The sequence below is a fragment of the Phyllopteryx taeniolatus genome, chromosome 11 (genome assembly GCF_024500385.1).
Source record: "Phyllopteryx taeniolatus isolate TA_2022b chromosome 11, UOR_Ptae_1.2, whole genome shotgun sequence".
NCBI classification, from domain to species: Eukaryota; Metazoa; Chordata; class Actinopteri; order Syngnathiformes; family Syngnathidae; genus Phyllopteryx; species Phyllopteryx taeniolatus.
The window spans coordinates 27,017,450-27,305,807 of NC_084512.1; the positions used below are offsets into that span (position 1 = coordinate 27,017,450).

General features: G+C 43.0%; 7 protein-coding genes and 2 long non-coding RNA genes across 12 annotated transcripts; 3 read left to right on the forward strand and 6 right to left on the reverse strand.

The window, feature by feature from the left end:
• Positions 1-3,216: 3,216 nt before the first annotated feature.
• Positions 3,217-35,441, reverse strand: cdh5 (cadherin 5). Its single transcript, XM_061790033.1, has 15 exons — positions 35,066-35,441; positions 26,801-27,045; positions 26,194-26,473; positions 25,403-25,525; positions 24,837-25,004; positions 23,968-24,146; positions 20,387-20,500; positions 19,783-19,925; positions 19,510-19,643; positions 17,962-18,071; positions 17,620-17,722; positions 14,019-14,149; positions 13,822-13,936; positions 10,580-10,712; positions 3,217-8,092 (listed from the first exon to the last, which is right to left on the reverse strand). Exons 2-15 carry the CDS (start codon positions 27,035-27,037, stop codon positions 7,693-7,695), a joined length of 2,370 nt encoding a protein of 789 aa, XP_061646017.1. The 5' UTR covers positions 27,038-27,045; positions 35,066-35,441; the 3' UTR covers positions 3,217-7,692.
• Positions 35,442-64,498: 29,057 nt separating this feature from the next.
• Positions 64,499-68,715, reverse strand: mtx2 (metaxin 2). The gene is made up of 10 exons (XM_061790037.1): positions 68,530-68,715; positions 67,508-67,555; positions 67,334-67,380; positions 67,179-67,251; positions 67,007-67,083; positions 66,752-66,844; positions 66,511-66,549; positions 66,317-66,442; positions 66,177-66,253; positions 64,499-65,022 (listed from the first exon to the last, which is right to left on the reverse strand). The coding sequence occupies exons 1-10, from the start codon at positions 68,567-68,569 to the stop codon at positions 64,863-64,865; spliced, it is 780 nt and encodes a 259-aa protein (XP_061646021.1). The 5' UTR covers positions 68,570-68,715; the 3' UTR covers positions 64,499-64,862.
• A 2,177-nt stretch (positions 68,716-70,892) lies between these two features.
• On the reverse strand, positions 70,893-74,612 carry LOC133485777 (homeobox protein Hox-D4b-like). Its single transcript, XM_061790038.1, has 2 exons — positions 73,169-74,612; positions 70,893-71,978 (listed from the first exon to the last, which is right to left on the reverse strand). The coding sequence occupies exons 1-2, from the start codon at positions 73,671-73,673 to the stop codon at positions 71,704-71,706; spliced, it is 780 nt and encodes a 259-aa protein (XP_061646022.1). The 5' UTR covers positions 73,674-74,612; the 3' UTR covers positions 70,893-71,703.
• A 14,740-nt stretch (positions 74,613-89,352) lies between these two features.
• On the reverse strand, positions 89,353-97,778 carry LOC133485773 (homeobox protein Hox-D9b-like). The gene is made up of 2 exons (XM_061790035.1): positions 96,929-97,778; positions 89,353-93,038 (listed from the first exon to the last, which is right to left on the reverse strand). The coding sequence occupies exons 1-2, from the start codon at positions 97,668-97,670 to the stop codon at positions 92,794-92,796; spliced, it is 987 nt and encodes a 328-aa protein (XP_061646019.1). The 5' UTR covers positions 97,671-97,778; the 3' UTR covers positions 89,353-92,793.
• A 14,694-nt stretch (positions 97,779-112,472) lies between these two features.
• lnpk (lunapark, ER junction formation factor) lies at positions 112,473-122,141 on the forward strand. The gene is given in 16 exon segments (XM_061790036.1): positions 112,473-112,528; positions 112,880-112,921; positions 113,529-113,579; positions 113,671-113,807; positions 113,885-113,943; positions 114,019-114,059; positions 114,248-114,331; positions 114,428-114,479; positions 115,581-115,691; positions 115,886-115,978; positions 116,056-116,161; positions 116,296-116,366; positions 116,580-116,750; positions 118,515-118,552; positions 118,554-118,596; positions 119,879-122,141. Coding segments are annotated over 16 exon segments (1,302 nt in total). The 5' UTR covers positions 112,473-112,501; the 3' UTR covers positions 120,055-122,141.
• Positions 122,142-122,201: 60 nt separating this feature from the next.
• On the reverse strand, positions 122,202-132,574 carry LOC133485772 (acetylcholine receptor subunit alpha-like). The gene is made up of 10 exons (XM_061790034.1): positions 132,392-132,574; positions 126,608-126,750; positions 126,158-126,202; positions 125,833-125,942; positions 125,553-125,748; positions 125,128-125,365; positions 124,354-124,577; positions 123,603-123,717; positions 123,349-123,473; positions 122,202-123,236 (listed from the first exon to the last, which is right to left on the reverse strand). The coding sequence occupies exons 1-10, from the start codon at positions 132,444-132,446 to the stop codon at positions 123,108-123,110; spliced, it is 1,380 nt and encodes a 459-aa protein (XP_061646018.1). The 5' UTR covers positions 132,447-132,574; the 3' UTR covers positions 122,202-123,107.
• Positions 132,575-132,710: 136 nt separating this feature from the next.
• On the forward strand, positions 132,711-178,190 carry LOC133485778 (uncharacterized). The gene is made up of 4 exons (XR_009790800.1): positions 132,711-133,401; positions 138,191-138,301; positions 176,204-176,272; positions 177,326-178,190. It is a non-coding gene; the product is annotated as an uncharacterized LOC133485778 (long non-coding RNA).
• Positions 165,513-233,060, reverse strand: cdh11 (cadherin 11, type 2, OB-cadherin (osteoblast)). Of its 4 annotated transcripts, none has more exons than XM_061790030.1 (16): positions 232,735-233,059; positions 200,774-200,820; positions 187,091-187,291; positions 185,703-185,842; positions 183,828-184,122; positions 182,269-182,388; positions 180,363-180,530; positions 178,193-178,380; positions 172,176-172,289; positions 171,916-172,055; positions 171,717-171,853; positions 170,285-170,406; positions 169,665-169,782; positions 168,584-168,835; positions 168,211-168,362; positions 165,513-167,676 (listed from the first exon to the last, which is right to left on the reverse strand). In XM_061790030.1, the coding sequence occupies exons 3-16, from the start codon at positions 187,218-187,220 to the stop codon at positions 167,314-167,316; spliced, it is 2,439 nt and encodes an 812-aa protein (XP_061646014.1). In that variant the 5' UTR covers positions 187,221-187,291; positions 200,774-200,820; positions 232,735-233,059; the 3' UTR covers positions 165,513-167,313. The 4 variants fall into 4 exon arrangements, with proteins under 4 accessions (XP_061646014.1, XP_061646013.1, XP_061646015.1 ...); XM_061790029.1 differs by having other exon boundaries at positions 187,091-187,397; XM_061790031.1 differs by lacking the exon at positions 168,211-168,362 and having other exon boundaries at positions 187,091-187,397.
• On the forward strand, positions 184,080-185,748 carry LOC133485779 (uncharacterized). The gene is made up of 3 exons (XR_009790801.1): positions 184,080-184,158; positions 184,956-185,145; positions 185,610-185,748. It is a non-coding gene; the product is annotated as an uncharacterized LOC133485779 (long non-coding RNA).
• Positions 233,061-288,358: the final 55,298 nt, after the last annotated feature.

Consider the following 288,358-nt stretch of genomic DNA (forward strand, 5'->3'; position numbering starts at 1 on the left):
AAAACATTTAGATTGTTGCACAGAATTTAAAAAAAAACAAAATTTAGAGATACATGCTTGTCATTAGACATTTACAACATTTACTGCTCTGAAATACCGAATGCCGATATCCATTACATAATACAGTATCCCAGGCAACGTAGAGTCGGCGCATGTAAACACGACTAAATTATGCTGTATTTTCCTTTGGGGCACGGATTGGCCTTTAAAGTGTTTTTATATAGGGCTGGGATCCCCCGACAGCGTGGCTAATATGAACGCCGTGCTTGAGGTGACCGATGATAGCTGCTCCCCTTGGCAGCTTTGCTCTGCAGCTGTCTCCGCATCTCAGGGTAGCAGCTAAGATCCGCCCCCGGGGTCAGACGCTCGCAGGGAATGTCACCCCGTTTTCCCCGCCTCGGTGTCAGATCTAACGACTTAAAGCATGTTCTACCTTACACAAATTAGAATCAGGTCTGCAGTTACTCCAGGACGTGAAGAGGCCAGATATACACTATCAACCGCTTTGAATGTCAGTTGTGCCAATGCCACCCTCTTGTGGTCACTGTACGACTTACGCCGATTTCTTTAGGTACAGTGAACCACCCAAACCCTGTAGCGAATTGTGAAAATCTGCGAATAACTGACGCCTCCTCCCAAAAGATGCCACACGATGGTGAAGGAGAGAGGATCGTAAAGCACCGAGGCCATGCATCTAGAATGTACACAATCATGAACCCATGTTACATAAACAACAGGATTCAGTAGTTAAATATTTCAAAACAAACTAACCACCTTCACATGAGGATCATCAATGGTGTTAGCTAGCATGCTAGCACAAACTGACGTAACAGCATAGATGGGCAAACAAATACGTGCGCTGGCATTTTACACAAACGATACTAAGGCATTTAACTCACTTTTTGGCAGTTGCACACAATAATTAAGTGACAACAAGGTTAATTCGCAAGTAGTGAATCACAAATATGCGGGGGTAACACAGTACTTCCCCTTTTACCAGCGTATTTTCTTGCACGTAGTATCTGTACTTGTATTTCAGAGCGTTGCTGTTTTTGCCACGTCGGCTTGCGCTTCACCTGTTCGGTTTGCTGCTAATTTGTGTCATAGCAAATCATCAAATTATAGTTTCATCATCATATTTGATGAATCAACATGACAAAATGTTTGTTTACCATCCATCTGTATGCATTATTATTTCAGTCCCCATGATGGCGCTCTCCAGTGGTCAAACTAGGCTACAACTGTTTTTCCCACAATATTTAACGTAACGATAGCTGGGATAGGCTCCAGAAGCGGTAAAGAAAATGGATGGATGCATATTTAACGTAACACGTGAAACATTTTCCACACGGGACTTATGATTCAAAATAATATATGCTCTTCAGCATTCACACAATTAGACGAGAGAAAAATACAGATTGTTTTTGCAACCATAACGATGTTATGTGGAAAATATATTACAAGGGGAATCATTTGACTAGATGCAGATTATTAGGCCCCTGATCCAGCAGCAGCTGGCTATCATTGAAAAGTACAGCAGCCCCCCCGTGTGGCCGTGAAGGTGCATAACACCGAAACCATGTGATAACTGATGCCTGATAAATTGATATAGATCACTGAATATCAAAATGATTCATTATAACCGACTAAATGTAAATGTATAGGTGGTAAACATTTACAATCATTTGGATTAAAAGTTACATACGATGCATCTGCTGTCTCCACGGAACAAAATAAACTTGTATCTCAAAGCACGACAATGGCATATACACACAGGCGTATGTTTTGGGCATTATTTCCCGCTGAAAGCGTGTTTGTTTGACGCGAACAAAAGGGGGCAAACAAAGAGGATGAGTGGACGACAAAGAGGGATATCCTCCTTTTCACCGCATTTTGTCCCATTAGCCGCCGCACGCTAACATCCTGCTAGCCAAACAGCTGGCGGCGGCAGCCATTGTTGACTGCCCCGTCTTTGTGTTTGTGGAAAATTGGACATTTGATCGCATTCCTCGGAAGGTCTAACGGGCAAAACCGCACGGTGTTAACTTATATTCGACGTCGGCTTTGTTTGGCTCTTCTTGTGATGGTTGGCTGCAGCGTTACGCCCGCACGGCAACGGGGCGGCGGGCGCCGGTCCAAGTGGCAGCGCGGACGTGTAATCCCGCGCTTAAACACGGGGATGACATTTTGTATACCTGGTTAGCCGCAGACAAAGCACATCTGTGGGACGGGGGTCACGAAGGACACTTAATGCTTCAATTCATCGGGCTGCTCCTTCTGGTATCCCAGCCTTGGCCACTGGGGGGCAGTTTAAATCCAAGTCAACTTTTTGTCAGTTTTTATGAGACTGATCGCAAACTACGGCACGTCTGCCCCATTAATCCAAGCAACAGAAAAGTCCCGCAATGATCACGTTAACTATGTCTGAATTTCCACCACGTCTATTTTTGTATCAACCCGTTTGAACGTGCCTTCATCTCCAAAGGCAGCAAATTAGGAACCGTGATGCTTTTTTTTTGGGGGGGGGGGGGGGGGGGGAAGCTCCACGGGCGCCAAATCATCTCTGTCATCATTTATTCAAGACGAGGAGCACGCTGGGAACACGTGACAGATGTCTGCAAGAAGAAGAAGAAAGAGGATGGAGGACAGAGGCGCGCTGGTAAACATGGCGCTGTGGCTGCTCACCTCAATGAAAGGCGTCATTCATCCTCCGACACGATTACGCTGCGAATAATCCCGTGAAAGGCCGCGAATCAACGGCAGTCGGGGATAGCACGCGGGACGTTGACATGACCCCGGCGTGTAATCCGCTCACAACGCCTGCCGCGTGATAGCATTGGGATGCCGCAGATTGGATGCTCCAACGGCAACATCAAAATCAATAACATGCTTACGTTTGATGACGTTTGACACCTTGAAAGTTTGAGCGAGACTGGATGGAAAGGACATTTATCTCTGTAGTCTGGCCCACTGAGTAGTTACATGATCAAGAGTCTTGTAATATTTGCGGGCACACACAAAGACAGAACCGCACACATAGACAACGACAGACACATGGACATAACACGATTAATTACCCACTAATAGAGAATGTATAACCCTTCAATTTTGACACTACTGGATTACAATATTCCCATTTTAAAATGCATTTTACATCTCTAAAAATAAAAAGTTAAATGAAAATAGAGGCAGTATATACAAGCATCAATCACCAGATGAAAGTTTCCAAAGTTTATTTTTATTGTACACATACAAAAATGTCAGGTAATAAAAAGCAGTTTATACACACAGTAAAAACAATAATAATAAAAAAAAATGAAAATCCAGTATTATTTTCTTGACATAATGAAGGCACGCGTCTTCTCTATTTACACAGCAAATAATATACAGTATATATAGTTTTAAATGTTTGTGAAGATCATCATCGCCTTACACTTATCACTGAAATTTAGTGTGATTTTGTACAAAAATTGCACAGAAATCACTGTAGTATGAAACCAACAAATATATATAAAAAAAAAAAATAATGATATCATTTTGTTGTTTTAAATAATTAGCTTGAATAAATAAATCAAATAATTGTATTGTAATTGATGTTTTTTCATTGAAAGAATGATTTCATTAATCGAGTACAAAATTTGTCAGTAGCACTTTTTTTGTACAAATTCCTACTAAATCTCACAGTTTATCGAGAAAACGTTTGCACTCATACGTTGTCACCCTGCTTCTCTCAAATAGAAAAATCCGACGATTGACACTTTTTACAGCCTTAGAAAAGTGATTGTGTGGAAATCATAATTGACTAAATGCTTAGAAATAACAAATAAAAAGATCGCAAGGAGAGGCACATTTTTTTGTATGTTTTTCACGTCAAAGTTTGTCAGTAACACAATTAACTAAAAATAAGTCATATTTTTTATAGTGCGAGCGCACACACACACACACACACAACTTGATGTTCGCATCCCAACCTGAGACAATGACGTAATTAATCGAAACGTATTCAACATTTTCAGCTAAATCTCAATGACAAATTTCATTGTTTGAACTTAAAACAAGAATATACCTTCAAATAAAAGCTCGTCAATAATTTTAGCGCTGCACAGGCTTGTCGTTTCCACTGTTGCCGTGACAACCCGCAGAGATGACTTCAATGGTCAATAACACTCGAGGAGCGAAGATGTGTAAACATGTCTGAAAATGTGAGGGGAAAAAAACAAAACATTTCATTTTACGTTGTTTTTTCTCTCTCTCTCAGTTCGACTTTTTTTTTTTTTTTTTTTTTCTTCGCACATTATGTTCCGTGCCAGCGAGAGAAAATGGCTGGCCAATTTGTCCATCTACGCTCGCCTCTTCTGTGCTTAAATTGGCTGAAAAACAAATAATTTTCTCACCCCGAGAGAAAGCAAGACAAAATTCCGCGTGGTAGATTTTTCAGCAAACTCAACATTTGGCCATTTTCTTCCGAAAATACCCTAATGGGAGAGATTGACAAAAGGCAAAATGAATGCCCTACTGTCACATTAGTGGCGGCCCTTTATTATGACTCAAACAAAGACCTCTTTGGGTCTTATGGTCTTGACTTGGCACATTGACAACGTTTCATTCGCTTTTGTCGTATGTGTTGCTGCTGCGTAAGGTAGCAGTTGTTTGATGGTTTATAATTGCCCATCTGTTGGAGTTCGGATTAAGCTAGCCGACTTTTCTTGAGATGAAATGATATGTTTTGGTGGAACATTTAGGTGTTTGAATGTACAATGTTAAGTTCTCTTGTTGCATGTGTTGCTGCTCCATGTGTAAAAAGTAGCAGTTCTTTGAAGGTTTATAATTTCCATCACAACTTTGCTCATTTTCATTAGCCGACGTTGGCGTTCGTTAAGCTAGCGGACGTCGGTTAAGATTACATTGTATGGTTTGGTGGAACATATACAATGTTGAATTCTCTTTTGTTGTATGCGTTGCTGCTCTGTGTGTTAAGTAGCAGCTGTTTAGAATTGTTGACAATTGCCGTAACATCAATGCTCATTTCTGTTCGCCCGTCACTGGCGTTTCACATGATGTGTCAGCGTTAAGCTCGCGGACCTTCGTTAGAGGAAATTATATGGTTTGATTGATTGAACATTTTGGTGTTTGAATATACGTTTAATGCTCTTAAGCAGGCAACTCGTTGTTTACAACATGCCCTAAAATGCAACGCTTGAATTCCTCATAGAGCTTGTTTACCTGCCTCACAAGGTGCTACTGTTTTGATTAGCAACAGAGAAATGAGGGATTGCAGGAGTTGTGAAATTCTGCAAAATTGTTGTTTTGTGTCCAATACTAACAAGGTTAACAAAAGTATCAATATAAAAGTAGAAAGCAAGGTTGAGTGTTTCTCATGATGTGGCCTCATTGAAAACTTTTCAAGTGGCCTCATTGTTTTCGTGATGTTCCTTCTTCACCTTCAACCCCTCAGCCTTCCTCTCCAAGACTGTTTATCAGGCCCACTGAAACAGGAAGTCGGAACAATGTGTCGGACCGCCAGGGAGATAACCACCCCCTCCTCGCCCGCCTCTCTCAAACCCTCCCCCAGATGGGCAGGAAGTTCAGCTTAGCGCTGTTTAGCTTAGCACTGATTAGAAGGAGGCTGGAGGGAAGCCCGAGTTCACACGTGAACGCCGACGAGAAAACGCCAAAGTGACTTCCAGCTATTGTGACGGCGGCCTTCAAGAAAGAACAGCAATAAACAAAACGGCATTCTTCACAGTTGAGCGGAGACCTCCGCCAAGACAACCCCCTTCAGTACATGTTGGAATTTTCTGTTTATCAAATATCAACAAACGTTTGTTTAGATCGATGAAATGACTTTCTTTTGGTTTCTGACTGGTCTAAAATGACTTTAGAGTTTGGCCCAACGTCTTTTTACTACGCAGTTCGGCTTCTACCGCTTGGATCTCTCACTTCATGGGTGAACTAACCTTAATCTACAACCTCAAACTTTCTCGAGTCACACTTTTTGGGATCAGTCCACTGTTTTTTTTTTTGTTCCCACGGCAGTCAGCCATTGTCTGCTTTTTGTTTTTTCTTATATATTTTTTATGGATGAGCTTCCACCAGCTGCCAGTAGCCAGAGGGATGAGAGGTTAAAGTAGTTGAAGCACCTCGGAGCTCCTGTGTGCTTCCTGAGTTGTGCGTGGCAAGGAGGCCTCTGAGAGTTGAGCTTTCCTCGCCAAACAATGAGCGCGATGATGGCTTGTGTCAAAGAAAAAAAAAAAAAAAAGCACAGGAACACCGAGTAGCTAATTGCGCTGGGCCATTTGCCATCACTCGATTTTGACCTTTTTTTTTTTTTTTTTTTTTTCTCTGCTCGCAGTGGATAATCTGGCAAAATGGACCAAATGACTCAGGAAAACTAGCCAAATTTTACTAAAAGCAAAAATAAATCCTTACCTAATGTAACAGTGTAGAGCTCATGCTTATTTGAGGTAAAAAAAAAAAAAAAAAATCCTCATCAAACATCCTTTGCTTGTTCGCTTTTTGAAATTTAAAAAGCCCAAAAGTAAAACACTGGGCTAAATTCTTAAATCAGCAATATACACGGTTATTACAGTGAGCCCCTGCATATTCGCGATTCGGCATTCGCATGGGGTGGGGGGGGGGGGGGGAACTGATCCTTTTTCATCCGCTGAAAAACTCAAATCCGCCATAAAAGGGTTGCTTTGGCGCCATCTGATAGCATCTTGATGGCAAGAAACTATGTTCAAGTCAGTTGAGGAGCTTCGTTTTGGGCATAAGTCGTCCTTTGCTACCATTATGTGGCCTTTATAGGCAATCACAAACCCTGACCATGTTTCACTGTATGTGCAGTATGTGGATCAAGTTTAGTGGGTATCCAATAGGATCCAGTCTGAAAGCTACCTCGGATAGCTTCAATCAAAACTGGCTGTGATTAACTTGACATGAAGCTTTTGTATTGTATGTCTTTAAATGGTGCAGGTGTACCTACTGAGGTAGGCATTTTGCATGTGTGTGGGGGGGGAAAAAAACCAAAACGCCATATAAACAAACAACACTCAGACGTCAACTCGGATTGTCTCTCACTGCGTCCTTAAATCGCAACTTTGTGCTCGTTTGGCCACTCCCCCTCATGGGGCATCCTTCGATCCGATTGGATGAGAAGAGACACTGCGTGCAGAAACAATAATAGTGACGCCATCCAAGTCAGCTGTTGTTGCCGTTCCTGTTCAGGTGTGTTGTGTTGTGGATGTTTTTATGGCTGTAGTTGTAGACTATAGACCTTTTCGGAATGTTTGTAAACAATAGGCGCCAGGGAACTGCCGGGTGGCAGAAAAAGTGATTGATTACCGCTGATTTGAAAACTTGTGTTTGGGGTTGTGCTGCCAATATATCCCAAAAGGTTTAGTTGTTTTTCAATTCCGTTAAAAAAAATAAAAACAAATAATAAACCCTACTAAGTAAATAATCTAAATGAAGAATCAAGGGGAGGCTGTTGGTGAGGATAAATGGAGTGGATGTTGTAAATAGTTGTACTGAGAAGAACGCAAGAATTGCCAAGAGAAAAAGCTAAAATTTACTACCGTTTTCTCAATCACTCTGCCGAGGTCAAATGACATGAAAGGGTTGGTTTACTAATGGTGTCACGTGAGTTGTTGCCACCCGGAAGTACGCGTGACGTCATGGCGAAAAGGTCAACTAGCGGTAGTAGTACGACTCGTCCACGCCGTACAGCTCGGCCAGGGTCCTGAACCTGGGGCCCCAGTCGCTCAGGAAGTCGTAGTCCGAGTCCGACCCGCCGCTGGAGGAGCTTCCCAGCGAGCTGAGGCTCCCCGCTATGGACTCGGGGCCCTCGTAGCCGTAGATGTGCAGCGTGTCGTACGGGAAGCCTTCGCGGTCGTGGTCCGCGTCGTGTTTCTTCACCTCGATCATGGCCGCCATGTCGCCCTTGCAGGCGGAAGCGGGCTGCACTTGGTGCTGGTGAGGGAGCGGCTGGGACTTCTGGACCATGGCGTAGAGAGACGGGTGGGGGAGGCAGTCCGGGTGGCGCAGGAGGGAGCCCTCGTGGAAGGCCGACGTCAGGATGGAGACGTCGTAGCTGGAGGAGAGAGCAGGAGTGCACGTTATTATTATTTAAGAAGTGTCAAGTGCCATGCTAACAACGTTTTAATTGGGCGCGTTGCTTTGCAATTGTGTGTCACAGTAATACTCAACGTGAATAACATCCTAAAAAGTGGGGAAGGCGGCAGAAGAGAGGAGATCTGGTCACCTGAGTATAACAACCGTCGCAATAGTTAGCATCAGAAGATGTGTTCCCAGTAGGGCTGTCACTATCGAATCTTTTTAGAATAAATTCTATTGATTATTGGTCGAAATCATCAAAATCATCGCCCCCCCCACTATTTATATATATATATATATTTTACTGCTAACATGCATTTTATTCTCATTCATAATGTCTGGACTTTGATCCTTAAATTGCATCTGTTGGTACTGAGTGTATGGTATAAATTTGGTGTACAGAATTTGAGACAGAAATGCTAAATGCTCAACGGTTAGCAATCACGATTAGCATTAGCGCACTAGCAATTACCATTTTTGGTCAAAAAACGCTAAGTACCATTCAGCTCACTCATAAATCATGTTATATGTACATTACCCATCCAACAGTGTCTTCAAAATCACTTCCAGACACTCCTCTGTCGTTTTTGGCAACGTTTATCAGTGGCGCAACACATCTGCAATAAATGTCCCGTGTGAAGCATGGGTTCCAACGGCGCAGAACTATTATTATTTTTATTTTTTTTTGTTTCTTGGTCCCGCTGGAACTCTGAGGCAGAAATTTTGCGTCAACCTATTTTTGAGGTTGACTTGGTTGAGTTATTCACTTTTTCTCCCCCAGCCCTAGTGCACAATAATGATCATAATGAATCACTCTTTGATGGCTCTAAAAAAATGGAAATCCTGGAAGCATCTGGTAACCCAGGTAAAAAAAAGAAAGACAAAGCGAGTGGGGAGAAGGCAGAAAGTCAAAGCACAGTGGAATCCATTCATTCATTCATTCATTCAACTTCCCTACCCCCAATCCAATCCAATTTAGTTATAAAGCACATTTTAAAACAACAGAGTTGACCAAAGCGCTGTACATGAAAATAGAAAAAAATAATAGAAAATAGAAAAGAATAATAAAAAATAATAGAAATAGAAAAGAAAGCACCAGTAGCATAAAAGAAATGTAGCACATAAAAGCGCTGTTTACAAAAACGCAATAAAATAATTAATACCGACTGAGGCAATCAGATGCTTTTCATTGGTCTTAAAAATGTGTCCAGGAAAAATAGAACATCTGCTCACTTAATCGTAACATAATTGGCCAATAACGATAGTGACGGTGATGCTATTTGAGCATTAAACATGAGCAATGCATTAAGCGGGGGCTTTTTAATAGGCTTCACATTAGATTAGATTCAGATTACATAAAACTTTAATGATTCCTTTCAGACAAACTGGGTCACTAAATGATAGGATGAGGCAGAGGGGACAAATATTGCAAACGGAGGAGGATTAATACGCCGCGTGGCTTTTCTTCAAGTACAAAGTGGCTCGCGTGAGCGCCATCAAATATCGACATAACGTGACAATACACAAATGCCCATTTTAATATTTGACAGCAATAAAAATACCCAAAATGTAATTGTTTCGCCCTGAAAATTGATGGCTTTTCCTATAGTGACTCAAAATACACAAAAATGAAAATGTTGAAAAATGTCATTCTTTTGTACAGGTATTACAAAGTATATTTACACTGAGGCAAAATGGATTTTAGATTTAGCGGTGTTAAATAAAAACAAACAAAAAAAGAAATGGTGGGAATTTTGAAAAAAAAATTTTTATTAAAAGTGTTCACGAGGGAGCTTGAAACAGTACGGGGAACTGGGACGGCGTTCACTGTGGCATTTGAAACCCTACCGAAAACGGTCTGTGTGTATTATGTAAAATACAAGCCCTGTCTCAATAAAGGTTGGCAAATACTGCTGTACCTCAACTCACTTTAATTTGTCTCCTGGGTGCTAAGATGTGACCAAATGGCGCTTTAACACAAACACATTTTTTTTCTGGGAATAATGGCGGATAGGCTCCCCCAAAAATCTGCAACGAGGCGAATTTGCGAATGCTGAATGCCGCGGATATGCGTTGGTTCACCGTGTTAGAAATGATCGAACGACTGGAAAAGTCCAGAATCAAAAAGGGCCGTAGTGCGTACAACATCCTTCATGAACCAGGAAGTAGTGTGCTAAAGAAACAAATGGCCATAAAAACACAAACACAACACTTAATAATTTTCCCACTATAGTTCGGCCTTGGCAGAGGTCAGCGCTTAACTGTGGCGACATGCTATCATGCTCGTGATATGTGACCGTCTCTTCCGATTCAACTGGAGTGTTGATTCTTTTACCTGGGTGACCAAATATCCTCTTTTTCCCAGATATATCCATTTTTTGGAACAGTCAAAAATGATTTGCGCTGATGAATTCTATTTTGTGAGAGGTCGTAGGACAGATGGGAAATGTTTGCGTCCACGTACCCGTTGGTGTCCATCTCGCCCCCGCCCTCTTCATCGTAGGTGACGAGCTGCTCGTGGATTTCGCCGCTGTTCTTCATGCCGGCCAGCGGGTCTTTGTGGTAGCGCTTCTTCATCACAAATAGGATGACGATCACTGCAAGACACAAGACATGCTTCTTGAGTTTTTTTGGGGGGGGAAGAACCCCACCCCCACCCCGCTTCATTCTTGGAACACACACAAAAGTTGTCCCTGCAATTTTTAGATGTTTGACAGACAGACACGATTAGCGAGTGCGTGAAAACTTGGGCTGGCAAGATTAAAGCGGTCAGCCAAGGCTTTTCTGTAAAGATGTGGGGAAATTAGGGCAGGAATGAGAATGGGGCCAAGATGGAAGCTCGCGAGAAGGAAGAGGAAGGAAGGCGGTGCGCTAACGAGGGAGAGAGTGAGCCTGGAATACAGACGGGAAAATGAGAAGCCGAATGGTTTTAGGTGTCTGCGAAGTTTGCCTCCAGCGCGAGAAGCTCTAAAAACATGCAGCGACAACTCGGCAAGGACGGGAAGGAGGAGGGGAAGAATATCAACGAGGAAGCGGCGGGAAGGAAGCGAGAATGGAAGAGAAACGAAGGAAAGTGAAGGACAAAGCGAGAGAAGGAGGCAAGGCGTGAAGGACAAAACCCAAGAGAAGAAAGATAAGGTGAGGGAAGTGAAGGGATAGAAGCGAGATTAAGCAGAGAATGCGGTAGTAAGTGAAGGTCAAAAAGTGAGGGACAAAAAGTAAGAAGACAGAAGAGGAAAGGTCAGAGGAAATGAACAAAGAGCAACCGGAGGGAGGAAGTGAAGGACAAAAGTGAAGTGGGGCACCAAGTGAAGGATAGACAGCTAAATGAAGGCAGGGAAGGAGGAAGTGGAGGACAGAAAACGATGAGGAAGGAAAGAGGCAAGAAGTGAAGGAAGGTGAGGCAGAAAGTGAAATGAAGGCAGGGAAGAAGGGGAGGAGGACGAGGATTAAAGGAAGGAACAAAAAAAGGGAAAGTGATAAAGAAAGAAGGAGGCAAGAAGTGAAGACAGGTGAGGTGGGAAGGGAAAGACAGAAAGTGAAAGGAAGTCAGGGAAGGAAGGAGGAAGTGAATATCAATGAGGAAGAGGATTTGAAGGAAGGAGCAAGAGAAGAGAAAGGGAAACAAGTGAAGGGCAGAAAGCGACCAAGAGGGAAAAGGTTGCTAGTGAAGGACGGGATGTGAGCGGACGTAGGAAGTGAAGGACAGAAAGCGAGAGATGAAAGACGAGGAGGAAAAGAAGAAAAGAAAGAGAAGGAGGAGGTAGTAAGTGAAGGAGGGGAAGATGGAGGGAGGAAAAAGTGAGGGAAGGCAGAAAAGGGAGGAAAAGAGGCAGGAAGTGGAGGGATACCACTCATTTGTACTACACGCGTGGTCACTCAGCAAAATGGTAAAGTCAAAGGTACTACTTGTAAAAGAAGGGAAAGTGAACGACAAACCGTGAGAGAAAAAAGGGAAGAAGGGGGAAATGAAGGACGCTTGTGTCATTAGATTAAGAAGGCCACAAGCTCTGGGGTCCTGATATGAACTTCTCTCTCGCTCTCTCTATCGCTCTCTGGACGTTCGACATTAGCTGTGCCTCGTAGCGCCGGCAGGGCGAGTGCGCTTCATTCCCGCGTGCTTGGGAAAGCAACAGATTAATCTTTTACAACACATGCTTCGCACTTTATTAAGCCTGACAGATAGCCGATTCAGAAGAAGAAAGAAGAAGAAGAAGAAGAAAGACAAGCGCGAGCCAGGGAGAAAATGTCCTTTTTTTTCCGGGGGGGGGGGGGGGGGGGGGGTCAAACGCGACTTGTGGCGAGTGGGGAGCGAGCGCTACGCTGCTAAATTGCTTCGGGGGCGCGACAGATAATGACAAGAGCGTTAAATAGTTAATCTGGCTTGTGGTGAGAGGGTTTGGTAAAGAGAAGACGACCCAGTGGGACTCAAGAAGAAGAAGAAGAGGAAGAAGTAGAGCATATTAATAGTTCATCCACTTAATGTTTGCCGCTGTTTGATAAGCAGACGGCACCTAAAGTGCTGATAAACTCCTCGTTAATGCCCCCATTCTTCGCACACTATTCCCACAATTTTCTCTTTCATTCCGTCCCGCCCCTCTTCTTTAGCCATCGCCATCACCACCCCCCCTGTCGTTCCGCCTTAAAAGTCCCCAAGATCTCAATCAATCGAAATCTCAACCGGGGTGGACTTTCTTCTTTTACATTACGATCCTATTTTTGCGAAGGACTAGAAAGGACAGATATCTGTTCAGTTCAGTCTCCCGAAAAAAATAAATACTCGGGCAAAGTCCCGCTACCTGACAAATCTACTCAAGTACAGCTACAAATACTTACCGTCTTTACAAGTGTGTTGATTGAGTCAAAGTACAAGGCAGAACGGTAGGAGGGCGGGGGCGGGTATCAAAGAGAATAGCAGCGCGGTGGAAACCGGGGGCGTTGTTTTCTGCATCTGTCCCTGCATTATTCATTAAACCAACAACACCGGGAGGCGGGAAAGTTCTACCGCATGAAACCTTGTCGATGGCAGAGCAAGGATGAAAACACGACATGAAATTGAATGGAGTTGAAGTCAACACTAATTCCTAAACCAAGACAAGCGCTTGAAACAACTGATACTCACTTATTGTGTTGAAATTCCCTTGTAGATCCTTTCGCTGCTTATTTTCTGCCTTTCCCTACATCTGGCTTTGTAATATGATCAGAGGTGGGATGTTGGCTCCGTGAAAGGAGATAAGGGAACGTCAGGACAGGGGTGGGAAGTTTCGCACAAGATTCTCAATTCTCCCAAGCAATTTTCACCGTAGGATAAATATTTAACTATTTTCTGCTTTTTCCCAGATTACCATTCTGTCGGGACCACTCGTGATCAGCAAGCTCCTTTTAATGGTGCACGAAAGAGTCCCATCCCAAATACAGTTTAGTTGTATTTAACTTTTAAGTTCAATACATTTGGATTTAACTCATTCACTGCCAGCCTTCCCAGTTAACATGTTTATTTGACTTCTAAAGCCGTCAATGGCAGTGAATGTGTTATTCTTTAAAAACTGTTTTAAAACATTGATTGAGATTCACATTTTTTTTAACATTTATGTGTAATACATTTTAATTTAACGATTATTTAAGTGCAGTCTTATTTTACTATATCTCAACGCACTTGGAGCCCGAATTTTTTTTTTTAGGTGCTCCTTTCTACTTAGAACTGACCCAGTATTGTAAGTATGCAGAGCAGAATAGCGATGAGAACGTGGACGCTCACTCCCATCTTCTGAGCCACGGCCTTGCAGTGTGTCGGGATGCGTCTGGCGTCGCAACGGCACGCCTACAAAAGGCGGGATAAAGTAAATCTAGGGAACCACACGGTCAAGTTGTCTAGTGATTCACATAGACACACAAATACAGACCTTGATGGCCAGTTTAGTGACACTGGTCTGGACGGGTCGTCCGCCGTCACTGATGCTGACGTCCACGCTGTAATCTCTGGGATCATCCAGGTTGAACGGTCCCTGTTCCACCAGCACGTCTGCGGTGTTGTCTGAACACAAATAGACTTTGTTACTTCCCACCACTGTCAATGGGCAACCTTTCAGAATCAAAAAACAAACAACCAAACCAAGCGTCAAACGTAAAACCGCCGTCCAACAATGAAGCCATTAGTCACTCAAAGCTTCCTGCTCAGAAGTCTGTCGGTGTTTTTTTTCTTCTCCACAATGTACAAAATGGTTTGAGGAATTCCAGAGCCAACAATAGCAGGAAAACAGGAGCCTCGCGGTCTCAAAGAAACACGGAGCTACGCTTCACAACAAACTTGTTGACATTCAAACATTTGAAGCGATCATTGGCTTGATCTGTAGTTCGTAATTTGATATATATTAATATGAGGATATTATTGGCAAATATGTTTTGTAGCTGACTGTAATGTGGTAGCAGTCAAGTTGAAGTCGATTAATCGATGACATTGCAGTTTTTTCAGTACAGTACAGCTGTCCCCCACCTTTTTTGCGCCACAGCCCGGTTTCACGTCATAACATATTTTCATGGACCGGCATTGAAACAAATAAAAACAAATCATTAAATCAATAAATTATATGGGTCTAACATGTTGGTGGCTTAGATGGAGTTTCATTTTGCGGCACAGCCCTCGTTCCTCACCGCCAGTCTTGAGGTACCGCTTGTATCAATCTTTTAAGACTAGCCGCAATCGGAATAGCCAAAGCTCGCAAGGCTACCCGCTAATCTCATCCACAACCATTTTATTTTTGTACTCTAGGACCCGTGCAGAAGAGTGTGTCACCTAGTTGGCCGGACATTTCTATGCTCCACGGAGCGTTATCGTCCGGTGACGGCTGCAGATGGATAAAAGTCCTCTGGAAATTGGTCGATTGGAAGACGAGATCCCAAAAACGTGATTCGTGATTAGTCGACTTGAAGTGTTAAATGTTGATGAGGGAGTAGTTAAAGTCAACTAATTGATTCAACCCCTCGAACATACTGTGTGTGCATGGAAAATGAACGTATGTAAGCAAGTGTTATTAAGGGTATTTGTACCATGCTTGAGCACAGTCTGGTTCCTTTGACTAGTGTTAGAACTCTGACTCCAAAGAATCCACAGTCACCAAAGTTGCAGTTATGCAGTGTTTTGCATCTCACAGTAGCTGTCCCACTAGTGCCACTCGCAACACACCACAACACATCCTGCTAGACAGCCTCTGTTTTATGTCGTCACTGTCCAATGAAAAGCATGTAGAGTCTCCAAGGGTGCGTCAATAAAAGATCTAACCATCTTCTGTCCTACACCTTCCCGTTCCGCTCGTCTTTGTTTGACGGGAAAGTCTCCGCCGTCTCCCTGGATTGTTCCGCATCCTCTCGCAGTCTTTTCTTCTCTCGCCGTGTTGAATTTCATTATCCCGTCTCGTCGCACTTTTGTGTTTGCGTGGCCGCCTAATGCGGCGAGATCCGTGTCGACACCGGCGGCTGTCACTTCCCCGCCGTCAGGGAAAGTGACGAGAGAGAGCGAGAGAGGGGCGGTTGGGGCGGTGGTGTTATTGGGGGCGAGGTGGCGACTCGGCCGCGGTGGTGGAAGCGGGCTTGTACGGCATGAATATTTGACGGGAACGTCACTTTGCAGCTCTTGTGTGTAAAGCAAGTGCTAAGTAGTGCGAGGCGACGACATAACGCATGTTGTGAAATGCACTCATCGCTCATGTTTTCCACCTCCCTTGTGTCTTTTTACCACTGTCCATCCATCCTCTGCAACAGCTTTTAAGATATCTGAGAGGAACTTTACTTTCTTCCTGACATAGTCCTATTTTCTTCTCCCTCATTTTATATTAATTCCCCAAATTCCAAAATGTCCACTGTAAAATTCCCCAAAGATGAGCAATTTTGCATGTTGACCTCCTGCTTCTACATTTCTTCACCGATTCAAACTATTCCAACTTCCAAGTATTCATTCAGAACATCTTGGGGCCTATTTTCCACATTCCAATAATGCCACACCTTTCATCGTGAAGTTCTCAATTTTTGCACACTCAAATATTCCAATTAAGAGGAATATTACATAATTCCCTCCTCTGTCCACATGTCTTGACCGATTCTAACAATTCCAACTTCAAAATATTCAGCTCATGTGGAAAATCTTGGGGACTAGTTTTCACATAACAATAATTCCCATGTTCCCAACATTCTGCACTTTTCACAATAAAATTCCCAACTTTTCATTGTAAAATTCCAAATTTCTACATTTAACTTATTCTTCCACATTTCTGGACTGATTCAAAGCATTCCAACTTCAAAATATTCAGCTCATCCAGAACATCTTGAGGACTATTTTCCATGATCCAATAATACCCACATTCCCCAAATTCCATACTTTTTACAGTAAAATTCCCATATTTTCCCCAAATTCTCAAATTTAGAGATATTTGACACGATTACCTCCTTCTTCCACATTTCTTGATCGATTCAAACCATTTTATCTTCAAACTCCTCAGTTCATTCAGGACATCTCAGAGACAATTAATTCCACGGCATGTCAGTTCACTTCAGCATTCCCACACAATTTCTACAGAAATTGCATTCTCTAGTTACAGTTTGATGTCCAAAAGGAACTTCACTTTCTGACTGACCTTCTCTACTGCTTCCTCATTTTCTAGCATGTGCCTTCTCCTACAGTGTTCCCTAACCTCTATTGAGCCAAAACACATATTTTCCATTGGAAAAATCTCAAACTGAACTTTTTGTCATTCAGCTTCTTGCGTGCGAATCTCATTATTCTTAATATATTTTTCAAGCTGGGCATGTTTAGGGCTGTTGAGCCTTGGCGGAGGTCTGTCGAGCGCCATTGTCATTATTATTCGTCATTCTCGACCCAGTGATCCATCTCTCCTAATCCTCATCTTCCTCCCCCCTGGCTTCCTTTCATCTTTTTCCTCCAAATCATCCTCATCTGTCTTCCAACCGTCATCGCTGTAGCATGTCGGCCCTCCCGCGAGCACCAGCGCACAGGAAATGGATGAGGCCACTCCCCCCCAGCCCCACTCCCCTTCCTGTTTATCTTTCTGCCGTGTTATTTTAGGTTTGACTCGGATTTAACGCTTCACCTGAATTTCTCGTGCGACGACTTAGATCTTTCATCTGCGCGCACACCTTTAATATTTCACGAGAACACTTTGCTTTCGTCTTTCATGTCTTTATGGGTTTTCTTCATATGATCAAAAGACGTTTTGTGTCCGAAGATAGAGATCTGATGCAACCGGGAATCAAGTGTTACATTTCCACTAATAGCTGGACGCTCGGGTCTGACCACAACGGTGGGAGGATCACCGTTGACGTTCAGGCTTGGATTCTTACTTTTCCAGATGAGTTTTGGAGACAATATCACCAATATTTGCTGCTTCCAGCTCCAGACAGCACTTCGCACCACAGACCAGCAGAACCAAATTGTGAGCCATCTGAACTGCTTCCTTTTGAGCATTTAGAAGAAGACAAACGACAATGACTTACTGCCAAAGTCTCTGATGGAGAAGTTGGAGCTCGGAGAGGCCAGAATGAAAGAAAATGAGGCCGGCTGGTCGTCTTGATCGGTGGCCCTCAATGTTCCGATGACCTGAACGAACAAACATCGAGAATTGTCAGAAAATATCCTTTCTGTGTATAATCCCCATCTACTACGTGACATGTTACTCTTGCCCAATAATACAAACTGGGGATGTGGCTATGTTCAAGATGAATCAATTACATTCAAACTGATGTTAAGTGAGAGTCTGACATCATTGAAAGTGCCTCTGATTAACCCCAAATAAAGGTGGAAAAAAATGATTGAAATTGAGCATAAACACAACTTACTGTCTTTGCGGCATCATTCTCACAAACAAAGATCTCGTCCACATCCAGTTCGGGCTTGTTGTCGTTGACGTCCCCCACGACGATGTTGACTTTGACAAACGACTCCAAACCTGCAATCAGGCAGCGACCAATCACCGAGCGTCACATTGAGCTGCCTGCTGGCGTTGCTTGCGACTGCGCTGCCAGCTGAAAAGAAATCCCCTGCGGTTGCTGTGAAATAATCCAATCACGATCGCACAAAGATGTCAGAATGTGTCACACGGCCTTCGCTCACTCGTATTGACTTTTCTTGACTCGTTTTCAAGATGTCTCCTTTTACTGACTTAAAAATCAGCCCCTGGCGCCTGTTTCTTTTAGCACAATGAAATTTGGTAAGCATGTCTAGCTTAACCAAAACCTCTCAATCTATACTGTAAAATACACGGGAAGGTGGCCATTTTGGTTGTTAGCAGCAATTTTAGGGTTATTTTGGACATTTTCAGGGGTCCTTCAAAGAGGAACTTTTTGTCCTTTTGCCACCTAGTTTGAATCGTCTACACAAGATAGGTGATGCTAAATTGCAAAGAATGTTGATTTGACATCACTTAGTGTGGGCGGAGCATGTCAGCAAAGTTTAATGACTTGCCGTAAAATACGAAACTATACTAATAACTCACGAGTCTTTTGAAAACTCCGCCCCCTGACAACATAAAATGTAGTACGCCTGTCCATCGTGAGTAGAGCTACAGGAAATCTGCCATTTTGGTTTGGAGTTGCCATTGTAGGGTTATGTTGGCCCTCTCCGGCAGTTCTTCAAAGAGGAACTCGTCCTCGAAATTTTTGCCCAGTTGCTACCAAAATGTGAACCGTGGAAATTGTGTCAAATTGCAAAGATTTGAAGTCCTCCATCTGCCGCCCCTCCCAACTTTTGCGGGGGTGCGAGGGCCCGTTCATCACTGGAGCTTTAATTTGAATTTTATTCAAACCAGAGCCTTCTGCAGATGTTGTTGTCGTTGGCTGAGCTGATTAAGGCCAGTGGACAAAAGGGGTTTCTATTTGCGAGCTATTTGTTTGTCACATTAAAGCAGCCTCGTCCTTCGTTGCCTCTTTTAATGTCGGCCATTTAATGTAGCGACTATCTTTAGTGCCGCGCTGCGTGCGGTTCACTACATCGGAGACCTTGTCGAGCGGGGCTCAGGGGACCATTGTGCTCCCTAAACATGACAAACCACTAAAATAGATCTTTGGATGCTGTTGGCTGCCCGTCTAAAAATACAGACTTTGCTTTGGGAGGCTGCAGACGAACAAAGAGACGTCGTAATGTGATTTTCTGCTCGCACTGAGGCTCGGCCAGGTGCGTTGGCAAGGTGTCTAGTGCGTATTTTTTCTTAGTAATAGACTACATGCCGTGTTCCAACACATGCGAGAGAAACTGTGAGTTTGGCCTCTGCAACTCTCTCCCTGAGTGCACGTTATCCGACACATGGCTTCCATTTGCCTGTGAGGATCTTTTGTTTTGAATTCGTAAAAGTGTGTATGTGTTCGAAAGAGGGTGTGTGTATGACGCACCGCTTGGCTCCTCTTGGGCTTTAACTTGGAACATGTGCATGGACTCCAGCTCGCGGTCCAGAGTCCTCAGGGTGGACATCTGCCCCGTGATCGGATTGATAGCGATCGGACAATCCTTGTCCAAGATAGAGTACCTGGGGGTAGACACAGAGTAGCAACTCATTTCCCTGACCGCATCCGTTCCTCCCTATCACCATATTTTCCACCATATTGTCAATAGTGTCATAAAACCACCACTTCATATTTAATGCTTGCGTCGCAACAGATTCTTACCGGATGCTCTTGCCGGCTTTGTCCGGATCTCTGGCGCTGACGGTGCCGACGTTGTTGACCAGTCGCTCTTCGGGCACGTTGAAGGTGTACGTTGGCAGCGAAAATACTGGCGGCTCGTCCACATCCAACACCTTTACGTTCACCTGCACGATGGGGACGCAAGCACGCACCTTTTCAGCGATGGCGTCGTCATATGAGCGAATCTTTGCGTTATTATTAGTGATGTGGAAAGCCCTCATCAAGTCATTCAATTTGATATATGACTTGATATGGTTCGGTGCGATTCGATTTTTGCCCGGGTTACTGGTGAACTTTGACCTCAGACGAAGTCAAAGGCCACCAAAGAAATGAATCATCCCAGCGGTTATCTACAGACTACTTGTCCACATCAGATGCAAATTGCAATGGAACTTGTTTGACAGTGCTGGGACCGAGACTGAGACCAGTAGACTTTGGCACATCCAAAGCTCTCAAACCAAAACGGCTGTATGGTGAATATCAAATGTTTGGGTGCCGATTGGTACACGTGAGAGAGAAAAAAAACCCCAAAAAAACACGTATTAGGGGCAAACAAACAAATTATCCATGTAGTTATTTTATTTACCTGTGCTGAGGTGACGGCGGTAGCCACGTTGTCGGCGGGAAAGCGCAAGTTTCGCAAGTTTTCCCGCACCTGCAGGCTGAACGAGTAACTGTTTCTTGTCTCGTAGTCCAGAGCCTGAATATCACCCAAGGGACGAACAAAACATACAACATAAAGGTATATAGAGGTCAAATAAAGAATTCAAGTCGTATCATTTTAAAGGTATCATAGACAATAAAGATTTGAAATAGTATAATTTTATTGTTACTATTGCGAAATTCAAGAAGTAAGCTTTTTTTTTTTTTTTTTTGTAATTTTGCAAGATTAAAAAGTGAAAAACATTGTAATTTACAAGATTAAAGTAATTTCCCCCCCAAAAAAATTCTTTATTCCAAAATTAAAGTGATGTTTGTATATATAGTTGTAATCATTAACTCGGTCGGTATGGTTTCAGAGATTAAAAATTCATAAGTAAAGATGAAAATTGTAGTAACCAACAAGATTGAAGCAGTAGTTTTCATTTTGGGAAAAAAGTGGTAATATTACAGGGTTTATGAAATATTTGTTTTAAAAAGGAAAGTCATAATATTCCAAGATTAAAATCGTGCTATTTTAGGGGGAAAAAAGTGGTAATATTATAGGATTTAAAGGAAGTCCTTTTTTTAGAAACTTCCATCCATTTTCCTCCGCTTATCCGAGTTTGGGTCGCGGGGGCAGCAGCCTCAGGAGGGAAGCCCAGACCTCCCTCTCCCCAGCCACTTCATCCAGCTCTTCCGCTCGGATCCCGAGGCGTTCCCAGGCCAGCTGAAAGACGTAGTCTCTTCGCCGTGTCCTGGGTCATCCCCGGGGTCTCCTCCCGGTGGGATGTTGCCCGGAACTCCTCACCGGGGAGGCGTCCGGGAGGCATCCGAATCAGATGTCCGAGCCACCTCATCTGGTTCCTCTCAATGTGGAGGAGCAGCGGCTCTACTCCCTCCCGGATGACCGAGCTTCTCACACTATCTCGAAGGGAGAGCCCAAACATCCAACTCATTCTGACCGCTTGTATCCGGGATCTTGTTCTTTCGGTCATGAATCGCAGCTCGTGACCATTAGTGAGGGTAGGAACGTAGATCGACCGCTAAATCGAGAGCTTCGCCTTTCGGCTTAGCTCCTTCTTCACCACAACGGACCGATACAAAGTCTGCATCACTGCAGACGCTGCACCGATCCGCCTGTCGATGTCCCGTTCCATTCTTCCCTCACTCGTGAACAAGACCCCAAGATATCTGAACTCCTCCACTTGGGGCAGGATCTCATCCCCGACCCGGAGAGGACACGCCACCCTTTTCCGACTGAGGACCATGGTCTCAGATTTGGAGGTGCTGATTCTCATCCCAGCCGCTTCACACTCAGCGGCGAACTGCTCCAGTGAGAGTTGGAGGTCACGGCTTGATGAAGCCAACAGAACCACATCATCTGCAAAAGGCAGAGATGCAATACCGAGGCCACCAAACCGGACCCCCTCTACACCTCGGCTGCGTGTAGAAATTCTGTCCATAAAAGTTATTAACCGAATCGGTGACAAAGGGTAGCCTTGGCAGAGTCCAACCCTCACCGGAAACGAGTCCGACTTACTGCCGGCAATAACTCTGACTGCCAAACTCTGACTCCGGTGCTTTTCAAACACCTCGGTGACCTCAACCCCAGAGATAGGAGACCCCGACCTGTGTGTGGAGGCGACTATATCTAGTCGGAACTTCTCGACCTCGCACACCAGCTCGTGCTCCTTCCCTGCCAGAGAATGACGTTCCACATCCCTAGACCCAGCTTCTGTAGCCGGGGATCGGATCGCCAAGGTCCCTGCCTTCGGCCACCGCCCAGCTCACAATGCACCCGACCCCTATGGCTCCTCCCACAGGTGGTGAGCCCACGGGAAGGGCGGCCAACGGGCGCTCGCGTTCGAGTCCCACCTCCAGGCATAAAGCCCCAGACAACTTAGCTCCTAGGATCATTGCGACACACAAACCTCTCCACCACGATAAGGTGACGGCTTTTTTTTTTTTTAAACAATATTGGAAGAATATAGTACAGTATTTTTTGGGGGGGGGAGGGGGAGTGGCAATGTTACTAGATTTAGGTAGAAAAGTATTCATAATATATGATTAAAGTATTTTTTCAAGGAAAAGTAGCCGTAGTATTACAACATTGATGTAGTATTGGGGGGTGAATCTTGTAATATTACAAGATTAAGTAAGTAATAATAAAAAAATTAAAAAAGTGGTAACACTGCTTGATGAAAGTATTTTTTTTTTAGATATCTTTGAAATATTCGACAACAGTAGCATTTTCTCAATATAAAAAAATATGTAATATTACAAAATGAAAGTATTTTTTGAGAATTCAAAAAAAAATTACTAGATTGGAGAAGCATTTTTTTTTTTTGTGAAACGTGGTAGTGTTACGACGTGCGGTCTGGATTCAGAGCGCTATTTTTTTTTCAAGAAAAAAAAAAAGTGGTTGTAAATCATATTTGGCAATCCCTGCTGTCCGTGGAATGTCCCAATACTTTCGCCCATACAGTCGACTTCTTGCGTTGCGCCGCCACTTTGATGTCAACAAACATCCCGCACTAAGCGGCACATTCCTCCCATTCCCGTCTTCTGTTCCTGCGGGTATTAAAGGCGGCTTACCGTTCGTTCTCTTTGCGTGTTTTTATCTGCGAACAGGTAGACGCGAGCGTGCCGCTAACTGGATTATTCCCGCTGACGAGGACTTCCAAAGGCGACTTGTAAACACCTCTAACGAGCGTGCGCCCCATCGCAGACTAGACGGGCCGCAGAGCCGGAGGACCGGGCTTCCCGTTCCACGCCGTTGGAATGCATTTCGTGCTTCTGTGATGTCTCTTAAATACTTTATCTGAAAGCTCGCAAGCGTTGAAATATCTCCACTCAGCAGACGGGCAATGCCGCACATTGTTATTTATCAAAGTGTAAACGCGTGCGAGGGCATTTAAAAGTGCTCGGATGCTTATGTTCTTTTTTGCTCTCGGATGTTTTTTCATGCGCCGATGCCGCGTTCTATTTATGTGCCTGGAGTCAGCCGAGGATAAAAGGACGCTTAAATGTCACACCAAACCACTAACCGCCGCAGCTGGAGCGTAGTCGAGCCTCGCCGTTCATGGGGGGTTCGGGACCAAAATCGAAAATGACTCGTGATTCTCAAAGCGGGCTCCCTCTAGTGGCATGTGAATGAATCACTCCCTAAGTGCAGCTCAGTTGTATTTAACTTTGAAGTGCCATCATTTAATTGAATCAGAATCAGAATCATCTTTACCTGGTACCTGGTGTAAAACAAAATTGAATACTACAGCATATACAGCGTATATTGCGGTTCATCGTTCGCGGCCGGCCCAAAACACGACAGATATCTATCTGTACTTGCCCTGTGAGCTAATGGTGGCCGAACGTTGTTAAGTTCGCTAAATCGAAAATATCATAAAACTGATCATAGGTAAGCAGTAATTGATATTTTGGGGAAATCCACAGTTGAGTTGCGTTCACAAATAGTGATTCACTCACTGGCAAGGATTGACCGATTGACTTTTCCAAAAGGTGTCTTACCTGTCTGAGCATGAGGATGCCGTCCTTGCTGGGGCCGAGCTCCACGTAGAAGATTTTGTTGTCGACGGGCAGAGAGAAGACGGGCTCTTTGTTTTGGATCTGATCTCGATCTTCCAGCTTCAAAGTGCCGATCCTCGCGTTCAGCTTGTGGTCCTCCCGAACCTGCAGCTCGTACGTCCCTATGGGACAAACACAACGCCATCAAGTGTAGTTAAACATAGCAATGCGTCGCCGGGATGCTTAAAAGTGTGTTTTGTGCCAAACCGTCGTGTTTACTTTACATAAAAGCGCTAAAATTTGCAATTATTTTGTTCCCGGAAGGCCTGTTAGCTCTTTTTTTAAATCCTGTATCCAAAACTTTACTCTAAAATGTGCAACGATGTATTAGGCCATGCTGGAAAGGAGCAAAAATAAAAAAAACATGGCACAGGGGTAAATTCACAATCTTGCAAGGAAAAAGTTGTATTTTTCTTTTAGAAAAATGTAAGTAGTGTTTTCTCAAGGTAATAGATGTATTAAAAAATGAAGAATACCTGTTTTTAAGAAATGAATTTATAATATTACAAGATTAATAATACTTTTTGTTTTAAAAATTTTGGGGGGAGAAAAGAGGTATAATACTATAAGGATAAAGTAGTATTTCTTGAGAAAAAAAGTACAAGATTTAAACACAGGTAATTTTTTTTTTATGTAGGAAAATTACAAAATTTACAGTAAGTAGGATTTTTCTTAAAAAAAAAAAAAGAGTAGTGGAGTAATTTTACGATTAATTTTAAGAGAAAAAAAATAATATTACAAGATGTAGGACTATTATGGGAGTTCAATTGACTTTTTGTCCAAGAAATGTGCCGTGCGGCGTGCTTCCTTACGGCTGGTGAAGGAGGCGATGTTGTCGTTGGTGTCGGTGACGCTGACGGTGACGGAAGTCGTGGCCGTGCTGCCGGACGCCATTCCTCTCATGTCCTGAGCCCGGACCACCACCACGTACTGACTCTTAGTCTCGCGATCCAGAGTGCTCACCTTGCAGCTAATCATACCTGGACACACACATCTGTTTGTAACACATGCTACGCTGAAGTACTGAAAAAGTAGAAAACTTATCAGGTCCTAACTGTAATTCTGAGAAAAGATTTGACTTAAGATCAAATGAAATAGGAAGCTATTCGTACAAAATATAAATCCAAGTATTCACAGATCACAGGTCCAGCTACGGTAATCACAACAGTCAAGCTAACATAGCCAACTGCTTTGTCATCGACAAAGGTTTTTGTTTAAATCTTATTTCTATATTTTTTTTATCACTCTTGTTTTAGGGGTAGTTTAGTAGTGGTGCCATCGTTGCAGTTGCCACCCGGAATTCGTGTGACGTCATGGTGAAAAGGTCTAATCTGAATCCGATTGGACTTCGAAAAGATGCGACAGAGAGAATGAAAACCTGTGATGCTGTCGATTTCAAAGGCAGACAGGTCGCCGTCGGGCGTCAGAGAGTAGCGTAGCTCGCCGTTAGCGGTGGTGGGGTCGTCGGCGTCCGTCGCCCTCACTTCGATCACTTTGGTTCCTGTGGAGACAAGTTAATAACCTGCTCAACATATTCTCGTACGACTGAAACTTAAAATATATATATATGTGTTATTCCTGTTAAACAAGACAAAATGGACATTATTCTTTTTATAATGGGCCATTATTTTCGTCATATTAGAATTTTTTTTTCTCCCAAAAATATATTATTAAGACGTGCAGAATGGGGCTTGGCACTGTCTTGCTGAAATAAACAGGGACATTCCTTTAACAAATGTTGCTTGGATGGCAGCATATTTTGTTCCAAAAGCTGTAAGTACCTTTCTGCATGAATGGTGCCTTCACAGATGTGCAGGTTACCCATGCCATGGGCACCGGGCACTAACACACCCCCATACTAATCACAGATGCTCTTTTTTTTAACTTTGCGCTGATAACAATCCAGATGGTCTTTTTCCTCTTTGGCCCGGAGGACACCACGCCCATGATTTCCAAAAACAATTTGAAATGTGGATTCGTCAGACCACGGCAAACCTTTTCACCTATTCTATCATGATAAAAATGTAAACAATATATTTTAAAAATCTTTTTTCTTTTTTCAAATTGCTTTCTGAAGTATCTGTCAGTATGATGCACTGTTAAACTGATGTAGTACTACTACTAGTAGTAGAGTAGTTATAAATTATTAAGTTGCATAACTATACGTACCTATGGTAGACCTCTCCATGATGGATCCGTTGTAAGTTTTCGGGAAGACGGGGCGGTTGTCGTTGATGTCGGTCACCTGGACCACGAAGTCTCCCGAGTCCTCGATGAGTTTGTTGTTGCCGTCGTACATCCTGGCGGTCAGGTGGTACGCGCTCTTCTCCTCGCGGTCCAGAGACTTGCTGACAAACAGGTCGCCCTTGAGGTCCACGCTGAAGATCCCGTCGGCGCCTTCGCCCTCGATTTTAAACCGCTTCACCTCAACTCTCTGACTGGACTTGAGCTGGAAAAAGATGGGGAAACAGTGTGTATAATCCCTACGAAAAACTTCCACCAAACTCAAAAAAAAAAAAAACAAAAAAACAAAGATATTTTTTCAATTCTGTAGCCAATCGGTGCCAAACTTGTAGGAATTCCCCCTTTATTTATGTGAAACCCATCGACCGAGTTCAGTTATATTTGGCCATATTGTCACACCTGTACCGGCACGAGGCACCAAAATTGAATTGCTTTTTCTTTGGATTCTTCCTTATTGTTGTCATTGAATTCTGCTAACAAACCAGCAGGCGATGCTGCTAATTTGAGTGGTCAATTGTCATTTGTGGTTTACCTGGCCGATCTTGTAGGGAATGGGAGCCGGTTTCTCCTCTTCCACGTAAAGCGAATTCCAAATCCACTCTCGCTTCTTCCGCGACAGGACGGGGTGGCTCTCCTTGCGCACAATTTCCTCGGCAACTCCTCGCCGCCTCCCCGATCCCACTGCAGAGTCCTGAGAAACGCCGGGCGAGACGGACCAAGCCAAGACGGCCAGAATAAGCCCCTCGGTCCATAGCCGGAGCAAAGCCATGATCTGGACTGAAGAAGTGAGGAAAAGGAAGAAGAAGAGTGTGACATTAAAACCACTTATCAGCTGTGCCCACACTACCCGAGAGTCCTGGTCGGCCTATCGTGGACGACCAGGACTCTTAAAGCTCCTCAGAAATGGGACCCCAGTGGAACATTTAGGACCCCCGCGCTGAAAGCATTTCACTCCGCGGGCCGCGGGGGAATTTATTTAAACATGCCAGCCCGCTTTTAACCGAGCACTCAGGACGTAGTCGCCTTTATCGGACACTTAGCAAGCGACGGTTTGACATTTTCCAACATTTCTTGTTCTCGCTTGGGAAGATAACTGGAAGAAGCGCTAAAAGCACGTGATGAAGCATGTCGGGGAAAAGTTCAACGTGCTTGACGTCATCTGGCAGCAACCTCGGCGATAAAAAAAAAAAAAAAAAGTCAACATTCCTGATGACTGACTTCATGGTGTGAACGCCCTGATACTAAAACACCCTCAATCCCAAAAATACCTTAAGAACGCAGTTCAAACCAGAGTGTGAGGATCTGAGAGAAATTGATGGGTGACAATGAGGGGAGAGTGTGAGGGGGGGCACACTGAGGGTGACAATCCAGGGGGGAGACTACGGTTGAGAGTGGGGAGGGGTTCCCTGAAGGTGACAGTGAGAGTTGCAACTCAATCTGTCACCCCGCATTCAGTCTTGGCTTCAGTCTCACTCTCTCACCGCATCTCACCCTCATGCAACCCATCCATTTGTCGCCATCCTCCCTCCCTTCTCTCCCCCCTTTAATCTCACCCCCGGTCGGTTTCCTCCTGGGGATGACCTCAGGTAAGCCATCGATCATCGAGCCTCAGTCTCAGACTCTCCCCCACTGGGTCCCTTCATTTCTCCCGCTTAGCCTCACTTAACCCGTCAGCCCCCTTGTTCTCACCCATCCGTCTCCCCTTTTCTCCCCCACTATCTCCCCTCTATTCCCATGAATTTACTTCCCCCGTCACCCCATTGTCTCGATTCCCCTTCCATGTCACCTCCGTCCTCCCACAATGTCTCCCCCAATGCCTCCCCAACGATCCGTCTCCGTCTCCCACTCTGACTCCCCTCTTGTCTCACCCACCGTCTTCTCTTCTCTCCCCCTCAATCTCCCTTGCGATCCCCCCACTCGCTCGCCACTGTCTCCCTTTGTGTGCCAACATTAGCAACGTATCCAAGAGTTGTCCATGTGTACTGTACGTCTATCAGCGAGCGTCCCGCCGGATAGATTATGGCGTCTTATTGTCTGTCAGCCATTAGCGGCGTTCAGGGAGAAAGCGGGATTAGGATGCGGGGATTACCGGGCCGCCCTCCCTCTAATGGCCTAATCTCGCATTGCGGAGACCCGCCGTGACCTCTCGTCCGTAAATCAGCTCAAACAAAGACGCCAACCGCCACTTTTCATTTGTCCTCCTTTTTGTCTGCCAGCCTTTTGTGTTCTTTCACTGCTAAATTAATTAAAATGGAAATGTGATGGGTTTTTTTTGTTTTTTTTTCTTGCAGTATTTGCTGAGTGAAATTGGAGACGGCTAAATTGTTTTCCTCCATAATGTATTCATCTCATTTACTGCAGCGTGCCGACTGTTATTCATGGGACTTTTCAAAATATTGGAAAATAACACGGCGCTGCGTTCAAGGTCTCTCTTTTTGTTGTCGATAAAGTGGCTGTAATTACAACAGTTTCTTTCACTGCAGATAGTCCACGGATGAAGACATCAAATTGTCTGTTTTGTAATATTATGGTATCAGAGAGAGACTTTATGGTCACGAGGGCAGAGTTCATATAATATAACATAGTTCATATAACACGTTCATTTCAGAAGTGCAAAGAAATATTTTTCTCACACTGAAATTGGAATTTTTTTTTTTTTTTTTTGCTAGCTGTAAACTGTCCTCATCAAAATGATATATAAAAACAACGTTCCCTTTGTCTTCACTTTTAGAATTGAACCACAGTGACGCTGTCAAAAAAGGTCATTAGTTTGGTTGAAATGAAATAATTCACATTTTCAATGTCAGTATAATGTTGCATTGGATAGTAGCTAGTATATTTTTGAATATATTATGTGACGTATGACTTTGAAATAAATCCACATGATCTTCATACTTGACTGTGATTCGGTGCGGCATATGAGGCCAGTTACAGTATGTTATCCATTAAAAGGTGTTTTTTTTTTTTTTTTTTTTTTTTCCCTCCAAGGGTTTTAGCCATTCCCTTTAATCAGCGACAGGAAGTGTAAACACAAAGCCTTTTGGGAAAACGTGCCTAATGAACGGCGGTCATTAGCGCAGGAGAACACTCCCTTCCTGCTTTTCCAGCTGTGGAAAAAAGACGTGCGCTTGCTCCGTCCTTCTTCCGCCTTCATTCTCCCGCTTTTCGCCCTGCACGTCATCTGTCTTGTCGTGCACTCGTCATCTTCCCGTCACTCGTCGTCTTCCTCTCTCTTGTTCACATGGAAGCTTATTATTTACTTTTGTTCGGTTGGGTTATACTGTGGTTGACTCCATCTGGCAGGATTTGGAAAGAAGCTTTCTTTCAGCGGAATTTAGTAGAATTCCGCCCCCCGCCCCCCCAAAAAAAAATAAAAAATAAAAAATTATAGTAATTAGAAAAATTTACATATTTTAGGTTATTTGAATATGTTTGTAATGCAATTTACTGTGATGTCAGAAACCAGTGACTGAAATAAAGATTAGATATGATAAGTTTTAATAACTTTTTCTTCCCAGAATGTAGTAGAATCTCGTACAAAATAATCATTGGAATCAGTAGAAATATATTAGGTTATTTGAATACGTTTGTGATGGAATTTAGTGTAAGATTAGATCAGATTAGTTTCAACTTAGTTTTTTTCCCACCAGAATTTAGTAGAATTTCAAACACAAGTAAGTTATTGGAATAAGTCGTGCATATAAATGGACGTATTTTAAATGAAGTTTCGAATGGAACGTCAGAAAGCAAAGCAAATTTATTTCTATAGCGCATTTCATAACTCAATGGGCTTGACATGATTAAAAGCATTTCAAAACAAAGAGAAAAAAAAACAGCTTATAAACATTTAAAACAATGAGGGGAAAAAATTCAAGTGGGGCTGACGTCACTTCTGTTGGCAACTTATTCCATTTGTGTGCAGCCTAAGAGCCAAATGCTGCTTCACCATGGTTGCTTTGGACTCTGTGCTCCGCTATTTGACCCGGGTCTGTCCATCTCAGAGCCCCACTGGGTTGATATTCCATAAGCATTTCATGCAAGTATTCAGGACCTAAACCGTTTCGTGATTTAAAGACCAGTAGCAGAACTTTAAAATCCATTCGAAAGCTGCCTGGAAGCCAGTGTTGACACCCCCCCCCAAAAATTCTAATTCTGAAAGAAGCTCCTCAACTCACTTCAACATAGTTCCTTGGCACCAAGATGCCACAAAATTGTGGCAAAGCACAACTTTTTTTTCTCAATGCAGCTACTCAACTCACTTCGACATGGTTCCTTACACCAAGATGGGAGCAAAGCAGCATTTATGTCTAAATGAAGCTGTTCAACTAACTTCCACATAGTTACTTGGCACCGAGCGAATATGCAGCTCGTCACTGTATTTGAGTAATAGTGCAGTTTTAATGCACTGCCGTCGTTAACTTTTTGACGCAGTTCTTACTAAGTTGTTGCTCAAACTATAAATAAGAAAATCATTCGTAGGATGTACTGTGTGTATCCATGGTAACAATGAAAGATTTTGCACCTGTGCTGTCACGCCAGCTTTTTTTTTTTTTTTTTTTTTTTTTTTAAACACTTTCTGTGCGGTGATTATAGTCTCATTAATTTCAAGTACAAAAAAAAAAAAAAAAACACCCTCCTCACCTTATTTACCACAGAGGCGCAAAAAGAATAAATAAGTTCCAGGAATATCGGTAATTACATCTGAGCGTTGTCCGCGGGCTGCCGCCGCGTGCGCTCGTGCGCGCGAGCAGGCAACCACGACGACAACACGCTTTCAGTTCTTGCTGCCAGAGTGAGTGGCAGACGACGCTGACCTACTTTTCGCTAATCCAGCAAACAAAACCAGACAGAACTTTGTCACTTGACATGCTCTTCGACGCAGTAGAAAATGATTTCATTCACAGATGATGTTTATTGACTTAACTACCGATGAGGGAGGTATCTTTATTCGGGTGTGGCTGTGGGTGATCAGGTGTGCCGCAGGAAATGATCCAATTTCACTTAAATGGCTCGAAAACGATTGACGTACGGTAATCCCAATTTCCCGACCGCCGCCGCAATAGGTGAAATCTGCCAAGTAGTAACCACATATTTTTTCATTAGGCTGCCGATGCCAGCTAAAAAATGACATTAAGTCTTCCTTGCCAGTAGTTGGTGCAACTCTACAGCAGTTTGGGACTTGGCAAAAATACTTATATAACCTTGAAAGTTTAATATAGACTTTATATTCCATAACTGTGGTGTAACTTTGCTGAAAAGAAAATCCAATCCAATGTGAATATTTTTGTTGTTCTTGTTTATAGTTGTAAAAGCTGCACAAGTCCACTTTTAACCACGTACAATCGCCACTGTGTGTGTGTGTGTGTGTGTGTGTGTGCGTGTTGAGATTAAAACAGGTTTAATCACATAGCAGCTTCTAACAATTTGTCTGCCTGCGAATCACACCCGGATGCGCGCACACACACACACACACACACACAAATCCACACATTTAGAGTGCTCTCATGTCACGTCGGACGAGTGCACGGAGGTTGTCGGCGGCGATGTCGGCGTCGTTCGGTGTGACACTAATAGCCGCCCGTCATACGAGCGTAATTGACCGTCAGCTTTTAATGGAGGCCAATTACGGCGCATGAATGGAATTGCACATTTTTGGTGGCGAGAATGATGTCCATCTTTCGACATACTTTCCGCCATTGAATGGATGCCATTCAACTTATACAAGTTTGGAGCAGTTTAGCGTAAATGCTCCTTGATCCCTGTCAAATTCCACACCTATTATACTTGTCATGTTGCTCAGTTAACTGAACACATTCATCCGGTGTGCGGTTCTATAGTGTGGGGTCACCGTCTACAGGGAACCCATTGCCATCATTTGATTTTCTTTTTAAGTAAGATTTAAGAATTCCATGTACAATCCCCAATTTCAATGAAATTGGGACATTGTGTAAAATGAAAATAAACACAGAATACAATGATTTGTAAATCCTTTTGAACCTACGGTATATTCAATTGAATACACTACAAAGATGAGATATTTTATGTTCAAACTGATCAACTTTGTTGTTGTTGTTTTTTGCAAATATTCACTCATTTTGAGTTTGATCCCAGCAACACGTTCTGAAAAAGCTGGCACAGAAATGTTTACCACTGTATTACATCACCTTTCCTTTTAACAACACAATAAGCATTTGGGAACTGAGGACATGAATTGTTGAAGCTTTGTCGGTGAAATTGTTTCCTAGTCTTGCTTGGTGTACAACTTCAATTGCTCAACAGTCTGGGGTCTTCGTAATTTGCGCTTCATAATGCACCACACGTTTTCAATGGGAGACAGCTCTGAACTGCTGGAAGACCAGTCTAGTACTCGTACTCTTTTACTACGAGGCCACACTGTTGTAACACGTGCAGAAAGTGGCTTGGTATTGTCTTGTTGAAATAAGCAGAGATGTTCCTTAAAAACACGTTACTTGGATGGCAGCATATGCTGCTCCAAAACTGTTATGTACCATTCAGCATTAATGGTGCATTCACAGATGTGAAAGTTACCCATGCAATGGGCACAACCCCCCCTCTCCCCTCATACTATCACAGATGCTGGCTTTTGAACTTTGCACTGGTAACAATCCGTATGGTCCTTTTCCCCTTTGGGCCAGAGGACACCACATCCATCTTTTCCAAAAACTACTTGAAAGGTGGACTCGTCAGACTACCTCACACATTTCCACATTGCGTCAGCCCATCTCAGATGAACTCGAGACCAGAGAAACTGGCGGGGTTTCTGAGCGTTGTTGATATATTATTTGGCTTTCGCTTTGCACGGTAGCGATTTAACTCGCATTTGTAGATGTAGCGACGAACGGTGTTAACTGACAACGGTTTTCTGAAGTGTTCCTGAGCCCACGTGGCAATATCCTTTACACTACGATGCCGTTTTTTTAATGCAATGCCACCTGAGGGGTCGGAGGTCGAGGGCATTCAGTGTTGCTTTTCGGCCTTGCCGCTTACGTGCACTTTTCTCCAGATTCTCTGAATCTCTTGATGATATTATGGACCGTAGATGATGAAATCCCTAAATTCCTTACGATTGTCCATTGAGAAACATTGTTCTTAAACTGCTAGACTATTTGCTCACGCACTTGTTCACAAAGTAATGAACCTTGCCCCAGCCTTACTTGCGAACAACTGAGCCTTTCAGGGATGCTCCTTTTATACCCAATCATGACACTCACCCGTTTCCAGTCTTGTTCACCTGTGGAATGTTCCAAACAAGTGGTTTTTTATTTTTTATTTTTTAGCATTCCACAACTTTCCCGGTGTTGTGTTGCCCCTGTCGCAGCTTTTTTGGAACAATCGTCAAATTTAAAATGAGAGCGTATTTGTAAATTTAAATTGAATTTGTAATTTTAATTTAATTTAATTTGTAATTAAAAATGTTAGTATACAAGTATAATACCATTTTTTTATTATAAATATTTTACATTATTTTTGCTATGAATGTATTGAATTCATAAATGACTTAGTTATTTTCTCATTTAGTCATTTATGATTATTATTATTCTTATTATTGTTATAGTTGTTGTCTTGTTGTTGTTGTTGTATAAAATGTCAATCTAAATCAAAGTAGATCTTTCCTGAAGCAATCAGCGAGTGACTTGGGCCCAGCCGCCGTCGTCGCATCTGGACAGCTTGTCAAGCACTCTGACATCCATCTGAATGAATGAATGAATGCCTCTAATCATGCCCGCGCGTGTGTGTAACGGTGGGACGACCAAGTCTCCCAGATGGCACCCAAAGGATTTTCCCAGATTTTTTTTTCCCCCCTCTTTGCCTCTCCAGGAATTAGACCAGTGGCTTTAGTTGCACGGGTGGCTTCCGACGCAGCGAAACAACAAATCAAATCACCTCCGTCTCCCTCCGGGACGCAGAGGAAAAAGCAAAACAAATAAAATGTGCAAATATTGCAATCGGAAGATTGAATTAAAACTTCCTGTTTTTGGAGATGGCGACAAACGGCCTAAAACCAAGCGGCTGCTTTGACAATCAGGTGAGAAAATGAATGGTTCCCAAAAGCAACAAGACCAAACATAAAACTGTCTAACGTGGGTGAAAAAATTCCTGCAGTGTGATTCCAGTGAACCCCACACATATTTGTGGTACGGCATTCTCAAATACACCTATACGCACATTTTTTCAGGGAGCCTATACTCTGTTCATCTCTGAAAATCTCATCTGTTTACTGTTTTATGCTACAGGCCAAAGCCATGTCTAAGACGAACATGTTGATCTGGCGCCATCAGGTGGCATCTGTGGCCCCAGGGAGCGGCAGTGGTACCTCAACTCAAGAGAGTTTTACGAGATCCAATTTTTGTCTTGAGTTGCGAGCAAAAATTGAACTTACGAGTCCGAGATGGTAGCTTGCAAGCTTCACAACAAACGGCAGATATTAATTCGATTTCTTTCTCTTTTTTTGTTTTTTTTTCTTTTTGGTTTTTTTTCCGGTTTATTTATCGCAAGCAATATATTGTCATCATATCATATGGCAAAAGTTGAGATTTTTGACTTTTATGTGATTGCGGGAAATCCAATTTTCTGATTATTGTCATGAGATTGTGCAGGTGGTACCTAATGAAGTGTCTTCTGAATGCAGTTATCACTTTATGCCTGTCTCGCGATATTACCTTTGGTGACTATCATAATATCATCAAATATCAAAGGCAGAATTTTCACATCGACTACGGACAGACTATGCAGGTGTACCTAATGAAGTGTCCCGTGAGCGGAATCAAACACTTACCTCTCAGTGCCGAAGCGTCCGAAACCACCAAATCCTTGCCGAAACCCTCGCGAATCCTTTGTGAATCTTTGCTGATTCCGTAGCGTTTCTCTCTGCAAATGTCCGTCGAATTTATTTTGTTCCTTCCCAAACTCTGAATCCTCCAAGTGAATTGATGATGCGCCTCTCAACACACTTCCAGAGAACAACTCGAGGAGAAATTTGGGAGCACCAACAGGTTCTCCTCCTCCTTGTCCTCCCCTCAAATTTTTTTCTAAAAAAAAAAAACTAAAAGAAAGAAAGGTCACTGCCCACTTCCTCTTCCTGTTATTGTGTCCAGTCCTGTGCTACTGTTCCTCTTCCTGTCCTGGAGGGAAAGACCACCACGGCCACCACCAAGCAGCCGACGCAGGAACAGGGAGCTTTTTTTTGGGGGGGGGGTGGGGAGGGTGGGGAGGGTGCACTTGGTAGAGACGATGGAGCGACTGTGTGAGAAAGAGAGAGAGAGGAAGGGATGCGAGGAAGGAGGGAGGGTGACGGAGAGTAAGGTGAGGGAGGGGAGAGGGGGAGTGGATTTATTATTCATGTGTTTGCGATAAGGATTAAGTTAAACAGGTTATTGGGGATCATCCTCACAGATTTCACCACATGAGGCGGCCATACGCGCGTGTGTGTGTGAGACAGATCTTGTCTACGCCGCTAAATGAGATGAGAAGAGCGACGCCCTACCACGCACACACACACACACACACACACACACAAACACACACACACTATTATAATAATATCACACGCTCACACAGAAGTCAGTGTTTTGGGCCGTGTGTGTGTGTTAGGTGTGCTCTTGTGTGTTTTGTTTGTTATTGATTGTGTGTCAATGCGTGTGTGTGTGTGTGTGTCCCTGTGTGTGTGGAGGAAAATGTCCGAGTACGTGTGTGTGCTTGACTGCGCGGGTGTTTGTGTGCGTGTTCTTAAGTGTGTGCATCTATGCGTGTGTGTGTGTGTGTGTGTGTGTGTGCATTTTCTAGTAAAATAGCTCTCTCTCTGTCTGTCTCACTCCGCCTTGTTCCCCCCCCAGACAAATTTTTTTCCGCTTAAATTGTCACCTTGTGTGCCGTCGGGTAAAAAAAAGGAAAAGAGGGGAAAACAAACATTGACTTTGAAACCACCCAGAGTGGATAAGTACACGTCTAATTGTCGTTGTTTTCCTTAAACCTTTTCGTCATACGCAACACATGTTTTCTTCCCGAGAGTGGTCTTCAAAGAAATAGTCCAAGTGAGTGACATATCATTTGACCCATCTCGGGCCAATTGACTTTGAGCTTTGGCTAAACCACACCCCCAAAATGCAGAGTGGCCAGTCACAGTGCAGCGCAGGACGGCGGTACAATTACAAACAGAAAACTGTCGATAGACGACCCTCCGCCCACATATGATACTGGGAGTGATTTGATTTATCACAGATGTTATTTTCATATAAAAAGAAAGAGAAGTGGTCCTAAAATTGAACCCTGTGGGAGCCCCTTTTCCAAGGTGATTAGATCAGAGACAACATCAAAACCCCTAACAGTCTGTGTGTGACCTATGAAGTAGCTTCTGAACCATATTTTGGCTTAGAACCACCCGTAAAAGGGTATCAATCAAAATGTGATAATAAACAATGTCAAACGCTTCAGATAAATCGATATATAAAGCAACACAGAACGACTTATTGTCAATAGAAGCTTTAATGTTGACTTTCAAGCAAGCATCTTGGTTTGCGCTGCGTGCTTTGCTTGTGTCACTCTGAATATGGCGGAAAGAAACTTTAAAGCCGTACTGCCTTCTGTTAACCTTAAAATAACGGTTCACGGTTTTTTTAGCTCAAAATCCTCTTTCATGCTTAGCTAACGTAGCCAATCACTTTCTTTGAAATGGTTGTAAAATAGTGAGCTCACAGTTTTGCTCCTCAACATGTCGTCTGTGAACTGTATGCTACATTAGCATAGCATTTTGATTTGTTTTGAATTCCTCGTGTCACTTCAAAGACCTGCAGCAAACCCTTCAGCCCGATTTTGTCTTTTAATTGACTTTTTATTTTTTTTTTTTAAAAAGTGTCATGATGTGTTGGTCCTGGGAGCTTGACGGATTTAGAGACTGTTGACCAATCAGCACCCGCGGGTGGGTGGGATTAAGACACTGATTAAGTCAACTGCTTGTCATCCCACAAAGTCACCATGATGAGGTTTTTGAGAAGCTCGACGAAAATCATTGACACTGTGGGAGGTGCAACGAGCAGCCAATTAACTCCGGAGCGAAACCCCGAGGCATCAACTTTCACACAAACACGCGCGCGCGCACACACGCGCGTCCAGAGTGAGATAGTTGTACTGCTTGCAGCAAAGTAGGAGCTGTGGTTGGGACTTAAAAAAAAAACAACAGACTTTTCATCAGCCCCTATCACACGTCGATCGACCACTCGTTTGGCTACGATTACAAATGTCCGATCGCAAAAGTGTAACACAAAAGTACAAGTCACAATTCAGGCTCAAGTGTTAGCCTTCAAGTTTTAAGCAAGTCCCAAAGTTGCTGTGGCAAAAATCAAGCGAGTCAAGTTGAGTTATACACAAAATTTCTAGATTGTCCTACTTAACGCAATAGGAAAATCGGAAAACTAAAAGCAGCATCAAGTGAATACTGACTTTCTTACAAAATGTATGCGCTTGTTTGTTTTCTGCTGGTAAAATATCATTGAATGTGTAAGTCACTTGGCTGAGTTGTGGCGAAAAATAATATGAACAAAATCTGCATTTTCTCCAGCAGGTTAGACTCCCGTAACGGCCTGCTCACTGGGCTCTCTGAACGAGTTGTAAGACAGCTGCAGTACATCCAGAATGCTGCTGCTTGAGTCCTAACTAGAACCAGAAACTACGACCGGACTCTGGTCGAGTGCTCAGGTCTCTGCGCTAACTTCCTGTCGCTCAGAGAATCGACTTCAAAACAGCTCTGCTTGTGTGTCGCCTCATGGTGTAGCGCCAAAGTACATCTCTGAGATGTTTACGCCACGTGAACGGTTTCGGGCTCTGACAACCTCGTGAAGTGGTCTCCTGCCAGTGCCCAGAGTCAAGACTAAACACTGTGAGGCTGCGTTTCGGTTTTATGCTGCTAAAATCTGGAACAGTCTTCCAGAAGATTTGAGACATGCGTCCACTCTGCCAATGTTCAAATGCAGGCTAAAAACTAGTTTCTTGCCCCACCCGACATGATTGGTTGGTGCACATGCCGTCCTGGCACTCTTAAAAGTGGTAGGCGATGGTCCTTACATTTCACTTCCTCTGACACACTTAAAAGCAGTAAGCTATGGCAAGTTCTTCTTCCACTGGATATGGATAATACAAAATATGAAATCAGTTAATGGTTGATCGTTCAAATTCAGATCTCTGCCGGCATGGTTCACTTTTCGTCATCTCTTTGTTTACTCTCCATCCTCTGGGAATTTTTCCGTCATGCATTTGTGTGCGTTTAAGTGTCATTTCAGACGGAGAAACTGGGGAAAAGTGACAATTTGACAGGACAAACAGTTGACGTGTGTCACTTTGAGCATCAAAACCTCAGGAATCGGACATTAATAGCAGATAGGTTTAAATAATAGAGTTTACATTGACGCATTGGAACAATTCCTGGAGGAAAACAAAGGAACGACGAGCCGAGCGTCGCGTGTCAGCCGTCTCCGCGAAGAATGACGTTTGTCCCCGCGTCGATCAAACGCGACACGGCAAACATGACGGAAAATCTCTTGTTTACCCGCTGCTTTGCCTCCTCTGCGTTCAGTCTACAGCTTGCCTTGCTCTTGGCCTACTTTCCTTAAAAATAAAAATAAATAAATAAATAAAACACTCCAAATGTTCGTCCTGGCTGCCTGACATGTAAGGAAGCGGTTGATGTTCTCCCGGATGGCGGCGGGACGGCAGGAGGACCACCGGGAGGCCGACATCAAGGACTGCCAGCCAGACGCAACAGGAGCGAGGCGAATGAGGAGAATGTCGATCTCGACTGACTTATTTTTTATTTTTATTTTTTTTTCCCTGCCTGAAGGAGCCACTTTCATAGGCAAACCTGACAGAGCTTTACTCCTTCTAATCAAAACACAATGTTGTACCTCAAGCACGGAAAAACACGACCAACAGTCCCTCAGTGGTTTCTGCACTGAGAAACATCTGTATTCCCTGATTCGCCCGACAGCTGTGAAATTCAAACTCAAAAGGGATGGGCTATGGCCAACACGATTGGTCAGTACATGTCCTCTCCTCTTTAAGTAAGTCAGTAAGTAAAGTTTATTCATAGAACAAATTTAAACGCAGCTCACGCTGAACCAAAGGGCGATACGTAATGCATTAGCGAAAAGGAAAAAGGTGAAATAGATACAGTTCCAAAACAGAGGTTTAATCTAAAATAGCATCAAGATACAAACGCTTATTACAGACATATCAGGTCAATACATTTAAGGGAGCATGTCAAGGCAAGAAAAGCACTGGATTCAGAATTGATCCCTGGGGTATACCATTAGACACATGGGCATGGGATGAAGAGTACTGGCCTACGCATACAGAAAAGGATTTTGGGTGGAGGTAGGAGTGAATCCAAGCTGTACCCTTGATGCCAACCCACTGTTCATCGAGCCCCTAAGCAACACTAGTCTTGATTGGTTGGTACACTTCTCCTCCTGTGCCACAATGGGTGGGCTATGGCCCAGCTTGATTGGTCGGTGTACACGCGTGTGGCCAAAGTGACATATAATGAATGTGATGTCTCCTCTTGCCAGTTATTCATGACTACCACCAATTTCCACAACAGAATGCTGCATTGTGTCATGAATAAACGCCACAGCTAATCAGAGCGACCCCAGCAGCGGCATATTGAATACTCAGGTTGGTCTCAGTGTGATGCGGTAAGGAGAAATAAGCCCACGACTGAGGGCTGAGATGATTCTGAGGTGATTCTTGCCGCCGCTTGGCCGTCGCTTGCATCATCACGTGCTGGCTGCCCTGTAGACGCATAGCAGGGAATACCGAAAAGAAGAAGAGGGGGAGGACAGCGTAAAAGTTGCCCTTTAGCGTCCACGCGGCTAACACGTTTTAGCAAGTGTTACATCGCTATCGTGTCCGCGCATTGGTCCAGGCTCTGCGTGCGTGTGCGTGTGCGTGTGCGCGTGCGTGCAAAAAGATGAGCTTTATTTATTTTTATTTTTTTATTATTAAAAAAATTATGTTATTCTACTATATTCTAAAAAATAAAACTATTAATGTAAGACTTCATTTTTTTCATTTTTTTTTTTATCTCAAAAGCTTCTCGATCATGTCAGAGAATACATGTAAACGCAGTGGCAAGTTGCTTTTAATTGTGTTGGCAACCTGATACGGAATGTGCGTGTGGCTGGGTGTGTGTGAGATTGTGTGCGTGTTGTGTAAATAGCCAAAAATCCCTGAGGACCAATGATGAGGAGATGATATCTTGTGAAGTGTGCCCTTTAAAAATAGCAGGCTCGCTGTCCACATTGTTTGCCTTGAGATGAATGCGTGCGTCTCTGTGTGTGTACATCCTCGTCTACTGTACTTGTCAGACTTAAGTGTGGCACAAAGTAACAACTATTAGGATGTGTCAGCCCACATGACTGAGTGCGACATAACGCGTGTGCATTCTTTTGCGCGTGTGTGCGTGTGTACGCACAACTCCGTAGCCTGTTAATGTGAAATAGTGCCGTAGGGGTGATGGAGTTGTTGAGGATGGGGGATGAATGGGTTTAGGGTTAGGGGCCGGGTTGGGAGTGTAGGCATGGGTGACGTACAGGAAGGTGTGAAGGAACGCGTGTTCATATTTGGTTCGTCTGCTATTGAGGCGGAGTCGGGGCCAATGATAGTAGTATCATGCTAGCATAGTCTTCTCGTCTTGGCTGTATTTGAGTCGGGCGTTGCAATGTTGGTCAAGTAGCACGTCGTGCTGTGTTAGATGAAAATATCCGCATCGACTGGGGGACAAAAAAATGAATTTTCAATCACGGCTTTCACATATGGACAACACTTTGACAAGGATACCAATTGTTCTCTTTTTCAAAATTAGCCATCACCCCCCCCCCCCCCTCCTGTTATATTAGTACTTTTTATCTTTATTTTAAATAATACCCAATTCCCAAAATATTGTGATTACAAAAAAACATTACTTCTTTTCTCAGAAAAAAAATATGCTTTTTTTTTAAATCTGAAAATCTGACTTTTTGTTTAAAAATATACGACTACAAACATTTTTTGAGCATGATTTTTGTGTTGATGCAGTTGTCCTCAGAAGAGCAAAAACTGCTGGAAATCCTTTCAAGAATTCATTTATCAGTTGTAGGCTGGTTTCTAATTCAGTTTTATCTATTTTGAAAAGCTGCGCTTCCTCGTGTATTTTCAAGGCTGCGCTCAGCTGTGATGCTCCACATTTGAAAGAGTGTTTATCTCTAAACGGAGGCCAATAAGCGCAGCGTTACCGATGCTGTTTGAAGTTGCTGCTGGGAGACGGTGAGCAATGGGGAGATGAGGCGGAGGGTTTGTTCAAGATGTTCATGAAAGAGAATTATTCTCGTGATGTAAGGACTTTTTTTTCTTAAAAATATAAATCTAGGTTGTTTGTTTTTAACACAAAAAATAAAACGTCTTTTTATCTTGGGGGGGAAAAAAAATCGGACTATTCTAATAACATTGTGATTTTGTTCTTGAAAATTAACAACTTTCTATATTTTAAATATTGTGACTTTATTTACAGAATATTTTGTCTTGTAAAAAAAAAAAAAGAATATATATTCTTGAAAAATATTATTTTTTCAGAATATAAATATGTAAATATGCCTTTTATTCCTGTAATTTTAAAGAGAAAATACAAAATTCCCGGAAAAGAAATATGCCTTTTTCTACAAAAAGAAAATCTAAAAAATATACAACTTTATCTCAATTAAAAAAAAATAAAAAATTCAATGACTAGGACAATTTCTTTCTTGAAAAAAAAACATTGCTTTCTCTGAAAAAAAAAAAAAAAAAACTTCTCAGAATGACACGACTTAGCTCCAAGAAATATTCTTGTATTGAGGCTGTTGCACTCAGGAGAGCAAAAACTGGGAGAAAGAATTTCAAGGATTCATTCATGTCACATTTTGTTCTGTTTCTAATTCATTTAATCTCTTTAAAAAGTTGCACTTCCTTGTGTTTTTTGTTTTTTTGTTTATCTCTAAACGCTACGTTACCGATGCTGTCAGAAGTTGCTGCTGTGACAGAGTAAAGATGAAGTAGCGAAGGAGAGGAGGAGGAAGGATTGTTCACAAAAGGAGTTTTTAACACCCACACAATGTTTAAAAAGACAACAAATCCGCCGCTAACGAGCTACAAATGTCCGTATCGTCTCCCCCCTGTCGACCTGGCGTTGCTCTCGTCTTTCATCACCCGTTCGGCTCACCTGGCGGAATCTGAAGGTAATCGTCTTCAGAGTTCACACTGAAATTTGAGGACAAAATCACAAAGATGAAAATATCTATAAAAAAATAAAAAAAATGTCATTCTTTTGTAGAAGTGCTCAAACCGCTGAGGCTGTGTGAAGCAGTCGCGAGAACTGTCTGTGTACCCACCACATTTGCACGGGTTTCCACAGAAACACACACCTGTTGGTGTATATATATATATATATATATATATACACTATATACATACATACACACCACAAATAAGGAACAGAAGGTCAAAGAGCTTTACAATTTGTTATAATTTGATACAATTGTTCTAAGGATATTCTTGGCACAGGTCAAAATGGACTGTGTGTGCATGGGGGGAAAAAAACAAAAAACACAGTATGTAACACAGTCAAAAAAGGGTTGAACAAAATGTGTTTGTCTGCGGTGGCCGCTAAATAATGCAGCGCCTCTCCTCCCTAACAACATACTTGACGAGCAACGCGGGCTTTGAAAATATTTGCGCTTTAAACACTCGCGTCGCTCCTCGTTCTCATCAGCAAGCGGCTGACGTGGAAGGCACACAAACAGTCACACACGCGCGCACACTAGGTCAGGCGAACACTTGTTTATCATTTATTAGTCTGTCATCTCCACTCATGTCGCTTTCGTGACATTTACAGGGGGGATTGGCTGCTTTCACGTGGCTAATGACGCTAATAGAAGGCCTTTGAATCTAATTTTCTATGTACGCCCTATGGACAAAAGTATTAGGACACATTCCACCTACAGGAAGGGAAGAAAACGACAAAACATTGAACAGTTTTGTTCAATTTTACATAAAATGAATGGACTTAGAATGTTTCCCTGAGGAACTCGACTTCAAATGTGTCATGCTACTGATTGAGAGGTGTAATGTATACAGTATATGACACTATACACTTACATACCCTATTTATATTTGGATGTAAGGCATGGGACACACTCCACCTGCAGGAAGTGAAGAAAACCAATTTTTCAGAAGATGAATGGACCTCAAACGTTTCCCTGTGGAACGCCAGTCTAAAATGAGTCTTGCTACTGGTTACTTGTTGGATCCCTGTTTTGAGTGTGTATATGACACTATACAATTTATATATGTGTGTGTGTACACATACACACAGAAAATGAATGGACCCTTACACATTTCCCTGAGGAACTCCACTCACGTCTCTTTCAGGGCATTTGGACTGGGATTGGCTGCTTTCACGTGACTAAAAAAGCTAATAAAAGGCCTTGAAAGCAGATTTTCTGTGTACGCTGTATGGACAAAGGTGTGAGGACACATTCCACCTAGAAAAATGTCAAGTCTTTGTTCAAATTGTCCAGAAAATCAAACATTTCCCTCCACTCAAAAATTAGTCTGACAACTGATTGTTACTTTGGATGGATTGGAAAATGGAAAATCAATGACATGAGCTTTGTGTAATTTTACATGAAGGAATGCCAAGTGGAACCGAAGACTGTGGTCATTTGTTCTCGGTCATTTCAACAAGTCCAGATATTTTGGGACCATGTTCAATCACAAATGGTATCGAAAAAGAAGTATTTAATCCACATTTTAGACAGATTAGTGGCATCAAAAATAGACTTTTTGTCTATTTTCCTCCATTGATGCAGCTGTAATGACTGAAAAATGCCTGGAGGTTTTCAACCCCCACACCCACCCGCCTGTGCCAAAGTATCACTTTTTACATCTTTTCCTAACAGTTTGTATGTTTGAACAAGAGCAAAGATCACACACGGCAATCAGCGGCTCTCCCGGGAAAACAAACTATTGTTTTAAGACTTGATTTGGTGAATGCAAAAGCTCCCGGTGTGTATTTTAGTGTGTGTGTGTGTGTGTGTGTAGAGTACAAGTGGGTCGTTTTTTGGCAGCCGCGCTGATTGGAGGCAGCTTTTCCACTCCTTCATGCAACCTACTTGTGCTGATTGGCATTGTTTACGTTTGGGAATCCACTGATTCTATCAACAAGTTTCAATCAGATGATTTAAAAAAACGCATGTTGTTTTGGGTCCAAAAATTCCGGGTTAGTGGGGGCAGCGATAGGTCTTTTTTCTCATTTGGACATACTTTTTAAAGTATCATTTAGTGCTTGTTCTCAGTCTCTAGCTGTCCGGAAATGGGAGACTATCGCATGACATCACATTGAGGAAACAATTACTCTCTCTCTCTCCGAATGAGAAGCAAAGCGTTCTTGCTTCAAGCTGTTTATTTGAAGTTTACCATGAAATGGACAAACAAAATTCAACATTGTATATTTAAACACCCAAATGTTCAACCAAAGGATTTCATTTCGTCTGACAAACGTCCGCTAGCTTAATGCTAACATATAATGCAAAACATGTAGATGGGCTAACGACAACTAGCGTAATTAGAAAGCTTCAAACATCTGCTGCTTTAACACACATGGAACAGCAACGCATCGTTAGCCAATTAGCATCATTGCCCAAGTCGTTTAGTTTTTAAATTGTCGTCACGATAGAAATAATAAAATACCGATGCGCTTGCTAAAAATTCTGCTTTTTCTTTGTGCGTATGTTTAGATTCTTCATCATCCAGGTCATTGTAATCCGCAAAGGTTGAATCGAGGTAACTGGACTCTTCTTCCTTGGTTCAACTTATTGTTTGTTGTTCTTGTTTTCTGAAGGCGTTAAAAAGTGATTAATGAGGCTAACGACGTAACAGAGTATCCAACAAAAAATAAATAATCTTTTTCCATCTTGTTTGCGACGCGTCACTGGTCAGTGCAGACTTCATGTTCCTCTCGCTCGTCCATGAACAACTTCAACAATTTCGATTTTTTATTTTTTTATTTTTATGTTTTGTGTTTTATGTTCGATCTTTACTATGCACAGAACTTCGTGACAGTCGCGGTTCTTTTTTTCAGAGTACTTTGGAAATAAAGTTGAGTCGAGTTGGGTATATTTTAACACCAAAAATGCACGATTAAACCATATTTCATCTAAGCCAAGTCTGCTAGCTTAATGCTAACATATAATGTGAACCACCATTGATGGGCTAATGGAAATTAGCATAGATGTTACACTAATTATAAACCACACAAAGGGAGCAGGCAAACACATGCTAAATATGGACTTTCTTGTATACTATATTTATAGTGGGGGTTCACCATAATTCATTTTTTTGGAATTGATTGTGCTAAGAAAATGCATTTTGTTGTTTATCTTTGACATAACAGGCCAAAATGGTTCAAATGAGGCAGCAAAACAAGCAGATCACGATGACGCAAAAGAAGAATTCAAATGCCAACGGCGTGGAAGCATTCCCCTCTGATTGGTCGGCACGCTCGGCAAACAAGGTGAGAAAAGACGAGCTCCCCGTTTAGAAAGAAAGAACCAAATGGCGCCTTTATCTTCTCAAATGACAGAATTGAAATGAAGGCGCGCAGCAAACAGAGCGAGAGCCCGAGGCGGACGCAGCCAATAAAAATGCGTCGCCGCGCACTTTTGTTTTCTCTCGAGGCGTCTCGACGGCAGCTCGGCAAGCGTTCTTTCAACTCGTTCGTACGCACGAGACGCGGCGGCGGTCCTCGTCACGTCAGCACGCGGGACTCTGCGGCTGCTTCTCCGTTCAAAAAGTCTCTTATTGAACCTCAGCCATACTCCTATAAATACTTCCAAAACTCTTGAACATACAGTCATGCTCAGTAGTACTGTGCACTATGTATGTTTTTATTCCTTGTAATGTTTGAATGAATTGTTCTTTGTTTGTGCTTTTTCATGTTTTCCGCATAGGAAGCATTCTTTTCACAGAATTGAACCCGGAACCTTGTAGCTATCAGGACACAGCGCAATCCACTTACACCCGACGCTCAAGAATCTAAAATGCCTCCAGTCCTGCCAACTGACATGCACGAATACATGCGTGTATTAACGTTGAAAACAACCCCCCCTCCCTCAAAAAAGGTCAGCTCGCTGGAGGTTTTCTTTGAGGCTCGGCCGGACAGCTGCGCCACACGGAGCGGCAAGGTTCCACACTTTTTATGTTTATCAGAGGGGGGGGCCGGGGTCTGCCCCCCCCCCACCCAATCACGCAAGCTCTCCTCACCGCTTGCCAAACTAGCCCCCCGCTCCATCTCCTCTTGTTTTTTAATAGCCTGGAGGTGATCCAAGCGGCCTCCTCGAAGGCTTTGGAGGCTGCGAGGACGCCAGCCACGGCGGCCGTACGCACGCACGCACGCACGCCGCGGCGAGAGCGGAATTACACACACGTACACGATCAGCAGAAAACACACGCACGCATAATTTTCGCTTTCATGTCCTCTCTCGCTCCCCTCACCTCATCTTGTGTTGTTTTTCTGCCATTTTGCCTTATCGCTTTCCCTGCCATCCCTCCCGCTTTCGCACCTTCCCTCCCCCCCTTTTACTCCGCCTTCCTTCCTTTCTTCCTTCCGCGTCAAATTGCGGCGAAATTTCATCATGAAAGCCCGATCTCTGCTCGTCTCGCTGCTAAATATGCAGACGTGTGCAAACGCTCGCTGTTTAGCGCTCGCTAGCATGCGGCAGCACGCTAGCAAAACAAGGGAGGATTTAGAGACGGGATGAGAAACATCGGAGCGTTATTTCCCTTCACAATGGCAAAAAGTCACGACATGATACCTTGGGATGGTCATTATTTTTATTTTTTTATTTTTTTTAATGAGATTTGGAGATTTTTATTGTTACCTTTTAATTTTGATTAGTTTGCGTTTACACTTTTTTTTTCATTGATTTATTTTTTCCTTTTGAGATTAATTATATTTTGTTTTGTTTTTTCTAACATTTTCTAAAATAAGATCTGGAGTATATATTTTACAGATTGTAATTGGGGAAGAAATGAAATTTTATTTTATACTGTATATTTTTTATATATTTTTAATGGGATTTTGAATTTTATTTGGTGAAAATGCCCCCCCCCAAAAAAAAAGAAATTGTGGTTGTATCGATTTTGTTTTTTAATTGAAAAATACCAATAATGTTCAATTGATTTGTATGTATTTTAAAATGTCTTACAAAGGGTTAGTTTGCATATTGTGTCAAAAATATTTATAATATTAAACATTTTTTAAAGTCAAGAAGTAGTTAGGATAATAATCGCTATGCAAGCCATTGATCATTATTATAGTCATCATTATATTATAATTAGACATATTTTATTATACATTTCATATATTTTACAGGCTATTGAATATTTTTTTATTCTTTTTTTTCAACTGATTTGCTTTTGTATTCTCTCGCAATTTGTTGTAATTAGGGAAAAATGGCAAAGGAATGTAAAAATGAAATCCTGGGTTTTAAATAAAACAGTAAAATTTAAATGCAATGGAGCATAATTCATTAAATGGAATAACATATTTTTCAAAACACAGTTTTTATGGACTCCAGTAATTATCTTTGAAAGTGTTTGAAAGAGCGTCCTCAGTAGATGATTGAAATAAATCAGGCAACCATGAAGTCCTGCGATCTGACAGAATCACACAGTAGGGAAGTAATGACAAAGAATAATACAAATAAAGCCTTGGAGTCACACAAAGACATTCAAAAGTCACTTGTCATCTTCACTGGCAACCACGTGTCACATCTTAAAGGACTTTTTTTTTTTTTTAACCAAGTGAGCTCATCTCATTGTTGTGCACGAAAGGAAGCTGACGCAGAGCGGCTCAAACGTCTTCGCGAGTCACACAATGACGAGGAAGTGAAGGAAACCAGACGCCAATCATTTCCTTATAAGGATGCGCTCCCATCGGGAATGCGCTGGAGCAAATTGCGAAGCAGTTGGAGGTGGCAAAAGTACTCACGCTTTCAAAGTTTAGATCATTTTGGAAAGGAAAAAAAAAGTATAAGTACCGATTCCACTTCTTAACTGTGACATACTGTTGATTTTCCGTTTCCTTGCACACAGCGTAGCATTTTATATCGTATTTACAGGGTAATGTAGTGTTTGTACTTGGTCACTTCCAACCACTGGTTATAGCCGACGCACCTTTTGTGGATTTTTCCTTTTACGAGACACTAACAAAGGTCGTATCAGTCAATGTGCTCCCAAAGATAATGTGCAGTTCAAACAAACAACGTGGGAGCCTTTGCGTGGTCTTATCTGGCCAATCCCAAATCAGGTCCCACCAGAGCTTCCTCCCGTCTCCATGGCAACAAGGCCCGACTTCCTGCAAGTGTCCTCCAGCGTTTTGTTTGGGCGCTAGCTTAAAAGCTCAAATGTGTGAAAGGAGTGCCAGCTGGCTTTGTTTGGAAGGACCAAAATAATAATTTAAAAAAATAAAACATAAAAAATGACTGGATTTTAACTCACTCTTCAAATAAGGGTTTTGAATTGGCGTTAAGTTTTCAAGGCACGTTAGGGGGTTTGAAACTACAGTTAGGGTTTCAAATTGTGGTTCCACACCTGGATTAGTTCCGAGATTTTGAAGCCCGGGTTTGCGTTTCAAGTTTTCCAATGTGGCTTTCGAGCCAAGACGCGACTTTCGAAAGAGGCTTTTGCAGCCAGTCGTGTTGACCCGTTGCGCTCGTGTGGTGCGCGTTCAGCTTCGGACGTTTTGACACGACGGGACCGCTTCTCACCTGTGAGCCGTCCTAATGAGTCGCCTGCTGTGTCGGCTCTCATGAATCACCCGATGGCCTGCGGTGAAAAAAACGAAAACAAAAAAAACAAAAAAACACCGGAGCGACATTGTGACATGTGCGTGTTGAAAGAAATGGCCTGTCAGTAAAACGTTTTGCAGCTGTGCCACTGACCTCAGTCGCACTCAATTTCCCGCCATTCAAACAGTAGCAACACACACACACACACACACGGACACACACATGCACACTTGAACAGGCCTCCTCATAACCTCGGATTTCCTCGAGGGGAAGGAAATTTTACAAGCCCAATTCCAATGATGTTGGGGCGTTGTGTTACACATAAATAAAAACAGAATACAATGATTTGCAAATCATGTTCAACCTATATTTAATTGACTACAAAGACGTTTAATGTTTAATGTTCAAACTGATAAACTTGATTGTTTTTAGTAAATCACTTGGAATTTTATGGCTGCAACACATTCCAAAAAAGCTGGGACAGGCTGCAAAAAAAGACTGAGAAAGTTGAGGACTGCTCATCAAACACCTGTTTGGAACATCCCACAGGTGAACAGGCTCATTGGGAACAGGTGGGTGCCATGATTGGCTAGAAAAGGAGCTTCCCTGAATTGCTCAGTCATTCACAAGCAAAGATGGGGCGAGGTTCACCTCGCTGTGAACAAGTGCGTGAGAAAATAGTCCAACAGTTAAAGGACAATGTTCCTCAACATACAATTGCAAGGAATTTAGGGATTTCATCATCTCCGGTCCATAATATCATCAAAAGGTTCAGAGAATCTGGAGAAATCACTGCATGTAAGCGACGAGTCCGAAAAGCAACATTGAATGCCCGTGACCTTCGATCCCTCAGGCGGCACCGCATCAAAAACCGACATCGATGTGTAAAGGATATCACCGCATGGGCTCAGGAACACTCCAGGAAACCAATGTCAGTAAATACAGTTTGGCGCTACATCCGTAAGTGCAACTTGAAACTCTACTATGCAAAGCAAGAGCCATTTATCAACAACACCCAGAAACGCCGCCGGCTTCTCTGGGCCCGAGCTCATCTAAGATGGACCGACGCAAAGTGGAAAAGTGTTCTGTGGTCCGACGAGTCAAATTGTTTCAAATTGTTTTGGGAAATCGTGGACGTTGTGTCCTCCGGGCCAAAGAGGAAAAGAACCATCTAGACTGTTACGGACACAAAGTTCAAAAGCCAGCATCTGTGATGGTATGGGGCTGTGTTAGTGCCAATGGCATGGGTAACGTACACATCTGCGAAGGCACCATTAATGCTGAAAGGTACATACAGGTTTTGGAGAAACATATGCTGCCATCCAAGCGACGTCTTTTTCATGGACGCCCCTGCTTATTTCAGCAAGACAATGCCAAACCACATTCTGCACGCGTTACAACAGCGTGGCTTCATAGTAAAAGAGTGCGGGTACTAGACTGGCCTGCCTGCAGTCCAGACCTGTCTCCCATTGAAAATGCGTGGCGCATTATCCATCCATCCATTTTCTGAGCCGCTTCTTCTCACTCGGGTCACGGGCGTGCTGGAGCCTATCCCAGCTCTCATCGGGCAGGAGGCGGGGTACAGCCTGAACCGGTTGCCAGCCAATCGCAGGGCACATAGAAACAAACAACCATTTGCACTCACATTCACACCTACATGGCAATTTAGAGTCTCCAATTAATGCATGTTTTTGGGATGTGGGAGGAAACCGGAGTGCCCGGAGAAAACCCACGCAGGCACGGGGAGAACATGCAAACTCCGCACAGGCGGGGCCGGGGATTGAACCCCGGTCCTCAGAACTGTGAGGCAGACGCTCTAACCAGTCGCCCACCGTGCCGCATTATGAAGCATAAAATACGACAACGGAGACCCCGGACTGTGGAACGGCTGAAGCTGTACATCAAGCGAGAATGGGAAAGAAGTCCACCTACAAAGCTTCAACAATTAGTGTTCTGTTTTCATTTATGTTTAACACAACGTCCCAACTTCATTGGAATTGGGGTTGCAGTTCGGATGTTTCAAGACTGGGTTAATGTTTCAAACAAGGGTTAGGAAATCAAATGACATTTTCAAGCCTGGGATAAGGTTTGGAATTACAGTCTCGGGCATTGGGTAGGGTTTCAATTTAGGGTTTAAAGCCTGCATTCGCGTTTCAAATGAGGGTTTCAAGTCTGGGTGCACGTTTTAATCAGAGGTGTTTCAAGGTAGGGTTTGTTTAATTTGTTTCAAATTAACGTTGTTTGGGTTTCAAGTTCCGGTTTCAAAATTAGAGTTTCAAACGAGTCTTATAGTTTACAATCAGGGTTCGTCTTACAGTTTCAAGACAGGATTAGGGTTTTATATTAGGATTTCAAGACTGGGTTAGGGTTTCAAATTAGGGTTCTGAGTGAGGGTTTCAAACAGGGTTAGGGTTCCAAATTAAGGTTTCAAGACAATTGTGTTGATGAAGTGTTTTTGGTAATCGATGACTCGTGTGTATCTTTTGCAGCAAAAACTGGAAATAACAGCATGTAGCTTCTGTGAGCCCATGTGGGTCAAGAGGCTCTTCTGTTTTTAGAACAATATCTTCTTTTTTAAGTGCTTTCAAGCCTCTTTTTGACATTTGAACAAGTCCCAATCCTCTTTCTCTCCCTCCGCATCCACACAAATCCTCTACGGGCATGTGCGTCCTCATGTTAATGCTCCGGAAAAGCTTTGCGTGAGTGCAGCCTCGACGATACGCGAGGGCACCCAGTGAACAATGACAGTGTACATTGGTACCGCGCCAACTGAAACGCCATCCCAGCTGAGATTCTTGCTCCACACTGGAAAAAAAAATAAATAAATGTTTGAATAACCAAAAAATAGCACTTTGTTATAAAATATTAATATGTGACTTTGTAGTTTAATTTAATACAGTACAGTGTATAAGATTGAATCCTGAAAAGTCTTCTAGGAATAAAGACAGTATTGAAAAAAGAAAGTGCCTAGCAATGAGCCTTGAGGCACACCTTTGGACCTGTGGGGAGGGAGGGGTTGACCATACACCACAGACATTTTCAAACTAGAGTTTCAAAGTTGGGTTTCAAATAAGAATTAGGGTCTCAAGCCTGTGTTGGCGTTTCACACAAAGTTTAGGGTTTCAAATCAGTGTTTCGAGATTGGTAAGTGTTTCAATTTAGAGTTTCAAGACGTTGTAGAGGGTTTCAAACTCGGGTTATGATTTGAAAGTAGGTCTCAATCCAGGGCTAGGGTTATAAACCTTGGTAAGAGTTTGAAACAAAGATTAGGGTCTCAAGCCTGGGTTAAGGTTTCAAAGTAGGGTTTCAAGTCTATGTAAGGATTTTGAATTAGTATAGGAAGACGGGGTTACAATTTCAAGTGGAGGTCAGGATTTCAAATTACGGTTTCAAGCCTGATTTAAGGTTTCCAACTGAATAGGGTTTCAAGTCTGGGTTAAGATTTTGAATTAGGGTTGCAAGACTGAGTTAAAATTCTTCCCCCTGACAATCAATATGTGTGTCGAAATCAAATGAAATCAAAACCTCCGGCGACCTGAGGGTGCCACCGTCTATGCAGATGTTAAGAAGTTCCAACAAATGTTGTATTTGTCCCAAGAAGAAGGTGTGGTATCTGGACTTTAGGGCACGTAATGCTGCATTCAGGGCCAGGAGGAATTGAGAACATTCGAGCACAAATGCAAAAGCAGCATCAAACTTTTGCTGTCAAGTGTGTCAGCTCACTTGTGGTTCAAAGGTTGCCTGGCATCCCAAACTTTCATCCCCCAATAATAGAAATAAATGGGATAAATATGAATAGGAGCTCAAAGACAATGTTAGGAATATGGATTGCGGCATGTGAATTTTGTGTGTGCGTGTGTGTGTTGTGTGGCTCTAAGCTTGTTATTAGAAGCTGGGGTCAGATCCTCTGAGATGGGAAATCCCTCTCGCTCTCTCCCACCGATTGTCTCTGGCCGTCCCGACGGTGGATTTTTGGAGCGCCCTCTCACGACCCTGAAAGCTTCACAACAACACACACAAAGACACACACCATAAAGTTGATTGTTAAGCAGCAGCGCTAACATCCGGAAGGATTACAGCAAAGTGCGACCGGATCACTCCAACCTGTGGTTCGGTTGTTGGAGCATCTATTCGTGCTAAAAAAATGTGACAATAAGAAAAAAATAATTCAGTTTGAGTAATACAACATCGGGGTCGAGCGACCACACGTTTTTTTGTTGTTGTCCCCGCGACCCCTCCCACACCATCGAAGAACGTGAGCACCTCCGTTCACTACCTAGCTATGCCTCAACCCCAAAATGCGTCTTCCCTGAGGATAGTCTCCCGCCGTGGTCGCATTAGAGCGCCTCGTTGTCAGCTGCGAGTGTGAGTCAAATTTACAAGACATATTTAGTTTCACTTTACAGGAAAGAAGTCAACCTCTTACTAAGAAAAAGTAAAAAGGACAAATGAAAACAATTTTTAAGAAAAAAAACAGTTCATCTTGAGATGAAGACGTCGAGAGGAAAAAAGTTGTGATCCTCGCTGTGTCTCACGCACACGCGCACACACGCCCGCGCGCGCGCACACACTTTTTGAATTTCCAGCATCCGGGGGCAGCGATGCACGATTAAGACGAGAATCTTCAGTCCCACTCAATATGGATTTATGGCCTATAAATAACACTCATTAATCTTCCTTAGCAATAATGACATTAGCATCATTAAGAGGATCTCGTGGTTAGCGTCTTTTGGCTGCCCACGATGGTGTGCGCGCGTGCATGTGTGTGTGAGAAACGTTGGCAATAGTCGATTTGAATACTGTTTGTCTGTCTTTTGGAACACTAATCCACAAAGCCATAGAACATAAAACAGAACCATCCAATGCAATGTATTTTGAAAGCACCTTTTAAAAGTGCAATCGATATTTAATAGGTAAGATACAGCACCATTTTAAAATATGTAAATATCTCTAAATTATCAAATCATATCTATAAAACATCACTTGGTGACAGTTGAGGGGTGAGTAGTTTTACTCTATTTTTAGTTTTATTATGCCACCGTTAACTACATTTTGTCAAATTTGTGTGAAGGTTCAAATGTTAACGAAGCTCACATGAATACAAACGTGTCATTCAATATAAATGTCGTTCAGAATTATTTTTTCTTTAGTCGTTTTAATTGGATTTTTTTTATTTATTACAATTATTGTATTGACTCAAACTAAAATAGAATGATTTCATTTATTGTAATACATTTTTAAAAAATATATATATAATGAATTTCAATCTATTAAAATCATTGACCTTACGCACACAAACGCACACTCGTTGTTGTTCCAGCTGTGTTCCAAACACTCGCGTGGAAGGAAAAACACAATGGATGGAAGCGTCTTCTTCCTTGTGTGTCGACCTCATTAATGTGTAATTATCGCGTGCGCCGGACATTCCTTGTGATGTTGTCGACGTGCGAAACAAATGAAAAATTCAAATGCAAGATAGTCTTCTGCAAACACATCAAAGAAAAGTGTGCTCGTTAGTCTTCTGGCCACGTTCCATTTACGTACCTTTATTAAGGCGAGACGCGAGTCGTGCTCAAGCACAACAACAAAAAAAGCGCAACCAAGCAGCAGGTCAAATGTCAGTAGGTCTCGTTATAGTCGCCCTCGGGTTTTAATTAATACAGCATTTGCATTATCAATTTACAGTATGCAAAATGTAATAAGGGGGGGGGGGGGGGGGGGGGGGGGGTGGGGGGGGGGGGTGGGGGGGGGGGGGGTGGGTGGGGTGGGGGGTGGGGGGGTGGGGGGGGGGGAGGGGGGGGGGGGGGGGGGGGGGGGTGGGGGGGGGGGGGGGGGGGGGGGGGGGGGGGGGGGTGGGGGGGGGGGGGGGGGGGGGGGGGGGGGGGGGGGGGGGGGGGGGGGGTGGGGGGGGTGGTGTTGTGTAGATGTGCAGTGAAGTAGATAGGGGTAGATTGAGGTGGTGAAAGTTGGATAGGTAAGATTTAAGGGAGGGAGGTAGGTGGTTTTGGATGGTTTGTGTGGGTGTAGAGTTGTTAGGTGGAAGTTGGGGGATAGTGTATGTGGGTGAGTTGTGTGGGTGTTTTGTTTGTGTGTGGTGGGTGGGTTGGATGGTGTGGATTATTGGTTGTGGGGGGGGGAAGGAGTTGGTTTAGGTGGTGTATTAATTGGTTTTTTGTGGGTGTTGGATTTTGAGTTATTTTGGTTGGGTAATTTGTTTTTAAATTATAATTAGTAAAATATTTCAATTGTTGACGTACAATACAAAATAAAAGAAACCCGTCAAGAAAATGCGTACTATTGGGCAATCCAGAGGTTAATAAAAATTCCTCTGATTCCAGGAACTCCAAAAGATAATAAATCCTGCACCCAATCGCTTTATAATACCGCGCCCACCACTTTGCGTAAGTCCCCAGAAGCAAGGGAAGGAAATGTAGGACGTCAGGAACGCTCCTCAATGCGACCAGAGGCCAACTAATAAGATAACCGCGAATGGTCGGGTATAGAAACCCCATAACAGAATACAACCAGGTAAAACATAAGAACCAGAAATACGACTTAGTGTGTGGGATGGGGCTAACGCCACCTACGAGCTCGCAATCCAGAGTATACGTAGCTCCCGCACTCCCTACTCTCGGGCTTGAGAACCCTCCACGCGGTTCCCAAAGGCCCAGTCCCCGGAACCTCAATAAATGAAACACAGCAGACATCAGGCCAATAAACTAGTCTCACCCGAATATGCACCAAACAGAATAATCCACCCCTGAGTTTACCAGAACTGCAGAAATTAGGAGCCCTTCGCAATGTCGCTCCAATATATACCCGGCACGCTACGTATACGTTGAAGATCTATATCCTGCATTAATTAGTGTACTTGAAAAACAATCTAATTACGTGATCACGTGTTAAAAGAGGATAAAGATTATACTAATACATTGTTTGCAGGATAACAAAATAGAACATGAGAATTACTGATTCTTTTCTTATTAAAATAAATTATTTCACATACACATTTGAAGTCTTCTTCTTTTTTGTTTTTTAACCTCCTCTACAAAGTTACCAAATCTGCTCATCTGCCCATTTGAAAAATCAAAGTGACCATTGCGCACTAAAGTTTGCCCTCGCCTGCGCTAATCAGTAAAGCAGCACTGTGTTTAGTCTATAAACACACACACACACACACACACACACACACATTCTTGAGGTTTCACATGATCATTAAATTTCACGGCCCATGTTATGTGTGTGATTGCGGTCTCTGAGGCCACACACACACACGTAGCGAGTGAGGTCATACGCCAGGGAGTGACAGGTCCAGGAAATGAAACACACCTCAGATTACAGCGAAACAAGGATGGCTAACATGTTCAGCGGGCACTTTTCCCCGTTTTCACATCGCCAACTGGCTTCGCGGCCATCAGCGCTGATTGAAACCGTTCCCGCGCCTCTCAAAACACAAGAGGCCAGTGTGAAAACAAACTGGACTTTGTCAACGCAGCTGGAATTCTCAGTCTCTTTTCCTTTTGCCGGACTTGTGTGAAACAGAAGTGGCAAAAAAAAAAAAAAGTAGTCACACGGCGTTACGGATATAATATGGAAAACAATATGAAGTGCAGTGGATCTCCGCAAATTTTGGAGGGCAACCTACGGTATATCACCAGTTATTCACGAAAACCTTCTGTAACGTAGGGGGGGGGGGAAAGATCTTTTTTTTTATGGCAAATAATCATGACATTTTGACATGACTGGAGTAATACATATTCATTTACATTTTTGAATACCAACATTTTTGTCACGAAACAATTCCTGTAAATCGCATTCCTCGCACGGGGCAGCAGCGCTCTTCTTTCAGGCGTTACGTCAAGCAACATCTTCTTATATGAGCCCCTCTTCATTTCTACACTTCACTTTAAAATGACAAACATGGAGTTAGACCACTGTAGTTCTCAAAGGCTCATTTTGCAGTATCGAAGATGGTTAGGGGAAATGTATCGGAGTAAAAGTATAACTTTTATTAAGGAAATTCAGTGAGGGAAATGTAAAGGTTGCCATTGCCAGCAATATAAATAATGGAGTAAAGTACAAACATTTGAAAATGAGTACAGTAAAAAAGTATTTGTAGTCCAATACATTACAAGACGGAGTGCATCAGTATCGCCTAGAAGATCTTAGGAAATGTTCAGCTTCGGGAGAAAGGGTTGAAGAGGCCACGCTAGCGTGACGCCTGTCATCGGGAAGCTACGCTTACATTCGGAAACCATTAAGAGATCAATTACTGTGCGCTGCTCGGGGTTAGAGGCTAGCGATGGGTTGTGTTTTCTTTTTTAATTCAGATTATTTACGTTTGGATTATTACAGCAACCCGTTTGAGCAGCAATGTAGTTACATTCTTGGCTTTAAGGAGCAAAAAGTCTCAGGTTCAAGACCAACGATGGGTCAAATGGTTCTCTTGTTAATTATATTAGTTTGTATTTTTTACAGTAACCCGTCTTGGCAGGAAAGTAGTCAAGGGTTTGGATTTAAGAATTAAAAAAAGTCTCAGGTTCTCAGGCCATTGATGGCTCAAGTGGCATGATCATGTCTTAATATTTCCAGAAACCCGTTTGGGCAGCATAGTTGGCTTGGCTTTAAGGACTCAAACGTTCAGCTTCCAGACCACTAATGGGTCAAGTGATTCTCTCTTTAGTCATATTATGTATGTTTTTATTTTTACAGCGACCTTCTTAGGGACTAAAGTTTAAGGACTAGAATATATCAGGTTCAAGGTCAAGGATGTGTTGAATGTATTTTTTATTCATTCTTACTGTATGTTTCTTGTGGGTCGAAGACGAAGAAGAGGTGGAAAGCGGGTTCTTCGGCAGAAAGAGAAGAGGAAAGGACAGAGCCTAGTACTGAATGTGAGGACTTTGAATGTTGGGACTATGACAGGAAAATATCGGGAGTTGGTTGACATGATGATTAGGAGAAAGGTTGATATATTGTGTGTCCAGGAGACCAGGTGGAAAGGCAGTAAGGCTAGAAGTTTAGGGGCAGGGTTGAAATTATTTTACCATGGTGTAGATGTGAAGAGAAATGGAGTCGGGGTTATTTCAAAAGAAGAACTGGCTAAGAATGTCTTGGAGGTGAAAAGAGTATCAGATAGAGTGATGAGGCTGAAACTTGAAATTGAGGGTATGTGTAATGTGATTAGTGGCTATGCACCACAGGTAGGATGTGACCTAGAGGTGAAAGAGAAATTCTGGACGGAGCTAGACGAAGTAGTTCTGAGCATCCCAGACAGAGAGAGTCGTGATTGGTGCAGATTGTAATGGACATGTTGGTGAAAGAAATAGGGTTGATGAAGAAGTGATGGGTAAGTACGGCATCCAGGAAAGGACCTTGGAGGGACAGATGGTGGTAGACTTTGCAACAAGGATGCTAATGGCTGGAGTGAACACTTTTTTCCAGAAGAGGCACGAATATAGGGTGACCTACAAGAGCAGAGGTAGAAGCAAGCAGGTGGATTACATCTTGTGCAGACGATGTAATCTGAAGGAGGTTACCGACTGTAAGGTTGTGGTAGGGGAGAGTGTGGCTAGACAGCATAGGATGGTGTGTGTGTGTCAGATGACTCTGGTGGTGGGGAGGAAGATTAGGAAGACAAAGGCAGAGCAGATAACGGTGTGGTGGAAGCTGAGACAGGACGAGTGTTGTGCAGCTTTTGGGGAAGAGGTGAGACAGGCTCTCGGTGGACGGTAGGAGCTCCCAGAAGACTGGACCACTGCAGCCAAGGTGATCAGAGAGGCAGGCAGGAGAGTGCTTGGTGTATCTTCTGGCAGGAAAGGAGAGAAGGAGACTCGGTGGTGGAACCTCACAGTACAGGAAATCATACAAGGAAAAAGGTTAGCTAAGAAGAAGTGGGACACCGAGAGGACCGAGGAGAGGCGAAAGGAATACATTGAGATGCGACACAGGGCAAAGGTAGAGGTGGCAAAGGCCAAACAAGAGGCATATGATGACATGTATGGCAGGTTGGACACTAAAGAAGGAGAAAATGATCTTTACAGGTTGGCCAGACAGAGGGATAGAGATGGGAAGGATGTGCAGCAGGTTAGGGTGATTAAGGATAGAGATGGAAATATGTTGACTGGTGCCAGTAGTGTGCTAGCTAGATGGAAAGAATGCTTCGAGGAGTTGATGAACGAGAATAATGAGAGAGAAGGGAGAGTAGAAGAGGCAAGTGTGGTAGACCAGGAAGTGGCAATGATTAGTAAGGGGGAAGTTAGAAAGGCATTAAAGAGGATGAAAAATGGAAAGGCAGTTGGTCCTGATGACATTCCTGTGGAGGTATGGAAGCATCTAGGAGAGCTGGCTGTGGAGTTTTGGACCAGCTGGTTCAATAGAATTCTAGTGCGTGAGAAGATTCCTGAGGAATGGAGGAAAAGTGTGCTGGTGCCCATTTTTAAGAACAAGGGTGATGTGCAGAGCTGTGGGAACTATAGAGGAATAAAGTTGATGAACCACACAATGAAGTTATGGGAAAGAGTAGTGGAGGCTAGACTCAGGACAGAAGTGAGTATTTGCGAGCAACAAGATGGTTTCATGCCTAGAAAGAGTACCACAGATGCATTATTTGCCTTGAGGATGTTGATGGAAAAGTACAGAGAAGGTCAGAAGGAGCTACATTGTGTTTTTGTAGATCTAGAGAAAGCCTATGACAGAGTACCCAGAGAGGAACTGTGCTACTGCATGCGGAAGTCTGGAGTGGCAGAGAAGTATGTTAGAATAATACAGGACATGTACAAGGGCAGCAGAACAGCGGTGAGGTGTGCTGTCGGTGTGACAGAAGAATTTAAGGTGGACGTGGGGCTGCATCAGGGATCAGCCCTGAGCCCCTTCCTCTTTGCAGTGGTGATGGATAGGCTGACAGATGAGGTTAGACTGGAATCCCCGTGGACCATGATGTTTGCAGATGACATTGTGATCAGGGAGCAGGTGGAGGAACAGTTAGAAAGATGGAGGCATGCACTGGAAAGCAGAGGAATGAAGATTAGCTGAAGTAAGACAGAATATACGTGCATGAATGAGAGGGGTGGTGGGGGAAGAGTGAGGCTACAGGGAGAAGAGATGGCAAGGGTGGAGGACTTGAAGTACTTGGGGTCAACCGTCCAGAGCAATGGTGAGTGTGGTCAGGAAGCGAAGAAACGGGTCCAAGCAGGTTGGAACGGGTGGAGGAAGGTGTCAGGTGTGTTATGCGACAGAAGAGTCTCTGCTAGGATGAAGGGCAAAGTTTAGAAAACAGTGGTGAGGCCAGCCATGATGGACGGATTAGAGACAGTGGCACTGAAGAGACAACAGGAAGCAGAGCTGGACGTGGCGGAAATGAAGATGTTGAGGTTCGCTCTCGGAGTGACCGGGTTGGATAAAATTAGTAATGAGCTCATCAGATGGACAGCCGAGGTTCGGTGTTTTGGAGACAAAGTTAGAGAGAGCAGACTTGAATGGTTTGGACACGTCCAGAGGAGAGATAGTGAGTATATTGGTAGGAGGATGATGAAGATGGAGCTTCCAGCCAAGAGAGCGAGAGGAAGACCAAAGAGAAGGTTGATGGATGTCGTGAGGGAAGACATGAGGGCACTTGGTGTTGGAGAGGAGGATGGAGGAGATAGGCTTACATGGAAAAGGATGAGCAAAGTAGCAAAGTTTTTAATTCAGTGAGTGGAAATGCTCGGGTGAAAAACAGCGATGGGATAAGTGGTTCTCTCCTCATTCATATTATTTGCTTCTTATATAATATGAATGAGATACTTCCATTTTTACTGCAACCCGTTTCGGCAGCAAACCCATTGGGCCTGAATTACACTTTACACCATCAATAGACGATATCTCTAAGCGTGAAAAACCACTTCATTGACGTATTTTAGCAATCCTGAAGACTGAAGACCTCCACCAGCGCCAAACAATCCTAATAAACAGATCTGTCGGATTTGTTTTGGGTGATGCTGTTCCACACGAGTCCTGTAGATGGTGCTACTATGCATTTAGAAGCTTTTTGTTCATATATATATATATATATATATATTTTTTTTTTTTTTTTTTTTTTTTTTTTTTTATATATATATATATAAGTTAGTAAGAACATCATTATGCGCTTGCGGGAAAATGGACATTTAAACTCGTTAGCCTCTTTGCCAGTGTGTTGCAGTTTCCTGCTCAAAGCCAATGCTACGTTGCTATTAGCCACCGCTAAGTGCGTCATTCTGCTGCGCTGGAGGACATGGAGCTACTCGAGGGCCGTCTCGGAGGCTTTTTGAATGGATGTCACCTAGCAGCCTCACACACACGCACGCACACAAGGCCAGCAGATGGATACAAAATGAGTTGCTCAGAACAAATTGGGAGAATAACCTTGAAAGGTTTAAGCCTGACGCACACTTTTCCCATTGAGGCGCCTAAAACGTGACGTGTACTGCGGTAAAGACTTTTTCGTTTATCTCCGTCAACTGTGAAGAAGGATGTGATTGACTAGACGGGTGTGTGCGCGCACGTGTGTGTGTGTGTGTGTGAGACGGGAGAAAAGGATTATCCACACACAGCTAATCTCTTTATTCCACTCAAATCTACAGCACATCTCCCCATGACACTGAAAAAAATAGTTCCTGGTGCTCTGAGCGTGAGCACGTATTTAAAAAAAAAACCCACGCAGTCACGCACGTACACGCTTGTGTTCACAGTCGCCTTCGTGTTGCACGTAGACCAGGGGTGTCAAACTCATTTTGGTCACGGGCCACATCGTAGTTATGACTTCCCTCGGAGGGCCGCTACAACCGTGAAACCATATAAATGAAAGATTACCTCATATGCTGTAATTATATGCAGTATACACAACACATTGAGGAATAGCCAGTTTTGAAATCAGAAGCCTATAAAAACGTGTTTTTCCACTATTACATTTCTTTTCAAAGGGGGATTGGTAACGAACAAAATGCTTGCAAATACCTCAATGATATTACACCAGAACACAATGAGCAATTTTGGTTTGCTCCCGCGGGCCACATAAAAGGATGTGGCGGGCCAGATCTGGCCCCCGGGCCACCAGTTTGACCGCTGTGACGTAGACGAACGAAAATGCAGACGTTGCATCAAAGTCGAAGCGTGAGACGGACGTGTTTCTCTGATGTTCTGTCACCTTTTGTGTTATTATTCAACGCGCTAACGTGTCACTGTTAGACTGCTGAACACCGGACGCGTGCGTGAAGTCGCGACGACAGACCCGACAAGATGGCTGACGAAACGGACTGCTCGGGAAAATTGAAAAAAAAAAAATAATCACGTTTCACTTTCAGTTGTTACTATTTTTAGCACCTTTGCTGATTCCGTCGTTGCAGCGAGCCGTTGGTGCAGCGAACCAAACGGGTCTGATTCGTTTGCCTTGAGACAAACAAACTTGACAACGGAGCCTTCGGTTAGCCGAAGTGCCCCACGACTGCCGTGCATCATTTATCCATCTCACTACTTGGGCGCAATGAATTCCCACCCCCCGACTAGCTTGCTGCCTAAACGGGCCGCTTTCGAAATCCAAACCTCTTTGCTCTCGTCGTTTACGTCTGGTGACGGAGTGTGTCAATGAAGACGCTAATTAGCCTGCGGCCACTCCGCCGCCCGTGTAGTCGTCGTCCTCGCCGGTGTCCTCCCGGAGACCTTCCGTCGACCCGCCGAGTGTTGCGGCTTTCGTCGTCGCGCACAATTCTGACATTTTTCCAAGTATTCGGAGCTCGGCTGCGTTGGGCTGGGTTCTTGAAACATTTGCGTCTCCCTGAAGGCTGAAGCCAGCAAGGCGAAGAAGACGTGTTTACATGTGTTGCACGTCAACTCGGATCAAGCGTGGCAGGAAGGTGAAAATAGACGCTTTAATATTACACCTCCGCGCCTCACACTTAATTCCTGTGTGTGTGTGTGTGTGTGTGTGCATGTATTCCTGTGTGTGTGTGTGCGTGTGTGTGTGTGTGAGTGAGTGTGTTTGCCTTGTATTGCATCATGAAGCTGCACGCATCAGGAAAGTGATAATCAGCAGCTGCTCACGTGTCAGTAGTGTTGCAATGATAACCGGGCTTATAAGTGCATTTTCAAATTTATGTTGTGAACCTTTAGAAGCCAATGCAAAATTACTTTTTTTTTTTATGTTTTCAGTTTATTTATATAATTTATTATTTAGTTTGTCGTTCTTTAATCAGCGGTGGGAAGTAAGGAAGTACAAATATTTCCTTATATTTCAGAGAATGTTTTGATGTTGTCGGCTCAGAGTGTCGTTTACTTTTGTACTTAAGTACATTTCAGACACTACTACTGCTACTTTTTTCTTTTACTTGAGTGAAGGAGTTGTATCAGTACTTCTTTTAACTTTCGACTTTTAACAGTCGCACCGCTTGTCTTTGATCAATTGACGTCTTGCTGATTTTTTTTTTTTCAAACTGCAGCAGAAACCTCTTCTGTGCTCGTGCTGCCCTCATGTGGAACACCATTGTCATTACAACTGCATAAAACAATGCGGTACATACTGAAATACACAAGGCCATTATTTGTCAGCGTGTACACTGACACGATGCGACCCAAATGACAAGCACTATATTTAAAATGGACGAATGAACCAACAAAAGTGTGTAGCGAAACACTAAAAGAAGTTTAAAGCTAGCCAATAGCACGCGTTTCATCTTCAAAGCAACAAAAAGTCAACAAAATCGTCAATGACAAGTTCATTTATTTTCTGTCTCTGTGTTTATTATTTCTTCCTGCCTGTGAATCTGCTGCCTCACCTATGACCTCTGAACCCGGCGGGGGCCATCGCTTAAGCTGCTTCGGCTCCGGGAAGTTCAAAGGTCACGAGGTGACCTGAGAGGAAGCCGGCGAGACACACACACAGACGAAAAGGACGGACAGAGGGCACACAGAGGTAATACTTCGGCTCTCTTGTCAGTCAAAACTGAGCATTATTCATGTGTGGGTGTGCCCAATGTTGGGCACAACGGTGGTTAGCTGGTTGCCATGCAGTTAAACATGTATTCATTGTGCTAGTGAGGGGAGAGGAGTAGCGGGATAAGCTCCGGACTGGTTGATTGGCCAACGGCACGGCATATGGAGACCACTCACGTTCACATTCATGAGACTAAACTATTAATTTATTCAAATATAGCAATATTAAAATAAGGTAGCATTTAAATATGAAAATGTTTTAAAAATCAAATGTGGCCCTTGAGCAAAAACCCCTGGTGTAATTTAAGCGTGTCGTAATTTTTTATCTTCTGTATTTTTTTTACCCAAAGAATGTCAAAGACCTTTTTAAGGAGACCAATTATTGTGGGGAGGGAAAAAAAAAAATGCATATTTTTTCTTTAATGCAATTCCTTTTTATTTTTTAACGCACCTAGCATTCACACAGACGCGCCAATAATAATCATCATTATATTCATGCAATTTTTTTGTTGTTGTTGTCCAAAGGAAGCAGCAGACAGACCCTTGTCAATTTGGAATAATCGTAAAACACTAATTGCTAATAATAATAATAAATAAATCATTTGTCTGCGAACTCCTTCGTGAACCTGTAGTTGTTTGCTGTGTATATCCGGGAAGAAGCAGCAAAAAAGAGGTGCGTACGGTCAGTTTATCAGCTTCTCGTCTTATGTACAAACAGATGAGATGGTGGCTCAGTCTTGCTGGTCTGGTCTGGTCTGGTCTGGGAGGGCCAGATCCCTTTCAGGCGGTCCTGTCGTCAAAGTAGGTCTGCTCGATGCGCCTGCAGAAGGACAGCAGGTTCCCGTAGCTGCGCACGCGCTCGGCCAGCTCGGTGCTGGTCAGCCGGGTGGTCAGGATGGTGAACAGGTGACCGAACACCAGGGCGTCCAGCTCGGTCGGCCTGAAGAAATACACGATTTCTTGTTCAAACTAAACTACACGGTGGCTGACATACATGTGTATTACAGCCGCAATTACAAAATATGTATACAATTTTGGCTCGCTAATTCACGCTCAGATGATCTCAAACGTGAACGAAAAGTGCAAAAATTAAATTGAGTTTCCAGTAATCCCTGGCAAATTTGCGCCTCACTAATCACAAATACAATAACTAGTCACATTTGTTTTGTGCTCTGTCTAAAACGAGTGTTTTGGGACCATCATTTGTGGTATATTTATAGTTTAAACTGTTAAATATAGTCAATTCTAAACAGTTTCTGGGGGTGCCAATTACCTGCGGTTTTTCGCTGTTTTCATTTCATTATTTTTTACTTTCGTATAGTCACCGCCTGGTGTTGATGCTTGTGGAGTTAGGTGCAATTTATGCGTGCGGTTTGTGTCGAAGTAAGCAGTCATACTGGATATGCATCACTTGAAGCGTACATGAAAATATACAGTAAAAATAAATAAAATAGATCTAGACTATAATAAGCAATTGTGAACTTGGACCTGCAATGCAAATCCAGGCCAAGGGGGATCTGGGTAATTAAAGCTTTCTGCCACAGGGTGGTGCTAAAGACACTAGTTCATATTCTTAGTGTTCTTCCTTGTAAAACGGACAAATACTAACTATATTACAAATACAGATAGTACAGAGTGCTTACTATTCACGTGGAAGCACTATTAACACTGTAAAAAAAGAATTAAACTAAGACTAAAATTTTTAAAAAAACAGCTGGTATAGGGCAGGAATGGGCACAGTACACATGTATGATAATTTATTTATCAAGAGTCCCATACTACTTGATTCATTTAGCTGCTAAAATTGGTGAATTAACATTATTTACTGTTGATTGAGTGTATCAATTGTTGTATTTATTTTTATGCATTTGTCTAATTAAATAAATGGTGAGTTTATTTATTGTAAACAAACTATAGTCATAAAATAAACCATTTTACACATACGTTTAACTTTTTTTTTTTTTTTTTTTAATTAAATAATAGCTGAGCTTAGGTTCCACAGAAAAAAAAAAACTCAAATTTGCGAATAGCGAACCACCACTCGGCGGGAGTTCACGCTTCTGAGAATGGCGTCTGACAGCCTCCGCTACGTACTGTTTATTGAAGAAGAAGGGCTGCGTTCCGAGGCGCTGAGAGAGAGCCTGGCAGCACTGACTCACATCCTCGTACACCTGAAAAGCAAAACGTGTTACGCGGACCGCCCCAATAATAATCCAACTACGGCGATTGCTGACCTGCTCCAGGTTTTTCCCCCCCCAGCCGATGGCGTTCATCTTCCGGCGCACCTCCCACTGCTTCTGGTAGGCCAGGATGGTGCTGAGGGGCCACGAGTAGGGGCTGCTGTACCTGGGACGAGTGATCTGAAGCCCACAGAGACGCGTCACGGAGGCGCGGATTTGACGACGCTCGACGAGAAGCGCCGACTCACCTCAGCGGCTGTGCCGTCGTCACACCACTGGATGTACAGCTGGAGAAGACGTGCATAAGCCAAAACGCTTATTGGTGGTTTATTCAATCATTTTGAGGGCTTCAAAATTTCAAACATACACAAGTGCGCGCAAGGTCAGAAGGGTCAGAAGGTCTGCCACACTCAAGTAAGGCAGACCACCTCTACCTTACTTGAGTGTGCCAGATTGTGTTTGCACGTGTGTGTGAGTGTGTGCGTGTACCTCAGCAGTCAGCAGCATGTTGTTGACCAGCTCCATGTACGCTTTCATTTCGGCCCTCTGAATGTCGTCCAAGCCCTCGCTCAGAGAGTGGCCCTGAAGTGACGACAAATAGGATCCTCAAATGTATTACATTTGAAAACAACAGCGACGTTGTTGTTGTTTTTTAAGACAACAGTCTTGACTGTGGAAGAAACGATTTCTACTATGTCTATTATTTCCTATAGGGAAGAAAATCCTCGTGTGGCTGTCGCCCACCTTGGCTTTGGTGAACTGCACTATTGGGCCCAGTTCTGACACCACCTGGTTGCCCACGTGGATGAAGGGAATCTTGCCTGAAGAGGGAATAATGAAAGCGCTTTTGACTCCATTTTCCATTCAAAGAAATAAGATTGATATGAAAATGAAATGCATTTGCCGGTGAACTCACCAGAGGGCGACATGTACTCGGCATTGGCTTTGCACACCACCTGCACGGGTAGACCGCACATCCGCAAGTACGCCTGCACAGGAGGCAAAGCGGGCACAGAGGACACATCATTAGGCACGAAATCCGATACACAGCTCTAAAAAGTAGGATTTTACCTGGACGGCGAGGGACGAGGCGCACTCCGACAGCAGAATCTGATCCTCTACACAAGTCAAAAAATATGTCATCGTTAATATTTTCTTCATGTATTCATCTCTGAAGGGGAAATCCGAGTTGCATACACAGCAAGATCTCAGTGAATATGATAATTTATGAAAAAGAACACTCACCTTTCAGCGGCTGGTACAAGGCTGCACTCTCGGGCCACGGCTCAACGGCTGCGCAAGTCATAAACACAACAGATTAAGATATTAAAGGTGAAATAAATAATACAAACATTGTCAGAGTAATGTCTCTCTCACAATGTAAAGCAAACGTCATCTTTATAGAAGCATAACATAATCTAGCTCTTGTATTGGATCTTATTTGCAGGTGTACCTAATGTAGGGGTCAATGCCTAACCAGGACTGCTAGTTACAATATTAAGAAAATAATTTAAATTGGAATACTTTTCCTGGGTAACATTCTCAGCCTGTTATTACAATACAAGAGCATACTGACTGTTTAAAATTTAAACATTAAATTGTGAGGAGGTCAGTGTCCACTCAGAACGGAAGTTACAAGTCTCCCCGCAAAATGGCGGGCTCAGGTGTGTTTCCGGGTCACAAGGAGCGCGAGACTAAGCAGAGGAATGCCAACAGAGATTTAAAAACGGGTAAATACGACACAAACGTACGTAAAACAATTACATGATAATATTATAATTATATAATAATAATGATTATTATTATAAACGTTGAGAAACGTGTGCCAAATTCCAACGATAACAAACAGGTGCTGTTGAGGAATCTTCTACCGGAAGCCAAGTACATTTCTCCACGACGTCACTTCGCGGGCTTTAAATTCACTAAAAAGCACTAACGTCAAATTCTGCAACAACCCTCCACTTGTTTGGTCACGTAAATTGCGTTAAGTCGAAACATGCTGCTTGTTTGGCCACGTAAAATGCGCTTTTTGAGTCCAAACCTTGCTAGTGGCGTAAATGTTTCGTTACCATTATAGGACTCTGCAAGTGTCTATCTACGCTCATACATTGGAGCTGAAAACTCATTGCTACTGCTAGAGTTATTAAGAAACATTATGTTCAATTAACTTTTAATTTGCTGTGCCGACGCTGAAGAAAATGTCGTTAGCGAGCTAGCTGGCTAGCGAAAGTCGCTGTGCAGTGACGCTAAAAGATGCAACACTTTACCGGCCATTTGTGACACGAAGGCGTCCGCCGCAAGAGACATGTTTGCTCTTAGTTCCACCCTTTTAATACCCTGTATATGATAAAAGTAGGAAATTGTTGCAAAGCTAATGTCAGCTGTGTTTCATGAGTTTGAGGGCAAAGCTTTGCCGTCACCGAGTGGTCCGCCACTACTTCCGGGTCCGACGGGGAACATTTTATGCGACTATTGCTTCCGCTAGTAGACTGGAAATGTCACTCATAATTTTCCCTTTCCTCTTCCTTCCATTAAAGACAGACACCTAGACTCGAGTATAAATTAATACGCGAAAGGGGTAATAGGAAACTATATATATTCGCAAATAAACCAAGGCAAAATTCAGAAGAGAGTGCCACCATCTTTAGTGTGTGTGTGTGTGTGTGTGTGGGTGTGGGTGTGGGTGTGGGTGTGTGAGGGAGGGGGGGTATCCAGCGAAAGGGTAAAAACAAAGGTGACATGATGCAAATTTACATCATATTGCTTGCTATGGTGGAATTGGCTTGTTTTAGGGGCAAATCTGTTTGGTGCAGTGAGCCAGCCTTCTTCCAGTCTCATACTGCTGCGCCAATGGCAAACCCAGCTTTTGTTACATTGATAACCAATGGGCGAGATAGTTTGGCCGCCTCGCTCAGTGGCAAAAACAAGCGAGTGCCCAAGATGATGGAAGCATTTTTTTTTTTTTTGTAGCATCGCCAAACATAACCGTCTCCCCGTCCCCGCTAACTGGCCTGATTCTCACGCTTAATTAAAGCGAGCGCCCATTGCACTATCGCTGGCGGATGCAGCATTCCATCACCAACCCACGGAAATACATTTGTCCATTCGTGGTGTGGTCTGGTGCACACGACATCTCCCACCGCAAATACATCCCGTCGGTAACCTAGCAAACATTATGCTCGGAAACTAATGCTAACAATGTTAGCTAACGCCGATCTACGGCAACACTGCAGCTACGCTTACCTTTTCGCTTCGACATGCGGCGTCAAAGCGGTTCTTTCGCTCTGGAACTTCCACCAGCCGAAAGCAGATGATGTCATTGACTGAGATTATGTTAATTAGCCCCACTGTTATGTCACAGTGGGGTGCAAGCGCAGAACCTCACAGACACGTTTTCAGAAATAGGCAGGTGAGTAACAATTTACTTGGTTTAATTCATAATAATGATCATTTCTATTAGTACTAAGGCTTACTAATCTCCCGCTGTGGCTTTGTGATGTTTTAATTACACTTTTGTTTATGTATGCTTTGCTTGATGAGTGTGACGTGTTGACTGCCTTTATTTATTTATTTTTTATTATTTTTTTATGGTGCAGTTCGCGCATGGAGCACACGGGGGCGTCCTTGTTCCAACAGAGCCAGATGGAAGCAAAACGCTTTGTAACGTTTCAAGATGGACAAAAAAGAAGACGAAAGGCACTCTTCGTGTCATTTGCTCATGTCACGCTTGTAAATGCTAGTCAAGCGTTATGGGTCTGCGTGATGTCGACTTATACTGACGTTAACCCGGTTGAATTGATCGTGAGCCCAATGTTTGCGTGAAGTCCCATTTTGGATCGATCTGTGGCAAATGCTCTCAGTCAGTCTGCAGTGGCCCCCCGTGCCCCCCCCCCCCCCCCCTTTTTGATCAATCTCTGGTCAGACTTTTCCTGCCCATTTGTCTCCAACGGAAGCCTCCAATTAAAGCAGCTCATTTCCCACCGAGCACCAAAGCCGAAGCGCCCCGGAGACTATATTTGGGACTTCCTCCATTCACGGACACATTTGAATCTGAACTTTTAATTTGACTGATCGACGACTATTAACGTGTTTATGTTTTCTGTATTCCTTTGTTTCCCTTCCTTGGTCCATATTTCTTGAAAATACTGCTGTTTTTGCAGTATTTGTCGATTGTTTATTTATCTAGGTCTCGTCATTTTGTTCAAATGTTTGCAAAGTTTTCACCCCAAACGCAGACTTGAATTTTGCACCTTAGTTTAATTTCCCTTTCCTAAAATACGGCTTTATTTATAGATAATACTTTTATTTCATTTAAAACTTGTATTTACATTTTTATTTATCTCCCCTAGTCCACATTTGGTGAAAATAATACTTTCCAACGTTTTCAGACCAAGTACACACTTCATACAGAACTTATTTGGTATATATTTTTTCATTTCCCTTCTTTAGTCCATATTTTGTTGACATATTGCTTAATTTGCAAAATTTTCAGACCAAATACGGATGTGTACTTGATTTAAAACTGGTTTTCTGTGTATTTATGTCTTTTGTTTTCCTTCAAATTGAGTCTTTTACTTAATTTTAAAACCTCGCGTGCATGTGTGCAAGACAGATTAAAACACTAAAATGGTGTAGTGTAAAGCTTTTATTTACCTATCCAAGCTTTTTTTTTTTTTTTTTAATATCAAAATGTTTCTTTTTTTTTTTGCCCCCCACACATATATAAAAGTCGTACACGGATTTTTTTTTTTTTTTCTTTCCCCTGTACTTTCTCACATACAAAAACGACACACATTTGCAGCTAACGAGAATAAAATATGCTTTGGAATGTACACGTAATAAAAAATAAAAAAAAATCATAAGTACTAACGGAGGCAAAATATAGCATATTACACTGGAATAATAATAATAAAAAAAACAACAACAACACGATATTATTCTTTCTATGTTGGTGCTGGATGGACTTTAAAACCCTGTAAGGAAACCCTGAGACAAATATGCAAACACCTTTTGGGGCTCAGCTGCGTGTGTGCGTGTGTGTGTGTGTGTGTGTGTGTGTGTGTATGGCACATAAAATCAACAGCGTGCCCATTTGTCGCCTACGTGTGTCATCTTTGCGTTTGTCCTTCAAAATAAAATACAAAATAAAAAGAAACACATTTTGGTCACGTGCATCCAAGTAATACTCTGCCTCGCTCTTATACAACCCTGTGTTATGCTTTGTTGTCGTTGTTTTTGCTTTTGTTTGTTTTTTTACCCTGTAGAAATAATAATAATAATAATAATAATAATAATAATTCCAAAAGAACCCTGTTCTGTCCAAAACAAAGCATCAGTTCTTCCAGGAGATGCAGAAGTTGAGGGGAAGATGCTCGGCTACATGTTTAAGGCTAAACGCACGCCGGAGGAATGTGGGCCCGGGTCGTCACTGGCTCCGAATGTCACACCGGGATGTCCGCCTTGTCGGCGCTTTTCTTGGCCTTGCCGCGTCCCTTGGTGTTGGGCAGCTTGTTGTCCTTCTTCCAGCGCATGCGCCGGTTCTGGAACCACACCTTGACCTGGCGCTCGGACAGGCCGAGCGCGTGCGCCACCTCCAGGCGGCGGCGGCGCGTCAGGTAGCGGCTGAAGTGGAACTCCTTCTCCAGTTCCAGGACCTGCTGGCGCGTGTAGGCCGTGCGCAGTCGCTTTGGCTCCGGGCCCGGGTGGTTCGGGTTCACTGCGCGGGACACGGAAAGCCTCACGTCATTGCTTTGCAGTCGCGATCGCAAACGATAAGCGTCACAAGCTTTATTGATCCCGCCGGAAGCAACATTTCGAAATCGTATCAGAACAACGGCAAACGAAAATAAAGTTACGCGCTTATTTGGGCATGCGTTTACTTTACAGTTTTAAAAAATGAACTCCGGTAATTGTCGGTGATGTCACTTAAGTGGGTTTGTGGCTAAATTGCTTAGTTAACACACATCTAAAATCAATCAAATGGCTATCACGTCGTCTTTGTTTCGCGTACGGTGCACTTTTAGTCGATAAATATTTTATATACAGTGTACATATATGGACACGTGTGTGCGTTATCACAATATCATCTCTTACTACACACTTTTGTCATTATGTAAAGATACAAGCATTTTTAGGGTGCGCATTTGTTACATAAAAAAATGAATTCATGCGACTATTTTTACTTATGCAATGTATAAAAACCCCAAACTCCCTTTACTGAATAAAATACCGCACACAATAATATTGCATGATTTTATATTTTAATCTTATTTTATATAGCCTCGTGCTGCGATTTTATTTTTCCCAGGAGCATATTAAAAGCAATCAAATGTATTGACTAATTGATTTCCATATTCCCATTATATTCACTATATCAATAGTCATTATTATTTTTTTCAGTGCAGTTCCATTCCTGTCGTGTGCGCGCGTGTGTGTGTGTGTGTGTGTGTGTGTGTGTGTGCGCGCCTCCATTGGCGGTTGAGCTGCAAACTGGTTAAGAAACCATTTTGGACTATTAACGCGCATCTCTTTGTTCGCTGGAAGGGTGCACGCGCGCGCGCGCGCCGCGCACACAAGCGCACAAGCTGCGGCAGAGCCATAAAAGTTTATAGCGGCTGTAATTCTGCCCGACTCTCACTGCGGCCATAAATAACTCAGCGCAAGAAATGCTGCTCCCAAATGGACAAAACATTACAACAAGTGTGTGTGTGTGTGTGTGTGTGTGTGTGTGTTAGGGGGTGTTAGATGAGCTGCTGGGGTCGGGGGGTGGGGGGGGGGGGGGGGGTGCGGGGGGGGGTGGGGGGGGATGGGGCAAGAGGAGAGAAACGGACGGAACAATAAAGCAAAATGACGTCCGGGGTGTTGAAAAGCGTGAGCGCGAGATTCGAACGGCGTGGTCTTGCTCACCGTGGGCGATGTGCACCTTCTTCATCCACGGGTACACCACCACGGGCGGCTTGTCCTTGGCCTGGTGGGCCCCCCCGACGCCTCGCCTCTGCACCTGAGCGGGCTTCCCGGCGCACGTCGTCCACATCTCCGGGAAGCCGCCCTCTTTCCCGCAGGCGTGCATGTCGCGCTCGGCGTAGCCGGGGAAGGGCGCGCCTCGCTGGGGCAGCCGCTCGGCATCGTCCCGCTGCCGCCGCTGCTGCTGCTGCTGCTGCTGCTGCTGCGCCTGCAACGAGTGTTCGTAGGCGGTCGGCTGCGGCGCGTAGCCGGGCTCGGCCGGAGGGGCCTCGGCGGCGGCGGCGGCGGGGGGCTGCTGCCGGTGCAGGTAGCGGCCGCCGCCGTAGGCGCCGCAGTCCGGGGGGCTGTCGTAGTACCCCCCCTGGTCCGCGAAATGACTGTAATCTTCTTCGCAAGTCGGGAAGTGCGGCTCGGCGCCGTATTTGCAGCTCGCCGCGTACGACTCCATGATTGATTTATAGCGAGGCTGCTAGGAGAATACTAATTTTTCTTTTTCCCCTCTCTCTCTCTCTCTCTCTCTCTCTCCCTCTCTCTCTCTATCTCTATCTATCCCTTTACCCCTTCGCCCCGTGTCCCCCTTTCCCCCCTCTGGCATCAAGCCACCCCGCGGCTGTCAAATAGACGGACGGCCGTGAGGAGCACGTGACCCGCCAGCTCAGCCAATGCGGAGGCATCTTTTTTTTTGCAGGTCTTACTTTTACTTTTTTTTTTAATAAATAAAAAAAATAAAAAAAAATCAAATAACAAAATTGGTACCTCATTGGCCTAATGAAGATTTGCTGGCGGGGCTAAATTGGAAAATTGGATGTTTGTGGATTGGAACTGCTGCGTCATTATTTATCTTATCTGTATAAGCCAGCCATCTATCTTACCCCCCCCCCCCCCCCCAAACCCCCTTCCTATTGAGCACGCACGGTAGATTTATGACTTATAGCTGACGGACCTCTACCCCCACAGATGGGGCCCCCGAGCTGAAAAATTAATCGGGCCCATATTGAAGGGACGCGGGGGCCATATTTGTCCTCGCGGGCGCGCAACAACAGGGAGAAAGGCACAAAAAGACCCCCAGACACTGACTAGTGGTTGGCTTTGTTGCGGGCCGGGGTCAGCTCGAGGTGTCCCGTTCACCATCGCGCCACCATCGTCCCCATCCTCATCCTCATCATCATCGTCGTCGGGGTCTATCTAAAAGCCACTTTGGAAAAATGATGCAGCTGCTGTGGGGGGGGGGGGGGGGAATCACGCAAAGGCGTTTAAAAAATGATGTTTTTGACAAAATACAAAAGTGGCTAAATTGAGCCCTCACACGAAGAAAAATAAATGATACTCCATTGTAACCCCCCCCCCCAAAATAAGCATATCAGCCGCTAAAAATAAATAAATGATACTCCATTGTAACCCCCCCCCCCCAAAATAAGCATATCAGCCGCTAAAAATAAATAAATGATACTCCATTGTAACCCCCCCCCCCCCAACAAAAAATAAGCATATCAGCCGCTTTTTTTTTTTTTTGTCTTTTTCTCTCAACGGACACATTTCATTTGAGACGATGACATGAATTTAAAGGCCGGGAATCATTGGATCCAAAAAAAAATGATTCATTCTAAATTGTCTTGTCTTATTGACAAAATGCATTTTGTTACCAGGCCTTGCAAAGCATGGCAAGCCGAGATGCAAAAAAAAAAAAAAAAAAAACAAACAAAAAAAAGACATTTAGGAGTTTTTTTGGGGGGGGGAGTTTCAATTTGGAACGGGAAAGACGGCAAACGCGCTGTTGGCGAATGTGTCGTTTACTTCATTTGGGTTTGTGTGGAAAATGGGGAATTCTGGGGAAAGGGGGGGAAATTTGCGGAATGTGAATTCTTGATGTCTTCAATGAGTTCACTGGTTTGAATTGGAAGGGGTAGAATGGCGCAAATCGTGAGAATAATATTAATAAAACACATTTTATTGGGAATAACACACTTGTATGAATGTGGCAACACTCGCGGCAGAGACTCGCTAAAACTTCCATGAACAACCCAGGCTAAACTTTGTTTCTCCCCGACATAAAAAGATGTTAGTCCCTTAGTTGAGGTGTATAACTTCACTATACTTCCTTGATGCCAATTACAGCGAACCCCCACTATTAGCGGCCATGAGGTACTGAGCCCCGCCGCGAATAGTGAAAATCTGCAAGTAATCGACATCGACAGACCCCCCCCCCCCCCCCCCAAAAGGTTTGTACTTGCTTATATTTGCCACAAGGAGGCCGTAAAACGCTACTTATGTCGAAATGAAACTTTTCAAATGACACCACAACGTACTTCCTTGACACCGATATGCCAGCAGAAGGTCCTTGTGCTCAGGCCAAAGCGCGACCTTGCCAAGTTCACAGTACAGTGGAACCTCGATTTAACGGACGGACAAATTGCGTCCAGTTGGAACTCATCATCGTCCCTCCCATGTTCCCAAGTTTGGAAGAACCTTACAACTTTTGAAACATTTTAAAGCTTTTATTTTGTATTTAATTTTAATTCTGAACTGTACTGGTGTTTTTAGACCATAAAAAAAGTGCTTCCAATTTAACAGACTGCCTGATTTAACGGACGACCCCTCCCCCCTATTAGTCTGTTAAATCAAGGTTCCGCTGAATTTAACCTCGGCTTGCACTCGCGGTTTCTCGTGGTGCTGCGACATTTGGTGCACAAATCAGAAAGCAGCCTTAACCCTTTAGCAACCAAGACTACAAAAAATTCTTTTGGGCAGTTCTAGCAAAAAGAGAGACGTTTAAAAGATGAAGCTACCAAATAATTACAATTTCACTTCATGTTCAAAAACAAAAGAACACAGTCATGGTCAAAAAAAAAAAAACAGGAAGAAAATTGGAGTTCTACAAAAAACATAACATGTTAAAAAAAACCTGCATGGCATCTGTTTTCTACAAATAATGTTGATTTCCTTCCATAAACCAAACAGTTGCGCCGGAATGTCTTTCTTAACGCGCTCTACCGACCGCCCGCTGAAAGTCTCGAAAGCGACTTGACGTCGGCGGAGCTTCTTTGCCGAGCAGAACGTCAAGCAACCCGGATAGAAAAGACAAAGCGGCGCTCGTGAAGCTCTTGGGCTTTTTCGCCCCGCGTGTGAGGGCCGGTTAGTCGCCGCCCATAGACGCCCCTAGAACCCAATCTGTGACCGAGCAGAGTCCACACACATTCGGTTCTACAGGGTATTTATAGGCGAAGCGTGCACGCTCTCGATGCCGTCCCAACGCCATCCTTTGCTCCGGGGGAACACATTTTATGACAAAGAAACAAATCTCTTTGAAGGTCACGACACGGCCGCTCGGAGCCCGTTTTTGTAAATGTTATTGTTTGGAGTTCCTAAACGCTGCTGTCGCTAAACCCAGCCGCCAAAATAACCGCTTTGGTCTGTTTTCAGTTAATAATGTAACAACATGCCCGCGCCATCACTTGCCCGCAAAGCTCACGATACGATACGTGACGCTGCGTTTCAACAATGCTAATGCTAATATCGCGACATCGCCACTATTGGAATTGCAAAACCATTTACAAGACAGCGTCACAAAATTCGTGACGTCAATTATTGCACGACAAAGAATTGACTCTCTCCATGCAACCAATGAAAACAGTTATGAACAGGATTATGAAACAAGAAAACGCGCTGTTATTGCATCATGATTGATACAGCACATTCATCCTGCGGATTATTTATTGGATTATTATTTTCTTGCTACATACGACACCGCTGACTGTTCTCATTCTTTCTGTAAATCGATTTATTCCTGCATTTTGGCCATTTACGTCTCCATGCGTCGTCAAGTGTATTGACGATATGCTCAGTCTGAATTCCTCTTTATGTGCCCCAAGATATTTTGGATTCTTGTACTTTTTTTGCGTTGCCACATTGCGCGACTAATAAAGGCGTATTTTGTTCCATTCCGAGTTGGCGTTGGATGGGGGGAGAGGGGGGTTGGGGGGGGGGGGGCGGTGGGTGGTGGGCAAAAGTCGATTTTGAAAGTGAAATGCCACACGCAACAAAAGCAAATTGACGAAGGCGTCCTCGTGGGTGTGTTTGAAAAATGATGTTTTAGCCGGCACAAACGCATTCATTCAGGCGGGACTATTAATCCAGGCCTTCAGTGCCTGCAGAAAAGGGGCTGAACATTTTCATTTTTTTTTTTCTTGACACAATTCTTCAGCTCCTTCTTTGCTGAAACGATTACTCCACACACCTTTTGACTCACTAGCTGTGAACTTTGCAGCAGGGGCAGCCCCCCCCCCCACCAAATCCCACTTTTTTTTTTTTTTTTTTTTTTTTTTATATAAATGGAGGACACCACCACCACCACCAACAACAACAGCGACGGGAGCTGAAAAGCGAGCATTCTTGTGCACGCAGGGAGAATGTAGCCTAGCTGCCGAGCGGGTCGCCGCAGGGTCAGTCAGAAGCGTTGACCGCGGCTTCACCGGACCCACCATTAGTCCGATGCGAGCTGGACAGGACCGGGTGGGTGAGGGGGTGGGGCGACCACGCAGAGTTCATGAGTCGCTCGGCCATTGTTGCCGGCTCGTGCATTGTCGTGCAATTGTGCAAGCTAGTGTAACACACAACGTGCACCTCTTCCTTTTTTGAAATGTTATTATTATTCTTTTTTTTTATACATCATTTTCGCTCGTCACTACAATTTCAGCCGAGCTCGCATTTGAATTGCCACACATGCGCCATTACGCGGCAGTCTGACGCCAGCCGAGCCGGCAGTTGCGCGTGTGCGTGTGCAGTCGCTTGCCCCCCCCCCCCCCCCCCCCACCCAAAAAAAGCCATTCAGATGGCGGCTTTTCTTTCTCTCGAGGGGTCGTTTCGCTTTTTCATCTTAGACAGGCTGACCGCCGGCTCACCCCTGGTCCCCTCCGCCCCGGGCCCGCGGCCGGGTCAAAGCCGGGCTGAGAGCGCGCGGCTCTCCAAGCCGGTTTAGACATTAACCCGCGCGAGGCCTCCCGCAGCGCCACCGCTGCCAATTGGCATTTGCAGCTCCTCTGCTGCCAAAAGTGACACATTTTCTACCTTCTGTCACGTCAAATAGCGATTTTTTTTTTTTTTTTTTTACATGTGCAGCACTCTCCTAAGAAACACATTCAATGACAGAAATATTCCACTCAAGATGAATGCCTCGCAAAATTGCATCAATTCTGCAATAAAACAGCCAAAGTCACTTGATGTGCTTTCATGTGCGAGTTGTCGAAGTCAGCTAAAGAACTTGATTCGAACTACTACACTTGCTGCTCTTTAGCACTGCGAGCCAACACGAGCACGTGTGTGTGTGTGTGTGTGTGTGTGGGGGGGGGAACGACAACAACAACAACAACAAAAAACCAAGTATGCTGATGACTTGTCAACATGTCACGCTTCCACGAAAACATCCACCCGGACGAGCACCACGGGACATTTGGGGCATTCGGGGACATTTGCAAATCATGCACTTTTTAAATCCGTTGATTTTCTTTCTATTGCAATTCGAGGATTTCGATCGCCTCGTCCAAATATTCTAATTTTTGTTACATTGTGTAAAATATACCACGTGCAGTAGCAACATTTCTTTTAAGCCTTTGTTTTTTTTTTTTTGCAATATGATGATTTCATCGCAATATACCTTACCACATTATGAAAACTAAAAACCTTTTGGAGGGAAAAATAGCACCATCAGTAGCAATTTTTTTGTTTTTACTTTAAAATGTATAAATGACGAATTTATTTTCTTTTCACCTATTTTAAATTTAAATCACCTCAGGATTTAAAAATCACACATCTTAAATAAGTGCGTTGGCTCTACGGAGACTACATATAAAGTTATACTCTATTAGACTAATGAAATTGAAATAAAATCAAATGAAATAAAATCCTCAACTTTTTTTCTGCGTTTTTTGTGAGCATTCATTTAATTTCATAAATGTCCATTAATGAATGGCTAGAATACACAAAATGATGAACATTTTTAACTATGAAATTCCAAATACAAATTTGGCACTGAGAGCATTTATTTGCAGACAATGAAAAATGATTTTAAAAGAATTCCAAATCTGAATATTATGATTTGCAGAATTGCATTGTAATCATATATATATATATATATATATATTTTTTTTTTAAAGACTATATTTTTAATACACACAAAAATACAATATTTCTCACTCTTTTAAATCACTCAACTCAATTTGAAAAAGTGAAGTAAGCAAAAATAAACGGAGCTTTCTTACCGGCCGAGTCAATGTCACGTGAAACCCCCCCCCCCCCCTCCTCACCTCCCCCCCCCCCCCCCCCCCCTCTTGCCCCAGGCTCGTCCTCCGTGAGCTCGTCCACGCGTGTCCCCGTTTGGAGCCCGAGTGACTTCATTGCACGACGACATATTTGCGGCACAGGTGGATGATGGGGCCCCTCTCTCTCATCCCAGCGGGGTCAACGCAGAGTCCCCGGACCATCGATTGCAGCCCCCACGCCCCTCCCCTTGCATATCTCATAACGTGAATATGAAAACTCTTTGGTAGGTGAACCCCGTCCTGCCTTCGCGTGGATTTTGTGGTCGCTGTGGTCGCCTGCCGGCTGCCGTCTGAGTTTTATTTTGGGGCCTGACACGCCGACGGCAATAAAACACACTTTATTGCTATCACGTGGCCCCCCCCCCCCACACACACACACACACACACACACACGTACACACTTTTCACATCCCCCAACGCGGGCCCATAAATTGTCCTGGGTGGAAGAAAGAAAAAAAAAAAACCTCTTTTGTATCACTTTTTGCTTCTAAAATACGAATAACATTGGTCTTCTTCCATGTCAAATGCAATGCAAGCTTTCCAACATAGGACATCGATTTAATTGATTTTATTTTCGTTTCCCACGTACCTGCGTTTGTATTCTTTTCTTTTTTGGATGTCGCAACTGCGCTCGACGTGCGCGTTAAAAGTTGGCCGTCCAGACGTCTACTGCGCTCCTCTGTCCAAACAACCCTAAACGACTTTTTTTTTTTTTTTTTTTTTGGTGCATTTTTCCGGATGCCCCTGGAATGCTGCAACATTTGTTTCCTGCTTTGATTTTCGTATATGGAGAGCAATAAAACCATAAAGTGGGCCCTGTGAAAACACTCGAACGCCACACGGTCTCTTTGTGTGTGTGTGTCGCCAAACGCTGCAAAAATAACCCCGAAAACCCGCCTCCGTCTTCAAACCACCTAAGGCTCTTTTCAAATATATTACAAAAGCGTCATGATCGTAAACGTGGGTATTTAAATGCGGTAGTTTGTCATGTATTTAACCACACTTGGTGATTTATGACCGCTGTAATGCGAACGCTACATTTTCCCATGGCTTTGAATGCACCGCGGTGGCGGTGTGTTCAAGTTCGCTCGCTTTCAAGAGACAGACCGTGAGTGAGGGTGACTCCCTTTTTCTTCCAATGAAATAACTATAAATGCTTCATTTATAGTTATTGAACTTCCTTGAATGATTGCACAGCTAACATTCGAAATCTACATCGCGTTATCCAAACGACAAATTGACTGATTTAGGACATCTGCCACGTTAATATGGTGCTTCATTTTCCCATGACATTAAACGCACCCGGCTGACCTGCGTTCACTGTGACTCGGAAATGACGCTACTCGTCGCAACGGGACTTAATCTAGCGAAATAATCAAAGCAACCGTCATGGAGCCTACGTTTTTATTGTTCATCTTGTAAAACCCAACAAGGTTAAAAGTATAAATATGTTGTTGTCTGAATGTGTATTATTGTAACATTTCGTGTTGTCATTGCATCTTCGTGTATCGTAACATCATATAACTTGCTCCAAACATGATGGCATAAGGTTGCGTAACGTTGAAAAAAAAAAAAAAAGTAGAAAATGCTGAATACATTAAATATGTCTGCAGTGCCCAGTGCGCACAATTTGATTCTTTGTGTTGTAGCGCCCCCTAGTGGAGAAGAGTAACAACAGTAGACTGCGCTTTGGGGGGGGGGAGGAAAAATGGGCGTCACCTGAGCATCTGCAGTGTTGCAGATAGGATTCACCTTTTTGTTGTGTGCATTGTTTCATATTGTACAATTGGTCTCAAAAGTAGGATGTCCTTCCTTCAACTTTATAGGAACGAACATATTTTGAATCAAATCATCGATGGTCCCAAAGATTTGGCAGTGAGCTCTCTTGACAAACATCATAAAACTTACTTTTTGGCTGATAATTTATGTTTATGTTTTATGGTGGTTCATAACTGCACTGCGTCACACCCTATACAATACAAATATAGTAACAATAACATATTAGAAACAGCAAACGACAAGCACAATGATATTATATAATTGTCACATTAATACCTCTCTATATAGTATCGATCATGATGAAATTTGTAAAGAGAGTATTTTTTTTTGTTACCACTCATCAAATTCGAATGCCTAATTTGGCCGCGCATTTAACGCATTCACTGCCATTGACGGCTTTAGAAGTCAAATATCCAAGTTAACTGGGAAGGCTGGCAGTGAATTGGGAATATATTAGTCCCTAATTATAAATCTGATTGAACTGACAATGTTCAACAAAAAGGTCTTGGCAGTGCCATAATGCCCATTTTCATTTCTTTTTATCCATCAATACGTCTCTAGCCATCAAAATTAAACATTGTTTTTATACAGGCCGATTTTATTATTATTTTTTTTGGGGATACATCTCTTGTATGTTTGTATGTGTAGCCTATTTAACACTCATTATGTTCAGCTCTGTATAATTTGTGGTAGTGACCTTTCGAGGTGTATTAAAAATATTTCTAAGTGACTCTCCTGAGCCCCCCAAAAAAAAAAAAAAATCATATTGTTTCTCATTTAAAAGTTACTTTTCTGGCCTTTTACATTTGCACATGTGCTTGTAAGACGTTGGAGCTTACGTGACAAATTTGCAGCTGTTCTTCTTCTTCTTCGCCTTCTTCTCGGGTAACGTCATCGTTTTTGTCATCCTACACACACGCACGCACACACAAAGAGCAAAGCCACAATCAGCACCACAGCACAACTGTCCATCTGTCTGTGTCCTGGTGTAAATTTTCAAGGTTTGTGTGGCGTCACTATCACCCTTTTGTTCCTTTTGTTGCACTCACACACACTCCCTGACCCGCACAAACACACACACGGACACACAACAGTTTCCCTGTGCCGCATTGCAGTAGGTTGTAAATACTGCCAGTGCCAGCTGAGCGCCAGTGCGCATCAGCAGTGAAATACTGTCTTTGTTTCTCCTCTATTAACCCGCCCCCCCCCTGCAAACCCCGCCCCCTCCTCAGCGAAATGTGCAATTGTCAAAAGGGAAAAAAGAAAAACATGAAATACTGCCATCTTTGTGTGTGAAAGGGCCCTCGTAAAAAAAAACAACAAAACAACAAGACACCCATGAAGGGAAAGAAGGGGGTCGTTACTTATTTCCATCCGGCTAGAAGTGAGACCAAACGACTGCAATGTAATATTTCGACAATTTAAGTTCGCATTATGATATTTTCCCCAACGTTATACTATCGTTAAGCTTCACGACACATTTAAACTTCTCAATTATGACAAAGAACAAGCATACAGTCTATATTATTATTATTAGTAGTAGTAGTAGGAACCCTGATGCGGTGGTGACGTCAGATGACGTCATCTCAATCCCACTACCACTTTTCACCCATTTGCAAATGTCTGAAAATGTCCCCCCCCCCCCAAAAAAAAAGTCTCCACGGAAACTTCATTGCGACTTCCCCTCCTTGTCCCTCCTGCTCGTGACGTCACCATTTATCATCATTAATAACTGTGCATTTATGGTCGTCAGATATGCACACGGTGTCACTTTATACACGTAATGCACAGTCAAGCTGCTTTTTAAAAAACGTCACGTCACATTTCTCAATTGATGCATGAAAGCAATCAAGAGAATATTACGTCATATTTATCATGCGAATATTGTAAAAGTAGCCTACCGGTTCGTGTGATCATCCCGCGGGTTTTGCACGTCAGCGTCCTAAAAACAACAACAAACAAAAAAGTCGATCAGTTCGCAGCAAAAGTTGCGGCGGGAGCGTGCGACGTCATTTTGCGTCAAGCTCCAGCGAGTCGAACGAAATGTGCAGAAATGCACGGAAGAAGAAGAAGAAGAAGAAGAAGAAGAAGAAGAAGAAGAAGAAGAAGAAGAAGAAGAAGAAGAAGAAGAAGAAAGCAAGTTTGGCTGTGACGCGAGGAGAGGAGTCGTTACCGTGCGTGCGCGCGTGGGTCGAGGCGCGCGACGGCGGGAAGGAAAGGAAGCAAGAGGGAGGCGTGAGGGGTCACGTGAGCGGAAGCGGCCAATGGCGGCGGGCGTGCGCTCGTAAAAAACAACGGCAGCAAGAAGGCGTGAGGGTTTTTTTTTTCTTTTTTTTTTTGATTTGTGGCAGCTGCATTCGCGAGGAGCGGCCATCTTGGAAACTCGAGGAGGGGCAAGATGATAATTTCGCAATGTGTTGTGATTATTTTTCATTTTCCCGGATTTTAGTGTTGATCAGCACGATTTTCTCTCACTTTAGCGCTTCAGTAAAGCAACATTTTAGTTGACGCTTTAAATACATTGCCCCCCCCCCCACCCCCCCGCCCCCACACCCTCCTTTCAATTCGGTAGAACAACCTTTAAAATACAAAATATACCAATATAAGTATGTTTTTGTTATTGCACGGACATTTGTAGATGTTAACGTTTTGTTTTTTGTTTTTTGTTTTTATTTCGATTTCAAAGTTTGATGAAGTGGTTTGCAGGGGGAGACAAAGTCGTTAGACTTGAGTTCATTCGAATATCATTTGCAGATGATTCAAATGTCTTCAACTAACAAGCAATGTTTGATTATTTTCGAGGAACAGATGGGAACATGTCAGTTCACCGCATTTTAATCACTTACAACCCATGTGCATGATCAAATTATTATAATTATTTTTTTTTTGGCAGTGGTAGCTGTCAATATGATTTAAAAGGTTCTTATTTATTATTATTATTTTTTTTTTTATCACATTTGCTCTCAGTTCAGTTTGCCACAAAGAAAGCTGTTTTGTTGCAAAATGCACATGTGTGTGTTTTTGTTACTGGACATTTATTTATAGTCACTGATCAGCATGGGTTTAATCTCATTTAAATCGGCCAATGAGAACATTTTAAAAATTATTATTATCAGGAAATATGCATGTTTTTGTTAGTGTAAATTTCTAACAGTCAATCTGATGTTTTTATTTCATTTCTAATCCAATTTTTAGATTGTTCTTCGTTTCCCCTGATTATATTTTATCCAACAATGCTAAAAAAAAATGCATTTTTTTCTCTCCAAGAAAAACGTGATGATGAAAAATACAAAGCATATGATTTTTCTTTTTTTTACTGTAATCTAAATAATAATAAAAAAAATAATAATCCAGTTCTTATTTTGCATTTCCGAGGCCAAAATCAGACAATAATGCCATCAAATTGAACTAAATGTCTTTTTAGCAGCAATTATGAACGTGAAATCTCATTTTCCATTCGCCATGTATTTATTATTACCAAAATGTTACAATGACGCATTCAAAAAAAATAAAAATCCGCTTTAATAGTGAGGATCTTATTTTATTTTATTTTATTTTTTTGCATTTACCTGGCGCCTATCTTTCTATTTTCCGATTAGTATTCAGCGTTAGTGTCTCGTGTGTGTGTGCGTGTGTGTGTGTGTGTGTGTGTGTGTGTGTGTGTGTCATGCAGAGGCCCAATGCCGCAGTGCGGTGGTCCCATTTGAATAAATAACAATAAAATAACAACAATAATAATAATAATAATGCAGAATAAACGCACGTGTTGTGGCTCCAAATGATCATCATCATCCTCATCCTCATCATCATCATTGTTTGTGTTGTTGACTACTTGGAATTGTTCAAAATCCATATCCAGTCTACGGTCTAATAATGACTCCAAAATTGAATGTGAGTAGAATTGAAAGTCGATAAAAACATTTCCGTTTGTGTTGTGCCTTTTTTTTTTTTTGTTTATTATTATTATTTTTTGTTTTTTATATATACTTACACTGCACCTTAATTCGCTGTATAGTGACGGTTCTTCAGCACGTTGCTATGGTTACTGCTCTGCGTTTTTTATGACATTATATACACCCATCGGGTGTGTGCGTGTGTGTGTTTCCCCCCCCCCCCCCCCCAACTGCCTAAAACACAATCGAGCTTCAGTGAGTTAAACAAAATCCAATTTCCAAAACAGACAAAGTCACTTATGCGAAATGTTATGATGTCATTTGTCAATGTGGTTATGAACATTTATTCCATTGCGATTTAACGTGCATTGCAATTCTCCATGACAATTCTAGAATCTTCGGGCGAATATTTAAACACAGCCAGAAACGAAACACTTTGATGATGTTATTTTTCAAATCACTCACGGATATGAAAACATTTCGAAGAGGATTCGTCTCCCCGAACATAATCTGAATCCAATTCGTTTCTGGTCGCTGCACCATTTCTGTCAAAGCAAATCAATTCAATTTCCACGTCAAATCTTCTTTTTGGATTGCGAGTGCTTTTTTTTTTTTTGTTTCCCCCCTCTTGCTGTTTATTTATTTTTTGTTTGTTTGGTGTTGCCAGCCGGCAGGAAGTTGCGCCTCGTAAACACGGAAGTGCGACATCATCGATAACTTGAAAACTTTTCACACAGCAGCCCCCCCCCCCCCCCCCCCCCAACGCACATTTGCCAATCAACGCAACATCGGGCGGATTAAGTCGTAAAGAGCCTTATTTTCACCAACAAGTATTTTAATAATCGCCTATTTTCTCGATTTATTTTTTTATTTTTTTGCCAATTCATTGATTTTGAAAAGAAAAAAAAAAAAAAAAAAAAACACGAATTGACTGTGCTTTATTTGGATTTATTTACTTCTGATTCTAAAATAGCTGTGGATTAATTCCATCATCGATTAATCATCGATTATTTTCCATGGGTCAATTTCGACACGGCCAATAGCCTGACGTCAAATGATGAACTGCATCTATTTTCAAAATGTATCCATCGTTTGTCTGACATGAATAAATGGATTTTTCCTGCTTGCTCGGTGTTTCAGAGGAACTCACCCCGTTTTCGGGGTACACGCAAAGATCTATCAGTCAAATAAAATTTTAAAAGTTACTCAGGCTTCAAAAGTGTAAGGCTGGGGAGTTTTATCTGTATTTATTTCTTTTAAATGACGTATTTTATAGCTCATTTTCCACTTCCTTTGGGCCTCAAGCAACCTTGGCCCATTCCTGAAAGGCAACAGTACCACCTAGCGTCAAGAACATGTAACTACAAAACACATGTAACTACAAAATTACGTCTTGTTTTTTTCGTTGTCATAATGTTGGAATTTAATTTAGATCTGCTTTGGAATTAAAATGTTAAAAAGTAGCCCATCCCCCCCCCCCCCTTCATTTTAATTCGAAATAACTAATATTTACGTACTTGCTGATTTTTGATTATTATTATTATTATTATTATTTTTGTTTCCTTTTTACGCAATAACCCGATTAGTGTGTGAATGACAGCACAAAGTAGAACCAAGGGCAAGTTTTCATTATACGAGCAATAACGTTCAACGTTACATACTTTCTATTTAATTTCTGCAGCACTTTAACTGCTCCCGCCACGACTTGCTATTAACGCACACTTGGATCTTGTGTGTGTGTGTGTGTGTGTGTGTGTGTTCTGATTTTCTTTTTACGAGACCCTCTAAAAATGTGATTCATGCTTCTGTTTCCCCTAAAACGTACTTTCCTCCCCTTTCTTCGCATATTCAAGTTTTTATTCTCCATATTTGTCTCTTCAGTTACGGTTTCATATTTTACACGTTTAAGCACGAGAGGTGCAGGCAAAACAAATATTAATTCACTTTTTATTCATTTTCAGTCATAAAAAGAGCACAATCAATTTTCGCTGGCTTGCACGGCGATTTCATGTTGCTGATGTGCATGAATGCAGTTTTTAGATTTGTATTTACTCAACATTTCAAAGCATTTCGAATCATTTATCTGCTATAAAATTAAAAAACAACAACTCAAATGTGTAATAAAGGATAATTAAAACTTTATAAAATAAATAACAAAAATAACCTGAATGGAATTAGGAAATTAAAAAGATGGGAAAAGATACACTCGTAACAAAAATGTAGAAAATAAAAATCCGATGTGATTGAAAGGTTTTTATAGGGGAATAGAAAAATATGTTCAAAAAGAAAAAATTGAGACACACACGCGTTGTTAAAAAAAAATAAAATGTAGGAAATGATATCCCAAAATGTGCAATTAAATGGTCACGTATATGAAACAAAACATTAAGATACAATCACAACAACAACAAAAAACGGATGTAAGAATGAAAAGGAAAAAAAAAACCTAAATGTGCAATTGAAGGACAAATTCGGGAATATAAAAAAAAAAAACGTGCAACTCTAACACGTCGGACGTCAAAACAAAAACAAAAAATCGTCAAATAAAAAAATCAAGGAATCAAGGTCAGGACAATTCCACGCGCCAAGAATAATAAACGACGAGCAGCAATTCACACTGTAGAGGGAAATGGGGTGGATTGACGTGGCGGTGAGTTTCTATGGGGGTGGGGGGGGGGGGGGGGGGGGGGGTCTTAAATTCCTATTTTCCTCCCCCAAATCTCGCTTGGGTTCATGGACGAGTTTGCGGCCGCACTTTTTTTTGGTTTTTTGCGCAGGAGCGACCGAACACGAGATGCTTGCTTCCTCCCCCCCCCCCCCCCCCCCCTCCCCCCCCCCCCTCCCCCTTTGAGCTTGTTGTTGTTGGCTTCCCTGCGGGCTGCTTTTGTGGCGGAGGTTCCAGGCCGTCGCCCCCACCAACCCTCCTCCCACAACCTCGGACAATGACTTTAACATTTCGAGGTGCAGTCGAGGCAGGAAAAGGATGTCCAATAAAACCATATAGTCACCGAGACTGTCTGGCCTTAATTGCTTTATGACGACTACTTCTCTCTCTGACGCTCTTCTTCTTTCAGAAGAAGCCACGTTTTTTTTTCTATGCGTGTGTGCGTGTGCGTGCGCGCGCGTGTGAGTGTGTGTGTGTGTGTGTGTGTGTGTGTGTGCTGGTGGGGGAAAGTCACGTTTATTCTCCAAATGCATGCTGTTGCTTTATGACCCTGCAGGAGGATGCACTTTATATGGCGCCCATAAACGGGAGGCCCACGGAGGCTGCACATATTCCCCCCCCCCCCCCCAAAAAAAAAAAAAAACAAACAAAAAAAAAACAAGCTAGGGGACAAAATTAAGCGACCAAAATAAAAAAAAAAAAAAAAAAAAAAAAAAAAGAAACGAGACCTTTGTCAGGTAATTTCACCATTTTTCACATTCTGTAAATACATCCTAGAAGTGATATTTGTATTTGGAATTTGGGGATCTATAATACAGCAAAAGCGTTAATTTTACTCAAAAAGCAAAACTGTCAATTTTGTTACAGAGCATACTGTAAAGTCACACTCTGTCATTGACCTATCAGTGAAAATAAGACAAAAGTATATATTTTTATGTGCTTTCTTCTACTAACAATAGATAATAAAAAAAACTACATTTGCAATTAAAGTGTCAAATAAATGCAAACAAGCAAAAAAACCAAAAAAAAACCATGCCAGATATACTTGCAGCAAAAAAATGTAAGTCAAAATAAAATCCAAAAATGCTTTTTAAGAATACATCGCTCATTATTGTAATTGTTGTAATTTTTAACATTATTATTCTTGTTTTAAATGAAACAATTTGTAATTTTAATATTGTAATTTTTACATTTTGTTTTATCATTTTATTTTTCATTATTTATATATATATATATTGAATTATACGTTATTTTTTTAAATCATTTTTTGTTTTTGTTTAACGGTATTTGTCATATTTAAAACTTTTGGGTCATTTTAAAAAAAAACGCTACTTGTCATTTTTAACACCGTCTTTTTAAATATGTCGTACAAGTGTAAAAAAATGCCAACCACTTTTATCGTAAAAATGTAAAACAAGCAAAATTATCAAAACGATGATGAAAGAAATTACTAATGCATGCACCAATGAGGTTGTAATGCACCTTTTATTTCATTTAAAAAAATAAAAATAAAAGAAAAAACAGGGGGAAAAAGAACAGACATCATGACATTTGGGCTCCAGTTGTGTCACATGGAAGATACACAAACACACACACACACACACACACTGTCGGGGTTGTGTTGCGTTGTGCATCCAAAAATAGAAGAGGAAAAAAAACCAAAAACCCAAATCAGCAGGTGTGTTGTTGTTAGCTGACACCTAGCAACCACAGTGTGTGCGCACGCGCTTGTGTGAATTGCAACAAATAGACGATGACAACTACAACACGTATGCCCGTTAGATTACACATGGAAAAAAAGGAAAAAGAAAAAGGAAAACGTTGGCTCAGTTGAAACTTTGCAACCACAAATCCTCGCTTCAAAACAAACAGTTTGCTTCTCAATAACGTTTTGGTTTGCGTGTGGTTTGGCTTAAAGCAATGACGGCGGTCGGTGGAGTAAAAACATCCTTTCTGTGGATTTTAGAACAATAAATAAGAGTAACAATATCAACACAACAACTAAGGAATAACATTTGCGTAGGTTAGCACAGCTCGTGGTTAGCGCATCCTGCCTGGCAGCTCAAAGGTTCTGAGTTCAATTCTTGCGCTTGCAAGGGTTTTGTCTGGGGAGTCGAGCTTCCTCCCACGTTCCCAAAACATCCACGTTTGCTTCATCAGAAAATTGTTGATCGGTCCGGACGGTTGTTTGCCGCTGGCCAATCGAGCGACCGGCCCGCGACGTATCCTGCCTCTCCGCCGTGCAACTCCTCTCACAAGCACAATGAATACACGACAAGCTAGTTTTAGCCTGCGAACGACGAAGGAAGAACGTCTCATATCATTTTAATTTGCACTTTTCGAGTCTACTCGCTAATGGTGCAATGTGCGGGTGCTAACGCCGACCCTCTGCCACGTGCTAATGCTAACCAACTGCCGGGATGTGGTTTCCATCACGGTCGCCCGTTTGTGTCGACGTCGTCGAGAATCGCGCCCTTTTTTGGAGCTCGTCTACGAAATCGTGCCTTCTGAGCTCGTTTACACAAACGACACGGCAGCGGTTAGCTCGTAGCGTTAGCGGCCGTGACGAAGACAAAGAGCCGCGTCGGTATGTCTTTCCCGTTTCATTCGGCTGCATTTTTATCCATGTCGGGGGTCACATGCTAACTGTGGCATAAATTGGACTCATTATGTCCGCATGTCACTTGACCTTTGGGAAATGGCGGCGAGGACAATTTCACATATATATTGTGGAAATGCGTCACACCAAAAGTGATGCTACTGTCTGTCCTACCGACTATTTGTCACATTTAACAGAGACGATGAAATCAACGATGACTGCTGAAGCGCAATTTAGTAACAAATATGAAGAATTAGTGAATGCGCCTTTTTTGTCTCTAAAACAAACAATAACCACCCATGCACATGTCACCTAATTTAACTTCAGATGCTCCATATTTACACAGTCCATCGTTGAAATGAGAATTTCATTTCATTTCAATTTTAGCCCATTTTTTTTGGTGCGAGCTCAGCATGTTGCTCTTTCTGTGATGTTTTCTACATTGAAATAAATCATACATGTTGAGTCGTGACATCACTGGTGGGGCACGCGGAGCCTCTATGAGGGCAATTTAGTCGGAAATTGGACACAAAAAAAACAAAAAAAAAGTGTGTGACTGCGCCTGTGTAAATGGCGATGGACTGGACTGTTTCCTGACAATATACATTACATTTTGTCAAAAGTTTTCTACTAAATACAACACTATACAGTAATACAAAATTGTGTTGACGGGGCGACACGTGATGAGAGCTTAGTAGGAAATTGCACAAAAAAAAGCTTAGCCCAAGAAGCAATGATCTCCAATATGGGGCGCTATCATTTCCTAACATTTTCGTTAAAAGTTTTCTACTAATTACCATACTTCCCACAGACAAAAAGGGGGATGGGGGGGGGGGGGGGGGCCGCATGTCATGACAAAAATTTAGTAGGAAATGTTACAAAATGTATTTTTCCGAAACACGCAAAAATGGCCTGTCGTGATGCATTCCATAGATATGGCCGACGTGCTGTGCAGAAAATGCTCTAATAATATTTTACTGTAATTTGGTTGCATATTTCTTGACATAACACTCTTCAAATAGATTTTCTACTAATTACAATACATCACATCATGTACAAAATTAAATTTCAGTGTGTCATAAATCAGACAATAAAAAGTTAACCACTAAATTATGTTCATAGATATAAGGACTACTTTTTTCAAATAAGAATTTTTGGGCATATTTCCTACCATTTACCATTACAAAGTTTAGTTGGAAATTGTACAAAAAGTTGAATAATATTCATAAATGGATGTGACCTTTTTTTTTGTTTTTGTTTTGCAAAGTACGATGCATCACAAAATGTTGTTGGAAAAGTGTTCTCACAAGAATTTAGTGGCAATCGGTACAAAACGTAAGTGCTGCTATTATGAACAAACGGACATGAAAACGGCGACGTCTGCCACCGTGCAGTTCACAAAAATGCCCGCGGGGATATTTTACGGCAATTTTGAAGAGGTTAGCGTACGTTACTTTCACAACATCCGTTCATACACATTTTCAAGTTAACCCTCCAAAGAAATGACACTTTGCTACTAATTTAGTGCATGGTTTTTTTTTTTTTTTTTTTGTACAAAATTCTGCTAAATTTTCGACAAGACAATAGTTACAAAAAAAAAAAAAGCCTACTAAATTCTCGCGTGGCAATTGGGGAACGGAGGCAAACAAAATCTAGTTTGCATTTCTGTGGACTCAAGTCGGAATGTTTTCATTGGATTCCACAAATATGGCCGAAATGCTGTTCAGAGAATGTAAAAAACTTAACATAACTTTTTTTTCAGATGGGTTTCACACACAAAAGCGCAAAATTTGGCCACATTTTCGGAGCACTTGTGGCATGCTCTTTGCAAAGATCTATTCGGAAACGATATAAAAAGTGTACGTTAGCAAATGGACGTGAGCCCTAACGTTGCGTAAAAATGGCCGACATGCCGCACAGAAATATTTGACCACAACTTCATTCCCATTTCATTGTCGAGTTAGCCCTCCCAAAAAAATTGCAACAAATTTAGTGCGTTTTTTTTTTTTTTTTTTGGTACAAAATCCTACTAAATTCTCACAACGACATGCCAACAAAGAGGATAAAAGCAAAAAAATATATAGTTTGCATTCACATGGACTTAAGCGTGTCACAGTGTGGATGTCTCCATCTTAGTTCGTAATGTTTTGTTGTTGTTGTTGTTGTTTTAAACTTCAAAGTCCTGTGACGTCGTCCATTCAGCTTGCATGTGGAGGTTTGAGGAGAAGCTTCCAAAAAAATCATTTTTTAATTTTGATTTTTTTTTTTTTTTTTTTTTTTTACATTTGGATTTTCCACCCCTGCGTTATCCCTTATCCCTATTCATTGATGCTCCTCCTCTCCCGGATCATCAGCTTCTTCATCTTCATACGTCGGTTCTGGAACCAGATTTTCACCTGGCGCTCGGTCAGGTTCAAGAGTCTGGCCACCTCCAGGCGCCGGTCCCGGGTCAGGTACATGTTATACAGGAACTCCTTCTCCAGCTCCAGGGTCTGGTGCTTGGTGTAGGGGCAGCGCTTCTTGCGGGTGGACTTGGCGTGGATCCAGCTGGCCGACGGGTTCTCTGCGGTGGGGGAGGAAAAAAAACAAAAAAAGAACAATTCACAATATGACCTTCTCCCCCAGACAAAACAGAAATGACGAGTCACAAAACTGCCACAAAACATTCCACCAAAATGGCCGACACGCTGCACGGGAATATTTAACCGCAATATTTTACCATGATTTCAAAGTATGTTGTTTTCATAACATCACTTAATGCACATTTGTTTCAAGTCAAAAATGTTGTTACCAATGTAGTCTTTTATTTGATTTAAAAAAATTTTGGTACAAAATCAGTTTAGCGTCTTTTCACCTAAAAAGTCATATTATACAATATTTTTCCATTTTGGGCATAATTGTTTAAGAGGACAGTTACAAAACTTGTTACACAGATACTTTAGGTATATTATTTCCTAACACTTTTCTCATACGTTTTCTACGAATTAGGCCAATTTGGATATTTTCCGAGCACTTTAGGTGTATTGTAACAAGCATACAGTTTGGAATCGTACAAAAAGTGTGTGTTCGCGCGTAATGAAAATGGCAAAGTCTGCCACGATACATCCCACAAAAATGGACGACATGCTATGTGGGGAAATGTGTAATTATGCCACAAAAATGTGTAATTTCCGCTATTTTGAGCAATTTTGGCTTCTTGCCGTACTTTATGCGCAAACTTCTGCCAGAAAAGTGCAACGTGTTCACGCGAGACTGTCGTTGGAAATCACACGCAAAAATGTGTTCGTAAATAGATATGAGCTAACCTAGCGTCTCCACTCAACAAAAATGGTGAGGTCTACCACGATCAAGTCCACAAAAATGGCCGACATGCTACGCGCTGATATATTACCGAAACATTTGACTGCAATTTGAAAGTGGTTAGGCTATGTTATTTTCAAAACATCCCTTAATGTACATTGTCGAGCGAGCCCTCCCCCCCCCCCAAAAAAAACGAGTTTGCGTTTTATGTTTCTTGGACAAAATCCAAGACAATGATAACAAGAACATGGCGACAAGAAGGGACAGCCTTTTCCGGCGCGGCGACGAGGCAGAAAATAGTTTGCATTCACGTGGACTTAAGTGCTACGTTCTTTTACCATAATTTCAGTGGTTAGACTGGCATGTGCATTTTTTTTTTTTTTTTTTTTTTTTTTGTGGGGGACAAAATCCTGCTAAATTGTCAAGAGAACACGTCGATGAGAGGACAGCATCCTCTCATCTGAAACGTAGCTTGCATTCGAGCGTGTCAGTGTCGACGCTTACCGCACACTTTAGCGAACCTCCGCCTTAGTTCGGACAGTTTCTACTCAAAGCCCTACTGTACGATGTCTATTTATTTGTATTTTTTGGGACACATTTTGTCACATTTTCGGAGCTCTTTGGGCTTATTGTTGCAAGAATCGAGTTGGATATCGTAACAAAAAAGTGTACGTTCGTAAAAGCACATGAGTGCCGTCATTTCGAAGTACTTTGGCCATATCACTTTTGCGAGCTCTTTCCAAAAAGGGTTTTGCCCAAATTTTGACACAACGTGAAATTTCGTCACATTTTCGGACACTTTGGGCATGTTGTTGCAAGAATCTAGTTTCTAATCGTACAAAAAAAAAAAAAAAGTATATGTTAACAAAGGAGCCATAGGGAAAGTATTTTACCACAATTTCAAAGTAATTACCGCGTATTGTCATGAACACAAATTTGAAAGTTACCTGAGCAAAAAAAATCCATTTGCTACCTATTTACGGGACAAAATCTTTCATCGATGCTCCGGAAAATGACTTTCTCCCCAAAACAATCCCCAGGAAGACGTTTTATGACACGTTGGCTGTTGGGCTCACCGGAGCTCAAGCCATGATTATGTCTCTATCGATTTCTTTTTATATTCCCGTTCGGCCTCCCTGCTTGCCCCCCGTGCAAAAACATCTTGTCAGGTTTTGTAGGAAGTGCAGTTATAAATCCTGACGAGTCAAAAAAATGGAAAAAAAAAATTATTGGCTCGGGTGAAAAAATACGGCTGGTGTTGGACCTCCGGGAGCTCAGAGCAACAAATATACACGAGGCTCATCTTTCACACCAAGCACCTCGCAGCTATTTTTATAATTTTTTTTTTGTATTTAGCAACACGATGGCGTGCAGGAAAATTCCTCTGACTTTTCGGGCTTTTTGCACATCTTTGTGTCGTGATTATGGAATCGTCTGTAAGAGCTAAACAGCAAAAACACCTAAAGCGCTTTAATTCGGATTGTTATTGTTGTCAGTTTTATACACAACTTGACAATTTATTTGTATTCAGCATTGGGATGGCCTGGAGAATTCCCAATGACCTCATCACTCTTTTAGTATAGGTACTGGAATATTTTAAAATAGCCATATGGCACAACAATTGTTTTTAAATGTAATTTTAATGTGATTTTTTAAAAAAAATTTAATTTAGCACATTGAATGACCTGGAAAATTCTCTTTCACCATCTTGAGTTTTCAATCTGTTGGCACGCACACTTACTGTATTGTCTTGACTGAAATGTCCTATTAGAGCTAAATATCAATTTGCTTTCATTCAAATAGTTTTTATATCATGTATTTTTTTATATTTCACATGGAATGACCTGGACAATTCTCACTGGCTCACTTGACTATTCACTCTTTTTTTTTTTTTTTTTTTCCAAAGCACCACAGTTGTATTTTAAAAATGTGGATTGTAAATGTAAATGGTACTTCTAAACTGCTTTAATTGATTTATTTATTTTTTTTACTTGTATTTTTTTTCTTATTACTATTGAGCACTATGATCATCTAGAAAATGGTCACCGATTTGCAAGAATTGTCACTCTTCATTTTATGCACTGCAATACTGTATCATCGCTAAACAAAAATTGTTTTTAATTCATATTTTTTAAATGTTATATATATATTTTAAGACGTAGCACTGGGATGACCTACGACATTTTATGCATTGCAATAACAGCTTTTTTTTTTTTGGATTTATTTATTTTTTTTAGCTAAATAATGTTTGAACCGGAATGAAAAATGTTCGTGAGGAGCTCGACTTGTCACTCTTTGTCGCACACACAATTGCAGCTTTAATTTAAATTGCTTTCATCGATATATTTAATAGTTAAGCATTTGTATGACCCAATTCTCACGGACTTGACTTTTCACCCACTGCACTGTAATACGAAATCACATCTAATTTGCTTGAATTAATTGCTTGTTTTATTTTATTGTATTTTTTTTTTTTTTTTTACATAGCACTGGGATGACCTTGAATTTTTTCACCGACCAGCTTCACTTCGTTTCATTTATTCTATTTAGATATTAAAAAGTGACTGATAGTCCTTCCGCGCTTTAATCACACCTCCTATTACATATTTTGCACGTATTAGATCGTTTTATAGTCCAAAAATATTGAAACGTATGACGGGACACTTCATTAGGTACACACAAATTCTGGCTTTTAAAGGTCGTCATGCGGAGTTTTGCCGCGTTGATTTAATAACGTTTGGAAGCCATTTTTCGTATTTTTCTCCGTCGTGTGCTTCAAGAAAATACGCGGACAATTAGGAAGAGCTGTCAGCGCAGTTTTGACTGAGTACAAAGTGAGTTGAGTGAGTTGAGTGTTTTCGTGTGCAGGTGTCCCTAATGAGGTGGACGTGTTGTTCGCCACACCTGTGCGGCGTGCGTGCGTGGCGCGAAACGTGCGAAATAGCAGCAAAAAACAACAACAACAACAAAAAAACTTCTGATTATTTGAATGGTCAATAAAGTTTTATACAATGTCGTTGAGGCCCGCGGGACATTTATAGGCTCATAAAAGTCCCTGACACACACTTCCTTACATATGGCTGCATTCCTGCACATGCACACGCAGACGCACACGGTTTGGAGAACCATATGGTTCTGGACGTGCATGTGTACCTGGGTCCGGCGGCACCGGTCGGGCTTTCCTGGCGTCGTCCTCGTCCTGGTCGTCGTCTTCCTTTTTGGGCTCCGGCTTGCTGCGCAGCTCCTCGGCCGTCCCCAGCCGCTCGAGCACCACCGCGCCCGGGCCGGCGAAGCCGGAGTCCCCGCCGGGGCTGCCGCGCGACCGAGGAGGCGAGCCGTCGGGCTTCACCGTCTCGAACCTCGGGTTGGGGTTCGACGGGCAGCCCTGCGGCTGGGGCTGGGGCGGGGGCGGGGGCGGGCCCTCCCAGCAGCGGACGAAGCGGCCCTCCGAGGCCGGGGCGAGGTGCTCGGCGTAGTAGGGGGGCTGCTGCGGCTGCGGCTGCGGCTGCGGCTGCGGCGGCTGCTGCTGGTGGTGGTGGTGCTGCTGCTGCTGCTGGTGGTGGTGGTGGTGGTGGTGGCCGAGGAGGTGGTGCGGGGGGAAAAGCCCCGAGAGGGACGCGCCCGGGGCGGCCTGCAGCGGCGGGGACGACGACGACGACGCCGATGGGGGGTTCGTCCAGGGGGAGAAGCCGTTCAAGCCGCTTTGCTTGTTGGGAAAGTGTGGGGCAAATTCCGGAATGTGGGGGCCGGGGGTCCCCTCCTCCTCCTCCGCGCCACCGCGCGACGGCTTCGCGCAGCCCGCCGTCGACGCCTGCAAGCCTGCGGGGAGGAAATGCGCACCGTACGGCTCCTCAGTCTGCAGCCCCATCATGGAATAATAATTTGTTAGCGACATGTTTATTTTATTATTTCAATAAAAAAGACACTTAAAGGCGACTGTAAAACCTTAGATGGGTCAGTATAGTGGCTTCCATCCTCCCCTAAAATGGTAGTAATTTTTTTCCTGCCCTTACCTTCTCCTCAGCCGCCTATTGGTTATGGCGCCGATCACATGGCCGCACTGTATTTACCCGCCAGAGCGAATAAATCAAATCATTCTTTTTGTGCTCGCAAATGTGATAGGAGGCCGGACGGCTGCGCGCACACGCGCACGCACACACGCACCAAAACTACTTTTACAGACTGAATGAAATAGCAGAGACGTTTATAAGAGCGCTAACGAGGCTGTGTTTGTGTTTGTGTGTGTGTGTGTGTGTGTGTGTGTGTGTGTGTGCTACATCTGCTTCCACTGTGTTTGTATGAACAGAAATATGAATGAGCGAGCACCACCCTCGCTTGAAAGTGACCAACTTGACAGTTTGACATTTGTTGTGATCTGCAAATGCAACTTCGCTGTTTGATGCACTTTAAAATGTAGATTTACAACCAAAGTATCCGTTATGATCATATTATTTTTCTTCTTGTTGTGTAGTAGATGCATCCCATAATATTTGAAAATGATTTATTCATTTTGAAATTTTTAATTTTCTTCCCCCCCCCTCTTTGGCCGTTTCCTTCGTAACACTAAATATTTTTCTTTGATAGTTTGGTATTTTTATTTTTTGTCATCCTCCACGTTCATTTTCAATGCAGACACTTGCGTGTATGGAATGTTTTATGTCCAGAAATGAATTATACATATGAGCATACAAACTAATATGTATATGCAAGATTGGATCTCGTTTTAATTCAAAATAAATATGAATGTTCCATGAGTTGCCCATTGTTGTGTATGTGGTGATGCAAAAGTATCATCATGTAATATGACTTTTATAGCTTACAGCTTCTAGACTCTGTAGCATTGTTACATTTAATTTGTCGTTTAGAGTGATCATTGCAATAGGAGAACTTAAAAATATGTTTTTTTTAAAAACACAGTACCGGTATATATTAGAATTTGATCATTGAGATTTCTGCCCTTTCATGCCACACACACATTGTAACAGCGCCACCTATTGGCTGGCTGAATGAAAACTCCTATGAAATCTCATTCAATAAACACATTGATGTCTCGGCACTTGAACTGAACACGGATTGATTTCAACACGAACGATCCCACCCCCCTGGAATTTAGCACTTCTTGCTGCTAAATTCCACCAATCAGGCCCACTGCACGGAGTTTTCCATCTGGAGCCCTGGAAAAAAAAATAAAAATCAAAAAAAAAACGCTGAGCAGCTTGCATGCAGCCAGCACTTGAGAGCGGCCGTATTTCACCTCCTAAAATGTCCTCGCTGCTTTATCGGCCTAGAATAAACCCCCGCCGGCGGGTCTGGGATGAAAGCGAGAGCGGCATGAATCAGCTCCTAAAATGTCATTAAACTCGTAGCTAGTTGCTGCGCACTGCACGGCGGCGGATGTTTCGGAGGCTTGTGCCTGCCTCCAGGGGGCGCCGTCTCCAGGGGTGGGGGGTCGCCTTCGACACCGCAGAGGAAGTGTTGGAGTTGCGTGCGGAAACTCCTTCCTATCGATTATGCAGTGATTCTCAAAGTGCGGTTCAAGTACAAATAGTGGTACCTGGGCTCCCTCTAGTGGTATGTGAAAGAATCACTCAATTAAGTACGAATACAATGTGCAAATGAAATTCAATCAATCGTATTAGAATGAAGCTTGTATCTATGCTTACAGCCTGTTTAAAACTTTTTTTTTTTTTAAATCCAGTATAGTACATTTTTTACTTTTCAAGTAGTCCTACTGCTTTCATATACAGTTTAGTCGCGTTTAAGTTTACAATTGACTTGCAATTAATAGAATTCGATCTAAGAACTGTTTGTTTTGAAACTTTTATTGTCGGTACAGTTTTTGTTTAACTTTTGTGTGCAATACATTTGAATTGATGCATTGCGCCGACACAGTAAAAGAAACCCATGAAATACGATACAAAACACCCGCAGTTGCACATAATGCCTTGTTTGTATTAAGTAGGTAAAATACCCTCAGCTTAAAATAATGTATTGTTATTCTATTTTATTAAAGTGTAGAATATTTATCACGGAAGGGCCACCAGCTGATGTTGATCCGGTAAATTGTACTTGTGCAACAGCTATGACGTAAAAAAAAATATTTTTCTTTTGACTGATTAGTAAACGTTTGAGTGCACTACATCAAAATCCCTTTATAGCGATATAGTGACTATGTTCATTTGAAAAAGGTCCGTATATTAATTTGAAAAAAAAATCAAATGTGAGCATAGATATTTTCCCAACTCTAATTTTTGATAACATATTCGAATTTCAGACAGACTTCGTCAGTGACGGACAACGAGCACATTTCCTTCTTAGACTAATACGTGTTCTGTGGCCTAATTGTCACTCATTTTGAAAGTCTGAAAGTTTTTTTGTTGTTGTTGTTGACAATATAAAGTTAAAATAGTGAGGTCAGAGACATTTGAGTAGGCTTGTTTTTTTTTTTTTTTTTTAAACTCGATCGCTTTAATGTTCTATTGCAGAATGAATGCAGCCGTATCTACACACCGATTTTTTTTTCAACTCATTTTTGTATCGCTCACCTTTGGAAAAACGTTGGGTTGATGACGTAACAGAGATGTTTGATTTTAAAGGCTTTTTGTACGGCGGCGGACTTTGACAGGCACGGCTGGCTGCCGCCGTGTTTCTACCAGTTTAATCAAAGACACGAATAAATTAGCGATCTTAAAAAATGTATTGAAATCCCAACAAATTCATTGTATTATTATTATTATTCTAATAATGCTGGCAGTTCATTTCAAACGATTGCATTCACCTTATCGTGTTTCTCCCTCCCGGTAATGCTTTCATTCTGCTGCCATCTTTGACATATTTGCATAAAAGCGCGCATGGCTTTATATCGCTCATATCACCGCGTTGCACATTTGACACATAAAATAGCTCATACATGGCAGCCACCTGATTTGCATAATTGCATTTCCAGCGAGCTGTTAATTGCGTCGCCGGTCTGCGCCGACCGGAGTCGTCAAAATGACACCGAGGAATCAATCAGGCTCTATTATCGCGTCTTTTCATCACATATGCTGCTTGCTAGCGCCAGCGGAAACGGGACGCTCATCTCACACGGGAACTCACGAGAAAGACCCTTTGCGCATTTATTCCATATCGCCGATATCCACCTTGTACTAGTACACTCTTTGTCTTGACTAGTATGGCCATCCAGCACACAAACCTTCGCTACTGTATGACATTTCTGCACACTAGTCGGACAACTACACGTTACTAGTGAGGCAAAACTGTGCACTAGATGACATCTGCTTGCGACTAGTACTACGAGTGAAGCACTGGATGTTAACTGGAAGAATTGTATAATGTTAGTAGTGGCACCCAGTTGTCAACAAGTGCATACTAGTACATGGACCTTAAAATATGGCTTTATGGAAAGCCATTTGAGTATTTTTTTTCGATATCCATCTACTAGTAGAATAGCGCATGAGTAGAATGATTAGGGACTCGAGGGGGGCAGTCTTACTAGTAATGTTTTTTTCCCCACTACTAGTGCCTCCGGAAGTCATTTGAGCATTTTTTCAAAGTCCTTTAGATCCAGCTTAAGGTTCATGTACTAGTATGCGCTTTGTCCTCACTAGTCAGAAAATTCACTGAATTCAGCGCACGGCTCGAGCGACTTGGCATACTGGTAAGGACAACTGCATGCTACTAGTGAGGCAAAACTGGACGAGTACTGCTATCTTCATCTTGTAGTATTTCACCAGTCGTACTAGCGGTGCGCGGGTGTCGGCATGTGCTCGCTTTCGCCTCGCTGGTGACGTGTCATTGTAAGACACGTGTGCAGAAATGTAAGGTTCACGTCAGGTGGCAAACTACACGTGATGTTTTTGTTGTTGTTGTTGTTGTTGTTGTTTGACTTGAAAGGTTGATCCAATGACAATGAGGCCGGAATGCACAACAAAGCGGAAGTGCATCAACGTTTGGCTGAACAGGCCGCCGCCGCCGCCGCTGCACTTTATTGCCGCTCATTTCAGACACAATCTCCTCTTTCATCTGCCTGTCCGTGTCTGTCTGTGTCTGTCTGTGTGTCTGTGTGTGTGTTCATGACACACACGTACACACACACACACACACAGGCAGACAGGCTGTGGAGTGAATGTGAAGAGAGTGTATTGCCCCCAATAAAAGTGGCCAAGCTGGAGGAAATTGCGGGGCTGGGAGGCGTTGATGTGTGCGGTTCAAGTTTCAGACTTGGACTCGTCTGAGACACACACGCACACACACACGCACACACACACACACACACACACACACACACACACACACACGAGTTCTTGTCCCGTACTACCCTTCACACATGGATGGTACACACATGTAAGTGTGGTAACCTGGCAACAAAGTAGATTTAATAGCGCTTGTAGTTGTATTAAGGGCAACCTGCAGCTATGTTCACTTGCGATGTTCGGTCAAACCTCGATTTCACGATTTAGCGTGAAAAGCGCCGTTGAAACAGCATCTTGGCCAATATGTATTTTAACGACATAACATCTACTTCTTGTTTAAAAAGAGCATTATACATCATTGATATCATTCATGTTTCCATTTGATCCCAGAGTTGCATCAAAATGTATTTATATTGTGCAGCTTTATTTGGAATGTCATAAAATTAAGGAACCTTTTATGACAAGTCAACATGATTGGAGAAAAAAATGCCATGAAGTGCTTCCTAGTGACAAAATAGGAAAAACTTTTCTTTTTTTTTTGGGGTTGTAAAATCTTTATTAACTGCACGTGTCGTTCGAGTAACACTTTAGTACAACCGGCGCAGTTGCGACATGCTGATAGCTAGCTAGCTATGACCACACCCCGAAAATGCGCCTTCCCTTCGACTAGTCAGCTAGCGGGGCCCGTTTTAGAGCGCCTTGTTGTTGGCTGTGAGTGTGCGCATGGCACAGAGAGAAGGCAGAAGAATGAGGGGAGAAAAAGAAAGTCCAACGTGAGAGCCAGCGTGGGGACCAGGCCTTCGCACTGGCGTCGCTGCTTTAGAGAGCCTCGTTGTTGCAGCGTGGAAAAGCCCCGGAATGACCCAGCGCGATATATTCCAGCCACTGGAGACTTTAAGCGTAAATAATTGGAAGTGTTCAGTCTCATCGAATGGCAATGACCAATGGGGTCCCTCAAGGGTCAGTTCTTGGACCCCTTCCGTTCAGCCCGTTCCGTTGGGTCAAATTCTTCAGAACCTAAATGTTGACGATCATAGCTATGCAGATGACAGACAGTTCTAGATAGCGCTGTCTCCAGATGACGACAGTTGAATTGAGGTGTTGTGTCACTGTCTAAAAAAAAATGAATAATAATAACTGGATGAGCCCAAACTTTCTTCAATTAAAGCACAATTGATTTTGATTAATTGATTTTGGCAGGAAAGAAAAGAGGATTGTTGTTAGTAAATACCTGGAGTATAGACCAAGCCCCAAGTGTCAGTCTCTTTCAGTCCAGGTTAAAAACATGCTTTTTATAACATCTCCACTTTAAAACGCTCTTCCCTGCCATGTACGTTCTTTCTAAAATGTTTTTAAACGTTTTTTTTTAAGCTGCTTTTTTTGTATTTGTGTTTATTTTTAAAATGCTTCTCATCACGTAAATTCTGCGATTCTTTACACTTTGAGAATCGCTGTTTGAACTTTTTACACATCCATACGAGGCTGAAGTCCATTCCTGTCGGGCTTCTCTCTGTCCAACTTCTTCTCCTTCATCCCTCTATTCTGGAACCGGATCGTCGCCGGTCTGCAGCAGCAGCAGCAGCAGCAGCGACGACGACGAAATTTTGCAGGTGTCATAAAAGAATATTCATATTCATTCAGCATAGCCAAAAAAATTTGAAAAAAACAAAACAAAAAACAAAAACAAACTGAATGGATTTCGTAACACACCTAAAACTCATGTTCTGTTCCTTTCTCAGGAACACTAATCATTTTTTTTTCCGGGTCAAATTGACCCAGGCCATGTTTCATTGTCTTTGAAACAAAAACAACAAAAAAAAGAAAAACAAATCCAGTTATAATATAATCACATCATTAAAAATGTTCTTACTCGACTACTTTGATTCTTTCTTATCTCGGTTTTGAACATCAAGCGTCAGTTTCAGCCGAGACATAACAAAAGTCGTCGTCGTAAATCCATTCCCAATCAATAAATCAATCAATAACATTGCCAAATAGTTGAAGCCACCGTTGCTACGAAACATGCAAATAAATGGGAAATCTCCCCCCCCCCCCCCCCCACCCCCTGTTGTTAAATAAAATGTAACGTTGACCCTTCTGATACAATTATCATAGAATATTTGAAGATCACGTATGCTCTTAGAGTCTTTCATTATTGCAAGTAAAATACTGACTTGTATTTTAAATAACATTTGGATTGTTTTCGTTCAAAACAAAATCACTTTCGGTGTAGAATTTATTTTTCAAATATGTTACCGACATATTTAAACCGTTCTCGCGACCTAAAAATATAAAGTGTACTTTTGCGCTTGAACGGTTTCAGTGGATGTGTCATTTGTATTATTGAGATATAATAGTAAAGACTGCTTTAGTCACGCGTTTGAAAAAGAGGAATACTCACGTTTGGTCTGGAATTGTTTTAGCAGGCTATAATAATTGACAATATTTCAACCGATCCTATAATTGATTCGATATTATTTTCGCACATGCATCGAGCTTGTAAATGAAAACACGTTTGCTGTTCAATTGTTTTGAGTATTCTTTTTATGATTGAAATGCTAATGTCAACCTAAAAGTTGACTGAAGTTCTATTTAGACCTTGTTTGTTTATTCTTATTTTTTATTGACGAAAGTTTGTGTTGTGGCGGCGAGGCGGCTCCACCTGGTCCTGCCTCCCGGCCTCCGGTGACAGGAGAAGCGTGTTGCCGGGAGCGGCGAAAATGCGGCCGTGTCGCGGGAGGACGCCCCGCCCCCGCCCCCGCCCCCGCTAGGCTCCGGGAAGCAGAGCCAGTTTTATTTTGCAGTTGGAATGGTTGTTGTCGTCACGTCAAAGTTTAGGACGTAAAAGTCAAGATGACGCTTGGGGGAGGAAAAAAAAAAAGAAAAATCTCCACACTTTGACCTTGAGCCTGCCCACATGTTTTGCTCTGCGGGGTACAATTAAACGAAGGCACCGAATGTTTTTGCTGTTACAACCGTGACCGGCCTGCGTGGACTGTCTCCATGCATTTGACTTCAGTTGGATTATGATTATTATTATGATTATTATTATTTTCCTCCGTGCTGCAAAAAAAAAAAACAACCCAAAAAACATTCGTCGGGATCCCGCTGCCCCAATGAGAGCCACAGTGCAGCGTCGGAGTGAAACTGGATCAATTCTATCATCTCCGTGTAAACGAGACATTCGCCGATGCTTTTTTTTTTGGGTCGGTTCAAGTCACACCTTTGTGGTGATCTAGTCGATAATTACATGGAGGGTGGAATTGAAACGAGGCTGCTGAGCCCCCTTTGGGTCCGAAGGGGGGCTGTGGGAATGAACCGCACTTGATCTTAAATCTTTGACGGACAGCATCGCTGATGTCCAAAGCAGATTGAGTTTTGAATGTCAACCAATGAGTCTAGCAGTTGCTCGGGCTCCAAAATGGTTGGCAACGGCCTCGCTGGAGTCCAGTAAATCTGAGAGGAGACGGCTCGGTTCTGCTTCTGCTCAGGTTTTTTTAAAAAAACATTTTTTTATGGTCCAACGGGAAGATTTCCTTATCGCGACTGCAGCCAAACGTCTGCTAGCGGTCGACTCTGTGGAGATTTACAAGCAATTACATGGGAGAAGATTCTGCCTTTGCAAAGGAAAATGCTCATTTTTGAGTCTCGATTAACAATGTTTGTCATTGGCACACTGAGATGTTCCCGCAGATGGAGTTGTACATATTTTCATTTGAATCAATTTATAAAACGCCAAAGAAAGAAAAGTTCCACCCGGAAGCACATTTGCACCACGTGAAGCCATGTTTCACACGGACATTGATTGCAGATGGACACGGTGTTGCGCCAATGATAAACTTTATCGAGCGTCGGCAAGTGATTTTAAAAACACTTTTAAGACAGATGTGTAATGTACATGTAACACGATAAGCAGGAGTGAGCTGAATGCTACTAGTTAGCGGTTTGGACCTCAAATGGTCATCGCCGGCAAGCGCTAATGCTAATCGCGATTGCTAACCATTTAGCATTTTGCTGTCTGACATTCTGTACACCAGATTTATGCCGTACACTCAGCACCAAAATATGCAGATTAAGGATTGAAGTCCATCCCTCGTAAATGGGAATAAAATGCATTTTAGTCGTAAAAAAAGATTAAAATAAAAATAAATGCAATAGTGTGCGTGTGCGTGTGTTGATTATTATTTGACCAATAATCAAAAGGTTCAATAGTGACAGCCTTGGTAATGAGCCTCCTGATGTGTGGCGACGTCTTGTTTTGACATTGGCCACTGTTATACAAGTGTAAAAGGAAGTTAACACATAACTTCCTCCGTAGCGTGTGGCTAACAGCAGCTAGCGGCGTCCACGCGATCTCTTGTTAAACTGCCACCGTCGTTCTTTTAATAAAGCAGCCGAGGCGCAGATGGAGCAATAAATCCCGCTTTTAATTGACCTGCTCACTTGACAGCGGTAAAAGGTACGTCTTTGTCTTTTCCCAAAGATTTATGGCGCGTGTTAGTTGCACGAGTCGGAAGGGGATTTTCCACGTCGCGCCGTGTGCTAACTGGAAAATGAGTCGCCCCGATGGAGAAACTCGCCGGCTGACACTTAATCTTAACCTCTTTTTTCTTTTTCTTTTTTTTTTTTTGTTAACAGCTTTTTGTGGCGTCCATGATGGGTAATGCGCACAATTCTTACGTTCCGGCTGCGGATTAGGGAAAAGTGACGCCCGACTTCCTGAGAATTTTCCGCCGTCCTATTCAGAGGTGGCGGCACTAGTCCAAAATTGTTCTCAAGCAAAAGCAGCCTACTGTTACTTTAAAATAATATGACTCCAATAAAAGTAATCAATAAATAAAAAATAATAATGACTTAACCTGCAAGTAAGAGTAAGTACACAATGAAAAAAAAAACTCAATTACTGTAAGTACACAATGAAAAAAAAAAAAAAACTCAATTACTGAGTCACTGGTGAGTATAACTTCTGATTTTATATTTTTTGAATCAGTGCATGAATGTCAAATAAGCAAGTTCCGATATTGTCCAACAAGATGACTTGTAACTAAAACAATAAAAAAAATGACATCTTTATGAAATCACACCAATGAAGCAAGCAAGTTCAGCCACGAAAAAAGTTTTCTCAAGCTCAATGTGGAGTTCTTGTAGGCTGAAATGCGGACATTTTTAGGCCGTTGTTTTCAGATGAGCGCAAAATAAAAGCGGCGAGCAGAATGAAGCGCAACGTCGCGGTGTCAGAGTAGGTTTTCTTGGAAACGAAAATACTCAAAAGTAAAAATCGGTTGTTAACTTCCTTTTACACTTGTGAGATGCGAGCAGCGTGTCTGCGAACGTACAAAGTTGAGATAGTCTTATCTTTTTTTTTTTCGTTTTGTTTTGGCCACTTTTACTTACGGGTATTGTTTACGGTTGGGGCCATTTGGTAGTAAAAAGTGCAACTTAAAAAAAAAAAAAAAAAAAAAAAAGATGGCTACCAGCCTTCTGAATTGGATTATGTTCATTTCTCCCACTGTGCGAAACATATCTGAACTCTAATCAGACATAAATAAATATGTATTGGCAGTGTATTTCTATTTGTGCTTTTCAGCAGGTGTCAAAATATATACTTTCAAAGACCATAATTAACAATATGACAAAAATATAGCACGAGCAGGCCAACAAAGTCATAATTTTGTGGCATTTCATCCGTCTATAACTTGCTTCCGGAAAGCGTGACCCTGCTATGTCAATCAAATGACGTCATATGTGTGTGGGGCGAGAGCGTGAGGGGTTAATGTCACAAGTGTGTAACATCATGCGAGCCCAGGGTCAACTAGTTTTAACAACTTCACCTGTTTTTGATGTCATTACACATGCGACAGCACTAAAACGGCCCATTACCTGCGAATGCAACACCGTTGTTAAACTTTTACAACCCGCTGGCACACACTTATGAGAACTGTTTGCTTTGGGTTGTGCATACACTGTGTGTGTGTGTGTGTGTGTGTGTGTGTGTTTGTGTGTGTGTCCGCGTGTGTTTCTAACTACAAAAAAAAAAAAAAAAAAAAAGACGAGACGAGAGCTTCTGTTTTTAGGCTAAGTCCAAAAAAAAATTCAGCAAATAAAATGGGAAGTGGCCGTTGCAGTGCTTGTTGTACAGCCCCAATGTTAAAAAAATATAAATAAAAAATGTCAATAAAAAGTGAGCATTTTTCTTTTAGATTAGTCGATGGTGTACCTAATGACGTGCCCCGTGCCTCCATGGTTGAAAAAGTGCGCACACAACAACATCAAACAATTCCTTCATCATTTTTTATTTTGTAATTTTTTTTTATTTTAATGCATAAAATGTGAGAATCCTTAACGGTTTGCGTGCATTTTTTTAAATTTTTTTTTTATTTTTGGCGAGCTTCCCTGCAGTGCGATTGGGCCCAAAATCGATGCGAAAGCTTATCTGGGCTCGACTGTTCGAACGCTCATCCGCCCTCGTGACCTGCAAAGCAAATATGAAAAACTAAAAGAAAAAAAAAGAAAAACCAAACAACATAAACAAACAAAAAAAGTCTTTTTGGTCGCAACTTATCAATGAGACCCAACACGAAACGAAAAATATCAGAACCATTTCAGAAAGATTAGCAGCCATCCTGCACGTAAAATGCAACACTTCATTAGCACATGATCAAATTATGAATACATGTTCCTGTAGCTTTTTAATTTTTATAATAATAATAATAATAATAGTCGTGATATTTTTTTCTAAGCACCTTTTGTGGCCCCTTACGGACATTGTACGTCAACAAAGTTTTAAACAAAAGAAACAAAACAATGAGAAATACAGTTATTAGGCGATCTTCAACATGCAGGTGGATTTTGAGTTTTGATTTGAAAGTAGGGAAAGACGATATGTAATGTAAAGGTGAAATCATGTAAATATTATGATTTCATTGTTGATTTCCGCTTGTGTGGTGAAAAAAAAATCATTAAATAAAAAGGGCTCTTTAAATTACATTTATCATCATCAGCATCATTTGAATGATTGAATAATAATTAGTTGATGACTACATAAGAAGAACAAGAGACGGCGCTGAAAGAAAGAAAACAAAAATGAAACCACATCAGTTTCGCAAACTTTGCAAACTTTGCAATTAATACGTTTGAGTGAAATGAAGAATTTCTTTCCTGGCAAAAATAACTGAAATTCCAATGACGAATATTGTCGTCCTTTAAAGCCTTTTTTTTTTTTTTTTCCGGTGGAAAATTGCAAATAGTCGAAAGGTCCTGCATTGTTATCATTATTATTATTTGTATTTTTAAACGGAGCTTTTGGTCATCAACATATCCATAAAACATGTACAAGATATTATCTCTAATATATACACACTTCACGTGCAAATTAGACGCATCTTTTTTCGTCATATGCACGTTATTTCCCCCCCCATTATTTTTTTTATATTTTATGAAAAAAAAAACATAATTCCACTCAGCTTTGATGACGGCCCGCCATCAACAATGCGTGTGTGTGTGTGTGTGTGTGTGTGTGTGTGTGGACATCTGTCCTCTTGGACATTAGCGTCTTTTGTGGTCGTCTTTTTAATTGGACACTCTCGGACCGCCAAGTCCAATAAATGACGACGCCCGCCACCCCCCATTGCCCCCCCCCCCCCCTACACCCGCCCCCCTAAAGTGACTTTGAACCAAAGTGTCACAAAGTGTGCACGCACGCAAGCAAATGGCGCGTCCTCAATGAGCACGCGCACGCGCACATTTTGTTTCAGTCAACGCGCCCCAATTTGAATTCAATTCCGACGCCCAAATTGTGCACGTGACCGTTGAAACAATTCCAATCTTGAACGTTGCCAATCACTGCCGGCGTTCATGTCAATAGAGATTTTTAATAAGCTCTCTATTTCCCCCCCCCCCCCCCCTAATAAATCGTTCTTAATTGTTGTTATCCTCTTAATATCAACCGTGTGCATAAAGCCAAGTCAACGTGGCTGTAATCAATATGAATATGCATAAAGGCAAGTAAACTTGGCTGCAATGAAGATGAACATTCAGTAGTAAAAGTGCCATTTTTTCATTTCAGCTGTCAGAAGCTTTTGTGTGTGCGTGTGTGTGTGCGTGTGTTTGGTTTATTCGACTAAATCTCACTGAATTTAAAAGCCAAATGAATTACATTGATGAATTCATCGACTCCCTTTTTAAATGGAAATAAATGATTCATAGGAGATGACAAAAACCTCTACTAGAGGGCTTAACAGTATACGAAGCGTGACAGTTTTACATTTTTTTTTTAAAATTATGAAATATAAACCATCCAATTATAGAATTCCACATATTTAAAAAATGAAAATAAAAGATTCTAGAAAATACATAAAACATGTCAACATGTTTGTGCTTTATTTATTGTTATTTTGTCTTTGATTAAATTACAAAATATGAAACTAATTATACATTAGAGTGTAAGGTTGCATTCGTAAAAAATACCGCAGGGCTTATAATGAAAACTGGAACCACCTTTTTTGTGATAATGCAATGATTTTGCATATCATATTCCGTCATATTTCTCGCCGCCTGCATTTTTTTTTTTGTGCCATCACGCAGTGCGGCGCATGTAGATGAGGTGCAACGTGTCCGCGCGCGTTACCGCCTGTGACAAAATGTCTTCCGTTAAATCTGTGACTACAACGAGCACGATAAAGATGAATTTAATGTCTTTGCTGAAATAATGAGGATCCGCGCGCACATTTGAGCATATTCTGCGGAAATATTTGCATGGTAACTGCGCGGCCTTGGCGGAACTCTGCTGCTTTATTACAGCTCAGTCAAGCGCCGGAAAAAAAAAAAAATTAAAGTTCGGGTTATGTTCGGTGAATTCAAAGCAACACAGACGCGTGTGGGTGTTTTTTTTTTTTTTTATGACGTCGATAATTCTTCACCACGCAGAGGAAGCTCGCACGGCGCCAGTCAAACATGAAGGCCGCGCGCATGCACGCGTTCATTCGTGATCATATTCCACGTGACCGCATGCAATTAGTGTCTTTTGGTGGTGATTTGCTGGTAAACCGGTGTGACTTTTAACACACGCACACACACACACAAAAAAAAAACAACAACCGGGAGGACTTGCAATTATGGTTTTATGGAAGAAGGTGGTTCTGCTATGAATTTTAATAACCAGAGACAATGAAACGTGTGTTACGCCTCCATTAGTGAGTGAAATACGCGAGCAGTCCGTTAAATGATGAGGCATCTCCAGATGAGCGCTTTTGCTTTTGCCACGTCCCGTGAACTTGTCAAATAGCGCCCGGTAGCGGTGAAAATGTTCATTACATCAGGTACGTTCGACTTTTTTTCTCCACCCGTATGAATTATTTTGTCATCTTGAACACACATGCGTTAAATTTGAAAAAAAAAAAATCTAAATACGTGATTAATTCAAACTAGGGGTGGTTTCAATGCAAATGTAAGCGTTAATGCATAAATAATCACGTTACGTTTGTTTTGTTTACTAAGTAAGCCTCGAATGTTTGCGTGTGAAAAGCGTGTTTGAGGAAAAAACTACAACACATAGGATTCTGGGTAGTGATTCACACTCCAACTCTCTGGGTTTGTCATTACTCCGCGCTGCCAAACTCACCTCTAATCGTATTTTGAAAATTAAAAATCAATAGATATGAAAAATAATCTCGACAAAAACGACGACGTGTGGGTGCTGAAAATCGTGTTCAGGAAGAAAAACTACAATGCGAGGAATTATTTGTCGCAGCTCATCACCCGCCCGCGGCCACTTCCTTTTTCGTCATCACTCCGCGCCGCAAGCCGTTCTTGTTCTGTCACGTCAAACCGAAGCGTAAAAAGTCTTCTGTTTGCTTTTCAACGCTACTTTTGACGAAATGACCAGATAATTGAACCCCGGAAACAACCCAGAATGTGAGTACACTGATTACAGACCAAATACATTTGAAATCCCGCCCTTGTTGCGCGTGTACGACAACTGCTAAGCGGCTAAATGAGCAAAACAGAGTTTGGATCGGAAGTGCGGGCGACTGTCCAGTAGTTAGCCTCGTTCGCGACCATGTGACCAATGCTTATAAATGAACTCGGGCATGTTTTCGTCCTAGTTTCTGTGGACCTAACATCACGGTGGCGTGTAGCCAATTAGCGGGCTTAGTGCTAAGTGGGCACTTGCAGGCTGTTGGCATACAATGAGTGCTGAGTGGGGAAGAAAACGTCTTCATCTTATGACGTTGATCACTGATGAAGATGCATGTGGTTTGATGGCATTAGCACAGAACAGGGTGTTGCATATGTGCCTAGTTTTGCACTATTATTCCCAGGTTGAGTCTCTTTAAGCCCCCAACTACAGCGGCCATTACGCTCAGCTTTTCTTTCAGTGACGTCAGGAGCAAATGGTGCTGGTTAAATACATAAGCAGAGTGCATCGTTTGGTTTTAGGAGGATTACATGCTGAATTTACTCCGAGCTAGCTGCTAAAAAACACTGCTTCTTGTGTTCCACAGTGAGGCAGAAGAATCGACAAGAAGGCGCCATGGGGGCCGTGCTGTCACGATGGAAGGTGAGGAAGCGCTTTTCCCCACCCGCCATGTCAGAAGTTCTTCCGGGTGGCAAACGGCGACGCTTTCTCCGGCACGGCACCACCAGTAAACAAACCCTTCCATGTCATGTGACCGTCGCAGAGCAATTGCGAAAACGGGGGAAACTATTTCTGTGCCGCGTTGTCATGCGGCGACGATATTTCAAGGGACAATTCTCTGGCGCGCAACTCGTGCTCTCTGTTCGAGTCGAAGGGAGGGAGGGAGCCAGTCCAAGCAGCCGATCACGTTCACACTTTGTTTTGAATTGCGAACGTGTCCATGAAAACTGCTTTTTGACGAATGAGCGTTATTTTCTTTGTTATTTCATGCAGACGAAACCAACCACAGTGGAGCAGCTGGAGAACCTGGACAAGGTGATGGCTTATTATTGATCCTCATTTCGTATACCACCATACTGACAACAATAATATACGTGTTATTTGTTTCATTATATATACACACACAGATTTATTTTGTCGTACTTGTTTAGTAGTATAACATTTTTTTCATTTTATTTATTTTTATTACTTTATGTGCAGCGCACCCAAGTGATCACCAAAAACGAAGCAGGGGTTTTATTCCTAAAAAGTGTATATAATATTGCAAAGCACAGTAATGTTATGCACTGTTTGAACATTAACACGGTGCTTAAATGTAGGCGAAGAAAAATCTGTACTGAAACAAAAACGATGCAATTACAAATGTATTGCACGTAAACAGTTACATTTAAATTGTACCCAAATAAACGTTTGGAAAGATTCTAAAAGATTAAATGAAAATGTAATGTCAAGAGAAAAAAAAAGTTAAACACAACTGAACCGTCCATAAATGGGACTGGATTAAAAAAAAAACAAAAAACGTCAAGCCACTGTATGCACATGCAATTGAGTCATTCTGTAGCATACCACTAGAGGGAGCCTGCATAGCACACTTTGAGGATTCTTAGAATGACCATTAACATTCCATCTGTTCCCTTTGCAGGAGATTAAGGAGCTGGAGGAGTTTCGAGCCAAAAACCAGCGACTCCAAAAGGTGCACTTGACTCGCAGTCGAAACTGTTGGAGGCGCTCGTTGTTTCTTTGACCTCATTGCTGCGTGTGTGTGTGTGTGTGTGTGTGCGCAGTTGTGGGTGGGCCGGCTGCTCCTCTACTCGTCCGTCTTCTACCTGCTGACCTGTCTGGTGGTCTATTGCCTCTACCTGCCCGACCAATGGCTTCACAGATTGGCCATGGCCCTGCCTTTCTTCGTCTACCCGGTGCTGTGAGTAGACGCAAAGTGGAACGTCTTGAGATGTCGTTTTCTTTGTCGTCCGTAACGAGCGTCCGTCTCTCCTCCAGGGTGTGGTTCATCCGGAAGTTGCTCATTTTTCTCTTCTGCAAACGTACCGAGAGGAACAGTAAGTTAACAATTAAGAAAGTGAATTTTCCATAGCAGGTCCCTTTTCAGACATATTTTTTCTCTTGTTTTTCAGGTGACATCCTGGAAGAATTAAAGGTTACCCAAAAAAAGATAGTAAGCTTGCATCATCTGTTCCAATTAGGAATTCAGAATATATACATATATTTTTTGACTTCTCATCTGCGTTAATCGGGATGGCTTGTTGAAGCATCTTCAGGTCTCGCGTGAAGCTTTCCTTCCAAAACGTTTTGCTCAAATGTGTCCCAGTTTGGAATCGAAGATGCCCCGCTTTGTTTTTGCAGCTCGAAGAAGTGATGGAAACGGAGACGTACAAAAATGCCAAACTCATACTGGAACGCTTCGACCCGGAAGCAAAGAAGAAAGCCGTGGGTGTTCTTTTATTTTATTATTATTATTATTTTTTTTTAAATTTAATTTTTGTATTTTGTAAACTTTACTGTCCACTGATTTGTACAATGCAGGAGATGGAGTCAACGCCAGTACGACCTCAGATGACTCCCAGGCCTGGACAAGGTACCTTCCACACATTTTCTTTGACACAAATATGAAGCATCTTATTTGACATATTAGGGTCTAGAATGGGGTATAATAGCAATAACCTAACCTTATAAAATTGGGTATAATAGTAAGTGTGTCCTGGGGAAAATCCCAAAACAGATTGGTAGATGAACAATTCTCCAAAATCAAAGCCAACTGCTTTTGCGTCAAGCTATTTATTGCCACTCGCAGTTAAACGTACGAAACATAAATTAAAGAGAATTACATTGTGTGTATTTGAAACAACGACATAACTTTGCCTTGGGAAAACCTGCTATCTTAGCGCCGATACATTGATGAATGTAACGGTTAATGAAACTAGCATTGTTGCAGTGTTTTAACCCTGTTAGCAATGGATATTTGAACACTAAGAGTGCAGCAATACATAAACATAGACAATATAATGATACAGTGAAACGCCACTATTCATGGGGGATAAGGACCGGACTGCAAATATATTAAAAAATCTGCGGATAATTTACGCCCTTTATAATTGCTTTGGTATTTATTATTATTATTATTATTTTTAACCTCCCAAAATCTTGAATAAGCAGGGATAAACCACCAATAAGCGTTTTTTTTTGGAGTTGGTCCCCCCATAAAAAGAAATAAAACATTTGAACCAAACATTGCTGCAGCTATGATCAGCTTCTTTTACATCTGTATGTATTATACTGCCACCTGGTGGCTATATCGCACAGACCAGAGGGAGCTGCACAATGAATTAATCGTCATTCTCCATTCCGCTTCATTATTACTGTATGTTTTTATTTCGTAAAATAATGTAAGGCTGTTTTTCTGATTAAAAAAAATCTTTCACATTTTTTGGGTTTGCATTCATTTTAATGGGGTCAAATTATTTGTGATGAGTTTTTTTGCGTTACAAGTGTGGCCACAGAATAAATTCAACTTGTAAGTCAAGGCACCGCATGCAAATGTTGGTCATCCATAGATGATAAAATACTGGAGATGCATTTTCAATTTATAATCCATGTCTTTGGTTTATTTTTCTCCGAAAAGATTTGAATATCGGAAGTTGTAATTTCACGAAAGTACATCATGGCATATTATTCTCAGACATTCGCCAGCGCGGCGTGGCCGTGAGCCCCCCGTGCACCCCCGCCGCCGTGGCGATGACCCCCCCGCCCGGAGGCCGACCCGCGCCGGGCCCCGGGGCCGCACCTGTGGGTGAGTGAACAGCAAGCACCTATACGGTTTGCTTCGACAGCATTCTGTTCATTGCTGCATTCCCTCACTCCCGACTAGTCTCCAAAATGACTTTGATTCCATTTTGGAATAAGGCTGTCACATAACAAAATGTGGAAAAAGTCAGGCGCACCGTGATGCGCTCGCGTCTTCATGCGGTGCCGCTCTCCCTCCAGAACGTGTCCTTCTTTCAGCTCCAGGCGGACCGCCCGAGCGAGGCGCCCTGTCTGCCGCAGGCAGGATCCCCTGCTCCCCTATACCTGGTGTAGGTAAGCTGGAATGACTTCCGAAGCCAAGCACGGAGAGCTACTGTACAGTGCGTGATGAAGTCCTCGCTGATGTCCAGGCCTGCATCCTCCCGGTCCTCCACTGGCGAGACCCGTTCTGCCCAGAGAGAGGGGGGCTTTGGACCGAGTGGTTGAGTACCTGGTGGGAGACGGGCCGCAGAACCGGTAATAAGGAAGGAACGAATGAATGGAGTTCCTCCACAGGGAGCTCCGCTGACGACCTTCATGTTGTCCACATGGTGGTGCTGTTCAGTCGGTGTCGGCTCACCCGAATCAACTCTTCTTCTGCATTCCGTCAGATACGCCTTAATCTGTCAGCAGTGCTTCTCCCACAATGGCATGGCCCTGAAAGAAGAGTTTCGATACCTTGGTAAGAACCTGTAACGTTACAAAACAACAACAACAACAAAATCCAATTGGGAAAAAATGGAAATAGAAATATTGTATCACTTTTGACACCACATTGTGTCCACATTAGGGAAAGGCAAAAAAAAATCAAGCTTGAGCATGGTTTCACCTGATGCTGACTGATTGTGATTGAAGCAACTTCCCCATTTGCTGTTTTGTTCGTCCGTCTCGCCAGCCTTCCGCTGCGCTTATTGCTACTTTCTGAATCCGGCCCGGAAGACGCGTCCGCAGGCTCCCGTGCTGCCGGAGTTCAGCTACGAGAGGAGGCTGCGTGCCGAGTCGCCGTCCCCGGGACCGACGCCGCGCTCTGGCACCGACACGGAGGAGAGCGCGCCCCCCTCTGCAGGTCAATACGCTTGCACACACACACACACACACACACACGGGAACGAAACAAAACGTCAGGGACTCCAATTCGAATATATTTCCTCTGGGAGGTTCGGTCCAGTTGAAGGCATGGAAGCGTGAGTCACAAATAGCTTGACATCGTCACTGCCAATCAATTCAACAAAGATGTTTAAGATGTAAACTAGTAGAGATTAACGGTGTGAACATTTTATATCACGATTGTGGTGCTCAAAATAATTAGTTCTCTGTATTATCGCAATATTAGTAAAGAAATGCACCGAAAACAAGCTCTGTTTTTAAAATCAGCTACCTTGTGCATTGTGAGGAAGGAGTATTGTGGCCACCCGATGAGATTGGAGTTGTATATATAATATATATATATATATATATTTGAGAAAAAAGTTGTATTGTCAGTAAAAAAAAAAAACTACCAATGTGCTTGCTAAAAAAAAATAAAAAATTGCTTTTTCTCTTTGTAGCGTCTCATTCATCCAGGTCATCATCATTTTGCAAAGTTTGAATCAAGGCAACTAGACTCGTTTTTTTTTAAAAATTAATTTTGTCTTTTTTCCCCAAAATGTTAAAAAATGACAAAAGCAATTATACTATTAGGTTCACAATGTTTTCAATAGACTTTACACCGAGTTTATCCGCTGATCGGTATCGGCCGATATTTAGCATTTTATGCAATGACCTCATTGATCGGCTCCGCAAAAGACATTGACTCAGTATATTTGAATCCAAAAGCTAGTTTATTTTTAGCCTCGTCGCGCGTCTTTTGACGTAGTACTGAAAATATCTGACGGCCAATGAAGCTATTTAAAAAAAAAAAAAAAAAAAAAAAACCTGTGTGTAAAAACGGCGAGGAAGAGACAACACGTAAGACGACAAGACAAATTTGGTCTTTCACGATTGCACTGTCAGACGGCTGCAATCAAATCTTGTATTCCGATACCACCGCAATCCCGTTTTTTTGCGATCATTGGGCTTTAGCTTGTCAACTCAAATGCGACCGGATACACTCGTTACCGTGGCGACGACAACAAGAGTGGAGCGAGCCGACTTTGTATTCTAAGGGCAAAATGGTCACCGTTCTGTCGAATCACGCTCTGAAGTGTCGGTGTGGGCGAAGTCATTTTAATTAAAAATAAAGTCATTTAATTTAATTAATTCTGTCACTTTGCCTCACTGGCATAAATAGAAGAACATTATTGGTTGTAAATATATTTTTTGAGCAAGTTAGTACACAAGTGTATACAGTAAATGAGCAGGTCATTTCAAGAGACACATTCCTCCATCTTGTGATCGGATCGGTGATCTGTTATTGTTTTTTGAAACTCACTGGTGATCGATCCTGATCGTGTAAAGCCTAGTTTTCAATATTGTCGTAATATTTGGAAAATACAATTTGGCACATCAACTGACGTTACAACTTGTATGTACATTTGTTTCCTCCAATATACATCTTTAGTTTGGCCACATTGCGACTTCCGTCTCGAAAATATAACTTTTTCTTCTAAAAACCATGCAACTTTTTTTTCAAATAGATGATCGTGACATTATTCTGGCCGCATGACCTCAATCTCGAATATATGATATCTTTTTTTCAAATATGACTGTTGCCTGATAATTTGTGTTCCTTTTGTTTCCTCCCTGCAATTTCTCACTTGCGTTTGCTTTTTACCGCGCGTGCTTCAATAACAAGCGCGTATGAGATAGCGTCGCCGAACGCCGGGTTTTAACGCTGTGATCTTGCCTCTAGCCAAGGCGCCGGCACCGTGGAGTTTGGTCCACAGTTTCCCCTGTCCAGCAGAACCCTCAGAATCAAGCTCGGCAGAGTCCAGGTTTCCCCCCCCCCCCCCCCCCACCCCCACCCCTCTCTCTAGTCCCTCTTCTTCCTTCCTCCTTTCACTTCAACTGATTTGATCTGTGATGGTACAACCAGATGGTGGCGCCGAGAACACAGCTCACGGAGTGCGCCAAATACTGTATGTCGAGTCTTAAAAGACGTTGGAATTCCATAATTGGCTCATTCCATACGACTTTTGTCTTGTATTTCGTGCACAAAGTGTGTGCGCTCTTTCGTGCGCATTCAGCAGATCATTCTCAGGAGGAGCTTGACTGATCCATTAATGGCTTTTTGTATTGACGCTGACACAACAGGCCACTTCATTAGGTATACCTGCCCTCTACCATCTCATAAGATCCAATACGTGTGAAAAATAATTCTGAAGTTACTTAAGAGTTTCAGAATATTAGTAACATGAGTACTCCACTGCAAGCTACATCCACAATAATGTATAACATACCGTTGAATTATGACCAACTCTGAGCATTATCTTTGTAAAAGGCATTTTGGATACAGCGCTTGTATTGGATCTCATGAGATGACTATTTTCATTTGCATATTAAAAGAAGAGCTCACCAGTGATTGGACACGATAAGTCAAAATAAGTACATGGACGAATATGCGATGCCTCCTCCTGGAATTTGACTCGTCTGAAAGGGGATCCACTATAATTACACACAGTCAGTGTTTAACAATTCTCTTTTTGGTGAAATACTGTATTTCCTCTAATAGGGGCCATGCCTATCATGAACGAATGCCGTAAACTATTTGGCGACAAAAATGCATCAAGTAGAAGAGGACTTTGCGATGATGTAAATGCCATGGTTTGCCCACCTCTGCAATAGACTCTGCAAGTGTGGTCGTGTCACAACGTTGTGTGCCTCTACATTTCTACACTGCAGTATATATCTTTTCATTTGATTTGGTTAAAAACTCCATTTTGACTGAATGGAAAATGGAAGAAAGCTGTTTTGGGGGGGGGGGGGGGGGAAATGCCTTACTCCCCTACCAAGTCGTAGCAGTTGAATATTTAAAACACCCCCGGGCCACGATTTATAGAATTACGGTATTCCTAATGTGTGTCATTTTCTATCGATCTGCCTTTAATCCAATAATTGACTTCTCAAGCAGTCTTAACAGCAAATCATTTTCAGTTTGAACCCTGTCAACGATTACTACTTTTTCCAACTCTGGCATGCGTCGTCATCCTCGTCGTCATCCACCATGACCTGGCACTAACTGCGCGCTGACCAACTTCTCGGTGGCGTTCCCCTCAGACGAGCGAGAGCGGGGCGAAGACGGCCACGCTGAAGCCCAGGAGGCCGAGAGCCACGGCGAGGCGGAACGGGAGGAGCGAGAAGAGGTGGTCGAGGAAGAGGAAGACGGAGAGAAAGACGAGGAAGACAAAGAGAAAGACCAAGGCGTCAGCGCTCATGCGCGTCAGCCTTCGTAGCTGCGCGGGAAAAAAGGTGTTTGCACTCGCCGCTACAGACCGTAGAAGCTAAATGCTAATCGGCACACGGAGGATTATTTGTGTCCGTGTTTATTATTAACATTATGATGAAGTATTTCATGAGTGAGCTGTTTTAGCAAGTTACGACTCCTTCGTTTAAACCAGGAGTGGGCCAAGTAGGGCTCCATTTAGCATTTATCATGAGCAAGAGTGCTGTAAAATTTCATTATTCATAATATTCGATGCCTTTTGCCCCAAATTAGTCACATTTCTGATGAAATAATTGCCAAATTTATTCATTGTAATAATCCAATTAAACAAATAATAGAAAAGGAACAATTTTACTTGTATTTTATTACATTGTTGGTTAATTTATAAAAATATAATATAAATTATATATATGTAATTTAATGGGGAAAAAATTGAGAATGAATTAATTTATTATTTAAATCAAGTAATTTACATATTTTACATCTCCATTTTACAATTGAGCTGGCCCATCTGTCCGTTGTGGCCCTTGAGCGCCAAAAGTTTGCCCAACCCTGGTTTCAACCGTAGCCTCGGTTAGCATGTTAGCATTTGACAGCCAACTCGTGATAGTTTTACCTGCAGAACAAAATGGAGGGGCAATCACTTAAATAGACCACTAGGCAAATGTCTGTCTTATTGTTAATGTGGCTTGCAAACACAAACACAACGATACCAAACCACACAGACAACAAATGGTAGAATCTTTACTAAATTGCTTTGATTTGTACTGGTCATGTATTCATGGACCCATGTTGCTGGGCAGAAGTGTTGATACTTAAAAAAACAAAAACAAAGAAAAGAAAAAAAAGAAGTAGAGAAGCACCACACAAGAAATTTGCTGTCGTAACCGAAGTTTAATTGCTACCTAGCTAACATCGATTTTCATTCTTCTTACCTCTTTTGAGCCATTTTGTCACTATTGTCACTACACATTTCTTATGCTGTACAAACTCACGAGATTGTTGCCTTGACAACTTTGGGGGCAGACGCTTCCAGTGCCCCACACAGCGAAGAGAAAGGATGGGGAGAGAAAGTAAATTGCAGTCGCCTAGTTTAGTTTCATATGTGGTTCTTCATAAGACTTTACAATTTCAATTTTTACCTGCAAACATGGGTCATTATTCTTTTTCCTGGTAACGTGACATGTTTTTGAGGTCACTTGTTGCCAGGCAGAATTCGCTTAGTCTAATAGCATCATCGCTTAAATAATCTTTCAATGTTTTCAGAAAACAAGAAAAAAAAAAGAACAAATTCAACGAACGGAGAAAACTTCCTAAAATATTATTAGCAGCATATCGTTGACCCGTTGGCAAACAAAAATTGGATGACCTTTGCTTATCGTCATTTTTACTTCATATTTTGTCACTTTGTTATCGAAATGTTTGTGGCTATTTTTGGAGCTTGTCAGCTAGGTCGCTTCACGAGCGCTGTTGCCGATTTGACTTTTTAGCGAGCAGGACTTCGTCAGAGGTGACTTCAAACGCTGGCTTCATCTGACACGCTTGCCCTTCCTCAAAGTGGTTGCCAAATGTCTTCTTGACTGCACTTGCACTGATTTTCTTCGTGTTTATTTGGCCTTCAAACGTTTGCGGCACTTTGTTTGACGACGTCAGAAGATGAGGTCCGATTAGTTTGAAGCTGGCTTTTTTTAACGACAGCGGCGAAAAAATATCGACGACGTCATGGGTGACTAGTTGACGTCAACTCAACTTCCATCACACGCGTGTCGACTTTAAAAAAAATATCAAGTTTTGCAACCCCCGACGCTGCCATAGATGGATGAACAGATACATTATTTGAAGTAAATAAAGAATCATTTTCGGCCCAATTAAGTGAAATTCAATTGTAACGCGCCGCAGCACAGTGCTTGGGAATCACTGCTTTAAATCTACTGGAGTGATTGATGCAATTTCACTTCAACGACTTAATGCTTCAACTTTGAAATATGTGTTAGTATTGAATATTTCAATGACCTCAAACTTGTCTCTTGTGTTGGCCACCGCACTGCTGGTTTTCATGACACCGTGGCCGCTAAAATAAAAGTTTTTCAGCTATAACTGGAGCGCTTAATGTTGTCATTTCAAATACTGTTGAAACAAACAAACAAACAGAAAAGATACAGTAATTTCAAGTTTATTGCCAACTTCTGCACATACACGCAACTGGAATTATATTTAAAAAAAAAAAAAAAAAAAAAAAGAAGAAGAAGAATATGTGAGCTCAATATGAACTTCACTGGCAAACTGGACCCAATCAATCACGTTCAGCAACAACGCAACCACAATTTCCTTTTGCTATTTGCACTTTATGTATTCCTTTGTTTCTTAGTACAGAATGTTAAGTTAGCCTTCTCACATTAGCGTCTATCAATCGTTTGACAGAAATAAAAATAAAAAAAATGAATTCGACATATTGTCACGAAGAGACACTTTTTTTTTTTTTTCTCCAATTACCAACATAATAACAAACAACAAATCAATACTTTTTATGATTTGAGATACTTGGGTACAATTTTATTTAGCGTTCTTGTGCAATACATTTTAATTGGTAAATCATTCCCCCCCCCCCCCCCCCCGCCCCTATAGTTAAGCGTAGTTTTACTTTTCAAACTGCATCGCGTTATAGTGGTTTAGAATATATTCAATATATAATTGCTAGATACAAAAAGTCAGTTTTTTTTCAAGGGGCTAATTTGCATATCCTAAGTGCCCAATGGAAAATGTCCCGTATTGTCGCTTATCCAAAAGGCAAAGAAGAGTCATTTTATTGTGTTTTGGGGGAAAACATTTTCAGTGGACATCCGCGTTTGGTATCCTGTTAATAAAAGCTGCAAAAAGAAGTGGAACACAGATGAGCTTTTCCGCTCGTGTTGTGCTTGGAAAGAATTCATCCCAAACAGTAGACGACGAGACAAATTGAGCCGCTACAGCGCGCCAAAGAAAATCTCCAGTCCAACTCCAAATCCCCACTCCGAATGTCCGCGTTCATGCGAGACACGGAGGGAGAGGAAAAAGAGCGCTCGGTCACAGCGTGTTGAGCTCGATGAGCCGGCCGGCGAATACGGCGAGCGTGCCGACGATGCACACGGCCATGAAGACGCACAGCAGGATGTGATCCAGGACCATGGCCACAAACTTCCACTCCTCAGCCGCCTGCAACCGTCGGACATTTTGTCACACGCCGTGCCGATTACAAGGAGTCCATGCGTGAGTCGTGTCGTTATGATAGTGTAGCTTGACAACGGCGGCGCTCTCCCTTTCTTACATTGTTGGACTCCTCGTCCGACTTCATGGTCTCGGCGATGTACTTGACGCCTTCGATGGCACTGCGGACGTCCGGGTTCTTGATGATGGGTGACTGGTAGGGGACGCCGGCGGGCGTGGGGTTACCTGACCGACACAAGCTCCACGTGAAATCACTTTTGCTTGCGTAAACCTTTTCCCTTCATTTTCAGGGAGGAAAAAAACAAAAATTCCCACGGTTTTGCGCAGCAACATTAGGTCACTTTGTGTTCTGACCTGAGATGTCGGAGATGTCCATGTCGGTGGGAAACGACCTCTTCTGACGGATCTCCTGGCTGGGACGCTTCATGGTGGAGAAGAACATCATGTTGGGGATTTTTTCGATGAATACCTGACACGAGGAAAAGCGGCAGAGAACCAATGAGCACTTTTCTAGATTCAGCCCAAAACTTGAAATCCGACTTTCAACCCTAAGCCTGGCTTCATAACCCTAATTTGAAATGCTTCGCCAATTTTAAACTCCAATTTGGACCCCTAAAACCATAACCTCAAACCCTAATTTGAAACCCTAACACTATTTGGAGACCCTAACCCTGGCTTGAAAGCCTAATTTGAAACTTTAAACCCTAGTTTGACACCCAAACCCTGGCTTCAAACCCTATTTTGAACTGCCAACCGTGGTTTCGGAACTCAAATTTGAAATCCTAACTCAGGCTTGAAATTCCAACTTTGTGCCCTTGTTGTAGTTGGAAAGCTGAAAGCTTAAGAGCCACATTTGAAGCCCGAGCTCGAATTTGAAGCCCTGCTTCGAGGCCCTCATCCCGGCTTTAGTCCCGTCTTTGAAACCCTGACCCGAGTTGAAAACCTTAACACCGACTTGAAACCCAAATTTCCGATCTTATATCTCCATTCTGATGAGTCCCGATGAGTTGTCCCCGCGAACAAAGAAAGGCCTCTGGAATCAAAGGCGACCACTCTTGAGGAAATTCGGTCACATCCCACGACATCCCCCCCCCCCCCCCGCTACCTTGCGTATCCAGGCGGGCATGGTGTGCGTGCTGGGCGAGCGGTGGTGCGTGTTGATGACGATGACGGTGATGATGATGGAGGCGATGACGAACACCATGGTGAACAGCATGTACTTCCCGATGAGCGGCACGGCGCTGGACGTGGACGGGATGAGCTCCACGATGACCAGCAGGAAGACGGTGAGCGACAGCAGCACAGAGATGGACAGGGTCATCTTCTCGCCTGGAGAAAGACGGCCGCCCATGTTCCACATTGGGTGAGCGTTTTCATAACATTTTCAAATAATAGAGAACAATTTTAGCTTGGATGAACTTTAAAACTTTGCAAATATTTTCAAGCTTTTTTTTTTTTTAAAAGTTTAATTACAATAATTTCGTACTGTACTGGGTGTCTTTAGCACATTTTGTACTGTAGTTACTGGTTGTTTTTAGGCCACAAATACAAGTGCTTCAATTTAACGGACAATCTGACTTAACGGACCCCCCCCCCCTCCCCCAATTAGTCAGTTAAATTGAGGTTCCACTGTATTTCAATTCATATCTGCTGAAAACGAAGTCACTAAATTGACAAAAAAATGGCGTGACTCAAGGCCTCGTTCCTTGCATCGGAAAGGAAAGTAAAAACGGCTACCGGAAATGGGCAACATTGTGAAGCAACCAGATGGCAGAGATTGTTTACATGCCGTGCCAGGTGCTGCTGTTTTGGTTAGCAGCAGTTAAAATGTACATTCACATCACGTTCCCTCTCAGAGCGTTGTCGTGCGTTCACGTACCAGAGTCCGTGGGCAGGTAGAAGACGAGGCCGGTGAGGAAGGAGAAGAGCATGCAGGGGATGATGACGTTGACGATGAAGTACAGCGGCAGTCGCAGCATGAGGAAGTGGTAGGTGATGTCCAGGTAGGGCGTGTCGGGGCAGCATGTGTAGTAGACCCAGTGCTTCCAGCTGCGGTAGTCCTTCAGAACCCACTCGCCGGACTCCATGAAGTTGCTTAGATCAGGACGATCGCTGTCCTACAAGTACGCAGCGAGTTGTAGAGATTTTGCTCATTTTCAACAAAAAATACGCTCGTTTATTTTTCATGCAAGTAACTTCCGCCGGTTGACGTTTGGTGTCACGCTAAACGTAAAACAAAGGGAATCGCGTTGACAATTCCCGGGATTGCGCATGCCTATACTCGATCGCCGGTAGAAAACTGACCGGATTGATGACGACCAGCAGGCCGTCATACGTCCACGTGCCGAGCTTCATGCTGCAGTTCTGCAGGTCGAAGGGGAAATGGAGGACGACGATCTCGCAGTAGCTCTTGAAGATGGCGGGCGGGTTCCACGTGATCTGGCCGGTGTGCTCCAGCAGCACTTTGGTTTCGTGGATGATGGCGAAATCGCCGTCGGCGCTGGGAAAGATGGCGGAAAGGACAATTTGTGAATAGTGAAGCGAGACTAGGCAGTAGTTGAGTGTACATAAAAAGCGGGTTTACTTATTGTAAAGCACCAAGTCGGGCTTCCAAATGTCCATGGAAGGGATTCTGATCTTCCTCACCCCCCCGTACTCGTCAGGGTTCCATCTCAGGTTTACGTCTGTCCATTGCTGCGCGTAAAAGTGAAACGATGTTGGTCATAAATCAACACAAAAATCTGTACGGGTAGCAAACAGGACAAGGCAGGATGAATCATTCATCTAAATTTCCTGGTCAAATACATTTGTGAGTAAAAAGTCACGAAAGTGATCGAAAATGATGACCGTCGTCGGACAAAACCTTCAAAAGATGTGAAATGATAAGATACCGTAAAGTGCTTGCTTACTTGTCTGAGACGAACGTTGCTGGTCACAATCTGGTTGACTTCGTCCTGAAGGTCGTAGAAAGAAAGAATCCGATGATTATGTCTTAATGCAGTTTAAACATCAATCGTTGATGTTGTTTCAATTAGGTTACGACGAAGATCACTGAAAATGCGTCATGTGCCACCGCAGGAAAAAGTCTTAGTTTGAAATGATTCTTTCAAAGAAGTTTCTTTAACGAAGAATTCAATGGAGTTGCGGCATTATGGTTGCCTGTAAAACCATTTGGTCTTTTGTCTTTTGTGACGTTTTCGCGTACATGGACGGCACGAAAGCGCCACGTTTAAAAGCACTGCGAATGCTGGAGGCGTTAAGTCCACAGCGACCCCGTTTTGCAGAAAGTCGCCAAAGTCCGAGCAAAAGCGACGGCTTGAAAAGTTCCATTTTGTAAAGTTTGGGAGCGTCTCGCTTACCACGCTGATGAGCTGGATGAGCTGCAGTCCCACGGTGACCACCACCGCCTCGCTGAAGTGGTTGACTGGCCGCACCACCTTGTTGTAGCCGCTGAACAGATGTTTGACCAGACGCGTCTCGTCCTGCGAGCACCACGCCCGACCTGCCACGCACGGCCTTGAAATTAAATCGCTGATTTTTTTTTTTTTTTTTTTTTTCTCCACAAAAAAAAAGGATTTATTTTTCCCGTCTTCAAAAAAAGCAAATGACTGACATTATTCAAAACTTTATTATTATTATTTTTTTTACCTTAATGGGATTTGCTTTATTTCCCCTGATACCAAACGCACTTTGACATTGGAAACATTTCACTAGCTTACATCAACTTCCACAGAAATACAAGGAACCCTCACATATTCATCTATTCGTGCAAGATTTTTTTCATGCTAAGGCGCAAAAGAAAATGCTGGCATCTTGGTGTCAAAGTATGTTGAAGTGAGTTGAGGAGTTTCAATTCGACATTAGTTCTTTGCTGCCATCTTGTGTTATAGATAGGCGGTTGCAAACGTTATTAGGGGCCTTCAGAATAAGCAGTACTGGCCTGTGTAACGTCAACTATATTAGCAATGGGACTTTGTTTCACTTTGTCGGAACAAAATTCATACTTTTACAAATCAGCATATCTGGTGTGATGTTTTTCATGCATTTTGCAAAAGTGTTTTTAGATAAATATTCATTGTGACCTGCTCCAGATGATGTCCCTGGCACACAGTTACGTGCCGTTATTGAGCATGTTGGTATCGTGTTGATGGTTTGCGATGTAATTGTGCCGGCATTAAGAGCTGGATAAAGTCGGGTAACTACTCGCTGAAGGCCGTGGTACCAAATGTCCAGCCCGCTGGTGGGTTTCGTTCAATCATATGAATGAATGGATAAATCGATTAGTCTCCCAGCCCTAGTGTGTCATTTCACGGAGTGATCAGTAAGTGGCGCCATTCCATAGAGGGAAGTTCAAGACAACCTTGTGGACACGAATGCTGCCTTGAACTGCCATCACAGATGTTATTTCGGGCTGACGTTGTAGCACCCGACCTGACTCATGTTTGAGTCCCGTCAAATACCGGAACCCGTGGGCTAAGAAATGAACAAGCGGCCCCTCTCCCGCTCGGCTTCCCACCCGCAAGCCGAGACCCCCGCGGCTCGCAATACAGGAAGAGTGGGGGATTATCAGCTGACAGACGCGCAGAAACAGGCGCACACAGACGGATTCAGTCGGGATCAACAAGCGGCCGGCATTCCTTGCCAAGAGAACTTAATCTGAGCGCTAAGAGGCTACGTGGGGAGGGCACAGGCCTTAGCCAATCCACTTAACTTGGGAGTTAACCTCTTTGTGTGCAGTTAAACTTGCTGAAGCAGCATTTGGCTCATCAACAGAGGATATTCTTGTTCGGTTGCAAAGGGGTGAAAAATTGCCAGCAAAGTTGCAACTACACGGTTGTTTGTTTGTTTATGATCACAAATTGGTTACAACATTTTGTTCACAAAATGGAGATTACGAATACGTCTTCGCAAAATGGTTACAAAAATGTTTGGGGGAAATTGATGTGGCGAAAAACGTGATCTCGCACACAACAACAATGTTAAGTTGCAGATTCGTGTGTGTGTGTGTGTGTATTTCTGGAATCTTCTGCTGGTGTGTATCCTCTTTCATGAAGTCTGCAACACACACACTCACACAAGCTGTTTACTGCGTCGCGTCTACTCTTGAATGTTTAACACAAAGATGGAGCTAATTGTTATTGTGCGCGTCACGCCACCCACTTTGATGTGGCCGCCCACCGAAATAGAAAAAGGGGCGGCACCCTCCGTGCATTTGCAGCTGTCAATCAACAGCAGAACCTGGCCCCGCTCGCGTTTCCGGACTGCGCCCGAGTAAAACGACACATGGAGGTTTTTCCTGACACTTAACTCCAATCCCTGGTATTTGAGACGACGTCAAATTGTTCCCCCCATCTTGCACGAGCTCCATTTGTTTGTTTGTTCGTTAGCAGCATTACGCTTAAACCAGATTCCAAAATGGATTCAATTTGTTTTGTCGCTCAAAATTCCAAAGGTGAAGTCCTGTGAATACATCAGGAAAGTATTCACAACGCTTTACTTTGTTGTCATTTTGCTGGGTATCGGCCTTATTCCGAAACAGGTTATTGTTATGTTTTCGAAAAATGTATGTTTTCTTTTTGAGTCTCAATACAATCCTCCACCGCTGCTCCAGAATGCAAATGGTACGGTCCTCTCCGCCTTACTATTTTCTGTCTAATACGTTGGTAACTGAGTGGGGGAAGAATTTTCGAAAAAGTCAATCAGGCTGACACAATGATCGGGTTGCCTCATCAGGACCTTTTGTTGTGAAGCGATGCCTTCACTGTCTTGAAAAAGCCTGCTCACTCGGATAATTCCATTGTGTCTTTGTAAGCGTCGGCGAGATTGCCTAAACGTTATTTCGGTGAATCTTTGTGTTCATCTTTTGTCCTGAAGATCTTTTCCGTCGATTCTACTGCATACGCTCAGTATGTCAACACCGTCACGCTGCTTAGAATACAACACAGCGGTGCGACTTTATTGAAGCATAAAACAACCTTTATAGTCCCCAACAGACAGGCCTCGTAGAATATGTGTGCAATTGTGAAAAGATGAATAGATTATTAATTGCTTTTAGATTGTTAAGAACGTGTTTATGATGAAATATTGGACCGTAAGAGTTATTGATTACATAGGAGAGCCTGCAGGGTGATGTGACCCGAGAACAATCAAGCCGGCGTAATCTCGTTTTTTGATGGACGCGCTGGTAACGGCCGGCTAGTAAATATTGTTTGGAGCGTGCGACGCAGCTGACGATAAAACAAAAGGCCAGCCGGTGATTTAGCAACTTTTATGGCGTCTTTATCCGCTCGTTGGTGGTGGGAAACACCCGGCGTCCATTTGTTACGCGGATGGCTCCACTCGCTGAATCGGAAAATGTGGACGTTATTAATTACGCTGGCATTGGAAAAAGGGCTCGCCTTGAACGCTGGGTGCGCTTGATTTATATCTGAGGAGCGCATCACACAGAAGTGTAATTTGAGATTTGAACACCATCTTGCCAAAATGCGCCTCTAAAAATGTTCAAGCATCATATATGACAAGAACACAGATTGTCAAATATCATCATAATTGTTGCAGCTTGTGTTTTGGTGTTTTCTGCTTTGGGAAACAATTATTGCAAAATAAGCATTCTCTGATTTTATTTTTTTTCAACTGGAACCCTATCCCACCCTAACCCCAACACCCCCAAATTCAAACCTCCAACCCTAATCCGTGACCCCAACTGATCCCCTCCTCCTCTTAGTAACCTAATACTAACCTCCCCGTTTCGCCTCGCCTAACCCCTAACCACCTCACCCCTCACTCTAACCCTAAAAAACAAAACTTTACTAACATAAAACTATCCTTCACCTTCATCCCTTCCTAAACCTAACTGCCCTTACCCCTGATCCTTGACCCTAACTGACCCCCTGCCTTCCTCACTCTTAATTGTTAGCACAAAATTCCCTTTTCATCGTAGTTCATGTTTCTCTTCCTGTTTTCTCAAACGCCAAGCCACACAACCCCGACTCTATCTCACTTGCATGACAATTCTTGTTAAAACCGAGTGTCCTTTTGTTTTCACATTTTACTGTTAATTCAGCCACTGCCCTTGACCTGCCTTTTATATTCGTCAACTGGAAGCCAACCGTTTACTGCCATTGACGTATATATACACGTCAAGTATGTTTATCGACAGGTAGGCATGGGAGAAGTCTCTCCCAGCTTGTCTGTGAAATTCAGTTTTGTAAAACCACTGTAATGACTAACAGATCCCCGCAGAGGGCGGCGTTGCGTCGCTTTGGATTGGAGACCAGCGCAGCTTTTGAATAGAAGATAGAGTAGGCAGTCAGTCGATTAGGATGGTGAGAAACGGCTATACTCGCACTCAGAGTATGTATATGTATGGTATAAACAAGAGTACCTGTTGCGGTAGGTAGTAGAAAGTGTGTGTCACAAATGTAAATACATCAATGACGTTCAGCTCCAGCTATGCGGTGAGTCAGCGTAGCGTTTCTTAATTGTATATCTGTAAAGAAATGATTATATTGCCATCCAAAGACCTTCATCAGTTTTTGTTTTATAATTTGAGGTGTCACAAAAGCAAAAAAATATTAACTTCAAAGTCACTTTTCTGCTTGACGTGCTTCAAAAAGTTTCTTTTCTCTGCTTTTTTGCTCAGAAAGCGCTTCTATTGTCACAGAACCAATTCCGTGGGTTGCGAAAGATCAGTCAAAATGCTCTAAAACCACTGGCAATATGGAGAACTGCTTTGCCAAACGGCTGGGAGCGGATTAACAGCAGTTTACCTCGTTTTACACTTTTATCCCCGTTAACAACATTTGAATGTGACGAATTGCCTGTCTGTTTTCCGTTCTTTCCTATGGGAACTTTTAGAGTATTTCATCTTGAAACCCGGCAGGGGAGAGAGTCCTTGCGTCCTCGTCAAAATTGACGAAACGGCCGACTCTCCGCGGCTTGTAAATCAGCGTGCAGCAGAAGGCGCCTGCTGCCCCGACGAAATGCCTCAAATTCGAACACGGTCGGGAATGCTGACAATGCGGAGCTGCCGCTTTTAGAGAATCTCAAGGACGATGAGGGCTGTGGGAGGGGGCGGGGGGTTGGGGGTGGGGCACTCACTTATGTGGAAAACAAAAGCTTGAACCCCACCCTGCTGCAAACCATGCTAGTAAATCCAAATGAAGTATCCCGACCATTTCTCCTTCTTAGTCGTTGTAGCATCCTTAGTTGTTTCGTTGTTACAACTTCCAACTTTTTGGAGAAATGAACTGTCGTTTGGCCGATTTTCTTTGCGTTGTCTTGAGAGGAAAAATGTGAAATGAAAGCGCTTGCATGGCGGCAGTGAAATCGACTCGCTTCACAGCGAGCTGCAGTCTGGCGTATAATGCACATTTCTTCAGAAAAAGAGGCTTCATGCGGTTTCCTTTCCAACGAAACATAAAGCCAAGAGAATGAAACATTGTGTATTTAAAGCAACCACGTAGCTTGACCGTTAAGTCCGCTAGCTTGATGCTAACATGTAGTGGAAAAGCAAGACTGTGATAACAAATAGCATCCGTGTGCTATAAGGCTTCAAGCAACACAAACGGCAAAGCAACACATGTAGATGGACAATATAACAATTCAGGCGTATGTTCTATCCCCTGCGAAAAGCAACTCATATTTTTTCTGTTTCTGAGTCACAGTCGTTGTGAACCCCATCTTCGTTTGTGTCTGCATGACTGTATCATACTGCCCCTAGTGACCAAGTCGCACACTGTAGAAAGAGCCACAATCGCAAACTGTTTAATTCTTAACATTCTATTTATTTAGGGAGTTACTATGTTTTTGTAAAGTACAGGAAGGACAGTATTATCGAGTGCCATTTTCCTTATTAAAAAAACACAACTTTTTTAGTTTTTTTGTGGGTGGGAGGGGCATTCATGACTCAGTCCACACTCTGCATTATGAACTAATTCAATAATAAAAAGGCAAAAATCATATATCAAAAATATCATGAATATCTGATATGTATATTTCAGGCTTATGTAGTTTGAAAAGACTGAAATCTTGAATATAAAATAGCTTGACCGCTGTTTTTGAGGTTCCTTTCAAGGGCCTGCAATGGAACCACGTCGCGCTTTGGGATCTGACTGACATTTCGCTTTAGCTTATGGACTCACCAGCCAATGCGCAGAGGATCCAAAACGGCGCCGTGTGGAACCTCGTCAGCTTCATATCTCCTCCGCGAGTCTGTCACACAAAAAAAAAAGACAAGAGGGGAGGTGGCAGGCTCGCCTCTCTTTGGACGACTCGGCCGGTTTTGCGGGCGAGCGAGTCATGTGAAGCCGGGAAGGCAGCTCTGGTTTCTAAGGGCACCGGTCCATTCTGTCCCCTCCCCTCCAAGCTCCGCCCCCGCCCCCCCGCAACCCACCGGGACAGCATCCGCACGTCCCTGCACACTTGGAGACAGCTGCCAGCGTGTGCGTGTGTGTGTTCTCAGTTTCAAATTGGGGCTTCAAGCCATGTTTATGGTTTGAAAGTTGGTTTTTAAGACAGATTTTGCCTTTCCAGACAGGGTTACGGTTTCCAGATAATGTTTTTTTTTTTTTAACCACGGTTAGTGTTTCAAAGTCGGGTTTCAAACACATTGATAAGGTTTCGAATCGATCCAGAGTTAGGATTTCAAGAAATACTGTCGGTTTTAAGTTTCGAACTCGGGTTTTAAGACTGGGTTAGGATTTCCACCAAGATTTAGCCACTTTAGGGAGTCAAGTCAAGATAAGCCTTTCAAATGAGGGTTTCAAAAACACGGTTAGGGGTTCAAACCAGGGTTTTCAAAATGGGCTTAGACTTCCAAACAAGGGTTAGCGTATCAAGGTACGGTTTCGAGCAATGTCAACGCCAAGCCCACAGTTAAGAGTCCCAAAGTAGGGTTTCAAAACAGAGTTAGGATTACCAATTAGGGTTTTAAAAGAGGATTAGGCTTCCAAATCAAGAGTTCCAAACAGAGGGTACAAATCAACAGTGTGGTCGTTGTTGGTGCATGTCAATAATTTTCCAGTGACCTCATCTCAACCCGCTCAGCGCAGACAGCACATCGCAAACGCACACGGACGGACGGACGGACGGACGACACGGACGTGGAGGCAGACAGAAGGCCAGCTGAGGGCCCTCGCCGCGAGAATGGAAGGTATGCACGCACGCACGCACGCTCGGTGGGAGGAAAGTGAACTCTGAACAACTGAACACTTCCACTCACCGTCGGCGCATTGCTGCTCGATGTGCAAGCCGCGTTTAAAAATAACGTTCAGCTCATTTCACTCCATACGCAAGACAGACAGATCGTTTCCAACTTCGGCTCTTCAAATAGAGCACTGATATTATACTCTTTATTTCAAATTGTACCGTTTAACTCTTTTGTGGCCACTTTTGGCCAATTGAAACCCATGAAAATGATGTTTTGTTTTGTTTTTTTAAAATGTCCACGTTATTTACTGGATTGGGTAAAATGGGTTTCATTCGAGACTCAACAAATGTTTGTTCTCTACCAGATTAGATCACGAGGTCATCGAGTTTTGGACAAAGTTTTAGAGACCCTCTGCTGACCATGGAGAACAATTCCATTTCAATTTAAGATTTGGGAGCTCTCTCTGGTGGCTGTAAAAATAAATAAATAAATAAATAAAAGAATGTTTTTTTTTTGTTTTTTTTCAAATGTACTGAGATTATATATAATAATATTTTTTTAAGGTTATGCTCATGACAATAACTGATGTAATGATAGACTGTCACCAGCCACCGACGAGCTGAAAGTGTTGTAAAAACGAACAAGGCCGAAAGTTAAAATCAATTTGAAATCTATTCCAAAAAGAAAAACTGAAAATGGAGGTGGTGCATGTTTGTATAGGGTAAGTAATAGGTCTAATCATTTGTCATAAATTTTTATTCATTTCATTTTTTTTTTTTTTTTTTTAATTCATGAATGCATAATTCCTGTGGATAAGAACAGGATAACCTAAATTTTACTATAGTGGAAATGCGTAAAATTAACGATACTCATGATTTTGGTATATACTAATAACCCTAAAAATTAGTTGGTTTGTAGTTTCTAAAAAAAAAAAAAAAAAAAAAAATTATTATTTTGAATGTACGTATGTGCGCTTGCTGTAGACTCCTTCTGCCAGTCCAGCTGCAGCCGCTAGGTGTCAGTGCAGCACCGTGAAAGCACATCCCACGCCCCCCCCCCCCCCCCCCCCCCCCCCACCCACTCGCCTGTTGACGTAGTGTAGATTCCATTTGCTACCGAGTCTTCAGTGGGGACTTTTCTGACTTAATCCACCACTTTATACCACCACTATCACATTGCAAAACTATCAATACTTTACAAAAACGCAATATTACAGCACGCAGCTGTGCCACGGAAATTGTCCGAAGCAAACCGCAATCAATCAATATCTAATATAATAATATGACAAAACAAAAACAAAAGCAAAACAAAACAAAACAATGCATCTCATTCACCAGAGATGCTGTTTATTAAATGTATTTCTGTGTGCAGAGCACTACAGACAACGTCGACTGAACAGGTTTTGCTCTGACCAACCATTTAGAGAATGGAAAAGTGATGGCTGAATTTGATTGGTTAAAAAAAACAAAACAAGAGTCCCATTGCTAATGTAGTTGAATTTACATTCGGCCGCTACTGATGCTGAAGGTCCTGGGCAGATTAGATTGACATGGCGACACATCGTGGCTGAAATTGGATTGGGGGACAAAAAAAAAAAAAAAAAAAAAAAAAATAATCTGCATACACAAATTGGAAGCAGTGTCGCCAAGAGACATGAATTTCATGGAACAAATATTAGAATTGAGGTTGTAAATGCACGTCTGTGATTCCGACCGCCCCCCCCGCCACCGCTAAATCCCTTGAACGCAAACATACTAACACACCTTGTACATCTCTTTTGTCGCACCGTCCCAAAATAGAAACATCATGCATCACTTTTCGAGAGCCCCTCGGAGTCACCCGACTTGTAATATCCGTGACGATAATACCATGCGCATATTTTAATTCTCCCCATTGTGGCCTAGAATAGTTCCCCCGAGTCCTTCAATACATCTGTAATATAGTGCCGATAATATCAGTCCATTTTGTTCCCTGGCAGCGGCGGCCCCTCTGACACGGCAGATGCGTATCTGCTAGAAGTTCATTTTAACTTTCCTCTGCTGACGCCGGAACTTTCGCTAGGGGGGGGGGGGGGGGGGGGGGGGGGGGGGAGAGTGACGCGCACAAAACGCTTGTGCGTGCACAAAGCAGAGATGGGGGAGGGGTCGCTTCTCTTGACGACTTGTGACTCGACTTTACAAAAAGAAAAACAAAAGACTTGGTCTTGGGAGTTAAAGACCGCCGACTTGACTGGAGACACGATGAGGTGTTCTTCGCACACCGAGGACGGACAGGATGGACAATGTCACAGATTGGTCTTCTTGCTTTATACAGACAGGATTGCAGGTAGCAGCTCATTCAGAAGGTGACTTGACTTGACTTGACTTGAGATAACCTCCGACTTGACCTAAGTTGTCCAAGGCAAAAAGACTTGGGATTGTGACATGAAGGTTCAGACTGGACACTTACTTGAGACTCGCACTCGACCGACTTGATCTGTTCTCTCGACTTGGGATTCGATTGGACTTGAGATGACCTGTGACTTGACTTAAGTTGTCCAAGACAAAAATGACTTGGGACTTGCTTGTGACTTGAAGGTTCAGACTTGACACTTACTTTAGAATTGTGCTTGTCTGATCTCTAGACTTGGGATTCGATTGGACTTGAGATAGCCTGTCACTTGCCTCAGACAAAATCACTTGGAAGTTTAAGACTTGAAACTTATTTTAGACTTTCATGCGTGACTTGATCCCTTCCCTAGACGTGGGACTTGATTTGACTCGGTTTTCTCAAGACAAAATGACTTGGCTCTGGCTTGAGACTTAAGGGTTAAGACTCAAAACACACTTGAGACTCGCATACGTCCCACATCATTTGGGACTTGACTAGCCCAAGACCAAATGGCTCAGGACTTGTTTCAGACTCGAAGGCTAAGACTCGAGACTAACGTAAGACTTACACGAGTGAGTGACTTGATCCCATCTCAAGACTCGGGACTTGACAAAACGAAGTGGTGGCAAAATTCCTTTTTTTTTTTTTTTTTTTTCAACCCTACCTGTGACTCGACTTGCCAAAACGACTTGGGACTCATTTGAGACTTGAGACCCGACCCCATCTGTCTACCGCACAGACGTGTCGTAGAGTTCGGCCTTTTACGGAACCGACGCGTAATTGAACGCGCCTGCTGGCTGATTGGAACGACTGAGGTAATCAGGCGCAGATGATGTCCTGTGACCCAGACAACATTTGAATTTTGACAGCGCTCGAGTGCATCACGAGGGTTTAATTCCCTCGTCGTTGACAGGGGGAAGAAATCTCCTGCCGTGTACATGAAATTAGATTACACACAAGATGCGGATTCATGTAATTATGACTCAAATGTGAGAGCACTGAGGATTAGAGGCAGCCAGATGAAAAAGATGATGGGGGGGGGGGGGGGAATAAACAGCTTCCACCGGGAGCAATTGGTGACAAAAATTGACGTGTTTCAAGTATTTCTGCACATTTAGTGACAAAAGTAAGCCGTGCAGAGTAAATGATTTGTGAATCATACGAACGGCATGCTGAAATTGACTTAGCAAGGGTATTACTGCGTGTCTTTATGCACCCGGTTCTCCTTCTGGAAGTATTTGCTACAAATCAAGGCACAATTAAAAAGGCGGTTGGCTCCCTGCATTGTCGCGAGCCTTCTTTGTGTCGATTACGCTTTCCGAAAAAAACAAGCGTCGCTTTTCAAGCGTGGGTTGAAACGCTTTCAAAGGAGCGTTTACGAGACAGAGTTGAGATTTCAAGATTAGGGTTTCAAATTCATGTTTGGAAACTGCATTAGGTTTTTGAATTAGCGTTTCAAGACGGGATTATGGTTTCAAACGAGCGTGAGGGGTTCAATTTAGAGTTTTAAACGAAGGTTACGGTTTCAAGCAAGTGTTAGGAGTTCAAAGTATGGTTTCAAGATAGAATTGTGGTTTCAAACGATGGTTAGGTTTTCAAAGTAGGGTTTCGAGCCTGTTTTATGGTTTCAAAGTCGAGTTGAATGACCGGATCAAGGTTTCAAGATAAGGGTTCAAAGTAAGATTTGTACTTTTTTTTTTTAATTTTTATTATTATTTTTTTTTTTACAAACGTTACTGCCACCTACTGCCCTCAAATGGAACAGCAATGCAAATGGCCAAAGCTCCTCGTTCCTTCGCCGTGTCATCTTCGCAAGGCCGAAATTCAGCTTTGTTCTTTGTAAAGACAAGATAATAGCAGCGTGTCTCTCATTCTGGAACATTCCCACGGATTGAATTTTTTGGGGGGGGGGGGGGGCCGTCACGGCAGATGACAACTTGTCACCTTTGTCACCCACATGACAAAATGTCATTTTCTTAGCGAGCGCATACGCAACAAGGAAAACAACAACGCTCAAATCTTCTTTTTCATGTGAATAATACAGCTTTTATTCCAAACTACGTATTGTTGGTTCACATTCACGTCTGCATAGTATAAAGCACAGTAGTTTATTTTTAGTTGGTTTATTTTGTTAAAAAATTCCAAACCATACATACATACATAATGTCTATTTACATACAGTTTGCCAATCTCACCTGCATATATAGACTTCAGATTTATTGATATACAGTATGCATATTTTTTTATTTATTTTTTTGCTGCATACAGCGCTACTCTCATTGCCTGATGTCGTGAATATGCACGCAGATATTTTTGGATGGATTTTCGTGAGCTCTGACTGTCTTGTTAAAGCCCAATTTCCCAATTTCGCTAGCAGTGAAGGCCCATTCCAGTCTCTTCTCTTCTGTTTTATTCCACGCAGACTTGAATGGCGTTCTTCATTCGTAGTTCGTACTTGAGCTCCTCCCGTTTAAGAGGGAATGTTTGACGGAAGGCGATTCCAAACACAGACGTCCCCCCGGAGGCGCTGCAGGTGAGGAGACGATTACTCACGTCCCTTAATGATAAGTGTCCTTGAATATTTTAATGAGGATTCTGGGTTATAAGAGTCTATATTTACTCGCGCCGGTGAGCTTTTTAATTTCCCCTACGTTCGCAAGGTGCGCCTCCCCGACGGATTAAGAGGAAGATTTCAGCAAATGCTTCAAACTGCGTTCGACCCTGTGTAATGGGTGAAGCAGCATGTGGTTCCTTTTAGGGCATCCTCGTACACTCTGTTGCAAGTCAACAGTTGTATGTTAGTCACAAGACCTTGCACAGTGGTACCCTGACTTGCGAGTTTAATTTGTTCTGTTAGCACGCTTGCATCTCAAATCAGCTTTCCTCATCGAAATGAATGGAAATGCTATTAATCTGTTCCAGCCCCCCAAAAAACACTAACAATTTTTGGTAAGGTGTTTTTTTTTAATTCTGAAAAAATAACTCTACATTATTGCACTGTGCAAAAAACATAGTCACGCAAAAATAAAATGGAATGTAAAGAATTAAACGAAGTATGTATGTGTTGCATAAATGGAATATTTATGCTCCAGCTCACCCCCAATGACGGGTAAAGAAAAAAGTTTGGACATTTCTGTGAGTTTATATTAACGCTGGGAAAATAACAAAGCTTGCAAATCCCAGAAGGGGGGGGGGGGGGGGGGGGGGGGAGGGGGGAAAATCCCCTAAACAAAATCAAAACTTGTTTTGAGTAATATCAATGTCATTTGCTTTTTCCATCAGAAAAAAATTCATTACGATGGTATTTTTTGTGAGCCTCCGAATATCGTAGTCGTCTATGACACTTGTGTTCTCTTGAATCGGTGCTGCGCAATTTGGGTTAGAGCCGTGCCTCCATGTTTCCCAAAACACGTTGGACTTGATTTCCTTTTACACACTAGGAAGCAGACGCGATGAAAGGAGACGGTTATGACAGGCAAACAAAAGGTGGCAGAGTGGGAAGAAGCTGCACTCTACAAGACACTCCAGAAAAAGCGAGTTGTGGAAGCAGTGTTTTTTTTTTTTTTTTTTGACACAGATGCTTTGTGATCGTCTTCGCCGCATCATCCCGTCTCCTCCCAGGGGGGGCTTCGCATGTCGCTTTGTTGCTCTATTTCGGTCACGGCGGTGCGGAGATGTAAGTCGAAATGACGATTTGGCAGCGTGAGAGACGAGACGGGCCCGGGTGGGTCAATAACCTCATCGACTCCCCCCGCCCCCGCCCCCCCCCCCCCCCCCCCCCCCCCCCCCCCCCCGATCACGTTCAACGTGTCGTGCCATTGAGTTCTGTTCAAATGTCACGGCTTCACTAACATGCATCAATGTCGTATTATATGAAAGACAGGCTCGTGCAGTAAATACAGTGGTGCCTTGACTTGACTCAAATCAACTTTCCCCATTGAAATGAATGGAAATTCTATTAATCCGTCACAGGGCCCCCCCCAAAAACACCAACACTACGTAATGTATATAACGCGTTTTATAATTTAGAAACCATATAATAAAATAGAACGTAAAGTTATCCACAGTTTTTCCTTGCTTGCAAAATTTTTCTCACTTCACCTTCACTGAACTTTCACTTTTTTGGGGCCTTTTTGAAGGTAGAAAAGACTTTTTGCCATATATGTTACAACTGTCTGTATGAACCGATGAACGGACCCCTCACCCAGTCGGTAGGCAAGTTGATCACCTCTCTTATATTATTAATTGATTGTCCACTCCCAAAAATACAACATCCAACTGGTAACATGAACGTCTTTTTTGTGTGTATTATACTGTCCCCAAGTGGCCAAGGTGGGCACAACAGAAGGAGCAGCACGAATGTCCATTAAACTTAAATAAAAAAAAATGTCGCAAAAACACTTTAATTCTTTACATTTCATTTCATGATGCCATTACAATTGCGTGACTCCATGGAAACGAGGCTAACTAACTACTTAGCATGGCTCTTTGCCTCAAACGACCTTGAGGAATCCGATGCGGGTGTTCCACGTCTGTGCACCCCCCCCCCCCCCCCTCCGCGGCGAGCATAATTTAACGAATTCCCCCCCGACCGGCATTAGCGATGCGCGTCGGGTCGCTCTGCTCGACCCGAGCCGTCACACGAGCAGCGTGTGGCCAAAGAACAAGAAGCGGGAAAAAAAAATAAAAGTCTAAAAATGGATGTATTTATTTTTTTTCTCAACACGAGGTGAGAACAAGCGCAGAGTAAAATGAAAGAGAGAGTTTGACAACCCCGAGGAGACAAAGAACAACGCCGGCTCATCTAACCTCAAAGTCGTATTTACCAAAGCGTTAGGAAGAGGAGGAGGCGAGCGCTGATAAAACGATGTTTACGTTGGGAATAAGCTCGGCGGAGGCGCCAAATAGACGACGTGCGTAATCTTCACAAAGGCAAAGTCGACTTTCAAGACGAGCCGGTGATGAGAAAAAATGGCAGCGGAGGTAATGGAAAACGACAACAAATACACAGTTTGAGTCCGGAAATTCAGTTTTTGCAAAGACGATAACGCCCACATTGGATCGGCTCGGTTCGAGAGCTACGGTGAACCCGGCGCACCGCCGCGACAATCCACAAGATGTCGGCAAAACACTTTTTCCCCCCCAATCGACAAAGCTACGACCTGATTAATTGAAGTTCCTCCCTTCAGGTCGACATAGTTCTTTGGCACCAAGACAATATTTGTATCTAATTGGCAAATGCCGAACCGTGGCTTAGTGAGCGACGGCGGGACCTCTGACTCCGGTTGGCCGTCTGTTTTTGTCTGCTCCATGCTCCTTGCGAGTGTTTTCATTCTGGTCTCTGTCGCAGTCATTAAACAGCTGACTGTGGTTCTCTTTTTTTTTTTTTTTCCCCCTTTCACTTGACATGAAGCTGAGCCAGAGTTTCGCTTCCAACCCAAAGCATAAAATGGCCAAAGCGAGGGCTCCCAACTCGGAATGTTGGATTATTTGCGCAGGCAGTTGTTGACAAAGTGGCGAACGTCGCGCCGTCCTTGCTCGTGAACAAACTCAACCTTTCGGGGATGGCCCCCTTTTACTGCTCACCTGTTTCCAGTTAAGCCGTCCACCTGTGGAATGTTCCAAACAGGTGTTTTTTTCAGCATGCCTCAACTTTTCCAGTCTTTCGTTGCGCCTGTCCTGTTTTTATTTACAACATCCCGACTTCACTGGATTTGGGATTTGCATTTCCCTTCCTGTTTGAAAATGGAAAAACACACCTTATCTTAAGTATGCCATTTTTGACGCCTTGCGTCAAACAAGATCATTGTAAAAAATACTGTCACCTGGATGCAGAAGCTTTAAAAAGAAGTGTTAAGAAACAGAAAGCTCCATTTTCACCGGCTCATTTTCCGGCTCAACTTCCCCGTCAAGCGAGCGTTGCCTCCATCCTCTTCAGCTTGTAGACCTGATTTTTTTGAAAGGTGCTTCCATATTTGCTCGGCAAACAAACGCGGCGTAATGAAACATGCAGCTTTTTGTCTCGCTTGAACCAAGACGGATTCTCGTCACGTTGGACCGAACGTGACTGGTATTTCGATCTTTTTGCTCGTGCATTTCGGGCAGGTGTGTCCAATTTTGTTCACTGGCTTTTCCTAATTTGTCACCGCGTCCGGAGGGAGCGCCTGCCTGCGGAATGAGGGGAAAACACTTTTTTGTTTTTGTTTTTTTTTGTTTAAAGACAACCGAGGGAGGCTAAAACATGTCCTAATTCACAGGCAAATGAAAATAAACTTGTCTTTTTATGAAACATGTCCCCCCCCCCCCCACCCCCAAAAGTATAAATGAATACAGTCTGACAATGGAACACAATGAGCGGGGAATGAAGTAGGTGATAAACATCAGGATTATTATTTTTGTCGCAGTGGCTTTGCAGATCCTGTTAAAGCTACAAATCAAATCCATCACGCTCAGAGGATGACAATTAATCTGACCACATTACTCCGCAAACGCACGGGATTACGGCAGAACGTCTTCTGGCTTCTGGCTGTCCTGTCGCGGAGATAAAACAATCAACGCCCAATGGGGACGACAACAGACGTGGGGCTGAGTGTCGCGCCCCTTCCATCTGGTGCGGGGCAAACGCGTCACCGCAGTAAAAGCCCACGCTGGAAATTGACAGTTTTGCTCATCGGGAAGAAAACCTCCCAGGTTGGAAGGTTGCGCCAGCGGAGATTGCGTCGTGTCGCCTCTGTCGGGCTGCAGAAGAAGCTTCAACAGTTTGGAAAAGACTTAGAACGTAACGATTCCTTTATTGATTAGCGAGCCGATTCCTTATGGATTTTCTTATTGATTCTTGTTGCGTGACGGAATGAAATAATACATATTTGGTTTTGTTTGCTGTATCTTCTACTTTAGACAGAAGATACAGCATAACCGGTATACGCTTCTAATCTGTAATGTATCCTTAGAAAAAAACAATTATGCGGGGACTAAAAACCTTCATGCCGTTTTTTTGTGTACCTTACAAAATATCAGCATGCCTTTTGAAAATTGTCCAATTCCATTCTTATTGGTCCAGAGAATCTCAATATTAATATATCCGTCAATATATTTTTTAGACGTCCACTTTTTTTAGAAACTGCCACCGACACAGCGAATCGGGGGAGCCTACCGAGTTGAATGCTGTGACGGCCGGCTCTCAACACCCGCTCTTCCGTTATTCTCGCCGTGACGCGAGCCCAATCAGAGCCCGGAACTTTAAGCGGCCTCGCCAGCAGCGGCGCTCGAGTCGACGCGCTGGCCAATGAGCGGAATCATCAGACGGGCGAACAAGCCATTCTGAGGAGTCAAATGACTTTTTACCGGATTTCAGTTGCCGTCCGTCTGTAGTAGTGGGGTTGTTTGGCTGATGGTGCCGCGGATGGGCTCTCTTGTAGAGGAACTTGGCTTCAAAAGCTTGGAAAATCCGTGTAAGTCTCAATGCTATATGCAATTTGTTTCTATGTTTCGCTACTTTTGGCGAGCTGTGGTGCTAGTAGTAATAGTAGTGCTGCGGCAACTTTTTCGGGGTGTTGAATGTGGAGGCGTGCCCGGTATCGTGACCACGGGGTGTGTATATGACGTATACATTTGATTGGAAGTTGAGAAGTTGAGCGAGGCATCTATCTCCCGCCGTCTCCTTCTTCTCTCTTCTATCTGTCTTGCGCGTCCGTCCCTCATCTCATTTCATCTCCTCTTGCCTCTCAGCTCTGGTCGTCGTCCGCCCTAATGTTGCTGTCAGTCATGCTGTCGCTCGCTTTCCAAAGGCTTCATTTCCCGCCCGGGATTCCATTAGCCGCCGCTTTCACCTGCTGGATTAGCTCCCTCTCTCGCTCCCCTTGTCGCACGTCCCGGATACACCAGACGTTCTCAGTGGTGAAAAACGTGCACCGTGCCCTCCGTTCCGCTCTCACTAATGTGCACGCCTGACATCTTGATCACAATTTGGGATTTGTATTCATAGTATGAATAATCTATGTGACATCGAGCTCATTCCGAAAAAACAATGTCACCTTCTGACTGGAGAAAATTAGTTCCTTTGAACCAAAATGGTCAACCGGCAGTGCATTTCATGGCAAAGGGTTTTCAGTGATTTTCGTGCATTCTGTCACGATGAACGTGTGCCAGATTTTGTGGCAATTGGAAGCACTCGTTCGTGCCAGAGGCGGTGAATTCGGATAAAACAGCCAAACGGCACCATTAAACCAAAATGGACGGCTACGTGTTCATTTCACAGGATAGGTTCCATCAGGATTTTCGTGCAGCAAACGTGCATGCGGGATTTCATGTTATTTGGACACACTGGTGCCAGATGCAGTGAATTGAAGTTAAATGACCAAAAATGACCACCTTTCAACCAAAATGGATGACTACTACTTCATTTCACAGCGTAGTTTCGCCAGTGATTTTTATACATCCTGTCATGATGAAACATGCATGCAGGATTTGGTGTCAATTGGACAAGCTGGATACGGAGATTTTTTTTCATTTTTACATACTTATTTTATTTATATATATATATATATTTTATTTTTCTTCCCCATGACACTAGAGGGGCCCTCAAAATGGCCGACGAACCTTCCGTTTCTCAGCATAGGTTCTCTGTATATTTTCTTGCGTCTTCATGCGTGCCGAATTTGGTGTCAATGGGATGCACTGGTACAGGATGTGGTGAATTACGGCAAAAGTGTCAAAATCCCAGAAAAATGGCAGCTTCAACTCAAAATGGCTGACAACACGTGCGTTTGACAGCAGCGATTCAATACAGATTTTTTGTGCGTCCTGTCACGATGAACACGGACGGGTGCAGGTCAATCGGACGCACTGGTGCTGGAGACGAAGATTTTCTAACAGTCAAGCGGGCCTGGAAAAGGTCAAAATCCGGGAAAAAATGGCGTCTTCAAACCAAAATGGCCAATGAGCCGTGCCGTTTCACAGCACAGCTTTTCTATAGATTTTTGTTGCATCCCGCCACGTGGCAAATCTTGTGTTAGTTGGACGCACGGGTGCTGGATGCAAATGTTTGCGTGTCATCGTGATTCATTTGCTTTCTCCGGCGTCTGTCTGATTGTGCTTTGATGCATCAGCTTTGTGGAGATCAAGAGCAGAAAGGACACCCCGGGGAGCCATTGACTTTTTTTCAACTTAATATCGCTCTGTTATTGGAGCAATTTTTTTTCTCCGAAAGCGAGCGGCCGAGGGAACTTTTCCTCCCAAGCTCCATCATGTGGAGTCTCCACACTCGCACGCCACGTGTTTCTCCTCAAGTTGATTATTTTTTTTTTTACACTTGATGCTCAGATTATTATGATTCACAGCAAATAATAGAGAAATACGCTAATAATAGATTGGTGCCTTTAGTGGTCATTCCACAGCCTTTTGTCTTGTTTAAATCCAAATTTGACTGCACACGGATTTTTATTTGGATCTGGATCTGGATCTGCCTCACCCTCTTTAGGTATTTGGCTGGGGCTGCCCTCCGAGCTGCCTCCTCGTCGTGCTTGCCATTTGCCTGTGGAATTCCAAGGTGTTTGTAGCTTTGCTGCACATCTGTTATGCTGCGCTCAGGTAGTTCGATCCCTTCGGTTGTGATTATCTTCTCTCGTCTAGATCTCATTCAACCCCACACTTATCTAGTCCGAATGACATTCCGATGTCATTGCTGCATAAGCTCGGCTGATTGTTGTTCTCCACTTCTGAACCTTGCTCGACGTAGCAATCCAGAGTGATAGCAACATCAGGACAAAGGAACACGAAAAGATTGAAAAACACCAAGGACTGAAGGAAGAACTAGAGAAAATGTGGATGGTGAAGGCATTAGTGGTGCCCGTAGTGATCGGTTGGTAACCCCCCCAACCTGGGAACAGCTAAGATCCTGCGCAGAACCCTCAAGATCCCAGGCCTCTGGTACAGACTTGAAGGGGGTACCACCCAGCTGGGTGATATTTATAATACATGTGTACTTCATTTTTGCCACAGTAACTTGGGACTTTTTGGAAACTTGAAGGTTAAGGCTCGAGTCTTATTGCAAGTCACCCACATACTGTATGCGACTTCGTCCCACCGGCGGAAAATAGTGTTTGTTGTGTCTTTTGTGTCTTTCGTGTGTGTTGCTCGTAATTGATCAGCGGCCAAGTAGCTATCAGCGCACTAGCATTATGATTATGCCGCCGCCGCCGCTGTCGTTCTATAATTCATGAGCGTGATTACGCGGGAGCAGATTACACGCTGACCCCATTGCCTTTGCTTCTTTGCGTTACCTCAGCTGCAATTCGGATGTGGGAGACGGGCGAAAGACTGAAGCGCTCCGCGTGCCATCAATCTCGCGGATGTGCAATAATAGCTCGGGATGCAACGGCGTGGCCCCGATAACGACGTCCCCACCGTGTCGTTCGAAAAGCAGAACGGTTAACGCGTATCTCTCACATACTGTTTGGGTCAAATTTGGCCCCCTTTTGACAGCTATATATAAAAAATTAAAAAAAGCCTAAATGTCATCGTTTCACCCTTAAATTTGATGAGGTTTCCTAAAGTGACCCAAAATACACAAAACTACAAATATTTCTCGTGGTTGTTTATTTCTATTGTGGGATGTGATGATGAATAATCGGCGAAGGGAGTTTCAAATTCGAGTTAACTAGTTTTTTTTGGCTTCTCCAATCCTGTGCGTGGAAAAGAAGAAAATTACTTTTTGTATTTTTGCCTTTTTTTTTTTTATCTATTTGTGCCAATTTCTTTTTCCTATGCCTTATTTTTTTGTAAGATATATTTTTCAAAAATAGTTTTCTTTGTTTAATCATTTTGTATTTTTCTTTGAAATATGTTTTACTTCTTTTGCAATATTTACATATTCTAGCTCTACAGATAAATTTAATTATTTTCTGTTTTTTAGTCAAATTTTATTTTTAGCATTTTTGTCAAATATGTTAATTTAGCCTACATTTATTATTGTCTAATATGGATGTATTTTTTGCATCTTTTTGTACAATTCATCTAATATTTTTGTATTAAAATTCTTTTTATTTTTTTGCCAAAACACGTTTTCTAAGAGTGTCTTAATAAAAATAAAATAAAACAAATGAAATTTTTATTTTTATCAAATGTTCGTATTTTTTCCAAATACTTTTGCATTTGATCTAATATATGTTTATTATATTGTTATATGGCTGTCTTTTTCCCTAATCTTTTTGTATCATTCATCTAACTTGTGTGTGTTTTTAATATTATTTTTACATTATTTATTATTATCTTATATTTTCGCCAGCCAATCGCAGGGCACAACAAACAACCATTCGCACTCACATTCACACCTACGGGCAATTTAGAGTCCTCAATCAACCCAATGAAATACAATACAAATGAAATTTCATTAAGCATAAACAAAACATATTTCATAAAAATGAATGAAAACAAATTAAATAAAAATCTATATGAATAATAAATAAACAAAAAATATGAATTCAATGAAATGAAATAATTGAATAAAACAACTAAATCATTGAACATTGTTTACTGAAATGCTGCAAATTAATAAAAATAAACAAAACAGATGTAATAAAAATGAATTAAAACATAATTGATGATGTTCTTTGATGATAAAGAAGATCTTTATATTACAATTTGTATTATTTAGTGGAACGATTGTCCAATTGTCGTCAGGAAATGCTCTTCTGATGGGTTGAAATTGCTTTGCTTTAGCGCCACCTGCTGCTGTGGCATGCACTTGATGGACCAAAGTGCATCAACTACTCCTTGAAAAGTGCAACTTTCAATACTTTCGCTACCTATCTTGTGACGTGTGGGGGCGTTGAATTCATTCGCTTACATGCTTGCTAAAATGAGATTAGGAGGTGAGCCAGTTTGACACATTATTCATTAACCTTTACATAGTTTTCACTTTCCATGTTACATGTTACAAGCCATAACTCAAATTATGAACTACGTAGCTTTTCAAAATATATTCATAGCCTATCTGACTTTGTGTCATTAAAACTCATTCACTGCCAGCCTTCCCAGTCAACATGGATATTTGACTTCTAAATGCGTCAATGGCAGCGAATGTGTTTTAATGTTTTACGCCACATTTATTTTACCACACCAAAATAAAATGCACGATCTTAATATGAAAAGTAAATCCGCAATAGGCGAACCGCGATATAGCGGAGGAGGTCCCGCAGTATTTTTACGACGGTCGAAGAGATCAAATTGGACGCGAGCGGTACGTGAGGGTTCGAGTTTATTCAATAAGCTGGTCTCCTTGAACGTCGGAGGACAACTTTGTGGAACGACGTCTTTCTTCTTCTAACTTTGCCCATGATGAAGCGCCCTCCATTAGACAAGACGCAAATGCAAAATCATCCAAAGTAATGGATGGAGTCGTGTTTCCGCCGCAGATAACAAAATGTATCACGGGGCGATTAGGATGCCGAGGCGCGCTCCAGTCAAGTTAAGAGCTCCTCACTCCACAGGAAGTCAAAGGAAGTCGTTCGGTCTTCTTTTTTCCCCCCCCTTTCTCTCGCCCGCTGCCGCAAGGTTGTCGTAATGAAGGCTGTTTTTCAGCAACGTCTTTTTCTGCAGTGCTGAGAAATCACCTGGTGGCGCTTGAGAGCTTATCGGAATAAAGGAGACGCTTATCGGCGGCTGAATAAATGTCTCCACAAGGGGGCGATGTTTTGACCACCAAATCGAGTAACACTAGCAAAAAGAAAAAAAAAGGGTTTCAAGCCTTGGGTAGGGTTTCAAACAAAGGTTATGGTTTTCAAATTTGGCTTTCAAGTCAGGGTTAAGGTTTCAAATTAGGGTTAAAATTCAGGGTGATTGGGTTTCAAATTAGGGCTTTAAGTGTGGGTTAAATTTCATGTTAGGGTTTTAAGACAGAGTCGAGGATTCAAATAGGGGTTATGGTTTTCAAATTAGGGTTTAAAGTCAGATTTATGGTTTTAACTTTGAATTTCAAAACAGGGTTGTAAACCTGGGTTAGGTTTCAAATGAAGCCGTAGTTCGGGTTTCAAACAACGGCAGGGATTAAAAAAAAAAGGTTAAAACCCAGGGTTAGGGTTCCAAGGTTTGGTTTCAAATGAGGTTGGAGTAAGAGTTTCAAAGCCAGGATTCAAATCAAGGTTAGGGTTTTAAGTTTGGGTTTCAAATTACAGTTACAAGCAAAGGTAAACTTTCAAATTAGGGTTTGAAACTCGTGTTAAGGTTAAGTGCTAGGGTTTCAGGTTAGGGTTTCATGGTTAGGGTTAGGGTTTTGAAGTCGTGTTTGAAATTTGAATTTCAAACTTGAATTTCACACGTTTTTGGGGTTTCAAGGCACAGTTCGGGTTAGGATTTCAAACAAAGGTTCAAGTGTCAAATTAGAGTTTGAAACTTGGGTGAGGTTTTAAATTAGGTTTAGCCTGCATGGGTTAGGTTTCAAAATCGGATTTTAACGACATGGTCAGGGTTTTGAACTTGGTTTAAATTTGTGTTTTCAAGTTAGGGTTTGAAGATGTCCAATTTGGGTTTGAAATCAGGATTGGAAACCTGGGTTACGCTTTCAAACAAAGTGTAGGAGTTAAAATTAAGGTCTCAAGTCAGTGTTAGGGTTGCAAGTTTGGGCGTGTTTCAAGCCCTCGGGTACGGTTTCAAGGTTTTCATCGTCGGGAACGAAGGTTTGATTTTGCTCATCCGCACAAACTTCGATGCTTTCTAATAGTGTCGTAAACGTCGCAAATAACGCCCTCGCCCCGACGGCGACCCAATCCGAGAGGCCCAATCACGAACGGAAGGTAGATTCCACGCACTCCGTTTCTTACACGCACGCACACAAAGTGCGCCATCCGTCCTTTTGAGTGTGTCTCCTCGCGTCCTATTATGCGAGGATTTTGCTGGCGACGGGAACGTGAGCGTCTAATTATGCGCAGACGGACGCCTTCCGACGCCGGCAAACGAGCGCATTTGCCGGTGGACAAATCATTTTAACCCTGACAAGAAGAGGGGGACATGTTGCAACCCTAATTACAATCACAGGCCAGCAAAAAGGCAAACACACACACACACACAAATGTGCTGTGAGGCCACTTTAGCATTTGGAGAGAGTAAAAACATTCTTTTTTTCTTCTTCTTCTTCTTGCGCTTCCCTTTTGTGGCTGTGCGCTGCTCTTTTCGTGGCTGTCAAAGCAAGTTACACGGACTGCTGGGAGATTTGTGCTGCTTTGCTAGGTTTTTTTTTTTTTTTTTTTTTTTTTTTTGTGGGTGTGTTATTGTTGCTGTTTTTTTTTTTTTTTTTTTTTTTTTTTTTTTTTTTTTTTTTTGTTGTCCCCGACCAGCCGCCGGAGCAAACCAACACAACACAAAAAAGAAAAGTGTTGACATCGTGGACGAAGCGCTCGGTTCGACTCGTAAACAACGATGCGGAAATGTGCGTGTTGTTTTTGTGGTTTTTCCAGGGAAGAAGACACAAAGTCTGGAAAATGATCGTCCTCAGAAAAATTGAAATTGAGTTAAAATGGAGAACAGGCTCCATTGAAAGATACGTTTGTGTCCTATGACGTGCGTTTAACCACCAGAATTCAAAGGAGACCAAAGTTAAGGTTTCAAATGAAGGTCTCATGTCAAAAATTTGGCCTTGAAATTTTGTTTGATTTGCGCACACACACGCGTACACGTGCGCACACACAAACACACATGGACACAGAACAACACGCAGACACACAAACACTTACACAAACACGTATAAACACGCGCGCACCACACTTTCTGCTGTTAATTTTGCATCGGTTGTCAGTGATGGATGATTCGCTGGCTAATGGTTATAAATGCATTAACATAAATTGCACGCACACACACACGCACGCACACGCAGGCGCACTCGCACGCCCCTTCCTCCCCTCCAAGCGTAATCTTCTCAGCGTCCTTCCGATTCAATTTGCCGTCATTACTAAGTCATGAGCCGCCATGTTTACGGTGACGTGCGTTCATTTTTTCCCCATCCGAGGCTCGTTCCGCCGCTCGTCGTGTCTAAAAGTAGCGCCGCCGCGTCGTTAATCACCGACGCGGCCGACTCGCAAACACAACGCCGCTGCTCGCACGACGCGTGCCGAATTGATCGGCCGCCATGTTTGGCGACGGACGTGCTCCTTCGCCGCAGGCCTCGCCCGTAACCCGATGTACGACGCTCGCACTGCGCGGACGCGAAAGGGCCTTTCGGTCCTGAACCTCATCGTCGCTCCATCCGGAACGCTCAAGTTGCTCCGAATCGTGTTTCGCCCCTTTCGCAATGCGTGTAGAAATCGGCATTGACGCAAAATCGAGTGCGACGACGATCCGATCGTTTTCCGAGCGATTTTGCTGGTGTGTAAGCTATCGCCCCGCAGAGGTGGGTAGTAATAAGCGACATTTACAACTTGTTGGATTGCCACCTACTTATTTTGATTGATTATTTTAGTTTCGAAGAAACGCTATTTTCACGCCGTCAAATTGCGCCACATTTCACCCGCTACTGGTATTTGTTCTTGCTTGCACCGTCTATGTAGTTTTGCCACAGACTTCTGTTTCACTGATCCAACGTAACCACAATTAAGATTTGACGACATTTTGTACCCACTGAAATGGAACATCGGACACACTCGCGCCTCTGTTGACATTTGCGCCACCAGGAGGCTACGAACAACAATGTGACTGAGGGGGATTATTTACTGAGTGAGTAAGATGAAATAAGGAAACCAAATGCATTTGAAAGATCCCATGAAAATAAGCAAATTCATTAAATTACCTCAATAAATCAAATGTCACAATGTAATTACGCAATAGTCGTCCAAGTAATAATTTTGTTCAAAGACAAATGATTATATGTTCACAAAATAGTATACATAATGTAATTAGTATGGGAAAAAAAATACATTTTTGCTTTAAATTGCTGACAGAATACAGATGATCTAAAATTAATTAAACACATGAAATACATCTTAAAAAGACATGAAATAATGAACATTTCCAAAGAGATCAAATGAATTAATTTAAAGGCAATATAAATTCAATTGAATAAAACGTGCACTCAAATTAATCCAATATTGTATTCGGTCTTGCTTTAAATTGCTGAGCTCGCTTGTTTTTTGCCGTTATCTCCCTTCGTTCAAGTAAGTTGCACTCGCAGCTATCGACTTGCTTTCGACCAACCGTGAACACGAAAATAAAATGACAACTCGGCGAGGTCCGATTTTCGTCAGAAAGTCTGAGCGTGTCCAAGCTTCGCGCGAACCAATCAGCTGCTCTTGACGCCTCGCCGTGTTCGCTTTTGTCTTATTTCACCGCTCTTTATTTTGAGTGTACGTTGGCGCTTTCAACGCTCGTGTCATCGCGTTGGCCTGCCCTCGGCGTTTGGTTGCGTTCGCGTTGTTTCCCCTGCCTCTTTTTCTGCTTCACTTGTAATTCAGCGGCATCGCGGGTCCTCCCGAAATTAATCTGAACCGGCACAATGAGTTTAGATGGCATTACATATGCAAACAACAGTCAGATATTAAAAAAGACGGCACAAAGCAAAAGCGAGGCTCAGCGATGGCCTGATGAATGACGATCAAATTTGTTTGTTGTATTTCCGTTGTGTGTGCGCTGCCGCTGCTTGGGGAAATGAAACACGCGCGATTAATCTATGATCACATGTTCTCGCGTGCCGTAATATGATTTTATGGCATTATTAACATGCAGTCATTATGAGCAGTGTGCGGTCTTGCAGCTATTTTACACTCTGAGGACTCCAGCTTGTATTGAGAATTGGGCCCAGAGGTTACATTACCTTTTTTTTTTTTTTTGGACACTAATAAACCAGCCATATGTAACTAGGGTTGCAAAATTTTCAAAGTTGGAAACTTTCAGTTGGAATTTATGTGACTAAACCGGAATATACAAACCTGAAGATTTATGGCATTTATGGGCATTTATATTCGTCAACTGGAATCCAATTGTTTACTGCCATCGACGTACATATCCGTCAAAGTATGTTTTTCAACTGGCGTGGAAGAGGGTCTCGCCCAGCTCGTCTGTGAAATTGAGTGTTGTAAAACCACTGTAGCGACTAACAGTTCCCTGTAGATGGCAGCGTTGTATGGCTTTGGATTTGAGATCGGGACGGGTTTTGAAGAGAAGATAAAGATTAGGGGCGAATCTCGGCAATTCTGGGGGAGAGAAATTCCAACACGTTGGAAGTCGGATATATTTAGTCACTTCACCCTCTAACACAGTATGTACAAGTACAAAATACCCCAGCTTAACTTCACGTGGAAACTTTCTGAAAGTTTCCACCCCTTTCAACCCTACATATAAAGTGCTTATCGACTAATTTTCAATACAGTAAATTAACAGTTAAAAAAATGGCCTATTACAGTACCGTTCTTTAAGAATCACTGATGTAGGCAATTATGCATTTCTTTTTTGAATGTTCACCATTCACACACAGCGGGTCTTGGTATCAAAAAATGAGAGTTCACTGCACAAAATATATGAAAAAATGTATCCATAAATGAAACATAGACAAAATGCTCCAAATCGTAGGAATTTTCTCGTAACTTTCCAGAAACTTGAGGCACATTTTGCAAGGTAACAACTGTTGCCAAAACTCAAAGCCAAAGGTGCGCTTGGCTCATTGCCAAATGACTCTGCATTCGTTGTAAAATGCAGCGAGCCGCCGCCGTCCATCAGGGTCGCTCGCCGGTTTGTCGTCGACCTCGTTAGCATCCGCCAGCTTTTGGAGAAAAGACGCGGCCGCCTGCTAATTAGCGCCCTCGGCCAGCTCGACCTTTACACAGAAAGGCTACGTTGTCGCCTCGGATGAAAAACGTCACATTTTTTATTTTTTTTTAAAAGCCCTTTTTGATTAGCTTTGTAATTGAATTAAAAGTTTAGCACAGGACGAACACGCCGAGTCAGCGCGGCCCGTAAAGTCGGCCCGCTGACCGGCCGAGGTCATTAATTCCAAAACGAATCCATTTTTTAAATCGAAAGTGACGTTTTTGTGGTAAGTGTGGTATTTATTCGACAGAAGCGTAAATTGCGGGCCCGGAATGAGACGCAGATAAAGCCTCGCTGTAGTTTGTAGTTAACGAGTGAAGAAGTTGTCGAAAGCAAGGATTCTCAACTGGTGGGTCGGGAGCCAAAAGCGAGTCGCGGATCAGTAACAAGCGGGTCGCCAACAGCTATTAAAAAAAAAAAAAAAATAATCTATCGATTTTACCTATTTTTTTCCCTTTGCATACGTACCACATGCTCGAGTTTATGACCACACTTTTACATTCCATATGTTTATAAATAACCTCTTTAGTGTCATTCAATATTTTTTTTCCCCCCGTCGAGGGCACGGTAGCAAGGCGTCGGGTGATTTACGCCGCGCGATTAGCTGATGAGCGGCGAAGCCCTCCAGCCAATTGTGAGAGGAGTGGAGATCATCACACATGCTTAGCCGTTTAATGGGAATATGCTGGATAAGAATTTCCTCATCCGGAAAAACAAACTGAAATGATTAATGGGAGGTGGTCGGGGGAGGCAGGGGGCAGAATTAGCATCGGAGACGTCGACTGTTGGAATTTACTGAATAATTCAACATGTTTCTTCTTCTTACTATCTCCTCCAATGTGCTGCGCTATCAACATTTACATTCCTCATCTGTAGCTTTTTAACGATGCCGCCATCGGACGTCAACCATTCTTCAAGAATTCTTCCAATCTGCAGTTTTCGTAGTTTTGTAATCGACGACATTTTAAGTGGGCAAAAAAGAGAAAAATTCCCGCCACTCTGTCTTCATTGAAGTGGATATCGGCAAAATAGTTGGTGATTCCGAAAGTTCTCCTAGAAACTTTGAATTTGATGTACATGTATGCAATTTGCGGGGGGATGCGGACCGGGCCGGACCGCCAATCGCGAAAACCGACGATAACTGACTAACATTATAATTGCATTGGAAAGATTTTTATTTTTTCAAATTAAAAAAAAAAAAAAAAAAAAAAACATTAAAAATGAAATAATTGAATAAAATAGAAAAAAACGATTTTTTTTTTTTTTTTAAATATTCACAGATTCACCAAACCGCAAGTATGACTTGATGTCATTTGGTGCAAATCAATTTTTTGACCTTGTTACTAATCAACTTTTATGTCAAACGATCTCCCTGAGTTCAAAGTTGACTGCCAGCAAACAGGGCCGACCGGAGCCAACGTGGCGCCCGCCTCCATCGGCCATTTACGAAAAAAGTCAAAAAGCATTCTTTTAAAACATTCATTTTAATTTAAAAGGTAACATGATAAACAATTAAAAAAAAAAAAAAAAAAAAAAAAGCGAAAACATCAAAAATGTTTCCAATTAAGAAATGGTCATGAACAGAACATCTCATTTTGTACTGTGACTCGGAACAGAGTATTCAAAAATAGCCTTGGCTCTCGAGCCACATGCTGCTTCACCTTATTATCTGTGTCGCAGCATGTCCTGGTGGATTCTCATTTCAATTGAAACAGCTCGTCTTTACATTAGCACTGACGCTAACGCAATCGTGATTTGGGGTTGCCACGGCAACGGCGGACGACGCTAACAATTTGCGCGCTGTTATTTTTTAGCTACTGTGTAGCCCTAATTCATATTGACAACACATCAACTGGTGGTGTGACCAATTTCATTTCATTTATTAGCATCAGATGAGGCCGAAGAACAAAGGCACAGTTTTTTAAATTGTTTTAAATTTTTTTAATTAGCCCGCCAAGATGTCATGAGCTAATACGTTCTCATTAGGCACAAATCAACAGCGAAGAGAGCAATGTAGGATTAAATTAGCTGTTCCTGACAACTGAAGGCCGCTATATGTTTTAATTAGGCCGCCAAGAAGGATATACGTTTTAATTAGTGCCGTCTCCCGCGGCGCGGGGCCGCCAGCTTTAAACACTAAAAGGTACAGCGTTAATCAAATGATACTAATTGTTTTCTCTCCCTGGCGTTCCAACTGTCACTGATTTCTTTCTCGCTTTCAGTTTGCTGTTTGGCTTTTAAAAAGCAGACAATCCAAAAAAATCCAAAAGTAAGACTGGCCTACTTTCACGTATTCCCCGGTGACCCGCGAGCTGCAGGTGTTGCGTGCACTTTCATCTCCGGCGTCCCAAAAGGCACATTTCAAACGGCGTGTAACATCTGGAAGCATCTGGACCAGTGAGAGAGAGAATTCAGTACACGGATGACACATTTTGATTCCTTATCGATTATATCTGCGTTGAAATGCACGTGTGCTGTGCAGGACAAGTGCAAAATATATATGTCATCTTTTCAAATAAGAGTGCGTCTGCAGATTTGTGCAAATTTTAGATCCAATGTTGTCTTTTTTCATCTTTCCAAATTTAGTGACTTTAGCATTTAACAAAAACTCGCAACTACAGAAGCGTTTTCCGTCAAAGTCGACCATCCATAAGTCGAGCAGTGATGCTGTCCAAGGTTTACCGTGGTCCCGGCCTACGGCGTTTCATACTTTTCACGTTTTAGCTCACATTTTTTTTTTCCAAAAATCTAATAATTGTGTATTTTCCCATTTTTCCCATTTGTTTCGGGAAATCAAATTTAAATTATTATTATTTATTATTATTATTTTTTTTTAAGTCTCTACAGCAACCTGTTTAGGCAGCAAACTAGTTGTGCACCACCTCCCCCCGTTTCATATTTGTAGCTAGTCACCTAATCAATAATTTTCCAATGCTTACACAATTCAAAGTTGTTCAAAAGAAAAACCTTCGTCCTGTGTACTTCCTGGTTTTGATTTCGACCGCATCCTGTTTAGGCAACAAAACGAGCTGTATGGAACCGCACTCCATTCGCTTTCCATCATTTTATATCGTAGCTAAATACTTTATTAATATATTTACAAAACGTAGGGAATTTTAAATAGTCCTAAAGCAAGTTTTTTGTCCACGTTTACTTCCTGTTTCGATTTGTACTGCAGCCTGTTTAGGCAGCAAACTAGTTGGACGCCACCTTTCAATTTCCATCATTTTATATCGTAGCTACAATATATACCATATTAATATAGTTACAAAACCTACATTGAAATGCTGTCAAATCCCAACTTTCTTTTCCGTTTTCTTCCAGGTTTGGATTTCTACCGCAGCGCGTTTAGGCAGCAAATTAGTGGGGCCTTTAGTGAATTGCTCGCATGTGCTTGCAGTGCATTAATTCCTTCAAGCGATGGCGACTAACAACTGTTAAGGCACTTAATCGACAAAAATCTGGATTAAATGATAATCAATGATAGTACAGTATACCCCCATTGTTTTCGTGGTCCCGATATTTCGTGTTTTTTCATTATTGCGCAATACTTTTAACATTTTTATTTTTTATTTTTTTATTTTTTTTAAGGCAAGTGATAGTACAGGTAGTTTCTCCAAGATGCAAACACCCTATTTTTATTTTTTTTTACCGTATGTGTTATTCATTTCGATATTTTTCTTATCCATTGCTTTTGCACGCTCTCTATTTCTCTCAATAAATTCTGTGTGTAAATGTGTGTGTATTGTTTTAAAAGTGTGTTTGAAGACCCTAAAACAATTTCAAGTGAAAAAAAAAAAAGAAAAATTCCCCCCCAATTTTTTTTTTTTTTTAACCCCCACAATGGAGAGCGGTATCTGTAAAGCCTCTTTTTTTTTTTTTACGTGCACATTTTTTGTCACAGTTCCATTCCAAAGAAACGGGTCGCGTATGCTTAAGTCGCGTAGCATAAGATTGTGTTTATCATGTCGACGCGCCGCCGCGTGGAAACGAACAGAAAGGAAGAAAGAAAGAGAGAAGCGGCGTGGAAACAAGGAAGAAAGTAATAATACAAAAATAAAATGCTTTCAAGAAAATCGAAGATTGTCGCAGAGAGCGAGAATGGAGTCTGACTCTGCTCTGCCCCCATTACACAAAGCAAATACCTTTTCCGATTGCATTTCTTTTTCTCAATGTGTGTGTGTGTGCGCGCGCGCGTACGTGTGTGTGCGCGTGTCCTTTCTTACAAAATAAAAAAGTGGCTGGCAGGCCAAAGTTATGTTTTGGAAAATACTGGTGAGCGTTTTCGATGCCGTATTCTCATGGGAAAATGTGAAACTATTGAACTTGGATTCATGATTAGGAATGAACGCAAAAATGTCCCAATTGGTGCGGTAACAAAAAATACAAATAAAAATACATGGACCAATATGAACTTTCAGAATTTGAAAATGATCAAAACAAAAATGCACAACTTGATCGAAAACAGGACGAGGCGGTTTTCAAATGAAGGTTTCAAGCCCGGGTTAGAATTTCAAAGTAAGGTTTCAAACCTGGTTTAGTGTTTCAAATCTGAATTTCTAGGAGTAGCGATGGGAACTAGTGTTGGGGTTTCAAAGTAGGGTTACAAGTCTTTTTTAGGATTTCAAATCAGGGTTCCAAACCTGGGTTGAAATTTCAAAGTAGGGTTTTAAATCTGGTTTAGGTTTGTGGTTTCAAATGAAGATTTTAAACTAGGGTTTTAAATCAATGTTAAGGTTTAAATTTAGGCTATCAAGTCTCGGTTAGGGTTCCAAACCTGGGTTGAAATTTCAAAGTAGGGTTTTAAATCTGGTTTAGGTTTGTGGTTTCAAATGAAGATTTTAAACCTGGGTTTTAAATCAATGTTAAGGTTTAAATTTAGGCTATCAAGTCTTGGTTAAGGTTTCAAGCCTGGGTTAGGGTTTCAAATTAGCATTTTAAATTAGGGTATCAAGCCATGGTTAGGGTTTCAATTGAAGGTTGCAAGTCTGGGTTAGAATTTCAAAGTACGGTTGCAAAAACTCGTGTCTCCCTTTCGCGTTCTGGTTTAAAATGAGGGTTTTAAACCTGGTCAGGGTTAGGTAGACTGGGTAAGAATTTCAAAGTCGGGTTTCAAACCTGGTTTAGGGTCGTGGTTTCAAATGAAGATTTCAAACTAGGCTTTTAAATTGTTGTTAGGGTTTCAATTTAGGGTATCAAGTCTCGGTTAGAGTTTCAAATGAGGGTTTCAAACCTGGGTTCATATTTCAAACTCGGGTTGCAAGCTAGTTGTTAGCATTTCGCGTTCTGGTTTAAAATGAGGGTTGTAAGCCTCGGTCAGGGTTTCAAATTAGGATTTGAAGACCGGGTTCCAATTTCAATCTCGGGTTTCAAACGAGCAATCAAACATCGGAATTGAAATGTTAGCGAAAGCGACGATCATTTGATTTGAAGGCCATCTCGTCAACATGACACGTGGGGACCGTTTCAATTTGTCGTCCTTTTTGCCCGCTCGGCGTCTCGCGTTCATCATCGGCGGCCAACGACGCAAACGGTCGCGGCCCGGCGGATCTGCGGGGAATTCTGTCGCGGCGATGTGTCTTCATCTAATTAGCGGCCGGAACAGGAACGCCGAGAAGAGGAAGAGGCGCGAGAGGAAAACAAAATGGAAACAAAAAAAAAAACCCTCAGGCATCGTCATGGAAAACGAAGACGTCACCGGACGGTCAGCTCGCGTTTGTGCCCTCCGGCGTCGGAAAGAGTTTCCGGTCGAGCGGTTCCTGTGTCGTCGCCGATTCCTGCGTGCATGTGTGCGTGCGTGTGCGTGCGTGTGTGTATGTACTTCAGTTTTTTGCTCGGCACTTCACAAAGATCGCCGCTTATTGACTTTGGACTTTTTAATGATTATTATGGTTGGTTGTTTGTATGCGCCCTGCGATTGGCTGGCAACCGGGTTCAGGGTGTAACTCGCCTCCCGCCCGAACATTGCCGGGATCGGCTCCAGCGCGCCCGCGGCCCGCGCCAGGAAAAGCGAAACTCGGATTAGGGTTTCAAATTAGGTTTTCAAGGGTTTCAAATGAAGGTTAAAGTTTCATCAAGTCAAGGTTTCAAAGTAGGGTCTCAAACAAGGAATGACATTTTAAAGTAGGGTTCCAAGCTGGGGTTAGGGTTTCAAGCCTTTGTGACGGTTTCAAATTGGGGTTTCCAGCCGAGGTTCGGGTTTGAAGTGGTGTAAGTGGCGCCGTTCTTCTTCCCGAATGAAACAAAATCGCTTTCCACTCATCTCATTTCTGGGCCTCCCTTCAAGCACCGCGCAAGTCTCCGTCGCCTTTGTTGGTTTTAAGATTTTAAATTCATTGTTTGAAGACAGGGTTAGGGTTTGAAATTAACGTTTCAAACTAGGAATAGGGTTTCAAATTCGGATTTGAAAAGTACGGTTTCAAGCCTGGTTTAGGGTTTCAAACCTGCGGTTCAAATCCAGGTTAGGGTTTGAAATTAGTGTTTGAAGCCCGATTAGGGTAGGATTCAAATTAGGGTTTCAAGAAATGGGTTAGGGTTTCAAACTGGGGTTAGGGTGGCACATTCGAGTTTCAGTAGTTTGTTGTATTGCACGTTACTATCAGGCGCGTGTTTTCACGTCGTGTATGCGGTGAGCACGTCGTTCTGTGCGTCGCTAAAGCTAACGTGAACGAATTGCAGCGAAGAAGTTTTCTCTCTCACGAGCCGAGCGCGCATTAGCATTTAGCGGTTAGCGTAGTCACGCGCTTCATCACAATTTGCGTGGAGTACGACTCACTAATCATGTTATAGCACACGCGCACGCACACACAAACACGTTCACACAAATAATCATCCCCCCCTCCCTCCCTCCCTTTTCAGCCCGTTTCCTCGGCAACAGGCCTCCTCCTCCTCTTCCTCATCCGTGACACACAGAAGTGGTTTCAAACTTTTAAATGGTTTCTGTGAGACTTGTATATCCTCTAATTGTTATTCATAGCGCTGTCACGGGAGGAAGAGGAGGAGGAGGAGGAGGAGGAGGAGGAAAGGATGGAGGGAGGAGGGAAGGCGGTCACGCAGGCCGACGGTCGGGCGAGAAGCCCACGACGATATCGCGAGTGTCGGCCCGCTGTACTCATCATAATAACGTTCAAAATACATTTATTACATTTTATTCAGAGGCTCCTTTTTGGCCACTCAAGGACACCGTACAAAACATTAAAACAAAAAACGTAAAAAAGGAAAAAAGGAGACGAAGCTGCAGCAATAAAGCGCGTACAAAAATAACAGAAGCGTAAGGTCAAACAAAAGGTTCATTGAAATGAACAATAAATGTTGTTTCAAATGCTTTAATGAGTCATGTGACGTCAAACAAGCGTTAGGGTTTCAAGCCTGGGTTTCGGTTTCAGACCAGCGTTCGGGTTTCAAACCCGGGTTTCGGTTTCAGACTAGCGTTAGGGTTTCGGTTGTTCGGGTTTGACGCATCAAAGAATGAAGTCGTGTTGCGCTTTTTCTTTGGCTTCATCGCCACTCGACCCATTGTGAGTTGGATGCCTTGCTCGAGGGCACTTTTGGACTGAATTTGCCAATTGGAGTGGCTCCAGTAGTGCAAAAAGTTCGGATGAAGCTGCTGATGTTTGTGGAAAATTGGAAAGGCAGAAGTTTTGCATCCGTTTTATTTTGGAATAACACAACTCAAGTGTGTGTGTGTGTGTGTGTGTGTGTGTGCGTGCGTGCGTGCGTGCGCACCATAACACGAGTTGCTTTAGGTGACATCATCTTCCATCGAAGTCACAAAACACTTTTTCCCACACTCAACTTTTTTTTTCTTTTTTTTTTTTTTTTTTTTACTACCCCTCACCAGACTTTGATGTGCAAAATGTTTGAACTATTACAATATGTCTTATTATGATGATGTGTAAATTGTCTGTCTTACGGTATTTTTCCATTGCCAAAACCCAACTTGTCGGAGCCAAATGTTTTTAAGCACTTTACACCCAGACTCAACTTGCGAACATATTTTTTCCTATTTCGCGCTCTTATGCGCTTGTGTGGCAAAACGGTAAAGCACGGGTCGCACGTTTTTTTTACGACTAGTGCGAAACACATTTTTGCTATTGTGAACTAATTATTTCTGTGATGTGTGAAATGGTTTAAAAAAGAACAAGATCTGTCTTATTATGACACACTTCCACTGCCAAACACGATCTGCGTCCTTGCTAGCCTTGAAGTGAACTTCGTTTTGAAGGTGCGTTGTGTTGCAATCCGAGCCGGTTTCTTTCGCGCGCACTCCTGACAAACGAATCAGCGGCGACTTCAGTCGAGAACCTCGCCGGAACGTGCGGCATCGAAACCGAAGCCGCCTACGTGCTCTCGCCTCGGCTTTCGGAATGAAGACGCCGAGGGAGGATCCGCCGACGACACGCGCGCTGAACGTTTGCTCCTTTGCAGATTTTGCTTCGTCAAAAAGATGAGCAAAGCGTCCGAGTCGACGCCAACCGTGAGGAGAATCTCTTTCTAATTAAGGTTTCAAGCCTGGGGAAGGGTTTCAAAGTAAGGTCTCAAGCCAGGGTTAGGGTTTGAAAGGAGGCTTTCAAGACAGGGTAAGGGTCTTAAAATAGGGTTTCAAGCAAGGGTTAGGTTTCAAATAGGGTCTCAAAACAGGGTTAGGGTTTCAAGGTAGGGTTTCAAAACAGGGTTAGGGTTTCAAAGTAGGGTTTTAAAACGATTAGGGTCTTAAAGTAGGGGTTCAAAACAGGGCTATGTTTTAAAAGGGGCTAAGGGCTTCAAATTCCGGTTTCAAAACGGTTTTCGGCTTTCAGTGTCTCGTCCGCTTTTCAGTGACGTCGCTGCAAATCCGAACGTTCAATCTGCATTCCCGTTGTTGACGTCTCTGAAATCGACCAGAAAGATCCTCGCGTGCGTGAATTGGCCACGTCGTCGCCATCGTGGCAACCCCGCCAGGTCCCGGCGCTTTTTCTTTGGCTCCTCTCGCTTCTGGAGACGTGGTGGCTCTCTGTTTGCATCACGCCTTGCGGTTTGCCGCCAGCCCAAATTATTTGAGCGATGACGTCGCCCCGCGACCACACGGCGCGTCCGAGCCATCTGCACGACAACCACGGCCGCGCACCCGCCGAGCCAAATGCGACACACGCGCATGAATTGATAATCGGGTAAATTAGCTGCAGATCTGCAATGAAAGATCAGCTCGTTGGAAATGCATTAAGGGTGAGCGGGTTCACTTGATGCTAAATGGAAGGCGGACGGAATCCAGATCATTCGGCAAATTCCCATCTGACGACATCCTGTTATTCCCCATTTTTGTCCTATTTGATTCCTTTTTTTTTTTCTTTTTTGGGGGGAGCCAACCCCGGTATGTCTCCCCTTCTTCACTAATTTTGGGGGTTGGTCCCGGTCCCAACAGCACATCGCCACAAAATGACACATTAGCAAATGTTAAGTTGCCCGTGCAAATGCAATATTCGTCTTCGTTGAATGTTGTGTTTCACCTCATACGCTCTACCAAGTTGTTTTACTCGAGTGCTCTTCCTCCTACGAGGCTCGTCACAGTGCAAAGGTCAGCGGGGGGGGGGGGAACAATTGCATCCCGCTCAAACACATTTGTCATGGCCTCGTCCTCTTCCGTTCCGCAAAGTCTTGACACAGATTTCCCTGTCAACGCTCGTCGTCTCGTGTGGAACGAACCTCCAAAAAAAGACAAAGAGAGAGACGCTGTTCCCCGAAGTGTGATCTCCATCCTGGAGGAAGTTTCTCCCAGGACTTCAACCTTGCATTTCAATGCGATTCCGAGGATGGATGAAGAGGCTTGCACGCACGCACGCACGCACGTCAGCGTCAGCGTCAGCGTCAGTCTCTCGCGCTGCTGCTGAAAGGGAGATGATGATTATGCAAATGAGCACTCTCTCTTTTTGAAAGATTAAACAGGCTTCTGATTGCTTTTACATAACCTTCACTTGCACGCGGGCCGCCACACGCGCACACGCGCGCACTACATTTGGTGTCATCTGTCTGGCGTCAAAATGGCTTCTCGCTCACCTCTCCTCGGTTACGATGATGTCAGGCACACACGACGACGACGTCGCGTTTGTTTCTTTGCACGCGTGCGCGGGCAGAAGCAGTTTTTATGATTTGTATTTTTGTGTTCGACTGTGTGTGGCCGTTTGCTGATTACCCCAAGATTGTGTTTAGTAGTCTATGGGCGATACAATCACCACAAAAATGCTATACTTTGCAACCCCCCCCCCCCCCCCAAAAAAAAGGCAAAATATTGTGGTGTGGTGTGGAAAAGGGATAATTTCCCACGGAAAGTCAATATTTTTGGTCACAGGTTAAAATGATAGATTATTGCTCAAACAGGCATTTTGGTGATAGTTAACCACAAAAAGACATACTTTTGGCACAAAATTGCTCCTAAAAAAATAAATAATCCATTTGGTCAGGGAGATGGAATTTAGTCAACTGTAGGTTAAACAATAATATTGTTCGCTTTGATGTGGGGCTGAATGCATCAATGTTTGGATGGATGGATGGATGGATGGATGGATGGATGGAATATGGATGAATGGATAGACAGATGAATATGGATGATATGGATGGATGGACAGATGGATTTGGATGGATGGATGAATGGAGAGATGAAGGATGGATATGGATGGATGGACAGATGGACGGCTGGGTGGATTGATGGAGAGATAGACGGATGGATATGGTTGGCTGGATGGTTGGATGGATCAATGGAGAGATTGACAGCTGGAAAGATGGATATGGATGAATGGATGGACACATGGACGGATGGCTGACTGGACGGATGGACAGAGGCATGGATATGGATGAGACGGGTGATGGATTTATTGATGATGAATAATGGACAGATGGATGATGGAAGGATGAATGACGTACACGTGGATGCATGAAGTCGCTGACGGATGGATGGATGAATAACGGATGGATGACGTGCCGGTGGACGGATCATTTTGCTTTTATGACTTGTTGTCGTGTTGAGTTTGTGAGCCGTCATTTGAGCGATGACCTTTTAACGGCTTCGTCACAATCACGCGTCCATTTGCTGCGTGTTGTGTTCAAGGACGTCGGGTAAAGACGATAAACAAACGGGCCGACCGCCCACTCGCCGACGCGCCGAAGATCAGAGTTGCTTAATTAACTCTGTCGGACCATCCAAGGACATCCATCCGACACGCGTGCACGCACGCGCGCATATTTCGCTGTTTACTCAAGAGCCACTTTATGATTTCAAAAGTAATCAAGCTTCAGTGGGCCCGGGACCGCACCCACCCTGCGACTGACACACTAAGTGCAATTAATTATATGAAAGAGAAGAAGAAGAAGAGAGAGAGAAGATCATGTTCTTTGGAGCTACCGCATCAGGTGATCCTACACTGCGTTTCGATTGGTTCAGTCGTGAAAACGACGTCATTTGTTGTCACGAGTCCGCAAATCTAACGACGACATCTAAATGCGGTTGAAATTGTTTTTATTGATTAAAGAGTCGTACAATTTTTCCAGCGGGTCGCGGGCGTGCTGCAGCCTATCCCAGCTATCGTCGGGCAGGAGGCGGGGCACACCCTGAACTGGTTGCCGGCCAATCGCAGTCATACAATTTAATACTATAATAAAAATTCAGTAACAAGATTCAAACAATTTAAATAATTAGTATTGTAATTATAATTAAATAAACAAATCTTTGCATCAATACATCTCAAACAATTATGTAATAAATATTTAATAATAATCCAATATTTGCAATAAATACTGTTTGTTATGAATATATAATTGCTCAACAAGGTTGAAACAACTTTTTTCCCGTATTAATTGGCATAAATAAATGTAACAATACATATGGTTCATTTCATTTTTGTACAGTATTTTTGTACATATTTTTCTCATGTTCACTACCCAACGTGTGTACTATTGTATTTAAAAGGCAAACACAAGTGTCGTCATCATTTTATGAAAAGATCATTTATTTCAAAGTTGTTGTTTTTTTCGCTTCGTGGATTGAAGCACATAGTAAAGCAACAGTACAATGTTCAGAAAATATAAGTGTGATGCTGAATCATTTGTATTTTTTTATTTTTATTTTTTTTAAATCTTAACATTTTTTTTTTCGTAACTGGAATATTCTGCATGTATACTAAAAAATAAGAACTTTTAAAATTGTACAAATCGGTACCATAAAACTCGACAGAAGAATAAAAACCAGGCGTTTTCTCTCGAGTGGGAGAAACCACGATGAAACGCCCAAAAATGACAAAAACAAGCAACAAAAAACAAACAAACAAACAAACAAAAACAAAAAAACAAAAGAAGCAACCAAACCAAACATGAGGTTGTCATTTGACTACGTAACTCTTTGGCAGCAAAGAGCGAAATACGCGTCGCCAAAGAAACAACAACAGTCATAATAATAATAATAATAATGATAATAGTGATCAAAAAAGAAACTGATAATAATTATAGTAGTATAATAAAAATGATGTTGAACCACCCAAAAAAAAAAAAAAAGAGACGACGACCTGCCTTCCCGGGAGTGGGCGAAAGTTTTTCGGAAACGTTTGCAACACGTGTTGATGCAACAGATGTCGCCTGGCCTTTCGGAAAAAACCAAAACAAAAAACAAACAAAGAAAAAAAGACGTCGTATCCTGTTTTGTTTTGAACGAGGGGAACGCGCCGCTCGTTTTGCACATTCTCTGCAAACATGGAGGCTAGCTAGCTTGCTTTTTGGACTCGAAAACAAAACAATAAACAAAAAACAAAAAACAACAACAATGGATAGCTAGAATGCACTGCGAGTGTCCGTTAAGGCGATATTTAAGATCTCACAGGTTTTTACTCGTTTATGATTGATCATCATCATTGGCGGACGTCGGGCTTGCAAAAATGTTCAAAGTTGGAAACTTTCCATGGGAATTTGCAGGAGTAAATGCAAAAACCACTGGAATTGAACACATTTAAGTTTGACTCTTGAAAACTATCGTTTGCAATGATATCTGCTTATGACAAAACCATTATTATTTTTTGAAATATATATATTCGTGCTTGAATTACCCTCAATTTCGGATGAATTCCCTTGGAAAGCTTCCAATTTGGACTATTTCCAAAACGTCCTAGCTGGATTTCCCCAGAAATGTTTGCAACCCTCGGCGGAAGTGATTGCTAGGACACAGGATCCAGGGATCAAAAAAACAAATTGTCCTCCACGCTTTTCTATGTCCAATTCGGTCCGTCTTGATTTTGTTGTTGTTGTTGTTGTTGTTGTTTTTTTCCCCCACCGCCGAGCCTCAGTCGCGGTTTTGGTAGCTACCGAACGAAGCCTCTCACGTCGTTCGTCTCGTATCGCGTGTTGGCCTCCGGAGTTGCTGTTGATTTATTTTAAGGCCACCGTACTGCCAAGACAGTATCAACAACCCAGAGTCCTAAGTGAGATCGCACAAGCAACAACAAACGGCGGGAATCCAGTCCACGTTAAGTGTACACAACTTCTAATTTCAGCTAAACATTTTTTTGTATTTTTTTTTGTATTTTTTTTTGCGCTAAGTAAATTCCAAACACACACGGGTGACGTGATACATTTTTCCCGTCCGACTCCGCTCCGCTCCGTAAGAAGTAAAGTCGGGAGCTCTCGGCATTCGTTATTTGGGAGGAAACGGGAGAAAGCTGGGAAGCCGTTGGAGCAAAAATCCTCATGGAATCATCGGAATTTGTTTTTATTTCTGGGGGGGTGGGGGGGGGGGGTCCGCCGTTAACAGTCGTCGTCGTCGTCCCCGTCGTGAGCGGAGCAGTCTTTGGTGCCGTACAAATCGGCCAGCTTCTTGAAGCGCGGACCCCAGCTGCGCAGATAGTCATAATCCAGGTCCGACTCGGTGGTGACCGACTCCAGAGAGCTGAGCGAGCCGGCCAGGGAGCCGCGGCCCTCGTAGCCGTAGATCTGGATGGAGTCGTAGGGCGGCGCGGTGGGGTCGCCGTCGGCCTCGGCCACGCGCGTCTTGATGAAGTCGTCCACGTCCACGCTGTTGGCTGCCGGGTGGGCGCCGGGACGCAGCGGGAACTGGAGCTCCGGTTTCATGTCCTTCCTCGGGTGGAAACCGTTGGCGCCGTCTGGATTCTGAAAAACGGACAACGTGTCAGGGTTTCAAATTAGGCTTAAGGTATAGGGTTTCAAATTAGGGTTTGCAAAAAGGCTCAGGGTTTTAAACCAGGCCTTGAAACTAAGATTAGTGTTTATAGGGTTTAAGGTTTCCAAATAATGGTTTAAAAAGGTTAGCGTTAAAAATGAGGGTTTCAATGCAAGGGTTAGGGTGTTAAATGAGAGTTACAGTTTGAAATTAGGGTTTGGTTTTAAATGTAGGTTAGGGTTTCAAAGTAAGCCACTATAAGACAAGGGTAGAGTTTCAAATTAGCATTTGAAGCCTGGTTTAGGGTCCCAAACAAGGTATATTGTCTTCTTAGAAATAGGGTTTCAAGCCAGGGTTAAGGTTTCAAGTATGAATGAGTGTTTAAAAAAAAAAAAAAAAAGGAGGTTGTAGTTGAGTTAAGGGTTCAAAGTTAGGGTTTCATCCGATTTCAAGTCAGGTTTAGCTCTGATGCCGGCGGCTCGAAGGAGGTCTCGTGAGGTTGTGTAGTTTGTCGGCGGAGTGACCTGCAGCGTGGCGATGTCGAAGGCTTCCGTGTCCTCCTCTCCGCCGCCCTCGTCGTCGTAGGTGATGATGTTCTCTCGGATGTCCTCCTCCTCGAAGACGATCAGGGGCTCCTTCTTCTGACGCCGCAGCGCCACAAACAAAACCACGATGACTGCGGGAGGGGGGCACACCAGCAAACGGGTTGGCCCGACGTCCGCTCGCAACCAAACCTCTGACGCTTGAATTCGGATACAATTCCTCTTCGTTTTGCAGCACGTGCACGTTCGATTGCGGACGGTCGATTGACAACCGTTCCATTTTTTTAAAGAATGATAAACGCCAACAACGAAAGCCGACAGCGACTGGAAAGCGGAGTGGAAAGCTCGGCCTTACCCAGCAGGATGACCATGCAGGCGAGGATGGCGATGAGCGCGCCCGTGCTGAGGCCGGCGGGCAGCACGTAGGGCTCCACGTTGCACGACAAGATGGTGTCCTTGCTGTCGCAGGAGCACACGCGCACCGTCAGCGTGCCGGTGCTGCTCATGGGCGGGACGCCGTTGTCGTTGATCTCCACCGGCAGGAAGTAGACGTCCTGCGTCAGCCGGCTGAAACCCTTCCGCAGCACGTAGACGCTGGCCGTGCTGTCTGTGCGCAGGGCACACCAAACACGCTCAACACGCATTCTTCACCTTTTGTCAGTTTCACGAAAATTAGGGTCTCCTGTAGGTCACGGTTAGGTCCCTTGCAAATGAGGGGCTCGAGTCTGTGGTAAGGTTTCAAGTTGGGCTTTAAAGCATGGGTTAGGGTTTTAAACAATGTCAAATTTCCATTTAGGGTATTTCCAACCAGGGTGCCAAGATAAATCAATCAATTTCACGTTTGGGTTAGGGTTTCAAATTAGAGTTACGGTTCCAAGTCAGGGTTACGGTGTCGAAACGGCATTTGAAGGCATGGTTCGGGTTTCAAATCAAATGTTGGCTTTCAAGCCATGGTCGGGTCTCAAATTAGGGTTTGAAAACAGCATTGGGGGTTTTACATTCCAATTTGAAATGGAGATTAGGGTTTGCAATAAGGGCTTGAAATGAACATTTCAAATGAGCTTCCCGAGCCAAAATCTCTCACATCAGACTCGACCGGATTCTGGAAAACGACACTTGATGAACCCGAAAGAGCAAAGACTCGTTTGCTCGGATGTGAAGCTGCCGACGCGTCTGCCTCGTGTCTTTGCTTCCATTTCATCGTCTGCACGCTGGATTGCTTCTGTGCGTCCACCAGCGTCGACATGCTGGCTTGCCACTTGAAGCTTCTCTCGCAGCTTCATTCGATCACGACGCCCGAGACGCGCCGGCAGACGGATGGGGATCGCGACGCAATTCGCGCGGGCCCCCGCGGGACGTGTCGTCGTCCTTCTGCGTGTGTGGCCGCAAATTCGAGGAAACGTGGCGAAGTTAGCGTTGGTGCTAACGTGGCTCACCTGCGTTGTCTTTGAGGGAGAAGTTCTGGTTGTGCGCCACCTCTGGTGCCAGGCTGAAGGTGAAGTGCTGACGGTGGGCCATCTCGTCTTTGTCCACCGCACTGACCGTTTCGATAACCTGTCGAGATGACACACGTGCGTTTTTTTTTCTTTTTTTCCCAAATTGGGGTTTCAAGCCGGGGATAGGGTTTCATGTTTGGAATTCAAATTGGGGGATAGGGTTTCAAGCCTGGAAAGCAAAGAAAGGTTTCCTCAAGTGTGAGTGAGGGTTTCAAATTCGGGTTTTGAGGCCAGGATTTGGATTTCAAATTAAGGTTTGAAACCTGTGTTTCAAACAAGGCTTAGGGTTTTAAGTTGGGGTTGAATAAAATTGGATTTGGGCTTTCAAATGAGCATTTCAAGCCTAAATCGGGGTTTCAAAGAAAGCTGTCAAGGGTATAAGGTCTCAAATTCGTGTTTCAAGTCTGGATGAGGGTTTCATATTAGGGTTAAGAGTTTTAGTTTAGGTTTTGTGTCTGTGTTTGGCTTTCAAACAAGGTTGCAATGAAGCGTTCAAACTACAGAATGGAACCTCCGAGTCCTCACGTCCTTCCAACAATGGCGACGTCCATTCTTCCTACCTTCCCCGGTGCAACATTGTCACACATGAGGACTTCGTTGTCGATGGCAAACTCGGGAGCGTTGTCGTTCCTGTCCTTCACTCTGACGTTGACGCGCACTTTGGTGTCCTGGTGGTGGCCTCCTACACGCACAAACGCACAGAAAATGCTGAGTCGCACAAGAGCGCAATCGAGCGTCGAGGGTTCCCGAGAGCGCCGCCGGCTCGCACGCGTCTCGCGCAAACCCGCTTAGATGTCGCGTCATGCGCGCAAGACGACCGCAAAAAAAGGGAGCCGATATGTCCACGCACTTCCTTCCTCCCGAACCCTCCTCCCCTTATACTTTCCATCCTTCCTCCCTTCCTTCTTTCCTTCCATCATGTGACCATCCTTACTTAGTCATCCCTCTTGACTTCCTTCCTTTGACACCTTCCGCCCACCCTCTCCCTTCTCCTTCATCCATTCTTCCTCTTGTCCTTCCTTCAAAACGTTCACGTATAAAGTGTACGCCCCCTTTTGCCCCCCCCCGTACTGCGTACGACACATATCGGGACGAGCTGCCAGCACACGTCCCATCGGCAGTTTGTTTCTTTAGGAACGGAAACTGCAGCTCAGTTTCTCTTGCGACTGGCCCCTCTTATTTGATTTTTCCAGCACCCCGTCATTAGCAGGCTTCTACTTAGCTTCCCAGGGCCCCGTTAGTGGTTAGCGTAGCCCGACCGCGCGGGCCGCGAGCCCGTTTCCATCTGGCCGTCTGGCGTCGTCAGCGCCGCGGGGAAACCGCACGGCGCTCGGCGGGCCAGAGCTGTCGGCCGCAGAATGCCAGGGAGGGGTTCGCTTGTTTTTTTTGTTTTTTTTGTTTGGGGGGGGTGAAATGTGAGAGGCCCCGCGGGTCAACTCTCATTTCTTTTTCGAGGGTTTTCTTGCTTGCCTCGGCCATTTTTGTTTGAAGCTATCGCGCCACAGACGGCACATGGATGTTTAGACGTTCTTTTCCCTCTGTGGGTCGTTTTGGCCAATCCGAAAATGTCGAACGGGGCAAAAGGCGCAGACGGGTCACCAGTTAACCTGACTTCTATTTTGGGGTCTATGTAAACAAGTCAACAAGACACATTGTTGCTGACCACTAACTACTGACCAGGTCAATGTGACAGCTTGTTACTCAGCCGAAGTCTGCTGACCACGCCAATGGGACCGTTACTTAGTTACTGACAACTAACTCTGACTAACTCGACTACCCATAACAATGTGTCATTTTTGCAATTGACTAACTTTACTCATCACATTAAATGGACAGTTTGTTACGACAATTAAGTCTTACCGACTAATTAAGTCGACCTAGCGTGTAAATGCGACTTTGTCACTGATGACGAACTTGACTGACCGTGACTCTACTGACCAGAAGTCTCCACGCGCAATGAGCTCCAAGAGGGCGAAAAAAATATAGGCTCACCTATCTCGGTGGCCGACACGGAGATGTTGTGCCAGGCCTGAGCCTCCCGATCCAGCGGTCTGGCGGTGGTGATCATGCCGTCCTCAGAGTTGACGCTGAAGAACTGCTCCACGTCCGTGTAACGCGGAATCATATACCTGTGCGCAGGTGTTCACAAGTTTCAGTCCTAACACGCGCTGGGACCTCTCTGCCGTCGTACCTGACCGGGTTGTCGGCGGCGTCCGTGTCCTGGGCGTGGACGCGTCCCACCTGAGTGCCGGCGGGGGCGTTCTCCTCCACCTCAAAGGTGTACGAGGGCGCCACAAACACGGGCGGCTCGTCGGCATCCTCCACCGAAATCTGAGAAGAAAATATGTTCCGTGTGAGAATCTACCTATCGTATTGCAAAATGACACCACATACCACACGTTGAGTACCACTCGAGTAATCAGTGTTCTCGAAGATCCCGCCCTGCCTTACCTTTATCGTGGCCTCGTCCTTGTACGGCCCCCAGGCCAGGTAGTGGGGGTCCACGTGCATGTTGACGGCCTCCAACTTCAGCGTGTACAACTTAGCGGTCTCAAAATCCACGCGCTGCGCACGAGACACACACGCACACACACAAAGACGACATCAGTTCACAGCGTCACAATCAATTCTCATGAAAAGCAAGTGCAAGTTGGATTGGGCAGCTCGGTGCAGTGTCCACGTCTGCTGCTAGGGGGAGCTGTTGCTGCACGAATGAGGCTGCCAGCTGCTGCAGTCCTGCAGTGACTGACAAGTCAACCTGGGGAAGCCCAAAAGATAATAACTGCATCATAACTACCTCGAATAACTCCACATTATTTAGAGAACACTGTTGATTAGGATGTAAAACAGTGTTGCAGCCTCAGATTCAATTGGCTTATATTGAACGCAGCTGTCATTCAATTACTTTATAAAGCATTGACACACAATAGCCAATAACAAACTAATAGCAAAGCGAACTATGCTTGTGAGGAGTGAGAATTGTCTAGAAGGAGCCAGGAAACATGACTTTTTATTTGCTGCGCATTTTGTTGGAAGGATAGACAGGACAGCCCCACCCAAAACTGATTTCAACAGGGCTTTTCAAAGAGGGTGAAAATGGTCCTGTATCCTTTGGACTGAAACACGGGAGATATTTCGATACCAAGACACCTGGAACTAGTGGCATGCAAAGCAAAGGCGAAAAAAGATGTATTTTAAGCCTGGACAATCAAATTGTACAATTTGTACAAAAAATTGTAGCATATTGTAGCATTCTACCACATCTGGCCCAAAATGCCAAGGGAATTCACAAGTTGCCCATTTCTGAGGGGAAAGTACAAATGTTCATATTCATGCAAACAAAAAAAAATATTTCTAAGAAACAAGTTGGAATGTTATGAAAATCTTTTGTTGTGGAAAAAAATGCCTTTATTCTAAAAATGAAAAAAAAAACAATTATTCATGCAGTAATGTCATATTTATGGAACTTTTAACTGGCCCAAAGATAGGGTGGACTAATTGTTGTTGTTGTTTTTTTTTTCTTTCTACATTTGTTTAACTGGCACACGAGACTTAAGATGTCGCTATGTGCAATTTCTTTTGCAAACCCCAAAGCTACGGCTCGCAGACCTCAATTTAAGCCAGAAGCGCTGGCTTAAATTTCCTCCAGGGCAAGTTTCAATTTATGCGTTGTCAGCCATTGTACGAAAACCATAATCTGCTCTCGCGCGGTGCCAAGAGTACCAGTCTCGGGCTTATCTGCATCTCTGTTGTCCCCGTAATGACAGTAAATAACACACTCTCTGCCGCATCAATCCTTCTCCCGAGAAAGCGGGATAATAACACGCTTTCTCCTCCCCCGACACAGTTTTCCCCCCCAGCAGCTGCGGGAGCTTTAACGTGGCAGGAGTCCCGCGAGGGAGCTCGATCTCCTCATCGAGCGTCGCTCGGGAACGGAATCCCGGCGGGAGGAGCGGACCTTTAAGTCCGACTCGAGCTCGGCAGGGCCAACACACGGACATGTACGAGCGCCACACGATGTCGCGGGATTAAAATGCATTCGGAATCACGAACTCATTCCCATACCGCAATCGAACTGGCCAAAAAGAAACAGAATACCTTCCGTTTCCAGCACCCTATCGCTGCTAAGCGGGACCTTCCGGCAGTAGACTGGGCAGCCATTGTCCCCCATTATCCCAAGATGGAAGCGGCTCGTAGAAAAGAAACAAAGCGCACGGCTGCCACTCATTACAACAACTACACCGGGTGCAATGGGGAGTTGTATGTAATGCCGCCTCGTGTGGGCAAGGAGAGTCACACTGGGGGGCACAAACACAAAAATGCAAAACGAGAACATTCGCAAGGAGCTGCTGTAGGCCACAACGCACGCCCAGATGCTCACACGCAGATCAATTGGCCAGATACGACTGCGGCTCCCGCTGTCACTCGCTAGGCCACGCCCCTCAAGGGCTCCCGTATTACGAATACTACAGTACCCGCAGTAATCACACTTTATGAAAACCATATTGTCGCTGTCCAATGATGGCCCATGTCATATTTTTTGCCGTCATGTCATTTGATATTTTTAGACATTAGTGATCGTTTTAAAATCTTGAAAAAAAGCTTGAGAACAAACATATTAACAAATGTCTGAGAGGTGCTGTCCAACTCCGCCTCTTCCCTCACTCTGCGGGAGCCGTGCGGAATCATGTCGCCTCAAGATTGAAATCCGGGTTGTTGCTTTTTAGAGATCAACTTGAGCAAGCCTGTTTGGTGAAAAAATTCATCGCTGTAATGTTTCGGCCAGCCACGGACGTAAGAGCGTCATTTCCGCTGATTAAACCGCTTAGTAAGCTCATCATTGGATTTATTGCATCGCTTACAGTACGGCTCGAAGACCTTTTAAAAAAAAAAAAAACCTCGGATGATGTAACCACAGCCGTTTGTCTTTTTGTCTGGCTCCGCATAATGAGTTATTTTGCTTTTCTAGTGACCATTCGTTGTACTCACTAACCACTTAAATGAGCCGACAAAATGGCCAACTCACTACAAAAGGCACTACGTAGTGGAAAGGGAGCGAACACAGCCATAATGTTAAAAGTCGTCAACCGTAGAGCGCCAAAGATCGCCTCCGCTTTCAGCCGGTGCTCGGACACGGCTAGTCGAGCACCTGTAGCCGACTGTAGTGGCTCCACGCATTAACCGGGTCTTTTTACGAGCGCCGCGATAACAGCAGTTAAGTGATCACAGATTTAATTAGGGGCAATTCAGAGCGGCACAAAGCATCTGTTCCGTCTCGACGAGCTGCCTGTCGTCCCAGACGCCGATGCGTCAAACGCAGGTGAACTTGTTGACTCATAAAAAGATAAAAGGTTAACAACGCCGTAGATTGTAAACGTTTAGTCACAGTGGTCTCGTGTTGTAATTGTAATCCCCCCGCATATTTGCCGTTTTCCGTAGATGAATTGAAACCGATTCCCGGCATTTTGCTGGATAACGCACCCATTTGAAATGCCCTAAGGTGCCACAAGATGCCGCCAAAGCCCTGTCTAAAAAGGAAAGTAGTGCAATTGGTGTCAAGGAAGTACAATGTACCCCCACTACCCTCTCCAAAAGGTATTATATTGAGCTGCAATTGAATAACAATTCCACGAAATGGTGGCAAAGGACTACCTTTATCGCAATGAAGCTCCTCAACTAACTCCAACAGCTTCTCGGCACCAGCCTGTGAGTTTTGTGATATTATCTGGCTACATGTGTTGCTCCACTGCTTGTTCTCAGATATCTGTTGCTTAAAGGGTTACAACACCGCTCTGGAGATGCTATTTGTTAGCGTTTCCCATTATGTGTTAGCATGAAGCTAGCAGCATTTAGGGCAGAGTTACGTGGTTGGCTTTAAGTGTACAATATGTCATTTTCTTTGTTTTATGGTTTCGGTTTGACAGTAAACTTCAAGCTCTGAAAAGCTCGTATCTTGAAAAACTTGTAAGTCGGGTCACTCGCATGTCAAGGCACCGAAACATTTCTAGCAGCCACTGGATCGCCGCGTGACAGCAAACTGTCAAAACTGTCTTTGGCTAAGATTTGCCACATTATGGTAACAATCCCCTTTTTTTTGAAACGTCACAATACCCAACGGAACTTAACGCGTCAGCGGGAAGCTAACGTCACCGACGTGTCCCACTTCTTTCATTTTCCATCGCTTTGGTCACACTCCCTGGATCGCTCGCTCACTTCCATTCATGACAATATTCACAGTGACACACACACACACACAGACACACACGCAGGGGCTTCTTAATATTCCGCAAAGTGCTTTCGTCAGGACACAGTTGAAAGAGAATAGTTGATTAAAAAGCTCATGCCGGTGTGCGTGAATGTGTGAGAGGGAGAATAGAGATTAGTGAAGACTTCTCCCGACGCTGATTTCAAAGTGTTCAGGTGTGTGTGTGTGTGTGTGTGTGTGTGTGTGCGTGCGTGCTGCCCCTTGTGGCCAACAGGTGATGATGTCCCCGAGAGGCACCAGGACTCAAAGAAATCACGATGCGGCGCATCCGAATCAGGACACGGTAATCAGATCGCGTCCAAGTGGGCCTCATGACGTGGGCGCCTCTCACGCGCTTCTCTCACGCACACGCTCACTTGTATTTAAACATTCTCGCATGCGCGGCGCACACGCACGTTTCAAATCAGCCTCGGGCTCTGATGCTGTTATTACGAGAGTTGCAGGGAGTCAGGATGAAGGATTTTTGCTGGGATTGTTCCCTGTTGTTAGTCAACACACACACACACACACACGCACACGCACACAATGCAGGTGATCGGATCATCCTGTTCTAGTCCATGTCGAGCAGAAGTTTCCAAACTTTTACCTTCGCATACAGAAAATCGGACAAACTATGAATCAGTGTCTACTTGGCTAAATGCGATTTGGTCACAAATCGAACCCCGACATTGGAGCAAAAATTGGGGCAAGCCATTTTTGTTCCAGAAACGGGAATTATCTTTAGGACGAGAAATTTTGTCACTATTTTGGCACACATAGAAAAAGCTCAATATATGTAAAACAAATTTATTTTTACAGCAGGCAACGGGCCAGAGCCACGAATAGTGAAAATCAAAAATCGATAATTATTATTATTATTATTATTATTATTTCTTTTTTTTACCCCAAAAATGATTGAATAAGCGGGTAAAACTGCCAAATAGCCTTTTTGGGATTGGTTCTCTCCCCAAAAAGATAAAACAAAAAGAAAAAAAACGAAAAGAAAAAAAACAATTCTTATCATTTTTTGGAAATCAGCGAATAAGTGAATCCGCGGGTGCCGAATGGTGACTATGCGGGCATTCACTACATTATCAATAATACTAGTTTACAGGTAGTCGGTCTCCATTTTGTTGCAGCTGGCCCATAGTCTCCTCTTGAATAAAAAGTGTCTACTGAAAGAAACGTATACAAGAGACATTACTGTTATTGTACTCGAGTTCTTGCCGCCGCCATATTCTACTCCATACGCTTGCCCTTCGTCTTTGTATCAAATGTGTCAAGCTGTTGTGTATTAGCATGCGTTGTTCTGATTGCTACACTACATTCGATCACGGCATGTTTTTTCCCCCCCCAGTTTCTCCATTTTGAAGTGAATTTGACCTCCGGGCAGGACAAAGGGCTGAAATGTGGGACTCCTCCCTGTGGACCGCACGAGAACGCGGTGCGGCGTGGTGCGGCGTGGGGTGCCTTCATCTTTTTTCGAGGGCCGACAAGTCATCCCTCATGTGTCTTCTCTGCGCTGGATGTGGTCAGCGTTGCGCTCCGGTCACGTTGGGATCAGCTGCGCAGCTGCCCGCCTCCGCCGCACTCTGCGCTGATTTTGGATGACGCTCGAGCTCGAGGTTAACCACCTCGAGCTTTTAAATTCATGCTCTCATTTCCTGATAGCAGCGGAAAACAAAAAAGCTGAACCCGCCAGAGTCTACGAGTGTCGCTGAGCCGCTGCATTAAGACAAAAAAGATTTGCATCGATCGAGTCGGGCTGGAGAAAGATTTTCTCGCAGAATGAATAAAAGTGAGCCGGCTCGCTTTGTGCGCCGTGCGGACAGGAAGTCCTTCCTTCGTGTCGAGGAGATTCTGACCTCCATAGCTCTTCCGAAATGTTAAGATGTTTTTTTTTTTCATGTGCAAGAGAGGACAAACAAAGCAAATTTCGTGGATATCACATTCTAGCTACACCTCCATCTAACCATTGATATACCGCATCTACCTAATACCCTCGGACTAATCACCAGTCCATCTAAGCATGTATCTGTACCGACCAACCTAGTCCTCTTTATGTACACATCTAGCCATCCATTCATCTATGAGTCACTGAATGATTTGGCGGCAACCAGCAGGGAACGCCACTAACTCCGATCCACACAACAACTACAGCAGTTTGCTCGCTCAACAGGTGGCAGTAGAAAACATGCTTTTTTAAAATTGCGTTTTTTTTGACCTTTTTCAGCTTGACGACGGCCTCCCTGGTCTCAGAGTCGGTGCTGAGCTCGAACGTCCCGATGCCGTCTCCGTCTATCAGCCGGTAGTTAACCATCCCGTTGTCTCCCATGTCGGGGTCGTTGGCCTTGAGACGGCCCACCTCCTCGCCCTCCACTTTGTCCTCGGACACGGACATGGTGTACACGCCTGCGGGGGGGGGGAGAGACCGCGGGCCGATGGGTGCGGGTTTGATTGTTGAGCGCATACGAACACGCGAATACAAAATGAAAACAGTCGCAAGGAGCACGGAGCAGACGTTAGCGTGCTTAAAATGGCCGACCTGTGCATCACACAATGTTTGAAGACACATTTAAACTCTCCATTTTATTCCCTGCGTCTATCCTTTTTCATCTACTCTTGGGATAAGTGATAAGTGGCCAGATGGTAGATAGGTAGTTGGATATATGGGTAGTTTGATAGATGGGTGCATCAATAGATCAGTAGGGTAGTTGATCATTGAGGTAGTTGGATAGACGGATGTGTAGATTGTTGTTTGTCTCATGCAAATGAGGGAACTGCCCCGCCCTCTACTGCCCCGCCCTCTACTGCGGGGCCAATGCTTGCTTGCTGCTTCTTCTTCTTCTTCTTCTTGTCCTCATTCCACTACCAAATCTCGGCATGCGTCCTAAGCTCCCCCCCATTGGCCTATTTCTCGCACGTTTACCTCCCCCCAGGAAAACCTCCATTTCCCCACCGCACCCCCTGCCCACCGCATTCTATTCACACAGAAGCACAACACTCACATACATTTCATCGTGCGATATTATTAGTGGGATGAGGCGCTAACTTCACTGCTATTTCCCAGGCACAGAAATCTTCTTTTCAAGTCGGATGTCTTTTGTGCGGCTGGATTGCGGCTCGTTTCGTTTCATTTTCGGGGGGGGGGGGGGGGGGGGGGGGGTGACGAGCGAGGCGGCTGCAGCGGCGGCGGCTCAGTAATCTCACAAAAGGAGTGTGTCGAGTAATTGATACGTGCCAGCGACGATGTGACAGATCAAGTCAAAAAAGGAAAAAAAAAAAAAATCCCCTTTATCAGAGCTTCTTGCCTTTTTGTCACCGCCAGTGTAACGGAATTGTACTAAAGTCAAGTCTCAACGCCGATTCTATTTTGCTGGCTAAAAGCGAAACAATTAACAGTGACAGGAAGTCTTTGAGGAGCCAGGAAGCGGTCTATGCTTTGATATCAAGAAAGGATGCCATAATGGCTTTGTTTTGATTTTTTTCTGGGGGTATTTTCATCTTTTAGCTGCGCTGCCGCGCTCAAAAGTGCTAAATATGTAATCAGCGTCCTCATTGGCGCCATCTGGAACATTCCTTTCGCAGGTGCTCCTTCTGCTGGTGGTTTACTGACGCTCGGACTCGCGCGACAAGTGGAAGCTGTCGTCGCAGCTTTTACGGCTGCTCGTCACGTCGCACTTTATCGCGCACGAAACCATTTTGGGTTACATGAGTGACCATTCAAAATCGACCCTTTAATGCAGTCAAATGATCGTCAAGGAAAATTGAACACTTACGTATTACATATGTATTATTTGTATACAGCATGTACATTTATATCTATATATTTATCAAATCATTTTTTTTTTTTTATTGAATGCATTTTTTGTTTTACCTTTCATAGTTGAAATATGTGCAGTTTTGAATGATTTTCATCTTTTAAAAACATTGCTTTTTTAACTTGTATTTTTGAGGGTTGATATAGACACACGTTATTAAAAAAAAAACTTTTTTCGAGTTGAAATATATTTCATATTTTTTGAGGGGTTTCGAATTCTATTTTTGGGGGGCTTACAAAATGACACATGCATACGTTATTTCTTACTTAGTTTTTACACTTAATTTTTGAGGGTTCAAATATGTATATTTTTTATGATTGTTTATATTTTAAATGCATTCCTTTTTGGTTTTACATTGACATTTTTTTCAAGCTTAAGCTATTGACAGATGGACACACACACACACGCACTGGGCAACCTCAAATATATATATTTTTTAAATTTACGTTTTTATTTCTTCCTTTTTAATGGAAAATGTCGAACTTTTTGGGGTTGACAAAACAAGCACACCCCCGTGTACACACTTGGCGAACACACGCTGCGACACAGCGCTCATAATTGACGTGCACTCACTCTGTGGGAACTTGGGTGGGTTGTCGTTGACGTCAGTCAGTGTGATTTTGACCTCGGTGGTCCCTGACAGGCCGCCCATGTGGCCGCCCATGTCCTTGGCCTGGATCACCACGTCGTAGTCCTGCCGCGCCTCGCGGTCCATGTTGGGCAGCGCCGTGCGAATGATACCTGGAGAATGCGTGGAGAATGTCAACGTGTCCAATCAAAACTGCGCGGCCGATGTCACGGATGGATCACGGCTCAGTTTCACCCATGGACGTACAAGTTGGGAGTCTACGCTGACAATATGCACAAAAAAAGTGTTGGAGAACTAACATTTGAGTTCAAAGCAGCCATTGTCCTGTCCTTTCCCGACAGGAAATGGGCTTCTAGGCCGAAGCCAAATTGGCAAGGTTTTGAGTTTTCATGGTGGCATGTGGGCGGAACACGGCGACAAATTTGGATGGTTCACCATCAAAAAAGGAAGCTCCATTAACTGTTATCCTGTTGTACACACAGATATACGCTGGTGAATTAATCCGATTGCTACCAAATTTGAACCAGGTGTCGCAGACAGATGGACAACGCTCAATTGCCAAGCTATTGAGTTTTCTCCAAGGTATGGAGGCGGAACAAGTTGACACATTTGGACGATTCCCCGTACATAAAGCAAACTATTGTAAGACTTCTCCGAGGCAATTCTTCTGATCGCTAACAAATTTAAACCAGGTCCACGGAACAGATGGAGCACAGTAAATATATTAAGTTTTCATCATAGTGTGTGGGCGGAGTTTGAGAAGTTTGAAAACGCCGTTGTAGTCATTAGTTTGTGGAGAAAATGACAAATAAAGTTCTCGGTTTTTGAATCTACAGCACGGAAGCAAAGAAGTACAATTATTCTCCGAGTGCCAACTGAGCGGATGCCAGGTTCCTGCGGCGAGGAAGTGATTGCATGTTTGATTCTTCACTTTTTGTTACCCCGGCAACCAGGCCACCGCCGCCTAACCTCGTTGCAATGTGTGACATGACCTCCCCCCCAAAAAATCATCTATTTGCCTTCAGAATCAATCAAGCTAAAAATATGGACTTCATTTAAACAAGTGTGAGATTATTTTTCTACATTTCAAACACCGCTAATCGGCTGGTGCGCGTTAAGGTTTTTTTATGGCCACGGTGGACCGGCTGCGTGCGTGCGTTGGCGTACGTGCGCGTGACAGCACGCAAAGCCGATAATCTCCAAACCAATTAGAAATGTGAGCTTTGGATGCGCGCCAGTCAAATGGCCGACACCGCTCTGATTAGCTCCGAAATCCGCCGTCAAAAGCCCACCACCGGCCGATGTCTCTCTGTGCGGAGGGGTGTCATCTCCACTCTGTGTGACCCCCACACATCCGTCCGCTATCACCTCGCGCTGTCCAAATGTCAGGCCGGGGCTCGGCAACCATCCAACTCAACGTGCTGCTCTTTCTTTTTTTTTTTTTTTTTTTTTTTAAACCACTTTAGAGTCCCCGCTCCACTGACTTTTTATATGACAGTCATCTTTACTCTTTCATTTGTGCGTGACTGTTTTGGTTTTTGCAATGCAGTTTCCGATGAAAACAATTTCCCTTGTTTGCGGAAGTCATTGAGGCAAATTCCAGGACCTCGTGCGGTTTTGCCGATCCACGTGAAATCGGTCGGCCGTGTCTATCGTGACAGGACACCGAAAACGTCTTTAAGGACTCACGCCCGAAACTGAACAGGAAGTCGTCGATTTGGATTTGAAGAGCTACTGGGGAATCGGTCCAAATGAGTCCCAATGGGAAGCGGGTATCATAAGACCGATGGCGAGCTAGCGCAAGTGTACGTAATGTTGTGTTCAGTGTGGGTCCGTGCGTGTGAGATGTGTAGCGCGCTGTCCTGTCTTGTCCTTTCTCCCGCTTCTCACCCGTCTGCGGCTCCACCGAGAAGTAGGGCTGTCCCTGCAGGATGCTGTACACCAGCCGGGCGCTGTTTCCGTACGTGGGGTCGTCGGCGTCGGTGGCCGTCACCTGAATCACCGACGTACCTGCGACATAACGCGCACACGGCGTCAGCTCCGTTCACCAAAAACCAGACCACAACCGCGGTGTCTACACGTTTGCGAGGCGAGCGCGTCTGTCGACCGCTGACAGGACGAGTCTTGAAACCCTACCTTTGAAATCCTGTAATAAAACCCTAACCCTGATTTGTAACCGTTGCAACCCGAACCCCGTCTTAAATCTAATTTGAAATTGTAACACTGGCTTAAAACCCTACTTTTTTAAACCCAAATTCAAAACCCTAACCTTAGTTTGAAAGCCAACCCTGGTTTGAAACCATAACCCGGGCCTGAAACCCTACTTTGAAACCTGAATTCGAAACCTTCACCTTACCTTGAAACCCTAACACTGTCTAAGTCGAAAAAGCCAACATCGGCATGCAATCCTACATTTGAAAAATGATCTTTGTTTGAAACCCTATCCCATACTTGACCATTACAGTTGTTTGAAACCGTAACCCTGGCTTGAACCCCTAATTTGACATCTTAACTCTGGTTTGAAAGCCTTACCCAAGCTTGAAGCCCCAATTTAAAACCTTAATCCTGGTTTGAAACCCCAATTGAAGACCTTAATTTCAAACCCTGGTTTTGAAACGCTTGTTTGAAACCCTAACAATGTCTCGAAACCCTACTTTCTCTCACCCTAACCCAGGCTTGAAACCTGAATTTTAAACCCTAACCTTGGTTTCAAACCGGCCTAACCTCCTGCCGAGGCCTGACTCGAGTGTTCAGGTTTCACGTTGTCGGACGATCTTGAAACAAACGTCCTCTCCGAACATCTTTCATCGCCATTAAGAGTCCCCGTGACCACAAACCAATCCCGGGCCTGAGAACCCATCGATATCGGAAGCTCTTAGTCAGGAGCGCCGCAGGAGGCTTGTCGGGAGTTTGATTCCTTTTAATGTATGGGCTAATGGCGCGGTCGTGTAGCCACGCTTCCTGTGCTCGGGTTTCCGTGACAATCGATCGTTCCTGAAGAACGCCGACCGAGATGAGCTCCGGCGGGGGCTTCATTAGCGAGCGCCACTCACTCGCTCGCTCGCTCGCTCACTTGAGGCTGATGACTTTTGGACTCGTTTGACTCGGTCTGAGGGAGCTTATCAAGTCTTCAAAAAAACAAAATCCCAATCAAGAAGCATTGTGTTACATGTCGCTAAAAAGCACTTAGCGATCACGTCGACGTACATACGATAAGGTTTAGCATCCTGTTGATAAAAGCGCAGGTCTAAAATCGAAGACCCTTCGCATTAAAAAGTCAATCATTACCACAAAGGGACATCAATGTTTCCACGTAAAAACGCACGCAATGCGCAAGGTCTTCTAAGACCGGAAGCGGCTGTCACGTGCAGTTGTTTGCACGTACATCCACAAACGGTCACGGTCACAAACATCCAATCGTTTCGCAGTTCGTACGGCGAGCTACTCACCGACGTTGGACATCTCGGGCACCCTGGCGTAGTAAGGCCCGTGCAGGAACTCGGGAGGATTGTCGTTGATGTCCTGCACCTTGACGATGAACTCGGAGGGCGGCTCCAGAGGTTGGTTGGTGTCTCGGTCCACCGCCTGCGCCGTCAGCGTGTACTGAGCCTGCTCCTCGCGGTCCAGCGTCTTGGTGGCGTGGATGTTGCCCGTCTTGTCGTCGATGACGAAGATGGTCCCGGCGCCCTCGCCCGAAAGGATGTACTTGATGTTGCCGTTGCCCGAGTCCACGTCGGAGTGGAGCTGCGCGAGGGAAGATCAAATCGTGTCACGCTTCAAGTACGAGATGCTTCTCCGACGCCAACAGCTAGCGAAAATTGGTAGCATTAAAACGGATTCATTTTTATTTTGTGTTCATTTATCTCGTCGTCTTGATTTATTGTAAATTCTACAATATTAAAATAACAAATAAATGGGGAATTAAAAACAATGACCTGCATTATCAATAAAAAAAAAACGTTGACAAATGAGCGTAGTATTAAACAAAATTTAATAATTAATCATTTAAATGAAGAATAATGGTTAATGAATTACAATGACATGATTTACAAATAAGACAATATGAAATGACCATGAATTATTTGATTGTTGAAAAATATTTGGAAATGTATTTCTTGGAAATAAACTTAAGACTTAAAATCAACAAAATAACCAATAATTGAGTTTGTTTTATGAAATATTTGGTCAAATTCATTCTAAATAATTAAACTGAAAATGAGCATGAAATATTTGATTGTTGAAATAAGGTATTTAACATATATAAAATACAAACAAAATATAAAAATATTAGTAATAAACAATCTCATGTTTTTTTTATTGAATTACATATTGGTTAACTATTTAAGTACAAAATAATGATTCGTTTATTGCTCAAATGATTTGACATATTTCACATTTGACCTTTTTTTTTTTTTTTTTTTTTTCAATTCATGCTCAGCAACAACTGCGGTCAGCGTGTATGTGTGTTTTCGTCCGTGTGTGCGTGTATTGCTAATAAGTGAGCGTTTTTAAAGGGGGCTGCCATCCCACAAGTGACAGATGTTCTCTGTTCAATTAAACTCGTGTTCTTCTTGTAGGAGCTCTGGAGCATGAAACATGACGCTCGTTCGATGTCATCGCACTCGTCGCTGTTTTGACTGATGTCGCCGTTGTTGTTGTTGAGGCGTGCCGCCCCCAATCGCGCCCCGAGTATGAGCCTCCCATCACCCGCAATTCCCCACGACAACCGGCCCCCCCCCCAACTCTTGAGGAGGAAGAGACTCTTGGGTAAAGCCCGCTTAACCCTTTAATATAGTATTAATATGCAGTTTAAATATTAATAATAATAACTATAGCAAAGCATTAGGTAATATACATGTATTTCAAAACAATTTGAAATATTTTTAAAAAGATACTATACATAACAATATCCCAAAAAATAATTCAATGTCATTATTTCAATATGAAATATACTACAAAACAAATATTTTGGGGTAAATAGTAAAATACCAAACACAAAAATGTGCACATTTATTTTTAAGTATTTAAATGAGTGATTAAGTGCGACGCTGAGGACTTTTATCAAACTTAGACATTTTGAAGGAAACTTGGACAAAATTAACAAGATAAATGAAACATTTTTGAAATTGATTATTATGATAAGAATTGATTGATATTTGGAATTAGACCACTATCAGACTTTTTTTTTTTTCCTAATCCCGTTTTGTTTCATTTCTTTTCCGGCACACTAGATGACACTGATCGGGATCCGACCTATCAAAGTGAAGATAGGTCTCACGTACATGTAGCGAGCCCACCCTCGTCGTCGTCGAGCCTCAACTCACCCGTCCCACCAGAACAGGATCCGGTCCGGTGTACTCCTCAATGACAAAGAACTGATTCCAGACCCAACCTCTTTTGGACCTGTGCAGCACCTGACCCTCCTTGCCCACCCGGGGCCGGTGTCTGTGCAGCGATGTGTGACCTACACACACACACACACACACATGAGTTCACTACTATAAAACCACAACAACACACAAGTTTTGTCTGTGAGTGTGTTTTCTAATCGGGATTAGCGCCAAGGTGTGTGTGGGATGCGACGTCAATGGAAATCCCACTCGGACATCATCGCAGTGAGAAAGTGTGTGTGGGTGGTGCTTTTCATAGCCTGATGTAGCTTTTTGTAAGCAAATCTACTGTTTTAATGACAACGCAATGGGAAAGTACCACCATTGAAACAGTTTGTTCATTTTGATTGCAACGTGTAGCTTTTTATGGTTTGGGTTTTTTTGCCGCTACTGTTTTTCGTGGTGCAAATTCACATTTTGATAGCCTAACGTAGCATTTTTTTGTGAGCGTAGTGTTTTAATTAGCGGCGGGCAAGGACACGGCCTTATTTCAAAGTATCGGGTATTCGTGAAAGCTGCCGATGCCGGCCACCGATACTTAAGGCGATCGAAAAATAAAGAAAGAAATCTGACCTCCATTCAATCCTCCTGGCCAGTAGTCGGCGCTACACTGTGGCGGTTTGACATATCAGCGAATCAAGTTGAAAATGAAATGTCGTTGTCATTGTGTTGATTGAAATTGTTTGTCTCAAAAGTACTCGTGGTGACCGTACTCAAGCAAAAGAAGAGATAACAAACAACCTTACTTTGATGAAAACAAATATTGTATTTAGGAAACTAAACATCTAAAGTTTTTGCAGCGGAGAATTACCTTTTTATTAATTGAGTTTTTTTTTTGGCAAAACGCCTTTTTGTGAAAAAATGTAGCGCTTTCACGACAATTTACACAGTCATCATAATAATATTAGTAATAATAATAATAAAGTGCCTGATTGCAGTGTCATTGAGATGAAATGTAACATTTTCATAGACTAATGTAGCCTTTTTGTCAACACAAATATTGCATTTAACTGATGTTTCTGTGCTTTTCCTGAACAAATAAGAGTGCTTTTGGTGCTTTGATGATTTTCATTGTGTAACGTGGGCATTTTGTGACCAAATACGGCGCTTTAATGACAAAATGTGGCAAACCACTTTCCTGACAAATGTATCACTTTTGTGACAACACACTCTTTTTGAGCACTCCAGGATTTTAAGGGAAAACTATAGCAGTTTCTTTCAAATATTGCGCTTGTGTGGCCAAATATGGTGATTTTGTGGCAAATGATCGGTGTTGCTGGAAGACTTTGCGTTCCCTAAAATTCACGAGGCATCATTCCCACCTGCGTGTCTGCGCCTGTGGGAGCGATGATCCACCGAGTCGTGTTTCCTGCGGCTGGCCGCCGCCAGGCTACAGAGGGCGCAGAGTGCCGCTAACACCAGGAAGACCCTCAGCATCTTCGTCGTCGTCATCGTCAAATCCGGCCTCCTCTCTCTCGGGTTCCTCTCAGTGGAGCTCAGCCCCCCACTGAGGTGACGACTTCCTGTTTGGCGAAGGGAATGTTGAGAGTGTGATTTCAACACGAGCCAATCTTCTTCTTCTTCTTCTTCTTCTTCTTCTTCTTCTTCTTCTCCTCCAGTCCTCCAAACCTGGAAGCGAAATAAAATGAAGATGTTCACAGTAAAGGAAGCTTCCCGTCTGATGCTCGCCAGCCGCCTTATGCGACTCGCCTTTAATTAGCCCGTCGAGGCTGTCTGTAAACTAATTAGCTCGACTTCATTTGGATCCAGTCATGTGAAAATGGTGGAAAACATGATGTAGGCCTCTGTTTATGCGCGTTTATTTAAAAACACCATCAATCACTGTGCAGCAACATGAAGAAAGCGGCTAAAATCGCACAAACAGACAGTTGACGTGACAGTGAATAGTTTTTTTGTTTTTTTTTAAATAGCAGTCAAACACCATGTTGCATTATATGAAAGAATGAAAGAGCCACACTGAAAGGAAAACTCTTTTACAGTGAGAATAAAGTTGTGATCTTACAAGATGATCATCTTATTGTGTTCTGCTTCCAAGCGTTAACAATGATGAAACAGTCAGCCAAACTCCTTTGCGCGAGCCAGGAAGATTTACTTGCACTCGTCGAAAGCAATGAATTGAAGTGAAACTATAATAGAAAAGCGGCGGAAAGAAGAAGACGCCATTACAATACATCACACGCGGTTACAATTTGAATTGAGCAACGGCGCGAAGTGCCTTAGCCTCCGCTAAGGCTAAGGCACTTCGCGCTGGTGCCGCGTTCATATTTCACCCGCAAACATCGCCACACGCTATTGAGCACGTCGCGATTATACTCGTCGCTGCGTTCTGACGTGACGCGACGAAGACACGAGAACACGCCGCGCGAGTGCTTGACCGTGCAGTCACTTTTGACGCCCCGTAGACGACTTGCTGTTTCTGCTCTGCTCTCGGCCTCGCACGCTTGCTACTTCGGAGAGGCGACGACATGCGGGGCCCGTCAAAAAACCGAAGTAGTAAATCATTGTTTCTGTTTTTTTTTTTTTTTTTTTTTTTTTTTTTTGTGTAAAATTGCTTAGATTAAAAAAAAAAAACAAATAGAGAAAACATTATCGAATTGCATATTTTGGGAGAAAACTCCAACTGTCAATTTATACATCGCAGAAAATACACATTTATAGTGAATCAAATTCCTATGCCAAGCACTTTTTCCCCAAAGTTAAAGCACAACGTGATTAAGAATTCCAAGAGCTCCCAACTTATTTTACTGGCAGAAAACGTGTAGAGAATTTCCTCGCGGGCTGTCAAAGTGTCACCAGTGAGTCAGCTTTTATCCCGCGTCAACCTATTTCAACAAGTCCAGCATAAATTGAAATTTTGGAGAAAAGAAATGGAAAATATCGCTAGCAGTGTCTGCAACATTTCGCTTGAGCGCGCTCATCTGTTATTCTGAGGCAATGTTTCGCTCCGATAGAGAAACAGCACATTTTATGTACGGGGGGGGGGGGGGGGACCGGCAGCGTGAGTGACACCTCGACAAATACGAAACTTGATAACGCCACCATTGATTTCAATGGCAATTATTCTTCTCTGAGGACAAAAAACATGACAGGGGCCTCTTGTCACCGATTTGGGAACGGGCTGGTTTCACCTCGCAACGTGAAATTTGGGAGTCATGTCTATCATGAGCAGAGCCGCCCAAAAAGTCTCAAGAAGCCACGAAACTGAAAGTGGGCCAAGATGCACTCAGCTTCAAGATTTTCTATGATTGCTGCCAAATTTGAACCATATTTATGAGAAAGATGAGCAATGCATAATTACAAAGAATTTGCATTTTTGTTATAGCATATTAGCAGAGTGTGGCAGCTAATTTGGATGATTTTACAAAAATTGGCTCAGTTGACGACATGGGAACCATTTGAAAATTCAGCACCAGAAGCCAGTTTCACATAGCAAAGGGAAATTTGGAAAGCATGTCTATGCTGAGTAAACTACGGTGGCCTGGAAGTGCAAAGAAATATAACACATTGTGAAACACCTTTAACATTTCAGGACCCGGTTTTGTTTCTGTGTTTTCTGAAATGTTTCACAATGTGTTATATTGTTTTGCACTTCCAGGCCGCCGTAGTAAACCCACCCCAAAAAAAAAAAAAAAGCCTCAGAAACCCATGTCGGAAAAGACACACGAAGATTGCTACATCAAGAATTTGAGTTTTCATTACAGCGTGTGGGCGGAGCTTGGCAGTGAAAATTGGTCACTTGACAAAAGAAATGGGCTTAAAGGAGCACATGGGAATCATTTGAAAATTCAGTCCCTCAAGCCACTTTCACTTAACAACATGAAATTCAACACTCTTGTCTATCATGCGTAGACCCACACAAAAAGTCTCAAGAAGCCATGACCAAAAAGACGCAGGAAGTCTTCCATTTTGGTCTGAAGTGGCCATTTTCGGGTCATTTTCAATCATTGCTTCAAAGACCAACTTGTCGTATCAATAGCATTGGAAAATGCAACCCCTGAAGCCAGTATAACTTAGCAACATGAAATTTCATCGGATTGTCTATGGTGGGGAGACCCACAAAATAGTCTGAAGAAACCGTGACCAAAAAAGACAAAGAAGTCTACCATTTTGGTTTTCTAGGGGGTCCCTCCAACGCCCATTCCATACCAAACTTGAAGCACTTCAACTAGACAGATGGACAAGTCTAAACTGCAAATAATGTCAGAATTTGTCCTGGCATGTGGGCCGAGCATGGCGGCACAATTTGATGACTTGTTATAAAACACAATACTTTGTGGCACGTGTCAAATTCTGCGTGGGTGTGTGTGTGTGCGTGTGTGTGTGTGTGAATTCGCCATTTTGATGTATTTATTTGCTCCTCAGACTTGGCCAGACGTGCAAGTGAGCTGCGCAGCAAACGAGATAACGACTCCCTCGGGCGAGCGAGGCCTTTTTCACCCGCCTACTTCCTGCGTTTCAACACATGACTCAAAAGAGTCGCTTTACAGTCGACAATGTGTGTGCGCGCGTATATAAATATATGTGTACGTGTGTGTCCCTGGAGTCACGAGTTGGCCGAGACGTTTGTGATTCATTGGCTAACATTAGACCGCACGGCGCTAAGGGAGTTTTGAGGGGAGGTTCAAGAGGTTGCAGCGGCGGGGTCGCGACCTCACTAACTGACACCACATGTGTCCGAACAAAGCTGGAAATTCACACGCCACTGTTTAAGTGGCACGCTTGCATTTCAGGGTCAAGTGCAGGGATTCCAAAAGTGTGGTGCACCCCGACTGCCAGATTAATTGTAACGGTTTAAGGTTTAAGGTTTAATAACTACGCATTTACAGCTGGTTAAAATGGAGCATTTCCCCTCTCCGTAAGACTGACTTTTTAGCTCCGGGGGTAACGCCGTCAGAATGCTCAAAAGGGCTTAAAACCTTCGGGAATGGATTCAAGTTGAATTTGCACTCATCACTTAGTATCTCAAATCATCTTTCTCCATTGAGATGAATGCAAAATGCCCCAAGTGCGTTCCAGCCTCACCCCCCAAAAAAAAAAAAAAAAATGTTCCTGTTTTTTTTTTTTTTTAAATGAGAACTAACGCGCTCTTATACTGCACTTTATAAAAACAGAGTAATGATATAAGTAAACAGAATCCGAAGAAATAAACATTTTGCCTTTTGTTTTGCTTTAATTCAATGGCCATTGAGCTGCCCTTCCTGGTGTGCGCACCTTGGCCACCTGGGGGCAGTATAATGCCCCATATGAATATACTTCACATGGACACAGTCTTCAGCTTCTCAGTAAGCCACAGTAATATTAGAATACATTTTATTTCAAGCGCCTTTCAAAAAAACCAAGGACACTGAACAAGTCAGTCATTCTTTGCCGAGGATAAATAATATATACTCCTGAAGTTTGCAGATGACGCCACTGTCATCGGCCTCATCGAAGACGGTGACGAGTCTGCATATCGACAGGAAGCGGAGCGGCTGGAGCTGCGGTGCGGCCGACACAACCTGGAGCTGCACACGCTCAAGACTGTAGAGATGATCGTGGACTTCAGGAGGCATCCTTCGCCACAGCTACCCCTCACGCTGTCCAACTGCCTGGCGTCAACCGTCGAGACCTTCAAGTTCCTGGGAATTACAGTCTCTCACGACCTGAAGTGGGCGATCAACATCAAGTCCATCCTCCAAAAAGGCCCAGCAGAGGATGTACTTCCTGCGGCTTTTGAGGAAGCACGGCCTGCCACAGGATCTGTGGAGGCAGTTCTACACAGCGATCATCCAATCAGTCCTGTGTTCTTCCATCACAGTCTGGTTTGGCGCTGCTAAAAAAAAAGGACGAACTCCGACTGCAACGGACAATCAAAACTGCTGAAAGGATTGTCAGTACCCTCCTACCCACCCTTGAGGACTTGCACGCTGCCAGAACTAAGACAAGAGCGTGCAAAATTCTCTCGGACCCTCCACATCTTGGTCGCCGGCTCTTGCGGCTCCTTCCCTCAGGTAGGCGCTACCGAACAATGCAAACTAAAACTGGCAGACATTCCAACAGCTTGTTCCCTCTTGCCATCAACTTCTTAAACAATTCCTTTGCAACATGCTGCCAATGTTTTGTCTTTTTTGTCTTGAGTTTGTTGTCACATTTCTGTCGGGCCAATTATATCCTCCTCGTGCACTCACTGTATTAGTCTCGCCACGCTGCACTATTTGCATATCTGTTGTTGACCAATACCGGCCACTCATGCCAGAGTAGCATCTGCCCCACTTGCACACTGACTGACGAGTACCTGCAACATTTGCACAATCGACATTGTCCCAGATTATCGCACTACTCGTCACTTTACACTGCATATATTATAGTCTATTGTCGTACTAGAGCGGCTCCAACTACCGGAGACAAATTCCTTGTGTGTTTTTTTGGACATACTTGGCAAAATAAAGATGATTCTGATTCTAATATATCCTTGTAAATATTGTTATATTGTCTGTCTATGTGTTTTGCTCCACTGTGTTCAAATATCCATTACTTTAAGGGTTATAACACTACCAGTCAAATGCGATTCGTTAGCCCATCTATGGCACTTTGCATTGTTTGTTAGCATGAAGCGAGCCGACTTTGGTATAAGGCAAACTTACTATGTGGTTTTAAATACACTGTCACGACATTTCTGTACAGGGATTGCGCAGTTGCGCAATTGTCAGAGTATATGGCAACCTGGTACGGTTTCCATTCGGCTAAATAGGAGCACTTCCCTTATTAAGATTGAATTATTAGCTCAGAGGTAGGGTGTGCCATGTTGAAAAGGGTAAAAGGGGTTAAAAAGACCACGGAAACATAAATATCCGCATATATTTTTTCATGGAAACTTTATCGTCACCATCTCCTGATCCAGGTGCGAACTCGGACTCAAACCTCAGAGCTCCTTCTCCAGATGTGCGCTCTATTTCCTTCTGTGTCTATCCCGGGGATGAAATACAAACCAAATCAAAACCAGGTCATGTGAGGTTTATAATGAGATTTTCTGTTACTGTGGAAAAGAAAAATCCACTCGCCAAAACAAATCCCCCGAGCTCGTCTGTAAGACTAGAGATGCAAAAAGCTGCGGAATTTGTTTTGATTTTGTGTACGTCTTTTGATGGGACACGATGTGATAACGGGGAAAAAAAACTCGGAGATGTGACCCGGCCAAAGAGCGACGGCAACGAGCACGTCCCGCAGTCTAATTTTGCTACGGTCTCATTTAGTCTAGTTGTCATATCCATCCATCCATTTCCGGCAGCGCTTATCCTCACGAGGGTCGCGGGCGTGCCGGCGCCCGTCCCGGCCATCTTCGGGCGAGAGGCGGGCTACACCCCCCCAGCCAATCGCACAGTTGTCATATTTCATTCTAATCTTAATTTCCACATGATCCCATATTGCATTTTTTTGTTTTGTTCATATTCTTTCATCCTCTTTTTGTTCTCGTGTTCATTTTCTTGGTATTATCTTCTCATTTTGTCGTGTTGTACTGTTTCATGTTTTCTGTGTTTATTCTCATTTTCTCATTTTTTCATCTCATCTTGCAGTGTTCATATTTGGGTTCTCAGAAATGTTCCGTGTAGTTGTCGTCGCTTTCCTTTGTACTTGTATCCTTTCCTTACATTACTCACGCACACACACACACACACACACACACACACGGAGCAGCGCTTTGGGAGTTCACTGCGGGTGACTCATTTGTGTGGTAGTCTCCTAAAAGCTTGAAAGTTGTTGCACAATTTAGTGCAAAACCTGAGGCCTAATTGCTTTTCAATTGGGAAACCAATAGTGTGTGTATGTGTGTGTGTGCATGTTTTTTTTTTTTTTTTGATTAAAAAAAGCTTCTAAGCTTTCTCAGCATTCATGTAAATAAGTATTAATGACACACTAGCGGCGCTGACTCACCAATCCAAAGTTATTTTGTGTGTGTGTGTGTGTGTGACTGTTTTGTGTCTGACCGTTAGCGTGTGTGTGTTGGTGTGCGAGACTGTTTGCATGTATGACTAAGTGTGTGTACGTGTGATTGTGTGTGTGTGCACGTGTGTTTGTGCGGGACTGTAAGAATGTGTGTGTGAGACTAAATGTGTGGGTGGATGTAGGTGATTAGCGTTGAGCCATTAGCGCAACTCAAGTGCTAATTATAATTAGCACCCATAAGCGTCCACCGCATGCACGCACACATATACATACACGTACACACACACACACGTGACTCCGTTAATACTACGTCGTTGTGATGAACGCAAATGTCATGTGACGACCCAACAATCCACTTCGATTGGCCGCCCGCGCGTTGACGTTAACGGCTCGCGCGCGCGAACCTCGCCTTAGCTTTCTCCGCTTCTTCGATTGGCGTTTTCTCGTGCTTTATATTTTGTCACGTTCTCATTTCCTCGTTTTTGTCCTTTCTTTTTCTTTGCAGCGTGTCATGGCCTCGTTGCATGTGTCGTCTGTCTCCCAATGGGTGTCATAGTCATGTTCTCATCATCTCATTTTCTTTATTTCATCATCTTGGTATTTTTCATTTGATAATATCTTTTCCTTTTAGTGGCGTGTTCTCATATACCATTTATTTGGTATTTTGTTTTCATTTGATCACGTTCCCATTTTTTTTTCTTCCAAACCGAAGGCTCCGGTAAAGAAAACGGATGGATGGATGGATTTTTATTTCCTCATTTATTCACGTTGTCATTTTCATTTCCTTTGTTGTCATTTTCCCATTTGAGATTTTTTCGGTTCTTCCATGGTCACCTCGCCGTTTCTTGTTCTCATGCTACCATTTTCTCATACATCCATATTCGAATGTTCTCATTCCTATTCTCTTCTGATTCGCTCCTTCTATGCCAAGTTTCTTATTCTCATTTTCTCGTGCTCTCATTTGTGGGGTGGGGTGGGGGCTTTTTCTTTTGTCGCTTATTTTTCAGCATTGATCTGCAGTTTGTGTTGGGCTATTTTGCAAGCATAGAACAAATAATACGAGTCATTTGGAAAGCACGACTGTTTGTTTTTGGAGTAACCGAACATTGCGATGGTGACTCAAATCCACGAGGGAAGCGTCGCCTCATGTTTTCAATGATTTTTGACATCCTTGAAAACAACGAAAGTCATAATTCTGGACTTTGCTGCGGTTTGCCGTCCAATTAGTCCATCACAAACATTCTAATGTGTTCTTCCTTACCAGATCCGCCGTCTTTGCGGAAGCCCAAATTCTCCGACGGCTGCCCAAATGAGACGCGTCGAAGCCGGAGGCGAAAACAAAGCCGTCGCCGATTAGACCGCTGCCCGGCGCGTTTGCCGCACTTTAATGACTTTGTCCACCATTTAACCCTTTTAATTACCACGCGCTAATCTCAGATGTTCAATTTAAAATGGGAAAAGAGGGCGTTAGTTTGTGCTAATGTCATTATTGACTCAAATAGAAACTGGAAGGGCACCCTCAATTAACTGGCATTTTAATTAATACTCCCCGTTCCTTCACCTCCACGCCGCATTTCTCCATTTATCTGGCTTTCGTTCATTCTTTCTTTTTCCTCCGTCACGGTTCACTGGTGTCTGGAATGGCAATTGCTGCCTCACTGTTGAAATGACACAATAATTGACTTGCTGCACTACATTACAGTACACGCCACAAAGTGAATATTAATATGCACGCGCTGCAGATGTGTTCTGTCCTCTCCCGTATTATTATTATGGCTCTGAAAGGGTTATTACAGTTTTATGTTAGCGTTTGAAATGCAGGTTTGAAGTGAGGGGTTAGGGTTTGAAACTCGGGTTAGAGCGTGAAATTATGGTTTGAAGGCAATGTTATACGGTTTTAAACAAGGGTTGAGGTTTCAAATGAATATTTTGAAATGAAGGCTTCAGGCTTGGGGTACTGTAGGGCTTCAAATTCGGGCTAGGGATTCAAATTTGGGTTTCAGAAAGGCGTTAGGGCTTCAAATTAGGGCTTTTGAACAAGGGTTAGGGTTTCAAACCAGGGTCAAGATTCCAAATTATGGTTTGAAATTAAGGTATCAAGCCAGAGTATGGGATATTAGGGTTAGGGGTTGAAATAGGGCTCACAATTACAGTTTTAAAGTAAGGTTTGAAGTCATGGTAAGGGTTCAAAGTTCGGGTTTAAAGTTACGGTTTCAAGCCTGGGTTCGTTAGGCTTTTCAAATTAGGGTTTCGTAATGCAGTTATGGTTTCGAATTGGAGTTTCGGGCTGGCTTGGAGTTTCTCGGGTTCCCCCTAAAGTTCCGTCCAAAAATCCCCCAGATTCCCCCAAATTCTGTGCAGCTACGACGCGGTTTCCTGCTGCTCTCGCTGCTTCTTTTAATCCAAAGTAGGCAAGCGTGCAGATGAAACAGTACACACAAACCACACCAACACAGCAGTGTGTTGAAAACAAATCAAGTAGCTCCCTGCGTCCCTTCAGAGCGTCTGTGTGTGTGTGTGTGTGTGTGTGTTTTGCCCAAAGGGATACGTCTGGAAACAATCTGAGCCTCAAGGAAAAATAAAATGTTTGTGATTCTTTTGGGGCACAATCGGCCACAAAGAAACCAAACGAAGACCCAAAAGGGGCCAGACGTGTGGAAAATCAAATATTTCTTCTTCTTCTTGTGTGCGCGCGCGCATGCACGTGTGTAAGTACGTGCGGTTACGCAGTGGAAGAACTGCTGGCTCAGCGTGTGACGAGATGATGACTATTGGTGGAGGGAAATCAAACTCTTAACACTTCAAAGTTCAGCAGTCATCCACGCCACCAGGGGGCCCCCATCGTTGCTTTTATCCTCATTACAGGCATTTCATATAAACGTGTCCATGTTATTGTCAGATTATTTTCAAATACAGCGATAGCTCGACATTTTTTTTAATTTTTTTTATTTTTTTGCCTTGCGTTGGAAAACACAATTCAAAACGCCATAGACGGGCCAACAAAACTAGCATCGATGGTGCGGCGTTATATCCTTTTAAGCAACAGGTGTTTGAACACAAACAGTGCAGCAATGCATGTCTGTAAAATAAGAACAGGTCGAGTTGCAACGATTAAATGATTCATTGACAACTCATCGATAAGCAAATCAATCAATTACGGACTTTGATAATCGATTGTTTAGAGACCTTGTTTAACTTACAATAGTCCAAATCCTCTGAATTTCAGCCTCTCAACAGTAAATTTGAATTACATTTTTGTGTTTCATCAAAATAAGACATTTGCAAACAACCTTTACTTTAGAAAATCTCATTTTTGCATATTTTCTGACATTACGGACAAAACCAGTAACTGAATCATCATCAATTTATTTTTGTGCATTTTGTGCGCTGTCAATTCGAATAAATTTTGAATTTTGATTTTGAATAAAGGGATGGACATTTTAACATTAAAAAAAAAAAAAAAATCCGATTCATCGATTATTCAAATAATCGTTAGCTTCAGCCCTACTCCCAGGCATATATTCTCTATCCTTAGTAAAAAAAAAAAAAAAAAAAACGATGAATTTTATGAATTGTATTCATATCGAATATACTGCCCTCTGGTGGCCAAGATGCACACACCAGAAGGAGCCGCACGTGTTAAAGCAAGAAATGACAAAACTGTTTAATTTGCTACATTCTATTTAATTCCATTATTACTGTGTGTTTTTATAAAGTACAATACTATAAAGTGCTATTTTTCTTATTTGGGTGTTTTCATTTTTTTTTTGGGGGGGGGGGGGGGGGAGCTGGAATAGATTATTGGCATTTCCATTCATTTCAATGGGGAAAGATGATTTGAGATGGTCACGGAAGAAACCGAACTCGAGGTACCACTGCACATACAAAAAAAAACGTTAATATTCCGTAGCTCGCAGTTAAAAGACGTCTTTGACCCAAATATGTCCTCAATCGATCCCAATTAAAGACGCACACTCCTTTTTGACACGCCCAATAAGGTTATAAACACAAAAAAGAATTCAACAAAGTCTAATTTTGTGCATGTGTGTGTTTAGTGTATAGCTCGTTAAAAAACACACACACCCACCCACACAAAAAGAAGCTTGACTTGAGCATTGAAAACTGTCAATTATGACAGTGAAGTGAAGTGTGGGATGGCATCAGTCCGTCTTATTAGCGCCTGTTGTTAAAGGCTGTTGGGAAAATTAGGAGGTGGAAAAGGAAGAAAGGAAGCGAGAGAGAGAGCGAGAGAGAGAGAGAGACAATAGAGGATTTGTCGTCCAGCCAGGCCAATCGTGCGTGTCCGCAGACTGCAGAGTAAAGATATTAAATATGAAACATGAGTGAGATATCAAAGAGGAAGCTGCACTGCTGCATGGCAATCCTCTTTTTCCCCCCTTCTTTCCCCTCAGTGAGTTAATCCCCAGGGGCTTACATTTGTTGTTTGTGTGCGTATTCTTCTATCTGATATATTTGAATATTTCCCCTCCCCCCCCCCCCCCACCCCCACTCCTAAAAAGGCCAATACTTCTGCTGCTGGGGTATTTTGTGTGTAATTTGATGAAGAATAACACGAGTAAATGTCATTTGTTTTTCATTTTGTCTTTATTCCAATGGATCTAATAGGTTTTTTTTCTTTCTTAACTTCATATGGCAATATGTCAAAAATACGTAAAATATTGTTCTGTGACCTTATTTTACATTAGGTCTAAATTTAAATGTATTCCAAATGTTTTGGATTTTTTGTGTAATTAACTTTATTTGAGGATTAGGGTTTGAACGACTAAGATTTTTTTGTGGTCGACTGCAATGTAATTGATTTTTTTTTAATAAATAATTTCCCCACACAGTACAACAGTCCCCAGCCTTTTTTTTCAGCAGTTTCCTTTTTTATCATGTACATACAGCACTTTATGCTGGATTTCCCATGAATGAAAAGTGCTATACAAATACATTTTTGATTGATGATTGATTGAACGGCGTATTTGAACAGAAAAGCATCGAAAACAAATCAAAACAAACGATTAAAACTACAACATAAACGTCAGTGAAGTCAATTCGTCGACTAAATCGATTCAACCCCTCGTCAAGATGTTATAAAAGATGATTAATACTATTTTTTTGTTCCCATTTTTCAGCCAAATTTAGTCTGAATTCAAATGTATTTAATATATTTTGATTTGTGTTATTAGTTTTGTCATTTTACTTTTGTGTCACAAAAAGGTGTTTTTTTTTAATATTACTAATTTTTTAAAGTAATTTGGTCTTCATTCCAATGGATGTATTAATACATTCCAATTTCTGCTTTAAAAAAAAATCAATTCCGTAATTTCAATTTTATTTTAATATTTACATTTTCAAATATTCTTCAATATTTCTTGCGCACGTGACTTTTGTACTGCCTGATATGTTTTTTAATTGATATGTTATACAGGTTTCTACATGCAACTTTTGAAAATGAAATAAAGTCGCTTGGTTTGAAGGTGCGCACGGTTCGCTCGGTTCGTAGAGACGTGAGTCAGGATTTCGAGACCACGGCAGAATATCTCGCCTCGAGAGCCCCCCCCCCGGTTCAAATGACACGGATTACGATTTTCATTTCCATTCATTCCAATAGAAAGCTCAAATTCTTGTTGAAAAGTCTTTTCAAGTTAAGTCACATCTTTAAAGCATTCGACGCGCCAGAATGTTTATTTTGCTCGTCTGGGTTTTTAGGCGGCCAACAAGTTTTGCAGCCGAGCGGACCAAAGTGTAATTTATTCCCCTTTTGTGTGTCGGCGCGCCTTTAAAAAGATGGCCACGGCTTTTTATTGATGTGAGCTCTCCTGTATCTCACTGCCGATCAGTCAGCCCCGCAGGCTAATCAATACGAGTAAAGGGCATTAAAACTCGGCCTGCTGCCGTTTTTGTGTGAATCCCCGCCCTCGCTGGCTAACACCTGCCGCTTATCACGTCTGCCAGACGCCCGTCACTGTCACTTCAAAGATAAATAAAGAAATACATACATAAATGCATATAGGACGCTCGCAGGGAAAGGCTAATATTTGACTATGAGGTCACAAGCCACTTCATTAGGTACACCAATGAAGCTCCGATACAAGAGCCGCACATTAAAACGAGTGGTAAAGATCATTTTGACATTTTGCGTCACGATCTAGAGTTTGGGAAAGTGTGAGCGTTATTCGTCGTTTCGGTTTTTTTACGGCGTGAATTTGAAGGATTAGAACGCGTCGCACTGCCATCGGCTCGTCGGCCTGCCGGCCGCTGATAAGCGCCCTCGGGATCGATTAGATCTACCTTTTTAATCTATTCAACTCTTGCAGGCCAATGGGACGAAGGGGGTGGATGCTTAAAGGAGTTGTGGCGCGTGCGATACGCACAATTTTGAAAGGCGCGACCCAGAGGGAAAATGTTTTCTTTTTTGAAAGTCTTTTTTGAACATGAGATCTTATAAAATGTGGCTTTACAACTAAAAGCGCTCTCGAACACGCAGGCTCGCCAAACACTTTTCTCGGGAAGCATGGGGAAAAAGGTGGATGGTGCAAAAAGTGAGAAGGAAAAAGAGTTTTAGGGAAAATTCATCTGCTCACTTGGCAACATCAAATTTGGTATTTGTGTCTATCATTAGTATTCGACCAAAATAACGCTGAATGGCCACTTCAAACCAAAATGGCAGACTTCCCGTGTGTTTTCCAGCTTGGCTTCCTGAGACTTTTTGTGGGTCTCCTCAGGATTGATTTGTCGACCAAATTCCACGTTGCTAAGTGAAACTGGCTCCAGAGGCTGAATTTCCCAAGAATACCAGTGGGCGTTACCAAGACAGTTTTCTGGGTTGACGCCCACAACCCCAACCAGATGTGAATCGTGTATATTTTGGAATATGGGAAACGCTTCAACATGGCAAACAAAGCAAAAACCGAAAAATGGCCTCTTTGCAGCCGTCACTCTGACTCGCCCTCCAAGCATGCTTAACGGAATGCTAAACAGGCGAGCCGCGTCAACGTCGAGTCAACGCACACGCACGCACAAACAGCGGAAGGGTCAAAACTGGCAGCACCCACCTTTAGCTCGTTACTGGCGTCACATCCAATGAAACTCGGCAATCAGCCTGTGGAAAGAAGAACAAGAGCGTTAACCTTTTGCCTTTGAAAAGCACAATACGTCTTCATCGTGTTCACTTGTCGCCATCAATAAAAACATTAGCTGAGGCCTGTGCATCTAAAAATAACAACCAGCTGTCAAAGCTCTGCTGGTAGAAATTTGCAGAAGGAAAAACAGCAAATTGAATGGGATAAGTAGCAGCAGCAGGCTGACACTGCACCAGCGGAGAATCGGTTAGCGGCTTTTCAATTGTTGTCGGTGTCGCTGTCGGCCGCCGTGTATTGCGTGTCAAAACAAGCGCACGCCGCCTATTCGCGCATGACTGCGGACGCCGAAATGCAACACAAATATATTTAATTCATGTGCACCCTCGACTAAATTCGCGGAGACGCTTCCTGCGTGGCGCATGGCAGCTTCTCAGAGAATTCAATGTTACGTCTCTGCCATGTACACAGAGTACCATTTTTATTGTTTGGCTCTCGGTGTGTGATATATGCCCTTAACAGTACAACCATTTTTGGTTTTTCAAAAATGATTTTTCATCAATGTATTGTTTTTTTTCTTACGTAAATCTGATTTCTGATTTGAATCGATTTCCGCCCTTCACTTATCGAAGAACAAATGACAATGACATGACAGAAAGAGAAATACATATCTTATTTTTTTTCACCAATTATGAGATTTTTTATTTTTTTTTTTTAAAACAGTTTTCCTCACCTGGGTCGTGGGTAAATAATAGTAAAATTATACCAAAATAGAAAAACGAGTGAAAAATAAATTCACAAAGAAACGCTACTACTTGCAAACTGCAATCACAGGGCAAATGTTTCTTGCTTTATTTGATATAGCACCGAAAAAATACTATCGCGGCATTTCTTCAAATATTGTGACATAGTTTCAAACCCATTTAGTGCAGAAGTGTCCCACGAAGGCTGTTTCTAATGTCATTCGAATATGCGACGGCACCGCCATCAGTCAGCTCTCTGCGAGTCGCCTCGCGGCAAGCGGCTTAACCTCCGAGCGTCCCGCCAAACGCGCCGAGCACCTCTGTCGGGACTTTGCGAGTGAGAAAGTGTGATTTGTTCAAACAGTGAAAAACGGGGTTAGAGCTTATTTAGCGACACTGGCAACTGTTTTAAATTTTGAAAAAAAACCTGCATAATGTCTCCTTTAATGTGTGCTGCACTGCACAGTGGTGCCTAGACTTCAACCTAAATTCGCCGCAGGACTTACTTCGAGAACGCAATTAGCTCACTTATATCAAAGAATGCCATTGGTGGTTTTCATCGTTTGTTAGCATTACGCTAAGTGAAGATATGCGGTTGTTCTCGAGTGGCATTAAACAGCATGAAGCCTCTGTTTTGAGTTATGTTTGTATTGTTTTGAGTTATGTTTGTATTGTTGTTAGCAAATAGAAATAATGTCGGTAATCCTAACTAACCTAGAACAAGAACATTTTAGTCTGATTTCGTTTGTCTTTTTATACAAAGCCTGCTGTTCCTGCTGTACGCGCCTTGGCCTCTCGGGGGCAGTGTGGTGCCTTGCATGCACGGAGCTACGTATTAGAGTACATTTTCAATTGTTGGATACATTTATTATTATATTTATTATCATTTAATTTTTTTATTTTGCACTGAAAACTGTTTACATCTTGTTTGTTCAAAAGTAGGGCAACAAAAATACATTTTCCCTAACATGAGGAATAATCGTGATTACAATATTGGATTTAGAATTCTGGACCTAATCGGGCAGCCGGAAAACGGCCGCTTGTATCTCAAGTTGGCGCTCTCAACTCAAAGCAAAAAAAACGTGTCGCACGACGGCTCGTAACTGGAAAAACTTGTAAGTCGAGTCACTCGCGTCTCAAGGCACCAGTCAGTCGCTTCACTTTAAAGACGCTACTGTACACGATACAAGCCCACAAATCAGCCCAGAGTGGCGTTGCTTTGGATCGCCGGCATGATAAAGTCGGCACGATCCATTCCGCCGTCGCTCACACGGCCAGACAACCGTATCCATACCATAATAGTGTGCCATGCATGAATTAAAGCATATCGATTTTTTTTCCCCCCCGTGGGGCGGCACCTCGCGTCGTGTTGGAGTTTGATGGCATATGCACGGGCGCAACCTTCAGAACGTGAACACGTTTTATATTGATTTAGCTCCGCCAAATCTATTTTCTATTTTCAGACACTGAAAGCGACAGGGTTGAGAATCAGTACATTTGAAGATGGACAACAACAAGAAATATATTTGAGCAACAAAACTATCATTCGGGTTATTTAGTCTCCTGTTGTGTCAAATTGACCTATTTCACTTCAATTTAAAACTCTCATTCATTTGCTCCATTGGAGTGCAGTAAATTATGAAACCCATTCTACACAGATTGTATGAATCAATCCAGCAAATAACCAGGGAAAAAAGACTTTTCATGGGTTTCAATTGGTCAAAAAAGTGGCCACAATATGACCAAAAGGTACCATTTGATCGAAACGACATTAGTCATATATTTAAACAGCTAAAGTTGGAGATTACAAAATCAGACAAAACGTCAAATGGATTAACTGCTAAAGATAATCTGTTTTCATATGAACTAGGAGCATACATTTACAGTGTTATGGATTGTTGAACATTTGAACTTTTACAAGGCCAAGTGTGACACTGGGACGCAAGCGCAACGGGAAAAAAACGGTCCACGGTCAGAGCAAAGGCCGATGATGTCATCAATCGCACAGTCCCCATTTAGAAACGGCAGATTTTAATCCGCGGGAGCATAATTTGTTTAGATGGAGCTCAGTTGGGGGACGATAATCATAATAATTATTCTGGTCTCGCTGCAGCCTCGGGCCTTTTAGCTAATGACAACCGCAACACTCATGGCGAAGCTTTCAAGCTGTCGGAACACGTGTGTATGATCTGTGCGTGTGTGTGTGATATTTGTGTCGACATCATCCGCACATATTTGGAAAACATTACTGGGAAAATATGACATTTCGTCATGATTTTCTTCTGCGTGACGTCGTTAAGCTTCTCCACCATCACATACACTAACATTTATCAACGGATCACATGAGATGATAAACTCTCGCAATATCTTTAAAAAGCAACATTAAGCAGTCAGTGTAGTTTTGCCCCCCCCCCAGCAGTGTAGTGTTAATAAGATAGCACAAATTCACATAATGTCCACTAACAACAACTTTGATCCTTCATTTTGAACTCGCCACGACCCAGAATTGTTAGCTCTCGACATCATATCAATGATGAGACATAAAACATGAATCCCGGTCACATTCTTTTGGGCCTTTCGGAGACGATGTCGATCTTGCCGGGGCCGACTCTCGTGTCTTTCTTCAAACTGCGCACACTCGCGTGTCCTTTTTTTTTTTAACTAGCAGCTTTCATCTCTTTCCTCACGTTGAACTAACTTGATCAACTCCTAGCTCACACAAGCTCTTAAAAAGAACAGCAGGGGACCGCCGTAACCCAAATAAATATTCAATTCCTCAGCAAATTATATACATAGTAATATTACAAAGGTATGTTATTTTTAATACAATCATGAACGTAAATTCACACCAGTGGCAGTAAGCAAAAAGTGTAGTTTAAGCAGTCGCCAGAACTTTATATACATTACATCCTTTAGAGGACGTACTGTCACTTTAAGACTTAAAACCTTAAATGAGCATAAAACAACAACGACACCATCGCCCTTGCTGATAGTGTCTCACTTTTAGCATCACCTAAGTTAGCATCCTTCCTCCTCCTCCTCCTCCTCCTCCTCCTCTTCCTCTCGTCCTCACCTGACTCAGTGTGGTGTTGAGTGAGTATTATTCCTCCTCAGATGCGCTCCTACGCTCTATTTTTTCCCCCATACAACGTCCTGATGTGAAGTCTCACAGCCGGCCCATTTTAAAATAGCGGCGTGTGTTTGAATAAGTTGGGGTGGTGGTTTTCTGTCTGGCTGCAAATGCTGAAAAAACACGTTCAGCGTCAGATTCGTGACCACATAGACATGCAGACTTCTTGGATCAGCTCAAATTCTACAACATACACGACTACCGTACTCTAAACCAGGCCGGGAACCTATCTATGCATCTATCAATCTATGAATTGGGATCCATCTAAAAGTCAGACGGTCGTGGACAATATTTTTTTCCCCCATGTGCTCATCTACGCACGTAATAATACATCTGCATACAAAGCAGCTCCGAGACAATCCTCTTTACTTTATCGGAAGCTAAGCTCTTTAGCAACTGGCCGTTATGACCGACGCGCAAACTTTGCTTGTGTTCGGAATCGCTCACTCATTCACTATTCTCTAATCACTACATAAGGATTTTTATAAACAGTAGTGGACTATACACTTCACTAAAAATGCATATTAGTGGTGCATCATTCATTCCCTACTCCCGAGTTACTATAAAGGGATTTTTTTACATAGTGGACTACGTATAGAGTACTTACACAACAAACAGCAGTTCGGCACATGCAGTGGGACCGGGCCAAACCGTAAATTGCAAAAATACGCAGATAATTGACAGCCATTCTAATTGCATTGGGAAAAATTTTTTTTTTTTTTAAATGTAAACCCCCCCCCCCAATTTTTTTGAATAAACAGTCAATAAGTGTTTTAGGGGATGCTAAAAGAACAAAAAAAAAACAAAAGAAAAAAACAAAAAGAAAATTCAAAATTGAAAAAGAAAATGGTGGGAAAAAAAAAATCAACGGATAGGTGAATCTGCAGGTGCTGAATTGTGAGTATGCGGGGGTCCACTGTAGTGAGTAATTCTTTGAAAAAGAGGCTTCAAGCTAACAAATAGCATCAAGGTTGTGGTGTGGCCACCCTTTAAGCAACGCATGTTTGAACAGAAACGGTGGAGCAAACCACGTAGACAGACAAAATAATATTCACAGGCATATATTCTTTATCCTCTGCGAAAAACAACTGATATAATTGCAGCTTACTGAGTAAGCTGTGAAACTCTTCGTGTTCCTCTGTGTCTGTATTACACTGCCCAGAAGGAGCAGCACAATGGCCATTAAATTTAAGCAAAAAAAAAAAAAGGTCAAAACTTTTTAATTCTTCACATTCTATGAATTATGTTACTGCTGTATATATCTATAAAGTACAATCTTGCAAAGTGCTTTTTTTTTTCAAATAAAAAAAACATTACAAACATTTTTGTTGTTGTTTTTCTGGGGGGGGGGCTGCAAGAGAATATTGGCATTTCATTTCATTTCATTACAATCGGGAAAAATGATTTGTGATTTGTGTGTTATTAAGGCACCGCTGTATAAGAAAGGGTATAAAATAAAACAGCCAATCACGGCTCACGTCGTTTCTCACCCGCATGTTCAATCTGGGAGCACACGGCTCCATTTCCCACCTTGAAGATGACGACACACGAGCACACACACAAACACACACACACACACACACACACACACACGCACGCACGCACGCAAACTAACACATTACTACTGCAGGGTGGCCGCAGCTCCATTATTACTCTGCAGAGGTTTTTCAATTCCGCGGCTGATGCTTGAGGGATTGTGCGTGTGTGTTTGTGTGTGGTCTGTATTTAGATGTATTTGTGTGTGTGTGTGTGTGTGTTTAGAATAAGAAATTGAGACCGATATGGTGATGCTGGCGGGGGGGGGGGTTTAGGCCAAAAATGGTAACGTAAACCTTTTACGAAGCAAAGTGTGAGGCTGTTTACTATCGAATCACTATATAGCGATTTTTACATCGTGGGCTATATATACAGTATAGTCCACTAAAAAATTCACCCAAAAATTAATGTGATGAGAGAGTAGGGAATGAGTTTTTTTTTTACCATCTTCTTCGGACATGTAATTTTTTTCAGGAAGTTACAGACATGTCTACTCGTGTGGTTATCGTGCAAGAATGAACAAAACTAAGTTTTGTGATCAACAATTGTTTTTCCTTTTTTGCTTCGAAAAAAACAATGTGGCATATTTGTACTCATTTGTAAAATGTTAAGACTCTACTGCTCGGTCCCAATTAAGAAAACAAAGCTAAGTCAATGTTTCAAAACATCGGCATAAATCCATAATCACCCAGCCCTACCATATAGAGAGCACTTTATAGTGACAAGAGGGTGATTCCATACACAACATTAGATTCTTTTTTTGTTTTGGTTTTTTTCACCTCCTACTGGCCGCGGTAAAGCTAATTGATTACGGCCGCTACTTCATTCTGACTGTATCGATCGGGTTAGAAGCTGCGCTGAGATAGCTTCTTGATCCTCACCATCACCACCTGCGAGATGACCGCTGCCGCTTCAGTGCCAAAAACCATCTTGGCAGAACGTGAGCGCTGCGTCCGTCCGCTGTTTTAAGTCTAACTGTTGACACTCGAAACTCGGTCCAATTTCGCCGTTTTGAAACATTCTGCCTGTCTGAAAAGATCCCGCAAAAAGTTGATAGCTAACCAATGCGCAATGTGTTGACATTTTGACTCCGTGGCGGATCGTCCCATTCAAGACACAATGACTTAAATGACATTTTGAAGGTTGGAACGTTTGAACATTCTCAGAAGTCAAGTGGAAAGATATTTCGGGACGTATTTTTGCGACTGTTTTGCTCTAATTCCAAATTGTATGAGTTTCAGTGCTTAGTTTTGGGGCAAAATTTAAATTGTACTAAAGTCAAAGTGAGTGTAACTATTTTGGTTCAATTCCTAATTGTCCCAAAAAGTACTTTGATGATATTCCAAATTGCACAATGTTCAGGGGGTATTTTTTACGATACATTGGTCAAATCACAGATTTTAAATTGTCCAACTTTCAGGGCATATTTAAACAAATATTTCAATAAAATTTGACAGGGTTTATTTTTCGCAAATAGTTTGGCCAGATTCCAAATTGGGCATTCATCTATTTTATTTAATTTTTTTTGCAAATATTATATTGCAAATTGTATGACTTTTGAGGCATACTTAATTTCCAAATTCGAAGACTTTTGGAGCATATCAAATTCCAATTGTACAACTTCAGGAGCATATTTCCCACCATTGTTTTACTCAAATTCCAATTTTTATGACTTCTGGGCCAGAAGTAGAAAATCCATCTGGTTGGCCTCAATGCTGACTCGTCTTTTTTTTTTTTTTTTTTTAATGAGCGAATGGCAACAAAGAGCAGAACAATTAACTTAATTGATGATTTTCTCAGGTGGATGCGCTTTTATTTCCTCTTCCCCACTTTCCATTTCGCTTCCTTCCTGACACAACACAAACACACACGATGCTGCAATAACACACGCACGTACACAATGCGGCAATCACACAGTCGAGCAGCTTTCCCGCCAGACGGGTTCTTCTTCTACTTTACTTCCAAATCAATTTCCTGTCAGGTTACAAGTGTGTCCTCCAGCAGGGGTCGCGACCTCCACCTGCTGACTCCATCCCCTTGCTTGAATTAAAAGCCTGCATCGCATTACAAGCACACACGCACACACTCAGACCGCACATTGTATTACCTCCACGAGGACAAAGAAACCCAATCAGGCTTTTAAGGTTCATTTAAGGCGTGGAAGTGGTAGCACTCGTACAGCGACATGGATGGATGGATGGACGGAGGCGTGCTGGGAGCTGCGAGGGCGGAAAGAGAGACGACTAAAAATAAAAAGTGTGGGCTCGCAAAGACACCCGGGGTGTGGATCAATTCGGAACACTCAGCCGAGAAAAAAGAAGTCAACTGTTTTGAACGGACGTATTTTTGTCGTGGCGGTGGGAGGACTGGTCCGTCATATGCTCATTCAAGTTTGATGTGAAGTCGAGTAAGGCTGAGAATCACAGAAAGTCACTTGCGGTAGTGCCGATGCCAACCTAATATCACAATACAGATTACGCGATCAAAACTGAGTTGAAAGAAACCCGCCAATGATAAGGCTCTGTAAAAAAACAGACCACTAAAAAAATTGTTCAGGATTTTCTATTCATAAGTATACGTTCGATTAAAATGAACATTTGTTTTAGTTGACTAAACTACTGACAACACAACCCCCAGTTTCCAAATACTCTAAAAGCATTCTCATTGGTGGCATTTATTTGCAGAAAAAAATTGTTCTTCCTGACTCCAACTGAGCGAGAGGTGGTAGCACTGTGATCATTCGGGAATGGGAAATTCACAGTTCTTCACAGTTCTTCTAATGCAAACATCACATGCAGCAAATCTAATTATTGGATACAAAACAAATCTTCTCTTGTGATACTTTCCTAATGTAATGGTCTGAAAGGTTTTCCAAGTTAAAGATTCAGCATTGCCATTGTGATCGTAGGGGAATGGGACATTTTCTGAATCGATATCGGCGCCACCCCTACTGCCTAGATGGGACGCAAGATGGAGGCTAAGAACAGGTCGGGCCATCCTTAAAGCGCGTGTCCGTCCAAATGACTCTTCTCAGCGATTTTAATAACAAAGCGTGAATCAGATGATGCCGAGACAAAGCGAGAAAATTCCGTATCGATCGCCTCGACGGTTTGCCAGCCACACTACAAACTTTGCCTCCTGGGACGGCCGGTCGATCCCTGCAACCTGACCTGAGCCACGAGCGAGTTTTCATGCCATTTTCCCTGGCAGGGATTCGTACAAAGCACCCACTCCCTCCGCAAGGATAAAAACATATTCAAGGTGAACAAGGCTCAGAGGTCGGTCTCAACATCCTTTTGCCCCAATGTCCTTGAACACAACACTACTGTATGTGGGTCGGTCAGCACTTTGCACGGCGCCGCCATCAGCCACAAAGTTAGCAAACGCCGCAGTCTCGCATTCATGAGACGTTATCAGGATTTCCTATCTGAGGACATGTGCCACAAATGAGTAGAAAATCATACATTGTTGTTGAAGTTAAAAATACGCCCTTTCCAACAACTTATTAACCCACTCCAGAAAAATGTACGGCTAAAACATTGCGAATAAGGTCGGGGATGAGATCCTGCCCCAAGTGGAGGAGTTCAGAGATCTTGGGGTCTTGTTCACGAGTGAGGGAAGAACGGAACGGGAGATCGACAGGCGTCTGCAGCGATGCGGACTTTGTATCGGTCCGCATCGGTGGTGAAGAAGGAGCTAAGCCGAAAGGCGAAGCGCTCGATTTACCGGTCGATCCACGTTCCTACCCTCACCTATGGTCACGAGCTGTGGGTCGTGACCCAAAGAACGAGATCCTGGATACAAGCGGCCGAATTAGTTTCCGACGCAGGGTGTCCGGACTCTCCCTTAGGGAACGGGTGAGAAGCTCAGTCATCCGGGAGGATCTCAGAGTAGAACCGCTGCTCCTCCGCATCGAGAGGAGCCAGATGAGGTAAGGCTTTAAACAGAATCACATCCAAGGAAATGCGTTGCACATTAGTAGAAAATGCAATATTTTTATTTTTTGTTAAAAAAGATCGCATTCGTTACCAACAACCCCTTAACCCGATCCAGGAAAAACGTAAGGCTCAAAATAGATCCACATTTCACATCGAAGGAAACGTACTACAAAGTAATAGAAAACCATACATTTTTGTAGTAACAGAAAAAATATGCCTGACCAAAAACTGTTTAACTCACTCCAGTAAAATCTTTTTTTAAATCTGAATTTCTCATCAAAGAATATTATACGCCACCGTAAAGCCTGCTAATAAGAAGAACTTTTCAGAAACAGGACAGTGGGGCGAGCACACGTGGTTTTATTCCAACACTCGAGCATGTGGCGAGTATTTGGCGCTGATCTATCGCAGCCCGCGGCTCTTAAAATAAATCGGCGAGTGTTGGGAAACAAAACAACAGATGCACACTCGTTTTCATATCAAGCTGCTCATTACCTCTGCAAGCTTTTTTTTTTTTTTTTTTTACCACGCATCCATCCATCCATCACGGTAACACCTCTCTCTCTCTCTCTAACTCCCCGGATGCCTTTTAGGCCTGTCATTGGCGAGCGACCTGCATTATCGGATCGAGTCCCAATGGAGATTTAGATAAGAGGCTGGGAGCTAAAGGGGAGCAGCCGCGGAATACCAAGAGAATACCGGGCAGGAGGCTTTTCACTCGCAGGAGCCAGCGAAAAGCCATGGGAGTCATCGATTGGGAAACAAATTAAAATAAAAAAATGCTCATCAAAACAACCTGCGCCCAATGTTAATTGAACAGTAAATAATAAAGAAGGAGGGAATACTTGCAAAGGTGATCTTTAAGTGAGAATTAGCAGCAACATGCTAAGAGGGGGAGTCGGCTGCGGAGGGGAGGGTGGCATCGGGTCACTGCGGCCTCCTCCGGGTGCCCGGTTGTCGGGGCGCCTCGGTGGGGTCGTGTCCCGTCCGCCGGGCTGCTCTCGGGTGGACCCCTGGGCCCGATCATCTCCTGTCCTCGTCCTGTTCTATCTTGTCCTGTCCTCCCCTCGCAGGATGTCGCACGACAGCCCCATGCAACGCTCATATCGAATGTTTTCATTGTTGTAGATCATGTCATGATTTACATTTCTCATCCTGTTCACAATTAGTGCTTTGTCTTTTGTCTTCTTTTCTCACTCCCCTCTAGAAACTTTGTTCTGTTCGACTCTGATTCCTAATAAACATCAATTATAAAACTAAGAAACCACAGCGGCAGCTTAATTACTCCACTGTGACACAGTAAAACCGCTCCGGCATAAAAGGGATACAGCTCTTCTGAACAGGACAAAAAAAAAAAAAAAAAAAATATATATATATATATATATATATATATAGAGAGAGAGAGAGAGAGAGCGCTATTTTTCTTATTAATAAAACACATTGCAAAAATTTGCGGGCGTTTTTTGGGGGATTGGAGCTGGAAGAGATTAATGGCATTTAAATGAGTGATTTAAACGAGTGGCTTACAAATTGAACACATAAAAAAAAAAATGGTTTTAAGTTCCCAGAAATGTGTCATAGCTGGCGTTGAATAACTATCAACTAATGTCTCAGTCAGACCCCGCGCTAAGTGGCAACGTCATAAATAACGCAAACAAACAGACCCGAGCGCCGGGTCAAAGCAATTTAAACGCTCGCTCGCTCGCTCGCTCGTCCTTTTTTAAAAGCTGCACCGTCAACAAGGCTAGCTCATCGACATTAGCGTTAAAGGGCGAGGGTCGAGGAAATGTTTCACCACACATACTTTATGAACCGTGAACAGGAGGCAAAGGTACTCACACTTCTGTACTGAAGTCGAGGCACAGATGCTTGTGTAAAACAAAAGGATTGCTAAAAGTAGAAGTACTCATTTAATTGCTTTACTGAGGTAAAAGAAAATAGAAGAAAAATAAAAGAATATCATATTCTGACATGTAAGGTGGACCCATACATATTTGATGGTGGAAAAAAGTAACCAGCCCTTTTTAACAACTTCGTAGAAAGTACAGTATATGTACTGTATCTCTTTGCAAATATCGGAAGTAAAGGTAAGAAGAAGAAAAAAAAGTACAGATACCTAAAAAAAAAATGTGCTCGAGTAAAAAAACGTATCACCCACCACTGACTATGAACTGCAGTTGTTCCTTGTAAAAGACAGCAAGTCATGTTATTGTTTTGATATACAGTAGATTTCGCATCGATCCCGACAAAGCGATTGCAATGGAGATGTTTGTGTCGTGAACAAAGCGCTTGTGTGTTTTGCGTTTGCAGCCACTGTCGTGTGGATATTTTAAAAGCCTCCAGCTGCTTTTGCTTATCGCGCGCGAGCTTCCAAAAGCAAAAGCTGAAGCCTCCACGTCAGCAAATATCCTAAATCCCTCCGCGACAACATGCGCGGCTGCATTTTGGAAACGCTGCGTAAAACAATGCTACTTTTTTTTTTTTTAATTTATTTAAATGTAGCAAGAAAGCAGCAGCATAGCATGATTGTTTACTTATAATACGCTAATCCCTCGTTTGTCATGGGGGTTAGGTTCCAGCCCACCCCTACAAGAGGTGAAATCCGCCAAGTCTCAACCACATAATTTTGGGACTATTTATACATATCTTAAAGCTGTATGAATCTCCCCGGGCGCTTATTAATCTCCCCCCACACTCTTATTAATCTCTACCAAACACCTTTGAAACTCTTAAACATACAATAATGCACAATAGTACTGTACACTATGTACATATTATTCCTTGTAATAGGTTTTCATGAATTTTTCTTTTTCATTTTTTTTTTTTTTAGGCGAGGAAGTCTTCGTTTTCCCACAAAAAAAAATTAAAGGGGACTTATGCATGATATAAATATGAAACAAGAAAATCTGCAATAAGTGAACGACGATGCAAGGAGGGAACACTCTCGTCAAGGTAGCGCACTTGACATGAAGTTTATATTAGTTGGTCCTTCGGCCACTCAAGACTCTCAACATGGTTCCCTGAGCCGCAAAGGCCTACAATAAAACGTAACGTAACGTAATAGTTGTATTGATGAGTTGTGTTGTTGTTCATCAGCAAATGTCACAACACGCGTCGACGCGTCCGTCCCCCGAGCGTCGTTCGCCAAAGGTCAGACGCTGTTGGTTACCGCGACAACCGACAGGAAAGAGACCGAAAAGAGTGACAACAAACGAGCATTTACATCACACTCTGCTGCTTTGTCAGCCGTTCTTTGCCAGGGTGTGTGAAACCCTGCACTGACGTACACGCACACACACACACACACACACACACACACACACACACACACACACACACGCATGCAGTTAAAGCGAGTGTCCTTTTTACTGCATGTGCGCGCAGTGTGATGTAAATGAGTCTCCCTCGCCCCCTTTCAGAGGGCCGTTAGTTTACGGCATTCGTTCCTCCTGTTTAACATGACGGTAAAAACGTTTTTATTAGGGCGGGCAGGACGAGACCACCCGCACTTTAGTGGACGGATGTACACAAAGGTGATGCCACGTTTTGTCCGTTCGGATTCCGAGCATTTTGGGTGTGTGTTGTTGTTTGTCTGTCTTTGTGTGGCGCCGCCTTTGTCGTCCAGAGTTTTACTGGAGCAGATGTTTCTTCTGCTCCATTGGACCAGGGATTGCTACCGCAGTTCAGCACAAATGGTGCATCTTTGATCCGCTATCTATGCCAGCAACGTATAGTGACAGGCAGAAGCATGAAATGCTCATACAACAGACTAACCTCACTTTCTTGCCGAACCCTACCGATGAACCTTACCGACCTACCAACCCTTCATCTTACCCTCCACTAACAAACTACCTACGTTAACTTCCTTATATACATTTAGTTCTTTACCAAAGCTGTTTTTACCGTCCGCCCCTCAGATGCGGCAAATTTCTGGGATGGCGGTGTGAAAGGGGCTAAGATGTACTTAGCTGGTTGGTGGTAAACTGTAGCTATACTAGGTGATGTGGCACCTTTTTGTACAGGCAAATAAATGCTGATTCCACTGGGTGAAAGAGGTTTGTTTCTAAGATAAGGAATGGTATACCCAACATAAACTTGTTGAGTCATACATCCATCCAAATTACGGTTATCCACCTGTCTAGTCAGAACTTGCTTCTTGATACATATATTCACATAAAGTTCCCTTTAGGCTGTCGATGTGCCTTAAAATTGTCCAAAGGGTCTTTCAGCACAGCTGTGCTCTTTGAATTGATACCAAGATTTGAAACGCAAACGCCCCCCACGCCAAACAAAAACGAGGCCATTGGTAAACGCTGGGCTTCCTCGGTGCAAACAGCGACTTTGCATTCGATAATGCAGGCAAGCTCCCACGGCTTGTGACGTGAATGCTAATATGTCAGAATGAATGTTGAGGCCCGGGAAGAGAGAGAGAGCGAGCGCAGAAAAGCAAACATGACGGAACGGCGGTGGGTGGAGGAGGATGCAAACTGCAACGTCATCTGTCACAGCTGCAGAGGAAGTTCAAGATTTTTTCCCTTCGGATGAGTTCAGAGTTCAGAAATTGGGGCGGGTTTAGTTCCCCTTTTGACTTCACCCAACAACCAAATTATCAACCTTAACTTCCATAACCTACCCTACCTTACCTTGCTACCTTAATATGCTTCGCTACCTACTTTAACTTCCTTCCCTTACTACCCTAGCTTATCTACATACCTCAACTTCGAACCCCAGAAATCGTGAATAAATGCGGTTGTACAAATGGGTTCAAAAGGTCCGAAGAGTGAAGTGAAAAAGCCGAGATGTGAAATATGAGCATCAGTGCGATGGATGGGGAAAAAAAAAATAAAAAATCCCCCAAAAATCAGACGCTGCTTAGGTTTGCACGTCTGGCCAATCAGGATCAGTTTGATTCGTCTGCCAAAACCGCAGCGCTCGTGCTAGCTCAAGCGACCACTGCTGGGGTGGGGGGGGGGACCTCTTATGGAAAACTCATCAAAGTGGGATCCAGTCGAGGCCAAAGCAAACATCTGCTCAAATGGCAGCAGGAGGCTTCATGAGTGTGTGTGTGTGTGTGTGTGTGGCTGCTGTCAGACCTGCTTTGTCTCAGCAGAACTTTTCACAGCTGCTAAACCTGCATCACACACAGGTTAATAGCGCAATGAAGAATAAAGTGCTAGACGCCACTAGTTTCCATTCCTCGTCCCCCATTGGACTCACTTCATCGCTCTTCCCCCAATTTTCTTTCCTATTTGGATTCTTCAGGCTTCAGATGCCCCTTAAATGGTTTACTAAAGTTCTGCTACTGTAACTGATAAGGGGGAAAAAACGACTTCCTGCTTTTTTGGTACTGTTATTAGCCTTAATGTCCCTTCTACACTTTATTGATAAATTATCTGAGCGTAAATTTGGACTGACTCGTCTGATCACATCCTATCCATTTTTTTGGGGGGTGGGGGGCGTGACATTAATGGGGGCCAAGACCAGTGTTAGGGGGTGCACTGGCCCATCCTGCCCCCCACTGACCTTCATAACTATCCTGCCCTACCTTATGACCTGCCAACTTACTTTCATTGCCTACCTACCTACCTACAGGCCTTTTTCCCCCCCAACCTACCCTGCCTAAAAACCTACCCACCGATCTTACGTTCTCTTTTTGTCCTACTACTACTACCTACTACTTTGCATCGTTGCACACCCATTTCTCTAACTGCGTCCAAGGTTTCTTCCTGCTAAGAGCTCGACTGCTTGGCATTTCAAAAGCCGTTTCATTCTTTTTCAAAGCACTTAAACCCGGCCCTGAACACACGGCAGTTCCACATTCGAGAGTATTCAAGAACATTACACAACTTATTATTCAACTCATCAAAAACAAAAAATCCTCTCGCCGAATGACACTGTTTGACCTTTAGTATTTCAAAATGTGATTTTGTTGGCACCAGGCCCTTCCATCAGCTCATTGTCATGCGTGTGTTGACTTTCACTAGTCTAGGCCAGGTGTGTCAAACTCATTTTTGCCTCAGGGGGCCGTTGACTGTGAAACCATATAAATGTTTCGTCACCTCATCATCACATACAAATTGATGGATACCTAGTTTTGAAATCAGAAGTCAAGTATAATAGTTTGCTCAACTACCGTTCAAGTTACCATCAACAGAAAAGGCTCGCAATGTCTCAACGCTAATTATTGTTATTATTTTATGAGAATTTGAGCAATAATCATGGATGCCGACACAGATCATTTGCTTTTGCGGGCCACATGAAATGACTTGGCGGGCCCGATTTGGCCCCCGGGCCTTGAGTTTGACACCCGTGGTCAAGGAGAACATGTGACTATTGCTGTATTGTCATTAAAATGTGTGTGCGTGTGTATGTGACCTGAATCGTATACGCCTCTGAGTGTGTCGCCCTGCTCGTCTATATTATATCGCGCCGTATTTGGCCCGTTTACGTTTGTGCCTTCGGGCCTCAATCTTTGATTGTTCCGGTCCAAATAGGTCACGAAGAAGCGAGAGCCTCCTACACTCACATACGCACACACAGTTCTGTGATTTTTAGGCCGCAAAGGGTCAACGCGGTGCCGCACTCGACAGCTAAAATCCCCGTCGGACAAAACGCTCGACCCACCGAAAACCTTGACGCACACAAGGTGGATTAGCCTCATTTACAAAAGCACGGCTCTGCCGACCTCGAGGCATGCGTGTTTGTTTGAGAGAGCCGATGAATAATTCAGTGGCAGCATAAGGGTTAAAACGGGCGGAAAATACACTTGTTAAGCCCTCAAAGAAGCGAGTCACAAAGAGGAAGGAGGGCAGACGGCTTGTGACAACTTCCAAATGTCCGCCGGCTCAAAGAAGATACTAGTCACAACCAAAAATACATGAAAATTATATTTACATTGAGGAACAGAGACAGCCGTTGCTACTTTTCCAGGCCTCTGATTGGCTAAATGCTTCATAGAGAAGTCATGGAAATTATATTTAGTGTTTTCTTTTTTTTTTTTTTTTTTTTTTTTTTTAAATGACTGAAAGAATTAAGTGAACAAGTTTCATTGCAAAATATCTGTATCCCACTGAGGCAAATTTCATTTAGTGTGTTTGTAACAACAATATGTGAGATGTCAACACGGGGCCAAAAACGCTGTTTGCGTTGATTTGTTTTTTGATTAAATCTGACAATTTCCTGGCTTTTTGTAAACATAAAGTGTTATATTGGATATCGTTGGTGGTACCAAATTTTGTGGCAGTCGAGTGTATAAAATTGAGAGTTTTGCCGCTGTATTTATTTTTGCGGTCAAAATTGTATCTGTCGATTCAGTTTTGGTGAAACTACTTTCCTCAAAAATCGCAGGGTCCCCTGTCGGATACATTGTAGTCATCACAACCATGCGTTCCTAGTTTTCTTTGTAGAAACAAAAGTGTTGGATTGGATCCATTGGTTGCACCAAATTTGGAGGTGTAGCTATTCTTTTAACGGAACTGGATAAAACAAAACAAAACAAAACGAAAAAAAAGTCCAGTAGTAGAAAATCATGCTGATCTTAACTGTTGCGACTTTCCCACGAAGGCGAAAGGGAGCCGAAATGGTGTCGATTGACTCAATTTGGATTCAAATCTGATTGTGGATTATGTTGCTGCACTGCTTATATTGTAGTTATTACAACCATGAATTGGTTTGAATTCGATGCAACTCTTGACCAATTATTGTGGCCAGTGAGGATATAAAATGAAGACCTGACGTAACCCTTTTGGATTTTCTCTATTTAAAAAAAAAAAAATACTTTTTGGTCTCCGCTTCCCAAACCTTTAGTTCCTTTTTTTTCATTCCCCCCCCCCCCCCCCCCCCCCCCCCCCCCGCTGAATGAATGCAGCTGAACATAAGTGAGTGTGGCAGGCCCGGTTGGTGTGTCTTTGTGCATCATTGCTTTAGACTAACAACCCCCTCCTCTTTCCTAAATACCACACAGACGCGCGCGCAGACGCACACACGCACGCACACACACGCATTGAAATTGTATGGAACTTCTTGAGTCTCATACCAGATGTTCCTCCCTTCCTCATTTTCCGCCCTCGTCTCATTTTTCTGTCCCATTTCCTCCGTCATTCACGCTCATTCGTCCTCTTTTTCTGACAAATTTCCTTCTTCCACTCCTCGATTATTCCCCTGCCATCCCTTTCTCCTCTTCATCCTCCTTCCATTTTACTTGCCTTTCTTTCATTCTGCCGTTAATTTGCGGCAGTGTTTGTACGCGGCCTTCCTCTCGCCTCCATTGACTCCATTTGCGCTGCAGGGATGGCGCGCACTCGTTCCCAATGATGCCGCTAATACGCTGCAAGCGTCGCCTTCATTCACCCTCGGAAAAATCTCACATCCTCTCTGCAGCCTCGTTGTCATTCTCCACCATGCGTGCCTTTCATTCCGCTGCCTGGATCTTTTTTCCCCCTGACGTCCTTAGTCGTGACAAACTCATTTGAAACTCTCCGAGCGGTAAACCAACAAATACGAGAATGCAAAACAGTCGGCGAGATTACGGAGGGAAGAGGTGATTTGCACACCTTTTCATTTTAACACCTCTCGGGTATGCAGGCGGAATCTATATAATAATAATTATTATTATTCCGACATTACTTATTATCTCTCCCGGATTGTTTTCTTCTCCTCGCGACCCGCCGAGAGGCTTCTTTCCGCTCCAAAATCAACAAAATCTTCATCTAATCTAAAAAATCAAAGTCCTGAAGGTGTCGGTGGCTTGCTTGCAAATAGTTGCGCGCTGTCAAAACAAATCAAGACCAAAGCATTCGTCATGCTCAAAACAAGGCAACAGCCAAACATTCGGGTAATTAGTTGTCCTCTCCCCCGAGCGACACTTTACAGTCTTCATTCCGCGCCACATCACAATTTCGCCCCATTATTTTAATCCAATCTAGAAAACAAATAGCCACTTAAGTCCCGTATGGGTCGGTAGCGCACTTTCAAACAAAATCAGGAAGAAGGCGCCAATGCTATTGCTAATCTTCGCATTCATTCGCTTGTCCCAACTCGCCGAAGTTTGCACACACACGGCCGTTACAGAATCGCACATTGAGATAATTAGATGCGTGGCGTGGTCTCTCCCCCCCCCCCCCCCCCCGAGATATGCGTTAGCGTTTTCTCTCCGCTTGACATTTCGCCACACAATTTTAATCCGATCTAAAAAAAAACAAAATGAATCAATTAAGTAGCCACTGTTGTCTTGTAGTAATGCACTTTCACACTGTCGCCGACTGTCAAAACCAATCAAAGAGAAGGCATCGGTAATTTCGAAAAGCAATGCAAACGGCAAACTAGCTGCTTTTACACTGCGTGCGTATCAAATGTGCAACTGCATTGATTCGCTTTTCCCTTTAAGACCAAATTCAATGGGTCCGTCACGATAATTAAAGTATGTATGTCATCTTGCTCGAGTGACGCTTTAGAGCACCTGTGTCAAACCGGTGGCCCGGGGGCCAGATCTGGCCCGCCACATCATTTTATGTGGCCCGCAAAAGCAAATCAAAATTGCTCATTGTGTTCTGGTGTAATAATATTGCGATATTTGCCAGCATTTTTTTTTTTTTTTTTTTTTACCAATTCCCCTTTTAAAACACATGTAATAGTGGAAAAATGTGTTTTTATAGGCTTCTGATGTCAAAACTGGTTACTCATCAATGTGTTGTGTATGATGTATGTGATTATAGGTGGTAATCTTTTGTTTATTTGGGTTCACAGTCGTAGCGGCCCTCCGAGGGAAGTCATAACTACGATGTGGCCCGTGACAAAAATGAGTTTCACACGTTTTAAGTCCTCTAGGTGTCGCTAGCTTTTTCGTCATCTGGAGTACAAATGCTAATGCTAAAGATAATGCTGATAACAAATGTTTCTGCTTTCAGAGACGTAACGGTGGACATTTATTCACCTGTCCCTTTCAGACACAATGCACCACAGCATGCATTCACGCAGCCATTGCGGTTTCACACGTTCAGATAATTAGGTGTCGCCTCATCAGCGCAAGAGCGGAAAGTTGCTTTCGACACAGCGAGCCGAGGGCGGCAAGTTGCGGGTGTTAAAATTCACACGACTCGTCATTTACGCCTCAAAGAGCTGGCAAATTCACAGGTCCACTTCAACCCCCCGTGCCCCGCCTGCTGTACCTTTCAAACATCGCAGCTAACCAGCAAAAAATATCTTCAGACCCGACGATGTTGCTGCCATTCAAATGTTTGTATCATAAGCGCCATTTGAATCACTTCTGGGATCATCCCATTGACTTCATAGCGCTAGTCCATTTTCCTCATCATCACCCCCACCCGACCCCACTCCACCCGGCAAATATCCTTGTATTGATCCAGCCGCCTGTGCTACGTCACGGTGATTGACTGCTACTAATTGGCTTAATGTCAACCCCCTCGCCAGGTGGTTGCTGTGCTGCGCCTCATCTGGATACAGCAGTCCCATTATCCCGCAGCTGACACCGTGACCCCCGGAAGCCTGCCAGGGGGGCTCTCCGATGATGTGAGCCAGCGAGATGGGGTTAAATACATCTAAAATGCAGACACCGTCTTTTCCCCCCTCTTGCTATTTTTTTTTGTCTTTTGGGATAACATGCTGCTTTTTGATGGACACACTCCAGCGGAAAAAAAGTATTAATTTTGAGCGAGATTACGTGAGAGCCTCTCGGGTGCACGAGCAGCCGGTCGGTGTTTGCTGGTCGCGCTCAGCCTCTTCGTCGCATTTTGACAGCCAAAGAGGGAGATCTCGAAGTGGAAACCCGCAGCAGCTTAGGTGACCTATCGTCGCGACTTGGATTTGTGATCATTGGCACATTGAGATTGTGTTTACTAGTTGTGAAAACGATTCAGATCTACGAAAACAAGTTTAAAAAAAATGTTGTAATATGCATGCCAGGCCCGCAGAGGGCAATGTTGCGCTTCCAGATTCTATCGCGGGGTACACTTATACCGATAATCGGCATTTTTTTTCCTCCCCTTCGAATTAAAGTCAGCAAGAGCATGATTATCGAAAGTCTGTAAAAGATGAGATATGTTTACATCTCAACTTGAGATGTAACCACACCGAGCATATACTTAGTCACTTGCCCTGCCTTACCCCCTGACATTGGGATTTTGGCCTGTTTTACTGATTACCCCGCCCCACCAACCCCCCCTCTCGGCCAAAGTGAGCTTCACGAAGGCTCGTCGACTTGCTTTTATTCCATAATGGATTTCAGTAGTTTGGCTCCACCGTCTCCACCTCGAGTGTCCTTGGGCCAGACAGCGAGTCACCGCTTCCCCCGCCGGCTCTGAAACTCATCCGAGAGCAAAGAGGAGACCCTCCTGGGCCCCCAAAGCGCCCCCTGATTAGCTTTGCTCTATTGAGGAGGCAAGGGCCAGAACAGAAGGTCTCAGAAAAGGCCGCTAAGCCTTTACAGACCCCCTCTAGCCCACCCCCACATGTCAGCCTGACATCAGCATCCCATTCATCCAGCGGGTCACAGTGCGTTTACGTCGCCCTCAGCCCACCGCGACCCTGGCGGACCCACGGAGCGCTGCGATCCGGTCGCCTGCCTGCCATTAGCTCTTTAATAGCTTGGATGCATTTTTGATTCATTCCGCTTAATGGCTTGATGTGCATCGTGCAGCAAGCAAGTTAAGATATTTGGATGGCTAATAAAACCTCATCAATATTTCATGCAAACTTCTCGGGCTCCTTAATAACGACATGCATCAGAAACGTTGCGCATCGACAGCATAGATGTCCACTGCAGTGACCGATGCACAACTTTTCACGACTCGTGCAAAAAGAAAAAAATACATTTTAGAAATAGAAAAATAAATGCAACCTTAGCCCTTGTTTCAAACCCTAACACTTATTTGAAACCCTAACTGAGGCCAGAAACCAAAGCTTGAAACCCCAAAGTGATATCCTAACCATTGTTTTAACTCAGGACCTAAAGAATGAAACTCATTTGAAACCCTAACCCAGGCTATAAAACACAATTTGAAACCTTAACACTTGTTTGAAGTGTTGAAACCCTGATTTGAAATCCTGCTTCTCTTTTGAAACCCCAACGCTTCTTTGAAACACGAATTTGAAAGCCCAACCCTGGTTTAAAACCTTACTTTGAGCACGACAGAGCCGATGCGATTGCGGATTGATTTGACTTGTGAAACACACGCACGCAAAACATACATTAAATCCAACAGCCTTTAATTTCCACAAGCGATTGATCACCAGTAATTGCGTGTCGGCGGTTCGAGTACACGCCGGGGTCTCGACACGGCATAAACGAGGCGCATGTTTGTTTATTTTTTTTTCTAATTGATAATGGATTGTTGAGAATCAACGCCATGATGGGGTGATGGTGGATACCACAGCGTTCCCATTGATTAGCGGTGTCGCCTTGCATGTGTGATGACCCTAATTACCCCAGTGAGCCCCTCGCTGGGAAGGCTGCCATTCCCCCCCCCCCCCCCCCCCCCCCCCCCCCCCATGCACGCTCCGCCACTCAGTGGGGACACTGGAGGACACACTCGGGTCTTTGTCCTTCACTATTTTCTCTGCCCCACCCCGCTTTACTCCCAATTTTCGGGGGTTAGCAAAATTTTCTTTCAACTTTTTGGTTTTTTTCTTTTTTAAAGCAGACAGATAAGCCAAATCATTTGCTAAAGAGGTAAAAAAAAAAAAAAAAAAAAGTTACAGTATGTATGTAAAATATTTAAAATAGTTAAATTCAATAGTAAAATAATTTACTCTATTTGATTTTTTTAATTATTATTTTGTAATTCATATTATTATGAATGAATAAATAGTTACGATGTGCATGTCGACTGCGTAGACGTGTACTCCTTTCGGCCACAGCTCGCGGCCATCGGTGAGGTTAGGAACGTCCCAGTTTAATTCAGCGAAATGTTTTAAAAATGTTAATACGTAGTTTAATAATAAAACAAAAATATTTTATTTTTCATTTTATTTTTTAAAAAATATATTATAATCACTTGAGATTTTTAATGAAGTAAAAACTGTTTTAGAAATGTTAAAATGTGTGTTTCAAATAGTTTATATCGCTAATTTGAAATTTATGAATTAACCACTTGTTCAATAAAATAAATACAAATATTTCTAAAATGTTCAAATGTAAGTTTAATTTACTTGAATAAAAACAACTTTAATAAAATGAATTATCTTTTGTTTTATTCGTGAATTTAACGGACTTATAAACCATTCAGAATGTTTCAATAAAATAAGTAAAAACGTTGACAAATGTTCAAATGTGCACGTAAACAATTTTGTTTTAAGAATAATATGATTAGAATCGCTTGACCCACTCTCTACGAGCGTGAAGTGAATATGTATGTGTGCACTGCACAGAGAAGCCCTCGTGTTGTTGTTGTTGTTGTTCCCGTGAGCCGCCGTGTCGGACCCCAGCTCGAGTCTCAATGAAGCCCGTTCCTCGTCTGCCAAAAGCCCTCAAAGGCAATAAAGGCTCGTCTCGGCGACATTTTGTTGGGGGCGGCTCTTTGATCGATGATGAAATGTTTGAATCGTGGCCAAAAATATTCCATCTCGGGGTAGCGGAGGAGGCCGGAGAGACCCAAAGGAAAGGGATCTTGGATCGGATGTGGACGTGAATGTTTTCCACAACCCCCACCAAGGGTCAGAGGTTTTGTTTTGATCGATTTTCAGCAGAATTACGTATTAGTACACAAGAGGTGGCGGAAGCTGTGGAATTGTGTTCCAATCGGGCTACAAATGTGGCTAAACGTAAACGTCATTCTCCATGACTACCAAGCAAAGATATGTTAGTCTGTTATCTTTAAAAAAAAAAAAAAAAAGCAACATTTGTCTTGTTTGGAGTGGCAAAGGGGGCGGGAAATTCGCAGTAAAATTCCATGGGAATTGAAGCCGGGGAGCTTTGGAAATATTCCAAACTGGAAACTCTCCAAGGGAATTCATCAAGTGGCCTGAACCCGCATGAAACAATTTCCTCCAGCGTTTTAGCGTGGAGTGGAATCCTCTTCATCAAAACTCCACTTTCACCCTCTCGTTTAAACTCCCGTCAACTGCGACGCCTCGACCCCCTTCCTCGTCATCCTCCTCGTCCTCCTCGTCGACACTCATCAAACAAACCGGTCGCTTTGAACTGATACCTCCCCACGCGTCTGAAGGATAAACACGATATTGCGATCCTCGCAAATGAGATTTCCTCGCCGCCCGGGTGTCAAAGCGAGACGGCGCTTCTCTTTCATGGCGGCCTTTTCATCAAAACGCTGTTGACGCGCCGCTCTCGAGGAGGTTGCGAGCGCGTGCAGCCAGATTATCGGCGGCGGCGGCGGTGAAAAAGACGTCGGGATGGTTTTGGCGCCGTCAAGAGAACCAAACAAGACACCGGCGACAATTCATACGCCTTCAGATCATTACTGAACATTTCCGAGGACTCGAAACACGCAACATTCTTGACTATCCTTTCATGACTAAACAGTACAGGGCACAGTTTTATTTGGATGGTGTTTAAATGTTGTGTGTCTCTAACAGTACTTAAGATGTCAACATGTATCAAAAAAAAAAAATGGCTTGTCTTTCTCTGATTTGGATGGAGATATGCCATCTTTTTTTTTTTTTTTCACGTAGTCGATATCATTCACAAGGCATCTCCAACTGTTTCATTGAAGTTGAGATCTGGAAGAGAAAAGGCGATGATGTCATAGCATCGCCAAAGATTTCAAGAATTCCCACATTATTTTTCAATCCTCGAGGCTAAATTCTCTGGACTGCCTCCCCCCCCCCTCAGCATCCTGTCCCCTCAAGTACGGCTCACAGACCCGAGCGACCTTGTTCGTACTCGTACCCTATTGGACATCACAATGAATATAAACACTCTGGCCAAAGTGTTGTACACGGTGAGGACGCAAACACGGAATGAAAACGGCTCGAGGCGAGTGGATGTAAAAAACAACAACAACAACAACAACAACTACTACTACTCCAGGAGAACCGTGCATCTCGGAACCGGAAGTACCCACTAAGCAAGCAATTACAATAACTGTTGGGAGTACTGACGGAGCGAATGGGTTGTTTTTCCCGCATGGGAGCTCTATAATACAGTAAATCGTCACTATTTATACGACAGGGAGCCAGGAAGAGCAAAAAAACTAAACAAGTAAGCTAACGCCTCCTCTAAAAATGTGTATAATTGCCTATATTAGTAGTTTAAACCGTAAATATACGACAAACTATGATCCCAGCACTCATTATACAACGTGAATCTTAAAAATAAATGGCTTGCAGATGATTTGATGTCGGAAAAATGGAACGAAAGTGCGTTGGAAGTGTGTCGGTAGTGTGCGTTGCTTTATCGACACCTAAAAATACCAATTCATTAGCCGAATAGCATAATTGCTCGAATTAGTTTTAACTTACTCTCACAATATCACTCAAGGATACCAATGTGCTTGCAGATTATTATTCTTTTTTTTTACGTCTGTGTGGATTCTCAATCATCCAGGTCATAGTAATCTGCAAAATTTGAATCGAGGCAACTGTTTGTGGAATTTGTTGTGGGTTTTTTTCTTGCTTGTTTTCTAAAACTGTCCAAAAATTATACTAATAGGCTAACGAATTGTCAAGTAGTAATGACAATTTTGTTAGCAAGAGTGTTTTAATTGTCAGCCATCAGAACAAAAACATGCACATGCGGCAGACTCTCCATCACTTCTGCTAACAACCCAGGCTAAACTTAGCTCCCCGTAGAACAGAAGATCGCTTCAACGTACTTCCTTGACACCAATTAAGGCTTTCCTACTAGCCACGGATTTGGCGCCCAGAAAAAGCCCCAAATACGTCGATATTCCACGGATCTATCCTAATCTATCAAAGCCATCCTGGTAGTCCTGGAGGATGCAATGCTCACTGTAAAGGTCAGAGCAGTCACACGAACCCAAAAAATATAAATACAAAAACGTTGGTCTGAGAGTAATAAAAAAAAGAAAATGAGCCAAAGTGAAATTAATACTGTGCGGCGAAGTACCAGCAGTCCTATTCAATCATATGATGACATTCGAAGTGTCAGAGAAGGAAGTGGACTGGAAAAAAAGAAGGGTGAGGGCAGATGCATTGTGGGAGTTATTGATAACGGAGGACGCAGGCGACTGAACGCGACGAGATGGAGGGAGCTTATTATGGCGGAGAGGTCAAGCGTGCCGTAATGTTCTGTCTTGTGGGAAAGGAAACCGGCTTTTGGATGTGAAACGTGCGCGCAAGTGCATTCTTGTCGGCCAAACGTACGCCGATAAAAATCTTTGATTGCGTAAATGCTGTCGGACGACGAGCCTTCACGCGCTTCCAGCGCATCGTCGTCAAAACTAAATCACTTCTGTTTCGTTCCCTTCTCTTGCGCTTAATAGCGGTGGAATCGCTCAAGGCTTCGAGCGCCAATCAAAGGACAAAGTGTGCGTTTTGTTTGTGGCAACTGCGCTATTACTTCTCTCCGTGGAAACACCGATTTTTTTTGGGGGTGTGAGAAGATCAACGGTAATGATGTCGTGGCATTGCCAAACGTACTTTCTGAGCCGTCCAATCGGAACGCACTAATGTCGAACGCACTTATTCTGCTTTTCGGCCACGAGGGTTGGTATGCATGTGCGTGGGTGCGTGTACACAATGTTACACAACAGCGCTAAAAATCCATCGTTTATTTTGGTCATTTTTATTCTGTTTAATAGCAACGACGTCGCTCTAAGGTTCAAACTCAATAATATAACAACAAAAAATAATAATCGTGCGTCTGGTTTGTGACAACTGTGCGATTTTTTTTTTCGTAACCATCATCGATTTTGGACTTCAGCTGCAAGAAGATCAAAGGCACTGATGGACGCCGTGACATCATTGCCTTTGATCTGAGAATACGATTCAAATGGATCCCGATTCGTCTTGATTGTTTTTCTCCCTGTGGTACATCCATTCATTTGTTTATTTGGACTTGGCACAGTCCCATCGTTTTTTCCATTATGCTCTCGGTAGCATTTGTGTTCCTGAGCTAATTCTTCACACATGTTGATTTATACAGTGTAGATTAATTTTGCCATCCGATTTCTCATTCTTTTCAGAGCGCACGATTGCAGAGACTGAAAATGATCGGAGGAACAAACACAGAAGCTGTTTTTCCATCATTCCCCCCCCCCCGCCCCCCTTAATTTTCTTTAACATTTCTCTCTCTTTTTGGAAGTTTTAGGCATGACGCAAGTGTTCACTCACACCTGTGGATAAATATGGTACTGCCTCTTTAAATCATCTCCCGTGCACCAGATTTGTGTTCTTGAGCTTTTTTATGTTGTTCATGTTGACTTGTGGCGTGTTCGGACGTCGCAATTCACCCTCCCTACAGTAAAAAAAAAAAATAAAATAAAAAAAATGCTACAAAATCACATGTTGGGTGTACAAGCAATGCGTATCAATGCGCGTTCGGTGAAGGTCATCGGAAAACATCTTGGTCAGGTTCGTGGTGTCAAAGCGTGCCTGTTGTGAGCGTGTTTCAGCATGTGTGCGCGCGCTACCAACTGCACACCGTGCCCGTGGAAAGGTCACACGCACGCACGCACGCACACAAACGCACGAACATACACGCATTGCACCTGGAGGACTAAACCAGCACGGACACCTACGTGTGGAAAAAAGTGCTACATCAGCAATGGAAGCAGCTGTAATGAACATAAGCACATTAAGTTATGCTAATGGTGTGTGTGCGTGAACACACAACCATTAGCTTATTGATTAGCAACGAATCCCAAAGTGTGATTTTTAAACGTGACATCATCATCATCATCGCGGCGATGAATTAGCAAACGTCTTAAAGAGAATCCGAGGAGAAGACAACTGTGAATGATCCACACACGCACACACACACACACACACACACACACACACCCGTGCTGTTAATTATTATCTGGAATAATGAGCCGCAAATGACTCATTAAATCTCTCCTTGACCCGACGCGTTGCGAAGTCTTTCTTTTCCCGTCTTTTCCCGCCGTCGTCTGGCTTAACGCCGACGCAAAGGAGAGAGGATCCTTTCAGCTGTGAATTATTAATTAGCATTCAAGCTAGCCTACGAATTCTCTCTGACCCACATCGGGAAAAGAAGACAAGAAGAGGAGTGCTGCTGTTTTGTTTTTTGTTTCCTGCCTGAGATGGAAATGAGACGCTTGATTCAGGTAGGAACGCTGACGGTATTATGGGAAAGGGATTCATTATTTTTTTTTTTTAAATAGTTGCGTGTGTGAAGTGGCTGCCCACCCATTAAGTGTGAAACACAAAAAACTTTTGTTACCCAACTAGCAGGGTGAAATGATGGTTTGCACGTCTGCCTCGCAGTCGAGAGATGGCACGTTTGAATCTCAGCTGTCCCGTTTCGAGTTTTCGGGTTCTCGCCGTGCTGGGCTAGGCTACAGCTCACCCGTGGAAATGCATGCGCGGGTGTTGTCACAATCAGCCACATTTACAGAATTCATTTACATAAATGACTTGGAGGCTAGGCTGGGTGACGATCTGCAATTTTCAAGCGGCCAAAAGCTAAGTATAGCGTTTCAGTGTTGTTGGCTGAATCTGGATAAGTTGTTGACATGGGGGGTGGGGAGCATTTGCTTCATGCGCCACATGCACTGATCTGCACACCGGTTGACATAGTGTAATTCGTCAGCACGGTGATGAAGTGCTGCCAACGTGAGTGAAAATCACAATGTAATCGTCACGGGCGTTCATTCTATGGAAGGGTCTGGTTAAATTATTATTATTAAATTCTTAGTTTCACATTCATTTGCAGTCTGGACGAGAAGTGCTACATATCTCCTGCTCTGGCTGCTGCATTATTGTTTTTTTTTTAATCCTTTGTGGATTTTGATGTAAGAATATCTCAGACATGTTAAGAAGACATCTGGGAATTGTTTTACATTGTGAAGAAAAAAGAGGCATGTCTGGAAATAAAGTCCTGCCCCCCCCACCTGACTACCATCATGAGAGCTCGCCAAGCACTTGACAGTCACGGAAAACAAATCACTCCGGATTACAAGAGTGCATGCAAACATGCAAGCTATTGCTTTCGCATCAAACACATGCAAACACGAGCACACATTCGCGCCGTGATCATTCGCGCCGTGATCAATAGGCCACCCAATCGGGGGTAATCAATTCCCATTCTCATCTGCTCGATAAACGCCGACAACGCTCCGATCGTCAATAGCCGAATGGACGCGATCGCTCGTTAATGTCGAATTAGCATCGGTCCCGTCCGCGCCGGGCAATGAGTCTCAAACAACAGACGCGGCGTCACGGAATTGTACCACGTGATCAGACAGTAACATCTTTACACACGGTGAAGCAGCATGTGGTTAGCAATGATATGTTTGTGATTAAGAGTAGGCTGATGTTTGCGGTAGCCGTGCTTTCTAGACAGGGGGCGCACTTTCTTGTTTCCTGAGCTCGCGACAAAGTGGATTGCAGAATTTTAGAAGTGGCGTGCGCTCTTGCGTGCCCAAATAAAGTTTGAAGCAATTAAAGCGGGCTATGTAACAATTTCCCTCGCATTAAAAGTCATCATGATGTGAAACCTGCTTGTGAAATGAGATTAGCATCTGTGGTTGTCACGGCAACAAACCTTGCACCTATTTTTGAGTGTAATATAATTATTCGCTAAAGCAACACTGTGTAAAATTTGTGTTGTTTCGGTGCACGTAACTTAGCTGTGTTCTGCAATAGCAGTGGGCCGGCCCCACTCATGCCAACTTCCACATTCTTATATCGCGATGAAGTCGTGTCAAATTTGACTTCAAAGAATCGCATGTCTGTTGCCATGGTGAGTCTCGAGCTTTCCTTTCGTGGGGTTTGTGACAGGAGTGGAACGGCCACTCCAAGGCAACGTTCAGCCTCATTGTGCTGACCGAAAGCAACACGATGTCATAATTCCGTCCTTAAAATAACCGTGTCAAGAATTGATTTAAGGGTGACCACATGTGTGCAAACGTTATATTATATTACGGACTCTACAATGTTGTTAGCAATGGCGTCCTTATGCTCTTTTGTGACTGTTTTGGTAGTCGTTTCAGCTCACGTGATGTTTGTGTCCAGACATTGTTAGAACACAGATATGTTCTGTTAGCATTTATCTTAGCTTCTTTCGGGTCTTTATGAGTAGCAAACACCTGAATGGACGTTTCAGTACAAGCAGACAATGGAGTCACTGTTGCGAACCCCTGGGGGGTTGCTGGAGGGCAACGACAAGGATTTGAGGTCAGAAGACGCACTAATTACACACTCCTGACATTCAATCCGCCCGAGACGGGAGATTACGATTTTTCGTCCCGTCGTCGTCGTCGTTATTACGCATCTACGCGGGATGTCCGAACAAAGATTCAAGTCAACGCGAGGTGGGGAGGAGTGATAGCGATGAAAGTCGTACAGAAACCAAAACCCCTTTTTTTTTTCCCAAAACACGGTCGCTGCACGCCGATTTACGTTTGCAAACTGCTGCCCTTTTCTTGTAAGAACTTCGGAGTCACTCCACAAGACAACGATACGAAGAGAAGAGACAGATCGGTTTGCGCGACTATTTGACCGAATATTTGAAGACGAGCCAGTTCGAAACTAATGCGCCCAACGACACTGGTTAGCCTCTGGCTTCGATGCGATGTGATGTGTGTTTTGAGAACAATATGCTGCCTCATTCTTCTCAGAACCTCACATTCACTGACTTTGCACAACGATCGAATGTGTGCCAGTTATCAGAGGTTAACTCTCCGCATCCGACAACAATGCAGCTCTGCTTAGCTTTCGACTTTGCCGTTGTTGCTTTTCTTTTGTCACGGAAAGTCTCACCGCCCGAAAAACAACAAGCGTGTCAAGGCGACTAAAAACTAGCGGCGCGTTAACACCGAGAACGGGACAAGTCCCGAGTGAGGCGAAACAAAATGGTAGCAGTGGAGCCCCCCACCGCCACCAACCCCCCCCCCCCCCCCCCCAGTCAGTCTGGGAGGTAACAGAAGCCACTCACAGGCCGACATACTTATCCAGACAGACTCGACTTGTGTGAGATTGAATCGGCTGTCCCAGGGGAGAGAGCAACTAGCTCTCCATCTACCGAGAGCGGCTATCGGGAAAGATGAGGGGAGGTGGGGTGGGGAAAAAAGGGGGGGGGGGCGCAGAGGTGTGTGTGGGGGGGGGGGGGGGGGGGGGGGGCTTGAAATAGGAAGACAAAAAAAAAAAGAAAAGGGAGCGAAGGGCATTGGCCGCGCCGCCGCAGCGAAGCCCGACAGCACCCTCTGTTGCTTCTCGCGGAATGACGCCTGCTTTTTCATTCATCTTCTTCTTCTACTCCTTCGCAGCTGGCGCTTGATGAATTATATATACCACGATTACAGTGTCATAAATTAATACCCCCTCCCCCCCCCCCCCCCAACCCTCAAAAGAACCTCAAGAGCTTCACTAGCGCTCTTTCAACTCGTTCCAAACATGTCGTAGAATCTTTGTATGATTCCATTGAGTCCCTCGCCAAGGCCCTCTCACGGAATTGGGAGGCTGTCTAATTACTGGAAGGCTTAACTGAATAAACGGACCTCTAAAATCACTACAGTGCCTTTCAACTAGTCATTGTCACGTGTTCGAGGAACCCACCCGGTGTTCTTCCAATCGCAACTCCCTGGACCTTCGTATCGAAGAACTCTCAGGAACATTTTTGCGAAACCTCGTCCCCGAGCCTGGTTTGTATCGACTTTTATGCAACGAGATGATTCCGCATTGTTGCAGAAAGAAATTAAACAGGCTGGTAGGAGTCGCACGCACCCTGGCCTCCACCCAGCATGTTTCTCCCAGCTACTATCCTTACTAATTATCAGACTAAAACCCCATAAATTAAAAAAAAAAAAAAAAAAAAAAGAGAAACCTTTCAGGTTGAAGTGATGAAATACACGGCGACTGCTTTGGAACTTTCACAACCACGAGAAAAAGAGATGCTGCCAATGAGCAGGAATAAACAATCAAGCCTCGTCCACATCGCAAGGGAAGGAGCGGCGAAGAAGAAGAAGAAGAAGGGGGAAAAAACACACGTTCTACACATTGTACGACAAGTACACTAATTACACACAGCCTTTACTTTTTTCAATTTAGTTGGGACACCAAAGCACAAGAGCAACTCACAATCAGAGGATTATTTGGAAATAAAAAAACAACAAAAAAAGATGAGCTGCCCGTCAAATGTCTGTCTCCATCTTTCTTTCTTTCTTTCCTTCTTTCTTTCTTTCTTCATTCCAGAAATTCATCCATCCGGCCGAGCCGAGGAAAAATGAAAAGTTGCGCGTCGCAGACGATCAGTCGCATGCGCGCACTCAGGCGCAATCGCACGATGGGCGCCACAATTGTGCAAACAATCACGTACAAAACACTCAATCTGCCCTCCGCAAAACGCGTAAGCCCGTGCGTCAAATCGGACGCGCGCGCGTGCGCCACTTCGCCCGTGTGGCGCAACAATTGTGCACCCAAACAGGCACCGGCGAGCATTTCAACCTCGTCCCCGAGAAGAGCCTCTCATCTTACCTCCGTCAATCGGTTGCGCGTCCCACGCGAGGAACCAAAAAAAAATCCTTCCACAGCCGAGAAATAAAACATCCGCAGCCTGGTGGTCCAGTCCAGTTAGTGGCAATCCCCCTATTTGTTTTTTGTTTTGTTTTCTTTTGTTTGTTTTTATCCACAAAATGAGTGCCAAAGAAGAGAACGGGGACTGAACGAGAGAGCGGGCGAGATGTTACTGCTTATACTGGAGCATCCTTCTCCCTCTCCTCCTCTTGCGATGTGCGGAGCCGCTCTGAGTCCCTCCGTCCTCCCTCCGCGAGCCTCGGACGAGATGCCTCTGTGTGTGTGTGTGTGTGTGTGTGTGAGAGAGAGAGAGAGAGGGGGGGGGGGGAGACAGAGGAGGGAGGGAGGGATGGAGAGAGAGAGAGAGAGAGAGAGAGAGAGAGAGAGACAGGAGGCGGTGCGCAGTAATCACAGCAGCTCTTCTCTTTTTGTCTCCGTGCACATGGAATGCAGTCTTAATTCCATACAAGCCCCCCCCCGCCCCCCTCCCTTTATAAAACCGACAAAATGACTCATTCATAGCTATTAAATTATAATATAGTTATTGATGTGTTTCTTCAACTTTTCGGTTGTTCCATCCAGGGGAATGCAACAGTTGCTGCTCTCCTTCGATTGGTCGCGAGCAGTGAGCCAATCATAAGCAGAGGGGGCGGGGCCTCGGCGCAGGAGCCGCTGCTGTCCGAGGGAGGTGATAGGGTGACCATTTCAAATGTCGCCAGGAAATCGCGAGAGTTTGTGACACTGTTGGATTGCGTTTCCTTGAATGAGGAACCCCCCCCCCCCCCAAAAAAAAAGAAAAAAAAGAAAAAGAGCCCGTTTCCCTTCACAACAACTTTGGTCACGAGTAGATCCACAAAAAAGTCTCCAGAAGTCATGCCCGGAACGGCGCAGGAAGTTGGGCATTTTGATTTGAAACTGCACATTTTTGACCATTTCCAACAGAACAGTCCTTCAAAGGCTGACTGGTCCAAGTTTGATGATTCGTCATGAATCCTTAAACTGCCACAACCACAGGATTTCTTTGTTTTTCCAAAACTCAGCCCCTGAAGCCAGTCCCAGTTGGCAACGTGACATTTGGTACGTGTGTCTATCACGTGTGGACTCACAAAAAAACAAAAAAAGTCTTAAGAAGCAAATCCTGAAATCTGCCATTTTGTTTTGAAGTGGCAATTCTAGGCTAATGTCCAGCAGATCCTTCAAAGACGGACTACTCCTACATAGCTGTACAGTCCATACTAGATGAATCTTATTGTATTTCGTTGTCAATGTGTATTAATTTTCCATTAAACACAAAACTGAACTGAAAATTCGGCCGCTTCGCGAGATGAAATATGGTGGACATGTCTATGACGAGTAAGTGCGCAAAGAAGTCGGCAAATACAAAGCAAATGTGCCATGCGTGGTCAGAAGAGGACAAATTACAGTAATTTCTCGTAATGCCCACCCCCACCCAAAAAATTGTCAAAAGTCAATAGTGCGCATTATACATGGGTATAGGAGAAAATGACAGACTTTCACATTTTATAAATGTATGCTGCCATCTAGAGATTATGAAAAAGCTGTACACTTTCATTCCAATAGGCCACCGCCCCCAAGAGGTTAAGAAAAAGTTGTACACTTCCATTCTACTATGCCACCGAGTGGTAATGAAAAAGCTGGAGCCTACACTTTCATTCCAATACGACAGGTACATATGACTGCATATATGTACACTTGTGCTCATAAGTTTACATAGCCTGGCAGAATTTGTGTAATTATGATTTTTTATTTTTTTTTTAAATATGACTGATGACTGAACAACAACCATCATTCATTTCTTTATGGTTATGTTTTGTTTAATGATAATGCTTTTCTGAAATGCTTGACTGTTTAATTTGAATCCCATTAAAATGACATTAAATGTGTTTCTCCTGGTCCTTCACGTTTTCTTGAAAGAATTGTACGCATCTTACAAATTTTTGCCTTGGTAATCAAACATATGCGCACAACTCATTCTCATTTACTAAATAAAAGTAGGGCTGTGAATTTCAAAATAAGAGCAAGTAAATAAAAAGAAACTATTATGTGTTCAAATAAAGTGCTTAACATCAGAATCATTCTTTGAAAAAACGAATTAAATCCAGATGACACTTAATGTTTTGATCATATGGCTAGAAGCAAAATCATGCATTGTAAACATGCATTATACGCTTGTATATAGGTTGAAGGGTTTTCCAGAATTTTGAGGTCAACTTTGGGGGTGCGCATTATACACGAGAAATTACGGTAGGCTAATGTTGGCCAAAGACTGACTTGTCCTAAAGTTTTTGTCTTATTCTTACTGAATTTGAACCACATATACTACAACGATGGATGATGCTCATTTGTGAAAACATCTAGATTTTGTCATTGCATGTGGGCGGAGCATGGCAGTGACGTTCAATGACTTGTCAAAAAACACAATTATTTTTTATTTTTTTTACAATTCTGCGGCCCACTTGTGTGTTCCAAAATTTTAGGAATGTAATTTATTCATCTGACTTCTACTGTTAACAACACGAGCGACTGTGCTGAAGTAATCATAATGATAGTAATAATAAATGGAGGACACTGTACATTGCCATTATGACATTCAGTAGGACTTTATTAGTGTGGAGACCGAAGGACATAATTAGATTAAAATAAAGGGCATGTTGTCAAATTGAATTATGGGGTCTCTTTCACATTACAGCGGCCATTTTTTTGCCAGTGCGTGTGATGCAGGCAAATTCAAAACTGCTTCATTTAGTCTCATCGCACGCTGACTTCCTGTTTATAGGGTTTATTTTCACCCTACAAGCTAAGAGTTCCTGTTTTTCGACAGCCAAAGTTAACTCACGCATTACACATTTACTAGTTCTTCAAACTGCCAATTCTAATGAGCTAATACATGACATTATTACAAATGGCTGCTTGCAACCCAAATGGCATATTTACTGTCTTTTCTGGTATGGTTTCTTGAGACGGTTTCGTGGGTGTGCAAATTCCATGTGCCTAAGTGAAACCGGCTTTCATGGCTGAATCCCCCCCCCCCCCCCCCCCCAACCCAAAAAAAAATAAATCTTGCAGTTGAGTTATTACAGTTTTATATTTTTTATCCCTAAAATTCAAAATTGTAACTTGCTCCAAGGTGGTTGTGGGGAAGCGGTTGTAAGGTTTTAGCAACATCTTTTTTTTGTGTGCGGCTGGAACGGATTAATGGCGTTTCCATTCGTTTCAATTGGGAAAGAGGATTTGATATGATTTTATGCGTCAACTGCTGATAATTAAAAAACTCTAAAAACCGAATGAAGAGTATAGACAGAGACATTTAGATTCAGGCTCTGTGGACAATAACACAATTGTGCAACTTGCTTGCAAACATTTCCAACGTCGCGTATTTCACATTCCCGCTGTTAGATCATCGCAAACATGTTGCCTTGTCTCCAAGAACGCCACCGGTTGTGCAATCAAACGGCAAAGTGTAGAGTTTCCCTCTACTTAAGGCGCTTGCTGCGTGTTTTTGTCAATGCGACATGTCAATATGCTCCCAAGAGACTTGTAAATTGTTAGCACTCGGCACCAGTGCGTCTGATTGACACGAAATCCAGCATTCGGGATGCACAAAAATCAATCAAGGACCCATGCTGGCAAACATAAGGGTAGTCGGCTATTTTGGTTTGAGGCTGCCTTTTATTCGTTATTTGGGCCGTTTCAAGGCTCCCTACCGCAATTTGAATTTGATTCGACGACAGGAGTTGATCGAAAGCCGGGTTATTATTTTTTTTTCCTCCCGTTCTCTCTCGCTGGGCACTGCGCAGAGGGGAGAGGCCGCAGGCCCGGGCGCTCACACGCGATTGGTCATTGGACCGGGGAGAAGAATTACAATGATGCGGTGCACGGAGAGTTATGAGGAGGGAGGGAAACGAGAGAATTTGAAGGAAACAAATGTAAGCAATAAGAAAATGAGCGAGAGCGGGAAAAGATGTCAAATGTGGACATTTTGATTTCATGGACAATGGAAAATGTATCGTCCTAAAAAATGTGTTATCGTGACAGGCCTGGGCCTGGGCCTGACTTGTAGAATTGTGCTGCAAATTGACCAGATTGTTAATTAATCATTTACCAGTCAATATTGAAACTATTATTATTATTATTCAAACTGGGATGCAGTCGAAAATTGGGTGCACCTAACAACCCAACCGGTGCAAAAAGTTAGTCTTGAGCCCGGAATACGATGACGAAAATAGACTACAATTTAGCAAATGACGTGTTTTCTAAAAAATAACTTGTCGTGGACAATAAAAACATGTCAAACAAAATGTGGATTTAGCATCTTTGAACCACTTATTACACACACTGTAGTAAAACACGGCAAAATCACTTACATCCAGTGATTTAAAGAAAAAAATGGCATCAAAATAAGGAAACCCATTTGAAGAGACTTATTGTGTGCAACTGTTTGGCCATTTATAAAAAGACCTCGCTTTCATTATTTTGCTACATTTTCATGATAACTGACTGATTCTAATGAGGCGCTTTATAGTGATATTGACCCCAACGCAAGACAGATGGACAACCGGTACGTTTTCATCACACGGTGTGGGCGGAGCCTGGCGGCGAAGTTTGACGATTCGCTTTGAATCGCCTCATGGAGATTTCCGACATTTCAGTGCGTCGAAATCCGGCACCGTGACAGGATGCACAGAGGCCAATAATACAGCGCGTTCATAGCGAGGGTAGACATATTGGAACACACGCAAAACGTTGCAAGTATACGATCCCTAGAAAATACTCTATGTAAGAATACGCAAGATGGGAGTTCGGTTCGGAACGCATTTTGGTTGGAAATTGCCATTTTTCAGGGATTTGGGCACAAACTGGTCGAGATAAACAGTCCAAGAACAACAACAAGTAGTAGTCGTTGTTTTTACTTGCATGTGAGCTAATGTCTTTCCAGTTTCCATTCTTGCTCGTGCGTGTCGTAAATCCTCCACATTTGTTCCTGTTTGAAGAATTTGTCATCTTTATTCATTTTTCTTTGTAAACAGTGCAGATGGAGACAATCTTTGCGCTCCAACATTCTGTTTGAATTTGGCTAATGTCGTCAAATGAAGAACGCACGCGTGTGCATGTGTGTGTGTCTTTTGGCTTCTGCGTTAGTGCGTGCGTGCGTGCATGCGTGTTGCTGGAGGCCGCCCCGGTGATTACACGGGGGATTACGGCGCGGCCTTTTAAGGGCCAGCTTGTTTGTTTTCACTTGAGCCTGAAGGATAGCAGCGGCTTTGAGGGGATCACACAAGCGGGCTATATGTTTTAATTGACTCCTCCCTTTGTCCGCCTTCTCCCGGTCCTACGCTTTCGACGGAACTCCTCGTTCTCCTCCCCGCTGTGTTGGCTTAATGGAGGGCAGCGGTGACCAATCAGCAGGCCGGGATTATCGCAGTCGGCCATAATTGAATCTCAGCTGTCGGCACGGTAACTGAGCAGGAGGATATTGGGGCAACGTCTTAGAGCGACATGAAGGTTTCTTTTTTCTTCTTTTCTGTGGTTCTTAATGACGAGTCACGTATTCCGGCATCGCACCGGGTTTTGACCTCAGACCCTCACATATAGTCTTAATAAAGCTTTTATTCAATAAAGGCTTATGAAGGTAATAACGTTTATGGCTTCGCCCTTCATAACATCAAGATGCAACGATAAAAGTGTAATCGTCAGTCTGGTGGTTCATCAGACACGTCAACACAACGCCGGAGCTCAACACATGGTCGCAACGAGCGAAGCAATAACGCTACACTTTATATGCTGCAATCTACACTCCACACTAATTTATAGCATGAGTATCATTATTGGACTCTGAGGTAATGTTTGTACCAAGCAATTAAAAAATAACGATCAACTAAGAAAAAAAAACAAAAAAAAAACAACAACCATACATCTAACAATAGCAAAAAAAAAAAAAAAAAAAAAAAAGAACCAAGCCAACAGCTAAAAAACAACAACCCACCAATCAGCCAAAAAACATCCAAGTCACCAGCTAAACAAAAAAGCCAATGAACAAGCTTGAAAAACAATAACCCGCCAATCCGCTAAAAACCAACGGCTGTATACGGGTCTTCCTTTTGCGAAGGATTGAGGGCGCGATGTTCCTCGGGACCTTCAAAGCAGCTGAAATTGTTCTCCCAGATTTGTGCTTTTCAGACAATTTGTTTGACTTGATGCTTGTTTTGCGGGTGGACTCTATTAGGCTGCTGAAACATCTCAAGGGTGGTAAGTAGAAACAGGATGCAGCTGAGCTCAATTTGGAGAGTCATGACAATGGCTGTGATTATGTCTGCATATATATATATATATATGTATAAAAATACATGCAAATTTTGGGGTGTTGCTTGTAAATCAGGCTGTGTACATACCGCAATGTGGAAAAGCTGAAACACTGCAGGTGTCGTTGCTTTCCAAATCAAGTCCAATCTGCTAAATTTACCACAGGTGGAACTCAGATCAAAATGTAGAAAGAAGATGCGCCCGAGCTTCTTGGCAAAGGCGTTGAATACTTATGTACATTTGTAATGTATTTGAAAAATCTCACCCCCTCCCCCCCCCAAAAAAATGTCACAATATGATTATCGGGTGCTGTGTTTGGAATTTTGAGGAAGTTCTGATCTGATCTAGTTCATAATAAGGCTGTAACATGACAAAATAAGAAAAAAGCGAAGCGTTGTAAATAGTTTCCCGATGCACTGTATGGACATTGTCACGATGGACTGTTTTGTGCAGAATTTGGAGGGAAAATAATTTCAAATGTGAAAAAAAAGGGAAGTGCTGTGAATACTTTCCGGAGGCACTGTACATAGACAAGCGTGTTCCTTCCCAATCAACTTTTTGCGTGTAAGAATTTTGAGAGAAAAAGAAGCTCTGAATCCATTTTGGAATAAAGCTGTAATACACAAACATTTCAGATGCACTGTACAGTCAGGCTTTTTTCCGTTTGTGTGTGACTTGTAGTTTTTATATATATATTAGACTTTACACCGATTTTATCGGCCTGATCGGTATCGGCCGATATTTAGCATTTTATGCTGATCGGCTTTAATGTCATAATTCGCCGATCCGATCAATGACGTCATTGATCGGCTCCGCAAAAAAGACATTTACTCCGCGTCGCCATCGTGCACAGTATATTTGAATCCAAAAGCTTGTTTATTTTTAGCCTTGTCGCGCGTCTTTTGACGTAGCACTGTAAATATCTGACGGCCAATAAAGTTATTAAAAAAATGTAAAAAACATGTCGGCGTTGTGGGACAGACAACACGTAATGCCCGGATCAGACGACAAGACAAATTTGCTCTTTCACGATTGCACTATGTCAGACTACTGCAATAGTTTTCCCCACTCCACTCCGTTTTTTACGATCACTGGGCTTTATCTTGTCAACTCAAATGCGACCGGATACACTCGTTACCGTGGCGACGACAACAAGAGTGGATCGCGCCGACTGTATTATCAGGACAAAATGGGGGAAAACGTGTGTTGGTGGTCACCGGTGCTCAGGACAGGAGGGGACGTCGGTTTAAGGCTCGCTTGAGGTATGTTCACGTGCTTTGAATACGATACGGCTCGCAAGCAGGCAACAAAACGTTATGCAGCCTATCAAGCTAGCGCTAGCACGAACGGTGGGACGTAAACATGCCGCCGTACTGTCGAATCATGCTCTAAAGTTTCGGTGTGGGTGAAGTAATTTACTTAAAAATAAAGTAATTTAATTACAGTAAGTTAGCACCCATTATTTCTGTCACGTTGTAATGTCGGTTTGCCCTGACTGATTCGATTTCCAACCTTTATGGAGCCAAGGAACATATTTTACAATTGGAAAATCTCACGGCACACCAACAAACAAAAATGTCTCAAAAAGTGGATACATTAATTACTGTATTTACTTCCTGCCATCTAATAGACGACCATTCATTTGTCTGTCACTATGACTCACTGGCATAAATAGAGGAACACACATTATTGATTGTAAATATAATTTTTGGAGCAATTAAGTACACAAGGTTTTACAGTAAACGAACAGGTCATTTAAATAGACACATTCCTCCATCTTGTGATCGGATCGGTGATCGGTTATCGTTTTTGGCAAGACTCGCGTTTGCCTTCAGGCTTCATTTTAACATCCTCTAATTGGGTCTGCCTGCGCTAATGGTCCTCATAAAGCGCTTCAACGCCCCAAATGAGAAGCAAAAAGGTCGACGCAAAGTTGGAAAATAAACAAGAAAACAACAAGAGTGAGCGAGTCCAAATGGGCAAAGACGGCCAATGAAAAGCGAGCGGCGCATAGAAGCGGCCTTGTGTGCGAGTTAGCGGCGAGGAGCGGCGCTGCATAGCAATGGCCTCTCGCCCCGCATTTTAATCAGCCGCCCCGGCGCTAAACGCGGGTCGGCCCTCCTCCACCTCCGTCTCCTCCACTCTGGACTCATTTAATCAGAGCCTCGACTCGTCTGCATGCATCAGCGTTGCACAAAGAGCAATAGCGTGTGAATGGAAGAATGGAACAAGAAGCCTTCGAAACAAACACAGCGAGAGAGAGAGAGAGAGAGAGAGAGAAAATAGACTTTTTGCTCGCCACTTCCTCATTTTTTTTTTTTTTTTTTTTATAGAGGCGACACAGTTGATTTGTGCGAGCCTCCACGTCGAATAAACACTCAGGGGTCTCGGGCTGGCTTAAAGCAAATACAACTACAATAGGAGACCTCAGCCAAGGCAGATGTATTAAAGTCAATACAAAAGTGTTTGTGGTTGTGTTAGCTTGTTGTTTCAAGGATAATTTGCAATGGGGTGACACTTTTTTTAATGGCGAGAATGTTTTCTCACTTATGTACAGTGGTGGGAAGCAACAAACTACAAGCACTTCATTACTGTATTTAAGTTTCTTCTTTTTTTTTTCGGTATTTCGGTTTTGCACGGTTTTCGTTAGGGATGGGCAAGTACTGGTCTTATTTCAAAGGAATCGGCTACTTGTAAAGGATCCTTATACCAGCCACCAATACTTAAAGAAAAAAAAAAATCAAAGTAATCGAGTAAGTCCTCCTCACCAGTAGTTGGTGCTACACCGCAGCATTCTGACACATTGGCGAATCATCATGCTTGTCAAAAAGAAAAACAAATCTCTTTGTCCACAATGTCATTATGTTAATTCATCAAAAGTACTAGTGGTATCGGTGCTCTCTATCGGTATCGACGAGTACTCAAGCGTGAATACTGATGCTGGTATCAACGGACTCCTTCACTCAGCGCTCACTCACTCAATCGCTCTTAAAACTTAAACTCAGTCAGTGAGTCTGTCAGTCACCAACATGCACTTTGCCGCCTTCTTTTTTTAAATTTAAATTGAATAATTGACTTATTGGACGCCTTCTGCTGCCATGCATTCCAATCAAAACGTAGCCACGGCGGCTAGCTCGCGGCACTGCGCGCTTCAAACCACAACTGCCAAGTGTGGGCGGAACTTTTTTCTGTTTTCTCTTTGTTGTAATTGTTTTTCTTTCCCGCTACGAAAGTGCACAAAAGTGTTTGGAAGCTGTCGCTGATGCGCTTGAATAATCCTCAGCTGAGGCCAATGAAGTATTCGCAGTCAATGGGGCCCCAAAGTGTTTCTCGCCTCGAATGTGGATGCTGCTGTTCAGTTAACCCGCCTCACTTTCTCCTCAATTGTTCCATTACGTGAACAAAGCTTCTCTGCAGGAGAAAGCATTCCCCCAAACCCCCAACACCTTCCCCACCCCCCCAAAGCCTGCAGGTGTAAAAACGATTTTTCGACAAACCGCCGACTGGTGCCGAAGGTGCCGATCCCTGCCGATCCTCCGTCGCTCGGCGGCGCTTTGAAGTGGTCAAATGTGTTGTTTTTAATTCTCGTTCTGTATTTTGCATATGCTTGAACTCATGTGGGCTTTTTCTAATGTCTGCTGCGATGAGAAAAAAAACAAGTTTGAAATGTATGCTAATGTGCATCTCGTGTCCAATGCTAATGTGGGTCTTTTGATTTTCTTAATAGCACCGCAGTAAGCTGTCTTTGTGCATTACATGAGTTAGCAGCTGGGAGCGTGAAGGGACACTTGTAGCCTAGCCTCGCGCTATTGCGGGACAAATCGGGGGTTTTTTTGCAGATCATTTCTGGAAAAAAAGACCAAAGATCAAGAAGAAGCAATTGTGCATTGCCCCCCAAGATTATTTGACATTTTTGACAGTTTCTATTGGAAAAAGGTCCCAAAATATCCCACCTTGTATTGGCTAACATGCCAAAATCGCATGCTATGGTTAAACTCACAGCTCACTAACTCACTCACTCACTCACTCACAACAAGCGCACTTGTTTACTCGCAATTAACTAATTTTACTCAGAACAGACTCACAACTCACAAGCCCTTAAAAACAACAACAACAACAACCAAAACGCAACTGCTCACAGGCAAATAACTCATTTCCTTGCTTCACTAATTCATTCGCTCATTCAACAATTACTTGCTGACCAGGTCAAATGACTTAGTCGTAAGATCAACACTGACTGACCTGGCCCTCTCCCTCATAAATTAGTCACTCTCAATTGACTCACAAATTACTAACTCACTCGCTCACGCACTACTCACTCATTCACTTGTTCACTGACAACTAGGTTATTTACTCGCTCACTCTCAACCTACTCATTAACTCACTGTGTGACTCACAACTTACTTGTTTACTCACTACTAACATATTCACTCGCTCACACACAACTCACTAACTCACTAACTCACTTGCTCACTCACTACTAGTGTTGTGCCCAAGACCATACTATCCAAGACAAACACTTGCAGAGACCAGAACTCACCAAGACCGACACCGTGAAAAGACTAACACTATAAAAATCCATTTTAAAAACCATGACAAGGTTGAACAGTTCAAGAGTATTTTCTCATTGCTTTTAATTTTCTTTTAAATACATTTGAACGTTTAAGGCGGATCTTAAACCTCGTTCCAGATATATTCATCTTAGCAAAACAAAATTAGATTCGCTGGTGTCACTTAGTTAACGCTAGCCTACCCGTGTTTATGTTTTCTTTGGAGATGGCGGCAAAACGTTTGTCGTCAGTGAATTGAAGACCACCGAATTCATGAAGTTGAAGAATTGCAGATCAGTGCTGGCGTTGACAGAAAATTCAGAGTCTGGCCGGTCCGATACCAAGACAAGACCAAGACTTTTGGGAGTTGAGTCCGACACGAGACCGAGATAGGATTTGAGTGTTACAACACTATTCACTACTAACTCACTTACTTGCTCACTCACAACCTACTTATTAACTTAAAAGTGGCTCGCAATTCACTCGCTCACATACAACTTAATAACTCGCTCACAACTAACTCGCAGCAAAAGTATTTGCTAACTCGCAGCTCACTAACTCAGTCGCTCACTCAAAAAGGACTCATTCGCTCACCGACAACTAACACTGACTGACTCACTCACTCATTCAGCACTTCCTTTCTCCCAATGAAACTGCTCACAAATGATTCACTCAGTCACTTACTCAGTCCGATGCTGTGTCCAAATTGGCGTTTTAGGGATTCTGTGAGAGTCCGTGTCAGGGCACGGAAGTATTTACGAACGGCGTCATGACAATGAGCTGAAAAACGATCTTGGCTGTGAGCTGCAGGCTTCAATTAGCTCGTCGCCCATCGCCAAATCCAAATTTAGCGCAATTGTCAGCTGTCGCACCCCTGCAGCTCTCGGCGGGCTGCCTCCAAGGTGTGTTTTCCTTCTCTGACGGGGGGCTCGGAGGGGAAAGTGCTTTTGTTTATGTTGAGATTTCCAATCCCTTTCAAAACAAGCACGGCTAATTAAAGATGTAATCATCGTTTTGTTTTTTTTCGCTCTTGTAAACACGCAAGCGCTTCAGAAGCAAACATTGAAACATTTACACTGGTGTTGTGTTTGTAGCAACGCGCGCCAAATATGCCACTCCTAAAAATATCCGTCGACATCATCAACTGGGTGTTAATGTGTTTTCTTTAACTGAAAATCCCACCTCGCCGCCCCCCGCCAGGCGCTGGCCAAAGAAGCCCACACACTCTTTATTTACTCGCCATCACTCTTCTCTGCGGGGCTTCTATGCTCATCCATCTCCTGTCGTTATCTTATCGCTGACTGCTGACTGAGTGCACATGTCTGAGTCAGGCGACGATAAGAAGTTGTGACGGAAGAAACGCAGACTCTCGCTAGCAACCCTCCCTGTCTGGCTTTTGCCGCGGTGTTTGTTTCACATTTCTTTTGGGGGGGTGGGGGTTTCGTCTATTACGTGAGAAGATGCAAAGTTCAACTGCTGAGATCGCTTTGCAGCACTCCAAAGAACTGACGTTTTCCATTGGTATTTCCCAGGCATCCCCTTGGGCTACAAATGAAGTGTTAACAACATTTCTTAATTTGATCGAAAACGTAAATACAAAGGTATCCTGCGTTATGAGTGCCCCAGCATGAGTTTTCTCGAGCCACCGCTCGGTCAATTGTTTCAGGCGTTCGTTGAGTTGAATTTTGGAATTGAATTCAGGTCTTTATTTCGAACACGAAAAAATAAGTTACAGAAAAACAACAAAACAAAATACACATTTTTGGAAAGTTTACTCGTACCCCTATCTGTACTTCATCATCAATGTAGTACTAATATGATAATATAATAACAATCAATCGGAAATATTTTTCCTATATACACTAATACAATAATACAAATTATTATATCAGTAACAGCAGTACCTTGGATTTTAATCAGAAAAAAAGGATCAACTACAACAAACAAAACAAAAGCAGCCATTAAAAAAAGACCTAGACCTATATAATATAAATATAAATATAGAAATAGAAATATATTGAACAGGACAAGCAGCCAAACACACAAATACAAAATGAAAACACTCACAAGGAGCATGGAGCAGATGCTAAGCTCATGGAAAATGGCCATGTGCTCACAAACACAAAATGGAAACACTCGCAAGGAGCATTGAGCAGACGTTAGTTCAGTCAGTGAGTTCATTGAAGTGAAAAAACAAACAAACAGAAAACTCCAAAGCCACACTCCACGACGCACTGTCAGACATTTATTGAACCAAGGAGTTAAACGCACAAATACAAAATGAAAACACTCACAAGGAGCATGGAACAGATGCTAACGCATGGCAAATGGCCAACTTCTTGCTTATCTCCTGTAAATGGACGGCGTCAAAGTAAAGTGGTCATTCTGAACATAGGCCGTTAAAAAAGGGGTCCTCGCAGTTTTTATTCATTTCTGTCGGTTTAATCAAAGCATCGTTATTCTCTTATTCTTGCGGCACATCATCAATCACGCTTCTGAAGTTGATTGCAAGATGAAAATATTTCATAAGCGAAAGGACGAAACGTCACCAAAAAAAAGGGAACAAACGCTCCCTTCCACAGTTAACGTTTGTCTTGGTAGTGAACGCTACTTTCGTGACATTGTCAAAATGTTCAGTGTGAGTGTGAATTAAAGACACAGGCAGACTTGCATTTGTATTTAGGTCGAGTCTCCCATAGCTTAACTGACAATTTAGAGTTCAATCAGATGGCCGACCTCATCAGTAAGAGTCAAATCCCCTCGCGGGAAAACAGTTATTATCAGTTTACAGGTGCAAATTAGCCATTTTGCTTTTAATAACAAACGCAAGTGCTGCTGCATCCGTGTGGGAGTTTTTTTTTCTTTTTCTTTGGTAGGCGTAACGCGTTCGCTCTGGGGCGGCAATTAGCGATCAATGAGCGCTCGCATGGCGGGCTGCGGGGACAATTAGCGCGCGGTGTGAGTAAGCGACTTGTCGTACTTTGTAGAACACAACAAGCCCAACGCAAACCGCCCACTGCGGAATGCCTTGAAAAATGACGCCGCTGCAACGCATGTACACATTCAAGGAAAATCACAAATGCAGGAATGCAAGTGCCTAACTATAGAGTTTAATCTGTATTTCAAATCAACTTTGCCCATTGAAAAGAATGCAAATGCCGTTAACCCGTTCCAGCCCCGTTCTTAAGCACTGTACAATATTGTACTGTATAAATACATGCAGCAATAACAATAAAATGGAATGTTAAAGAAATGAACTGCTTTTCCTTGTTTGCTACATGTATTTTCACATCTCTTTCACTGAATTAGCTGGCATTTTTCACCTAAATTGACTCTCTGAGTCACTATCACTATAAATCGCCTTTGAGACTTCTACATTTTACCCCCAAAAAGTTGAGATTTTCCAGTGAAATTAACATTCATTGTGTTAAATAGATTTTATGCTGTTATAACTGCATATTGGTCAACCTCCAACTATTTTTTTTTTTTAATAAATTGACTACAAGTAGACAATGTACGAACATGCAAAGAGTGAAATGTGCGCTTGCTGACAGGGTGGACCTTGACAGAGTGGACATTTTTGGCTAATATTAGCATTTATTGAGCGCATGGTGGATCTTCAATCAGCAACATGAGTCAGGTAGACTTGTACTGAATTTGTACTGTTTAACAGATATTGTCACATATGGAGAGGAGCTGGAGCCAAGAGCAGGCGGATGCAGATAGATTGTGATGAACAGTTTATTTCGGAAGGTAACGGAGGTGGTCCTGGGCGCGTTGGCAGGCAGTGGAGAGGACAGGCGGCGGGCTTGGAATGACCTGGATCTGGAACACGGAGGAATACTGGAGCAGTGTGGCGTACGTGAGGCAAGCGGGCCGTGGTACCGCTGGAATAAGCTGCAATACTTTGGCGAGGATTTCCAGGAACAGGCAGACGTATATGTAGGTGGTGATGAGGGCTGATTGGAGACAGGTGCGCGCGCGGCTTGAGGAAGGCGCTAAAAGAGAGGGCGAGGGGACGAGAGCGAGAGAGAGAGCGCAAAGCGCCATCCGGGCTCCAAAAACGGTACTGCACGGCAGAACATGACAGATATATTGTTAAGGTTTTGATATTTCAGTACGACAGAGTGGATTTGTTTTTAATTTAGTTCATGGACAATGTGCACATCTATTAATCAATATCAATAGACATGAAACGATGCTTGCGCCACATTTAGCTGAAAGCTAATTTCCATCTGTTGTCCATGACGTGAAATGGAACAAACAAACAAAACAAAAAAATACATGAAAACCCCCCAAATTGGGGTACAAAACAACCATCATAGACAAAATTATCAAAACATAGTTATGATGTAAAATATATTAAGCTTGACAAAAACTGCTCACATACTAGGATGAAAATGACAAAACATAAGTGTGAATATTGATTCTGCGATTATCCATTGTTTCAGCCTCCACTGAAGAAAGACAAAATGCACGTCGTTGCTATGTTTTTATGCTACTTTGACACACACACAAGGACAACACGACTGGCCACACGGAGTGTGTGACATTTCGATTTGTCCTTTTTGGGGTTTGAAAATGAATCTCGGCCGCCACTATTGGTTTTCTCCAAGAGTTCTGCAGCGTTCCGGAATGAGCGGCCAAGATTAGCATTCACTCCTCTCGCCGCTGTGAGAAAATGTCAGACGGCCGTCTCCGTAAAAGGTAAAATGTCAGGAATGCTGCGATGGTGTCAATTGGAAAAATCTAACGTGATCAGCTTGAAGTTGTTTTTTCAAGCCTGACAGCGGACGCGCCATCACACTTGTGTCGGCATTTGTCGTCTTTTTCTTGCATCATCACGGAGAGGAGGGGTTGGTTTTATTGATCCGATTGCATTCAGCGACTCTGTTTGTGTTTATGTTCACGTGCAGTTGTTTGTGTGTCTACGCGTTTACTTCTTTGTGTGCGTTTATTCTTGTACACGTGATTTTTGGGTGTGTTTGTGTGTTTTTCATTGGCGTTTTTTCTCGTGTTCACAATTGCGTAGCTGTTTGCATGTTTGTCCGTTCGTGTGTATTTCTTTGTGTCAGTGTTTGCGTACACGTGTGTTTGTGTATCTGTATGAGTTTGCTTCTCTGTGCATTCACACGTGACTCAAAGTATGCGCGTTAATGTGTGTGTTCATGCATGTTTATAGGTGAGTGCCTCGCGTGTTCACGTGTATATTCAAATGTGTTTGTTCAATGCATGTGTGCGTGCGTGCGTGCGTGTGTAGAAGTCAACGACCTCAAAATGAAAACACACTCTGGGACTTCAGTTTTGGGAGCAAGAAGTGAAAGTCGTGTGATAATGTGTTACTTTGTAGTATGATTCATTCAGGTGAGGAACAACATTTTTAAGCCAAAAAGCCCCCCAACACACACACACACACACACAAACACATACACAGAACGCACCCCCCTTCCCCACCAAAACCCTTAAATAACCCCAACACTTTGTATTGACTATTGCTGTCCATCGACAGAAATGTGTAAGTAGGCCTTGAGCTGTGCAGTAACGTAAGAAACGAACCTGAGTTCACCCCAACAGCAACAACAACAACAACAACTCCTCCATTCACAATGTGAGTGTTCTTTGGACAAATGGCTGTTTTCCACATCGAGCCTCTAACAATGACATTATCAGCCTCGCTCCCGACCGCCGCCGAGGTCACGCCGACGCGACGTGAGCGCTTCGCGTAATCATGCGGCTGCCGTTACGAGGCTTGTGTAACCAGGTCACTGCCGGTTGAAGACCACACGCGCGCGCACTCACGCGCACGCCTTCACCCTATGGAATCAATTTATCCCGCCAGGAAGACATCGGATTTGTGCTGATGGAATCTACAGCAGAATCGGGGTCAGTGCATCTCTAAATTCTATCCCCGAGATAATTTGTTTGGAAGTTTGGAAATATACTCTGCATGCAGAAAGTTGACAAGTTTGTATGTGGATTTTTATTGGCTCCGACAACTGTTGCTGCGTCTGAACGTATAGAAATGCCACTTAACCTGTCAAATTTGCCACATTTTTGATGTTTGACAGTAATAAAAATATTCTAAATGTCATTTTCATCGGAACATTTTCCTACAGTGACCTGAAACGCAACATTTTAAATATTTAAAAATATCATTCTTTTGTACAGGTGCTATAAAGTTTGTGGTGCTGATGCGGGTCAGTTTTGACCCTTCCTACTACTAGGAAGTTTGCCTAAATGAGCCCCAATCAGAAGCAAGTATGCTAACCAGGTGGGCAATACTAAATTGCAAAGATTGGTTTGCCTACATCATCTTGCATGGTTATCGCCTCCTCGGGAATTTGCCCAAAGAAGCCCAATCAATTGACAACACCGGGGATCGGGACAGTTCGGCTTCTGCACAGGTCTGCACTTCCAAGTGAGAGCCATTGGAGTTAATGTATTCATTCCTTGGCCCTCTTGCTTGAGTCCCAAGAGTGAGTGAGCATAAAAAAATATGTGCAACGAGAGAGAAGCGAAAAGGCGAGCGAGCGCAAAGGATGTGACGAGAATGCGTGCGCGTTATGGGGGTCGCGGTGGTCGTCGCGTTGCAGGGACGGCGAGGGACGCCGGCGTCTCGGAGGCGGAAGCCGACAAGCGCCGTGGAATCGGAGCTCGGGCCTCCCTCGCTGGCTTGTTAATCTCTAGGGACTTGACATTTGAAAACCTTCCTTCCTCCTCTTCCTCGCTTCCTCTCAACTCACTGATGTGTGTAAATCTCGCAGTGAATAGATTGGAATTCACCTCCATTCTAAATCCCCTCCTCTCAAACCAGGAACTATTCCTCCAACGGCACATTCAAAGAGGGACTTGCCCCAGAGATTTTGCCCGACGGCTACCAAATTTACAGCGCCTGTGCTAGAAAGATGGGTAACGCTTAACTGAGTGAGAGTTTTCGTCCTTGTGTATGGGCCGAGCATTGTGGCAATGTTTAGTAACTGTCCATAAAACATGATTTCTTCTTCCCAAGATCTGTTTAACTTAGCAACATAAAACTTGGTATGAAGCTCTATTATGAGTAGACCCACCAAAAAGTCTCAAGAAGGCGTGCCTGAAAAGACAAAAGAAGTCGACCATCTGGCTTTGAAGCGGTCACGTTGGCCTTGACTGGTGGTCCTTCAAAGACAAACGTCAGCCAGTTTCACTTTGCACCGTGAAATTTGGTGTGTTTATCATGACCAGACCCACAAAAAAAGTCTCAAGAACCCTTGCCTGAAAAGACACAGGAAGTCTGCCATGTTGGTTCGAAGAATGACTTTTAGTAATTTTTTGAGTCATGTATGACCATTTTTGTTTCAAGCAGCCAATTTACGGTCATTTTGGCCATTTACAAGAGTCCTTCAGTAACTAACTTGTCCTCTAGATTCAACCACATACAGTAGCTATTCTCAGCTGACGGGCGATGCCGAATTGCAAATATGTATTATTTTCGTCATTGTGTGTTGCTGGAGCATGGGGGCAAAGTTGAAAAATGCTCTCTCATGACGAATCAACAACCACCGTAAAAACAGGATTATTTATTATTTTAATTCAGCCCCCGGAGCCGGTGTCACTTAACAACATGTCATTTGGTAGATATGTCTATCATGAGTTGACAAACGAAAAAGTCTGACGAACATTCATCTCAAAAGACAACGCAAGTCTGCCTTTTTGCTTTAAAGCAAATGACCCGTTGCCGGGTCATTTGTCCATTTTCAGAGGGACTGCAGACTTTTCCCCCCCACGGCTACCAGATTTAACCCACTTTTTGTAGATAAATGGAAGGTGCTAAATTGCGACAAATTTGACATTCGAAACATTTCAGCCATTGCGTGTCAGCATAGCATGACAGCAACAGACTCACAATTCAAACCGATCATTATTTTGAAAACCCAATCCAACCCAATCTGAAGCCCGTTTAATTTGGCAACATGAAATTGGGTAGGCATATCTACCACGAGAAGATCCACTTCAAAAAAGTCTCAAAAACCCATACCTGGAAAGTTACAGAAAGTCTGCCATCTTGCATCCAAGCAGCCAGGTTAGTCTGAAAAACTAATAAATCGAAAAAGTCGGGAATGGCCTTTTGACACTTTCCGACAAGGCTGCTACTTCCTTATCCTCCAATCAGCAGCAGTCTTTTCTTCTTTTTACACGCAGGTTGTGTTTCTGGTAGCTTGCCCAAACACAAACACAAACACACGCACACGCATGTATACAGACGCACACAAAGCCACGCTGTCATTTTCCGCGGCCGCCGGCAGCAGCAGGTACGCGTGTGCCGAGTCTCTGCGAGCGACGTGGCTGTCCGCTCGCATCGCGGACGCTCGCGAATATGACACGGCCAGACGCAGCGGTCACCGGGAACCAAAGCGAGCAGACAAGCCCTTCTCCCAAGTATGTGTGTGTGTGTGGAACCGAACAGAGTTTTTGTGTGTGCTTAAATGACATCGTTATCCTCCTCGTGGATGGCCCAATGACGACGGTAGTAATGGCTTTTAATGCTGCGATTTCAGGCTCTTACTGCTGTTATGAGCGCCAATGAATGGAAGCCGAAGCTCAAGGAGACACTTTTTGTCCACTTCAAGTCAATGTTTAACGCATTTAGTGCGCTTGTACGCTCCTCTTTATAGACTAGACCGCACAGTTTGTTACAGTCGTTAAGTGATGTATCAACAATTATCCACACAACACGCAGAGTAAAGCGCCATTCATTTCGTAAGCGTCTTATTTTACATGAGGTCTTTGCTGAAATAAAAAACATTTCAAATATGTATAAATGTACATATTTGTAATATCTTCATTTTTTACTTTTATTTTTTATTTAGTCGACGTGCATGCACTCACGGCCGACAATGAGGCACTCTAAAGCTGTCACGCCAGCGGGCTATATGAGGAGGAGATGAATTTCCGGGATTGTGGGCGTAACTAGCTAACTAACTGTACGTCACAAATGTGCCGGACCGCTGATGCAAATGAGGCCGCTCAAGTTCTTAGATAGTGGGCAAGTGGGGACTTAGGTCGGACTCCAAAGTGCGTCGCACTGCAACGTTTTAGCCGCACCTCAAAAATCTGAAAAACTGAAATGATGAAAAACATTTTAATGCTATATGTCCAAAATTCAGTAGCTACTTCATAGTGCTCAGTCTTTGCATGTTTTCCGCAATTATCTTCAAAACCCGTTTTATGCATTTCGAAACAAATCTCAGAATTCGCTTCGACATTGTTACTTTAAATCGTAACAATGAGTCAAAGTGTTGAGTTGACCATTTGGACACGCAAAACAGCTGCTTCTTATCTGTCACTGTTGTTATGGTAGATGTTGGCTTATCGGCAGACACCGTGTAACCACAAAAACATGCAGCGTGGACTACAAAGTCATCGTCCTTGTAATAACAATCGTCATCCTGTAGCTTCTTTCAACGCTTTCCTGCCATGTTGTTCCGTATGCGGCGTGTACACGTACGCTGGCGTTGAGTCAACATAATCACCAGTGGAGGTGCCCATCATAGCATTATCGTTTGATTTGCCACTAAACAATAACAAAAAATGTCAACTTAAGCGCTTTCACGCTCAGTGAAAAAACATACGATTCAATCAATCCGATTCACTGGAACTCGGTAAACAGGCGCAATGGTAGCCTACTGAAATGTGACAAATGGATTATGTGACAGAATTTCAGCTTAAGGTTTGAAAATATTGATTCAGGGTCAATGACATTTAAACGTTTGAGTGAATCAACATGTGTTGATTGTGTTCAACTGAGGTCGATGTCTGATTTTACAAGTGCACAAGTTCTCACATTTTCTGCTTAAATTGCAAATGTTCGCACCGCCAAAACTATTTGACATTAGCACTGTACAGTAGTTTGTTACGGTAAAAGATAATATAACCTTTATTGGTCCCACAATGGGGAAATTTGCAAAAAGATCGACTGAAGATAAATGAGGATGCATGATTTTTGTCAGAGCCATTCATCAGCTAACAATATTATCTTTTATCTTTCTAAAACCTGCTCAGAAAGGTCTCCATTTTCATTTTAGCCATGCTGTACTGAGAAGTCAGAACGAAGGCAAGTACAGTATAGAACCTTCCGACATCCATTTCCTGGTTCGTCAACATTACATTAATACCACTCTCTGGTGAAATCGCACAAAAAAATATATATATATTAAAGAACACGAAGAAACAGCAGACAGACACAACCTGCCAACTTTAGAATTGTTTCCTTCTCAAATTTTCCGGCTGACTTTCAAATGTTTCCCCGGTAGCACTTCCGCTATAGCTTGTGGATGATTTTGTTGGTGCTATCCAACAAGTTAAGGCAAATCTGTCAAACTCCGGCTCACAGGCCAGCTTTAGCTTAGTTCCTGCTAGAATTGTCAATTTTTCAACGAGCAAACCGTTGAGATTAGCGGGTACGCTGCAGTTTGTGACGATGAAATATCGAATAATGATCGATGGAGATTTTTGTTGGAGCCAGCTAACGAATAAAGTTAGCCTCTGTGTGGCTTTGATCTTTTTTTGATGACGTTAACTGTGTTTAACCAGTAAATTTCTTGGCAACTGGCTACTTGATTTTCCATGTGAGCCGCAAGTCGCCATGCTAAAATATTTGCTCACATTCGGATTAGGGTTAGCTCATGACAATACGTGAATGTCGAGTAACGAATTTTTTCGACACCCGCCTTAGTTTGTTGTGCCAAAAGATCGATGAAAGATGGATTCAAGGTTGCCTAAGCTATCCAACGGCTAACGTTAGCCTCCAGGGGTCTTTCATCTTTCTTAAAATGAGCAAATTGGTTGGGATCTGACGTGAGCAACAAATGTTTTACAGTCAATCTCACGAGTTTCAAGCCACGCTAGTGAGTCAGAAAGACTCGCACCCACATGGCAATGGATGCAAATTTAGCGCAAACAAAGGGCCCCTGAAACCCGCTCCGACGTGAAATGATGAAAATAAGACGTGAATCATGGAATATGCCCGGCTCGCCCGGGCATTGTTTCATTCCCCGCACATATTACATCATCAGCAAATCCCTCTATCGGATCACGTCGTGCGGCTGGCTCTAAATCAATTGGGAAGCGCAAACAGGAACTGTGGCGTAAAGAGTATTAAAGTCGGCCTCTTCAGATGAACGATGACGGCCGACTGCGCCATTAAATCCATCGCAGACTCCGAGAAGATTGCGGCTTTCCGCGGTTGGTTATCCAAACACCGCCAGCTGCTTCTTTTTTTTTTTTTTTTTTTGCTTTTTCTTTATTGCGACACATCGAAGTGGCAAAAGTACTCACCCGATGTATTTGAGTAGAAGTACAGGTTATTGTGGAAAAACAAAAAGAAGACTGTGGTCAAAAGTAGAAGTACCGATTCAGTTCCGAGGATGGGAGGAAGAGAGAGGACGAGCGGCAGTGAAACATACTCAAATCCAGATTTGTTGTGATCAAAACACCCAAAGACAACAACATTGCTAATATTGCTAATGATAACAACTGGAAAAAAAAAATACACCTTACCTGTTTGCCTTTTTCAAGATTAGCCGGAGAGCCATCCTATGTGGTTTTTGACTTTGTAATGTTCTTACATTGCCGTCATCTGCGGAGGTTAAAAAGAAATAAGAGCCTAGTTTGACCAAATCGCATTTCCAATATAGGGAGTAGAAGTCATCAGAAAAGAAACCCTTAAGCAAAGACACCTGACAAATCTACTTAAACATAGGAACAAAGTATTTGTACTTCGTTACTTGGCACCACAACGCGTACAATAATGATCTGTTGTTACATGTTTTTCTTTGCTCTTCCGAGCCTTCCTTCATCTCTTTCCTCGACATGAGGGTTCAATTAAGACAGCTCACCTTTTCGCTCGCTCGCTCGCTCGTCCGTCAGTCTTCTGCTCGTTTGATATCGAATCAAAGCTTCTTGCTTCAGCGCCTCGGTAGCGGCGGGAACGCTTCGGAATACGAAGCAGGACCGCGTCGAGTCCACATCCATCTATGCGGAACCGTACGAGCATGTTAGGTTTTGCAGCCGGGGTTAAGGATCTACATTCAAATTCCAAGCCAGGGTGAGGCTTTCAAAGCAGTATCAGGCTTTCGGAGTAGGGTTGAGGTTTGAAATGAGCTGTTCATGTCAGGGTTAGGGTCTCAGAGTAGTTTTGCTTTCAAACTAGGGCAGCAAACCATTTGTGTGCGCGTGTACTCGGAGATTGCCGTGGCGTCCGAGTGGAGACGGTAATTTGTCATTCATTAAAGCGCTGCGCCCGACCTCAGGACCCCAACTCAAACGTCCCCCTTGAAAAACATCGCACACCCGGCGAGTGATGTACGACATCGGCGTGACCCGTCGTCACCTCGGCCGAAATGGGCTTCACCTGCTTCACCTGGGCGGGTTCGAGCGGGCGAGGCGCGGATTAGGGTGAAAGGTCAAGGATGCGATGCCACCGTCTCACTAGGACGGAATGACGTGCCACTTTCAAATATATGGCCACGCTTATATTACATACTTAACAATCACTCACTAAAATTGATCATAAAAATATTAAAAACATACAAATAACAAAACAAGACAATTTACAGTTTGCCGGTACATTCTTTTTTGACAATTGTGCAAAAGGAAAACTACATACCTAATTTATCAATTAATTGATTGTCAATTTTCCTCAAGGTCAATCAACTTTTAAAAAACATATATAAAAAAAAAATTATTTAAATAATTACAAATGCCCGAAACATTTCAGTTATTTTCTCAAAATAAAATAGAAATATGAATTAAAATAATGTCTGAAAAAAGAAAATGACTTGATTCATTAATTGGTAATTTTGCTAACAGTCAGTCAAAATAATAACAAATATATTTTAACAATAGTAATGAATTAAATGACTGACATAGTCGACCCTGAACATTTAGTTGCTAATGGAGACGTATTCAAGATACTCAACTATATAAAAGGCATTACTGAGGTTTAAAAAAGAAAAAGAAAATGAAAAACCTTTTTGAAACATTTCATAAACTTTCATTTTGCTGCTTTCCGTAGTGCGCATTTATGCGGACAGAGCAAGAACATTGCCAACAGACGGAGACACAACGCAAAACGTTGTTGACCTCGACCACGTTGTCCAATATTTCTACGCCAGTGGTGCTTGATTGCACCGCCCCCTCCCATAATTGCACCGGCGACCTCACTGCAGTTATTACAATCGCTCTCTGCGGTGGCCACACCCTCGCCCTCCTCTTCCTCTTCGCCATCCTCATCCCCCCCCCCCCCCCCCCCCCCCCCCCCCCCCCCCCTCTCGTCCATCTCCACCAGCATGTGGAATGAATCACCGTAATGATAATGGAGCCCGATGTACACACACACACACACACACACACACTTAACGTAGTCGAGCCATTGACAATGGCCTCCACGCTCTAATTCACTGGCCCACCTCCAAGTGAGTTTGCATTCAGCCAACATGTTTTCCTCTCCCTGCAAGGTCTAAATTGAGTGTGCCTTTTCTATTTTTTTCAAATCGCTAATCCATACATGAAGAGAACTGGGAAGCTGAATAAATGTTGTGCCTTATGATGCTCTTCATTTACTGGATAACCTATATTAATGGTTCTCAAAGGGGCTCTAGTTCCGTGACCGGCACGAATCCGGCGCGGGGACGCAGTGCTGGTAATTTTGTGGACAAGCGCACCCCAATGGGTGCGCAACAAAATGAAAATTAATCCACGACGGAGTTAGGGTTAGCGAGCCACTAAAAACTGCTCTAGGACACGGTTTGCGTTTAGGGGATGGTGTTCGCAAGCCAATTCCAACTGTTCTATATGGGTTAGGTTTCGGGTTAACGATACGGGGTTTGGGTTAGTTTAGGCCACTCAATAGAAAGTGATCCATGATCCATGGTTGTTGTTAGCTCCTGTGAAAGTGAGATGAAGAACCTGACCACATCCCCCCCCCCCCCCCCCCCGACCCCCCCCCCCCTTCTACGCAGCTCAGGTGTGGGAGCATCTTCTTTTGTAATGATGTACATCTCGAGCCTTATTCCGGAGACAGACACAGGTGATCAATCCTGCTTAAACTTTGTCCTTCCTCCTCTCTCACCCAGACTCTCTCAGTGATGTACTGTGTCTCCCTCCATTGTGAGACCCCCACCCCCTTACCTCACCTGCCCCCCAGCTCCATCTTCACCTCAGCGCCTCTCTCCATGCATCAGCTGCCCACTAATCACCCTTCCCTCCTCTCCTAAATCTCACTTTAGCTCCCATCCTCCCATCTCACCTCAATTTGCTCTCCATCTGAGCTGGCCTGCGTCTTTGTCTCCAAAATAGCTGAGGGTGTCGTTTATTGACAGTTTAGAGCACTGATTCCCAAAACTTTTTGAACTCAGGACCCAAATTGCAAATGTGCTTCTTCTCCCCCCGATGCGAAACATGTGGTTAGCACGTCTAACTGGCAGTCAAGGGGTCAAGGTTGGAATCTCCAGTTCGCGTTTAGGGTTAGTGACCCAATAGAAACCGATGCAGGACAGAGTTGTGGTTAATGTTTTTTTACAATTGAAATGCAACAACCAGGCCATTTTCTCTGTATGTAGTTTATATTGCATATTTTTAAAAACTAGGCTTACCTGTCTTCTTGCCCCAAATCAGGAGTGCCACACTTTTTCTGCTCCCTTGAACATTAAGGAAAATATCCATATATGCAGTATATACATTTTATTTCTGATTTGCCAGGGTATATGACTGCATGTTTTTGCAAGAAATTCTGCAGCACATTTGTCGATTCAGCCTTTTTGGGGCTGCAATAATCCCGTGTGGGCAAACTTTATTGCTTGTACAATAAGACCAGCATATTATTTTCAGGGCCTGAGCACCGAGTGGTAAGAAAATCTCGGATTTGCTTTGTTTCTTCCTCATTTTTGCTTTTCATCAATCAATCAATCAATGTTTCCATCAATGTTTCATTTTGAGGGCTTTCCCACCATCAAAAAGTCACCACATTTTGTAGGCGTGATCATCCATCGTTACATCCAAAAACAGACTCGGTAGCACCCCTGGGATTTTTTTAAATTATTATTATTATTATTTTTTTTTAAATTGAGCCCACAAAGCCAGTTTCACTGAGCAACCTGGAATTTGGTCGGCATGGCTATCATCAGTAGACCCTCTAAAAAGTCGAAGGTTTCACTTTTATTGTTTATTGGTTCTGTCAGGCATACAGAAGGGCGGCATAATGCCCAAACTGAGTCAGCAAATGAACCTAAATTTAGGTAGCAACACACTAACAATGCGCTTTAAGCAGGAATATAAACTTTACAAACATGTATACACTTACAGACATTGTGTCCAAATGGGCATATGATAAGAATTTCACACAGAATTCAGACAAAAACAACCTGTGCATAAACGCAAGATGGTAAGTTAGCTAATAAACATGTAACTCTAAGAAGCATTAAATCAATAATAAACTTGAATAATTAATATAAAGCTTATCAACATATATATACTTAAAGACATTGCATCTTAATGGCCATTTGGGAGGATGGCTCAGGATGCAATTGACACAGAAAACAAAATGCGATTAGCGACATACCATGCTAATGCTAGCGTCTTATTAGCCTCTGATATGCATCGTATACAGTCGAGGCTAATATTCAATTTAAAACTGAAGAGAGACTTTTTAATATACAGCGGACCAGAATACCTTTTTGTTTTTTTGGACCCTCCCGCTGTGGAGTTCCAAGTCGTCTCACAGGTCAGGTTGTCCCTCGTCGAAGGTGGTGCGATGAGGCCGGCTGCGTTAGCCCAAGCGTTCCATCTCGCCTCTGAACTGAGGATTTGGGAGTCGTTTTCATGTGCTATTGCAAGTGAAGCAGCCAAGATTCATGTTTCTAAGGTCGCAATGAACACAAGCTGAACTGAACTCAAAAGGGGGATACTTTCATTGACTGTGACCAAAGAAATAAAAAATAAAAAAAATGTATGCACTACTTAATTGTTCCGAGTGAGATTTAAGTGTGGAAGTGGAAGTGGAAGTGGAAGCACCGGCAGTCTTATTTAGCTCAACGTTTTTAGGATTATTCTCTTGTTGTTTTTTTTTTAAACTAGTAGCAAAGGTACACACACTTATTCCCCAATTGGGAATTCACCCAAATCAGCCGCAAACGGAAGATCCGAGACAGACCGGTGAGGCTAAATTGCCAATTTACGTATTGTTCATCATGTCTTTTGTCGTCCTTTGTCTGTATCAGCTAACCCAGTCAAGTAAGTGGCCATGGAGGTTGCTGATGGAGAGGAGATGTCTTTGTAGCAAATGACAAAGTGTCAGCGCCAGGAAATAGCTTGGTTAGACGCGTGTGTGTGTGTGTGTCAGAAAAAGTCGGCCATGCTTGATTACACTTGAGCCAGTCAGCTGCAGTCTGGCAGAGTTCGACCTTTCCGTCGCAGATAAAGACACGACAGATGCAGGCGAAGCAGTCCACGTCCACCGCTCGCTTCCATCTCCAATTTGGGCCGCGAGCCTGACAGCTGCCCTGTATTTTCTATTTTTATATCCTCACCTGGACAAAATATGATCCCGGCGCATTGGTGAGCATCATGCTCACTGTGGATCAGAGCTCACGGACATAAAAGGAGAGAGAGAAAGGGAAAAAAACCAAAGTGCTTTGCAACGTGAGTGTTGCGACTCTCGCCGACACTGATTGCGTGCAAGCACACTCATTAGAGACGAATACATCTGCATGTGTAATTTCCTTGAAATCATCGGCAAACACATTTCAGCCTCAGCTGCTGAGCGCTACTGATTTTATGACTTATGTTTCTATCAGCGCACATTTGTTTTACATTCGCTTTGTGTATCTTATGGCTTACATTTGCAGTTGATACTTGGGCCCTAAAATATGCAATGAAAAGAAGAAAAGATGAAAAGTGAGGCCAGTAGAGCAATATTTATCGTATGTATTTCTCTGCGATTTGCTGGCAGCGCAGTCCATAGTTTGTCTACATGTGCCCTGCGATTGGCTGGCGACTATTCTAAGGTGTCTAGACTGCCCGCCTTTTGCCCAATGTTTGCTTGAATGGGCTCTAGCTCACCCATGACCCGAAGACATGCTATTGCTTATATGCTAACTTGTGCAATGTTTCATATTTTTAAGTATCCATTGCATGCTACCCTATGTATTAGCTTAGCCACTAGCTTCACATGCTAAATGCTAACTTGCCAATGCTTAGTCAGCTACCATGTGGCCTGTAAATGTGATGACATGACTCCAAACTAGCAACCTTGTTCTAGCTTAGCTTAGCATGTGCTTCAGCCATGTGGTTATTTTGTTTGGTATGATGAATGCCTTGACTGTTTCTTAGTTATTTAATGTATGTTTAGGAATTTATTCGAATGAATACCTGGAACCTTGAACGGTTTCCAACCCGATTGAAGACACGTTTTAAACACTAATTCAAATACATCGGAGGGGCGAAGCAACCGCTTCACAGGCCCATCGACGGCCGGCTTCTTTGGGTCCAGGATCAGCGGTTCATTTGCATCTCAAGAAGAATTTGAGAACTGAAGAAGCATTTTGGATCAAAGGGGAAACGTCTTCAACGGGCAAGAACAGTCCAGTTGCCTAGAGTCCACCTTTGCGGATTACCACCAAGAATCTACACAGACATGATTCTACATGATTCTACATAATGTTGTAAATCATTTTTTTATTCTAAAAGACACCTATTATATTTAAAACAGTTTTCAGGTGTCTTACTAACATGTCTGTGTTATGCTTTTGTCACGCTTACGGACAATTTTGAGCGTAACAAGCTTGTTTTTGGAATGTAAGAGGAAGCTGGAGCTGCCAAACTCCAATAGTCGATTACTGTGGGGATCCTCGCGTGTGGTGCATGCAGCAGACATGTCGCCAAACCAAAATTAACCGTTCGCCTTCCCCAACACCACCGTGTTGACAGCTTCACAGATGCCGCCTCTGTGCATCCCCAAAAACTCAATACAGCTCCGCTTATCTGTTTGGTAGGTCTTGAAAGTGGCTCAGGATCTGGGCCCACCCAAGCTCCCAAATTGTGGGCGGAGAAACACATAATGTGTGGGTGGGATTATGGAGATTAGACAAATTGTGATGTCGCAATATGGCAAAATTAATAAAGTGCTTCGCTCACAGACACATTTTGAGAAATAGGCAGATAATAAAAGATCTAATTGGTTGTTAATTTTCAGACTTGATGGGTGGACAGGCACTCAAATATTTTTTGTCCAACCTACCAAAAAGTCACTTTAAAACACAGCATAACCGAATGGTTCTAACACGTATGTCGTTGTTGGAGGCCTTTATATTTGCCATCCTAACAAGCAACAAGCATGCTTGTTTGTGTGTGCGTCGAGGCGATGGACTTGATCGAGTATTGTCGCGTCAGAGCGAGAAATGAAAGCCCACCATGCCCTGAAAAAAAAAAAAAAAAAAAACAATTCAAAAAAAGAGCAAAGACGTGTAGCACGGCAGCGTGAAATATGCGCGATGAGGCCGAGACAACATTAGCTAATGCTGAATTATTCATCCGACTCTAAAGCAGGACGGACCGTCGGAACGTTCCTTTCTTCTGTGCGACGTGTGTGTATGTGTGTGTGCCTGTGCTTTTCCCGTGCGCTCTGGAGACGCTCGCTCCGTCTTCATTAATGAGGCACACAGTGGATCTCATGGCTACACGGTGAACACGATGTTGTCGAGTAACGCAAACGGACAAGACACACACGCAACAACCATGCGCTTGACGTGCCGCGTGTGCGCGCGTTCATTAGTCGTCCCCGCCATCTCAATTTATTCTGAGTCGAGTTTGTGTGACATCTCCTGTCTGCATTTTCAAAATAACAGCAAAACATTGAAGGTTGAAGGCAATCAGATTTTGTCCCTCATAGGAAATAATCACATTACCAACGAGGCTTTGCTGGGATCCGTATGAAAAAGACACGCCGATAAATGCCGACTTGTTTTTTTTTTACATCTGTGATTTTAGCGAAAACTCTGTGTGGAAGAGGTTTATAAATGCTAGCTGTACTGCTACAGACTTAACAAATGACACGGGGAGAAATGGCACAGCACACTACTGTACACCAGACTTTGCTGGGTTCTGTGGAAAAGCGACAAGCTGATAAATACCGGTTGTACTTTTAAGTATCTAAATTTTGCATAAACTCGGAAAGCGGTTCATAAAAGAGTCTAGCTTAACTTGGACAATCAGAAAAAAAAAAATCTAAATATTTCATTAGTCACACAACACACTAGAAGGCTTTGCCAGTTTCTGTGTGATAAACGCCGACTTTACTGTTTGGTCTATGAATTGGTGGTCCCAATTATTCCTGAAAAATCTTGGCCAAATTCCGATTTTCATGACAAAGGAGTCACTGACTAAAAATGAATTGTCGAAGTTTTAAGTCTTTTATGCGATCGAGCTCGTTGTTTCCTCGACTGAACAGAAAGCCGGCAAAAAGATTGCCGAATGATGTTTAGCGACAGCTCTCGTCTCGCAATCTCCTCTCGCGTCCGAGTGTCTTCGAGGTGCAAACACGGCGTCGTCTCTCACGAGAGGGCGGATTTGGCGAAGGCGCATGAATAATTTGTATCTAGCATCCCGTCTCCCCTCGTCTACGTCGACACGCTCGCTCACCTCCCGCGGCCTTCCTATTCGCTCAATCTCCCGCTTTTCTTCTCCTCTCACTCAATCTCGCTCTTTCTTCTGGGCCTCATTCTGCGGCCGAACACACTAACGGGCTTCGCCGTGAAATGGAAGCGTTTTGTCACTCAGGTCTCAGGCCGCAGTCAATTTATTTGCATTGAAAAGCTGCCCAACTTCATGGTGGACGTTTTTGGCCGAGAAGAGCAACGGGACGTCAAAAAACACAAATGTGCGCTTGCATGAACCGGACCGTGGCCGAGAGAAGGTTGGAGACCAGCGGGTTAATGAATCAATGCTTGGTTGGATGGTTGCCTACTCTGATAGTTGATAGTTGACGAAGAATACATTTACAGATTGGACGGCTGGGTTCGACAGGAGGACGGTTGGATGATGGATGGTTGTCCAGATAGGTCATGATGAATGGATGAATAGCTGTTTGGATGGATGGATGGATGGATTCCCTGCTCGTTTTTTTCCCTTTATTTCTTTATTCGTCCAGGTAAGGCAATTGAGAACAGATTCTCATTTCCAATGTCGACCTGGTGGATGATATGGATGGATGCATTAACTGTGGGTGGAGGAGTGCGTGCCTTTGTGTGTGTGTGTGTTATTGTGCAACAGAGGCGAGCGAGGAGAAGCTTTTTGCAGGCTGACACCAGAGACGTCGTCGTTTTCCTTCTCAGAGTTTTCGCACTTGTTGCAGTGTGTGCGTGCGTGCGTGCGTGCACCACCACTCTCCTTTTCCTTTTGTTTTCCCCCCAGTATGGTCACTATACCTTCATCACGTGCTACTTTGGCTCGTTGCTCTGATTGTTTTTTTATGGCCACGCGCTTGCGCCATTAGCTCCGTATCTTCTTCCACTCATCCACCTGCGCATCTCTGACAGCTACTTGTCAATAATACATCGAGCAACGTGCAAAAAGCGCAAATGTAAGCGAGACGATGAGCTTCGCAGAGAAAAGAACAGCCAGGTACCTGATTGACTCAAAAATGGTGCACTTGTGTGACTTGAGGGTGGTGTACCTGTTTGACTTAAGAGTAGCTGTTTGACTTTTGAGTGGTGTACCTGTTTGACTTCAGAGTAGTTGTTTGACTTTTGAGTGGTGTACCTGTTTGACTTCAGAGTAGTTGTTTGACTTTTGAGTGGTGTACCTGTTTAACTTAAGAGTAGTTGTTTGACTTTTGAGAGGTGTACCTGTTTGACTTAAGAGTAGTTGTTTGACTTTTGAGAGGTGTACCTGTTTGACTTAAGAGTAGTTGACTTTTGAGAGGTGTACTTGTTTGACTTCAGAGTAGTTGTTTGACTTTTGAGTGGTGTACCTGTTTAACTTAAGAGTAGTTGTTTGACTTTTGAGAGGTGTACCTGTTTGACTTAAGAGTAGTTGACTTTTGAGAGGTGTACTTGTTTGACTTCAGAGTAGTTGTTTGACTTTTGAGTGGTGTACCTGTTTGACTTCAGAGTAGTTGTTTGACTTTTGAGAGGTGTACCTGTTTGACTTCAGAGTAGTTGACTTTTGAGAGGTGTACCTGTTTGACTTAAGAGTAGCTGTTTGACTTTTGAGAGGTGTACCTGTTTGACTTCAGAGTAGTTGACCTTTGAGAGGTGTACCTGTTTGACTTCAGAGTAGTTGACTTTTGAGAGGTGTACCTGTTTGACTTCAGAGTAGTTGACTTTTGAGTGGTGTACCTGTTTGACTTAAGAGTAGTTGTTTGACTTTTGAGTGGTGTACCTGTTTGACTTAAGAGTAGTTGTTTGACTTTTGAGTGGTGTACCTGTTTGACTTAAGAGTAGTTGTTTGACTTTTGAGTGGTGTACCTCTTTGACTTCAGAGTAGTTGTTTGACTTTTGAGTGGTGTACCTGTTTGACTTAAGAGTAGTTGTTTGACTTTTGAGTGGTGTACCTGTTTGACTTCAGAGTAGTTGTTTGACTTTTGAGTGGTGTACCTGTTTGACTTAAGAGTAGTTGTTTGACTTTTGAGAGGTGTACCTGTTTGACTTCAGAGTAGTTGACTTTTGAGAGGTGTACCTGTTTGACTTAAGAGTAGTTGTTTGACTTTTGAGTGGTGTACCTGTTTGACTTCAGAGTAGTTGTTTGACTTTTGAGTGGTGTACCTGTTTGACTTCAGAGTAGTTGTTTGACTTTTGAGTGGTGTACCTGTTTGACTTAAGAGTTGCTGTTTGACTTTTGAGAGGTGTACCAAATTGACTTAAGAGTAGTTGTTTGACTTTTGAGTGGTGTACCAGATTGACTTAAGAGTAGTTGACTTTTGAGTGGTGTACCTGTTTGACTTAAGAGTAGTTGACTTTTGAGAGGTGTACCTGTTTGACTTAAGAGTGGTTGTTTGACTATTGAGTGGTGTACCTGTTTGACTTTAGAGTGGTGCAGTTGCTTGATTTTAGAGTAGTGTACTTGTTTGACTTTGGAGCGGCGCATTTGTGGGACTTACTATTTGTGTGAATTGCATACTTGTAGCATACAAACCGTCTCAACCTGCTTGACTTTAGAGTCAAAATTCAAACAAGTACAGCACACAACTCAAAACACAAACAGGTACGCCTCAATAATCAAAAGTTTTACAATTCTAAGGCTGACTAAGTGAAAAAGTGAAAAGTCCAAACACTACATGACTGTGAAGTCAAACAGGTACACCAAACTAAAGGCAGCAAGTTTCCACACGAGGACACCTGCAGGGAGGCTTCTTCATCCTTTGGACTATTTGTGAAACATCACACAGTAAACGCGGCGAGCTGGGAGGACAGGCCCGCTCGTAGGTTGCTTCGTGTTTTGCTCCCCTTCAGAGATGAAAGATTTGGCGTGACAGTCCAACAGATATATGGACACGCAAGTAGACGCCGCATAAAATTGCTCGCCGCGAGCTGACTTTGACTCGACGCGGGTCACGTCAAACGAGGAAGCCCTCCGGGGAATAAGAAGCATTTTTCATCCCGGTTTAGCCGGCAGACGAGCTTGTTTTTATGAAAGCGGCAACTTTTGTTTGAAAGAGAATCGCTTCGATCAGATGCTGCCTCTACTTTATGTCAAGTATGAATAGAAAAGAACACAGAGAGATAAAAAGAGCAACGCAATCTGACGGTTATCAATGTGTTGTGAAGCTTAGCGCGCGTGCTCGGGAGGTGAGTCTCTTCACTGAAGTCCCGCGGGATTTGCTGAAACCTCGCGTGACTTCACAGGTAATGACAGCTCAACCTCTTATTTGATGGGTTTCCACACTGTTCGACTTTTGGGGTGTTCCGTTCCAAATAAAATCGACTGTTATTCTACATTTATCTGATTAAACGGGTATGTTGAAGGGCTTTCACTATCAAATATTTTCAGACTCGATTATTCTCCTAATTATTACATCGATTAATCGTATCCAAATGTATTCATCATTAAAGTTGACTGTCTTTTTTCCCCCCCAGTGTTTGTTAAAGACAAAAAATATGATATCCCTCATTATATTGTCCAGGGTGTATTTCATACCTAATAGCTAAATAAGCTCGCAGTCAAATGCGTCTCATCAGCGACACGGGTCATTATTAGGTATTTTTTCTTTAATTATTAACAGCGTTTATGCGGCATTCGAGCGTGTAGAATCTTTACACCCTACCATTATTTAAATAAGAAAAAGCTTTGAAACCTGCTTTGGTTGAAGTAGAATTAGCTCTGCTCCCTGTTTCAAAGCTGTAACAGGCTGTGAAAGCTACAAACGTACACACGCACGATTGTGTACCCAGTAGCGCGTACGCCTTTGCTCGTGGCAGTTTAACCTTCGTGGACGGCTGGAGAATGAGCGAAACGCTACCTTCGCCGGCCATAAAAGCGCTAAATTGAGGAGCCATTTTGAGTAGCGAAAGCCCGTGCAAATCACTCACAGTCAATAAGCGACGGCGTATTCGCACATGGCCCGATAAAATGGGCATATATGAACACACCTGTTTATATTTGCGTGGGAGAATAACAAGCGTGCTCGCACGCACAGAGGCTGACGTGTTTTCTGTATTTCACGAGACATTTTCACAACTGACACTGATATTGAACCTCTCCGAGGAATATAGAGAAGGTGCTAAAATGAGAAGAAGTGAGAGGAGGAAGCAAGCCGCCAGGAGAAAAAAAGAGGATTTGACGCAAGAGAGGTAATCCTGTTACACCAACCAGTTTGACGACTACAGCCGTAAAAACAAACTGATTAAAGCTGTGCGCAGCGATGAACGGGATCTAGCACCTCTTTTTATTTTATGGGAAAAAAAACAAAACAAACTCAAAATGATCGTTTAAAACAACCACATCTTGGCCTTAATAAAGTCCATTTACCGTCATGCGAACGAACAATGCAAAATGCCATAGAAGGGCTAACGAATAGCATCGGTGTTATAACCCTTTAAGCAGCGGTTATTCGAACTCAAACAGTGGAGCACCACATGTAGACAGACAATATAACAGAACTCACAGTCATAAGTTCTTTATCCTCTGCGAGAAACGACTAATAGTAGCTACCGAGTCCCTTATCAAGATCTTCTTAGTGTGTCTTTACAGTAGGTCGGTATTCTCCTCCCCTAGGTGGCCTTGGCGCGCACACCAGAAGGAGCGGCACAATATCCATTGTTTTTAATTTCGCGCGCGGGTCCTGTTACCATAAACATGTCTGTCAGTGAAGTCGGTGTCGGGGCCTAATGTTTTGTAACTTTCGAGGTGGGCCTTACTGAATGAGTTTTGGAGTTGCCGAGGTCGGCACCCCCGAAATGCAAAAATTCCCACCGAGGTGCACGAAAACAGAGTCGGTCGGTCGTGTTCCGATGAGTCCGACAGGAAGAAAGACGGATGAAGGGACCGTGAGGTGTAGTTAAAAAGGCAGCAGATAATAAAAGGAGCTGTGAAATAGAACTCGAATGAGAGCCAGAGGCAGTCATGATCACACATTCCCCGGATGCTCTCATGCATCACAAGTGCGTTTGAGACACCGGGTGCACAATTTTACACCAATTGTGCAATCCAATCCAAACACGGCAGGAAGGCTTCTTTTTTGCGTGTGCGGATGCTTTAACCTCAACAATGTGAGAAGATTTGCTACACTTTGCAGGCAAAAAGAAGCCAAATGACTACTCGGCTTCAGGATCAATATGAGACAAGCCTTATGTTGCTTTACAACAGGGTTTGGATTTCTCCCCGAGACACAAATGGACTCATGTATAATACTGTATTTATTGCTATCAAATCAACAATTACAGTATGCAAATGAATGATACGGAGCTAGGCATGAAACGGTAGACCAAATAAAGCTCCTTGGTTTTAAGGTGACAGTTTGGGTCACATTGGGTGCAGTAAAAAAAAAAAAAAAAAAAAGTAAATATAATTAGGCTGTCTGTAGGTTATTGATATGAAATTAATTGAAATAAATGTGGCGCGGTGCTCGACTGGTTAGCTCATATGCCTCACAGTTCTGAGGACCGGGGTTCAATCCCCGGCCCCGCCTGTGTGGAGTTTGCATGTTCTCCCCGTGCCTGCGTGGGTTTTCTCCGGGCACTCCACGCATTAATTGAAGACTCTAAATTGGCCGTAGGTGCGAATGTGTGAGTGTGAATGGTTGTTTGTTTATGTGCTCTGTGATTGGCTGGCGACCAGTTCAGGGTGTTCCCCGCCTCTCGCCCAAAGGTAGCTGGGATAGGCTCCAGCACGCCCGGGACCCGCGTTAAGGAGAAGCAAGATGAATGAATGGAGGAATAATTGAAATAAAATCTAAATGGAAAACTACTTAAGAGTAAAGTCTCCCCAAAATGAAGGATTGTTAAATAAACTAAATTATGTCTGCAATAAAATAATTGTTTTTAATACCATTTAATTTATTCAATGAATTTCTCAATAAATTCAATAAAAAGTGTTTTTTCTTTTAAAAGAAATAAATAATGCAAGAGTAACAGTTTAAACACTGGGGATTATTATGCTATGAATAGACCAGTCATGGCATTTGTTATTGTTTTGGTTGTTTAAGTGCTGCAGGGAGTTGCTTTAACATTGCAATAGTTCATTTTTGTTTTTGTTTTCGTGCTGAACCGATATTCACATTGCTGCGATGCAACAACAAAAGCGTATTGTTAGCCATGATGTCCGCTAGCCAGAGGCTGAGTTGCCCTGTGGTTGTTTCCAGAGTAGCCATGTGGCATTAGCGAATATGTTCCCTGCGGGCGGTTACTGTCTGGTGTTAACGTTCATACATAACGTAGCTTACTGACATTAAAGGAGCACGCCGAGCTTCCATTGCTCCGAGCTGCTCTCACCATACGGCACCGGAACGCTTCCATCGCACGACTTCACAAGCGCTTCGGTGCTCGGAGGTGTGAAGGTCGGGCCGGTGAGAATTGAGGAGGAGGGGGAGCCCACGGCATCCGTCTTGGAAACCCCTCGGAACACCGGGCGGGGTTCTCATCCTATTTCACACTGACTGGTTTTAGTAGCCTAACCTTGAAGCACCTCTCTGCACGTGGCACGATGAATCATGCAACGCCGGGCTACGTTTGGTAACTTTGGCTTTGCCAGCACAGTAATTCGCTTGAAATCCGCTGAGTGTGTTTTGCTTATTACATGGCAACATGAAATAAGGATCATGTTGCTCTATCAATCAAGCTGACGAGTTTTGGTTTCCATTGGTTTCATCCAAAATCTATTTGAAAATTTGCAAAAAAGTGAAAAAAAGAACAAAGAAAATTCAAAAGTATTGTTTCCAAGTTCAAATGAAAATGTAAGATTTAAATTCTGTTTAAATTGACATAATTTATACTATATAAGTTATCTATACAATCACATAATAAAAATAACAAAATGTATATATTTTTTAAATTCCATTTATTCCATTCATTTATGTATTTAATATTGAATATTTTGTATGTATTTATTTTATGACTATACGGTGTCAAAGAAAAAAAAGGCTATTGTAAAACTATATACAAAACAATAATGAAAAACATTTTACCTGTAGAGTGTTGTTTAGTAATTCTGTAATTGCGAGTAGTTTTTGCGTAGATGAATTACCCCAGTGGCTAAATTAGTGGCATGATTACAACGTACACCGCCATTGAATATAAATTAGCCATTGTAATTAAACGGCGTGTAAAAACAGGCCATTCATGCCTCTTGCGAATGTTTGAGCTGTTTTTTGAATGTTTTTTATTTTCGCTCATTAGCAATGCGCTGACGCGTCGTTGATCGCTCTGATGACTCTTCATTTCAATTAAGAAGAACATGATGCTCAGTCATATTTTTGACATTCGTTTATGTGGCCATTTCTTTCTGTCACTGGAGCAACGCGTGATTCCACACGTGAGGGCTCTTATCTGGAAGAGGACGACAACAACCTTTTTATCTTGTTTTCTAGCTGGTGACAACATCTCGACGGCCCGAGTGATCTTATTTCCTGCTTTTATCGCAGCCAAGGCGTACTATTCTCCCTCTCGGCTATTTGTTACACGGCCACGTATACGCTGACATATTGCAGCGCCTGCTCTTAATACAACCCTTGTCTGTTACTTTGTTATTTTATTTTATCAGCCCTACTGTGTCTTTATTACGAGACTACTGAAACGCACAGTCAAATTTTACGACACTAAGCATTCAACACAGAACATATTAGGTCAGGGCCAGGAATTGTAATTGGCTCGCACTGTAGCCAGATGGCTAATATGTCAACAAACAGTGAAGCTCATCGTCTGGCTAGCGGACGTCGTACACAGTGAGCCCCCGCCTGTTCACAATTCATCATTCATGAATTTCCCTCAGCATTCGCTGACTTATTGGCGCACATCGTTCATATTTGTTGCAAAAGTGACATACACGCCAGCATCAACACACTTCCAGAATTTTCCGAATCAAACAGTCTGTGAACCATTTATTTTCAAGGATAACGTTGATGCAGTTGATTTTTTTTCCTTCGGCTTTTGGTACAGGAGATCATAACACGGTGCTGAACAGGTTGGAAACGCGGCTAGGACTAAATGGATCAGTCCTTAAATGGTTCAAATCCTACCTGGAGAAAAGGAGTTATTACGTAACCATTGGAAGTGTTTCTTGTGACAAAATGACTTCTATAATGTATGTATGTTTCTATCACTCAGTTACACTTCCCGTGTAACTTTAAAAAGACAGCCATCCTGTGTGTGCACCTGAATAGTAGGCTATTGTTATGTCTATAAGACAGCTGCACTGCTGTACGAGCCAGTCTCTACTGATGGAAAACCATTGGATCTGACGAACTGAATCTGTTTTTTTGATCACTCTGGCTGAGAGCGTGCTCGGAAGCCGAGTAGGATCTCGGCCTGCTCTGCTCCTCTCTTCAACCCCCCCACCTCACTTCCTCTTCTCAGACCCTCTGTCTCTCTCTCTCTCTCTCACGCTCTCTATAGATATCTAAATAGCTCTTTGTATTAAAAAAAACAAAAACAAAGACAAGATTGCTTCCCTAATTATTATGCAAAGAGAGGAATTTCCAATACGTTCAATCGCATCGAATGGCAATGACATATGGGGTCCCTCAAGGGTTAGTTCTTGGACCCCTTCTGTTCAGCCTGTATATGCTACCCTTGGGTCAAATTCTTCAGAACTTTAATTTTGACTATCAAAGCTATGCAGATGACACACAGTATAGTCCAAATGAGTTGTTGTGTCACTTTCTAAAACAGAAAAATGACTGGATGAGCCAAAACCTTCAATTCAACCACAACAAAACTGAGATAATTATTTTTGGCAGTAAAGAAAAGAGAATTGCTGTTGGTAAATACCTGGAGTCATTCTCTTTAAAGACCACAGACTAAATCCTAAACCTTGGTGTGTTGATAGACTCCTACCTGATTTTCAATAGTCATATCAAACCAAACACTAAAACAACCTTCTACCAGCTGAAGAACATATCCAGAGTGAAGGCTCGCAAGTGCCAAGCAGACCAGGAGAAGCTCATCCATGCTTTTATCTCAAGTAGACTTGACTATTGTAATGGTCTTCTGACTGGACTCCCCAAAAAGAGCATTAAACAACTGCAGCTCATTCAGAATGCTGCAGCTCGGGTTCTGACCAGAACAAAGAGGTCAGAACATATTACTCCAATTCGAAAGTCTTTACACTGCCTCCCAGTCAGCTTTGGAATAGACGTTAAAGTTCTGCTACAGATCTATAAATCACTAAATGGGTTAGGTCCTGAATACATTAAAGACATGCGAATGGAATATAAGCCCAGTAGGGCGCTGAGATCTGCCGACAAATCAGATAACGAAGCACAAAGCAACACTGCCGCCTTGCGGATGGAGGGAGGACCTTCCCACACGTGTGAGTTTTTTCAACTTGAAACTGCGTTACCTTTGTCTCAAAAATAAATGCACGTCCCCGCGGATCCACAAACGCACCGTCAACAATTCACAAGCAAAATTTAATATTTACAAATGATAAGTCATGATAAATGCACACACAACATTAAAAACGTGTAAATAGCGGATATATTTGTGGATTTGAAATACACGTGTGAATCGCAGACATATTTGTGGATTTGAAAAACACGTGCAAATCATTTTGAGACCTATCTCTCCCCATATGCAGGTGCCAAAGGTTCTTGTGTCAAACCAACTTTAAACTGGATATTTTGATCCAGGTAAGGAAGCTACGTAAAAAAATCTGCGATATTAATTTGCTTTGCTTATGTAGCATTACATTTATCATAAATAGAAACACTGCGATTGGCTGGCGACCGGTTCAGGGTCTACCCGAAGATAACTGGGACAGGCTCCAGCATGCCCGCGACCCTTGTGGGGATAAGCGGTACAGAAAATGGATGGATGGATGGATGGATGGATGGTTACATAGAAACAATCATGTATCTGATTCTCGAGGAAAATCTCATCTTTGTTCTGTTTAGGCGTCCGTGGATCATATCGCAGACGATGGTTTTACACTGTCAGTCAGATCCTCTCCAAGGAGAAGCCCAAGGAAGAAGCCTTCGTATTTTGTTGACACTGACGGATGACAACTTGTTGCACATGTTGATGTGTGCAAGTGGTGGCTGTGTTGCAGTGCAATTACACAAGAGGATATGCACAAGTATATGTATATAGAGTTTACACACACAGTGAGAGTCAGTGTGCAAAAAAGAGCTCGAGATACAATCTAAGCGGGCGTGTAATCGGAAGACGTCTACCAGAGGAGCAGTCACTTTCCCACCGGTGTGTTACTTCATCCTATCCAATTCCCTCTTCCTCTTCATCCTATCGCTCTTTCACTTTCTAAAGTGGACGGCACCAGATGGAAATGCACTCTGCTGCGAATTCTATTTCTTAATATTTTTTTTCTTCTGCTGCACTCTTCAACCCGCTTTAAAGCAAATATCACACACTGACACGCACGCACACATGCACTTGCACACACTCGAATGGACCAAAAAAGTACTGGTCCCATGGCGGTATTGCTGCCATATGAAAAATTTATGACAGGATATATGATACAAAACACATCCCCCCACAGTTTCCCATTGGGGTAAAAAAAAAAAAAAAAAAAAAAAGAGCTTTTCTCACTTTTTCAGTTAAGTGGTGTTTATGTACAGAACTGCACGATCATGTGTTCCTCTATAGGACTCGACTCATTTTAAGGATTGCTACAATATCAGCTAACCTCAGCAAAACAAAATTTGAAAAAGCCTGTAATTTGAACTGTGAATAGAATTTCAAAAGAAGCCCAGAAATGTCTGGAAAAACCTAATAGAACCGCTGAACTTTCATTGCGGTCAAGCAGAGGCACTCTAAATGGTGGCAAGTCTACGCTAACTCCAATTTAGAGTTTGAATGCGATTGGGTCATTCGGAATATAGCCACATCCCAGTTATAAGAGGGTGTGCACACTTGTGCAACAACGTTATCTCAGTTGTGACATTTTCACTTTAGAAGCAGCATTTATACACTGCACATTCTTGCACTTACTGCACTTCATTTTTTGTGGACTGTTGTTTCATTTGTTGTTGGTTATTAAGCTGATTTTTTTTGAAATTGTATCTTTTGTTGCGTTTTTATTACATAAAATCCATTGACCTTTTTTAAAAAAAAAATAAAATAAATCTTGCACCTGACAAATACCCCCAAAACAATAATTAAACAATAATAATAAGAATTAAAAATTTCAAAATTAATTAAAACTTAAATGAAGCTTTTTCGAAAGAAAAAAACAACTAATGAAAATCAACAAATTAAAACTATATAAATAATAACAATAAAACGTCAAAATGAGATAAAAACTATTTATAATAAAAATAAAAATAAATCCCAAACTATTAGAACCTTGATGCTGAGTCAAACATAACTTGACCGGTCTGGATTTGATTGTGTTTTCCGACCTGAACCAACCTGTTGTCCAGTTTTACTTTTGCTATCTACATCGCTAGGATCAAGCCCGATCACCATTTACCGATTTTGAAAGCATACCGTGGATGACTAAACATAACTGGACCAGTTGGATTCGGGATGCATTTGCTGTAATTGCGTTTCCATCGTAAATTGTCCGACCGGAAGGGTCACGCTTTCCACGGGAAATTGGCTGCTTAATGTCTACAAAACACAGCTTAGACCACTTGCTTCTTTTCACGTTTTCAAATCCATTTGTTACCTCCCGCAGCTAAATTTCACACAAGATCGTTCGAGTGCGGCCACTTACGCCATCGCCGGGGCCGAGTGGACCTATTAAGCCTGCTGAGTTTTCAACAGGCACGCTCTTCCGGAAGCATCCGGGCCCAAGCGCTAATGCTGATATTTTGCAAAAGGCACCCCGCGGCCGAACTGTAAGTGGACGCTTGTTACATTAACAGCCGGGGTTCCAGGCCCACCGACGGACCCTCGCTGGAAATGTGAAACTGCTAAATGTGGACACATTAGGACAAACAAGACGCATTTGCCGCATTTGGGACATGAGAGGTGTATAGAACTTCAAATATGATATGAACATGGTACATTTGAGCATTAAATATGACGTAAATATCATGTTATAACATTAAATGTGTAAATATTTTACATTAGAGCGTTACGTATATGATGTGGTAGATTACAATATTAAATATGATGCAAATGAGAGGTGTATTGACATTGAATATGATATTAGAATGTTACATATGATTTAAATAGGGTATTTTAGCATTGAATATGATGTAAATATGGTACGCTAGAAATTTGGTTTAAATATTCTGTAAAAAAGTAAATATGATATGTTGGAATATTAAAAATAGAAATATTGTACATTAGAATATTACATATCTATGTAAATTGGATACTTTAGAATATTAAGTACGGTGTAGATATGGTACATTAGAGGTGTATAGAACATTAGATAAGATGTAAATATGGTGCATTAGAACATGACATGATTTGAATATGGTAAATTTCAACATTAAATGTAATGTAAATATGGTACCTTAGAATATTAAATATAATGTAACTATTGCGCATGTAAATGACATATTCAAATATTAATGAATGTTAATGAAGTGACAGTAAAGGATTTGCATTTCATCGGGATGTGACCTGAAATCGTCAATAGCGATGTCGTTTGCCGCAATCAGTCGTGACGTTTGCTTGTGTAAAAGTTTCTCCGCGTCGTCTCGAAAGCGCTTCAGTAGCACGCCGAGCGGGCCGCTAAATCACGACGGGACGGATAATCAAAGGCCATCAGCTTCCAGGGAATCTTTACATCACGTTTGTCGCCGCGGTCAGCACTTAATTACAACTGTGGCCAGGGTCTACTGTACCAGGTAGTAGTCAGGCCCCGCCGAGGTCGATGGGACGTCCTTTCAAGTGAATGTTTAACAGTGTCAACTCTGTGTGTGTGTGTGTGTGTGTGTGTGTGTGTGTCTGCGTGTGTTTAGACTTGCTGGTCATGTGGTCATTGAATCTTCTTGCGATGGAAGGTGACTGATTTACTGGACAGATCGTTCCGACTTTAACGTCGTCCGACACACACACGCACACACACAAACGCAAAGTCCTTGCCTCCGACTGACCCTACATCCTCGTGCTGTCGCTCCTACTTCCAGTTTGTCTAAATACAAAAAGGAAAGAAAAACCCTAACCCTCACCCAGGCTTGAAATTGAAATCCTATCCCCATCTTGAACCCCTAACCATTAATTGAAACCCTAACCCAGCATGGACATCCTAATTTGAAACCAAAACCTGGCTCGAGACATTAACTTCAAGCCCTCACCCGAATTTGAAACTAATCTGAAACCCTAACCATGGCTCAAAAATTCATTTCAAACCCTAACCCAGGATAAACACCTTCATTTTCAGCCCTAACCCTTGCTCGAAACCTTAATTTTGACGGCTAAACCTCGTTTCAAACCCTTACGCTGTTAACTTGAATGTGTGACGTCCGTGAGAGGCTGAGCGTGAAGCGCAGGAAGGTCACGAGCACAAACTGTCCTCCTCCTTCTTCATCTTCGTCTAACGAAAGCTTTAACGCGTTGCTCGGCGTGTGCGCTTCCCTCCGACATCTTGGGGCCTCGCCCCCCTCCGCCATCTCCGGCATCTCCGCCTCTCGCTCTTGTGCTCTGCTGCTCTGCATCCATTTTTAATGGCGCTCCTTGAAAGGCCCATTCAGGATGTGTAATCTCCATGTTTTAATAATGCTTGGCTTCTCATACATTAAACTGCCTACACACGTGTGGGCACAGCTGGGAAATCGCCCACCCACCCAAAGAAATTATTGAAAAATGAAAAAATAACGATGGAATACACTGCAAGGGTGTCAAACTCGTTTGAGTCGCGGGCCACATTGTAGAGGCGCGTTACGACTGCAAAACCAAGAGGGCACAATAAATATATCATCGCCTCATCATATTCGGGCATATTTTCATATGCCCGAGTATTCCAAGGACACTTTCTCGTTTTGCCATTTTTTAAAAAATTATTATTTTTTTTTTACTGAAATTTGGTTCCAGTTTTTGTACATTTTGTAGTTTTCGTATACTTGAAAATGCTCCAAACACAAAACGCATCCGTCTTGCGTTCTTAAAAGTGAAGACAATTGTAAATTTTGCTCCTTAAAGTAGACACACATGATTTGCTTACACGGGCCACTGCGGATTGTATAACAAGTGTAATCGTTTTGAACTTTTACATACTATTATCTGTATGAAAATTTGAAGTATTTTCATTTCTGGGTATTTTGGGTCACTTTAAGAAAAGTCTGAAATTTCCGAGTGAAAGAATCACGTTGAAGCTATTTTTAATTGCTGTAACGTTTGTCTGAGCCATTAAAAATACACGTAGAGTAATCCAATCGAATACGGAGCTGAGCTTAATGAAGATGCTGCTGCCTGTCAAAGTTTGGCACACTTTTAAGGAAGCCAGCAGGGATCAGCGCAGCGTCGATGGAATGTGATTATTCTCGCCATTGCTCAAAGTGTGCATGTGATTTGACATGCTAATAATCTCTGCTGCTACGCTACGCGCGCGCACGCATGCGCGCCGTGATAGCAATTATCTTCTCATCTGTTTTCTGCTAATTCCTCCTATCTTCTTACGGCTGCTCTTTATCTTCACACTCATTCATTGCGCATTCCGCTCTTTTGCCTCTTGTGTACCACACACACACACACACACACACGCACGTACGCATGCGCACTCACACGCAAGTACAAATTGCGTATCACACTGAGGGCTGTTCCTAATAATTTGCACCACTTACATAGCTCCTAACCAAGTAGACGCTCAACTACAACGCAAGTTTTAGACTCAAAGCCTGGCCCGAAACCCTGCTCGGAAACCTAAACACCATCTCGGAAACTACAGTTTAAAAGCTGAACCCAGACTCGAAACCCTAATTTGAAACCCTGGCTCGAAATCTGAACCCACGTTTCAAACCCTAGCCTTAAACCCTAACTTTAAAACTCTAACTCCAGCTCGAGACCCTACTTTTAAACCTGAACCGTGGCTTGAAACTCTGCTTTGAAACCATAACCTTAGCTTGAAACCCTAACTTGAAACCTCAATTTTGTTTTGAAAACCTTACATTCAATCCCTAAACCTTGTTTGTAACCCTAATTCATGTAGCAGGTGTGCTAGCAAAGGGAACTAACTGTTGTGTTAAACTCGGTGGCTGGCAAGTGAACCATGATTTGAATTAACACTGAATGTGTGTGTGAACTAGTAATTAGTACAGCTAATAATTAGTACAATACATTCATAAGCAAGTGAGCTATTGCGCAAGTTAACACTCAAGCTGATAAATCGCCTCATGATTAGCATGTGACCTAACAATTGAGCTCACATGTACGCTAACAGTTGAGTTAAACAGGGCAACCAGCAAGTGAAAAAAGATTTACGCTAACACATGAACTAGCAAGTGAGCTAACAGTTAACAGTCAATCCAGCAAGTCACCTCGAGATTAGCATGCAAGTTAACGACGGCGCTAAGAAGTGAGCTAACGATTGCGTTAAACAAAGGACGTGGCAGGTTTACACCAGCAAGTGAATAAATTAGTAAGGACGTAATTAAAAAGTCAAGCCTACAAGTCGCCTCGTGATTAACACGTGAGCTAGCAATTGAGCTAACAATTGAGGGAGTAAGTTAACAGTTTAGCTGACAGTTACCGCTTGAATAGCACTTGAACCAATAACTGAGTTAATAAGCTACCAATTGAGTCCTCAATTGAGCTAATTATTGAACTAACTCCAACGTAATATTAAATAAATGTCTATGCCAGCACTTGAATTAGCGAGTTAGCTACCGATTAAGTGAACAGTCAAGATGACAAATCACCACTTTGAGTCGCATGTGAGCAAATGGTCGACCTTACAAGTGAGCTAACGATTGCATTAAACGAGGAAGCTGGCTACTTATCACGTAGCGCTGAAAAAGTTCAGCTTGAAACTTCATTTTGTCGTGACACAAGAGCTCCAGGACTTTAAATGCCGGTCAGCCACTTTAAGAGGACCAACAACAGGGGCGTGAAAAGCCTTTCGACGTGTGGAGACGGGAAGTGTTAGTGTGGAGACGCCGAGACAAACAAGTGGCGTCTTTCCATTCTCGCCGTGGTACCTTTAAATTTCTCATCACTTTCTCCCCGCTGAGCCTCCATCAAGCTGGTAAATTATTCACATGTGCTGATTTATCACCCACATAAACAACAATGCACATAAAAGGCTAGCGTAGCGGCGAATGCTACAGGAGCACAAAAAGTCATTGTTTGCCTCATATGTAGCATATTTACATCATATTTTATGTCTATATACCTCTAAAATACCATAGTTAATGAATGCACCCCAAATATACTGTATTTAGGTTTTGTACACTTAATGTACCATATTTTCATCATTACATCATCATTTTTTGCAGCCTGTCCCAGCTTTTTTGGAACGTGTTGCGGCCATCAAATTCTAAGTTAATGATTATTTGCTAAAAGAATATCTTGTCTTTGTAGTGTATTCAATGAAATATAGGTTGAACATGATTTGCAAATCATTGTATTCTGTTTTTATTGATGTTTAACACAACATCCCAAGTTCATTGGAATTGGGGTTGTAAAATACATATTTCATGTTGTATTGTTCCATATTTGCATCTTATTTAATGTTCTGATGTATCTTTTTTTTACCTATTTCATGGTATATACACCGAATGCACCCTATTTACATATTTCAGTAATGTGCCATATTTACATCATACTTATATACATCTCTAATGCGTCAAGGATCTAAACACTAACTTGAAAACTTAAGCCTGGCTTAAAACCCCGACTCTTATTCGGAGCCCTAATTCAGTGTTGAAAACCACACTTTGAAGCCCTAACCTAGGATTGTAAATCCTACTTTGAAACCCAAACCCTGGCTTGACACCCTAATTTGAAATCTGAACCCAGGATCGAAACCCTTATGTGAAAACCCAACCCAGGCTTCGGACATTAAATTCGAACCCAAACCTTGTCTTAAAACCCTACTATCAAACCTGAACCCTGGACAAAAAGCAGAACATTACCATCTTTAACAAGCACAATAATTTCAATTTCAATTTGAATAATTTAAATGAATTTCCCGTTTGAATGAATAAGGTATCTAAATGTATTTATTTATCGAGTCAGCGACTGACCGATCGAGCTACTTATCCACCTACCTAGCTGAAAGGTGTTTTATTTCTTCACACGTGTTTTTAATCAAAATGTACATGGTCTTCCAGTTTTTCCCCAAATCTTCCAACTTTTCGGGATCATACCCGCTATCAATTGGAGAGGATTTCTAAACACAGATAGCCTCACTGACCAAGTTCAAAGCTCTGATGAGTTGGAACAGTTACAAATGTTTTTGCTCTGCCACAAGGCAGCAAAAAAACGACTGAATTCCAAGTCAATGTCAACTTTTGACCTTTTCCTTCTGAAAGCCGATGCAATAAATTGTCTTCATCATCGGTTCTTTCATCTCTGAAGAAATATTCAAATCCTTTCGCAGGCTGATCTGTTGGGAGAGACTGAAACATTTAAAGGGAATGTGAAGACATGAGTGCAGCATTAAGGGTCACTGAATCATTTAATATTGCGAACATGCCATGGATTTACCGTCACGGAAGCCTCATTAGCCACTTACGCAACGTACCTCTAATGTCAGCAAAAAAAAAAAAAAAAAAAATCACTTCCAAAATAAAAAAATGGGCCACATGACTTAGTTTGATTTGAATATTTAATAGGTCATAACACCCGCAGTTTGTAACACCCAACGCATTAAGCCTAACATGTTCCATAGCCTAAAAATCGAAATACCTGTACCGATACGCCTCGAATAACGCCAATAACTAAATCCTTGGGGCCGGATGCTGTGTGTTTGAGGTAAACAATAAGAGACCAGGAAGTTTTTTAAAAATAAATCCACAATCGTCAACGTCACATCACATCAAATCGAGAAGTCGCTGGCGCTCCAGCATCGACGCACGTCGCTGTTTTCTGCAGACGCAGCCCGGCGAGCCTTGACCCCCCTCGCCACGGCGCTACCCCCACAAACTCGGTGTGTCATATCCTTCTCATCACACTGACAACTCGGGGAGCGGAAGCGGACCTTGAACGCAGCACGCCGTTCGTATTTGCCGACTGATGGGAGGACGGGGGGAGTTTTTCTGTGTGTGTGTGTGTGTGTGTGGGGGGTATATTTATTACTTTTTAAATTCTACAAGACAAGCAAGTTAAAACCATTTTATTGATGTGCAAGCCAGCGGGAACATGTAGGATACATAATAAATATTACTTTAGTGGTCTTTGGCGGAATTAAGAAGGCAGCGTACTCGCGTTTCTGTATAGGTATCATGAGGGGGTCAACACTCGCCTTTACAAATCACGGTTGTTATGAGCCTCTAAAATCAGTCAAAGTAAACAGTTTTTCTTCCTTTAAGATAACGAGGAGTCTGTGGATTTGTGCAGTTGACTTTTGACTTGTGCATTAGTCGCGGTTGTATTCATTATCAATGATTGTATTATTTACTTGCTATTATATCGTGCGTGTGGCTGTGTCTGTGTGTGACATGGACTTCCATACGTGACATGGACTTGTTTTTACTCAATGGATTATTCCGTCATTCTGTGCAATTCGTGCGCTTTCGTGTAAACGCAAACGTAGCCCATAGTCGTTGAGCATGGTGACTATTTGAGGCTGTAGATGTTCGTTGGCTCCACCGAAATGAATACGACAGTAATGACTGTTTTGCTCATCAAGCCGAGGTAAAGACGAGCGCTGGGGCCGAGCTAATGGGCGGAGGGGTTGTGCCGCCATTATTGGAGACGGAGGCCGGCCGACGGGGACGGACAGAGACGGAGGGTGATTAGGGTTAGATGCGGTGCCACGGCCGGGCTGGATCTTGGAAATGGCCTCTTAGCGTGATGGATGGATGTAGTAGACACAAATGCGCGCACACACCCACCCACCCACAAAATGGGCTGCTGCCATTTGGATCGAAAATAACTCGTAATAATGAACTAACCCTGACAAACTAAACCATCGACTAACAGATGGACTGACGAAGCAACTAATTCAGCAACCAACTAACTCATTGACTAATAGACCCCCAACCAACCTACTGGTCAACTAATTGACCAACCGGCCAACTAACTAAGTGACAAACCCACCGATCGACTAACCGGGCCAACCGACCGACCAAACAACCAAATATTTGGCCCACTAACCCACTAGCAACTAAACTTACTGACCTACTAACTTAAGGACCGACTGACTATTCAACCACCATCAACAACCCCTCTCCCAAGAAACCATCCAATCAATCAACCAGCCTTCCAACTATCTAGCTAACTAACTCACCAAACAATGCGCTAATCGATTAACCAACCAACAAACCTGGCAGCAGACTAACCTACAAATTAATTGTTAAACTGACTTATCATCCATCCAACCTGCTGGCCAACTATCCCGTCAACCTGACAAACTACAAACTGACGGACTGACTTACAGACTAACTGACCAGCTAACTAATCTCCAGACCAACCTACTGACTAACCAACCAACTGATTAACCAACTATCTTAACTGAAGAACCAACCAACGAACCCGTTGACCAAATAACTGAAAACCAACTGATCGACGAACCAACTACCGTAATGATTGAGCGGCTCTTAAGAGGAAAATCTATTTCAAGTTCAATCCGTATTGTGTGATGGTTCAAGAGATGTTGTATAGTCTGCAATAATGGACCAAATTCTACAACGATGTAGATTCTTCTTTTTTTTTTACGTTTAAGAAAAGTAGTAGAAGGAACATCAGTTCAAGGACACGCAAATATCTATATTTTTATATATATATACAGTATATATATTCTTTTCCATTTGTTTCATTCACAGTAAGCTCTCACTCTGAGCCTTTTTATCCAACTTTTTTGGAGGAGGGTGCACTTTGCTGTATTTCCTCTCAGAGGGACAATGACAGGCTATAGTAGGGTAAGAGCCTAAAAGCAGCTATTTTGTATATTTATACAAAAGAAAAAAGGCCATTATGGATTGAATTACATCTCATTTCCCCTTCAAAGCCACAATTGGGCGTTCTGTTGGTTTTTACCGCTGACTGCATTTTCATCCAAACCAGCGCAAAGCAGCCGAGCAGCACCGAAATGTTAGTGTAGCCAATTAGTCGTCAGTGTCAACATGTCATTACTCGCGGGGAGAAAGAGAAAGAACCACGCCAAAGTCCCGAAAGAGATGCAATTTTCAAGTCTTGCTGACTGTGCATTTCTTCTGTGCAATGTGGCGGTTATTTGTATTATTATTATATTTTTTTTTTAATTGAAGCTTTATTTAACCAGGTAGGTCAGTTGAGAACGTGTTCTCATTTGCAATGACGAGCTATTCAACCAGCTTATCATGAAGAATTGCCCAGAGGAGGGTTTGCATGAATTACATGAGCGTGCAGTTGACTTTTGAGATATTATTATTTTGAGTTGTATTTATTTCTATTAAGGAGGCAAGGAATGGTTGCGTTGCAGTAATTAATTTGCCTGAACACACTCTTCTGCAGCATCGAGAAGTTTTTGGAACTCAACGTGCTGTGAATCCAAGAGGGCACAATAAAAATAAAAAAAAAGAAGAGAAATCGGTTTGCGGCAGATTGAAGTCGACCCGCTATGCTCCATTTATACGACATCTCCTGATTAGATCACAGATTGTTGTTAATCTTTTAATCCCTGATCCCAATAAAAGATAGCTGATTCTCATCGCAAATCTCCTGAGCTTTTGTTTTCTCATCCTCAGATATAAAACACAACAATGCGCGTAATTGGATCAAATGAAATGCCTCTAATTGTTTTTTGCGTCTTAGACGGATGAATTAAGATGATAACGTTTAGGTCGGCTTCTGTTTGACTGTTCGTGTCGTTATTGGAAGATCTTGCGGGTCAATCGTTTTAGCGGCGCCACCGATTGGCCAGTTTTCTGTTTAAGTCCCGCCTATCCGACAGTGCCAAGAATGACCGGATTTTCGGCATGCGCTCATTGATCGCATCTGTCGATCCTTTTCATGTGATTGTTAGATTTGTGTTGTTTCATCTTTTATCTTTGATATCCTTCCTGTTTGTCTTGTCACCATTTAAATTCTTTGCGACTTTTCAATTCCATCAGACAACAGTGCTCTTCGGAAAAGCGAAAGGTCCAATAACTTTGCCTTCGCGACCCGATGAACAAGTTGAGGACGTTTGCGTTTGGTCAGCGCGACCGGCGAGAGGAAGTGTTCCAAAGTGCGCCAGGCGGGTGATTAATATTTATGGCCGCCGTGTGCTGCTTAATTATTCAATGGCGACTTTTTTAATGCACGTAAGTCTTCTTCATGCAGCTCTCTGGCTTTGTTAATGAAGCACGTGGGTCACGTTACATACAGTAGCTATACGTTTTATTACTTAACAAGCTCAAAAAGTTACTGTATGAACAATAAAGTCATACCCAGTCTGTCCCTTTAGAAGTAGCTACTATGCCACTAAAGAAAAAAAAACGAAACATTTTGGGGTACCTCTGGCTGTGCAAGCGCAAGTTTTTGTTACCAATCACTTTCTGTCACCCGGAAGTACTCTGGCGCCAACTGTTTACGACATTACGAGCTGGTCAATGGCACTGAATCTGAGAAGTGCTGCTTCACATCTGAGTTGCATGGCGTCCAACCAACACGAGCGGTTAGCCCACACGCTCCAAAATGAAAGTCCGGGATGAGTCTGCTGCTTAATTGTCCTTTGCGCTTTGTCTCTGTCTGCGCTCACGGCTCGTTACCGCTTCCACCCACACACAAACACATGCGCACGCACGCGCACACAGACACACACATAATCGCGGGCGGACACTAGTGCATTTTATTGCCCCTCTGCAGCTCCTCACAAAGCCACGGGTGTAATTTAATATCACTAGTGTTTGTTTAATCGCCCGATGATGAGGTCGGATGAGTGAAATGTGAAAGCCAGCAAAGTGAGAATGGGGGCATTTGTGTGTGTGTGTGTGTGTGTGTGTGTGTGTTGGTGGGTGTGCATGCACTCTGATTGAGAGCTAATGGCAGATTGGCCCCTCAAAGCACTCACTTTTTAATGCTAATCAAGAAGTGGGTGCACACTGCTCTTCAAGTCATACTACGCAAATTATCATACTAGACATCATGTCTTACTACACATCGAGTCAAACCATTGCGGCTTCTGTGGATCATGCCGTACCTACAGGAACTCCCCAAAACTGTTCCTGCAAAGTTGGAAGCATATAATTGTCCTGATAAGAGGAACCATTAAGATTCAAGTCGGGGCTGGAGGAAGAGTGGAGGTGGCGGCTAGTAGTCCGGCCACAGATTGATTCATTAAGTAATTAAGATAAGATGAGATAATCCTTAATCAGTGTCACGCTGGAGGAAATTAACGTTACAGAAAGCAGTAAAGTTTAAACACAAGATTTATTGGACTACGATAACAGATTAACAAGTTGTGTCTACAGATTTACCCAGCAAAAACTGAGATGATGTCATTGCAGTCCCGAGACACGATCCAAAAGACACTTAACACTAGCTGAGAGCAGTGCGCTAATGACTGCTTGGCAAGGCTGTGATATTCTGGATAAATGCAGGCTCTGGACAAACCGATGTTGTCTTCCTTTGTTTTCATTTGGGAAAAAAAAGCGGTTTCAAAATTTGTTGCTGCGAAACATATCACTGAATGGCATGCTACTCGATGTTACGCTATTATAATGTTATAAACATTGCGATGCTAAATGCTACGCTACAAAACGTTACGGTACCAAACATTGAAATTTGGCAGACGTCTACCAAAACAAGACCCACGAACTTGTGTTGTAGGCAGGTGGGATACGCCCTACTGCTTCCAGAGAGGGAAAAGAAGTATAATGACTTCAGTGTGGCGGCTTTATGAATCCCACGAAACCGTCACACACCTTAACCCTAAGCCACCCCAACACTAGCCCTAACGCTAACCATAAAATACTTTAATAGTATTTTTTAAATTGGGGCGTGTCCTGCCTAGAACACCAGTGGGATTCCTAATAACGCCTCAAGGACCCATGCCTGAAATTGAACAGGAAGTCGGCCATTTTGGTTTGAAGCTGGCGTTTTAGGCGAATTTCAGGGCTCGTACTCTAGCCAACTCCGGCTAGGGAATTCACCCGAGCAAGCCTCAATCGAAAGCAGGAGATGGGTGCTTTTTTACCTATAGGCCATTTAATGCGGGCAGAGCATGGCATAAAACCTTGCTGATCGTCTGGAAGATTCCCCTTGAAGAAGGAGGTGCTAGAGCCCGTTATAAATGACAATTATAAAGTGCTGTATATTGTTAGTGTTGTAATGGATATGGCGCAGTTGGTTCTGAAGTTGCCTCCTGGAAGAAACGAGTCAGAGCTCATTGCTTGTGATCGTCTGTAACCATTTTACTGAATACAAGCCACGGAGAGGCGAGTCAAAGGTTAAACATCTTACAGAAATCGAGGCGAAAGGGTAAAACATCCGTCAACGCTCTGCAAAGTACCACATCATCTTTTTTTCACAGGCTGCCGTTTGAGAAGAAACATTTTCTACTCCCATTCATGCAGGGTTCTTGTATTCTGACCACTGCAGCCCAACATTTCTTCTCCTTTTTTTTTGGGGTGTTTTTTTTTTGTATTCTACAGTCAAGTCTAATATTTACCATCTACTCCCATCTGGTTCTTGCCACCAGGAAGTTTCTTTTATTTGAATAAGACGAAAAGAAACAGTAAAGCAGTTTAACGTTAAAACTCCATGAATTCACAGTGTAGTCACAAGCAAATGTGACTTATTTTGTCGAAAGCGTCCGTTTGAAGGGGGAAGAATTAAAATTGGCCCTTGGGATGGCGACAAGCTCGAGAACGTAGGCGACCGGACGTCTGTTTGGACACATTTCCTAACTCGGCGCGTTAGTGGGAAGATTTTTTTTTGTACAAAGATAAATCAAAAAAAGTCAAGATTAAAAATGAAAAGAGGCTTCTTCTTCACTGTGCCGCGGAAGGCAATTTGTTTTGATCAAATAACGGATAGGCGGATTCTTTCAAGTGGTCGCCACCCTCGCTGCTAGAAGCACTTTCAGTCTGTGAGTGTCTGTCAGTGGATGTCTCCCGAGGAGCCATCATACAATTTTGATGTCTTTTTTGGGTGAACCGATACCCTTTAACTGCACTGTCATGTATTGCCGACATCTGAGTGGCCTTAGTCTGTTCTATGGCATCCCACTGGACTTCCAAGTTTGTGCAGCCTTGATTCTCCCCTACTTTAATAATGTCCACAGCAACTCTATTATTTTCGAGATGTTGCTTTCCTTTCATCTTTGTCAGGCTGTGCCATAGTAGCAATACATAGTATAGCAGTATCAAATAATTCTATAACGTGCAAAATAACCTATTCCATATACCTTAACTCTAATCACGTCTTACTACACATCATGTCATTCTCCACAAATTAGCATACGATGCATCACGTCATACCATGCACCGTGTCTCATCAAATACACCGTATTTTAGGATCCATCATCTCATATTACACATCATGCCATACTATATACATGCACTGTACTCCATTCCTTTATAATACATCATGCCTTGTCATACTTCAGCTCAACCTATAAATTACGACTTACTGCACCATCCATCATGCCATACTACAGACGACACAAATTGCCTTACGACATACTACGTCATACTCCATTGCTTCTGTGCCAGGTCAAAAACTATACGTCATGTATTTTAATACTGTACTGTATATCATGGCATACTACAGACAATGTCAAAGAGAAAAAAATCTAAGTACTACATGTCATGCCATATGGAACACCAAGTGATATTCCACATTTTATAGTTACGTATCACGTCATACGACATGAATTAACATTCAGGAGATCATGTCATATTAGATGGACTTCACGTCTTCTGTAGATCATCTTATACTATACATTTCAAACTATTCATCATGTGTGAAAGTACATACTATTATTCTTTTGGGCATGACTTAAATACTGTGGTGCCTAAGTCGCATTGTATTATGTCACCATTTGCTGCTTCT

What these genes read in the sequence shown, in the direction of transcription:
- mtx2 (XM_061790037.1), bottom strand. Translation starts at nt 68,569, where the DNA reads ATGTCTCTTGCGGCGGACGCCTTCGTGTCACAAATGGCCG. An exon ending in CGAGTACATGTCGCCCTCTG is followed by an intron (nt 67,084 to 67,178) that starts GTGAGTTCACCG and finishes TTCCCTCTTCAG; the next exon opens with GCAAGATTCCCTTCATCCAC. An exon ending in ACGACGGCACAGCCGCTGAG is followed by an intron (nt 66,443 to 66,510) that starts GTGAGTCGGCGC and finishes TGTGGGCTTCAG; the next exon opens with ATCACTCGTCCCAGGTACAG.
- LOC133485772 (XM_061790034.1), bottom strand. Translation starts at nt 132,446, where the DNA reads ATGAAGCTGACGAGGTTCCACACGGCGCCGTTTTGGATCCTCTGCGCA. An exon ending in CTACCTGCCCACGGACTCTG is followed by an intron (nt 124,578 to 125,127) that starts GTACGTGAACGC and finishes GTCTTTCTCCAG; the next exon opens with GCGAGAAGATGACCCTGTCC. An exon ending in TGCCCGCCTGGATACGCAAG is followed by an intron (nt 123,718 to 124,353) that starts GTAGCGGGGGGG and finishes TCCTCGTGTCAG; the next exon opens with GTATTCATCGAAAAAATCCC.
- cdh5 (XM_061790033.1), bottom strand. Translation starts at nt 27,037, where the DNA reads ATGGCTTTGCTCCGGCTATGGACCGAGGGGCTTATTCTGGCCGTCTTG. An exon ending in AAAGCCGGCAAGAGCATCCG is followed by an intron (nt 19,644 to 19,782) that starts GTAAGAATCTGT and finishes GTCTACCCCCAG; the next exon opens with GTACTCTATCTTGGACAAGG. An exon ending in TCACTAAACTGGCCATCAAG is followed by an intron (nt 13,937 to 14,018) that starts GTCTGTATTTGT and finishes CGCCTTTTGTAG; the next exon opens with GCGTGCCGTTGCGACGCCAG.
- LOC133485777 (XM_061790038.1), bottom strand. Translation starts at nt 73,673, where the DNA reads ATGGAGTCGTACGCGGCGAGCTGCAAATACGGCGCCGAGCCGCACTTC. An exon ending in GAAGGTGCACATCGCCCACG is followed by an intron (nt 71,979 to 73,168) that starts GTGAGCAAGACC and finishes TGTCCCGCGCAG; the next exon opens with TGAACCCGAACCACCCGGGC.
- LOC133485773 (XM_061790035.1), bottom strand. Translation starts at nt 97,670, where the DNA reads ATGTCGCTAACAAATTATTATTCCATGATGGGGCTGCAGACTGAGGAG. An exon ending in ACCGGTGCCGCCGGACCCAG is followed by an intron (nt 93,039 to 96,928) that starts GTACACATGCAC and finishes CCCCCACCGCAG; the next exon opens with AGAACCCGTCGGCCAGCTGG.
- cdh11 (XM_061790030.1), bottom strand. Translation starts at nt 187,220, where the DNA reads ATGACGACGACGAAGATGCTGAGGGTCTTCCTGGTGTTAGCGGCACTC. An exon ending in ATCCTGTTCTGGTGGGACGG is followed by an intron (nt 184,123 to 185,702) that starts GTGAGTTGAGGC and finishes TCCCTCGCGCAG; the next exon opens with CTCCACTCCGACGTGGACTC. An exon ending in CTCGGTGGAGCCGCAGACGG is followed by an intron (nt 180,531 to 182,268) that starts GTGAGAAGCGGG and finishes CGCATTCTCCAG; the next exon opens with GTATCATTCGCACGGCGCTG.